Source organism: Paramisgurnus dabryanus, chromosome 24 (assembly GCF_030506205.2).
Source record: "Paramisgurnus dabryanus chromosome 24, PD_genome_1.1, whole genome shotgun sequence".
Classification (NCBI taxonomy): domain Eukaryota; kingdom Metazoa; phylum Chordata; class Actinopteri; order Cypriniformes; family Cobitidae; genus Paramisgurnus; species Paramisgurnus dabryanus.
Window position 1 is genome coordinate 12,355,618 of NC_133360.1, and position 256,203 is coordinate 12,611,820.

The 256,203-nt window shown below is 39.8% G+C and overlaps 1 protein-coding gene across 1 annotated transcript; it reads right to left on the reverse strand.

The window, feature by feature from the left end:
• Window positions 1-12,590: 12,590 nt before the first annotated feature.
• ncanb (neurocan b) lies at window positions 12,591-215,244 on the reverse strand. The gene is made up of 15 exons (XM_065246007.2): window positions 214,968-215,244; window positions 172,607-172,680; window positions 157,275-157,667; window positions 148,807-148,981; window positions 147,743-147,870; window positions 146,110-146,403; window positions 143,340-144,101; window positions 134,812-135,918; window positions 106,448-106,564; window positions 75,910-76,023; window positions 45,308-45,466; window positions 27,705-27,787; window positions 27,001-27,145; window positions 13,977-14,159; window positions 12,591-13,659 (listed from the first exon to the last, which is right to left on the reverse strand). The coding sequence occupies exons 2-15, from the start codon at window positions 172,677-172,679 to the stop codon at window positions 13,541-13,543; spliced, it is 3,852 nt and encodes a 1,283-aa protein (XP_065102079.1). The 5' UTR covers window position 172,680; window positions 214,968-215,244; the 3' UTR covers window positions 12,591-13,540.
• Window positions 215,245-256,203: the final 40,959 nt, after the last annotated feature.

Below are 256,203 nucleotides of genomic sequence, written 5' to 3' on the forward strand. Positions count from 1 at the left end.
TATAACTTTTACTAGTCCATATTGTACTAGACTATTTAAACTATACCTACTAGTCCAAATTTGTATCTTGCAGTAGACTAGTCCACATTATAATAGTCTACAGAACTTATACTAGTGAATATAACTTATAGCAGTCCATGGGAGGGGGGGTTCCCGGACAGGGATTAGACTAGTCCTAGACTAAAATAAATGTAAGAGCTGTCCAAACTGAAAACAACTTGCACTGACATATCTTAAAATACATCAGTGACCTTTGTTTTGCCTCAAAATGCACACAAATAATGTTTTTAGTAAAGTATGGTTGTTAAAACCAGTTATATTTCTTAATTAAACTAAGGCCTAGTCCTGGTTTAAGATAATCCCTGTCGGGGAAACCACCCCCATATGTATAACTAACAGCAGACTAGTCCAAATGTATAACTTGCAGTATACTAGTCCACATATTTTATATTAGTCCATAGTGTATAATGTATACTAGTCCTTATTAGTCTATATAACTTATACTAGTCCACATGTATAGCTTACAGCATACTAGTCCATATAACTTTTACTAGTCCATATTTGTACTAGACTATTTAAGATATACTAGTCCAAATTTGTATCTTGCTGTATACTAGTCCACATTATAATCTACAGAATTTATACTTGTGCATAACTGTAGTCCACATCTATTACTTACAGCAGACTAGTCCAAATGTATAACTTGCAGTATACTAGTCCACATATTTTATATTAGTCCATAGTGTATAATGTATACTAGTCCTTATTAGTCTATATAACTTATACTAGTCCACATGTATAGCTTACAGCATACTAGTCCATATAACTTTTACTAGTCCATATTTGTACTAGACTATTTAAGCTATACTAGTCCAAATTTGTATCTTGCTGTATACTAGTCCACATTATAATCTACAGAATTTATACTTGTGCATAACTGTAGTCCACATCTATTACTTACAGCAGACTAGTCCAAATGTATAACTTGCAGTATACTTGTTCACAGTATGGCACCCCACATAACTTTTACTAGTCCATATTTGTACTAGACTATTTAAGCTATACTAGTCCAAATTTGTATCTTGCAGTATTCTAGTCCACATTATAATAGTCTACAGAACTTGTACTGATGCATAAAACTTGTAGTAGTCCAAATGTATAACTTACAGCAGATTAGCCCAAATGTATAACTTACAGTATACTAGTTCACAGTATGCTACTCAACATAACTTGAACTAGTCTAAATAGCCTATACTATCCATATGTAGAACTTACAGTATACTAAACCACATATTTTATAGTAGTCCATATTGTACTATATAACGTATAATAGTCCCATTTAGTCTATATAACTTATACTAGTCCACATGTATAATTTACAGCATACTAGTCCATATGGGGTGGTTTCCCGGACAGGGATTATCTAAAAACAGGACTAGACTTTAGTTTAATTAGGAAATATAACTAGTTTTAACAAACATGCCTTACTAAAAACATCACTGGTGTGTGGTTTGAGGCAAAACAAAGAGCACTGATGTAATTAAAGATTTGTCAGTGCAAGTTGTTTTCAGTTTTGACAGCTCTTACATTTATTTAATTTTTTTAGGACTAGTCTAATCCTTGTCAGGAAAACCGCCCCTATAACTTTTACTAGTCTATATTTGTACTAGACTATTTAAGATATACTAGTCCAAATTTGAATCATGCAGTATACAAGTCCACATTATAACAGTCTACAGAACTTGTACTGGTGCACATTACGTATAGTAGTCCATGGGGTGGTTTCATGGACAGGGATTATTTTTAAACAGGACTAGGCCTAAGTTTAACTATAACTAGGAAATATAACTAATTTTAACAAACATGCCTTACTAAAAACATTACATGTGTGCATTTTGAGGCAAAACAATGGGCACTGATGTATTTTAAGATGTGTCAGTGCAAGCTCTTTTTAGTTTGGACAGCTCTTACATTTATTTTAGTCTAGGACTAGTCTAATCCCTGTCCAGGAAACTGCCCCATAAGTATAACTTACAGCAGACTAGTCCACATGTATAACCCGCAGTATACTAGTCCACATATTCATATTTTCTACTAGTTCATACTGTACTAAATAACCCATACTGGTCATTGTGATTTCACCCAGTAAGATGTGATCCTGAATCAAAATTTTTTGTTGATCCTGGATCAACGTTTTAATCAAAGATACCCTAACTTACCCTTAACTCAAACCCTAACCATTTTAAAATTGTACCCTCAAATTAGTGAAATAATAGTTTTTTTAAAAGCCCCTAACCCAATCCTAAACCTAAATCTAATATACACACTAATCCTAATCCTGCAATTTGATTGGTTAATGAAAATGTTGATCCTGGACCAACAATGTTGTTGATCCAGGATCACATCCTACTTGGTGAAATCGCGTTCACCAACATATACTAGTCCCTATTAGTCTATCTAACTAGTCCACACGTATACTACTCCACATAACTTTTACTAGTCCCGATCTTGCAGCATACTGGTCAACATTATAATAGTCTACACAACTTATACTAGTCCACATACTTTGTGTAGTCCATAATACTAGTACTAGTCCATTTATCTTTTACTAGTTAAAAAAATAACTTGCATCCTAGTCTACATAAGTTATACTATTCTATATTTTTCAAGTCCACATAGCCTATAATAGTCCAAATATATAACTTTAGTATGCTTGCCCACATTATACAATTCCACATAACTTAAACTAGTAAATATAAGTTACAGCAGGCCACAAAATCGATATATTCTACATTTATCTGATAGTTGTACATCTTACATGTACTAATCCGTATATTTTATATATAAAGTACTAGTATATATATATAAATATAACTTATATTAGTCCATATAACTTGAACTAGTCCGAATATAAAATTTACAGTATGCTAGTCCACATTGCTCTATATGTGCGTGCAACCATAGCTAAGAAAGTTTGGTGGTCCAAATGGAAAACGCGAATGCCTATAAAACTGCTTGCCATTGTATTTAGGGAGCTTCAAATAGCTTTTAGGCTAACCGCATGCATACGGCAACTGTTACGAACACTGGTCATAGGATTAAATAATGCTGACGTTGTTCTGTGATATTTGTAGGAGTTTTATCCAGCGACCACCAGTCTGACGTTTGGACGCGTGCTCATAATGCCGCAAGCGAACGCAGGTCATGTGATAGTTCACATTCCACATTAGACTAGTCCACATAACTAGTCCATTTAACTTATATTAGTCCATTCATCTGATAGTAGTACAGTACATACTAATCCATATAAATTATACTAGTCCACATCATTTATTATAAGCTATATTTCAAGGCAGCTTTGTGTGAGGAACAGATCGAAATGTATGTAATTGTTTTCTCAATATCTTTCCTCAGCTGTAGATATAATTTTCTTTTATGCATAATGGACGCGAGTACACTGTGTTCGGTAACAGCACCTCTGAGAACCACATTTTATGTCTGGCTGTTGATGTCAACAGTTTTTGAATCAGAATCTAATGCAAATGTAATTTCAAAACTTGGATCAAAGACGAGATTTAATTTCTGCCTATTCTTCTTTTAAAGCTATAACATGTGTTTATTGGACCACTTTCATGTTTCAGAAAAAAATTAACAGCGTCCCTGGAAGTTCACCAATTGAGCAACAACACCTGAGGTTAACTATTGCACCTAACAGAGTCATTTTTCATGTTTACAGATAGCTGCAGGTAAATCAAATCAGATGTTCTTTAATATTACAAGCTTGCTTACAAACTCTTCAAAGTTTTGATCTTGCCTGTTTATATCATACATTTATGCAGGTGCGAATACAGGAATATTTACAATGTCCCACACCCGAGTGCAAAGATGGAACATCAGACCTTCAGTCTGATGTTACCAGATAAAGTAGAGGTAGTCAAAGATGCACATGGTGTTTATGAATTATTCACCACACATTCTTTGCGGGCCATTGGGCTGATAAGAAAAAAGTAAAATAATGAAAGAAAAAGGAAATATAAAACAAAAATGTTCAAATATGACAAATATGGTGTAGCGATGCTATCAAATTTATTCTGTCAAGCTTAAAACTGTATTTTTGAGCATGCCACATTTAAGGGGAAAATTTTCATTACCGCAACGTGTCTATGACTAGATTTGGGTTCTTTCACATGGAAATATTTATAATTAAAAAATATAAAAAATACAAAGCTTCAGTCCATGTTATACAATAAACATTAACAGTAAAAAAAACATGTGGTATTTGGTGATCATTGGTAAATGTAGTGACAATAATAAGGAATATAAATGTGTCCATTTTCTCATCCTCCGCAACAATTTTCAATCATTGTTTAAGCCCTCAAGGAACTAACATTTAAAAAAATTTATTGGAAGGGACATAATTGACTGTGACACTCAAGATGGCTTCCAGGTAAGCAGTTCTTATTTTTCTCTCCAGATAAAAGTTGAAATTTTGTTTGTCATAATACCTAGACAACTTTTTAGTTCTCATTACCGAAACATGAGTTTATAAATGCATATATTTAATGTAACATCATGTTGCGGTAATGATCATTTTTGATAATGATAATCTAAAAAATGTAAATAATTCTATAGGAATTTAAAATCCTCTAAAAATAATGGTTATAATAAGTTCAGACCTTAATCTTATATGTGCAAAAAAAATTGGCTTCAAAGGCTGATGCTGGACACCTTCTAAATCTGGATTTCGTGAGAATCACCCAATCATGACGACTTAAATTTTGCATTTTGGAACCAAAATTACTTTTGGTCAAAGAATAACAACTGATGGGACATAAAAACAGTTGTTAATACATTTATTTACAATCTTTGTAGCATTATTGATGTTTTTTGTTGTAAATTAGTTTTTTTGAAGTCATTGTTATGGTGATCAGTGTTTCCTTTAATATGCATGCACCACATACGTTTTTGGGAAAGCCATTGAATACTTAAATGAATTGGGGGAACATGTTTACTCAAATCAAATGAGTTTAGTCAACTTATCGGGTTTTATGTGTGATATACTGAAGCTTAAGTAAGTTTATTATGATATGGTTTGAGTTTTAACAGACTCGTGTAGTACGAGGCCTTACATTTGTTCATGCTTAATTTTAAAGAAATAGTTCACTCATATTTTTATTTTCATTATTTACATTTCCTCATTTTGTTTCAAATCTGTTTTGAAATGTGAAACATTTTGAAGACTCTTTTTTAAGCAAAAAGTACAAAAATGAAAGGTTTTCATATAATTTTAGTTTTTTTTTTACTCTCCCTGGTCATAATTCCATAATATGTACTGTATAAATTGCACCCATGATTCATTATTATTTAAAGGGCCGCTAACCTAGGTATTTTCAACAATATAAAAAAAGCCTGTTATCCCAGAATACATCTGTAAAGTTTTCAAAATACACCACAGATCTTTCATTATACGATTGTGAACATGGCAATTTGTGACTGCAATGAAAAACGCGCTGTTTTTGTGTTTCTTTAAATGCAAAGAAAGATTCTGTTCCCCTCCCTGTATTCAAAGTAGGGTGTAGAGAGCTTACACATGTGCTTGGACTACATCAAAACATGTGTCTCTGACAGAAGATTGAACTACGCGCTTAAAAGGCGGAGTCTGTGAGCGGTTATGTGTGACATCACATTGATAAAAGATCCCCAACAGCCGGTTTTGTGTGACTGTTGTGGTTTAAAGGAGATTACACAAAGAAGAAAAGTTGGATTTGTATAGTAACAGGATGTTTCTGCACACACAATGGCAACTTATTTTCTGATAGAAACATAAATTGCAGATTTTAATTTCTGGTTTCTAAGAGCAGAACCCGATGAAAATGTTTCCTCTGCTGCTAAAAAAAACAACATGCGGCGACAGTATTGATCCCATCCAATGTTTTTAATTGACCACTTGTTTGGTAAAGAATATAATACAATGACAGAACTAGAATTCATAAGAACATCAATAAATATTGATTAACACGCATGGACCAGAGTCACACAGCCCGACTCCATCAACCTGCTCAGGAAATATAAAAACATATCCCAATTCAAAGGGTAATGTTCTGATGCAGCAAAACGTGGTGTTGTCGACAGGATCGAGAGTCGGGCTGTGTGTTTAAGGTCCAGAGACTCGGGCTACAAACATTCAGATTTCCTTAAAAATAGTGGAACATAAAAAGAAATAAATAAAAACCAACATCAAGAATTATAAACCGTAAGCCAATGAAGTCTGTACATCACATACAGTAGTTGGGGAGTGGTGTCAAATGGTTTTATGGTTTTGTCGAAAGGTTGTTTTTCCACAGCCGGAGGAATGAATTTACAGCATCTTACACCGGGGAACGTTGGGCTATTAATAATCGCTGGGGTGCCCTTCTAGCCTACAAAGATAAATGTACAGAAAGAAGAGCTAGAACGGTAAATGTACAAAAAACTCATGCGATTTGTTCTAAAGACTAAACCCAGGTCAGGTAACAAAACATTGAAGACAAATGCAACAACCTCATGAAAAAACTTGAGTACATCATTTTCCAAACTGATATTAGATAAACAAGTGCATAAAGTAGATTTGTATAAATTTAAGTGGTGGTTGTCTATGAAAAAATACTAAGTTGCGAGTTAAATGTTTTTTATTATGTTGCTATCCAGTTGCTAGGGCATTCTGGGTGGTTGCTAGGGAGTAGCTCAATAGAGCATTGTGTTCACAACCAGCCCAGTCTCACAAAATTACGTACCTATAGTCACATCATTTTTTGATTCTTTTCCGTGATACTGTCACGAATTTCTGCGTTTTTTGTGACCGTATCACGAATTTCTGTTTACGTGTCACTGTCACGTATTGGTTACTCAACTTTTTTTGTCTTATTTTCTTTCCATTGTCACTTCGGTTTAGGGTTAGATTTACATAAAATGACATCATTACCAAACCCAACTTTAACCCTAACGCCAGGCGACAATGGTTTAAAAATCAGTAAAACCAATACTTAAAGTGACATCCGCAACGCAAACACCAAATCTAACCCTAAACCGAAGTGACAATGGTTTGAAAATAGGACAAAACAGTTGAGTAACCAATACGTGACAGTGACACGTAAAAAGAAATTTGTGATAAGGTCATGAAAAAACCAACACATCCTCATCCCATGGCGTCAATATTTGACGCCACTTGACCATGCGTCAATATGTTACGCGGAGGGTATACCCTTCGCGTCATTTTTTGACGAACTGGGGACTTCAATACTATTAGGTACGCGAAATTAAACAGTTGTCGCCTGACATTGGGGTTAGGGATAGGTTTGGGTAGGGATGTCATTATGTAAATCTAACCCTAAACCGACGCGAAAATGGTAAGAAAATGGTACGAAAATAGGAAAGAGAATGCAACGGACTCAATAGTATTGAAGTCCCCAGTTCGTCAAAAAATGACGCGAAGGGTATACCCTCCGCGTAACATATTGACGCATGGTCAAGTGGCGTCAAATATTGACGCCATGGGGTGAGGATGGGCTGGAAAAAACACGGAAAATCATGTCAGTATCACAAAAAAATGTAGTGTTGTCGACAGGATCGAGAGTCGGGCTGTGTGTTTAAGGTCCAGAGACTCGGGCTAAAACATTTAGATTTCCTTAAAAATTGTGGAACATAAAAAGAAATAAATAAAAACAGCCAGAGGAATGAATGTACAGCATCTTACACTGAGGAATGTTGGGCTATTAAAGCAACACCAAATACTTTTTTACCTTAAATTAACATTTCCAAAAAAGTTTCAGTCGTTCATTCATTCGAAACATGGTGAACAGCACTTTCACATTTGCTTTGCAGCCCTCTATCGGCTAAAATCGCACTAAAGAAGTTTCCAACCGTTGGGTCGCAGTCCTGTATTTCGAGTGAAAACTACAAAAACTTGCTTTACGGCATACCTACAATCCAATCAGAGCCAGCTTTGCTGCAGTGGGCTAAATTATTTACGATAGTGGTAATAGACAATTCCCCTTCCAACCTCTAGGGGGAGCAAAGAGCAAAAACTCTTTAGTGTTGCTTTAATAATCCTAAACCGAAGCGACAATGGTTTGAAAATAGGACAAAACAGTTGAGTAACCAATACGTGACAGTGACACGTAAAAAGAAATTCGTGATACGGTCATGAAAAAACACGGAAATTCATGTCAGTATCACAAAAAAATGTAGTGTTGTCGACAGGATCGAGAGTCGGGCTGTGTGTTTAAGGTCCAGAGACTCGGGCTAAAACAGATTTCCTTAAAAATTTTGGAACATAAAAAGAAATAAATAAAAACAGCCAGAGGAATGAATGTACAGCATCTTACACTGAGGAATGTTGGGCTATTAAAGCAACACCAAATACTTTTTTACCTTAAATTAACATTTCCAAAAAAGTTTCAGTCGTTCATTCATTCGAAACATGGTGAACAGCACTTTCACATTTGCTTTGCAGCCCTCTATCGGCTAAAATCGCACTAAAGAAGTTTCCAACCGTTGGGTCGCAGTCCTGTATTTCGAGTGAAAACTACAAAAACTTGCTTTACGGCATACCTACAATCCAATCAGAGCCAGCTTTGCTGCAGTGGGCTAAATTATTTACGATAGTGGTAATAGACAATTCCCCTTCCAACCTCTAGGGGGAGCAAAGAGCAAAAACTCTTTAGTGTTGCTTTAATAACCCTAAACCGAAGCGACAATGGTTTGAAAATAGGACAAAACAGTTGAGTAACCAATACGTGACAATGACATGTAAAAAGAAATTTGTGATACGGTCATGAAAAAACACGGAAAATCATGACAGTATCACAAAAAAAACGTAGTGTTGTCGACAGGATCGAGAGTTGGGCTGTGTGTTTAAGGTCTAGAGACTCGGGCTACAAACATTCAGATTTCCTTAAAAATAGTGGAACATAAAAAGAAATAAATAAAAACCAACATCAAAAATTATAAACCATAAGCCAATGAAGTCTATATATCACATACAGTAGTTGGGGAGTGGTGTCAAATGGTTTTACGGTTTTGTCGAAAGGTTGCTTTTCCACAGCCGGAGGAATTAATGTACAGCATCTTACACTGAGGAATGTTGGGCTATTAGAGCAACACCAAAGGCTTTATTTTAACCTTAAAATAACGTTTGCTAAAAAGTTTCAGTCGTTCATCCACTCGAAACAGGGTGGACAGCACTTTCACATTCGCTTTGCAGCCCTCTATCAAAACCGCACTTAAGAAGTTTCCAACCGTCGGGTCGCGGTCCTGTAGTTCGAGTGAAAACTACAAAAACTTGCTTTACGGCATACCTACAATCCAATCAGAGCCAGGTTTGCTGCAGTGGGCTAAATTATTTATGGACAATTCCGCTTCCAACCTCTAGGGGGAGCAAAGAGCAAAAACTCTTTAGTGTTGCTTTAATAACCCTAAACCGAAGCGACAATGGTTTGAAAATAGGACAAAACAGTTTTGTAACCAATACGTGACAATGACACGTAAAAAGAAATTTGTGATACGGTCACGAAAAAACACGGAAATTCGTGACGGTATTACAAAAAAGAATCAAAAATGTACGTGACTATAGGTACGTAATTTCATGAGACTGGGTTATCACAACACAACGTTCATAGGTTCGATCCTAGGAACGCACATACTGATAATAATAAAAGTATCGACTGAATCAGTGGCGGTCGGTGACTTCTCTTCCAGGGGCGCGGATTCAAAATATGTGTGTTGCTCGTCATAATGTGTTGGTTGCGTCATGTGAACCATGTGCATCATGCTTCATGTCAAAATAAGTGCCTGCTGCATACGTGTCGAAAGGGTTTTTTATAAAAGAGACGCTCACGTTAACAAAATACACGCAAGACATTCACTTGTGGAGTATCTGTCGTCTCTTTTATCATAAACCCCTTCGAAGCATCTGCAGCAGGCACTTATTTTGACATCAGGCGTAATGCACATAAGTTTACACGACTGCCAAACATATATTTTAAAATGATGAGCCACATACATGACGGGCTAAATACATGTTCGAAAAACACCCTCGAAAAAGAAGTCATTGGCTGCCACTGCACTTAATGCACTGTAAGTCACTTTGGATAAAAGCATCTGCCGAATGCATAAATGCAGATGTAAAATGACTGACAGTTCATATGACTGGTGGTTGCTTTATTGCTAAGTAAAAGTAAAATTCTTGTACCTCAAAGTTCATCACCATATCCCAATATGTTCAGTGAATATGCATCATGCACGCGCCGTGACTTCTTTCTCTCTCTGTTCCTGTCTGACAGAGCTATCGTCAAAAGAGCCACCTGTCCGGCAAAGTCGGTTGTAATGATATGACACCCGGCTGAAATGGAAATTACAGATAGGATTATGTGCCAGAATATGTAAAGGGCAACCAATGTAAGCGCAATGTAGATGAAGGTTCGGGTTAAGCATATAATGCGGCTGCGACTTGAACAATGTGCCCTGCCGCTGGAGGTTGAAGTTGCTCTTTTGTTATGGTAATCCACTTCCTGACACTATCCACTCAAAGACATTTCCAGAAGACATAGATTATGTACTAAAAGTGTGAGATGTGTCAAGAAAGCAATGATAGACACAGCATTATTTCAGGGGTCGACTGCATGCAGGATCATTTTGCATATTTGTCTGTGAATAAGTCTGTTTCATAAACTCAGCTGTGAAGGGGAGGTGCAGCTGCATAACAACCTCAGGGATAGCGGCAATTAGGCAGAAAAGTCGCCATAAGAAAACCCAGACGCTGTCTCTTATGGATCTTTAGAGCGTGTGCCAACAGACAGCTGCGAACAACCTCTGTTTACAAGTTTATTTTATAATGGAGAGTCGCAATTAAGTTGCAACGTTGTCGGCCATCTGGCTTCTGTCACCAGCTTCAGCTGTAAAGAGCTATTAGTGTAAAACAGAGGTGTGCGAGGAGCTAATATGGACTGTTCAGATGTGGTTAACACAAAACATTTTCATCTGAAATTTAGATAATGCGAAATTGCATTTACTGAAAAGGGAGCTTATAGAAAAATAATGGGGTTTGGTAAGGTGAGCTCAAGTTTGTAATGCAATGTAATAACAATATTCAAAATGTTCCTTCATCTCTGCAAAACGTGAGACATTACTTAAACATGCTTGAGAAAAGATAAACTAGTTATAAAACTGCTTGTTCATACTCTATGTTCATGCATTTGTTATTGTAAACGTATAGGGAGAAACTGGGTTACGTCTGTAATCTCATGAGGGAGCCGAGAGAGAAAAAGCAAGATAAGCACAAACTGCTGCGTTAGAGAAATGAGTTTGCTCTTTTTATGTTTAAAAAACAGAGTCAGCTGTCGCTTTCCTCGTCGTAAAGCGGGACACGCACCTGGTACGAAAGCAATAACCGGTATTTCGAACCCAAAACCATCGTCCACTCTTGGGGAACATGGGGACAAATGTTGCATCTCAGCCGGCTGCTCTTTAAAGGTTTTATAATCCAGTTTCGGAAATTCACCCGTGAGATCTTTTAACATCTAACCTGTGATTTCGTGCCATCTGGATTAAGTTCGGCCCATGGGAATCTGTGCTACTTTGAGCTTTGCTAACTATGGATGTGGTGTGTGTGACCCCGAGGCTGTTAAGAGCTCTTTGTCACTGGCTCGGTCGGATGTGTCATGTATGTAGCCGAGCGCAATTGGAAAGTCTGATCGTGTCTTACTTACTCTCGGTGATGTGACCTGACAGGACAATTTCTCCGCTATGGGTGAAGGAGTCGGAGATCATGACACAGACCATTAATAACAGATGGAGCGACCACTAGCAGTAGGGGATTTTACAGCGAGACCGTTCTTGTCAAGTCACTCGAAGACAATTACTGTATGTGGGGAAAAACTCAAGGGTTGCCCACCAGCAATTGGTTAGTTAGTTTGTTAATTAGATTTTGAGATAAACTGAAAAGCAACTATTTGGGTGTAGTTTACCTTAAAGGGACACTCCACTTTTTTATTGAAAATATCATAATTTTTCTGCTCTACTAGAGTTAAACATACGATTTCTAGCGTTTTAGAATCCACTCAGCGGTAACACTTTTAGCATAGCTTACCATAATTCATTGAATCTGATTAGACCGTTAGCATCGCACTAAAAATAACCAAAAAGTTTGTATATTGTTCCTATTTAAAAATGGACTCTTCTGTAGTTACATTGTGTACTAAGACCGACAGAAAATAAAAGTTGCTGCCGTAACATGGCTGCAGCAGGCGCAACGATATTACGCAGCGCCTGAAATAGTCCCTTGCTATTGAAAGTAACCAAGGGGACTATTTTCGGTCAGTGCGTAATATCATTACGCCTGCTGCAGCCATGTTACGGCAGCAAAATCCTTGATTATTACACTAGAATGAGAGTATAGTTCCTAGCCATATCGGCCTAGAAAATCGCAACTTTAATTTTTTAGTCCACAATGTAACTACAGAAGAGTCAAGTTTTAAGGAAAAATATCCAAACTCTTTGGTTATTTTTTAGAGCGATGCTAATGGTCTAATCAGATTCAATGGATTATGCTAAGCTATGCTAAAAGTGGTAGCGTCAGACCCGGAGATCAGCTGAATGGATTCCAAAAACGTAAAAATCAAATGTTTAACTCTAGGGGAGCTGGTAAATGAGCCTATTTTCAAAAAAAGTGGAATGTCCCTTTAAAAAAAGGAAAATTAACATGAACTTATTCAGTAATTTTATTTTAAACCATTATGACTTTTTTCTTTAATGCAACAAAATGTCCTGTTGGATCTTTTGCTGACAATAAAAGTAAATGGGGACTGGCTGTCAAAACTAAACGGATAAAAGTAGCCCTATGAATTTCATTTTTATAAATGTTGAATTTCCTTTCATGCTCTACAGAAAAACTCAAAAGTCAAGATTTAAAAACAACACAAAGTTAAAATAATAATAATATTATTAAGCTGAGCTCTTTTAAAACAATGACAAGTCAACCAGTTTGGAACAATGAGAATGAACACCACTCCTCTCAACTTAAAACACATCTATACTCAGAAATACTGTAAAAATCAGGGTTAGCGACATCAAAACAATCAAGAAATCCTTTTTAGGAGAAGCACCTCTTGATCATTTTGATACAATCCCGCGTTTCGAAACCAAATACGATATTTACATCAAGTACCGACCCACCCTCTCTATTAATGCTTATGTAAAAATACATAAACAGTTAAGAGTGTTTTCTACGTTCAAGGTACGAAAATTTTTCCTGTGGTCTGAAGGATCCACTAAAATGAAATGAAACATTACCAGATAAAGAAAATGAGTTAAGAGCCAAAAAACATAATTTTCATAGTCCTTGTGTGAGGTCCAGCAGTGCGCCCCCTGTGACCATACGGGGGTAGACTGACCCAGATACGGAGGGGAAAGGGTGAAAGGTTGGTGTCAGAGATAAGGAGATTTGGTGAAAGGCTGTTGGGAAAGGATGTTTTGATTTGCAGGTACGGGCAAGGGGATTATTTGGTTAGAAATGGCCATGACCCTCCTGTTGACCTCGATGACCCCCTGATCCGTGCCTCTTGTGCTTTCTGCGCTCGTGGTGGGATTTGTGGTGATGGCGTCTGTAGCGGTGAGATCTTCGTGCTGAGGACAAAGAAAGCAAACAGAGGTTATAAGCAGGAATCTCTGGACTTTCTGAATGGATTTTATAAAATGTGTACAGCAGATTAAAACTTATGCTCCTACTATGTACCATTTAGGTACAGATATGTATACAATTGGTACCAATATGTAGGAACTAATATAAACTCTTTAGGTGCAGAGGTGTACGGTGCTGCCCCCGTAACAGCTAGGGATCATTTCTGACCATTTTCAGACTGTGTAATGGTAAAATACTTTCTATCCAAGTGTAAAAAAGTCTTTATACGATGTCAATACTACTCTAATTCCACGTTACTTACATTTCGTACAAATGATCTTGGGTCGGTCCCATTTGCCATTGGCGCGGCATTTGGTGGTAGGGATATGGCGCTGGAGGAAACCATCGGCGCACTGGTATCGCACCACGGAGTGTATGTCATAGTGCGAACGCTTCCGACCAATCATAAAGGCGTTGTCCACAGTGGGCGGAGCTCCACACAGAACTGTGAAGACAATTTAGGATCATGCTGAAATTTAGTTATTCGCAATATTTGTATATAATATAATATAAATAGCAATTAGTAGTGAAATGTAATTGTACATGCGGTTACACAATTTGACATGCATATAGAAAAAGTTTCAGGTTTCATTTAAATATTGCAATAATTGATTTATGAAGCATGAGTACACTGCAAAAAACGACTTTCTTACTTAGTATTTTTGTCTTGTTTTTAGTAGAAATATAAAAAAATTCTTAAATCAAGATCTATTTTCTTGATGAGTAAAATGAGTTTAGTTTTTAGACAAAAACTATACAATTTAAGTGATTTTGTGCTTAAAACAAGCAAAATTATTTGCCAATGGGGTGAGAAAATGTTGCTTAAATTAAGTGTTTAAGAAAAAGAATTTTTTCTCACCCCATTGGCAGATATTTTTGCTTGTTTTAAGTTTAAATTTACTTAAATTGTATATTATTTGTCTATAAACTAGACTTATTTTCTTAGGTCATTTTGCTCATCAAGAAAAAGCTTCTTAATTTAGTAATTATAATATACTATACGAAGTAAGAAAGTAATTTTTGCACTGCAAAAAAATGATAATAAGTCTAGTTTTTAGACCAAAAATATCAAAATTAAGTGATTTTGTGCATAATAAAGCAAAAAAATCTACCAATGGGGTAAGCGATTTTTTTCTTGAATTAAGTGTTTAAGAAAAATTTTCAAGATTTTTTTGCTTACCCCATTGGCAGATTTTTTTGAATTTTTGAAAAAAATTATTAGTATTTTTGTCTTGTTTTCAGTAAAAATATCTAAAAATTCTTCAATTAAGATGCTTTTTCTTGATAAGCAAAATGAACTTTCTTGATGAAGAAAATAAGTCTAGTTTTAGAGGCTGTTTACACTTGGCATTAACATGCGTTTTCATCGATCGGATCACAAGTGGACGACGTTAATGCCAGGTGTAAACGTTGTTCAAAACGTTTTGAACGCATCCACTTTCGACCACTTTCAACCACATCCAGAGGTAGTCGAAACCACTTTCTATCGGATCGCTTTGGAGTTGCGGAACGCAATGTGGTTGAATGTGTTCGAACAGCCACACGCAACCGCCTTCTCTCCGCCGATTTATCTAATCTGAGGTATTAAACACAAGTTTTACATCTTTTTTTGACTTCTGGCGTGAACATACGGTGAACAGCGCTATTTTTAGCCTTTCATTGATAAAACTACTGCGGGTGTTCTCCGTAGTTTCGTTTTGAAAGCGTGAAAGTTGCGCGATCCTATTTCATCAATTGCGCTGAAAATTCAGAGAAAGCTCCAACATACACACGTACAAAACACTGTGCAGCATGTTTACTTGCTAAACAAGCAGCGCTGCCTTCGACTTAATATTAGTTTGCATCCATATAAACTCATAATTACTCCCACTCACGTTTGAATGACAGTAGAGAGACTCGCCCACCGTCTCACGGACCGTCCCCTCACAGTATTTAGGACAGAAGTGGTTGAAAGTGGACAAAAGAGACGGATTTAAATACCAGGTGTAAACGTAATGTGTCTCTATCGTCCACTTGTGATCCGATCGAGATGTGAAAACACATCTTAATACCAAGTGTAAACAGCCCCTTAGATAAAAAATATCAAATTCAAGTGATTTTGTGCATAAAACAAACAAACAAAAAAACTGCTGATTTTATGCACAAAATCACTTAAATTTGATATTTTTGGACTAAAAACTAGACTTATTTTCTTGGGTCGTTTTGCTCATCAAGAAAAAGCATCTTAATTTTAGAATATTTAGATATTTTAACTACAAACAAGACAAAAATACTAAGAATTTTTTTCTTGGAAATATTTTTTTGCAGTGTGCAGTGTATCACTGCAAAAAATGATTTTCCAGAAAAAAAATTCTTAGTATTTTTGCCTTGTTTTCAGTAAAATATCTAAAAATTCTTCAATTAAGATGCTTTTTCTTGATGAGCAAAATGACCTTTCTTGATGAAGAAAATAAGTCTAATTTTAGATCAAAAATATCAAATTCAAGTGATATTGTGCATAAAATAAGCAAAAAAATCTGCCAATGGGGTAAGCAAAAAATCTTTAACATTTTTCTTAAACACTAAATTCAAGAAAAATTTGCTTACCCCATTGGCAGATTTTTTTGCTTGTTTTATGCACAAAATCACTTAAATTTGATATTTTGGTCTAAAAACTAGACTTATTTTCTTGGGTCGTTTTGCTCATCAAGAAAAAGCATCTTAATTTAAGAATGTTTTGATATTTTTACTGAAAACAAGACAAAAATACTAAGATTTTTTTTCTTGAAAATCATTTTTTGCAGTGTAGCAGAGCATATTATTCTTTTGTTTAGGTATAATTTAGGTATTATATATTATATTATTTTAATTTGATTTGTTTTGTAATTGCTATTTGTGCAATTTGTACAGACACATACTGTACACAAACACTATCTGAAGTAAATTAAGTTTTGTTGTAGCTGCATTATTTGGGTTTAATCAGCCACTTAAATCAAGAGAAACAGATGCACGAATATGAAATTAAAACTATACAAAACTGGCTGTGAGTCTTGTTTCCATGGGAATAGTAAATTAGATTGATGGATCTCATTTAAGGATGGGGTCCAAAGACAGTCTGGCTTTAAAATACAATTGTGAAACCCGTCTCTAGGCACATCTTACATGGAGTGTAATAAATAGAGAGTGCAGTCCCTGGCCAATTCTAATTTGACTCTTAAGTGCCATAGCCCAGTGACAGAACAGCACAGGTCTGCCGCACTGACATTTATCTAATTAACCAGATTCAATGAGCTTTTTTATTGCAATTCCATTTCCCACCTTTAGGTGGCACCATTGTAGCTAAAACTCAGTGCATCACTTGGATACAGAATATGTAACCTCAGTCTTTTTCTTGCGGTTGGCCAGTACTGTAAATACCGCAGGGAACCAATCAGTGGCTCGGGCACAAACAATTAGAGCCTGCGGCATGCAGCTCCCTGTCCACAGTGTTACGCTCAGACGCTTTCAACAACAAAGCTATGATCCATGGCCGCTCACCACATCTCACAGCAGCTTGTTCACTTGGAGCAAGATGTAAAGTTGACCTGTGATCAGTGAGTGGTTAATGTCTTTACTCCGACACAGACTTTATGACCTTGGGATTTTAACTGTTCCCTTTCACATAAGTTTTGTTTTACTGTATGAAGCCATCCAAGGAAGCTGTGCCATTAAAGTAGTTCACCCAAAAATGAAATATTTGTCATTATTAACTCCCCCTCATGCTGTTGCAAACTCGTATGCTATTGCTTTTTTTTGGAACACAATAATGGATTTGAAAAATCTGTATGCAGCTCTCAATACAGCATGTGAGCTTTATTTGATGAGACAATATTTCATAACATTTTTCATCAATTGTATAATTCTTTGGTGAGCTGTTACTCAAGAACCACTGTGTAAACAGATCATTAAACCAGATTATGAAGTAAATTTGTGAACCGAGTCATTAAGTCAATTCGTGAACCGGGGTTTATTGAGTCAATTAGAGAACCAAATCATTGAGTGAATCTGTGAAACGGATTTAGTCAACACAAGAACCGGGTCATTGAGTCAATTTGTAAACCTGATCATTGAGTCAATTCGTGAACAAGATCATTGAATCAATTTGAGAACGGGTTTATTGAGTCAGCATCGCGAATCGGATCATTGATTCAATTTGTGAACCTGACCGTTGAGTCAATTCGACAGCCGGATTACTAAGTCAGTCCGAGAACCGGATCATTAAGTGAATTCGGGAACTTGATCATTAAGTCAACTCGACAACTGGATCACTGAGTCAATTTGTAAAATTGGAACATTGAGTCACATGGATAACCGAATCATTGACTCAATTTGTGAAATGGATCATTGAGTCAACTCGAGAACCGGATCATTGATTAATTTCGTGAACAGGGCCATTAAGTCAACTTGACAAGTGGGTCACTGAGTCAATTTTATAAAATGGATCATTGAGTCAATTCAGGAACCGGACCATTAAGTCAACTCGAAAACCGGATCACTGAGTCAATTTGTAAAATGTATCATTGAGTCGATTAGATCACCAGGTCATAGAGTCAAGTCGAGAACTGAATCTTTGAGTCAATTCGTAAAAATTGATCATTGAGTCAACTTAAGCACTGGGTCACTGAGTCAACACGACAAGCAGATCATAGAGTCAATTCAACAACCAGATCAATGAGTCAGCTCGAGAACCGGATCATTAATTCAATTCGCGAACCTGGCCATTGAGTCAACTTGACAAGCGGATCACTGAGTCAATTTGTAAAATGGATCATGGAGTCAGTTAGATCAGTGGTTTTCAAACTGGGGGCCAGGGCCCCCAGGGGGGCCGCAAGATGGTGCCAGGGGGGCCACAGTTTTATGACATTTTATGAAATACATTAATTTATCATGAATTCTGTGTAATTAAACCTAAAAAAAAAATAAGGTTACTAACCAAAAGCACTACTTTTTTGTATAATGTAATGTTTTTTTTATTAAAATTTTGAGTTTTAGAACAATTTTTGTCACAAATTTTCTTTGGGGGGCCGCGAAAGGAATGCACCGTACACAAGGGGGGCCGCACGCTGGAAAAGTTTGGGAACCACTGAGTTAGATAACCGGTTTGTAGATTTAATTCAAGAACTGGATATTTGAGTCAATTCGTGAAATTGATCATTGAGTCATCTCACAAAACAGGATCACAGAGTGACTCGATAACCGAATCACTGAGTCAGCTCGAGAACCGGATCATTCATTCAATTAGTGAACCTGGCCATTGAGTCAACTTGACAACTGGATCACTGAGTCAATTTGTAAAAATGATCATTGAGTCAATTAAATAACCAGATTATAGAGTCAATTGGAGAACTGGATATTTGAGTCAATTCGTGAAGTTTGTAAATTTGTGAACCGGAGTCAGTTTGAGAACTGGAACATTGAGTCAATTCAAGAACCTCAAAATTGATTCAATTTGAGAACAGGGTCATTGAGTCAAGTTGACAAGCGGATCACTGAGTCAATTTGTAAAATGGATCATGGAGTCAGTTAGATAACCAGATCTTAGAGTTAATTCAAGAACTGGATATTTGAGTCAATTCGTGAAATTGATCATTGAGTCATCTCACAAAACAGGATCACAGAGTGACTCGATCACCGGATCACTGAGTCAGCTCGAGAACCGAATCACTGAGTCAGCTCGAGAACCGGATCATTGATACAATTCGCTAACCTGGCCATTGAGTCAACTTGACAACCGAATTACTAAGCCAGTTCGAGAACCGGATCATTGAGTCAATTCAGGAACCAGATCATTAAGTCAACTCGAGAACTGGATCACTTAGTCAATTTGTAAAATTGATGATTGATTCAATTAGATAACCAGATCATAGAGTCAATTCGATAACTGGATCATTAAGTAAACTCAAGAACCGAGTCACTGAGTAAACTCCTCAATGAGTCAATTTGAGAACCGAACCATTGAGTCAGCTCGAGAACGGATCATTGAATCAATTCGTGAACCGGACCATTGAGTCAGCTCGAGAACTGGATCATTGAGTCAGAACCAATCACTATGTCAATCTGAGTACCGGATCACGTCAGTTCATGAGCTGGATCAAAAAGAATTGAAGTGATTAAAATTCTTCCTTTTAAGTTCCACAGTAAAAAAATAAAAAACAGCATACAGCATCAGAATGACACAAAGGTAAGTGAACAATAGCAGTATATTCGTACTGCTGTATTTTTCGAGTGAACTATTCCTTTACCCTCTATGTAGAAATCAACCCCAACTTTAGTTTCAATTCTGCTGAGAAACTGCAGGTTATCTGTCACATTGAATGGGCAGGAATTGTCACCTAATCAGCCCATCGTGGACTGATGAGTGCTCTTATACGCCCACCCCCGCAGCCTCCTATATGGTCCTGATCTGTCTGGATAGAAAGACTGCTGACCTTCTGTGTTAAGGACAGCAGTCAAATGTCACATTTATAAGTTCCCTGTCCTCAGAGATCTTCCTCAATCCGAACAAGCCAAACTCACAGTCGACAATAAATCATAAATACATAACTCACATGAAATCGATACTCACACACTCAGGCTGTACACTCAGTGACCCAAAAAGTATTTGGACACTTAAGCCGCGATGAAAAATGTATGAATGTCACTGCATTAGACAATATCACACCCAGTGGCATCCGCAAACAAATGATCCAAGACCTCTCTGGATTTTCATTGGTTAGTTGTTCATATCCTAATTCCACGTACAGCTGGTTACGCAAAGTATTTAAAGTGACTGTTCACAATTTCACAGTTTTGTTCATCTGAAAGCAAGCGATGTAGTTTGTCATAGAGTTATCATACACTGTAAAAAATAAATTGTTGGCTCAATGAATTATTTTTTAGTAACTAGTTCCACAGAAATTTTACGTTCACTCAATTTCTGACTCCAAAGTGTTACCTGGATTGATGTTTTTTAGTTGGCCCAATTTTGACTCAAATATAAAAAAGTATGTTTGCTCAACTAGCTTTATAGTTCATTCAACTAAAATGTTTTAATCAGTCGAATCTTTAAAAACTTACAGCAAAGACTCTGTCAATTAAATTTTAAGTATTTACTCAATGTTTTATGTGTTACTTCAATTAATATTTATTATTTGGGAATACTTAATAAACTTTTTAAAATTATTTATCAAATAATTTATGCTGGTGTTGTTAACAAATAATTAACTTCAGTCACATAAAAACAAAAGCTTTATTCACTTATCATACAGACTGAACATACAGAATTAAGTCTTCTCTAAATAGAAGGCATAAAACAGTCCAAAAGCACTCCAAAATCAGTCAGAACATCTGCAGGGCCATTTAGGAGAACTTCTTTCACCATGTATCCCTCTCTGCCTCTCTCCACATCATCACCGCTCTGGTTTGATAAACAGAGGAATATAAATACATACATAAAAACATGTTTAATATAATAAAGCTTGACGGTGAAAGACTTTATACCCTAAAATTGCCAAATTTCCCTCAGACATCACACGTAATTGAATTAAACACTATTGGGCGGTTTTCTCGAACAGGACTTATCACTGACTAAAATACTGACATCTCTTAACATATGAGTGCTATTCTTTTGTCTCAAAATGCACGCCAGTATTGTATTTTATAAGGTTTGTTTGTAAAAATGTCCCAATTATAATTAAGACGGAGTAATAAACCCTGTCCGGTAATCTTAACTAAAATAGCTCCACTTTAACTCGGACACATAACATAACACACCTTTATATAACTTATATCTTTACAAAAACGTCGAGTATTTGCGTCTTTGCCAATTAATAGAGTCTAAAATTAACATTTATTTACAAACACTTACCTGACGTGAACTTGAGGAAACGGCTGTTGACTTGTGTCATGTGAATCAGTAAGTGATTTAGGCTGTTAGGTGCGGATTGATCTCAGATGAAATGACCTGTGTTCCAGTCCAGATCCTTCCGAGTTAAGACATTTTAAATTAAAAACTCACGCACATACTGTACATACATACACACGCGCGCGCGAGCGGGTCGCACGTACGCGCGCGCGCACACGGGTACACACACGGGTATATTTAGAAGTTTTATTTAAGATTGTTATGATATTGGGACTATTTCTCCACCCGCTCCTTCAGCTCTGAAGTTCAAATTCGCATGCAGTCCGGTTATAACGAATGTAAAAGATATGAAACATCACTCAACAGCAATATCAATTAAGTGCAATCCTAAAATATGATTTAAAACATAACCCATTCATTGTTAAGTATGAGAAATTAAAATGAATTAAATCACGTTTAAACGCCACAGAGATATCAGAGCCAGCAGTCGATTTCTGATGCGCTTGCCGAGGCGAGGCTGCGCTGGGCGGGGTGTGAGCACTTAAGCGCCGATGATTTTCTGGAGCTCATATGGAGCTCATATGGAGCTCCGTCCGAAAGTGTCCGAGCACATTTTTAAATAGACGCTATCTTTATTAACCGACCGCACATTTAAACTTTAAGCACATACATTCACGCCTGAACAACTCTTACAATTACATTTTGTGACCAAATAACAGTAATATTAGGAGAATTTTGTTGTCAGGAAACAAAGCTGCAAAGTCCACATATTTACCTGATTTGTCTTAATTAGTTCAGTCAACATTAGCCATTCTGAATGTTGACTGGAATTGAAAATAACCATTCATTTAATGTTTTAAACACAGATTTATCTAGACTTAAAATAATATGTCTTCTCAACTAGCTCAAACAAAAAAATTGGTTTAACTTATATATTTTTGCCCGTCCAACATTTCATTAATTGGATTTTTTACAGTGTATTGATCTGACAGATCAGATCGCCTCAGGATGTCTCCCACCTCATTCATACAACTATCAAAGCCGGTCGGAAGCTGGTAGGCAAAAGTCGAGGGGATTCAATAATGCAGTCATAAACAGAGGATTCTTCAACTGAGTCAGCATTCAGCATGGCCTTGGGGCTTATACCTAACACCTGAGATTCAGATATCTACATTTCCAGAAAACTCCATAGATCAGCATAAGAACTATCACACTAAAGGGGGTTGCACACCGGACGCGCAGCTCAGTGCCGTTATAAAAAAATCAAACACATTGTTTTCTATGAGTATACACACACCGGTGCCAACAGGTGACGCCTGTCCGCGGTGCCCAGCTACGACTCAGGAAATTGCTCAAATCCTTGTCGTGCCACTCACATAGTTTAACATTAAATAACATCATATTTTTCCCAAATCATTAACGATTAACATTGGCTGCTAACGTGTATTTAGCATTTTGAAGTAGACGTTATCTGACTAAGCTTGCGCTATTTAATGTGCACTTCCGGTGTACGATACCTCCGAGTTGTCCTAGATGCGATGGGGCACGGCGCTTCTCGTTCGGTGTGCAACCCCCTTAAGGGCGCACACACATGATCAAAACCAAACTGTGCTCGGGCACGTTCGATACCCAAAGCCTGGTTCGTTTGACTAATGTGATCGCTCTTTACCGTGCCCGGGAACCAAAACGCACCCTGGCCTGCTTGCAGTTCACTTGGGCTCAAGCACGAGATGCTATAGTGTGAGCGGATTCGCGCCTGAGAGCGATTCAAAAGGAGAGACGTCAATTGCGTGACCACTCACCTTCATCTGCCTCCGCAAAAACCTTTTAATGCGCGCAGCAGCATTACGTGAATGTCCGAGCTGCACACGTGACAGACCAACTAAGCAATATGATGGGATGTGAGAGGGCTGTGTGTCATCGTGCACCAAATGACTCAGAATAAAAAACACAGACTTAACATTACGATGGAGAGAATGTTAAGAGAACACTTTACTTCCTGAATTTTTCAAAACAATCGCATCCTAATGACGAAAGCGCGCCCAGGTTCGGATCGATAAAAGTACAGTGTGAGTGCGTGCTTCCGGGGGAGTATAGCGGGGGACAATCGCGATGGGGCATGGTTTGGTTTGGATAATATTAGTGTGCCCCAACACTTAGTTGGCAACAGTAAAGACTCGCTCACCAATATTAAAATTTTCATAAACTGTGCTGTTGGGATCACCCTTTGAAATTGAGATTTATACATGATCTAAAAGCTGAGTCAATAAGCTTTCCATTAATGCATGGTTTGTTAGGATAGTATTTTCCAATATTTGGCCGAGATATAACTATTTAAAAATCTGAAATCTGAAGGTGCAAAAAAAAAAAGAAATATTGAAAAAAATTGCCTTTAAAGTTGTCAAGATGAAGCCCAATAGCAAAACACATTACTAATGATAAATACATTTTTGATATATTTTTAAGGTAGGAAATTTACAAAATATCTTCATTGAACATTATCTTTACTTTTTGGCACAAAATATCAATAATTTTGTTTCATACGATGTATTGTTGGGTATTGCTACAAAAATACCCGTGCGACTTATGAAGTTTTTTTTGGTCCAGGGTCACATTTAACCTGATCTTTGAATTTGAACAAATTTTACGAGTTGGCAATTTTGCATGAATTAGTATAAAGTGAATCATACAAAAACATATGATTATATAAAAAAAACAATGATACACCACACCTTACCCTGCCCTTTAACCAAACGTCACAGGGGGAAAGCAAATCGTACAAAAATGAACAAATTAGCCACCTTCTGAAATAAGTACGAATTACTTAACGTTATCATCCACTTGTGTTGACGCTAACAGTGGCAGCTCGTGACTGCAAATTCAAAATAAGTGTTCGTAGTAGGGATGCTAAACAATTAATCGCGATTAATCGTTAGCAGAATAAAAGTTTTTGTTTACATCACATATGTTTGTAAACTGTGTATAATAAATATGTATATATATAAATATGAACACATTTATGTATAATTTTAAGAAAAAAAATTTATATATTAAGTATTTATATTTATATATAATATAAATTATACATAAATATACAAATGAATATACACATGTAAACATTTCTAAAACATATACATGCATGTGTGTACATTTATTTATACAAATTTATTATACACAGTTCACACACATATATGATGTAAACAAAAACTTTTATTCTGCTAACAATTAATCGCGATTAATTGTTTAGCATCCGTAGTTCGGAGTGTCATGTGTGTTGCTTGTGTGCATCACGTGTTTTGTCAAAATAAATGCCTGCTGCACACGCGTCAAAACCGTTTATGATAAAAGAGACGCTTACGTTCACAAAATACACGCAAGACACTCACTTAACAGTAAACTCTGATTACGCATGAGATTATGTGAGTATCTGGCAAACGCAAGCGTCTCTTTAATTTGCACTTATTTTGACAAGACACGTGATGCACATACACGCACAAAACACATATTTTGAAATTAAGAACCACACACATGACGGGCTACATACAGGTTGTGACGAACTTCGCATCGAGCGCCCTCGAAAAAAGAAGTCACCGGCCGCCACTGGACACTAACATAGATATCATTATAGTCATATTTTATGTTTTTAGTGTGAGGAGGCCTTTAACTCTTTCCCTGCCATTGACGAGTTCATTAAGAGAAAACATTAATTAAGAAAAAACGCTTCCCTGCCAATGACGAGTATTTCGCAACTTATAAAACCCGGAAGTATCGCCCTACGACAAACAGCTGTATGTCCGTGTAAGTTTTGAGGATCGCTCTGCATCCGATCTCTATCAAAAGTCCTTCACAAAAATGGAATTATCTCAGCATTTTACTCAAAATTTTATGTTTTTGAAGCGGGTGTTTTTTCTTTAAAGCAGAGGATCTGTTCTTTCATTAAATATATTGTATAGTTATATATTTTAAGAAGAACATGGCATTAAACTTTTGTGAAAATCATGTAAAATGCTGGCACTGGTTGGCAAATTTTTTACGCTGGCTGGGAAAGATTGAACCTAAACAGGCACATCACATAAGTTAATATTTGATTCATGCATATTACTTTTTATAAGCTACCAGATTAGGATTAAATCATTATATGAAAGCCTCATTGAGGCGATCAAGAGAGGTGACAATTTAAATGATGGAATGACCGGGGAAGGGCTGATGGACAAAAGCAAACAGCGAGGCAGGTAATGGCAAATCTTTCCCAGCTGGTCTTGCATACGACAGCTGGCTGAGCTGTGTATGTGTGGCAACCATGCGGCTCAAAGCAAAACCACATTAAGGCGGATTGGCCTCATTATTTTTCTGTCAATTGTTTATAATAACTAGGGTGATGAGTAATAACTGGTATTGATAAGCCATTTTCAGTAGATCAATCCAAAAACTAAGAATCTTGTTGTGTTATGTTTGCATTGAATGCAAATGTAAATGACAGCTACGACTACTGTGACTCTTCTGAGTATTCAATGATCAGATCAGCAGTGCTTCAAGTGCATAAAGGCATTACGTTTTTAAGTGCCAAATTAGCCCACCACCATCCATATAACAAGCTCTAATGCAACTTTAATAACAAGTGTTAAAATTCAGAAAGGAGGTGAAGATTTTAATAAGAAGTGCTTTTTTGGCTCGCCATAATAGGTCCGTCTCGGTCTAGGACTCCTGAGATGTGTGTTCAGATGAACCCATTCTCCAGCAGCCCCTTGTGAGCCCAAGGTGTCTCTTTAAATCTAGCTAGTGCAAAAAGAACAGCCAAATTCGATAGCTTTAGTCTGCTTCATATGCTAATATCCAGACAAAACTAGTCTAATGAGTCCATAGAGGTGTGATTGGAACAGATTGCGTCACAGCACGGCGGCTTAGAGTGGCTGAAGAGAAGCAGAGGCGCGTCATGTCAAGATGCAGCCCACCCGAGAACCCACCATCAAACCCTCGCTGTTGCCCAGGATGATCCTCATCAGAAAAAAATGAGTGACAGGTAATTGTTGAAGTCGTCTGATGGCGAAAGACGCGAAATGAGTGTGGTAGGGTCTGAAAATGGAGTCAGTGTGACACAAAAAAATTATGGAATGAATATCGAAATATCTAAGCTAATAATGAAACGTTTGTTATTTATTGTGGCTGGGATTTCGTACGATTTTCTCTTTTTCATAGATCAAAGTGAATTTTTAAGTATATATTGAACACTTAAATGTAATAATTGACACAAATGAATTTTCATTTTTGAGAAGAACCAGGATGGATTTGAAGCACGGGAAGGGAACGTGTACATGTTTAAATTAAGTTAACAAAATGAGATCACTTTGTGAAAACAGTACAGTGCTGTATAAAGCCAGGCAGTACAGTATCTGGCCTCTTTTCCGACGCCTCCTCTCTCTCTCACCTGTGCCTTTCTTGCAGATGTAGGGCAGGTTGTAGTTGCAGGGCACGTCGTTCCATTTGCCGTTCTCATGGGCGATCATAACCACGCAGTCCTCTCCGCCCGCGAAGAAATTATCCGGCTGGTTCTCTCTCCAGTTCTCATATTGCTGGAGGAGGAACAAGGAGATTTCAGGCCTAAATCAAATCCTGTGGATTTACAGGGTATTTGCTGTAGCGTAGCTACATATCCAATGCATAGCAAATGCGTTTCCATATCCACCTAATGGGTCTGTTATCTTATACTCATTGTATAACTTGTTGGGTTTTTTAAATGGTTTAAGAAAAGTTCAAAAGAGACATCCGCTAGTATTTGCATAATCCTTCTGAGCATATTCCCCACATTACCATTGTCTTGTAAGACAAAGTGATTCATTTTATGTTTAACAATAGATATGAACAATATTACTAAACACATTTGCATGAATTGTACCATCTTTTGCACTCTTCATAGTCATTCTCGCTGTATTACTTTGTCCAGGGCTGTTGCTTGAATTCATACCCAAGACAAAATGTGTGGGCCACTGGCCAGTGTAAAGCCATGTGTAGTGGACACGTTTTTGTTTGTCCCTCTCAATGATACCATAGATGTTAGTGACACAATTCACCACTAAAGCAGTGTTAAAAGCAGACACTTTATCGAATGTAAAAGTTGTGCTAAAATCTCACCAGGTCCATATTATCGGTCCATTGGAAGTCATCTTCAACCATTCTGTCATTCAGACCAATCCACGTGTTCTCATGACTCATACCTGTTTCAAAGCACAATTTAAAAACAATGTTTCTGCATTAATGTAACAACACACATTTCTTTACTCTTCATAAGTTAATGCAAAAACATAATTCAAATCCATATGACTTAAAACCATATGCGCCAATCCTGTGAATTAATTTGAATCAAAAACACTTTTGAAATTCAGGAGCCTCTGTGATTGGTGGATCTTGGAGTTAAATAAATAAATAAGCTGAATACTGCACGGAAAAACGCGATTGCACTGCTTTCCACCTCCTTTCCAAAGTGCTTGGGTGCTCCTGTAGCGTCTGCCGTTGCTTAGCGAACAAAGCGTTGTGTGATGTTGGGCCGAGCAGCCATTGGCAAAAATGAAATGAGTGCCTATGACTTAAGCTCACATTTGGCATTAACTCTTTCCCCGCCAGCATTTTTCATGATTTTCACAAAAGTTTAATGCCTCACAGAAAATGCTCTTCTTTAAATATATAAACATACAATATATCAAATGAAAGAACAGACCCGCTGCTTTCAAACAAACAAAAATTTAGTTCTCTTTTATCACCTCTCATATATGGGTAGGTTTCTTCAAAAACACCAAATTTTGATCGAAAGCGGAGATAATTTTTGTGAAGGACTTTTAACTCTTTCCCCGCCATTGACGAGATATCTCTTCAATAAAGAGAAAACGCTTCCCCGCCAATGATGAGTTTTTCCATCTTTCCGCAATATCGCTTTTATCCACTAGGTGGCGCCCTTCCGCAACTTGTAGGCCTAACATCCATACGCAGCACAAAAGTCCGGCATCGTCCATGAATTCAAAGTACAGGCGGAGATAGCAGCTAGCTACTTCCTATGACAAGACCCCTGTTCCAAGATGGCGGCAGTTTTGACGCATGCTTAGAACCCCAAGGCGACATCTAGTGTATACACTCACCTAAAGGATTATTAGGAACACCATACTAATACTGTGTTTGACCCCCTTTCGCCTTCAGAACTGCCTTAATTCTATGTAGGTGCTGAAAGCATTCATTAGAAATGTTGGCCCATATTGATAGGATAGCATCTTGTTGATGGAGATTCGCGGATGCACATCCAGTGCACGAAGCTCCGGTTCCACCACATCCCAAAGATGCTCCATTGGGTTAAGATCTGGTGACTTTGGGGGCCATTTTAGTACAGTGAACTCACTGTCATGTTCAAGAAACCAATTTGAAATGATTCGAGCTTTGTGTGCATTATCCTGCTCGATGGTTACATGGTTGTCATAAAGGTATGGACATGGTCAAAAACAATGCTCAGGTAGGCTGTGGCATTTAAGTGATGCCCAATTGGCAATAAGGGGCCTAAAGTGTGCCAAGAAAACATCCCCCACACCATTACACCATTGCATTAATGAGAAATTGAACAGGTGTTCCTTATAATCCTTTAGGTAAGTGTATATCTATGCAATCACACAAGCCACTTTCAAAAATTCTCACGGTTGATTTTGACAGCGGCAAACCAGATCCCTGCTTAAGGTGGTCAATCTGGTTTTTGGAGCACGGTGGTTGAGCTACAGTATAAACCAGGGGTCTCCAACGTGGTAGCCTGCACAGAGTCTGTGAGGTGCCCGCCAAATCACATTCTATTAATAGTCTCAATTGTAATATTTATTTATTACATATTTGTTTATATTAGCTTGGCTTGGTTTATGTATGTTAACATGTTAAACAATACTTAAACATATCAACAAGTAAAACAAAAACGTTTTGAGTAGACTATATCAAAAAGTAGCCCTCCAGATTGTTTTATCCATTGTGGTAGCCCTTGCTATCAAAAAGGTTGGTGACCCCTGGTATAAACCAACTCAAGCAGCTGCTGACTTAATTTGAGTCTTACAGCAGCGAAACGGTCATTGAAGATGAAGGTGTAAACAGCAATTCGTCTCAGCCGCCCACTTTATCAGATTGCTCGAGACGGATGTTAAGGGTCTTCAGTGTCACCGGACTCGGTGAGCAATGCTTCAATTCGACTAGTTCATACACGCTTTACATTAGAGGGCTATTGGGAGCGCTCTGTGTTATCACAATCACGATTCGTGCCCAAGCCAGATCGCCCCCAAGATGCATTTTGGGTGTGGATCTAATGGAATTTCAATCACGATGTTCCTGATTAACATCATTACAGGGCCCATTAATCTTTATAATGGTTGTGCCCCCTTTTATTGCAGGGGTGGAGATGTCCATTTTCGAGGCGATTAAACACACTTTTCGGTGAGCGCGGGAACTCTGCATGCAGACGGGGTAGACGGCGACAGACAGCCTGCTGTGAGAAGCCACAGCGAGTGTCATTACCCTGGACTGAAAGCAGTCAAGATAACGCTACTAGTATCGCAGGAAAGGTCAGCAGTCCTGCCATTTATTTTAATTACATAGCTAGCTATTAATAAATCTAGGTTATTTTAAGTAGTTTGAGTTTAAAGCTAATTAGGTGAAACAAACAATGATTACCCAGAGTAGTACAAGACATTTATTTGTACTTGTATTGCACTTTATTATTTTTTAAACAAATGCCTGATTATATTTACATACTTAATGTCCTTAATATAAAAATATGTTTTAATGGTTGAACGTTATGCTTAATTTGTTTCTGACTCATGAGAGAAGTTGAATGTGCTGAGTAAAATTTGCGTATAAAAACGCAAATTCATTTTGACATTCATTACTCCTGTACAAAATCCTTGGGAACCCTCTGAAAAGGAAAGAGTCTGCATTAAAGTACTTCATGATGCTGGATAGCCTTTGAAATAATGAGACTAATACATTTGTTAAGCGATTAACCTGCTTTTGCAATTGTTGCTGTTCCCAATGTCTTAGCCATTTTTATAATCTAGATCAGTGTTTCCCAATCTGGGTCCTTGAGTACCCCCTCCCAGAATGTTTTAGATGCCCCCTTATTTAACACACTTGATTTAACTCATCAGCCTCTGTCCAGAATGGTTACCATGCCTCCCTAACAAGCTGATAGGTTGAATCAGGTGTTTTGTATAAGAAGACATCTAAAAGTTTCTGGTAGGGGGTACTTGTGGACCAGAATTGGGAAGCACTGATCTAGATCATGGGTTTTCAAACTGGGGTCGGGGACCCCCAAGGGGCCTCCAGGAGGTTCTAGGTGGTCCCCAGAATTTTTCAAAGAAATAAGCCAAAGAAAGAAATTATTTATTTATTAGGTGCTTATCTCTCATTTCTTGCTAAATACACATTTTAAAATAATTTATATTTTCTTTGTATCTTTCTAGTGTTTATCTTATTACAGTCCCCTTTATCTCATTTATTGAGGTTTATAAGGCAGGATTCCTTGTAAAGCTGCTGCATTACAAATACATTTGAATTGAAAATCTCTTCACACTGCAAAAAAACCTTCTTACTTAGTATTTTTGTCTTGTTTTAGTTTAGTTTTTACACCAAAAATATACAATTTAAGTAAATTTGTGTTTAACGTGATGCCCAGCCGATGCGCGACCAACGACCACCGGCTGAACCAGTTTAATCTGCTTACACGCTTCCTATCCCTACCGTGTCTATATATAAATATATATTCATTTCTCCCAAGGGTTTTGTCCTTCTAGGAGTTTTTCCCACCGGGTTTTCTCCTTGGGGTTTTTTTCATCCCAGGGAGAGTTTGCCAACTTTGGCTTAACTTAGCACTTTACTGTATACGTTACATTATTAATACGCTCGCTTGTACGGTTTAACCTTAGCCGCTATATTCTACTTCTTATATTATCTATTGATTTTCTGTGTTCTCCTCTACATCTACTCATGTAAAGCTGCTTTGCAACAATTAACAATTGTGAAAAGCGCTATATAAATAAAATTGAATTGAATTGAATTTAAAAAAAGTCATCCGTTCAGTTTTTAATGTAAAGATGACATTGTTTAAGATGTCTTTGTTATGACAACTTGACATTATCAAGACAACATACCTTTTTACCACTGATACAAATTGAAATTGTCATTAAAATGTCATTAAGTCTTAATACTCTGTCATATAGTTTTATAAAAGCGACATTAATATTTTTTGTTACGTCAACTACAGTGGTACAAATATAATTAAAACTGCAAGCAGTGATGGAAGGGCCCTCGCACGCATGTGCACCGCCACTCTATGGCCTTAGTAAAGCAATGAACCAGGGGGATTGAAATTTCAGTGGGTAAATATAAGCGGATATTCAAAGGAACTTTGAAGTGCCACACCTCCTTTGTGCAGCAGGTGGCGCTATGATTGTAATTGATTGTTGTAACATTGATGTGTTGAGGCCAGGACCCTTGTCAAACGTATGATGTCTGTGACAGGTCGGACATTGCATCCCTGAGTTACAACAGCTTTCTCATGGAGAAACATCACTCTTTGCGAGGCCGCCACGGACACGCCCTTCAACGAAAAGTCAAGATCTTCGCAATTTATCATCGCAAAGGGCTTAAGATCAGTCTCACCTGATATGATAATGATTTGATTAAATCTCTGAGAACAGTGAATCACAGCGTAAAACAAGGCATTTCCTGCTACCTCTAGGTGGCGCTAGGACTGAAGCTGAATATTGGCATTAAAATGTGTTCAGGCCAAGACTCTTATCAAACATGTGAAGTGTGGGGCAGATTGGACATTGTATGCCTTAGTTATAACAACTTCTTGTTTCATGGCGAAAACGCTGAACTTTGTCAGGCCGCCACGGACACACCTTCCAATGAAAAGTCAAAAGCTCCGCAATTTAACATCGCAAAGGCCTTTAGATGAGATTGACCAAATATGATGACGATCTGACAAAATCTCTAGGAGGAGTTCGTTAAAGTACGAAGCCTGGAAATGACAAAATTTGCACAGAAATCACAGCAAAAATTTAAAATGGCTGACTTCCTGTGAGGTTTAGAGCTTCGCTCCAAGAGACTTTTTTGTAGGTCTTGGGGTGATATATGACCATACCAAATTTCGTATCTGTAGGATTTTCGTAGCGGCGGGGCTGTTCTCTTGAAATTTTGCAGGTGGCGCTATCGAGCCATTTCTGCACGCCCACTTCTGGCGCCTATGCCACATGTAAATTTTTGCCACTTCTGACGTGTGTGCAACGTTTTATGACTTTTTGAGCTTGTTTAGCCTGTCAAAATGCGATTCATTTAGCGATACTTTGCCAGGCCGCCACGGACACGCCCTTTAATAAAAAGTCAAGGTCGTTGCTTTTTATCATCACACAAGGTCTTGAGATTACACTGGTGAAATATGATGTTGATATGGTTAAATACCTAAGAGCAGTAAGTCACAGCGTCAAACATGGTATTTCCTGCTGCCTCTAGGTGGCGCTATGAGTGTTACTGAATTATGCCATGTTGATGTGTTCAGGCCTGGACCCTTATCAAACGTGTGAAGTCAGGGGCAGATCGGACAATGTATGCCTGAATTACATCAGCTTCCTGTTTCATGGCGAAACATTACATTTTGCCAGGCCGCCACGGACACGCCCTCCAATGAAAAGTCAAAAGCTCCGCAATTTAGCATCGCAAAGGCCTTTAGATGATACTGACCAAATATGATGATGATCGGATTAAATCTCTAGGAGGAGTTCGTTAAAGTACGACGCTTGGAAATGTCAAAAAATGACAGAGAAAATTCAAAATGGCTGACTTCCTGTGGGGTTTAGAGCTTAGCTCCAAGAGACTTTTTTGTAGGTCTTGGAGTAATAGATGATCCTACCAAATTTCGTATCTGTAAGTTTTTCGTAGTGGGGGGGCTGTTCTCTTGAAATTTTGCAGGTGGCGCTATCGAGCCATTTTTACACGCCCACTTCTGACGCCTATACTACATGTAAATTTTCGCCACTTCTGACGCGTGTGCAAATTTTCATGAGTTTTCGGGTATGTTTAGGCCCTCAAAAATGCGATCCATTTCGGAGAAGAAGAAGAAGAAGAAGAAGAAGAAGAAGAATAATAATAATAAACGGAGCAAAAACAATAGGGTCCTCACACCCTGGTGTGCTCGGGCCCTAATAATAATTAAAGCTGCAAGCAGCGATGGAAGGGCCCTCGCACGCATGTGCACCGCTACCCTATGGCATTAGTAAAGCAGTGAACCAGGGGGATAAGAATTAAAGTGGGTAAATATAGGTGGATATTCAAAGGAAAATTTATGTGCCACAACGCCTGTGTGCAGTAGGTGGCGCTATGAATGTACCTGTTTATTGTTATATTGACATGTTCCGGCCGGGACCCCTAACAAACGTGTGAAGTCTGGGGCAGATCGAACAATGTATGCCTGAATTACAACAGCTTCCTGTTTCATGGCGAAACATCACACTTTGCCAGGCTGCCACGGACACGCCCTTACACGAAAAGTCAAGATCTTCGCTAATTATCATCGCAAAGGGCTTAAGATCAGTCTGACCAGATATGATGATGATTTCATTAAATCTCTAAGAGCAGTAAATCACAGCGTAAAACAAGGCATTTCCTGCTACCTCTAGGTGGCGCTATGGCTGAAGCTGAATATTGGCATTGAAATGTGTTCAGGCCAAGACTCTTATCAAACATGTGAAGTGTGGGGCAGATTGGACATTGTATGCCTTAGTTATGACAACTTCCTGTTTCATGGCGAAAATGCTGAACTTTGTCAGGCCGCCACGGACACACGCTCCAACGAAAAGTCAAAAGCTCCGCAATTTAACATCGCAAAGGCCTTTAGATGAGATTGACAAAATATGATGACGATCTGATAAAATCTGTAGGAGGAGTTCGTTAAAGTACGAAGCCTGGAAATGACAAAATTTGCACAGAAATCACAGCAAAAATTCAAAATGGCCGACTTCCTGTGGGGTTTAGAGCTTAGCTTCAAGAGACTTTTTTGTAAGTTTTGGGGTGATAGATGATCCTACCAAATTTCGTATCTGTATGTTTTTCGTAGGGGGGGGGGCTGTTCTCTTGAAATTTTGCAGGTGGCGCTATCGAGCCATTTTTAGACGGCCACTTCTGACGCCTATACTACATGTAAATTTTCGCCACTTTTGACGCGTGTGCAAATTTTCATGAGTTTTCGAGTATGTTTAGCCGCTCAAAAATGCGATTCATTTCGGAGAAGAAGAATAAGAATAATAATTAAAACTGCAAGCAGTGATGGAAGGGCCCTCGCACGCATGTGCACCGCCACTCTATGGCCTTAGTAAAGCAATGAACCAGGGGGATTGAAATTTCAGTGGGTAAATATAGGCGGATATTCAAAGGAACTTTGAAGTGCCACACCTCCTTTGTGCAGCAGGTGGCGCTATGATTGTATTTGATTGTTGTAACATTGATGTGTTGAGGCCAGGACCCTTGTCAAACGTATGATGTCTGTGACAGGTCGGACATTGCATGCCTGAGTTACAACAGCTTTCTCATGGCGAAACATCACTCTTTGCGAGGCCGCCACGGACACGCTCTTCAACGAAAAGTCAAGATCTTCGCAATTTATCATCGCAAAGGGCTTAAGATCAGTCTCACCTGATATGATAATGATTTGATTAAATCTCTGAGAACAGTGAATCACAGCGTAAAACAAGGCATTTCCTGCTACCTCTAGGTGGCGCTAGGACTGAAGCTGAATATTGGCATTGAAATGTGTTCAGGCCAAGACTCTTATCAAACATGTGAAGTGTGGGGCAGATTGGACATTGTATGCCTTAGTTATAACAACTTCCGGTTTCATGGCGAAAACGCTGAACTTTGTCAGGCCGCCACGGACACACCTTCCAACAAAAAGTCAAAAGCTCCGCAATTTAACATCGCAAAGGCGTTTAGATGAGATTGACCAAATATGATGACGATCTGACAAAATCTCTAGGAGGAGTTCGTTAAAGTACGAAGCCTGGAAATGACAAAATTTGCACAGAAATCACAGCAAAAATTCAAAATGGCTGACTTCCTGTGAGGTTTAGAGCTTCACTCCAAGAGACTTTTTTGTAGGTCTTGGGGTGATATATGACCCTACCAAATTTCGTTTCTGTAGGATTTTCGTAGCGGCGGGGCTGTTCTCTTGAAATTTTGCAGGTGGCGCTATCGAGCCATTTCTGCACGCCCACTTCTGGCGCCTATGCCACATGTAAATTTTTGCCACTTCTGACGTGTGTGCAACGTTTTATAACTTTTTGAGCTTGTTTAGCCTGTCAAAATGCGATTCAATTAGCGATACTTTGCCAGGCCGCCACGGACACGCCCTTTAATGAAAAGTCAAGGTCGTTGCTTTTTATCATCACACAAGGTCTTGAGATTACACTGGTGAAATATGATGTTGATATGGTTAAATACCTAGTAAGTCACAGCGTCAAACATGGTATTTCCTGCTGCCTCTAGGTGGCGCTATGAGTGAAGTTGAATATTGGCATTGAAATGTGTTCAGGCCAAGACTCTTATCAAACGTATGAAGCGTGGGGCAGATTGGACATTGTATGCCTGAGTTAGAGCCACTTCCTGTTTCATGGCGAAAATGCAGAAATTTGTCAGGCCGCCACGGACACACCCTCCAACGAAAAGTCAAGATCTCCGCAATTTAACATCGCAAAGGCCTTTACAAGAGATTGACCAAATATGACGATGATCGGATTAAATCTGTAGTAGGAGTTCGTTAAAGTATGAAGCCTGGAAATGACCAATTTTTCACAAAAATCAAGGCAAAAAATCAAAATGGCGGACTTCCTGTTGGGTTTAGAGCTTCGCTCCAAGAGACTTTTTTGTAGGTCTTGGGGTGATAGATGATCCTACCAAATTTCGTATCTGTACGTTTTTCGTAGCGGAGGGGCTGTTCTCTTGAAATTTTGCAGGTGGCGCTATCGAGCCATTTTTACACGCCCACTTCTGGCGCCTATACCACATGTAAATTTTCGCCACTTCTGACATGTGTGCAAAATTTCATGAGTTTTCGAGCATGTTTCGCCCTTCAAAAATGCGATTCACTTTGGAGAAGAAGAAGAATAAATAATAATTAAAACTGCAAGCAGTGATGGAAGGGCCCTCGCACGCATGTGCACCGCCACTCTATGGCCTTAGTAAAGCAATGAACCAGGGGGATTGAAATTTCAGTGGGTAAATATAGGCGGATATTCAAAGGAACTTTGAAGTGCCACACCTCCTTTGTGCAGCAGGTGGCGCTATGATTGTATTTGATTGTTGTAACATTGATGTGTTGAGGCCAGGACCCTTGTCAAACGTATGATGTCTGTGACAGGTCGGACATTGCATGCCTGAGTTACAACAGCTTTCTCATGGCGAAACATCACTCTTTGCGAGGCCGCCACGGACACGCTCTTCAACGAAAAGTCAAGATCTTCGCAATTTATCATCGCAAAGGGCTTAAGATCAGTCTCACCTGATATGATAATGATTTGATTAAATCTCTGAGAACAGTGAATCACAGCGTAAAACAAGGCATTTCCTGCTACCTCTAGGTGGCGCTAGGACTGAAGCTGAATATTGGCATTGAAATGTGTTCAGGCCAAGACTCTTATCAAACATGTGAAGTGTGGGGCAGATTGGACATTGTATGCCTTAGTTATAACAACTTCCGGTTTCATGGCGAAAACGCTGAACTTTGTCAGGCCGCCACGGACACACCTTCCAACAAAAAGTCAAAAGCTCCGCAATTTAACATCGCAAAGGCGTTTAGATGAGATTGACCAAATATGATGACGATCTGACAAAATCTCTAGGAGGAGTTCGTTAAAGTACGAAGCCTGGAAATGACAAAATTTGCACAGAAATCACAGCAAAAATTCAAAATGGCTGACTTCCTGTGAGGTTTAGAGCTTCACTCCAAGAGACTTTTTTGTAGGTCTTGGGGTGATATATGACCCTACCAAATTTCGTTTCTGTAGGATTTTCGTAGCGGCGGGGCTGTTCTCTTGAAATTTTGCAGGTGGCGCTATCGAGCCATTTCTGCACGCCCACTTCTGGCGCCTATGCCACATGTAAATTTTTGCCACTTCTGACGTGTGTGTAACGTTTTATAACTTTTTGAGCTTGTTTAGCCTGTCAAAATGCGATTCAATTAGCGATACTTTGCCAGGCCGCCACGGACACGCCCTTTAATGAAAAGTCAAGGTCGTTGCTTTTTATCATCACACAAGGTCTTGAGATTACACTGGTGAAATATGATGTTGATATGGTTAAATACCTAGTAAGTCACAGCGTCAAACATGGTATTTCCTGCTGCCTCTAGGTGGCGCTATGAGTGAAGTTGAATATTGGCATTGAAATGTGTTCAGGCCAAGACTCTTATCAAACGTATGAAGCGTGGGGCAGATTGGACATTGTATGCCTGAGTTAGAGCCACTTCCTGTTTCATGGCGAAAATGCAGAAATTTGTCAGGCCGCCACGGACACACCCTCCAACGAAAAGTCAAGATCTCCGCAATTTAACATCGCAAAGGCCTTTACAAGAGATTGACCAAATATGACGATGATCGGATTAAATCTGTAGTAGGAGTTCGTTAAAGTATGAAGCCTGGAAATGACCAATTTTTCACAAAAATCAAGGCAAAAAATCAAAATGGCGGACTTCCTGTTGGGTTTAGAGCTTCGCTCCAAGAGACTTTTTTGTAGGTCTTGGGGTGATAGATGATCCTACCAAATTTCGTATCTGTACGTTTTTCGTAGCGGAGGGGCTGTTCTCTTGAAATTTTGCAGGTGGCGCTATCGAGCCATTTTTACACGCCCACTTCTGGCGCCTATACCACATGTAAATTTTCGCCACTTCTGACATGTGTGCAAAATTTCATGAGTTTTCGAGCATGTTTCGCCCTTCAAAAATGCGATTCACTTTGGAGAAGAAGAAGAATAAATAATAATAATAATAATAATAATAATAATAAACCGAGCAAAAACAATAGGGTCCTCGCACCCCGGTGTGCTCGGGCCCTAATAATAATAATAATAATAATAATAATAATAAACCGAGCAAAAACAATAGGGTCCTCGCACCCCGGTGTGCTCGGGCCCTAATAATAAACAAAGCAAAAACAATAGGGTCCTCACACCCTGGTGTGCTCGGGCCCTAATTAAAACTGCAAGCAGTGATGGAAGGGCCCTCGCACGCATGTGCACCGCCACTCTATGGCCTTAGTAAAGCAATGAACCAGGGGGATTGAAATTTCAGTGGGTAAATATAGGCGGATATTCAAAGGAACTTTGAAGTGCCACACCTCCTTTGTGCAGCAGGTGGCGCTATGATTGTATTTGATTGTTGTAACATTGATGTGTTGAGGCCAGGACCCTTGTCAAATGTATGATGTCTGTGACAGGTCGGACATTGCATGCCTGAGTTACAACAGCTTTCTCATGGAGAAACATCACTCTTTGCGAGGCCGCCACGGACACGCCCTTCAACGAAAAGTCAAGATCTTCGCAATTTATCATCGCAAAGGGCTTAAGATCAGTCTCACCTGATATGATAATGATTTGATTAAATCTCTGAGAACAGTGAATCACAGCGTAAAACAAGGCTTTTCCTGCTACCTCTAGGTGGCGCTAGGACTGAAGCTGAATATTGGCATTGAAATGTGTTCAGGCCAAGACTCTTATCAAACATGTGAAGTGTGGGGCAAATTGGACATTGTATGCCTTAGTTATAACAACTTCCTGTTTCATGGCAAAAAAGCTGAAATTTGTCAGGCCGCCACGGACACACCTTCCAACGAAAAGTCAAAAGCTCCGCAATTTAACATCGCAAAGGCCTTTAGATGAGATTGACCAAATATGATGACGATCTGACAAAATCTCTAGGAGGAGTTCGTTAAAGTACGAAGCCTGGAAATGACAAAATTTGCACAGAAATCACAGCAAAAATTAAAAATGGCTGACTTCCTGTGAGGTTTAGAGCTTCGCTCCAAGAGACTTTTTTGTAGGTCTTGGGGTGATATATGACCCTACCAAATTTCGTTTCTGTAGGATTTTCGTAGCGTCGGGGCAGTTCTCTTGAAATTTTGCAGGTGGCGCTATCGAGCCATTTCTGCACGGCCACTTCTGGCGCCTATGCCACATGTAAATTTTTGCCACTTCTGACGTGTGTGCAACGTTTTATGACTTTTTGAGCTTGTTTAGCCTGTCAAAATGCGATTCAATTATCGATACTTTACCAGGCCGCCACGGACACGCCCTTTAATGAAAAGTCAAGGTCGTTGCTTTTTATCATCACACAAGGTCTTGAGATTACACTGGTGAAATATGATGTTGATATGGTTAAATACCTAAGAGCAGTAAGTCACAGCGTCAAACATGGTATTTCCTGCTGCCTCTAGGTGGCGCTATGAGTGTTACTGAATTATGCCATGTTGATGTGTTCAGGCCTGGACCCTTATCAAACGTGTGAAGTCAGGGGCAGATCGGACAATGTATGCCTAAATTACATCAGCTTCCTGTTTCATGGCGAAACATTACACTTTGCCAGGCCGCCACGGACACGCCCTCCAATGAAAAGTCAAAAGCTCCGCAATTTAGCATCGCAAAGGCCTTTAGATGATACTGACCAAATATGATGATGATCGGATTAAATCTCTAGGAGGAGTTCGTTAAAGTACGACGCTTGGAAATGTCAAAAAATGACAGAGAAAATTCAAAATGGCTGACTTCCTGTGGGGTTTAGAGCTTAGCTCCAAGAGACTTTTTTGTAGGTCTTGGAGTAATAGATGATCCTACCAAATTTCGTATCTGTAAGTTTTTCGTAGTGGGGGGGCTGTTCTCTTGAAATTTTGCAGGTGGCGCTATCGAGCCATTTTTACACGCCCACTTCTGACGCCTATACTACATGTAAATTTTCGCCACTTCTGGCGCGTGTGCAAATTTTCATGAGTTTTCGGGTATGTTTAGGCCCTCAAAAATGCGATCCATTTCGGAGAAGAAGAAGAAGAAGAAGAATTAAAACTGCAAGCAGTGATGGAAGGGCCCTCGCACGCATGTGCACCGCCACTCTATGGCCTTAGTAAAGCAATGAACCAGGGGGATTGAAATTTCAGTGGGTAAATATAGGCGGATATTCAAAGGAACTTTGAAGTGCCACACCTCCTTTGTGCAGCAGATGGCGCTATGATTGTGATTGATTGTTGTAACATTGATGTGTTGAGGCCAGGACCCTTGTGAAACGTATGATGTCTGTGACAGGTCGGACATTGCATGCCTGAGTTACAACAGCTTTCTAATGGCGAAACATCACTTTTTGCGAGGCCGCCACGGACACGCCCTTCAACGAAAAGTCAAGATCTTCGCAATTTATCATCGCAAAGGGCTTAAGATCAGTCTCACCTGATATGATAATGATTTGATTAAATCTCTGAGAACAGTGAATCACAGCGTAAAACAAGGCATTTCCTGCTACCTCTAGGTGGCGCTAGGACTGAAGCTGAATATTGGCATTAAAATGTGTTCAGGCCAAGACTCTTATCAAACGTGTTAAGTGTGGGGCAGATTGGACATTGTATGCCTTAGTTATATAACAACTTCCTGTTTCACGGCGAAAACGTTGAACTTTGTCAGGCCGCCACGGACACACCTTCCAACGAAAAGTCAAAAGCTCCGCAATTTAACATCGCAAAGGCCTTTAGATGTAATTGACCAAATATGATGACGATCTGACAAAATCTCTAGGAGGAGTTCGTTAAAGTACGAAGCCTGGAAATGACAAAATTTGCACAGAAATCACAGCAAAAATTAAAAATGGCTGACGTCCTGTGAGGTTTAGAGCTTCGCTCCAAGAGACTTTTTTGTAGGTCTTGGGGTGATATATGACCCTACCAAATTTCGTATCTGTATGTTTTTCGTAGTGGGGGGGCTGTTCTCTTGAAATTTTGCAGGTGGCGCTATCGAGCCATTTTTAGACGCCCACTTCTGACGCCTATACTACATGTAAATTTTCGCCACTTCGGACGCGTGTGCAAATTTTCATGAGTTTTCGAGTATGTTTAGCCCCTCAAAAATGCGATCCATTTCGGAGAAGAAGAATAAGAATAATAATTAAAACTGCAAGCAGTGATGGAAGGGCCCTCGCACGCATGTGCACCGCCACTCTATGGCCTTAGTAAAGCAATGAACCAGGGGGATTGAAATTTCAGTGGGTAAATATAGGCGGATATTCAAAGGAACTTTGAAGTGCCACACCTCCTTTGTGCAGCAGGTGGCGCTATGATTGTATTTGATTGTTGTAACATTGATGTGTTGAGGCCAGGACCCTTGTCAAACGTATGATGTCTGTGACAGGTCGGACATTGCATGCCTGAGTTACAACAGCTTTCTCATGGAGAAACATCACTCTTTGCGAGGCCGCCACGGACACGCCCTTCAACGAAAAGTCAAGATCTTCGCAATTTATCATCGCAAAGGGCTTAAGATCAGTCTCACCTGATATGATAATGATTTGATTAAATCTCTGAGAACAGTGAATCACAGCGTAAAACAAGGCATTTACTGCTACCTCTAGGTGGCGCTAGGACTGAAGCTGAATATTGGCATTGAAATGTGTTCAGGCCAAGACTCTTATCAAACATGTGAAGTGTGGGGCAGATTGGACATTGTATGCCTTAGTTATAACAACTTCCGGTTTCATGGCGAAAACGCTGAACTTTGTCAGGCCGCCACGGACACACCTTCCAACGAAAAGTCAAAAGCTCCGCAATTTAACATCGCAAAGGCCTTTAGATGAGATTGACCAAATATGATGACGATCTGACAAAATCTCTAGGAGGAGTTCGTTAAAGTACGAAGCCTGGAAATGACAAAATTTGCACAGAAATCACAGCAAAAATTAAAAATGGCTGACTTCCTGTGGGGTTTAGAGCTTCGCTCCAAGAGACTTTTTTGTAGGTCTTGGGGTGATATATGACCCTACCAAATTTCGTTTCTGTAGGATTTTCGTAGCGGTGGGGCTGTTCTCTTGAAATTTTGCAGGTGGCGCTATCGAGCCATTTCTGCACGCCCACTTCTGGCGCCTATGCCACATGTAAATTTTTGCCACTTCTGACGTGTGTGCAACGTTTTATAACTTTTTGAGCTTGTTTAGCCTGTCAAAATGCGATTCAATTAGCGATACTTTGCCAGGCCGCCACGGACACGCCCTTTAATGAAAAGTCAAGGTCGTTGCTTTTTATCATCACACAAGGTCTTGAGATTACACTGGTGAAATATGATGTTGATATGGTTAAATACCTAGGAGCAGTAAGTCACAGCATCAAACATGGTATTTCCTGCTGCCTCTAGGTGGCGCTATGAGTGTTACTGAATTATGCCATGTTGATGTGTTCAGGCCTGGACCCTTATCAAACGTGTGAAGTCAGGGGCAGATCGGACAATGTATGCCTGAATTACATCAGCTTCCTGTTTCATGGCGAAACATTACACTTTGCCAGGCCGCCACGGACACGCCCTCCAATGAAAAGTCAAAAGCTCCGCAATTTAGCATCGCAAAGGCCTTTAGATGATACTGACCAAATATGATGATGATCGGATTAAATCTCTAGGAGGAGTTCGTTAAAGTACGACGCTTGGAAATGTCTAAAAATGACAGAGAAAATTAAAAATGGCTGACTTCCTGTGGGGTTTAGAGCTTAGCTCCAAGAGACTTTTTTGTAGGTCTTGGAGTAATAGATGATCCTACCAAATTTCGTATCTGTAAGTTTTTCGTAGTGGGGGGGCTGTTCTCTTGAAATTTTGCAGGTGGCGCTATCGAGCCATTTTTACACGCCCACTTCTGACGTCTATACTACATGTAAATTTTCGCCACTTCTGACGCGTGTGCAAATTTTCATGAGTTTTCGGGTATGTTTAGGCCTTCAAAAATGTGATCCATTTCGGAGAAGAAGAAGAAGAAGAAGAAGAAAAAGAAGAATAATAATAATAAACGGAGCAAAAACAATAGGGTCCTCACACCCTGGTGTGCTCGGGCCCTAATAATAAACGGAGCAAAAACAATAGGGTCCTCACACCCTGGTGTGCTCGGGCCCTAATAATAATAATAAACGGAGCAAAAACAATAGGGTCCTCACACCCTGGTGTGCTCGGGCCCTAATAAACGGAGCAAAAACAATAGGGTCCTCACACCCTGGTGTGCTCGGGCCCTAATTAAAAAAAATTATAATTTTTAAAATTAAAATGTCATAAAGTGTTACTACTCTGTCAAAAAGTTTTATAACAGCGTCATGAATATTCTTTAGTTCATAATGGGTTATTTAAAGTTTTCTCCATGTGTTTAAGAAATAAAATCAATAATCCAATAATAATAAAAATAATAATAATAATAATTAAAATTAATAAAATGATATTTTATTGCATTTGGAGACAGATTCACTTAAAATTAAATAAAAACAGTGCAATAAACCATGCAGTGTTGGGTCCATATTGCTGGAAAACAGTTAATTAAATTAAATTAAATTAATTAAATGTTTTGTTAGTTTTTTCTTCTGTGTCAGAAAATGTCAGAACGCTCGGTGTGAGGAAGAACAAGTTCTGTTAGTTGTCAGTTTTTTATGTATTGTGCACATACATAAAGTTAAGTATATATAATATTTTGACGTGTCTGTTGCATTTTGTAAAGGTATTAATATATAATGGTATAAATATATAAGGTATATAATAATATAATGCCACACTGCTATTTTTTTGAACACACCCCTTTCAACTAATTCAACTACTTGCCCAATTGCACAGCCTTAAGAGCGTGCATATCATGAATGCTGGGTCTCATTTGTTTTCTGAGAATCTACTGAACCTACTTGTTTGCCACGTAGCAATAAAAAATATACTAAAAACCTTGATTATTCTGGTTAGTCACATTGTACTGCTATTATTTTGAACAAGACTGTATATATATATATATATATATATATATATATATATATATATATATATATATATATATATATATAAAATTGATAATTATTCTGCCATGTCATGTTTATGACAGATTTATGTCAAGTTGTAATAACAAAGACATTTCAAACAATGTCATCTTTGCATTAAAAATTACATAATTGAACAAATGACACTTAATGACATCATAAACATGCATAAAATCTCCTTCATGTTTATAGTACGTGTCATGTCATGATTATAAAGGTGTCATGTCAGTCTTATGAACACACCTTCAAGTGTTACAGAAAATTTTTTCTTGACATTTTCTTAAATAAAATTTTTTTCTTACCCCACTAGTAGATTTTTTGCTTGTTTTAATCATTTTTAGATATTTGTACTGAAAACAAGACAAAAATACTAAGAAATAAGAAAGTCATTTTTTACAGTGCATGTTTATACATCCAGCATACAGTAAGGTTACACTAATGTAGCCAATTATACATTCGTTACACATAAATAGCTATATTTATTTTAGGTAGGGGGTCCCTCACAACAGTTTTATCATATTTGGGGGTCCTTGGCATCATAAAGCTTGAAAACCCCTGATCTAGATGACAAGCTTTTTTCTACTGCAAACAGCTATACTTTAATGGCCCATTGATATTATACCATAAGGTGCAGTCAGATGTCAGTGTTGAACAGATACTGACCATTAATGAAGTCCTGCTCTTGTGTGGAATGGATGCTGGCCAGGTGGCCGCTGTGTTCTCTGCAGTCTTTCTCTGCATCTTCCCAGGTGTGCCTGCGTGTAAAATATCTGTAGCAGTGACCGTGAAACTTCCTCCAGCTGTGCTCGCAACCCTCTGTGTCTGTGAAAGAGATATGCAGAAAGTTATAGAGGAGAGATTTTATTTTGTGTTTGTGAAGTTTAATCCATCTTTATAATAGAATCTAAGTGAAAGGTAAATTATTAACATAAATTACAGATTATTTCACTCTAAAAAAACTTTTTATGACATCATCCACTCATTATATCATATCTACAGTATAATAAATCTCCATCATTCACATACTTTATTCTTTAACTTTGGGGTTAAAATAGAAAACAAATCCCCTGTTTTCACTTTGGCCTTGGACGTTTGGACTCCACTACTGTTCTGTTGCTGACAGGATGCGATAGAAAGTCCTTGAGCTCTTAATCTCAGACACATACACACACATACCAGCCCACGCCAGTGTCAACTTTAGTGACACGTCTGTGTTTTATTTGACCCTCTGGCTGGTGTCCTGCTAATCCATGGCTGTAAGCATGAGCGGCTTAGCATTAGCAAAAAACCATCTTAATCTATTCAAACGACAACAATCTAGTGAAATGTCCTCCGACGCTACGTGCGACGGCTAATTAAGCCCTGTCACATAGCTGTCAGAACACTCTCTTTCTTACCCTTTTGGGAATTTACCATGTCTGGGCACACAAAGAATAGATAATCTGTAAAATGTTCATGTGTGTGTGTGCATAAGAGGTTGAAGGTTTTATAACTTAGCCTAGTTTGTATGAACTGCCCGATTCATGAACATTGTGTGGTTGTCGGAAGGTTCATTTTCGTTGAGACAAACATGTCAGTCAATTATAAATGTACATTTTAGCGGTTACGTTGGTGTCGTCGTCAGATAACAAAGTAAAACGAATGGAGCAGCTCGCAAAATTGGTTGCAAGGCCACCGGAGTTTCTTTCTGTCTGACTGCTGCGCGTGGGTCTGCAGAATGCACACACGTCAGTGCCGTTTACATTCGGTTCCAGTAGGGTTAAAAAAATTTTTTCACTAGTTCGGGTCGGACTCGGGTCTAATTTTCTCGGGTTTGTCTCGGGTCGGGTCTTTCTTTCAATTTTTTTCATTTATGCACGTCGGGTTCGGGTATGAAGTGATTCGGGTCATTTAGGGTCGGGTACATTTCTTTGGACCCGAGAAGACCTCTAATATGAGGTACTAATATGAACTCCTTAGGTGCAAAAGTGTACTCTTTGAAAAGGTAACGTCTCAGTGACAGCCTGGGACCTATTTTTGATCATTTTTGTAACACTGTACAGTATCTCATACACTATATCACAATTAAAAATAATGTAAACATTAGCCGTGATTGGGTAAGTCAGGTCACCCTTTCTCACTGAAAATCTCACTTAGTGTGAACGGCCCACAAAATACCTGATAGGTATAATATTACACAGCCATTGTAAAGAAATAAAACATCCTCTTTTATTTAAAAACATGCTATCTGTTTGTTATAACCTCTGCAGGCACATGTTGGCATTACATGGAGATCAAAAACGCAAGAATGTTCAGAGGAATATGTTGCGATTCACCTTAAAGAGAAGAGAATCTTGCCAGTAACAAAAACATTGTGATCTTTTCTCATATATTTTCAGTAGCTTTCTCTTATCTGGGGAAAAACAGACTTGCTGTTATTTGCTGCTGAGGCTAGATGCACCACACAGCTTGACAGAAACACCACACTTCATTTCCCCGGCGGATGATGTTGTTATTCAACTAAACATAGCACTAGCTATTGTATACATTCGACTCACTAACTAAGCAATATAACGCTAGCGAGCCGTAGGCATGAGGCCACTGGCCTAAGCACAACCGAAGCAAAACAAAAAATGATTAGCATGCATCGTTTTGAAAGGTTCATACACTCACCTAAAGGATTATTAGGGACACCTGTTCAATTTCTCATTAATGCAATGGTGTAATGGTGTGGGGGATGTTTTCTTGGCACACTTTAGTCCCCTTAGTGCCAATTGGGCATCGTTTAAATGCCACAGCCTACCTGAGCATTGTTTCTAACCATATCCATCCCTTTATGACCACCATGTACCCATCCTCTGATGGCTACTTTCAGCAGGATAATGCACACAAAGCTCGAATCATTTCAAATTGGTTTCTTGAACATGACAATGAGTTCACTGTACTAAAATGGCCCCCACAGTCACCAGACCTCAACCCAATAGAGCATCTTTGGGATGTGGTGGAATGGGAGCTTCGTGCCCTGGATGTGCATCCCACAAATCTCCATCAACTGCAAGATGCTATCCTATGAATATGGGCCAACATTTCTAAAGAATGCTTTCAGCACCTTGTTGAATCAATGCCACATAGAATTAAGGAAGGGGGTCAAACACAGTATTAGTATGATGTTCCTAATAATCCTTTAGGTGAGTGTATAAAGCCAAACAACATGTATTTGGTGAGCAAACTGTCCACATTGATTGCATTTATTTCTTTCGGCTGTTTAAGATTCGAAAGCCGGTGAAAAGCAGACGCTTGCTGCGCATCAAAAGTCAGTCCGTTGCGAGAACGGAAAAGGAAAAACAGCAGACTGTGTTTAGCGTCGCATGTTAAAGAGGTACCACATGGTGTACGACCGACCCCTCTATTCTCCAGTCCATCGATAAACAGTTTGACTGCACTGTCGAAGGTACATTGTAATACAGTGGGAACGCATCCAAATTGGCTCGCTCCAGCCGAGCCTGCTCTCTTATCTCCGGTTGCAAGAAGAATAGAGATGCTGGAGGCATTACAAGTCACCATTGGCACACCCTGGCTCCTTGCCTGCATTTAGAGTCGGAGAGCTGAGGAATGAACAGCTGTCACCGGTTCTCCGCCTGTGAGCTTTTACCCCAAAGCCACGAGGAAGCTACAACTTCTCTTTGAAGCTTTCAAAGCTGATGATATTGTTCACATGCATGTTTTGCTTTTACATTAAACCAATTTCACTGCTGACATTTGTCAAAAATGACCAACGGCATTAAGAGTTCATTTTTGTCTACTGTACTGTATGCATGCTCGGATATTTATACAGTAGCTTATCTGAGCTCTTCTCAAGTGTGACACGGTGACGGGTCGGCACGTGTTGTGTGATTAATATTCAGCAAATTGAACGAGCGGCAGTTAAAAATAAAAAGGGCAAGTGCTTCCAATTGAGTGATTGGGTCATTTATCCCCATCACGACATGATATTTTAGTTCCCTGGCTTAGGCGCTCCTCATTACGATACATTCAGAGGGGTTGATTTTGAAAAGGGTGGGAGGAATTTGTTTTTGAAGAACATGCTTTTGCTTTTAGCAAACGTGGAGGAGGTAAACACAAGAGGAGAGGAGACATATGAAGGGTAATCTGTGCTGAGTAGTGAGACGAAACTGTTCATATTGAAGATTAGTGTTGAAAGTAATGCTTTAGCTACCTCATTCTGTCTCGGATGATGTAGCTAAGATTTCCAATTTGTCCTTCATGCTAATCCTTTAACAGGCCATTTGCTAGAGAAGGTTTTCGTGTTATCCTTATACTCAACCTGACTGAATCACCTTTACCACTTGCTGATAACGGTATTTTACAGTGCAATTTTTTTTCAACATATACTGAAAAAATTTGCATATCATTCAAACTAGGGGTGTAACGACATACAAAATTCACGGTTCAGTACGTACTTCGTTTTTTTTTTTTTCGGTTCAGTTTCGGTACAGTAGGGAAAAGAAATGGAAAACATAAAATGACTTGGTGTGTTTCAAAGGCTTGCAAATGATAACATTCAAGTGATTTTAAACAATTTAACCACAAAAAGGCGATAAGTGAGCAGCTTTCTGTATGCACAGATGCACGTGCAATTGTCAAACTCCAATCAGACGTGATCATCCCTATGCCCTTTAAAGATCAGGGGCCTCATTTATCAACATTGCGTAGAAAATGTTCTATATTTGTACTTACGAATGAAATTTAGAATGTGCCTAAGTACAAAAAAATCGGGATTTATCAAACTTGCGCACGGGGTTCGTACGCACATCAGTAAGTAATCCTTGATGATAAATCCCACTTGTTCTTAAGCACCATGCTCGTGCACGTTCATGGTCATTTGCATTCCGAAACGCCTCCAATGAACCATATATGGTGACAACACCTCCCGTTATAAGTCACGTGGTTGTGCTTTTTCCCTCATCGCAATAATGGCAAAGAGAGCGAAAAAGAGGAACTTTACAGACACAGAAATTGAGTTACTGGTGGATGAGGTTAAAAACACATCTGTTTGGTTCACTTAGTACGGGAGGAATGACTAACAAAAGAAAACAAATCTGCATGGGAACATGTCACCAGTGAGTTTAATTCCGTTGGGTATGAGAACACTTCTAGAAATAAAAAAGTGGTTTGACATTAAATTATCAGCCAAAAAAAAAAAAAAAACGCGTCACAGCACACCGACGTGAAATCTATAGGAGGACAGACAATGACAGAACTGGACAGCGGCATAACCAGCATCATCGGCGCGATCTCTGAAAAAGCTCTCCCGGCGGAATGGATGATTTGCCAAGTCTTCCAATAATGCAAGATAAGCCAGTGTGTCAAGCATTTGACGGAGCTTTCTAATATAGGGTTAGACACTAATTTCATTAATTAACTTCAACACTGATTTGCAGTTACTTTATTAACAGTAATCATTTTTAACACCTTGGGGTGGATAATAAATAGGCAAAGTGTTCTTTTAACGCTGGGGATGGACGGTCCTGTGTAGTATCGCTATTCTACCACTAGATGCTCTGCGTACGCATACTCCGAGGTGTGCGTATATTTACACACATTTCTACGTATAAGTGCAATTTGATAAATTCCACACTTTGCGTAAAACTGTTCCTACGCACACTTTACGCACACTTCTGTGCGTACGAACGCTTGATAAATGAGGCCCCTGAACTCTTGATGTGTAAACTATAGAGAGTTGCGCTACTGTGTCTCATACTGTAGTTCATTAAAATACATTTGGCCAATAGAGCAATGAAAAACAACGTAACGTTTTTATGTGGGAGACTGTTTATGCTGCACCATTTGGAATTCGCCCTCGTCTGTGTGTGCGCGCATTTAAGTGCACTCAGTAGTGCACGCACAGAGAAACGCGTTTCAAAATGCAAGATAACATAAAATCTTTATGTTCTTGACATGGCACATACAAACAAAATGATCTCCACCATATTCTTTTCTAATGAAAACATTTGTTTATATCTTAAGTTTATGTATAGATTAGGCAGAAATGAGTCCGTGCTTATCTTAAAGAGACAGTAACCTCAATTAACCTACTTAAAGGTGTAGCGGAGGAACTTCTCGAATTTTAGAAAAGAACCGCCTTCTCCACTTTTAAAAAAAATGCAAATGCGCAACACTCCTGATTAACAACTAGGAGGACCAATAGTCTTGATGATCCACCCGGAAAAAGAAAATCCTCCGCAATACCTTTAAATCTTTGTCATTAATGTAAATTGAACAGCCCAAGACAAAGAAAAAATCCCTTTGGTAGCTCTACAAAATAAGATTATATGTAATTCATACAATAAATACAGTGTTATTATTCATTTTATTCTATTTCTGTCCCTAATGCAAATTTTAGACCTTACTTAATGTGCAACTTTGTTTTTTTGTATAAATGTTTGTAATTTCTTTATTTGTTATCCGATTTTTCCCACCCTGTTTTTTGCTGATCCGAAAAATTATCCGACCCGTGCCTCAAAAACCGTAATGTTATCCGAACCGTGAGTTTTGTGATCCGTCACACCCCTAGTTACTATCATAGATATTATATACGTAGACGCCTCATACTGACACTGCCTATTGAAGCTGACGTATCAGCAGGGCCGCCATTTTGGATGGGTCCCCAATGCACCCCCTGCATTTCTTTTTATTGAGGAAGGTGTAACCCCAACTACAATAATCATAACTCCCCGAATTTTTTACGGATTTTAACACTGTTTGGTTACACGTAAGAAACATTAGTTACGATGACATAATATAATAAATGGTAAAATAACCCCATGCGATCTTGTATTAAAGGTCCCATTCTTCCTGTGTTTTTGAAACTTCGATTGTGTTTACATTGCTCAAAATAACGTGTTCATGTTTCAAATGTAAAAAAAGAAGTATTTTTCACACAATTTACTTTTTTATCTGTATTCCGCTGCTTTCACTGTCCTAAAAACGGGCTGATGTCTTCCTTGTTCTATGAAGTCCCTCCTTCAGAAATACGTAACGAGTTCTGATTGTGTAGTTTGTTTAGTGTGTTGTGATTCAAAAGCAGCTTAGCTTAGCCAGAGCCGTTTGAGCTTAGCTGGCGACGACTATTCCTGTGGGCGGAGTTTAGTCAAAAACTCTGGGTTTACACCAGATGCGAGTTCAACGATTTGCACGAGTCAATTACATACAAAGTAAATGCAAAGACGCGATCAGACGCGTCATCGCGTGGGACGATGCGAATGATGCTTTATGGCCAGTGTTTGGAATAACGCCGTTTAAAATAACGGCGTTACGTAACGACGTTCATTTTTCAGTAACGGGCTAATCTAATTAATTACTTTTCCCGCCGTTACAACGCCGTTAACGTTACCGGACGTTAAATGCGGTGCGTTACTATGCACTGACTTGATAAACTGTGTGATGCAAACGCAACCCTGGCTCACATAGCTAGTGAGGAGGTAGGTTAATAACGAGATAAGCGATTATGATTGGCTAAGGCAGAGTAATGTGTTTCATGGTAGCCAATCAGAGCCAGTGTTGTTATACATATGCCAGCGCACGCGCCTGCGGCGACACACACACACAGGGCGAATTCCAACCGAAAGTGATGATCACTATGCCCTATTCCCTTCGAAGATCAAATCTCTTGATGTATAAACTCTAGAGAAAGTTGCGCAATGTTGTCTCATAGTGTGGCTAATTAAAATACACTTGGTGATAAAATACAGCGTCTTTTTCTGTTTATTTGGATTTTACATCCCCTTCACGAAGTGCCCTTCAAGGGCGCACAAACGGCATTTGGTATTTACCCACACACACCGAACAGCTAAACAGAGATTCGCGGTAGCAGAAGAGATATGGCGAGTCAGGAGGAGCAATGCGATGAAAAGTTGGCATAAATGTGCATGTAATGTGTACATTATGTCCGGGAGCGAAGACTTTGTCGACATCCGTTGTAAGCAACTCTAATTTAATGAATCATATTGTTAAACTGTTTACTTTTTTAATGAAGAAAACGAAATACAGCAGCCTATGTCTTCCACACTATTTATTTCAGGTTGTTAGTTTGATTTATTTAATTTGCTACAGTTATTGCAAACACACTTTATATTATTTAACTGTTTACTTTTGAAGAAAATACCTGAAGTACAGAATGTCTACCAGACCAGTTGTCTGACATTTGGAGTTTGATTTATTTAATTAAGAATACGACTACAGAGCAAACACACTTTTTGTTGTTTAAAAGTTAACTTTTTGTGAACAAAACACTTGGAAGTACAGGTTGTTTACTTGACCAGTTGTCTCAGGTTGAGAGAGTTTGATTTAATTTAGTTTGCTGAAGTTAAATGCACTTTATATGGTGTAACTGTTTACTTTTCTTACAAAGATAATACTTGAAGTGTAGGATAAAACTCTTGCTGTCTGTTGACGTGCAATAAATATGGAAAGTTATGTATGAACACCTGTCTGTTCTACTCATTTTAACTGACATGTGAAAACTGCTAAACAAAAATACAAATTCTTTGACATATAGCAACTTTTTTTTAACCGTAACGCAAATAGTTACTTTCCCTGGTAACGAGTTACTTTTATTATAGAGTAATTCAGTTACTAACTCAGTTACTTTTTGGAACAAGTAGTGAGTAACTATAACTAATTATTTTTTTTAAGTAACGTTCCCAACACTGGTTATGGCCGGCGTGTTTACCTCTAAAACACACGCTATTCGCCTCAAATGCGTTCCAAATTTCGCCCAAGTTGAAAATATTCAAAATTCGCATGACACGGAGTTAAATCCCGCAAGTTATCTAGAGCTAGTAACGCGACACGTTTGGTGTGTACGTAGCATTATATTGACGTCATTCAACCGGGAAGTAGAGGGCTGTAGTCCAAACCAGCCGTTCGCTGTAGGCTTTGAAAGATGTCCTGTTAAAGAAAATGTATCGCCTGGCAGTGAACTTTGACCTATATAATTTTGGAGGTATTATTTATGCTTTAACAGCAACATAACACACTATACTGGTTATTGCAATAGTAAACTACACAAAATATGGGCATAGTTGCTCGCTCTTAGTTGACTCTGGTGCTAGCGTAGAGTGAGGAGACCCAACCAATATGGCGGCGACGCTGGATTACGTTCCAGCACGTTATGAGGCGTCTGTGTATATAATGTCTATTGGTTACAACTATTTCTGCTAAGGTAGAGGAACACAACACATAACATAACATGTTACGTACACTCTAAAAAAAACGGTGCCAAATAGCAGTAACAGTAGTTTGTGGCACGTAATCATAGAGGAACCATTTTTAGTGCTATATAGCAACTATGAAGCACCTATGAAGAACCATATGGGGGTCATATAGCACCACATATGGTTCTACATAGCACCTTATGGTTCTACAAAGGTACTTCATCAGTGCTATATGGCACTTAAAATGGTTCCTCTATGATTACGAGCACTTTTAGTGCTATTTAGCACCGTTTGTTTTTAGATTGTGTACCCTCTCAGAAATAAAGGTACAAAACTGTACCTTTTCTGTCACTGGGGCTGTACCCTAAGTTTCTGTTTGGTACCTTTACAGGAATACAAAACAGAATACAATTTTGGGTAGATTACCGTACCTTAAGGACCTACATTGTAAGAAAGAAGTCAAAATATGTACCCTAGCCGTGGGGCAGCACCCTTTAAAAAGGTAATTGTATGGAACATTAGGTACAGATACGTAAACATTTAGTACCAATAATTACCTTTGAGATCCTAATATGTATTTTTGAGGTACTAATAAGCCCTCTTTGGTCCCAGTATGTACCTCTGAGGTACACAAAACGAAATCCTTAGGTGCAAAGCTGTACTTTTTGAAAGGGTACAGCCCCAGTGACAGAAAAGGTACAGTTATGTACCTTTATTTCTGACAGTGTATACAAAAAATATGAATTATAATATTTTGGTTCATAGAAAAACAAAGAATTGTTAGTTAATGTTGTTTCAATGAGGCACAAATTGCTAAGAAATTGTGTTGTTAGTTTTTCTGGCCCTTAAAAACTTAGCAAGTTAGCAAGAATAAGGCATAATAATCACAATTTGACATAACAAGACTGCCTTGGGCCGTATGTGAAAGTGATGAAGAGAGAACGCAGAGCCGAACAGTGGAACAAGCCCGATGAACATGTTTTCATTTCCTTTAGTGCACAGATACTATCTGTATCACTGAGAAAATGGTGCCGGAGAGATGCATGTTTATAGCCTCTCTAGTACGAGCTGTTGGTGTACTTGATTTAACAGGGCTGCTACTTGTCGAGGCTGATGCAAGCCGGTTTCATGCTCTTACGCTCACATCTGTAAGGAACATCGGCTTTCAGCAGCTACAGTATGTTTATGGAGAGCAATTACGGGCCCACACGGAGGCCCTTTACAACACGCTTGGGTTTAAAGCTCCCCTTCAATGGCGCAACAGGATACAACCAGGATCTGATTCAGTGTTTCAAGCAGTTCAGAACAGCTGAAATCAGCAAGCCAATTACAAGGCATGATTAATAGACCAGTGTCACTAGAATATGATGTATTTTAATGCATTATGCTTGTCAAGACATTCTAGATGGTTGCTATTAAGAAAAAGTAACATGGGTTTAAAATAAAACTCAGTTTTTTTGCAGTGTACTGTAGTGTAAAATTTTATGCTGGTCTTTTCAGGCCTTACAGTTAGTTTTGGAAACTCTGTTCAGCATTGGTAGCAAACTTTTACATTCACTCTGCTGAAACGATCAAACCAGCAAAGTAGCCAGTGCAGCCAGGTCCTACTTTAATATACTAGTTCGCAAACAGCCGAATGCACAAAGACGCTCTGCAGCATTCATTCGCATTCGCCTCAGCAAAAGGGAGCAATTTCCACTGGCTCACCAACCAAACACAAAACAAAAAAAATAACTCCCTTACTGTGGCTATGATGCATAAAAACTGATGCTTGATGAATATGTGATTCCTCTGAGGTTGAAAACAGATGTGGAGCTGTGCCATAAAACACTCCAGCACAACCTGGTTATGATCATTATTTGATATAACCGAAACTAGTCATATTGAGCACAAGGTTTTTGCAATATGCTGACGCAAAGCTGTGAAAAAAGCTGTGGGGTAAGATGTGCCACCCCCTTATTCTTGCAAACTGTGCAGAAAAGAAGCTGCGTAAAACTTTTTTGTTAGTCAATACCAATTTTTTCATGGCAGGTACATTTTATTTACAATTTACAAGCAATATGTCATTTAAAAAGGTCCTAATATGTACTTTGAGGCACTAGTATGTACCTCTGATTTAATAATATGAACTCCTTAGATCCAAAGATGTACTTTTTGAAAATGGTACAGCTATATAGCACCCATGAAGAACCATACAGGGTGATATAGCACCACTAGCAACACATATGGTTCTACATAGCACAATATGGTTCTACACAGGTGCTACATAGGTGCTATACAGTATGGCACTTAAAATGGTTCCCCTATGATTACGACCCAGTGAACCACTTTTAGTGCTATTAAAGGGGACAGAGAATGAAAAACCATTTTTACCTTGTCTTTGTTGAATCTACCCGCATACCCGTTGAGTCTACCCGCATTCACAAACATACAAAAAGTGCTAAACATCTCAGTCTCATAGAAATTCCTCTTTTAGAAATGTCAGCCAGAAAACGGCCCAATCTGAAAAACTGATGCTTATGACATCACAGGCATCTCACTGCCCCTCCACTTTAAAATAATTGGCTACATTTTTTGAGTGGCAGCAAAGTCAGCCAATCAGTAATGAGATTGCAAGTTAAGCCAGTAGGGGGAGCCAAATAGATGCAAAACCACTTGTTTAAAATCCCCCACCCTAATAGAGCTATTTGAGAGAGGTTTTTAAGAAGCTTCTAAGGCATTACAGACCCAAACAAAGAAAGTTTTGTCTACATTTCACATCACAGAACAAGGATAAATACTCCGTTCAATCATTCTATGTCACCTTTAAGCACCGTTTGTTTTTAGAGTGCAGGGGTTTGCCAGTAACTTACTGTAGATTTTAATCTATGTTATTTACTGCCAAGTTAAATGAACATTAAACATGAACAAGTCTTTGAGAATAGGAACATCCCTTTTAGACTGTGTGCTAGGCGCACAAACCATTTTTCTCATGGTTAAATTAGCAAAAGTGGATTTGGACACACCCGTTTAGACTGTGGGGTGTGCGCTTTAGACCATGCGCTTAGATCGTTAAAATAGTGCCCAAAGACTTATAAATGTCTAATGTTAATGTTTAATGTTTATTTAACTTTGAACAAACTGTTGCCAGTAAATAATATAAGGCAAACATCTGCCAGTAATACATAATTTTTTTACAGTGTGTCTTACCACAAAACCACTTATTTTTGAAGTCTTAAAAGTATATAGGTGTTAAAGTATCAGCCAAGTGCATAAATCTAAATGAAATAATATTAAGGGACATAAAAGATTTACCCTAATGTAATTTCTATTTGCCTAGAGGAACACTTAAGTAAAACGCACACCGTTTCCCACTCCAAGAATAAACTATTACTACAAAGACAAGAAAAGCAAAAAAATCCACTAGCAATTTGTACCTTTAATCAATCTATCTGCCGTTTTTAGTAATCTTTACCACACAGCCCTGCTGATGTGATGTTATAATTAAGAAATCTTCATTACCACAACCGCTATCTAAAGACCCAGAAGACTGTGATTCATTTGGCTGCGCTCAGTATTAGTTGATGCAGGACCTCAGCAGTAAAACTCACTGTCTGTCTTAATTACTTTCACATCTGCGTCTCCCTATAGCTCATGCTAGACGGTGTGAAACATGCCTACCACTCTCTTCAACTGTCAATCAATCTGCTACACAAGATTTCCCTCGAAATAAAGAGAAAAACAGCCAGGTTGTATTGATGTGGTGCTATAACTGGCTACATAAGCAAATCTCAAGAACGAGGCAATGCTTTTAAGAAAACGTCTCGGTTACATGTGTAACCCTCGTTCCCTGAAGGAAGGGAACGGAGACGTCACGTCGTGACCGACGAATTGGGAACCGCTTCGCGGGTGACCTATCTGCTTCGAGAAACCTTTAAAACGCCAATGAACTTGGCATGCAGATAATTGCATCTGCCGGCGCCGCCCCGCCGCGCAGGTATTTAATGAGCGGCAGGTGCAGTTATCAAATCAGCTATTTTTTTTGCTGAGAAAGCTGGACAGAAGGAAAGGGTCCGGCCGGTATCAGCAGTGGAACAGCAAACTGTGGCGACGGGACGTGACGTCTCCGTTCCCTTCCTTCAGGGAACGAGGGTTACACATGTAACCGAGACGTTCCCTTTCAGTCGGTCACTACGACGTCACGTCGTGACCGACGAATTGGGAATCCCTACCAAAGCGCCACTGAAGCTGACCCTTCCAGTGCCTGCGTAAACCCTCCGACTCTCCTCTTTAAGGGAACGGAAATGGGGTTGAAGCAGAGGCCGGTCACTACTTGTTCCTTAACCCACGATAGTGACTAGGCGAACTGGGAAGCGAACTCGTCAGGCGGGACTAAGATCGCTGCGGAAAGAAAACCCTCTAGGGGTCTACCACTAAGGTGATGGATAAAAAAGACACGAGGTCTATAAAAAATACTCTCTCTTAGTACACTAGAGAGGCGTGGAATGAACTCCACTAAGGGAAACGTGGTAAATCAGAAGTTTCCACGGAATACTCACAAAGAAACCACTAGGGGGCGCATTGTGGACGCTAGCCTCACCCAGGTTCTTAAGGATACATCCAGTGAGAGGCTGGCAGCCGATGCTCCGCAACATCGGCCACCAAGCGGTGGAGGAGACAAAAAACAGTTTTTTGTAACGTTTTTGCCTTAACTGCCTTCCATAATGGTGCGGTCGTGCAGCACCGAAAAGAAAGGCACCAAGCCGACACAGGAGCCGTCCCTCGATGCTCTCACTGATCTGACGAGAGAACTCGAGAGGATACCGGCTCAACACGAACACTGTAAAATCTAGTGAACGTATTAGGTGTCGCCCAGCCAGCAGCTCTACAAATATCTGCAAGTGAGGAACCACGAGCCAAAGCCCAAGATGAAGCCACGCTTCTGGTTGAATGGGCTCTCAAACCAAAGGGGCAAGGAATGCCCTGTTTCTCATACGCCAGGGCGATTGTGTCTACAATCCAATGAGACATCCTCTGTTTAGTGACAGCTTTCCCTTTCTGCTGACCACCGTAGCAGACAAAGAGCTGTTCTGAGGTCCGAAAGCTTTGAGTACGATCCACATACACACGTAGTGCACGAACAGGACATAACAAAGCCATGGCTGGGTCTGCCTGCTCCAAAGGCAGCGCTTGTAAATTCACCACCTGATCTCTAAAGGGAGTGGTGGGAATTTTAGGCACGTAGCCCGGCCGGGGTCTCAGTGTAACGCTGGATTCAGCCGGCCCGAACTGAAGGCACGAATCGTTGACCGAAAATGCATGAAGATCCCCTATCCTTTTAATAGAAGCCAATGCGAGGAGCGTCAAAGTCTTCATAGTGAGAAACTTGACGCTCACCATGAGCAGAGGCTCGAAAGGGCAGTGCTGAAGGGCTTTCAGCACCATGGACAAGTCCCACGGAGGAATAGAGGGAGGGCGTGAAGGATTCAGCCTCCGCGCACCTCTTAAAAACCTAATGACCAGATCGTGCTGACCTACAGATCTACCGTCTATGGGTGCGTGATGCGCGGATATTGCCGCGATATCTACTTTAATAGTAGATGGTGACAGCCTCTTCTCCAAGCGGTGCTGGAGATATGAAAGCACAATACTGATCGAGCATTCTCGGGGGTCCTCTCGTTGAGAGGTACACTACACAACAAACAGGTTCCATTTCAGCGTATACGCCTGTCTCGTAGACGGCGCTCGCGCTGCAGCTATGGTGTTAGATACCGCCTGGGGTAAATCACCTAGAACCTCCGCGCCCCGTCCAGAGACCACACATGGAGGTTCCACAGATCGGGACGGGGGTGCCATAATGTGCCCCCTTCTTGAGACAGAAGGTCCCTCTTCAGGGGAATCCTCCAGGGAGGGGCTGTCGCGAGGAGAGTGAGCTCTGGAAACCAACTCCTGGTGGCCCAATATGGAGCAACTAAAATAATTTTCTCCTCGTCCTCCCTGACTTTGCACAATGTTTGCGCAATGAGGCTCACTGGGGGAAATGCGTATTTGCGAAGACCTCTCGGCCAGCTGTGTGCCAATGCATCCACGCCGAGTGTTCCCTCGTTCAGTGAATAGAATAGGCGACAGTGGGTTGTTTCTGGAGATGCAAACAGATCTATCTGCGCTCTGCCGAAACGTCTCCAAATCAGCTGGACCGACTGAGGGTGGAGTCGCCACTCGCCGGGGCGCGCTGCTCGAGAAAGCGCGTCTGCCGCTGCGTTGAGCGACCCCGGGATGTGAATGGCACGAAGAGACCTCAGATTCTTCTGACTCCAAAAGAGGAGATGGCGGGCGAGATGCGACATGTGACGAGAGCGCACTCCGCCTTGGCGATTGATATACGCAACAGTCGCAATGTTGTCTGTGCGAACTAATACATCTTTGCCTCTCAACTCGCTGCTGAAGCGGACGAGCGCAAGATATACAGCCCACAGTTCTCGGCAATTTATGTGCCAATGCAGCTGGGGTGATGTCCACACTCCTGAAGCTGCAAGCTCGCCGTACGTGGCTCCCCACCCCGTGTTGGAGGCATCTGTGCATACTATTGCATGTCTGGAGACCTGCCTCAGTGGCACCCCCGCCCTGAGAAAGGCTGGGTCTGACCACGGGGTGAAAGTGAGACGGCATTTCGGTGTGATCGTGACACGGTGAAAGCCGGTGAGCCACGCTCTCCTCGGGACTCGGTCGTGAAGCCAATGCTGAAGCGGTCTCATATGTAGCAAACCGAGCGGTGTAACAGCTGCGGCTGCTGCCATATGCCCCAGGAGTTTCTGAAATTGTTTCAGAGGGACCGCAGTCCTGCCCGAAAATGTATTCAAGCAAGCCAGAATCGACTGAACGCGCGCCTCCGTGAGACGTGCTGTAAGATTGACCGAATCCAACTCCATGCCGAGAAAAGAGATCTTCTGTGTAGGACACAGTTTGCTCTTTTCTCGGTTGACCTGAAGACCGAGACGGGCGAGGTGTTTGAGCACCCGATCCAGATGGGTGCAAAGCATCTGACGCGACTGTGCTATAATAAGCCAATCGTCGAGGTATGCCAGGATGCGAACACCGCTCTCTCTGAGGGGCTTTAAAGCCCCCTCTGCGACTTTCGTGAAGACGCGGGGAGAGAGAGAGAGCCCGAACGGTAAGACTTTGTACTGGTATGCCTGACCCTTGAACGCAAAGCGAAGAAACGGCCTGTGTCGGGGAAGTATTGAGACATGAAAGTACGCGTCCTTCAGGTCGATGGCTGCAAACCAATCCTGTGGGCGAATGCATTGAAATATGTTTTTCTGCGTAAGCATTTTGAACGGCATCTTGTGAAGTGCTCGATTCAGAACGCGCAGATCCAGGATCGGTCGCAACCCGCCGCTTTTCTTGGGTACAATAAAGTAAGGGCTGTAAAACCCTGACCTCATCTCGGCTGGAGGAACCGGCTCGATCGCATCCTTCGCCAATAGGACGGCAATCTCTGCACGTAGTACGTGCGCATCGGCGGGTTTCACTAAAGTGAAACGAATGCTCGTAAATTTGGGAGGTCGCCGGGCGAATTGTATTGCATAGCCGAGACGGATCGTGCGTAAAAGCCAACGCGACGGGCTGGGAAGTTGTTGCCAAGCTTCCAGATACCGAGCGAGGGGAATTAACGGCACGATCGTAGTACCCGCGGCGAGCGGAACAGGGGTGCTCGATGACGCGCTCTCTTGGGCTGCGTTGATATGTATATTGTGTAAATGAGCACTCACCAGACTCCGCTGATGGATGGCTGCGCGGAGAAGACCCTGATGAAGATGTCTCGGTGCGCTCGACACATCCGCTGGCGAAAGAGGAGAGGGAGGACGTAGGGTTATGAGCCCATCCGTCACCCCCGGCTGCCTCTGAAGACCTGGAGGAGGAATTCGCTCTTTTTGTGGTTTTGTGGGTGCCGGCTGAAAAGCCGGCGGAACGGAAATTAAAGAAAACCAAGGATTCCCCACCCGGTCCTCCTCCGGGGGGGGGAGTGGTGCGTTCACCATCTCCCGAAGAGCGATCCCCTCCACCTCCAGGTCGCCCGTCTCAGGGCCGCTTGGATTTACGCTTTCCACCAGGCTTAGCGGGCTGAGAGGGCGGGGCGGGCTGCTGACGGCCGGTTCCTCGCTTCCTAGGAGGGCCCCGATGAGGAACGGAGGCGGCCGCCGCTGCAGGACGCCCTCGGCGAGGGGCAGACTGAGGTGCCGACGTCGACGGGGCAGGTGTTGGTCTCTTCCGACGCGGCATGATGTTGGCAAGGGCCTCAGTCTGCTTCTGGGTGGCTGAGACTTGTTGTGTGAAGTCTTCTACTGCCTCGCCGAACAGGCCGGTCTGGGACACCGGAGCATTCAAGAGCCGGGTTTTATCGGCGTCTCTCATGTCCGCCAGACACAGCCAGAGGTGGCGCTCCTGGACCACCAAAGTGGACATAGCACGACCGACGGCCTGTGCGGTGGTCTTAGTCGCACGTAGCGCCAGATCCGTAGCCGCACGTAGGTCTTTAAAGACCGCCGAATCGTGACCTCCCTCGTGCAGGTCCTTCAGAGCCTTAGCCTGATGAACCTGCAACAAAGCCATGGCATGTATGGCTGAGGCTGCCTCCCCACAAGCCCGGTATGCAGACTCCGTCAGAGCTGACGAATGTCTGCAGGCCTGTGAGGGAAGGGTCGGACGGTCCTTCCAGTAGGAAACGCCGGCAGGACACAACTGCATCGCTACCGAACGCTCCACTGTCGGGATACCGGCATACCCTTTAGCAGCCCCGCCATCGAGGGAGGTGAGGGGTGATGGCTGATGCGGCCGGTTCCGGGAGGAAAACGGGGTTTTCCACGACCGAGTCAGCTCATCATGCACCTCGGGAAAGAAAGGTACTGGAGGGGAAGACTGTGAAGCCCGTGCAGCCCCAAAGTACCAATCATCTAGGCGGGACGGTACGGGAGGGGGAGGAGCTCTCCACTCCAACCCGACCGTCTCCGCGGCCCGAGCGAGCATGGCAGTCATCTCCGGATCGAGATCGGGAACCGCAACCCTTCCCGAAGGAGGGAGAGGATCCGGATCAACGTCCGAAAATGACGGCCCCCCCTCCGATGCTACGATAGATATCGAATCCTCGGGAGGCCCGGCAGAGGTAGAAAGCGACGCAGAACGCGCGCTCTCCGTCTCCATCGGGACCTCGGATGGTTGCGGATCCGGTGGCTGAGGGCTGCTGGACGGACCAGCTCGCCGATTCAGCACCGTGAGGCGGAGGTCGTCTCTCCGTAGCTTCACAGCCGCCTTCTTAGGGGCGATCAGCAACGGAGGGCGGCGTTCCCGGAGAAACGCCACACGACCCCGCAGATCCGCAAGAGTCAAGCTCTCGCAAGCGGAGCATGTCCCTCCCACGAAAGCCGCCTCAGCGTGCTGGAGACCCAAACACGAGAGACAGCGATCGTGTCCATCACGAGGAATCATATATTTATCGCATCCAGGAGTCGAACACGGACGAAAAGACATCTTTAAAAAGACGCTTAACGCCCGTGAGCAGTGAACAGCTGTCTTTAAAAAGACGCAAGTTCAACTGCAGCTCTTTTAGGGGAAATCACTCTTTTAGCTGTGTAGTTGATGAAGCACACAGGGAGGAGAACGCACACACTCAACTAAAAAATGTGAAAGAGATCACAAAAAGATAGAGAGGTGGAAACACTCGCGAGCCCCGCTGTGGTGCCTTCGCCCAACCAACTAGCACGCCGAGATCTATTCCTTCAGAGAGAGCAGCTTCTCGTGAGCAGTGTCACTGCCAGCTTTCGAAGCTAAAAAAGCTGATTTGATAACTGCACCTGCCGCTCATTAAATACCTGCGCGGCGGGGCGGCGCCGGCAGATGCAATTATCTGCATGCCAAGTTCATTGGCGTTTTAAAGGTTTCTCGAAGCAGATAGGTCACCCGCGAAGCGGTTCCCAATTCGTCGGTCACGACGTGACATCGTAGTGACCGACTGAAAGGGAACTCAGGTGGAACCTGTGCGTAGACATTAACCTGGCCACAGGGCAGATACACACAATATGGGTTTTGTGTCATGTTTAGGGGTGTAAAAAAATGTAAAATTTATGTCCCTACATCTGAAAATTCTGTAGAATTCAGATGAATAGTTTCCAATTTTGTGTGCCTTATGCATTACCATGGGTTCACACCAGCCACGTTTGAGGGGTTAAAATCGCGTCTACCGCGTCTAGTTTGCCGCTTGAACATTTCGAGCTTACTCGCTTCATTCGCGCATGAAAGCTGCGCGTGAAATTCTAGTCATTGAGACATTAATGCGGAAATTTGCATCATGGGAGGGGCTTCTGCCACTCCGCTCATTTTCTGTAATCATGTCACTACTAGAGCAAGCTCCTGATTGGTTAACGTGGCGCATTGTTCCGCCAAAGTTAAAAATTTTCAACTCGTGCGTTTGCCGCGGCAATGCTCAATTCGCCTCTACCACGCCGCACTAAACGCCTCATTCGCGCCACGAGACCTACAGACACGCGTCAACGCATCTTCACATTGACTTAACATTTAAATCACTCGCGCTTAACGCCTCTACCGCGGCTGGTCTGAACGCAGCATAAGGGGCAGTTCGCATTTCGGATTATTTGCAGTGCAAATACCCTCAAATTGTGAGCGATGCGGTCCAGGCGTCATGGCCACAGCTAGTTGAAAATACTTCAACTTTTCAGAATACCGCTTAGGAAGGCATGTGGAAAAGAAGTACGAAAGCGTTTTCGGTGCGGTTTTAGATGTGAAACATGAACCGCCCCATAGACGTTTAGCCAAAGGTCTGTGAGCATGATATCGGAAACTTAAATGACAGTATGGTACTGTACTGAATATAAATCAACAATGTAAACCTATCTTTACTTTATAAAAATATTTTTAATGGAGCTTGGCACAATGCATTCTGGGATTGTCTTTGCCGCAAATTATGCATGTGATGCAGCCTCAAAGGATGCTCAAAATTTTAAGCATGTGATGTCTTAAAATGTTGTATAAGTAGACACCACAAAATGTTTTTTTTCCTGTTAGAAATGAAAGGTTAAAAAATGGTTGAAAAAAAGGTCATTTACCGATCTTGGATGGAACTGCGTGAGATAATTAACAGGATGCATTAATATACTTCAATATTTTGAAACATATGAGAAACACAATAGGGTGATTCTCGCGAAATTAGACTTATGAGGTGTCATGAAACATTTTGATAAAAAAGTAAATGCAAAGTAAGAGTATCAAAATAAGATACATGATTTTGCACATGATTTCAAATGACATCATACAAACCAATTTTATTGTTTTTCCACATTTAAGGGGAACATTTTCATTACCTTATTTCATTACATTATTTGATCTGGAAATATTTATAGTTAAAAAATCTAAAAAATTAAAAGCTTTAGTGCACGTTATACTATAAACATTTACAGTAAATAAACATGTGGTGTTTGTTGATCATTGGTAAATGTAGAGACAATAATAAGGAATATAAATGTGTCCAAGACCAATTTTCTCATCCTCCGCAACAATTTTCAATCATTGTTTAAGCCCTCAAGGAAAAACATATTACAAAAAAAATGTTGGAAGGGACATTATTGACTGTGACACTCAAGATGGCTACCATATAAACAGTTCTTATTTTTTCTCTCCAGATAAAAGTAGAAATTTTGTTTGTCATAGTACTTAGACAACTTTTTAGTTCTCATTACCGAAATATGAGTTTGTAAATGCATATATTTAATGTAATATGTTGCGGTAATGATAATTTTTGATAATCATAATGTAAAAAATTGTAATAATTCTACAGGAAATATTTTTTAAATCCTCTATGGTTATAGTAAGTTCAGACCTTAATCTTATATGTGCAAAAATAAATGGCTTCAAGGGCTTTAAAAAAAAAATGTGATGGTTGACACCTTCTAAGTCTGGTTTCATGAGAATCACCCAATAGTGTGGGCGTTTTGTTGAATATGACACAAAACCATTTTCCGCCAGGCTTAAGTTAATAAACATCGGGTACGACTCTACCTCATAAATCTTCCGCACACGTGTGACTTAGTAAATACTTCATAGTCCACCAGATATCCTGGGAATTGCTTGCTCTCTATAAATTATGAGTAGGCAGGGGAAAAAAACATGCAGAAATTGTGAGTGAGGTGCTTGGGTCTTTCCAGGCTGAGTCTCATGTAGGGGTGTGATGCATTAAGCGCTGGTCAGCATTAACACCTTTTAATAGCAGCAGGACAATTTTGAACCTTTATCCAAATTTTGTCCTCTCTGAGTAAATATTTTTGTGCGGCACGGGAATGAAAGAGCATGTGACAAGAAATATGCAAGCAAAACATTAACAAGAGCTAGAGCATCTTTGCGCAGTTAATAATGGCACGCAATGCATTTTCAAATGAGCGTTCTGCAAGCCAGAGATTAATTATTCATGTCATACGTTAATGAGCTTTTTACTCGATTTGTCTCTTTACAAAGAATGGAAAATGTCTACAACATGTCATGCATGTTTTCCTGTTTGATTTCTGGAGTTTACTTTCTGAAAAGTAGCCAATGAATCAGAAATTCATAGGTGCAGTACACGACCTTCAAGCTCTGAGTAGATTTCACAGGAAGAGAAAGTCAAAATGACAGGCTTTAAAACCAACATTGCTTAAGAGCGAATGGAATTTACATTGATGTTTACCAAAGTCAAATCTTTACAATGTTTTACTGTAAAGGCTTTCTATATACAAGGCTACATTAAGGCTATCTGCAAAGCGTTAGTAATGCCTTAATGCAAAGGTTCGAAGCATGCTTTCAAAAAATGCATTTACTCTAATCTGAGCATTCAGAAAAGCTGCATTTAGCTTGGCATGCAAATTGGCTCGCTGTGTCTTGTTGATGGATCAAGCTCTGTTTTCAACAGCTGGCCTCTGAACCCCGGCCATTTGACAAGTTTGGCGACGTACGTTTATTGACTCTGGTTGTGGTCTCCATGGAAACTGGAGGTTTCTGGTTGAGGCAGGTGAGCTTCAAAGGACGAATGTGTTCGTGATGAGAACAGGCAGGCTTTGAATCACATTACACCGGAGACTGGGCAAGCAAACAAATTACTCTGACACAGGATTTAGTACTGCTTTGATCAGTCTTATTGAAGAGGTGTGTTTGGTTGTACATAAACCACGGGAGAATGTCCAGATTGTTCCCCATGAGGTCTAATTCAAAAATGTCATACCCGGTGAGAAATAAACAATTTTTATGAAGGCATTCCTTGAAGCAATCCAGATAAACTATGGTGCTAGTTTTATTTATTATAAAATGTGTATGACATTAAGACATCAGAGAATATGGGCATTATTTTAAGGATCTAAGCACATTGTCTAAAGCGCACAGCGGAACGTCTAAATGGGCGTGTCCGAATCCACTTTTGCTAATTTAACGACGGGAAAAATGGTTTGTGCGCCGAGCGCATGGTCGAAAAGGGTTGGTCCTATTTTTTTTAATGGGGAATGGGAGTGTTTTGGGCGTAACGTGCAATAAACCAATGAGAGTCTCAGCTCGCATCCCCTTTAAAAGCCAGTTGCGCTGGCGCTATGTCTAATCCCTATTTAGATGACGGACTTAATAAACTGAAAAACTAAGCGGAGGAAGAAGATCCCCAGTTTAAGATTAATGTTAAATAATTGTGTTGTTTTTCACTTGTATTGAAATTGTTATGTTTTTATTAAAACCTTTAAAACCCGTTTTCTTTTAGCCATGGAAGTAAAAAGCAGGCTTTTAATTGCTTTAAAGGACAAGTTCGGTATTTTAGACTTAAAGCCCTGTTTTCAGATTGTTTATGGTCAAATAGAATGGTTTTGACTGAAATTTCGACATTTTCGGCTGCCCTGAGAATTTTCGCGTGTTTGTGTTTCAGCTCAGACCTCTACAATGGGTTTATAGGTGCACTGGAACAATACTTCCTAAAATGCATTAAACTTTCGTTTACAAAGACGTGAAACTCACCGAGTGGTCAGGGGTGTTCACTGATATGCTCACACAAAAATCGCTGCAAAAGATGCTTTCCAACAGCTGTTTTAGCATTCGTTGTTAACTTGTGGACCTATTTCCCCAAACGCCTCACACCCGTACATTCTTCCGCTTAGAGCTTGAATAATAAACACTCCAGCCCAGGTGGTGGCGCTAATCCGCCTTTGCCAATTGCAAGAATAGAAACAAAGTTCCCGGCGCGGAGTAATACCGTACCTCACAGGACGTCTAATACAGTCAATGGAGTTGGTAAAAACTACGATAAAACCTGTTGGAATGCGTCTTTTGGAGCGATTTTTGTGTGAGCATACCAGTGAACACCCCTGACCACTCGGTGAGTTTCACGTCTTTGTAAACGAAAGTTTAATGCATTTTAGGAAGGATTGTTCCAGTGCACCTATAAACCCATTGTAGAAGTCTGAGCTGAAACACAAACACGCGAAAATTCTCAGGGAAGCCGAAAATGTCGAAATTTCAGTCAAAACCATTCTATTTGACCATAAACAATCTGAAAACAGGGCTTTAAGTCTAAAATACCGAACTTGTCCTTTAAATGAATGGCTATCCAATATCATCAAAAAATTATTTACAAGTATGTAAAAAAAGGTTTGTACTCTAAAAATACTTTATTTGTTACAAACAGGAGATTTTTTAAGCATTCCTTAAAAATGTTTCTCATCTCACCATATCCACAGGTACAGAGTCATCATATACAATAAATGTGGGGTAGCATTAAAAAAAACATTTAAAAACAGATGCATTTGTTTAAAGCAAAGCATTTATTTACTTACCAGGCTACAGGTGAAGCAGCTCTTTATGCCTTCTAGCTTCTCATAATCGATCCTCATTTATTTCCAAGAGACTCAATAATAATCTTTTACATTCAATCCTTTAATCTTTCATATTTAAAAGCGTTTTTGTGCTGCTGCGCGTTCATGTATGTGATAAGCAAACCCGGGTTGTCGTTCTGTTTATAGGCGCATATTATGGCGCTTTTCCATTGCATAGTACCCCACGGTTTAGTTTAGTTTGGGTCGGGTCAGCTCACCTCACTTTGGCGTGGTTAGCTTTTCCATCGAGTTTAGTATCACTTCAGAGTGGGAGGGATTATAGGCGTGTCGTTATATTTACGCTGCCTACTGCTGTGACATCATACACGTGAGAGCGTTGTTGTACATTCCCATACATTCATTTATTTCTCAGTCTGCCACAAAATTAAAATTGGCCACCACAAATAGATGTTTGCACATCGCGTTTATAACTACCTCTGTCTCACATGACAGTTTCTGTTCAAACACCCGACCCGTGGCATCAGTCGACGGCGCTCCGCTGAGCCTCATTCAGTTGCATTTAAGCATATATAATGCGGATGTGCACGTCGCGAATATGCCGCCACAAACTGCAAGTCTGGAAAAAACTGTTATGTGTCCCGGATTCTCAACCTGCGGATGTTTTTCATCGCTAAAAGGGTGTTTGGAAACTTATAGCAGAACACAGATAACAACATGTTTGCTTGAGACAGCGCAAGCTAGCAGTAAGCAAAAGCTAATATTTACATTTTAGCGATGACGTGACGATTCTCTCAGACCAATCAGTGATCTACAGTGTTTTCGCGTCACGTTTGGTATCAGCTCGGGTCGCTTGGAACCCCAACCGAGGTGGTACGAAAAAAAGTATCGGGTACTACGTACTGCACCCAATGGAAAAGCTCCCAAAAGTAAGCTGACCCGACCCAAACTAAACTAAACCGTGGAGTACTATGCAATGGAAAAGCGCCATTACTAACGCGCTCTTTAAATAACAAAAAAACAATATTGCGTCATTGACTTTAGACTTTAGACCAGGTTTTTGTTGGTCAATGGTGTAGTCTATTTTAGTTGCCTCAAAATAGCAACGTGCCAACAATGCGCCTGAACACACCTCGTTTTCAGACCGGAACACCCATGGGCGCAAAAGGGGGCGCAAATGCATTTGCTATTTAAACAACGTGGCGCTAAACGTGAAAATGATAATTGCAAAAGACACTTGCGTTGCGCATTGCGCTGCATTGCGCTGGGTGTAAGATAGAGCCCTATATCTTTAAAACATTTAAATAAAGTGTAAATTTAAATGCTTTTCATTGGAGTACAAGATAAAACAAACAACAAAGCATCTGATATGGCATCATGTTAGCAGTGTAAAGGTCAAAGGTTTATAGAAATTTGATTGCCTTGGTACATTTCATGACATAAAGTGTAAACTGTCATTATTTTATTTAAATATCTTATTTATTTATTGAGGAATGCCCTTCAGAAGCTATAAAAATATGCATGTTCAGGATCTGGAGGATTTTTCTGAAGACCAGTGAACAGTTTATTGGCTCAGGACAAACAAAACAAAACAAAAAACAACTATCACGAAATAAAGAAAATGTCATTGATTGTCCAGGTAACATCGTGCAGTGTGAATCTTTCCCCGCCGAAAACGCTTCCCTGCCAATGATGATTATTTTCGGCAATCCGCAATACCGCTATTATCCTTATACAACCCGGTAGCAATCCCATACGAAAGAAATCAGATTCAGAGCGATCCTCAAAACATACACAGAATTCTTACTCTATTAAAAGTCCTTTACAAAAATTAGGGATGCACCGAATTCAGATTTTTTGGGTTCGGCCGAATACCGAATCCACTGTTTAAGACTCGGACGAAACCGAATACCGAATCCTACTCGCATCCTTATTCCATTAACACAGTAAAACACATTAATGAAGTAAACAACGTCCACAACAGTGCATTTTTCATTTTATTTATTTAATTTTAACTGTAAAAAAAGAATAGGCAACATTATGCCAGGATGACAAGTGGGAAAAACTATTTTGACAATTACCATAAGCCTATGCATAATGAAAGCGATGCGGTGCGACACGCTCGCGTCCACAAAATGTGAACCGTCCCTAAGGCTCACCGAAAGAAAAAGCTTATCTCCACGTCAGCACACGATGTGTGTAATCAACGGCCGCGTGACGTCGACCAGCGTAGTGCAAGCCTAGGGCTCGGTTCAGTGGAAAAAAATCTAGGATTCGGCCGAACCCCGTCAAAAAGCCCAGTATTCTGAATCCTGGATTCGGTGCATCCCTAACAAAAATTGAATTATCTCAGCTTTTTGCTCAAAATTTTGTGTTTTTGAAGAAATCTACCCATATTTGAGAGGTGATAAGAAGAGAACTAATCAAGGTAGGATGAATTTTTTTATAGAATAGAGTCTAATCTATCGATTGATATATTGTATGTTTAAATATTTAAAGAAAAACATTTTCTAGAAGCCATTAAACTTTTGTGAAAATCATTAAAAATGCTGGCGCTGGCTGGCAAAAAAAAAAAATGCTGGCGGAGAAAGAGTTAAGAATCAGATGTATGTAAACTTTTCAACTGGGTTATTTTTTTAGAAATTCTGTTTTATTAGTGGTCGATATGGGTTTTTAATTGGCCGATACCGATATTATGAAAGCTGTATGGCCGATATGAGGCCGGTATTACACAAATGTAATTACAGAAAATAAGAGACAATCTGGTGAACTACATAAACATTTGTTATGTATAACATGTATAAATATACCCTTTGAAAGTACTCATACATATTTAAATAATTAATAATGAACATAATAAGACATAATTAATGTGGATCTGACTCACGATACTGTTTGAATAAGTGTGTTGAACCACTGTGTTGCTGTGTGACACAACATAACGTCATGTTAAAAAGTGAATAATGATTGGTCATTTTACTGTCTGTCAGACTTTACTGTCTGGCTTTACATTGAGTGACACTAAGTGCGTTTATATGCATTGCATACACAGAATAACTGGATAACTATCAAAAATCTGCTTATTATAGAAAACTGTTTTCATGGGTTTACATGCAAATCCAACAAACCCGCTATGCAGACAACAGCGATTACATGGGATTTGAAGATTTGTCAGGTTTCTCGCAGGTAGTGACATCACCGCCTATAGTAGATATAGTTGTTCAAAAAAGCAGACGTAAGGTCTGTCGTATACTGTTGTATCTCTTCTCATGTCTGCATAACCCCTAAATGTAACATGAGCTTCTATTTTCACAGTTTCTCTGCCAACTGCTTTAGTACAGTGAAGACTTTTCTGCTTTACTTTGCACTTAAGGTACATTCACATTATAAGCGACTTTGTCGCTGTGTGTCGCTCGTCTCTTTTAAAAGAGGCGTTTCTATATCTGGTTGTCATAAACAAATAGGAACCGTCCACTCCAGTAACTGATGAGAGACGGATGACGTGAACTACTCTGCTTCATTCTCATTAGTAGTTGCTCAACTTTGTAGTGCGACTGGACACGCCCCATCCAGTTGCCAACGGTCACTGTCGCTCGTGTCGCCAGAAGTCGCCAGGCTTCCAATGAAATCAAGGAGATCGCGTCGCTCTGCTATCGCTAGTCACTGCTAGTCTGAATGCAGCTTTACTTCCGCGTGTGACGTTTATCTTTCATACGCGAGGACATGCGCACATGAACAAAACTGCGAGAAAGCCGGTTAATGTGTTTACATGCCGTGCGAAATTGGGGTAATGTGCAAAAAAGCTACCTGTGCTGATCGTTTTTTGCTTACGCCGCTTATGGGCTTTCCCAGATAAAAGAAAACCGTTTTATACGTTTACATGACTCCACACATTATCAGTTTATTAAGCGTAATTAACATAAGACTGTGCATGTAAACACACACTAAGTGTCTTTTTTTTTCAAATCAAACTTCAAATTCTTCAAAAACTTTCAAGGACTTTCCAGGTCCAATACCCTCAAATTCAAGGACGAAATGTGGGGACACATTCCAAGTGAGAGCAAGGTTACATTGTGTTACCTTTTAAGATACATTGTTACAGTCCCCTTTTGAGGGAACTTGCGCTGCGTCACCGCGTTGACACTTTGGGGACGCCTCCAAAGGTAAGTGCGTCTGAATGTGTATATAAAATTCAACTAATGGTGAGGCCTAACGACAAAGGCAGGGTGACGCGGGAGCCAGGAAGTATATCGCTACCTGAAATATTGCCATAGACGGCGTTACAGGGACACAGGAAGTATGGCAAGGGAGACGCAGCGTCTTGTTCCCTTCTCAGTGAACAACAATTACATACGTAACCCGAGACGTTTTCATGTGTTAAACACAACTATGCAAAAAAAACATCTTTGAATCAACATTCACATACAGAAGATATAAGCATTTAAAGCGAACAGTTTAGCACGTGTGCTTAAAAAGTCTAGAATTTTTATGATATTACCCTACACTCCACAGGGAACAATATGGATTTTTTCCCAGAAAACTTTTTGCATAAAATAGATTCAAGCACTTTCAATGACCTGTGTCTATGTATGTCAGGGGTGTCAAACTCAAGGCCCGCGGGCCAAATCCGGCCCGCTCCCTCATTTCATCTGGCCCGCGAGAGTTTACAAATTATGTTAATTATGTGGCCCGTGAGAGTTTACAGATTATTTTATTGTTATTATAAGTTTTATTTTTTGCAGGTTATTTTCTACATTGATTTTTTAGCAGCCACCAAAACTAATTTTGTCCCGCCAAAGTCTTTTTGTAATGTTATTATAGTAATAATGTTGATTATTGCATGAGAGAGAACGAGCAGTGCCCCGCACGCGTGCACTACTAGAGTGGGCGTGTCCTAATGCAAAGGCTGCAGTGTCCAGAGGTCGCATTTCCAGGCTGCATACGTCATCAAGACTGTCTTGTTTCAGAATATTAACAATTATAAAGTTAAATATTATTCTTCGTTTATAGTAAATAGTTGTAATATGCGTATGACGTGCGAATGTAATGGTCAGTTAACTTAAATAAACCAGGCTTGATGACGCTGCATATGCGACCTCCTCAGGCTGCAGCCTTTGGATATAGAAACGGACAGTATCTGCTCGTTCTTTCATTCCCTCTCTCGCGCACGCACACGCGTATCCAGAAAATGTTTTCCGTCTCGTTTACAGAAATGTTTCGCGATGTCCAGCTGGGATTAGTTTACAACGCGTCTATTCCCGCTAAATACGCAAACTAATGACTCATCTGAATCGATTACTTTTAATAAACGATTGAAACTATTGATCTGTAGCCTACAACGCTGAACTCATGAGACATCAGTCAATCAGACACTCAAAGTCAGGTAAAAAAATCACAGCGTTTTGCAAAGATGGCAAGAAATGACAAGCAGGAGTATATGTGTCTAATTCATGCATATTGTGGTGGAGATTGTAAAACAGATTAGTATTAAAATGCCTCTCATTTTATTACCTGCACAATGAAGGATAACAGAACATTTAGAGTGTACTCACATACAACATGTGTTTTTGTCATCACAAATATTTTTAAAATAATCTGTAGAATGGTTGTACTCAATAGACCCATTTATCACCCACGTCACTGTGACGTCACCGCTCTAGCTGGAGGCAAAAAATAAGTAGCAACTCAAAGCCGGCGCGCAAAAAGTTTGAGTTTTTGACTTTAAAATGTCATCTTGTTGTGTTTTTGGCTGCCAGATTAGAAGGAACAGCACTTTTGGTTCAAAAATAAAGTTTTACCGGATCCCGGCAGACATTTCTTCACAGAAATCAAGAAGACAATTGTGGTTGAATGCAATACGGCGTATACAGACTAGATGGAGACGATCATAAATAATACTCGTGTTTGCAGTGCACACTTCATATCAGGTAAAATAATCTATGCATATGTACTGTTGTGTTGGTTTTATCTAGTACAAATCAGCAAGTTTCTGTTTTATATGTGAAAAGTCGCCAACCGCGCTATTGTTTAGCTTAAATGTTAAACAAAAATACAGCGATAGATGTGTATGCCATCGTTTGCATAGTCTCTTAAAATAATCCACATTGCTAATCATAGTTATCCCAGTGATAGGTTACATAAGACAGTAAGCATAGACAAAATTACCCAAATCCACCTGAAAGTAAGTCATATGTTGTCTAGGAAATATCTAAAACCTGGTTAAAATCGCAAGAGTTAATATACAAAAATCCCTGTCACGGTCCCGCAGAATCAGTGACTGTACATATTCGGACAGATCCGAAACTTCTTCTGCATCCATGTTTAATAAATCCCTCCTATAACGTGCTAGTTTAAGCTTGTCAACATAGCCTCTGCGGCTCTTTCTGCCTCCAGCTAAGCCCCGCCCACACAAATACGTCACAATGTTTACCAACTGTAAAAGGGTCTATAGACTTTGTCATTATTTGCCTGGGCTTCTACTTTCAAAGCTAGGTATTAATTGAGTTATTAACAAAACCAATAGTAAGCAAATGCAGAGAAAATTATGCAATGTACAGTAATAAAAGGGTTGACATTCATACAGTCGTTCAAATACAACTGGCCCTTTGAGAGCAACCGTGATGCTGATGTGGCCCGGGATGAAATTGAGTTTGACTCCCCTGATGTATGTATATTTTCAAAAACTTCCCAGGGCCTTGAATTTTTCCCCCAGATTCACAAACTATGTAACCTGAATATATCTATGTCTACCACTAGTTATTATTCTGTGTTGTGAACTTTTTGTAAACATTTCTCATGTAAAATAACTTGTTCAGGGCAGGATTAAATTAAAAACAAACCTTTTCAAAATTCCACATTTTTGTAACACTGTAAAAAGTAAAATGTTTAATCAACTTAAATTTTCCTATTCTAAGTGAAAAATCTTTTAAAAATTACTTAAATTGGTAACACCTTAAACATTTAAGCTTGATCAACTTTTAAAATTTAAGCTGAAAGAAATTGAATTTGTAGCCGTTACCAATTAAAGTAATTTCTTAAGTTGATCCAACTTTCAATTTTTACAGTAAAGTTGAATGTAAACTTCTGATTGCAACTGTACCTTTAAGATACTAATATACACTCTTGGTTCCAATATGTACATCTGAAGTACTAAAATGAACTTTTTAGGTGTACTTTTTAAAAGCATACCACCCCAGTGACAGCTAGTGACCATTTTCAACAGTTTGTGTGTGTTAGTTCATTACAGTACCTTTCTCACAGGTGGCTCCACCGTAGCTGGGCAGACACAAGCACACAAAAGAGTTGATCTCATCGATACAGGTGCCTCCATTTTGGCACGGATTGGACTGACAATCATCAATATCTGTGAAGACAAATGAAAAAGTGCATATTAATATTACAAACTATACTAAAGGTTTAGCTTGTTTTTAATAACAGGGAGATCACCATAGGTGCTGTAAAATGTCACAACACAAAGTCTTTGCTCATTATTTTTCTATTTTCAAACTAACATATGTCCAAACATTGTTATATTTCCAATGACGCTGACAGGTTGAAAATCCAGCTAACTTTACAAACACATACAAAAAACAATTATTAAAACATCTGTGAAAATGTAATCTTTTTAGTGCTGGGCAAATATTAATCGTGATTAATCGCATACAATTTTTTTTTGCATAATATATGAGTGTGTGCTGTGTGTAATTATTATGTATATATAAATACACACACATTCATGTATGTATTTAAGAAACATGTACATGTGTATATATGAAGAGTTTTGTTGCAAAACGAGATAACTCCATTTTTAAAATTTTTGTCAAAACATGTTTATTATAATGTTATCATGTTATTATTTTGTTTTATGGTGCTACTTAGCTGTATTTTTTAGTTATGAAGGTTTAAATCAAAACAAACCAACTGCAGTTGAATTGATATTAATTGGAATGCACAACAAAAAAACAAGATTTCTGAAAAAAAAGAACGGAGTTATCTTATTTTGCAACGAAACTCTTCATATATTTATTTTTATATTTTATATAATTTATAAATATTTTTTATATAAATAAAAAATTCTGAAATGAATATAAGTATGTTTGGTTAAATATACACAATTACACACAGTACATACACATATATTATGCAAAAAACACTTTTATTTTTATGCGATTAATCGTGATTAAACTTTGACCAGAACTACTATGTATACTCATGGATCTGAAATAGTTGGTTTTTCTGAAAATGCTTTTGAAACGTATACTAATCTTGCTTTTAGAAACAACCCTACACATGATCAAATGGCTTATACTGTATAAAAAATATTGATTTCAATTCTTGTGGACAATGCAACTTGTAATAAACATTCCCATTGTTTATCCAAGCCATTGAGGTCAAATCTGGAGTGACATATCTTGCAAAGTTCCTCACTAAGACACAAATTATTATGCACTTCATTCTTTGCAAGTATAGACTGAATCCATCAAGAAACATCAGCACTGTCTGCATCACATTTTTTGAAACACTTATGACAGATGTCACAACCTCTTAGTGATCGGCTGCTTCCTTGTGTTTCTCCCCACTCATTTGCGAAGTTTCCCATCTCTAATTTCCATCCCAAAATCACTCTTGCGTATCTGCCGCTCAGCTCCCATAAAGTATGAATTGGAAATGTCTGCATAGCTACGCGCCGGTGGGCACAAACAGTACGTTTTTAATTAAATTGCTTCTTTCTTTCACCGAATTCACAGACCGGTGTACTTCCTGTTTTTGTGACATCATGGGCATCTTAGCAGATGTAATTATAAAGACTGATTAATCCCATCAGAAGAAAGATTTGAGATGCAGTAAAGTGGATAATTTTAATGGTGATTAAGATGGGTATTTTTTAGCAGGTAATTATAAAGCCTTAAAAAGAATTATAATGTCAATTTTGAGCATTTCAATCTCTAAATCAGTGCACATGCACGCACCATGCTTACACATCATTAGTGTATGGATGTCAAAAGCACCAGTACTTTAGTACAAAGTGGTTCAAGAGCCCTTGAGTATTCCGGTCGAATGCACTTCTTGCCCCAAAATAGCCCTTTTAGCAAAATGTTCATAGTGTTACTGGGTTATGCCTTAAAATGAATGCAAGCAGATGTGACAAAAATCTGAGTTCTGTCAAAATATCAGATCTGTGCATTAGACCTTGCAGTGTAAATGGAGCCCAAGTGGCTGTTTGCACAGGACACTGTGCATTCAAAAAAATAAGCGAGACGCAGCTTAGCAGAATGAAACTGAACAGCCGTCTTGAGAAGACGACGTCCCACTATTCCAAATTTGACATTGTCTGTTAATGGCCAGCGATGCTGAAAATATAGCTTTTGTACTGACTGTTAAGCAAAAATGTTTTGCAATGTTTACTTAATTATCATACTTGATTCAATTAGTTTGTGTTGGTTATGTTTAGTAGCACATTTGCATTTATGCATTTGGCGGATGCTTTTAATCAAAGAGACTTATGCTGCCTACACACCAAATGCAAAGCATCATGTTCCTTGCTGTATTACTCAAGGGATTTTAACTTTGTGTCATGCAAATTTTTCGCTCGAGTTGAATCTTTTGGACTTGCGCGAAGATGTGTTTGGCTGCATCCGAAACCGCATACTATTCATGAATTCATGCAATTCAATGCATTTAATTCATATAGTATGAATCCTAGTAGTATGAATGCGATTCGGACATACTACATCCACCATGTGGATACATCACGTGACATACGTCGTCATCATCTCATACCAGCGCGAAATCGCATCACTGCTTATCGCCTTTCTTCTTCGTTGCATAACTCTGCTCCTGGGGCATCATGGGATAGTGAAGTCTCCATCGTATGCACACTTCGAAATCTAACCGGAAGTAGTAAGTCATCCGTGTACTTTTCGCATACTGTTTTTGGAATACTACGTATTTATGCGGCTTTTCGGGTCTTTGCATTGACTTTGTATGTAATCTACTTGCGCAAAAAGCTGAATACGTTTTTGGTGTGTACTAGGGTTGTTGCGGTGACAGAATTTTCCCACCGGTTAATCAGCGCGTGACAAACCCGGTGTTACCGGTTTCACCGGGTGGGAGGGGCTTATAAATGGACAGAAGTGCGCATTTTACTTTCACTTTTGAATTAGATGCAACTGTTGTTTAAATCCAGCGCTTGCGTACGCTGCGTTAAATCGCGTATGAATTTGCGTAAATGCGAGTGCAACTGCTGGTTTAAGTGCTTGAGTCAATGTGCGCAGGTACTTCTGACAGAAACCCGCCCGTCCCAAGCAGAGCAACCGGCTATTCCTCCATAAAGCGCTGCTTGAATGATGGGTTTATTATTATTCTTAATGAAAAACACAACAACAAAACGATCTCGCCTACATTAAACATCATATATGCATCTTATAACAAAACGAGTAAGCACGCGGCTTCTGCCATCGTCTGCTTGCTGCAGTCTGAGGAATTAATGAAATCTGACAGCCGCAGCCGCTGCTCTGTGATGACGCGCGTTCAGCTCCGCTGGATTCAGAAAGCAGACACATACAGTTGTAAGTGTTTGCTCTCTCTAACGAAACTAAATGATTTAATTACAAGAAAATATCAAAACGACGGTGAAAGACGGTGTCGCGGTGGGCAAGTGATCTAACCAGTGGGAGGCTGAAGCACCGGTAATCACCGTTTCACCGACTATCGCAACAAGCCTAGTGTGTACGTCCCATTACAGTGCGTTAAAGCTATACATTTGATCAGTATGTTTGTTCCCTGCATACCAAACCCATCACCTTTGTACTGCTAACATAATGCTTTACCAATTGAGCTACAAGGTTCAATATTAGTTACTACTGAATATTGTTGAGGTATTGAAATTGCTACTGAATATAATGAAATGTAACTAGCATGTGATATGACTACCAATATGGTATCATGACAACCATAGGAACAAATTTTTAATTTGACTACACTCTAAAAATGTCTGGGTTATTTTTAAAGGGGACAGAGAATGAAAAACCGTCTTTACCTGGTCTTTGTTGAATAATGGTAGTCTACTCGCATTCACGAACATACAAAAAGTGCTAAACATGCTAAACATCTCAGTCTCATAGAAATTCCTCTTTTAGAAATGTCAGCCAGAAAACGGCCCAATCTGAAAAACTGATGCTTATGACATCACAGGCATCTCACTGCCCCTCCACTTTAAAATAATTGGCTACATTTTTTGAGTGGCAGCAAAGTCAGCCAATCAGTAATGAGACTGCAAGTTAAGCCAGTAGGGGGAGCCAAATAGGTGCAAAACCACTTGTTTAAAATCCCCCACCCTAATAGAGCTGTCTGAGAGAGGTTTTTAGGAAGCTTCTAAGGCATTACAGACCCAAACAAAAAATTTTTTGTCTACATGTCACATCACAGAAAAGGATAAATACTCCGTTCAATAATTCTATGACACCTTTAACTCATAAAGGTTAAATATTGGACAGAACACACAGCTGAGTTGTTGGCTTGACCCTACGCTGGGTTATTATAACCAAACTGCTTGGTTATTATAAACCCTTGTTGCATAACAACGACCCAACATTGGGTCATTTTAATCCAGTATTGTGTAATTTTTAAGTCAAGTCAAGTGAATTTTATTTCTACTGCGCTTTTTACAATTGTTTAATAGTTTCAAAGCAGCATTACATTAAAGGATTAGTCAATTTTCTTTAAAAAAATCCATATAATTTACTCACCACCATGTCATCCAAAATGTTGATATCTTTCTTTGTTCAGTTGAGAAGAAATTATGTTTTATGTGGAAAACATTCCATGATTTTTCTAATTTTAATGGATTTAAATGGACCCCAACACTTAACCGTTTTAATGCAGTTTAAAATTGCAGTTCCTATACGATCTCAAACGAGGCATAAGGGTCTTATCTAGGGAAACAAAATAAAAAATATGCACTTTTAAAACACAACTTCTCGTCTTCCTCTGGTCCTGTGACGCGCCAGCCCGACCTCACGTAATAGCGTAATGACATAGAAAGGTCACGTGTTACATATATGAAACGTACATTTGTGGACCATTTTAAACAATAAACTGACACAAAGACAATAATTAGTATCATTCCACATACAACAACGTCGGAACAGTCCACTTTCTCCACACTTGTAAACACTGGGGCGTAGTTTCGCATACATCATCCATGACCTCTTGATGTGTTGGAGAGTACAGTGGCTAAGATTTAATCATACTAGCGCTCATAGTAATATTGTAATGAATAGAAGAGAGTTCTAAGTTTAGCCAATGTCAGCTGAAAAAACTCCTAGGAGAAAAATAAAAATTTTATTAGGGGAAAATAGTCCAAACCTTTTTGGGGGGAATTTTTATGGGAATTAAAACAAAGTCCTATTAGTGTAGGGGCCTGCTCGCATACATGCAAGTTTCAGTATAGTGTATATTCCAGTATAGTGGTTGAATATCTGCTTGGTTCTGGAAAAGCTAACTATTGCGGCATAAGTATATTAACCAGATTAATTATTTGAATGCTTTGTAAAGAGATATGTCTTTAGTTTAGACTTAAATTGTTCGACTGTGTCTGATTCTTGAACATTGTTGGGTAAACCATTCCAGAGCTTAGGGGCTAAGTAGGAAACCTTTAGACACTTTTGATATTCTAGGGATAATTAAGTGACCAGAATTTTGCGACCGCAATGTAATATTAATAGTAATATTTTAAAATGTATTTGATATTTAACTGGTAGCCAGTGTAAAGACGCCAAGATTCTTAGATCAAGTAAGCACTCTTGCAGCGGCGTTTTGAACCAGCTGAAGCTTTAACCCAGCATGTGCTCTGTCCAATATTTACCCAGCATGGGTTAAAAATCACCCAGCCATTTTTAGTGTGTATCTATTCTGCTTATTCCAAAGCCTGAGGGCAAAATCAATTAAGACACAGCTGGCAAACGAGAACCTCTTGCCTACAAACCATCCAAGTGTATCTCTTGGGCTTCGCTGAGGGCATAGGCACAGGGTGGCTGGATCATCTCCACTTTGCCTGAAGTATGAAACACACATGGTTGGATTAATGAGGTTTTCGAGGTAGAAGGAACATGCTGGGATAAAAGAGGAGCTGCCCTGTATCAAAGCAGCACAGAGGCTGATGCTATCTCAAGTCAATGGGCCAGCCGATATCACACTGGGACATGGTTGGCATGTCTAGACACCCAATCCTGGGATCACGTAGGGTGAATAAGACAGCATTAATAGTCTAGAATCAGATTCATCTTCTGCAAATAAAGGTGTTTCAAAAATTTAGTAATTCACAATTATATAAGTGCGATGTATATTTAATTTGAAAGGATGCTGTGCCTCACTGCATTCCATTTACGAATTAAAGCCTGTGTGTTTACGTTTGAGTGGACACATAATGGTTTAAGTAAAGATTTTCTCAGAAGAAGCACTGAAGCTCAAAATCATTTAGATGAGAAAGTGAAAATCATTTTAATGGCAAAAAAATAAAACGAAACGAATTTTACCATCAAATTGTATTTAATGCACATTGTCGTGTTTATAACCCATATCGATAAACCATACTATAATGCAAATTATATAATCCACTATGACTTTTATTTAAGTCATAGTACTCTGCTCCATTTACTCCTTACTGGGTGGGTTTAGATATTTTAGCTGCAACTAGGGCTGGATATTGTGACCAATTTGGCGATTCGATTTGACTCCTTTGTATATTGTTTCGATAAGATTTCGTTTTAGTCCAATATCAATATAAAAATTTTGTTTTTGCAAACATGGAATTTATTTGCACTGCAAAAAATGACTTTCTTACTTAGTATTGTGGTCTTGTTTTCAGTACAAATATCAAAAAATTCTCGAACCAAGATGCATTTTTTTAATGAGCAAATGACCTTAGAAAATTAGACAAAAAAGATCACATTTAAGTGAATTTATGTTTAAAAATGGGGTAAGAAAAAATCTTGAAATAAGTTTACTTTTTTTCTTAAACACTTCATTCAAGAAAAATGTTCTTACCCCATTAGCCGATTTTTTTTTGCTTGTTTAAACAGACTTTGTTTACGAGAAAAATTGCGCCATTTTAAAATCATTTTGTGTAAATATGTCTGTTTAAGGGCAAGAAAACGTAAACCCAGTATTTGCACGCTGACTGAAGACTAATGCTGCGTTCAGATCAGCCGCGGTAGAGGCGTCAAGCGCGAGTTATTTCAATGTTAAGTCAATGTGAAAATGCATTGCAGGGAACTACACTAACCTTTTCCACTGGTGGCACTTGCGCTACCAACTTTTTCAGTTACTGGCGCAAAATATGATTTGGTCGCACATATTTTTTTCAAGTTATATTAAGGCGCTCTGGATAATAATGAACAATAATGAAACTGTATTGCATACAGATATGCTTTTTATTTTACTTGCCATCTTTTAAACCACATGCCGCCTTGTTTTCTTAAACGTTGCAGTGTTTCCCACAGATCTGAAATTTACTTGGTGGTGGTAGCCGGTGAAAAGGGCAATTATTACCCACTGACAAATAATGGTCTACTATACATGTGATGTAGAACTAATAATGTGTGACACAACACAATACTTTGATTCATTGAAAATTAATATTAATTTCACATTATATTTCATCAATCTAACCACCCCTAACTTTCTTTGCCATTAACAAAGCTGACACTGTTTGTCAAAGCACCACGAAAAGACTTACTGTTTTTGCACTGATATATGAAGCAATTAGACCCCTTTTATCAAACTCAATATAATACAATACTATGTATAGTATATTAATAGACAGTGCAGGTCTATAGATTATAAATGTGACTGATGTTATGACTGATGTTATAATGGTAATAATTTCTATTAGATAGAGCAAAAGCAGTAAAAGTGCCTATCTTTCTATTTCTCTCTTGCCGATTTAAAAAGCTTAATCCACTCATTATTTCAGATTTAAAAGTGTACTTGCTGTCCCGGGGACAGACTTTACATTGCTTTGCTCGTTCAGTGCAATTGGCTTGACATTAGCATTGCTTTTTGCTACAGTCTCTGTCCAAACTTAATATGGATATGGTTTTAGAAAATATATGGTTAATTAATAATAAGATTATTAAAAAAATGTGAGAAAGAAAATGCAGCGCGTGGTCGTAACAAGAACCATCGCCATAGAAACCGGAGGCACGCTGAATCTGCATTCGAGCTTTAGCGCGGTAGCGCTCATGGACGTTTTCCGATCGACTCGGGTTATAAACACAACATTAATCAGACTTGGGACCCAAAGTAATTAAACTAGGACCTAACCGGACCCGACAGACCATTTAAAATATAAACCCGGAACCATACGAGTCCCGCGTCCTCAGTGAAGAAAGACCTCTGCTCAAGTTCAGAAACAAGGAAGACACTGCGCTTGCGTCGCGTCCCATCCAATTCATTGAGAAACAGCTGAGCACGCAAACGCACACTGATAGGGAGAGACATGACGTGCTTTCACGCAAAATGAAGCCAACGTGTTGATGGCTCAGAGCACGTTATAAAACATATTCTTAAGATCCACATTTCTGTTTTAATAAATGCTCATAGTAAATCATAGCATATTGTCTAAAACATTAGGTAGCACATTTGCGACCCATTAAAAATTAGGGTCGCAACGGCAGTTCAAAAGGTCGCATATGCGACCATTTTGGTCGCAGTGTAGCTCCCTGCATTGACGCACGTCTGGAGGTCTCGCGGCGCGAATGAGCCGTTTAGTGCGGCGTGGTAGACGCGATTCCACCTCATTGAGCGTTGCCACGGCAAACGTGCAAGTTGAAAATTCTGAACTTTGCCGAAAAAACGCGCTGCGTTAACCAATCAGGAGCTTGCTCTAGTAGTGGCATGATTACATAAAGCGAGTGGAGTCGCAGAAGTGGAGTCGAATTTCCGCGTGAATGTCTCTATGACTAGAATTTCACGCGTGGTTTTACACGCGAATGAAGCGAGTAAACTCAAAATGTTCAAGTAGTAAACTAGACGCGGTAGACGCGATTTTGACGCCTCAAACGCGGCTGGTGTGAACCCACGGTTAAGCTGCTGTTTGCCAGGCGCACGCTTCGGACGTCTCAAACAGCAGGCGAGTAGCACATTAATAAAGTTTGTTTTGCGTTATCTTTGCTTAAATGTTTCAATTGGAAAGTCCCTAAACACGTGCAAATGATAAATATTTTGGACGATGTAGCACTGGCCTATGCAGCCCTTTCACACTTGACCATCGGGCACTCCTCACAAGCCCTGCCTGAGGTAAATACCTGACATAAAGAATCGAAAATCAATAAAATTTCTCAAATCAATATTGTTTTGTTAAATTGAAGATGGATTAAAATTGGAGAAACAAATATTGTCATGAATTCGGTCTCATTGGCCGCTTTGTCTTTGTTTCACCATGTGTTGTGTTGTGTTTATGTTTTGACAGCTCCACACGTGCGCGCCTTCCACCTGGTGACCTCATTATCTCTGACTCTTCTCACCGGCGTCCCACACCTGATCCATATTTATTGCCCATCCGGTTTGATTTAAATTCCCCTCGTTTCCTCTGTTCCTTGCAAGTTCGTCTTTGTATGTTCGTGCCCGCTAGCCTGGCTAGTTCTAGTCCTGTCGTGTCGAGTAACTGTGTGTAGTTTTGTTTGGATTATTTACCGTGCTCTCTGCTGCCTTATCCCTTCAGATTCCTCGCCCCACTGTCAGTCTCTCCCGAGTGGTGTGTTCCCCGCCTAGCCTCCACTTACACTCTGTCTGCGGATTCTCTGAGCGCCGACTACATCTAGCGCTGTCCAGCTGCAGTGCGCTCTGCGCATAATCCTGCTAAAGACTCGGACGCCAGCTGTGCGCTGTCCAGCACTTCTCTCTGCTGAAGACTCAGTCCGCCTCTCTCTCTCTCTCCTGCTGTGCCCCGCCTGGAACTCTCTCTGCCCTGTGACGGGTTGTTTCGAGTGTGGACGGAGGGTGGATGTCCTACAGCCCTGCTGGGTTTCCCACCGCGAGTGCCTGCATGTTCCTGACGTCACAGAGTGTTTTGCCTTTCACATTTACATTTTCATGAAGACATAGAGTGTTATCTCCTATACATACCTGACATTGAGTTTTCTCATTAAAAACCTCTGCATTGGGATTCCTGACTTTTGTGGTTCCTGACAGGACGAACTTGCCAAGATGGATCCCGCGGAGGTTGATGCTCTCCGGTCAGCACTCGCCCAGCAGGGTTCATGGTTAGGACAACACTCGGCTCGCCTCACCACCACTTCTCAAGAGGTTGAGGGTTTATCAACCCGTCTGAATGACCTTTCCTCTCGGCTTGACCAGGTCAGTCATGATGCCACCCAGCCCAGTCAGTCGTTGCAGACGGAACCTCACGTCACAGCTCCACCTCCGTATAACGGCGATCCCGCCTCCTGCCGGGCTTTCCTCTCACAATGCTCTCTGGTTTTTGCCCTCCAGCCCCGCCGCTATGCCTCTGAACGCACCCGGGTTGCGTATGTAATCACCCTTCTGGTTGGCAAGGCGCGCGAGTGGGCTACGGCCGTGTGGGATGCCAGCGACCCTTGCTGTCGGTCTTTTGATGAGTTTAGGGAAGAGATGGAGAAACTCTTCGACCGATCGGTGCGCGGGGACGCCGCTGCAGCTCGCTTGGCTCATCTTGTTCAGGGCAGACTCACAGTTACTGATTATGCTATTGAGTTTAAGACTTTAGCGGCTGCCTGCCACTGGAATGAAGCGGCTCTCCGAGCCCAGTTTGTAGAGGGGTTGTCCGACGATCTGCAGGACGAGATCGCTCTTCATGACCTTCCTCCGTCACTTGATGCCATTATTGATCTCGCTCTCCGGATCGATGCTCGGAGACTGCTTCGTAATCAGCGACGCTCCATCCGTCAGCGAGTGTTTTCTGAGGAGACCACCACTTCCCCTTCTTCACCTTTACCATCAGCCGAGCCTGAACCCATGCAGCTGGGTCGTTTGCGCCTGTCACAGAGAGAGAGAGAGAGGCGCATACAGAAGGCCCTGTGTTTGTATTGCGGGAAGCCCGGGCATTTTGCAAGGGTCTGCCCGTTAAAAGCCGCTGCCCATCAGTGAGTACGGGAGTCCTGGTGGGCACTTCTTCAAAACTCTCCCCTGTTTCCAGTACCCAACTCCCCGTCATTTTGTCCTTCGCTGGACGTGATCATCCGTCCACTGCCCTTCTCGATTCTGGTGCGGAGGGCAACTTCATTGATGAAGCGCTGGCGCGCGCTTGGGGTGTTCCGGTTGTTCCTCTCCAGTCCCCCTTGGATGTCTGGTCCCTCAAGGGGCAGCAGATGGCGCGGATTACACATTGCACTTCTCCTGTGAGTCTCTCTGTGTCTGGTAATCATCGTGAGGAGATTGTGTTGCACGTCCTTCATGCGTCTCTATCCCCTATTATTTTAGGGCATGGATGGTTAGCGCAACACAATCCTCACGTTGATTGGCAGCATAGTATTATCTTGTCTTGGTCCCAGTCTTGTCATGTGTCATGTCTTGGTTCTGCTGTTTCTGGTTCTGTTCTTTCTCTTCCTCAGGTTCCGGCGGTCGATTTGACCGGAGTCCCGGCGGAGTATGCGGATATCGCTCAGGTGTTTAGTAAAGCCCGGGCCACCTCCCTGCCTCCTCACCGGCCATATGATTGCGCTATTGATCTCCTCCCCGGCACTTCTCCGCCTAAGGGTAGACTTTATTCGTTATCGGGTCCTGAGAGAGAGGCTATGGACCAGTATATTAATGATGCCCTGCGTGCCGGTCTCATTCGTCCCTCCACCTCGCCCGCAGGGGCGGGGTTTTTCTTTGTTGGCAAGAAGGACGGCTCCCTGCGCCCTTGTATTGATTATAGGGGCTTAAATGACATTACGGTTAAGAATAGGTACCCCCTTCCCTTAATGTCTACTGCGTTTGAGCTCCTGCAGGGGGCGCGTTTCTTTACTAAGCTAGATTTACGCAACGCCTATCATCTGGTGCGAATAAGAGAGGGAGATGAATGGAAGACAGCCTTTAACACCCCTACCGGACACTTTGAGTACTGCGTTCTGCCGTTCGGCCTTTGTAACGCCCCCTCTGTCTTCCAGACTCTGGTCAATGATGTGCTGAGAGACATGGTTAACAAGTTTGTCTTTGTGTATATAGATGATATTCTCATCTTTTCTCCCTCTATGCAGGAACACACTCAGCATGTTCGCCGAGTCTTACGCCGGCTGTTAGAAAATAAGTTGTATGTCAAAGCGGAGAAGTGCGAATTCCATCGTAAGTCAGTTTCGTTCCTGGGTTTTGTTGTTGCCCCCGGTGAGATCCGTCCCGACCCTGCCAAGATCAAAGCGGTGGCCGAATGGCCAGTCCCCGACTCCCGTAAGGATTTATTAAGATTTCTGGGTTTCGCCAATTTTTACCGGCGATTTATCAGAAATTATGGTCAGATTGCTCAACCTCTTACTGCTCTCACTTCCACTAAGGAGAGGTTTGTCTGGAATTCCAGTGCTCAGGAGGCCTTTGATATTTTAAAGTCCCGGTTTATCTCTGCTCCTGTTCTCTCTATTCCAGATCCGGCTGCTCAATTTATTGTGGAGGTGGATGCTTCGGATGTCGGGGTAGGCGCCGTTTTGTCTCAGCGGTCTGCTAAGGATGGCAAGGTGCATCCCTGTGCCTTTTTCTCCCATCGGTTAAACCCAGCAGAGCGAAATTATGACATAGGCAATCGGGAGCTGCTGGCGGTCAAACTGGCTTTGGGTGAGTGGCGTCACTGGTTAGAGGGGACCTCGGAGCCCTTCCTGGTCTGGACGGATCATAAGAACCTCGAATACATCCGTTCAGCCAGGAGGTTATCTTCTCGGCAGGCTCGTTGGGCGCTCTTCTTTGACAGATTTAACTTCACCCTCTCGTACCGGCCCGGTTCCAAGAATACTAAGCCCGATGCTCTCTCTCGTTTGTTTGAAAGCCCCGGTTCCGCTGGGGACGAAACCATCCTCCCGGAGGGGCGGGTGGTGGGTGCCTTACGCTGGGGAATAGAACAGCGAGTGAGACGGGCCGGCCGGGAGGGGGAAGTGCCAGAAGGGTGTCCAGCGGGTCGATTGTGGGTTCCGAATGCGCTTCGCTCCGAGGTCATCCGGTGGGGTCACGAGTCCAAGTTTGTTTGCCATCCGGGAGTTCGGAGAACGTTGGCTACCGTTCGTCAGCGTTTTTGGTGGCCCTCTATGGGTCCCGATGTCAGACAGTTTGTGTTAGCCTGTCAGGTTTGTGCCCGTAATAAGGCCTCTCATCAAGCCCCTATTGGTCTGCTTAAACCATTACCCATTCCCTCTCGTCCTTGGTCACATATCGCCATCGATTTTGTAACCAATTTGCCTAGTTCTAGGGGAAACACTGTAGTGTTGACCATTGTCGACCGCTTCTCCAAGGCGGCTCACTTTGTCCCTTTGCCCAAATTGCCCACTGCCAAGGAAACCACCCAGGTTATGATCGAACACGTCTTTCGCTTACATGGTCTGCCCACAGACGTTGTTTCAGATAGGGGTCCTCAGTTTATTTCTCGTTTCTGGCAAGAATTTTGTAGACAAATAGGCTCCACGGCTAGCTTGTCTTCAGGGTATCATCCTCAGACCAACGGGCAATGTGAACGGGCTAACCAAGATTTAGGTAGAGCTCTCCGCTGTCTGACATCACAATATCCGAGCTCCTGGTGCCAACAGTTACCCTGGGTTGAATACGCCCATAATTCTCTCCCTGTTTCTTCCCTTAACATGTCCCCTTTTGAGGCGTCCATGGGGTTTCAGCCCCCTTTATTCCCATCACAGGAACCCGATGCGGTGGTTCCGTCTGCGCTGGCTTTTGTCCGTCGTTGCAAACGCACCTGGAGGAAAGCTAGATTTACATTACGTCAGATTTCCAGACGAACCAAAGCCGCGGCCGACCGTCACCGTAGAACTGCGCCCCGTTTTATCTGTGGGCAGAAGGTATGGCTTTCGTCCAAGGATTTACCTCTCCGTGAGCCTTCTCGCAAGTTGGCTCCACGATTCCTTGGGCCATACAGCATTGTTAAGGTCATTAATCCCGTGACGGTCAGGCTCAGATTGCCCCCAGCTCTCGGTCGGGTTCATCCAGTTTTTCATGTGTCTAAACTGAAGCCTGTGTATTTTTCCCACATTAACCCTGTTCCCTCTGCCCCCACCCCTCCCACCCCTCAGCTTATAGATGGTGCCCCTGTGTATTCGGTTAAGTCGTTACTGGATATGCGTCGCCGGGGTAGGGGATTTCAATATCTCGTTGACTGGGAAGGATATGGTCCGGAGGAGAGGTGTTGGGTACCGGCCCGGGACATCCTGGACCCTGGGCTGATAGAGGATCTCCGCCGGCGACGGGGTGAGCCTCCTCATGGACCGCCCAGTGGCGGTCGTGGGGGGGGAGTCCTGTCATGAATTCGGTCTCATTGGCCGCTTTGTCTTTGTTTCACCATGTGTTGTGTTGTGTTTATGTTTTGACAGCTCCACACGTGCGCGCCTTCCACCTGGTGACCTCATTATCTCTGACTCTTCTCACCGGCGTCCCACACCTGATCCATATTTATTGCCCATCCGGTTTGATTTAAATTCCCCTCGTTTCCTCTGTTCCTTGCAAGTTCGTCTTTGTATGTTCGTGCCCGCTAGCCTGGCTAGTTCTAGTCCTGTCGTGTCGAGTAACTGTGTGTAGTTTTGTTTGGATTATTTACCGTGCTCTCTGCTGCCTTATCCCTTCAGATTCCTCGCCCCACTGTCAGTCTCTCCCGAGTGGTGTGTTCCCCGCCTAGCCTCCACTTACACTCTGTCTGCGGATTCTCTGAGCGCCGACTACATCTAGCGCTGTCCAGCTGCAGTGCGCTCTGCGCATAATCCTGCTAAAGACTCGGACGCCAGCTGTGCGCTGTCCAGCACTTCTCTCTGCTGAAGACTCAGTCCGCCTCTCTCTCTCTCTCCTGCTGTGCCCCGCCTGGAACTCTCTCTGCCCTGTGACGGGTTGTTTCGAGTGTGGACGGAGGGTGGATGTCCTACAGCCCTGCTGGGTTTCCCACCGCGAGTGCCTGCCTGTTCCTGACGTCACAGAGTGTTTTGCCTTTCACATTTACATTTTCATGAAGACATAGAGTGTTATCTCCTATACATACCTGACATTGAGTTTTCTCATTAAAAACCTCTGCATTGGGATTCCTGACTTTTGTGGTTCCTGACAAATATGTACCCCAAATGTCACTGGGACTGTACCTATTGCACCTAAGTAAATTTTATTTTTTAGAAAGTTTTATTTTCTTTCAACACCTTCAAATTAAAATAGTTTGATTTAGTTATAATTCATTTTCATTTATTAAATTAAAACTTTGTTAGCAGACATAATTTTGTTTACTAGATTACCGATGCACCATTGGGATGCACAATACAAACCATCTGCCTGCAGCTTCACAGCTGCTATACTTCAACAGCGTTCCTCTAGGCAAGCTAACCGACTGAGCACTCCTTCCTCTGGAGAAAAACAACATTTCAGAAACAATGTCTGGAAAACAAGCATCCTGAGAGCCTCGATTTATCAGCAAAAGTGACCGGATCATACGAACCAGGCCGGTATTTGTACTAACGTCAGCAGTCGCACAATACGGCTTTGAGAGGCCTTAGCCATTCAACCCCATCCCTTAAGAGTGACTTTCTATTTCCCAAGTGTTTCCAAGGGCCGGAGCGGAGCTACTTAGTTTCTCATAGGCCAGATTTATGTTTTCAATTTCAGCATCTGCTGGGGCATTTGTAAACGACGTGCTGAGTAAAATGTAAACAGCCCTCCCTCCCTTTATAAATGAGACCTCAAATGCAATCAGCTATTTCACGGCCAATGATCCATCCACGTTTCCATGGGATCATGAGTCCACTGTAAAATCTAATAACAGCCAAAGAGGAAGAAAATCAATACCACAAGCAAAGGACTTTCTCCACGAGAGCATGAAAAGTTCCCTCGGATGATATTTTATCACGCCGCGCTCCCGGGTTCAAATAATAATGATTGAAAATGTAAACGCCTCTGACAGTGGCGGACAGTAGCCATTTGCAATGCATCAACTGTCTGGGGTTCGAAGCCTCTATATCCGCAGGGCTGTTAGCAGCTCTTAGACGTCGCTGAAAACCATCAAAGTGCACGTCCTTCATCTCTCCCATGTATACAGAAGCAGTTTCGATGCTTTATGCCATTTTTTAAAGTACATCACGAAAGGTGACGAATACAGAATGCCTTGGATGGAAAAGGAATACTTAAAAACACGGTAGCGGTTGCAAATGTATCTATCTTCACCATTTTTAACCTTCCACTTATCTTTCGAAAACTTTCCTAAGCACTTTTAATCCCACTTTTTAAGGGGAAACTTGGGCCCTGAAGATCTTTGACAACTCTGACATTTCCTCTAAAGATTAGAAATGTAGTTGTCAACAACGATGACATTCCAAACAAGCGCACTGAAATTCGTTGAGTGACGTTATTATATTACTGTTTAACATTTGAAAGATGAATTACACTCTTTCACAGACGCATGTATCCTGTTTCTGTTGTAATTGCTCTGACAGAATAGCAAAGAAAGCTTTATGAAGAGCACCTAAGAGTGAGATAATGAGAAGGTGATGACAATTTACTCTTGATTTACTCAATTTTTTAAGTTAAGGGTTGCATTGAATTTAATTAAGCTACATTTAAACAAAAAAAATTAGGAATACAACACAAAACAAAAAACTTTTGTTTAAATGTTTAAACTTGCAAAAACTACGGGCACTTTTGTGTGCTATTTAGCACCGTTTGTTTTTAAAGTGTATGTCAGTTAAAATCTTATACGCACAAAAACAGCCAACCCTCTATTGAGAGCCAAAAAGGGTACAAATAAACATCCAAGTGCATCAATACCACACTGACATTTCTTCATTAAATGAATCTGAGACTACTGACAGTTACTGGTACACCACATGATTGATACGTTCAGTGTCGCAAACCACATGGGTATGCTTCAATCAATAGAAACCATTTAGTTATTGATAGTTTCGAGACGCATTACTTATTTTTATTTTTTTTAAATAAACTCATCAAATGCAACTATGGGAATTATGTCATAAGTAAAGAAAAATCAGATTGATGTTTTTATATTACTTTAGCATTTTTAAAGTAGCCACTTCTTACCTTAAATTTGCAAAAATGTACTCTAGTAAGTTTAATTTACTTTTTTTTCATTTAATGATCACATAACACATGCTGTTTCTGCATTTCTGTTGTTAATCTGGAGTACCTATAGAGTATTATTAAATCCTTTATATCTCCGAAGAGTCTTTAGTTTAATCAGATTTATAAAAGAAAGATTAGCTTTACCGTTTCTTTTCGATAACGTATGAAAAAATAAAAAAGGAGGAGTTACTACCGCGGGAGGAGCGAGTACGAGTCATGCAACACTATACAACACTGTTTAACTGATGATTCACTACATGTTCGTGTCATTTATATAATATGCACGTGCCTTTTTTCAACATAAGACAGAAGTCTTACTTACAGAATGCAACTCATGACCCGGTTGAGACTTTTCAATGAAATACAGCCCATCAAATACACACGCAAAACTCCGCTGCTACACCAGATAATAAACTATAGCCATTGTTTCCATAAGGCTGGCTTTCTTCTCCTTACATCCAAAAACACACTACTTCTTTTGTGCCATTGTTGAGTTTTGAAATTAAACAAAGCTGATTGACAAGTGGGCGGGGTTTTCTGGGGGAAGTGCCCATAAAAAGAAGTGATACGTATAGAAACCCCTGAAATGTCAACTGGACCTGTAATCGAAAAAAAAAAAACGTTCCGAAATACTCTATAACACGCCCAACTGCTTTTTTGACACTTTGCCTACGTTAAGCATGAGGAAACAACTTCATAACTGTGTTAATAAGTCAGAACGCATGAAATACCATTGAACCACCCCTTTAAATTTGAGCATTATAATATATAGGATTCGATATGTAAAATTTTACCAGTCACAGTAATTTCTTCATGCTTTAAAACAGCTTAAATGTAACCCTACACCCTTGCCTTATTTAGTATACGTAGATCTATGAATATGCTAAATTAGTCCCTGCCTCTACTCAACAGCACAGCTCAGACCATAGATATGAATATGCAAATTAGTCCCCGCCTTGGACCATAGATATATATGTAAATAAATGCTACATTCGGCAGCTTCAGACACATAAATGCTAATTTCGGTTTCGCACAATGCATACGTGAACTGTGTGTTTGCAGCACACTGGTGTTAACAGGTTACAATAACAGTTAAGCATCCAGAGTTATAGCAGCGTTAATAATGTTTGTAAGAAACCAAACCATTTAAAAATCTGTAGAAAATTAAGCAAGTTATGGTTATTTAAAACCACATGCACCATTAAAACACAATGCTACGAGTGAGCGAAATGACTGAGACAAGATGGCCGCTGGTGATGATGTTAGAGCCTTTATTATGCATATCTATGGGTGCTATATAGCACTTAAAGTGGTTCCCATTTAGTTATGAGCCAGTGGACCACTTTTAATGCTATTTCGCACTATTTTTGAGTATAATTAAAATATGCACTGTGTGGCATGTCAACAAATCAAATTAAAGAACAATTTATTATGATTCTCTAGGTCAAGCGTGAAGCTCTCGGGTTGTTCTCTTTGGTTGAAGTCATACAGGGTCCAGGCCAATGCTGACAGGGCTACTGCAACAGCTCGGAAACGTTTCAGAAGCTAATGAGCAGAGGTGTCACAACATTTCAAACTGCGGCTCTTCAGATCTGACAGCGCCTCTGTTCTCTCGCTAGTGTGGGGAGGTCAGACTTGCTCTCAAAGCTGCCTTCAAACAAAGAACAAGAGGACAACGGACGAATGCAATGTGGAGGAGAGACGCCAGTGGTACAGAGTGAGATTTCTGCCACCAGATTTAACGCTCTAATCTAGGCGGCCTGCGGGTCTGCAGGTAGAAATTGTAAACCCCCTCTAACCCTGGCTGTGATTAAATCTTCACAGCTTTCGGGATCCCACATGGAAATGAGAAGGTTTGCTGTATTACTGCCATTCATATGGAATATAAGAAAAATCTTGATGTGCTTTGAAAGCCCCGACAGAGCTCTAATAAGCATGCGAGATCACACGTTAGAATAAATAACATAGGGATAAAAAGTATCACCTCCTACTTCCCTTAAAATCAATCAGAAATCAGCAGACTGTACTCAAAAAAGCAGGATAAAGAAAGCAAGCCTGCTGCTGGGAGCCCTAAAGCACTGCACATTTTGGATGTCTCTATTATCTAACAAACTGATTCAATTCACTAGCAGAGTGCCCTGTAATCTCTTTTCTGGGAAAATGTATGAATTGTACATAGAACCATGCGAATTACATTTGCACCAATTCAAGATTTTTTTTTAAATGCATGTAATCACATGAGAAATACATTTGAGACTTGAAATGTGGTATTTCCTAAATGTCGCTCTATTCCTTTGCAAGGCGATACATCAACCATAAATGAAATCAAATGAGTGAAAAATTCGTACTGTAGGCTCTTCATAGGCAGCAAAACAAATCCAATGTCAACCACACAGCCGACTTTCAATAGTCTGATGTTGACACATTGTAAAGCTTACATACTATAATAAGCATAAACATGAAGTAATTAAGTAATTTATTAAACTGAATATAATTATTTTCTGCCTCTATTTGGACAGGAAAGTGGAGAATTGACAAGAATGTGTTAAGAGAGCGGGATCAGCAAAGGTCCTCCGAGACGGGACTTCGGGTAGCTGTGAGCGTACTGGCGCTATGTGTCGGCACGCTAACCACAGGGCTATAGCACCAAAATAAATGAAGTATTTTTTTAATCGCTACTTTGTATTGGATAAAATATCTGAGCAAAAATTCAGAATATTTTCCATCACAATGCACTTTTTGCTTAGAACCAAACAGAGTATCTTAACTCTTTCCCCGCCAGCGTTTAAAAAAAGTTGCCAGCCAGCGCCAGCATTTTTTTATAGTTTTGACAAAAGTTTAATGGCTTACAGAAAATTTTCTTCTTAAAATATATAAACATACAATATATCAAATGAAAAAAACAGACCATCTGTTTCATCCTATCTTCTCTTTTTTATAACATCCCCAATATGGGTAGGTTTCTTTAACTCTTTCACTGCCAGCATTTTTTTTAAAAGTTGCCAGCCAGCGCCAGCGTTTTTCATGATTTTCACCAAAGTTTAATGCCTTCCAGAAAATGTTCTTCTTTAAATATATAAACATACAATATACCAAATGAAAGAACAGACCCTCTGCTTTCAAAAAAAAAAAAAATTTCATCCTTCCTTCAATGGTTCTTTTGTAATCAGCTTTTGAATATGGGTAGGTTTCTTCAAAAACACCACATTTTGAACAAAAAGCAGAGATAATTCAATTTTTGTGATGGACTTTTCATAGAGATCCCATTCATAGCTATCTTTAAAACAGACACGGACATGCAGCTGCTTGCCATAGGGCAATACTTCCGGGTTTAAAATATTGCGGAAAGACGGAAAATATCGTCATTGGCGAGGAAGCGTTTTCTCTTAATTGACGAGATATCTCGTCAATGGCGGTGAAAGAGTTAAAAATAGCAAATTTTGAGCAAAAATTTGAGATTATTTGCATATTTGTAAAGAACTTTTGTTAGAGATCAGATTCAGAGCGATAATTAAAACACACACAAAGTTTTAACTATTTTGGTATTAGAGGATGCTTCCGTGTTTTATAAGTAAGAGCACCGCTTGGTGGATAATAGCAGAAATATGGATTGCCGGAAAAACTCGTCATTGGCAGGAAAGCGTTTCTCTAATTGATGAGATAACTCGTCAAAGGCGGGGAAAGTGTTAAAGAGCACATATTTTCAGATTCACGATTTTAAATTTCCTTTGGTGTGTAAGTGTGTATTAGTACATGTTAACGATATGCAAAAGGTACAAACCCCAAAGTAAATGATGATGCGAGTTATTGTCTCCAACTTAAAGGGCACCTATTTTTTTGCTAAGAAACAACGTTATTTGGTACAATACAATGTGTTTGTGTGGTTTATGGTTAAAAAACACATACTGTACATTTTTGCAGCTCCAGATTTTTACTTTCTTCCTGAAACGCACAGATTTTGTACAAAACTTTTCGATTTGAAAAGCACTGTTTCCCTGATTGGCCACCTAATCTGTACGTTGTGATTGGCCTAAATACCTCTGACGTCAGCCGGAAATGCGACCTCCTTACCATGTTTAAAAGATTTGGTCACAATGCAATGCTAACAGGAGTTAACTTACAGACTGAGTCCAAAGCAGGAGTAATTATGATGATGTCGGACTTTACTACATCACCAATCCCAGGAAGTAAACTGTTGCCTACAATCATAATCATACAATCACAACATACTGGTTAGCTGGCCAATGAGCTTTTTACAAAAATAACTTGTTTCAGGGAGGCAGGGCATAGAAGAGCAGCAATAATGTACGGTATGTGGAAAATAATGTTTTTTTTTTTTTTAAATAAACCATGCGAACACATTGTATTATACCAAAAAGAACCCGACCGATATATCGGCAGGCTGATATTATCGCCGATATTAGGCATTTTCCAAACTATCGGTATCTGCATTCATAATGGCCGATAAATGAATGTTTAACCCCCCCCCAAAAAAAAGTGGAACAGCCTTCAACCATGTCATGAGTTGGCAACACTCGTGTTTAATGCGTCACACATCCTGCAACCTGCTGATCAACGGAGAGAACAACGGTTAAGTGGGTTCATGGTGAGTTGGTCACAAGACATACATTGAACAGTCAGGTGCACGCGCAAGACGCAGAGAGAGAGAGAGGTGAATGTGTGAGATGCAGAGAGAGAGATAATAAAAAAAATGAAAATAAGTTTGGAAAATGGGGGGGTCGTCTTATATTCGGGTATATACGGTAATTATCAGGTAGCTTATAAAACATTTGTATCGGCCTTCAAAGTCCTTTATCGGTCGGGCTCTAAATTACCAAATACACAAAATAATAAAAGGCAGCATAATGTGCTCATGTGTTGTCTCGATTGTTGCCAGATCTCTAGGTTTAGTAAAAAAGCTTTTGTACATTATGAATGTTATATTTGTGTTGGCTTTACAAATGCTTAGCTTTAAAAACACTTGCACGTCATCTTACTCATACAGGAGCAAGTCACTTCACATTGAAGGTGAAAGTGGTTCATTTAGCTCAAAAGTGGTTCATTTAGCTCGTTTCTTTTCCTTCCTCTGTTTCGCTGACATTAGTGATGAGCGTTTGTGATTTACCAGCAAACTAAAAGCAGCAGCACACCTTCTGGTGATAGCAGTCCCCGGGAACGCTGAGATAAGAGACCCCCACCGCATGATTCATTTCCAAAACTCGTCCGCAGGACAAAACATCCAGCCTGCAGGAGTGATAAGAGGCTCCAAAAACCAGACACTGACTTCATAGGAAATCAATTTGTCCCCAAATGTACAGTAAACGACTGGGCTTTATAAATTCCCTTCCTATAGGACTGCAGAGGAACTGTGCAACGCTCCTGCATCGGCAACCAATCAAAGGCCTGCAGACATATTTACAGTTCTTCACCACTCTATATGTTGTTTTTGCTTTAGCATAAACAAGAGATATTCGTCTCTGGTCATAGTCCAGGTGTTAAAAATGATCAGCAAGTGTGAATATATTATACTCTGAAGGACCACGACTTTCCATGACTGAAGTTGAATAACCCTAGCATAAACTTTAGCAAAGTGACCGTTCCCTCTGTTTTGTTTTGGTCAGCAGGTGTTTAAAATTTCTGTGATCACTTGGGGAGCCAATTTCATGAAGACTTGTTAATCTCCCGCTTTGTTTACATTTGCTCTGCCCCCCCATGCTGCCAACCTGGTCCGCCCTCTACCTGTCTTTGCCAACATTGGTTTGACGTGGCAGATGGACCTGAGGTTTTTCGTGCACACCTGTCTTCTTTGACAGCTTGAGGGTACTCGTAGCCCCCTGTGCAGGGTTACTTGCAAATTAAGACTGATTGTCAATGATCTGTTCATTGCTTCTCCATGCAAAATGAAATATGCAAAGAGGTGATTTAATGAGCCGTTGGTGGAGGGCAGGGCCGATCATCTCACTTAAAGAGCAGCATGCATGCGGGACTGGGTTGCCCACATAGCCATCAATCAATGGGCATACCAGTTCGTGAGATGCTGTTATAATGTGGAAGTGGAGATAGATAGATAGATAGATAGATAGATAGATAGATAGATAGATAGATAGATAGATAGATAGATAGATAGATAGATAGATAGATAGATAGATGGTCAATGTGGGTGTATATCTGCTAGTATGTTGCATGTTTGTCGGTGTAGAGGAAGTAAACAAAGCTGTGGAGGTATAGTGCATTCAAGGTTAAAGGTGGAGAAAATATATGATAGTCTGTTGAAGGCGATGAAATGCATTACTGGAAAAAAGGCTTAGGGGACAGAAGGGTGGCTTTCACTCCATTTTGGCAGTGCATTGCAATTTTCATACAGCCTTTCTGGCAAATAACAACAGGCCAGAGGGGAGAGGGGTCGGGGGAGCTGTGCTGAGCGAAAGCACAGAATAGTGGAGTAAAAAGACTGTGAGATAAATATATATTGAAAGCGTATATACTAGATAACATATATTTCAGAATTATATGTATTTTACGAGATATTACAGAGTTTTGAAGCAGAAACCTGTAGAATAGGACCAGGTCAGGAAACCAATAGATGCACATCTGTGATTAACACATCAAGTGAATTTAATATTAATCAGCTAGGTTGCCTGGCAATGTTTAACAGAGGCTTATGAATGCTTAGTAGCTCAATTGTTTATTCAAGTTATTACAATCAACAAACGTGATTACCAAGGTACTATAAAAATACTATGGTACATGTCCTAAAACACGATATTGCTATAATATTGTTTGTAAGATGGGTTGGAGAATAGCTTTAGATCATTTATGTCAAATAAACCATTAAAATCATAAAATCACTGTAAATTACAGCAGCTCCCACAGCTTAATGATTTAATACACTTTTAGTAAAAATAGTATCGGAAAATAATATATTGTATTAAAAACGAAAAATGGCACGTAGTGAGTTGACCCTTTCAAGTATATATGATTTGTGGGTAAGATTAAATTGCATCTCAGGCTAGACATATTGACTGTTTGAAACAAAGTGTATTGAGACGGATTCAAATGGGTGTGCTTTGAATCGATAAGCAACAGTCTCCGCTTGAAAAAGAAAAACAATAAAACAAAGTTCAAGTGTGCGAAAGAGAAAGAGAGAAATAAACTTTCTTTTACTGTAAAACTGAATGTTCACTATTTAGCTACCACAAATACATTTACATTTATGCATTTGGAAGACTCTTTGACTTACAATGCATAACAAGGTACAATGTAAAAAAATCTAACTTGAAGAAACTTGATGAGATAAGTAGAGATAACTCAAGTGAAGGGTTAAGACATTTAGTATGGCCAACATAATATTTCAAGCTGAGAGAACTGAAAGCTCTTAGTTTGTTAAAGCTCACATAACACACACTGTTTCTGCATTTCTGATGTTAATCTGGAGTACCTATAGAGTAGTATCACATCCTTTATATCTCCGAAGAGTCTTTAGTTTAATCAAATTTATAAAATAAATATTAGCTTTACCGATTTTTTCCGATAACGTACGAAAAAATGAAGAAGGAGGAGTTACTACCGCGTAAGGAGCGAGTCACGAGTCATGCAACACTATACAACACACTGTTTAACTTTTGATTCACTACATGTTCGTGTCATTTATATAATATGCACACACATATTCAACATAAGACAGAAGTCTTACTTACCGCATTCAACTCATGACCTGGTTGGGACTTTTCAATGAAATCCAGCGCATCAAACACACACGCAAAACTCCGCTGCTACCCCGGATAAACAAACTATATCCATTGTTTCCATAAGGCTGGCTTTCTTCTCCTTACGTACAAAAACACACTTCTTCTTTCATGCCATTGTTGAGTTTTAAAATTAAACAAAGCTTTTGCGTGATGTGGTGTTTGTTAGTTCTAGCGTCTCCCGCTGATTGACAGGTGGGCGGGGTTTTTCGCAGGAAGTGCACATAAAAAAATGTGATACGTATAGAAACCACTGAAACGTCAGCTGGACTCGTAATTGAAAAAAACTTTCAAAAACTTGTATGAACCCTGGTGAAGTGCATTCGGCACAGAAATACTCTGTAACACGCCTACTGCTGTTTTAACACTTTGCCTACATTTGGCATGAGGAAACAACTCTATAACTGTGTTAATAAGTCAGAATACATGAAATACCATTGAACCACCCCTTTAATAAAACAGTAAGCACTCGATTACGAGCATGCTCAGTTTGAAGGTATTTAGTATGATGCCATTTTTGGCATTTCCTCCACATCATACTCATCAGACATTATCATAATTCCTCCCGCTTCAGACTCAGCCTTTGTTAACTCCTGTCAGTATTGCATTGTAACAGAGTCTTTCAAACATGGTAGGGAGCGTTACATTTCCAGCTGACGTCAGATGTATTCAGACCAAGCACAACGTACAGATTAGCTGGACAATCAGGGACACAGCGATTTTCAGATCGATGAGTTTTGGTGGACCAACCTGGTTTAACTTAAAGCAATAGGTTTAGACTTTTATATATGGTTTGGCAAAACTTCAACCACAAAAGTTGAATAAACTCAAAAAGCTTTGCAGCAAATTTCTTTATTTTATAAGTTTACTCAACTCCTGGGTTCAAACCATAGACTGTATAAATATGGACGTAGTGTCCGTGACGTCGCCCATTGGTTTGTGAAGATCGTTTTTGAAGCTTAAAGTAGGCGTTGCCTGCCGTCGCCTTCTTGGTCGCGCGTCACCACGAATCACTCGCGGAAAACTGAAAATGGGTAAAGAGGCGGGACATGGGTGAAACTAAGGTGGCTGGTTGCTGAAACCACGCCCTCCTAGCTCGATTCTAGTGACAGCAGTGGCAGTTCACCCGTCACTCAAGTGGCCACGCCCTTAATTATGCAGAACTTTAAAGCTTAATATAATTTAAACAGATGAGTTCCAAAAAATTCACCCCCCTCACAGTTGTCATGAAGGGCAAAATTAGCTATATAGACGGGCACACATATACACTTTTTGTACCAAGATGTAAACTTATTATTTACTACTGAAAGTTGGCCATTTTAACATGGAGGTCTATGGGAATTGACTCCCTTTTGGGGCCAGCCTCTAGCGGCCAGTCGATGAATTGAAGTTTAAAGGGAAACCAGGCAAGTCTGCGTAATATTTCTCTACGAGCTCCCCCTAGTGTCTGAAAGTAAATGCTTTCAAACACACTGTCGTAAAAACGAACTGTTGTCCCTCCCCCCTCGGAACCAAGTTTATCAGCTTATTTCCAATCCAGTTATGTTTCCCTTCCATCAAGGGTTTTCGATGCTTCTACCCCGGCTCTGCCATTTGCAACAATCGCTAGCCGTGTTTAGCTCGCCTGCCTCTTGTGTTGAGAGAGAGTCTTCATTCGTCCGGTAATGAGTCATTTAACCATATACCGACTTACGAAGATGATTTATTAACATAAAAATGCTGCCTTGTGTCTCTTTAAGTCACTTCCGTATTGGCTTCATAAATACGAGCTCATTATTTCTGCTCTCATGCCGTATAGACTGTAAATGCATGTTTTTACAAACCAAGCAAGCCCTGTTACGGACAGCACTCAAATGTGAAGCTATACCCATCAATGCACTTTTACACTATTCTGAATGAATGTGCGAACTCTCCAACACATCACTAAATAATTGATAACAGCCAAACTCAGGATGCGTCTCAATCCAGCTGAAGTATCTCCTTGAGTAAAATCTCTATAGACATTGATGGACAGGCTCGTTTGGTTAATGTTGGCATGCGGTATGTCTGTAGGAAGTGATCTTGTCCCTGCAGTAAGCCTCTTTGCTATCCTCATAAATGTTTCAATTGCCCGAGTCAATAAATTACGCAAGGATCCTAAATGCCTCTACCCAAATAACCCCTGAGACCTAACTTCAGTCCCGAAGGAGATTGTGTTGCAGTCTCACGAGTGTCATGCTTCACTATAATCAAGAAACCAGGTTAGGTTTACATAAAAATCTAATCTGTGATATCTACGATCAATAGAATGTATTTTTTGTGGCGATAATCATGCATTTGTGCATTCGCCTTAGCAAGCCGTGTGGTTTATATTATCGCTCATGTCATACAGTAAGCGCGAGAGGTGAAGGATATGTTATACAGCAAACTTTATTAGTTATACAGTAGTATGAGGCTCGGTTCAAATCCTCGTAGTATGAGCAATAGTATCAGTGATGCAAACACCTTTAATGACTTACACAAAGGAAAAAAAACATAATTCACTGATCTTTGTTCTACTAATACGTCGACTGGAGAGATCGAGAGTTAGGTCAGTACAAATCTGGTCAAGTGTTTGCAGTAATAAGCAATTAACCTCATGCCTTTGCTTGTAATTAATATTTCAAACATCGCTTACACAAAATCACTGCTTCACCAATAGCCAGAAAAAGGCAATTATTAAATCACCTAAAGCAATCTGCAAATGCTTAAAGATACGAATTAAATAAACAATAAAAAAAAAATCTGAATTCTGTTTAAATCAAAACCCAAGAAATGAATCCCAGAGGCTGTGCAGAATGGTAAACAAGCATATGTGATGTGAATCCATAAATGGGTTTACCCACAGTAGTAGTTATCGGCACGTGCGCTAAATATGATAGATTGACTGTTTGTTGTAGTTTAGCATAATTCACATATTGACACTGTGTGAAAGACTGATAATGAGACTCGGGATAATCAGCTTTGCTAACCTTTGACCTCACTACCGTAACACAGCTGTGACCTATGGCATGTTGACACCTCTTCCATTATGCTTTAGCAATGACACCTTATTATGGTCTCTGCCTTTCCCTTACGATAAGGTGACCACAAAAGCAAAAAAAAGATATCACCAAGCATTACGATCACGCTGATGAAAGACGTAATTTACCCAAAATACGGTGCACATGCTTTATCTTATTCTTTTTATCTAGCCTTTTTTGCTCCACACTGTAGCACAACCTTGCTACAATCCTGTTCCCATTTTCGTAAAATCCCTCAACCTGTGGCCTAGCTCCCTCTTCACCTGCTTCTGTTCATATCTGACAGAGAAGAATGAGTTTCAATCAGTCCTGTCAGATCACGCGGACGCTTTCTGTACACGCAGCTGCACAAGGTGAACTCAGGTCTTTCTGCCTCTATAGATATAAATACCTAGACGCTGCTTAAATTTTTACCAACTGTTCCCGATTACTGTGATGCGTCTACAGGTCTGCCTTATAGAAATGGTCAAGATCTGCCTGTAAACAGAGAAGAGATTGTGGGTTATCTAGTTTTTTAAAGGGCACCTATTATGCCTATTTTTACAAGATGTAACATAAGTCTCAGGTGTGCCAAGAATGTGTCTGTGAAGGTTCAGCTCAAAATACCAAGGGTGACCATACGTGCCATTCTTCCCGGACGTGTCCTCTCCAGGATTTTGGTGCGTCTTTCGGAAGTAGTATTTGTTGACCGCATACACCATTCAGTTAAAAACATAAGACATACAATCGTAGTTTCATTCTTAACTTAAAATGTAACGGTTGCTTTTCTGTAATAATAATAACGATAATAATCCTCTAGCGGTCGACAAATACGACTTCTGGAAGACGCACCCAAAATCCTGGATAAGACGCGTCCAGGAAGAATGGCACGTATGGTCACCCTAAAAATATCCCACAGATCAATTATTATATAGTATTGTGTCCACAATCCAACAAAAAAAAAAAACATTTGTGCGCAAGTTCACGTCTTATATTTACCTCTTATATCACATGATTCTTGTCACAGAAAAATCCAAGGCAATGGCATCATGATAATTAAGGTAACGTTAATGGGGTCACGCGCTGTACACGCAATGTACATTCTGCAGCGTTTATGTGTACTTTTAACACATTAGGCTACTTAAAGCAATAAAATAGCATTGTGTCTTTTAGGAAGTGTGTTTTCATTACCTACATCTGAAAACTTTTTAAGAACAACTTCTCCAACTCAGTTTTGACTTTAATCCATAGATAAAGCGTGAACTCGAAGAGGGATGCTGTCCGCAGCATAGGGTTGCCAAATCCTCTGCTCGGCGGGTTAAAGATTAAATGATTTCGTTGATTAGTTATTGATATTTGGGCTGTGGACAGTCAGGCTAGTTTGGAATGTCCATTACGATGGTTTTGACATGCGAATCTGGCAACCCTGACTGTGCGCTTGCGCAGATGTTCGGTTTGGATTCTGTAGAATGTACAAGTAAACGAACATTTAAACCAGGGGTGTCAAACTCATTTTAGGCTGAGGGCCGGATGGTAAATAACGCCATGAAGTGCGGGCCGGATAATTTTTTTAAACCTTAGTGTGCTGATAATTGTGTTAAAATTAACTAAACAAACCAATTAATTAGTTTGTTTAGCAAGACAACCAGAGAAACCACAGCTCTGTGAAAACTACATTTCATAAGGTCACACTCATACTGTATATTATACACACAAATTTACATCTGAACAAAACCCACTGGCCTTATAGATTGAAAAGCTTTAATTTAACTTCTTTTGCCTTGATGCCAAAATTATTTATAAACCATTCACTTTTCTTTGGAATATATCTGTAATGAGAACAGTCATTTAGAAAATGAAAATGCTAGAAACTATGCAGGACTGCCAGTCAGTGGCTGTGGGCGGGGCTTTATCAGTGTGACGTCACATTTAAAAGAAAATCAAAACAGTATGTCTAATGAGAGATGCTTTGGGTTAATTGTGATTAAAAAAGCAAGTAGTGGGTGGATTTTTTTTACATACTGCCAACACACATTTATGTCCAAACACCTTGTAAAAGTGGATTTTGCATAATAGGTGCCCTTTAATTAAACAAGAATATTGGAAAAACGCACTTATAATTTTTATACATCATAGAGCTAGCTAGACTGTTAATACAACTAAAGCGATGAGACTGGATAAGAATTAAGATTCATTCACCAAAACAAAGCACAAACTTTGTGATTACCTGTGTGCGATGGCCATATGTCTGTAAAATCATTGCGAAATTATAATTGGATATTAAAATATACCAGCAATACATATCACAAAATAAAGTGCATAATTATTTATAACTCGCTATATATTGCATGTACTGTACAGTGAATTATATGTCCCAGTTAACTGTGCAAACTTTATTATATAAATGCTGAATAAAAAATATTGACCAATCCAAGATGGCGGATCTAAAAACGCAGCATCTGTGTAACAATATCTTTGTCTGGGTCTATAAACCTGTCTTTCTCTGCAGAACTACATCGACTTGCTAAACAAAATCAATACAAACTGATCCAGCTACTTTTAAATTACATTAAGGTGGTCATACTTTATTTAAGTCTTTGTCGTGCTTATAATCATATCCATTGTATCTACCTCAAGTGTTAAAGGTAGAAACACTAGCAATGTTTCTGCATAAATTCAAGCCTTGAGCTGCTCCTTCAAAAGCCCTCGACCGTTTTTTGCGACCCCTTGACCCTTCTCTTAATCCACTCACCAATCTCGCAGCTCTCTCCAGAATAACCCTGAGGGCAAAGACAACTATAGCCCTCCCCCTCTATCAGACAGCTGCCACCATGCAGGCACGGGTTGGTCTGGCAAGGATCCTGCTCCGCTGCGAAAGAAGATAAACAAGAGAGGTAAAGTTTTTTGGCACTGGAAGGCAAATAGAAAATATCTTGGCAAATAAAGGAATAGTTGGAAGCTGATAGTGAAAGACCTGGCCTATAGCGCTGGTTAATGCACTGAACTTTGAACCTAGGAGGTGAAGGTTTGAACCCATAAATATTCCATAAAAATATACATAAGAGCTATGTTCCACATTTCACTATCCCTGTCAGAAGGAGCCCAAGCGTATGACTTTCAACAAGGTGAGATATTAACAAAGGTTTGATGTCATCGTGACAGATGATCCGCAGGGAAGGACAATGCGATTCACCATGTCTGTCTCGGATGATCCCGGCCTTCATAAATTATCCGATCATCGCCTACAATACTGCTGCACACTTTCCCTTGCTTTTTATGGCGCATTACCTTACCGTTCTCAGGTCATAAACACGCATTATTCCTGTAAGCTATAACTCTTGAAAAACCTGTGGTGTGAAATGTTTTGGGGTGCGGTGATAAATGGAAAATTTCACCGATTAAATCATAATTACATCAACTTACAGAAGGGAGAACTTTTCCAAGGACGTTCCGACTCTCATGCCGTAAATTGATTAAGTGCTGTTTTATAATCGGTTTCTAACCACGAGACACAATCTGACAGTGCATCAAACACACAGCGTCTCCTCCAGTATAATACCAAACACGTAATTATTTACAGCAGGGTAGATAAATCGCAACACGGACGGGATAAAAAATCTGTGTGGGGCTCAAGGCTGATTGGAGATCGAGTGAAGTGCGCTCTTATCGAGTTTTACTTTGTTTGAGGCCTTGGGAACTCTTTAACAGGAATAGACGGTAAAAGGAAGAACAAACAAAACATGTTTTTTGTTGGCAGTGACAGCTTATTTTATTTATCTATCCTACAGGAGATTTTTCTTTAAATGTACAATCTCTTGACATATAATAGAACAACTCTAGCAAAACGCTGAATCACAGAGAAAGCGATGTGGGAGGAAGCAAAGCATGAAAGAAGATTGAGTTGCAGTTTTGTACTGTAGTTGCATGTTGTTTACCTGTGGGTACCGAAACCCGGTGCCATGCCTATATGACTGACCGGTACCTACCGGACCGAATCAGAACACAGATTTCGGTGCCTCTTAAATGCATGAACGGTCGACTGAAATATTTTGCTCTCTGTAGCGCAAAAAGCATAATCACACCAGCACAGCACGTGATCCTAGTTAAATTATACGCTACTGCACTCATATGGTGTAAATAATTTCCTGACTTACAAAATTCACGTGAATGTGAAAGTCGGAAAGCTTTGATAATATACAGCAGGGGTTCTCAAAGTTTACATTCAAAGGTCCAAATCTGAATTCTCATCATTTTCACAGGTCCAGAAAAAACTTTATGTAAATCATTTGTTTATATAACAAATCAACACAAATAGTTTGGGAAAAACATAAGTGTATTTTGCATTTAAAGTATCAGATGCATAAACCGTGGCAAAAAAGGTGTGGTTGGTAGGCAGAGACACTGACCTAAATTAGGGGTGCACCTATAAATTGGCTGATGATGCTTGCTATGCTTCTCAATGAAGTACGGTGAAATGCCGCTACATCCAAAAGCCAGGGGGCGCTCTCGGGCAGAAACTTAATATGCGCTGCAGACGAAGAACCAGACACACGCAGCTCCAGGAAATGTCTTAAGGATATATTTATATTGCTGTTCTTCAAACCTTTTCAGGTATTTTCATGATAATAAAGAATATGTATAAAGATTATGTTTGACGAGTGTTGCTTTTTCAAATGCATGTTTTAAACGAATCAAACCAACAGTGATTTCAGATTGATAAGAACTTACTGATCAAAAGCCGTAGTACATGAAGTAGTTGTGCATAATATCTGGGTGTGATGGCTACAGCGTCACACAGGAAATTTTTAAATAACTCGTTTTATTTTCGGACCAGAAATATTCTTAAATCTAAAAAGAAAAAAAACTAAACGAATGGTTTACAAGTTTAATATGCATTTGTATAGTAGCAAATGCACATATTTAATCAATCACATAGAAATTAATGCACTTGTAATATGAAGTGGACGCGGGTCCGGATCAAGTTCCCGTTGGGTCCGGATCCGGACCAGAGTCCGGACTTTGAGAACCCCTGATATTCAGGATTCAAGTTTGATTTCTTCGCTTAACTAAGGTGAGTTTGTTCATATTTTACATTGTTGTAGTTTTATATTGATTAAAAAAACGGAAACCAATCATTTTGAAAAATCGGAGGTTCTTTAGATGTATTTATTTGGCGGGTAAAATGTTTTCCGTCTATTCGTTTTTGTTAAACGTTCTGGTGTGCGTTTCCCAAAAGCATTGTTAGCCAACAAACATCGTAAGTTCCATCGTTACTAACATCGTTCACCGATTTGGTGTTTCCTGAAGCCATTGTTCAAACCAACATTCGCAAACTGCATCGCTAACTTGTGTCGTTGGAACGACAGCTCTTGACCTGTCGTAAGAAGCATCATTCCTTGTTATTATCATAAGTAGAGTTACATTGATCATGCTTTTGAACAAAATATGCAAAAAACATGTAGTACAGTCTATATCCATCATTCAAAATATATTACAATTTTATTTTATGTCTTTAAATTTGTAAACAGAATGAAAGTGCTGCATTTGAAAATTGCGCATGTGCACAGGCCTTCTAGCTTTAAGACCCTGGGGAATCCCTGGGAGGAGTGACGTAAGAGGGAACTTGCGCGTGAATTAAATATCTTGAAAATAAACAACAGATAACTAAATCACGATAACAAAATCACTCTTCCGATGCAATATATGTTATTTACAGCAATAATCTGACATTAAATCGATTTGCACAGATTAGTACTTCACCTCCCACGTAACATCATCAACTATGTTGTTAAACCAACATCGTTCAAACGACGAATGTGTGACAAAGTTGCTATGCTTTCGCGAAACAGTCGTGACAAGGTAATTAGTTTCTCCAACGATGCATCGTACTATGGTCGTTCAGCAACGAGTTACGTCGTTGTTTGGGAAACGCGCCCCTGTTTAATAGAAGCGAGTCATTTTACTCATTTATTTTTGTTCTGTTTTAATAAAAAATGATAATGAACAAATAAGCATTCGTAGTAATGAAAAATTATGTCTTTCATTTATTTCCTTTTTTTGGGATCTTGCATTATTTGTAATATTCTGTATTAAATATTTCCAGAAATTAAAAATAAATTAAATATAATATCTCTGTCATTATAAATAGAGTAGACAACTTGGTGAATACTTTTAGCTTTAATTTACTAACGCAAATGAACAATCCCTCTCATAGCAAGCTGTATCCTGTTATCATAACAGCCATGCATCCCCACAGTTAACAGGGAATCACATCTTCTGAGTACACATAAAACCATTATCTCTACTATATTTCTAAGTGTAATGGTAAGTTAAAATGCATTATTGCATATATGATGATACACACATGAAAAGTCATTGTGATGAAACCTGCTTGGCGCACCTGCTGTCTCATATGCAAGGATCTGGTGACGCAATATCATAATGTTTTACAATTTATTGTTTTGCAGTCCTTAAAAAAAGTTGCTGGGAAACAAAAGAAAGTCTGCTGTCCATTACATCTCAGCGGGAACAAACACATGCAGAACTGTGATCTTTTAGGCGACGGTCACATACGCTCATTATTAAGTCACAATGTTCATTGGCGTGTATAAAGGCGTATAAAAAAGGTTATGTGTAAAGTGCAAAGTTTAGGGAAAAAGTGTTTTAGGACGTATGAATCCATTACTGTAAGCTTTTAAAGTGACAGCTGTATATGTTATCAAAAAACAATCTGCTACTTACTTTTATATTTATTTATTTAATAATAAATTAAATTAGTTTCTCTGTTCTTATAAATTATTATCACTTACTGTTTACTTGATTATTGAATTACTTGAGAACTATTCATTTAATATAAGGCAAGAATTAAAGTTACAGTATTCTTGATCACATCTGTTGAAGGCAATCCTTTATTCCGCCGATTTAACTCCTTTAGAATAGAATAAAATTGTAGTTCGGGGTTTCTCTGACGACTGTTGTTACAGCCAACATCGTAACATATCCCGGGCAAATTGTAATCTTGTTGTGAACCTCCTGGGAGTGTTTTATTGCTATTTATCTGGTAGTTGTGGCTGCTGTGTCCATAGAGTAAAGCAGAACGCGCAGCTGTGACCGGACACAAAAATGGTGGCGACGACACCTGATGAATAAGCAAGTTTGTCATTGAAGCTATTATTTTATTGGGGTTGAGTTTTTCGTTAAGATTAATAATGAAGAAACATTTTATGAAAAATTAACATTAACTATTAAATAATCTAATGTTAAAGATGAAATGTAGCCAACTTTTGAACTTCTTTGCCAAATATATTTTCGTTTAAAATATGGAAAAAATCCTCATTTGCACATCCCTAATAATACAAATCGAACACATTTTTGTTTGAACATATGTCCAGGGTAATTTTATATTCTGACTTAAAAGAACAATTTGGAAAATGAGATCCTCAGAGGAGCGTGTGAATGCCGAAATTGATCTGACGGCAGCTTGTTTTGCTAATGGTAACATTTCTTCAAAGGAATTGCTAAAACGTATTACTTCACTAATGTTTTTATTAGTACTATGGCTGGTATTGGCCTCTGAGATGGGCCACAGCAGTCACGAGTGTCAAGTTCATCCAACTGAATTCCAAATGCTGTTTTGCGCCCTTGAAGGGCACTTCACGAAGTGGATGTCGCATGTCATGAACAGTCGATCCAAATAAAGAGAAAAAGACGCTGTATTTTATTGCTCTATTTGCCAAGTGTGTTTAATTAGCCACACTATGAGACACAATTGCGCAACTTTCTCTAGAATTTATTCATCAAGAAATCTGATCTTCGAATAGGGCATAGGGAGGATCACTTTCGATTAGAACTCGCCCTTTATCTTTTTGTGAGCGGACGTCGCGTAAACTTTAACCAATCATTGAACAGATTATTAACAACCAATCATAGAACATTTTACTGAGCGTTGAAAATAATTTATTTAATTCACACATCAACAATCTCATAAAGAAGAAATCAAGAATGCAGGTCTTAAAAGATGATGGTGTTTTAGGCAAATCATTAATAAACAAATTATGACAAACAGAGAAGAATTTGCATTGTGTTTTATGCTGCACTTTCATCCACCGTCTTTTTTTGACTCTTTTTTCAAAGTAACGGCTTAGGTACCAGAACCGTTTTAAAAGTATCGATTTGGCACCGGTATCGGGGGGAAAAAAAACGATACCCATCCCTAGTCTTGAGTAATGCAAAGGACCTTGATCATATCAGTAGAGTTATGTCAATGGTAGCATTTAGTTAATTAGGACAATTAACATGCGAATGAACGATTTAAGAACGACTGAGGCCCACAAACGTTGTCACAAACACTTATATTTCTTTTCTTCCAACCGAACAAGTCCAAACATTTGTATTTCAATGAAATTAAATAAGCCTACAGCAAGTGCGCACTTAAAAACATTCAGATTGAATCAGACCTACTTTGCATTAATTTCTTTACAGTCTCCTCCGCAAAAACTTAAAAAAAAAACTTTATCAAGGACAAATGGAAACTGGACAATCCTGTCGTTTTTACTTTGTATTACTTCAATCGTACTTTGAAACCAAAGACACCAGACAGCAGAAACCCCTGTGTACTGCACAGATTGACGGGTGTGACAAATGAATGACAGCCGGTTCGTACTGGTAAAGAATAGATAAACATTCCCCCACATCTCATGAGCTCTTTAAGCCAGCACGGTTCAGAGAGAGGTGTCCGGGCTATTGTGAATTCTCTGAGTGGGCCACAGCGACACAAAGATCCACGTTGACCAATTTAATGAATGCCGCCCCGAACCCGAGCCTCCTCTATTGAAGCGACAGAGTTCAAGGACTCCTCGGCATCATCATGATGAAATAAACTCTTCAGTGCCCACTCGAGAGCTTTTTCATCCCAAATCCCGCCAAACGGATCATCTTTGAGAGCATGGAGAGCGCTCAGTGCTAAACTGGTACCGGTGCGGTAGAAAAGGCATTTGGTTCGTAAACAATTAGTCACGGTGTAGACCATTTTATTACGTTATTCCCAGTAGAAATCGTCTCTCTTAGCTGTGTTCAGATGTACAGTACATAAACAGATCAATAGCACATCTCTTTGCGATGAGCGTGTATGTGTGTGTTTGTATATTTAAAATGTGCGATTGAGAGAGTAGCTAATGTAGCAAACGTGTAGGAGGCTGGGTAAACAACAAAAACAGAAATTTGGGACTGAGATGCGAGCGATAGCAGTTAAAAGCTTTTTCTGTTTCGTGCCATCGGCTTATGATTAATTACAGAGAGCTTAAAATAGCTCCCATTCCCTAATTCCGTCTCTTTGTATTTACTTATGTGACTTTTTCGCAGAGGTCCCCAAGCTGGTAAACACGAATTGCCAGCGCTCCCTTTATCATGTGGTTTGAAGTCTCAGCAGACTCTAAATGGATTTTCAAACAATCAGACTGTTCAGACAACGATATGAATTTAAGAGGATAATGCTTCATTTGTCATCATAAACACAAGACTACACACAATAAGAGCGATAAGTGTGCCTCTATTGTAATCTATTGTTTTATAGAATTTCAATAGGGTTTCATATCATTTCTTCTACACAAAAGTATGGAAATGCATGGCATTGTATATAAGCAGTAACTAGGTCTAGGAATTTTAGTTGAAACTACACACGTGTTTTGTTGTGTATTAAAATAAACAGAACTTGAATTTATACATTATCGGCTGCACAATACAATATGAATGCGAAAACCATCTAAATAAAGCGATAATTAATATATTAATACTATAAGTATGTAACATACATTTAAACTATATTAAAAAATAATGTATTTTCACTTTTTACACAATTTTTATTGCATTTCTAGTATTGTAGTTTTGCATTTCTCTGAGCTGCCTTCATGTCTCCGAAGTCATTGCCTCATGAGCCAGCGAGGCAACAAGTCAGCTGCCTAAGTTTTCGGACGCAGCCTAGAGCTGTGTCCCAATTCAAGGGCTGTGACCTTCTAAGGATGCGAGCACTCGTTCTCTGAAGCCCATGAAGAGAACCAAAATGAAAGAATCCATAATTTGCGTTACGTTACATTATTGCGTTATCTGTAAATGATGACAGAATTTTCATTTTTGGGTGAATCCCTTAAACATAAATACAGAAGAAATGTTTAAAATTCACCCTTATTATGTTTACATCTAATAATGCATTCATTCATGTTTTCTTGATACATGGTTACACATCATCTCTTTCATGGACTAATGACCCCCTAAAGTAGCTTTGGCCACCCCCTGGCCTGAAATCGCTGATACAACCTTTAAAGTATATTTTTAAGAATGTTTTGGGCATTTATTTGAGATACATTGTGGTTTTTATTAATCAAGCAACGAAACTAACCATTAATCATCCAATTAGTCGTTAGATTAGTCGAATAATCAGAAAAATAATCGCCCGATTAATCGCTTAATAAATAGTCGTTTACCACAGCCCTGAGAAGGTCATCCGGGTACTTTTCGCTTTTAGAATACTATGAATATAGACATACTTTTTGCCTCACCTATTGCTTTTCGCCTGATATATAGTATGGAAGTAGGCAGTTTTGGACGCAGCCTAGGTGTGCACGCACAGTCAGAGAACAGGAACTAACATTTCTCTGCCAGTCTCGCTGTTATTTGCATTGACCTAAAACTTTGACTTTGACTATAAATATAAAATAAGAAACACATTCAGTTTTTGTAAACCATTGCAATATGCATATTGCAATATGCACATTTACAAGGTTCTGATAATTCTGATATATTCTGTGACACTGTATGTTACCAAAAATACGTTTCAAATTTAGTATATTGGTGTGTAGACAAATTAGTGGTTGGGACAGACCCTGCCATAAAAACACTAAAAATTAAAACCAAATATATTAAATCTCCTATTATTCCCATCCCTAGCCACTCACAAATCTGAAGCTGATAACAGCAACCATGAAAAAATGATAACAAGCCTGCCGTTAGAAAAGCAGTGAACTTTTAAGGACAAGATACAGTTAGCTATTACCCTCCAATACAAGAGCTGACCCATAAAAACGTCATCTTGCTACTCTGACAAACATCTCAAAGCTCTTTAAAAACACAGCAGACATAAGGGACGGCCTCTGGGAAAATAAAATACTAACACAGCATTTCTGTTACTGTGTGACTTAAATAAGCCTTCAGTGCATATTTCCTATTCACATAAACATAGGCTTATGAGAGAACTGAGGTGTTTATCATGCTACAAACCAAGCTTCTTGTTAAGCGAGCGATACTTGAAAAGACAGTTGCATTAAATTTTTATTTACTGCGTAAATGTTTTATTACAGCCCCTCTAGATCTTCACATTTAAAAACGATAGATAGAAAATGGTAATAACTAACTGGCACAAACAAATATCTCACATAAAATAAAGATCAGTAAGAACTATAAATGGCCACAACGTATGCTAAGCCTTGTTGCTGATGCTACAGGTACGCTTTTGCCTAGCAGTAACCACATGTGCTCCAGACCAGGGGTTTTGTGGGTTGAACAGTGGGATAAGGTGGGTTTTGTTCAATTTATGACTAGCGATTCCAATGATTTTGATATGATATACGATAAATTATTTTAATATTTTTAATTAAACTTAGATTTTATTCATAAAAAATAAAAACTACTTATTAGCATTTTTCTCATATTTAAAAAAATTATGTTGATGGGTCCCAACATATTATACATATTTGAGTGGGTTACAAAATGAAAAGTTTGGGAACAACTGCTCTATAGACGGTTTCATCGGACGCACGTGATACACGTCTGGATCCGAACCTTACTTCCGGTTTCGTTTTTTTAATGGTCTGACTAGTTACTAAACTGATCTCTTGAACGAATGCCTCGTCGAAAATAACAAATGTTTTGGTTTCCTAGGTAATCTATGTGTTGTTTTTTTTGCTTGTTATATAAATAAACTACGTTTAAAGAACTTTGTTATTATTTATTCTTAGCGGAGTTTACCGGAAGTTACGTGCGGACCGCGACAGCCGCTTGTTTATGTTGTTACTGCTGAAACGGTCTATACCAAAGTCTTTTTAAGGAAGTCGCGTCACTACACCGCCATTTTTGCAACGCCCCAGGTCTTAAAGGATTAGTCCATTTTCTTAAAATAAAAATCCAGATTATTTACTCACCACCATGTCATCCAAAATGTTGATGTCTTTCTTTGTTCAGTCCATAAGAAATTATGTTTTTTGAGGAAAACATTGCAGGATTTTTCTCATTTTAATGGACTTTAATGGACACCACCACTTAACTCAACACTTAACAGTTTTTTTCAACGGAGTTTCAAAGGACTCTAAACGATCCCAAACGAGGCATAAGGGTCTTATCTAGCGAAACGATTGTCATTTTTGACAATAAAAATAACAAATATACACTTTTAAACCAAAACTTTTCGTCTAGGTCCGGTCCAGCGCGACCTAACGTAAATGCGTAGTGACGTAGGGAGGTCACGTGTTACATATATAAAACGCACATTTGCGGACCCTTGTAAACAATAAACTGACACAAAGACATTATATATAGTCCTCTTTCAACACACTTGTAAACACTGGGGCGGAGTTTCGCGTTCGTCCTCTGTGACCTCTTGACGTGATGACGTATTGCGTGAGGTCATGCTGATGCTTTCAGGACGGGATCTAGACGAGAAGTTGTGGTTTAAAAGTGTATATTTGTTATTTTTATTGTCAAAAATAACAATCGTTTCGCTAGATAAGACCCTTATGCCTCGTTTGGGATCGTTTAGAGTCCTTTGAAACTCTGTTGAAAAAAAAACTGTTAAGTGTTGAGTTAAGTGTTAAGTGGTGGTGTCCATTAAAGTCCACTAAAATTAGAAAAATCCTGCAATGTTTTCCTCAAAAAACATAATTTCTTCTGGACTGAACAAAGAAAGACATCAACATTTTGGATGACATGGTGGTGAGTAAATTATCTGGATTTTTCTTTTAAGAAAATTGAATATTCTTTTAAGCATATTTGCAAAGTCCCTCCCCCAGATGATGTCATTCTTTAAGGGTTAATGATTTGAGCACCCATACTGACAGTTGCGATATCCCCCAGTCATATCAATACCATTGCAGATCTTGGTAATAATAAATATCTTTGTCTAGAGACATGGAGCGTTAGAGCTCAGGTGAGAAATAAAGGTTCGAACACAGCCTGATCCTGTTATTCCCACCACATCCATTTAAAGGCACTGCAATATTCATATTGGTATTCAAACAAAGTGACTGTTATGTAAATCAACTTAAGAAAAAAAACTTGTGTAGACTGTATCACTACCCCAGTCTCACTGTTTGCCAAACACTAACGCTTTTAAATCCCCATCTAATGATCCTCTGCTCCAAGTCTCCTTTGAAGAATGAAGCTTATCATAGCGATGGAAGTAAAAGCCGCACAGCTAGATTCAGCAGTTAACAAGCGAAAGCCGTTTAAGTGATTTAACAAAACAGCTTGTGAAAAGTACACTGTGACATAAATCAAGTATTTGGAATCAGCGGTTTTCCAGATTTTATGTCGTCCTGGTTTAACTGAATCGCTGAACAGTATCCATTGCCGCAAATAAAACTGCAGTGGGTGACGAATCATTAAGTCAGTTATACGCTCTAAGCCCTTGCCGGCAGACATACAATCCAATCAGAGCCAGCTTTGCTGGAGTAGGCTAAATTATTTACGACAGTGGTAATGGACAATTCCGCTTCCAACCTGTAGGGGGAACAAAGAGCAAAAACTCTTTAGTGTTGCTTTAAAGGGATAGTTCAGCCAAAAATGAAAATAACTAGCTTATCTTAGTGGTGTCCGCATTCAAGATGGGAGTGTACGAAGTTTGTGAAGGGTTCTTTGATGCTGCTCTGTGCCGACTAAGATGACAACGTTACCGGAAGTTAGTTATTATCGTTTATAAAGTTGTAAATATGGATATTTCTTCCACATAACCACACAGATTACCTTCATAGGCCTTTGTTTATCCCCCTTGGATTACTTTTGTGAAGGATAAATGCAAATTTTTTTAACTTGAAGGAGGTGCACGTGGTCCCCATATCCTTGCATTTATAAAATAAAAGATCTAGGACATTTTCTAAAATAAGTAAAAATGTGCTTGTCTGAAAAATTATTGAACTATGCATCCCGGACGGCTTGAGGGGTGAGTAAATCATGGGTTTAATATCATTACTGGCCGAACTATCCCTTTGAATGTCCTAATAGAACTAAGGCCTGGTCCTGGATTAATCTAAACCCAGTCCGGGAAACCGCCCCAAAATTTGTTTGTCAAAGGTCATGCTATGAACTTTATATGTGATACTGCATTCATTGATTTACGATCCCTTATTTCATATGATACAGTCAAAGGCACTGCCGAGTTTACACTTGGGAAGTGGAGCCCTATTTCTCTAGCAACACATATAACTCTGCATCCCTGTGGACCACAGCGATCTGCTGGCAGAGGCAAAAGGTGATTTAAAGTGCATTGCTAAAAAATAACATTATTTTGTGTATTTGGTTTGACACTATACGCAATACAAATGGTTTCTTATTCAAATTATTAGTTTAACAGGCCGTCAGGGCAGCACTGATTTGGCGACATTTACAGTACATTAAAGCAACACTATGTAGTTTTTTGCCTGTCTCTAAAATTATTTCAGTGATAGAACAACTTTTAACTGGACAAATTGTACTGTTGCTGCAACCTGAGCAACATCCTAGCTGCTACAAGCCCACTCTGAAAGTGGCGGTGAAGGGTAGAGCACATAGCCCCGCCCCTCCCCCTCCCTGCAGAAGAGTGTCTGATACCAGGCGCTGTTGCACTTTTCAACCACATGGGGGAGCTGTAAGTCATTTTGGAAGACATGGAAACTACAGAGTGTTGCTTTAAAACATTAGGATAGGTGAAGAAAAGTATGTAAGTATATTATGGTAACAAACATGCTCCACAGCTTTCTGCTCTTAGAAGAAGTAAAAGTTAAAGAAGAAAACGATAGTGTGTGTGCAAATGCTGTCTTTTTCCTTTGTATAGTTGTTTGTAGTGGAGTGTCCTGTCTAAATATTTTCACGCGCATGCGCTGTTGTACGCGGACTGTATGCGCACTGTCCGCGCAATCTCAAATTTTGGGCTGCACGCGGACGATCTGCACGGCCGACTGCGGGCAGGGTTGCTGCAGGTTTCACCAAGTCAAATTTAAGACTTTTTAAGACCTTTTTAAGACCATTATGAGTGAAATTTAAGACCAATGTGACACAATGATCTCAGAAATTCTCAAAACATATTTTTATTATATCTTTTTTTTTTTACAAATAAAATCCACAAATATGGGAAGATCAGTATGGTCAGCTGCTGATATGTGCCTTGTTAACCTGTTATACACTTTCTCCACCCATAGGTTATATGCATAAATATGCGCTATACCGCCATTGCAATAAACTTTGCCTCTCTAACTAAACAATATTTAAATGAAAAGGAAATTTACCATTAAAAGGCTGTTCGTGGGTTGTTTTGTGTTGCTAACAAGGCCGTTTCTAAATCCGAAGGCTGTAGCTCCAGAGGTTGCATTTGTAGGCTGCATATGCCTAAGTGAAAACTGTGTAACACTAAAGTTGACTTCTTGTTGGTGGCTCGGGACTCGACGGCTGACTGTTTAAGTTGATTTTCAATAAAGCAGTGTTGATTTTTTCGCAGGTAAGCCACGGGCTAGTTGGTTAAATTAACACAGAAAATATTTTTGCTTATAAAAAACTGCATTTAAGGTTTGTTTCTCGCCAAACCTACAGTATACAGTCAGATCACAACACCTGAAATATAGCTTATGGCATGAATTGCGTGGATTATAATAGCCTACATTTGTATCCTCTTTAAAAAATAATGATTAAAAACTGGATTGAAGTGACATTCAGTGACACGCGAAGTGCAGAACTTGTCTTTTTAGAGGCCCACCCATCAAATACTTTCTTCCTCCGTCACTGATTAGTTCTACAGCATTTTAATTTACTATTTTATTTTTTTCGGACAATTCTTTTCGGGAATAAATGGAGGTAAGAAATTTAAGACTTGGATTAATTAAATTTAAGACCTAGGATGAAAATTTGGCAATTTTTAAGACTTTTTATGGCCTTAAATTTAACTTTCTAAATTTCAGACTTTTTAAGACTTTTTAAGACCCCGCGGGAACCCTGTGCGGACCCTCCTGATGAAGAAAATGACGTCATGTGGACAGTGCGCATACGCAGACGTCCCTAGTATACTTTCGGTTTTAGGTTTGGAGATGTTGGGATGGCGTATCTTAGCACTTAGCATTGCTAAAACAGAAAAAAGTGTAAATGAATAAGCAAACCAGATAAAGAGTTTCTAACTGCAAACATTTGGTAATGTGTAACACTATATATCTTTGTTTTAATTTGAACAGCGCTGGTTTTGTTGTGTTAAATAAAGATTTAATTCTGTTTATAGCTTTCTGAGAAATAAGAGCAACACAACTGATTGCACAAGGCAGACGTTACGATGTTTTAGGCTGACATGCCAAAGATGTCAAAGCCCAATATCATGGTTCATGTCAACATGACTAAATGCAGCAGAATCTTTCACTACATAAAGATGCTAAATGCAAATAACCTAAAATCCAGCATTCAAGATTATCTTGCCTGAACAATACAGTCAAGAGTCGACTACGTCAAAACAGCTTGATGCATTCATTCCTTTCTATTTTTACCTGCAAGCAGTTTCAAAGATATACAAACAGACAACAGCACTGCATTACCATCAATATGTTTAAAGCTAAGAGTAAAAAATACTCAAAACTATGAGAGGCAAGAGTTTGCCGCTTGTTAAGAGGGTTAGCGAGGGAGTAAGTTTCATCAGATTTTCATCAGATTTCATTTACAAAGATTAAAGGACAAGTTCGGTATTTTAGACTTAAAGCCCTGTTTTCAGATTGTTTATGGTCAAATAGAATGGTTTTGACTGAAATTTCGACATTTTCGGCTTCCCTGAGAATTTTCGCGTGTTTGTGTTTCAGCTCAGACTTCTACAATGGGTTTATAGGTGCACTGGAACAATCCTTCCTAAAATGCATTAAACTTTCGTTTACAAAGACGTGAAACTCACCGAGTGGTCAGGGGTGTTCACTGGTATGCTCACACAAAAATCGCTCCAAAAGACGCATTCCAACAGGTTTTATCGTAGTTTTTACCAACTCCATTGACTGTATTAGACGTCCTGTGAGGTACGGTATTACTCCGCGCCGGGAACTTTGTTTCTATTCTTGCAATTGGCAAAGGCGGATTAGCGCCACCACCTGGGCTGGAGTGTTTATTATTCAAGCTCTAAGCGGAAGAATGTACGGGTGTGAGGCGTTTGGGGAAATAGGTCCACAAGTTAACAACGAATGCTAAAACAGCTGTTGGAAAGCATCTTTTGCAGCGATTTTTGTGTGAGCATATCAGTGAACACCCCTGACCACTCGGTGAGTTTCACGTCTTTGTAAACGAAAGTTTAATGCATTTTAGGAAGTATTGTTCCAGTGCACCTATAAACCCATTGTAGAGGTCTGAGCTGAAACACAAACACGCGAAAATTCTCAGGGCAGCCGAAAATGTCGAAATTTCAGTCAAAACCATTCTATTTGACCATAAACAATCTGAAAACAGGGCTTTAAGTCTAAAATACCGAACTTGTCCTTTAAAAAGAAGGAAGGATAAAAGTAAGAAGGTAGGGAAGGAACCCAGCAAGCAATAGCCATCTTTCTACTTCTAGCCAAAATACATTAAACTTGATTTTGGTTACCTGTACATTTTTGCCGAAATAACTTCGGAGATGTATGATATTTAATAATGTAAGCAAAGTCAACAGTTATAACAAGTTGTTTAAAAGAAAGAAAGACAACGAAAGGAGAGACTGACACACAGCTTTTCCGTGCTATAGACTTCTGTCTGCAAGGCACATCAGCTGTTATTTCCAACTCCTCTCTCCAAGCCTTCATTTTCTGCTTGTTTCGGCTCAGAACCACTGATGTGCCCTGAGCTTTGCAAGCTGTCTTACAGCTGAACATTATTTGATGTCAGCAAGCCTGCATCTGAGAGTTGTCTAATATAGCTGTAGCAGCATATGCACAAAATGCATCTGCAAAACTGCTCGGAGTGGAATTCAATGCACGATGCGGCGGCGGCGACACGTCTGTGTGCGACAGATAATGAAAAGCACGTTAGACGCTACGACTCGCCCTCTCTTAAACTTGATAGGGAAGAATAAAATGCCATGTTGCTAAAAATAAGCATGTCAGTGGGGTGCGGAGGCAGCAGGAGGTTTCTGCACTATTCAGTTCAGGTAAGATGCAACCCTGAAGTTGCCTGTCGGTAGGGAACCTGAAGCTGTGCGTATGATCAGATAACAGAGGATGCTTTATCACTGTGTTATGGCTTCGGTCCTGATCAGCAAGCTGACAATGAAGCGCTTTGTATCAGGAGTATCAAACCCTTCAATTTCCGACCGGGTCAGTGCATTAATGAAATTGTTCAGCATTGGGAACATGGGAAATGACTTTGTAAAACTATCTTAGTAGTCAACTGTTTTTGTGTATTATTTAAGAGGTCTTTAAAGGTGCCAAAGAATGCATTGACGTTGTATGTTACATTGTTCTCTCATAGGAGATGAATCAATAAGGGGTTGGTCTGAAGTAGGTTCATTATTCATAGGTGTGGTTTGGGTGTAACGTCAAATAAACCAATCAGAACGTCATCCAACATTCCCTTTAAACGCAAGTGCGCAAGTTCCATGGCGGGTTGCTATTATTATGATGGATTTACCAGGCGCACGCCAGGAGTGGTTCACAGCTGAGGAGACCGACGTTCTTGTAAGAGCAGTCAAAGACAGAGAAGTTGTTTTGTATGGGGATGGGAGAAACCCGCCCAAATCAGCGTCGATAAATAAAAACTATCACAACAATGCTCACCACAATGATTTCCCTTATCTCATGTGTTAATATTTTTTATTGTAACAATTTATGATTTGCAAAAATAACTGTTGCATCTGTGTAGATTAAATATCAAAGTGTGTGCGTGTTGTGCACGCTATACATTATGGTCAAGCATGCGCCCTTAAAATAGCATAATGAACAACGCGCAGCGGCAACGCGCCACTGACTTTAGACTGTTTTTTTTCTGGTCAGTGGCGCAATTGTTTTTTGAAACTGCAAAATAGCATCAGGGATGGTTTGTGCCGGAACACGCCTCCTTTTTTGCGCTGAACCGCCCAGGGAGCGCAAGTTCATTCCCTAGTTTGCCGACGGGCATCTGTGGAGGGAAAAACCCACTGTGCGCCGGTGTAAAATACGAATGATACATGCGTCACTGACAAAGTCAATTGTGCTGGGTGCAAGATAGGGCCCAATATGTTTAAGCCTAGTGGTAAGTTGGTGTTTTTTTCAGTTTGGACCTGCAAAACATAACTGTAACGTAAATAGTAGAGCTTTAGCCAAAACATTAGCATATAGCATTAACTAGCATATAGCACTAACTTTGTCAGAAAGGTGCACTGGTGGATGCATTTTCTTGAATACAGCCATAGTTGTTATGTGGGTGACGTAGGTTTAACTGGGTTTTAGCGTTGTAACAACATTGTAATTAATTTAATGTGTAATTTAATGTTGGGGCATACATTACGACTATAACGTCACAGTGGTTGTTAGGTTGAGATTTGCCTTTTTTCCAGTAATAACTATCCAGGTAATAATCGTGTTTGAGGCTCACAATAGGTCATTACCATGTACAGAACTCTTATTATGCATCTATGCCTAGGTAAATGCAGTTTTCTATTCTATGGAACATTTAAAACACAAAAGTATACACTGTCAGAAAATGGTCAAAAAGTCGTCCCTAGTTGTCTCTGGGGCGGTACCCTTTTTAAAAGTACACCTTTTCATCTTAAGACTTCATATTAATACCTCAGAGGTACATATTGGAACCAAATGTATATCTGTACTTAAATGGTACATATTAGGACCTTTGTAAAGGGTACTGCCCTAGTGATAGCTAGGGACCATTTTGTCCGACAGTGCTAGATTTACAATTCAGTTGCCTAGATCAGGGGTCCCCAACCTTTTTTCACCACGGACCGGTTTCAGCTTTAAAAACAATTCGTGGACCGGGTGGTGAGATTGGGGGGGGGGGGGGTCGCTGAGTTGCTGTTCAAACATGCTGAAAATCCTCCTTTTCGAAACGGAAGTAAAGATAACTACCATGCATTAGGAAAATTAATAATTGCTTTATTTAGGCTATAGTATATTTTCTATAGACGTGTAAAACCATATTTTGGCGGATTGTTTTTTACTTTCATTGTTTTTACTAGTTTGCCTGCTCATTTAGTCTTAATAATTAATGGAACCTAAACGAACTCGGATTGCTGTTCTCGAAGGGAGCTCGAATCTTGGTCAGGCTCGAGACCCAATTCCAAGTAACAGAAGAGAAGAAAAATGCAGTGAAGGAGGAGAGATGCCAGAAGAATTGTGGCTGGGCGCAGATGCACGGAGACTCACGTTTACCATGATTAATGATGATTGACAAGTTTATAGGTTCCTTTCAAACCTACGTTAAAAGTGTAGCCGCTAAAATATTATTAGCCTATTAGTTTATTTTGATCATGGTGCTACGATCGATGGATAATTCTGAAGTTGTTTTAAAGAAGAATAAAATAATTACTTTTCAGTCATTTGCGCTGTCACACATTTGAACGTCTCCGCATATGTACATCATTGCGACGTACATTTGCAAATGATTCATAAAGTCATACCTCCGCAATTCTTTAATCGATTGTGTTTTAAAAGTACTGTATGCTCAAACTCTAATGACAGCAGTGTGATCGCTGATGCGCTGGTAGAGAGAGAGAGGCGGAGAAAAAGAGAGAGAGCACGGCTCTGTTCAAAAGTGGAAATGATTGATGTTATTTGAAGTCGGCTCTTACAGTACAAAATACCCGATTAAGCTATTACGTGGCTATTATAGACATTTTTTCGGGACGTTCTTGCGACCCGGTGGCAACTTGTCCACGACCCAGTCCTGTGTCGCGACCCGGTGGTTGGGGACCTCTGGCCTAGATGTTGGTATGTTCTAATTTACGGTCCCAAAGCATTTTAAAATTCCACCTTTAGGACTCGGCTTCTGGATGCTGGATACGGCTTAAAGGAAAGTTAAAGGCAGTTTTTATATTTAACTATGTTCTTACCTCAACTTACATGAAATTAATCTTTGTACAGCGCGTCATGAATGTGTTAGCATTTAGCCTAGCCCCATTAATTCCTATGGCTCCAAGCATAAGTTTTATTTTGTGCCACCATACTTACTCGTGTAACTACCCATGTCTTTAAATAGGGAAAACATGGAAGTGTTTGGTGACTTATAAATTCAGTCCTGTTTGGAGCCATAGGAATAAATGGGCCTGGGCTAAATGCCAACACATTCAAGCGGCGCTGTACAAAGATTAAAAGTGCACGAATTGAAAAAAGATAGGTATGTATTAATTCGTCTAAGTTGAGGTAAGAACATAGTAAAATATTGAAAAAGTGGTGGTGTTTTCCTTTAAGCCTTGCTCTAATTTAAGAGTAAGGGGTAGTTTCACCTGTTTTGTCATCTGCCAGGCAAAAACAACAAATGCTAGATTTGAGATATTATTCATGCTCATAGCACAATGGTGTAAAGTCAAAGTCACATGTCAAAGCTTAATAGTCATGTTTATGCGCAATAATAACAGTGTTGCTAGCATAGTCAGAGAGGTGCAGTGGCAGATGCATGTTCTTGAATACAGACATAGTTGTTAAGTACACGACGTGGGTTTAACTGATTTTCAATTAGCAAATGATAAATAATGACAGACAACCTGATAGCAGTACAGCATGTTTTTCGAAAACATTGAAATGCTTCTGCTCTAAGAGAGCTATCTGACATTTCGATGTTTACAGTTCCTTCAGTGCACACACATAACAAACATCACGGTTCCTGATACAGCTACACAAGACCACCCATCGCATTGTGTGGGTGGTGAAACAGTAAACAAACGATCTGAAGGAGGGGGTGATGTTGCCTAAAGAGAGCCTGGCAGCTTGGTTAGCTGAAAGTACAACTGCTAGCTTGTCGACAAACAGTAGTAGAGTTCTCTGCTCACATGATCAAAGCCCAACGCTGCACGCTCGGCTTCCAAGGGGACGGGAAGGTGTGTTGAAAGCGATAGTGCTTGCTTTCTCACCTCTGTTTCGATCATTATCTCTGCTCAACTATGCTCTTAAGGCTAGCGTGAAAAGCTTAAATTCGTGACATATGCAACATTTGAAGTGACATCGTGTGTGCCACTGCAGCATCATGGGAAAAACTGCATTTTGAGCCTTAAACGTTCAAGGCAGTAAGATCAAAGATGTCAGTTTATGCCTAAAATTGACGTTTGTGGATTTTTTTTGTATATATTTAGCTTTGAAGCCATCTATTTGAGCCTTTTATGAAAATTTTAAGGGGCCATTGCATGAAAATCTTACATTTTCCATGTTTAAGTGCTATAATTGGATTCCCAGTGCTTCTATCAACCTAGAAAATGTGAAAAAGATCAACCCAGTAACTTAGTTTTGGTAAACCATGCTCTACAAGCAGGTGAAAAAATAGGTCATTAAATTTGTCTCTCCTTATGATGTCATAAGGAGCTCTTAGGATGCAGTCACACCAAAAGCGCTTTAAACGCTTGGAAACGCAAGGCGCGACGCACTGCCTTTTTAAAAAAAAGAGCAGTGCGACGCGGCTTTTTATATTGCTAAGCAACCACCGAGTCAGCTGTCTTGTCAATCAAATATTGAAGCGTGAGCGCTCTTTTGCTGTTAACTGTCATATCAGCAGAAACTTTAAAAAGAGGACGCTTGCTCTGACCTTGTTTAAGGATGAGAGGAGCACAAACACACAGGAGAGAGTGAGCGAGTGGTGTCCGGTTCTTCAAAGCAACTGTAAACTTCCCTCACCACAACGTAAGGCCCGCCTCTCCCCTCATTCGATTGGACAATGGAAAGACACGAATGACGTCAGGCGCTTCTCCGCTCTCAGCGCTCCTTCAAAAACGCGTGCGTGGCAGGCGGCAAAAAACCGCAAGGCGCTCGGCGCGCATAAACAGCGCGCAAACGCGCCCTGCCCATAGAATATCATTCAAAAAAGGCGCCTGCAACTGCCATAAACGCCTTTGGTGTGACTGGCCCCTTAATCTGCACTATCCAACCACAGTACTGCCATTTAATGAGAGAGAAAATAATTCACAGCACAATTGAGTTTGAATTGCATCAAACCACCATCATTGCGATCAATGTCATCCGCTCATTTGAATTTTAAAGGACACGCCCAAAACGGCACATTTTTCACACATCTACAAAGTGGGAATTTTAACATGCTATAATAAATTATCTATATGGTATTTTGAGCCAAAATTTCACATATGTGCTCTGGGGACACCAAAGATGTATTTGACATCTTAAAAATTTTTGTGACATGTCCCCTTTAAATAAATTAACTTAAGCATGTCCTTAGTGCATAGTAAAAATTATAGTCACTCACTTTGGCACACACCAAAAAGGACTCAAGTCCTTCATTGACTCAGCACAGATTAGGCTTGTAGACGTTTCTCCTCACTGAATTTACTACTTTGATCATATATTCATAGTGTATTACCTTGTAGTCAGAATCATCCGTCTGAAGGAGCTTAAGGATAATAACTCGCAGGTATTCAAGTGTCTGTCTAAACGCCAGATTGGGTTTCATAATTTACAGTCTGACAGTTTGCAGACTGCATTTCTTGCTCAAGCTTTTAAAAGCAGCAACTGCATCTGACTGTAGATATAGTGGAGTTAGGCCCTGTGTCCACCAAAGCGTATAAACGGGGCTGAATACACCAGGCGAATGCCAATTGTGAGCGCATGTAAGCACTTCTTTGTCTGATCTATGCTATTATACTTCTGTTCTGTTGATCTGTCACTGGATATTGCACCTGTTGGTTGGTGTGGGATTTGTCCCGCCCCTTCTCCACTGTGATTGGAAGACTAAGTGAAAAGTGACATTGACGACCTTAGCCTTTTAACCAAAGTTATACATTTGTCAACATGGAAAAATGGCGACCAGCGATGCTTAGCTCGGACATAAACCTACAGCTGCTACCGTTTTTAAAAGTGCAACACTAACAAAAAAAACATACATCGGCCAGGAAAAAACGCTTTGGTGGACATGCATGGAGCCTTGCAACCATATCACAAGGCACTTTGTGTTATTGTCACAAAATATTTTATTTATTTATTTATTTGTGTTATTGGACACGGTTTTCCTTTTTTTAGTGTCAAGGAGCACAAATGTCTTTTTGTATCACTCATATTGTTTATCTTGTCCTCGAGCACGACTTCTTGTTTTATGTCATTTTATTATTTTTCTATTTTTAAACCATTGTCGATTGGGGTTAGATTTGGGTTAGGATGTCAATTTATGCATTGGTTTCTCTTTTTTTTAAACCATTGTTGCTTGGGGTTGGTGTTAGATTTGGGATTTGGGTTAGGATTTGGGCTGGGCCGATACCACTCTTTCATGTCTGATACCGATGTCGATACCACAACCTTGAGTATCTGTCGATAACGATACCAATCCAATACCATCTCTATCGTCCTTTTAATAAGTTAAGCTGCAAATAACACAATTATTAGCCATACAAAAAGCTTAAACAGAGCTACAGAACTCAAATGTTTTACTGTGCAACAAATGACTATGCAAATTCAAGACTCAATGAAACATTGTACAATACTGCTGCTTCATTTTTATTTAAATGTTTCAAACAGGCTCTAGTAGCAACATTTTATTTAGTCAGCACAAAAATTCAAAATTTAATTTATGTATAACTTTGGACAATTTAAAGTGCAGCTTGGTGCAAATTCATGTTGTTCAGCAAGTCGCGCTTTACCCCAAGTTCTCATGACAAGGTCTGTGTTGGTATTGGATCGGATTGTACTCCCAGACTTCTACAATATTCAATCCGACCATTTTCGCCAATATCGGGCTAATATCGATACAGAATATCATATCGGGACACCCCTAGTTAGGATGTCTGAAATGTAACAGAAAAAGACGTTCTAACCCCAACCCCAGGTGACAATGGTAAAAAATTGGGAAAAAGAGAAACCAATACATAAAATGACACAAAAAAAGATATTTGTGCTCGGGGACATGAAAGTATTTTGTTACTATAGCACGAAATGCCTTGAGATTGGGTTGGGCCTTGTGGCTTATGATGCTTGAGAAGCCTCAAAATATAAAAGTAGGGGTTTTAATTGTGTGTGCATTTTACATAAAAAATTATCTAAAATAAGCAACGAAAATTATAGATTCAAATAAACAAAAATTATCTAAACCTTCTCAATAAATAAATAATTAGATTACTTAAAAAATTACAATATTAATTGTATTGTATACAAAACCTAACATTTTTAATAATTTCCTAATATTTATTTAGGCTGTTTTAGTGGAAGTTGTGTGTGTGATGAGTTGATTTATGAAGAATGTACTGTATGATGGGGAACTGTGTGTGTATGTGTGTGTGATGAATGTGTTTGCAACAAAGAAATGAGTAAGTATGTGATGAATGTGTGATTGTGTGTTTGTTGTTGAGTCAAATGACTGTGTGAAAGAGAGATGAGCGAGTGTGTGAATGCAATAAATTTATGTGATGGGGTTCTGTGTGTGACAACTTTGTGTTTGTTTGAGAAGTGTGTGTGTGTGTGTGTGATGAATGTGTGTGAGGTAGAGCGAGTGTGTAATGAATATATGTGATAAGTTTGTGTGTGATGAATGTGTGTGTATAGTTTGAGTGTGTGTGTGTGTAGACTGCACCCGTCTGTCCCTCCAAGACCGATGGACTTGTCCGCTTCCACTCGCAAACAGCTCCAAGCCATGTCAACCAGAGTGATGGAGCAGCACAAGACGCACAACCTTCCCTTCCTGTCTCATCGCAATGTGATGTGCTTCCCCAATTAAGGGCAAGCCGATCTGGTGCTGGTGTTATGACTACCGTGACGCTGGCTATTTTTCAAAAACCACTTCTCTGATGCCTAAAAGGCCTCAGGGGAGCGACAAAGAACAGCGGTCTCTCCGCCGGCACATCATTGATTAAAACGCCTTCTGAACTTCCACCTGCACTAGGAAAAGAGGACAAGAGGACTCTCTTCATGCCAAGCTTAAAAGCAGCCAGGTTGTTGTGAAAAAGAAATCTTTCCTCTTGTTTGTTGGTTGTATTGTCTGTTTGCGATTGAGAGCAGTTGCTGAAAAGGGTTGATGAGCGATGCTGTTGTGTCTGTTGCCATGCAGTCTGAAGATCTTCAAGGCTTTGGTACATTAAACATTTAAAGGCCCTGCTGCGACTGTTCCTTCAACAGACAGATTGAATTTGATCTTCAAAAACAAATGTTCAAATCTATCTTACCGTCATTTGCATGACGGCCTGTTATTAAGCTGTTTGTAGGTTGATTTCTCCCAAAACTTTATGGACTGTGTGTAAACGCTTTCAAAACCTTTGATTGCTTCCCAACAAGCTAGTCATAACAACGTTAGCTCAACCAGTAGTGTACAGTATACAGTGTTTGGGGCAGGGCTATATGTTGTTTCATAATGATGTTGGATCATTCATTTGCTGAAAACGCTGCCCAAACATGGAAATTCCAATAATTACCTAAAATTAATAAAGTTGACAATTTCATAGCCTACTAACCCGGTTACATACAGTACAGTAATCTGTAAATTCAAAAGGCCAGTTAAAGCTACCAAGCTTAATGTCAAAACGTAAAGAGAAGCTACGGTAGCTACCACAGGACAAACATGTTGTCGTCTGAGACAACGTAGGGACGAAACGCGCTCTTTAGAGCAGTTTGTCCATTTAGGGCTACTGTAGAAAGGCCACTTAAAAGTCCAATGTGGGTTTTAGCGGCATCTAGTGGTGAGATTGCGAATTGCAACCAACCTCAATTTCGAAAAGCGAAGAGACGCTACGGTAGTTGCCACAGGACAAACATGTTGTTGTCTGAGACAAAGTAGGGACGAAATGCGCTCTTTAGAGCAGTTTTTCCATTTAGGGCTACTGTAGAAAGGCCACTTAAAGGTCCAATGTGGGTTTTAGCGGCATTTAGTGGTGAGATTGCAAATTGCAACCAACCTGAATTTTGAAAAGCGAAGAGAAGCTACGGTAGTTGCCACAGGAGAAAACATGTTGTTGTCTGAGACAAAGTAGGGACGAAATGCGCTCTGTAGAGCAGTTTGTCCATTTAGGGCTACTGTAGAAAGGCCACTTAAAGGTCCAATGTGCGTTTTTAGTGGCATTTAGTGGTGAGATTGCAAATTGCAACCAACCTCAATTTCGAAAAGCGAAGAGAAGCTACGGTAGTTGCCACAGGACAAACATGTTGTCGTCTGAGACAACGTAGGGACAAAATGCGCTCTTTAGAGCAGTTTTTCCATTTAGGGCTACTGTAGAAAGGCCACTTAAAGCTCCAATGTGGGTTTTTAGTGGCATTTAGAGGTCAGATTGCCAATTGCAACCAACCTCAATTTCGAAACGCGAACAGAAGCTCCGGTAGCTGCCACAGGACAAACATGTCGTCGTCTGAGACAATGTAGGGACGAAATGCGCTCTGTAGAGCAGTTTGTCCATTTAGGGCTACTGTAGAAATGCCACTTAAAGGTCCAATGTGCGTTTTTAGTGGCATTTAGTGGTGAGATTGCAAATTGCAACCAACCTCAATTTCGAAAAGCGAAGAGAAGCTACGGTAGTTGCCACAGGACAAACATGTTGTCGTCTGAGACAACGTAGGGACAAAACGCGCTCTTTAGAGCAGTTTTTCCATTTAGGGCTACTGTAGAAAGGCCACTTAAAGGTCCAATGTGGGTTTTTAGTGGCATTTAGAGGTGAGATTGCGAATTGCAACCAACCTCAATTTCGAAAAGCGAACAGAAGCTCCGGTAGCTGCCACAGGACAAACATGTCGTCGTCTGAGACAACGTAGGGACGAAATGCGCTCTGTAGAGCAGTTTGTCTGTTTAGGGCTACTGTAGAAAGGCCACTTAAAGGTCCAGTGTGGGTTTTAAGCAGCATCTGGTGGTGAGATTGTGAATTGCAACCAAGCTCAATTTCGAAACACAAAAAGAAGCTACATGCTAAACATGTTGTCGTCTGAGACAACGTAGAGACGAAACGTCCTATGTAGAGCACTTTGCCTGTTTAGACCAGGGATGGGCAACTGGCGGCCCAAGGGCTGCACACAGCCCGGGTAAATTCTAATACGGCCTGCTGGACCATATTATACTTAATCAAATACTTTTAAAATGATAATTTTAGTATTAGGACGTAAATCCTCCCAACCAGGAGGGGGCGCTAGGTCCCGCAGATCCTCACAGTAAGCATAGTCCCGTGTTTGGGCTTATGTGAAGAAGAGGTCCTCACAGAGTCCGACCCAAGACCCGATCAGGTTCGGGTCTAAAAGTTTCACGCATGCCTCAGACACGGGGTACAAAAATCCGGTCTAGAGTTATTTAATATGAATGTGTTTTTGCCAAACGGACCCGAGAAGCCCTGAACTCTCGCATGTGTGTGTCAATGTCCTTTTAAAACTTCTCTCTTTGGAAGAGCGCTTGCGACATTGTGTGGCTGGCGATAGGATAATTTTTGTTCAGACAGACATGTCAGATATAATATATAATGTACATTTTAGGGGTTACCATGGTGTCATCGTCATATAAACAAATGGAGCAGCTCGCCAAATTTCCTGCGAGGTAAACGTGATTTCACCAAGTAAGATGTGATCCTGGATCAACACCATTGTTGGTCCTGGATCAACATTTTCGTTAACCAATCAGATTGCAGGATTAAGATTAGTGTGCATGTTAGATTTAGGTTAAGGATTGGGTTAGGGGCTTTTAAGAAGTACTCCTCAAACCATTATTTCACACTAATTTGAGGGTTAAAATGGTTAGGGTTTGAGTTAAGGGTAGGTTGGGGTATCTTTGATTAATATGTTGATCCAGGATGAACAAAAAATGTTGATCCAGGATCACATCTTACTTGGTGAAATCACAGTTGCCTTTGTTGCGAGGCTACCGGGTCTGCAGACTGCACACACGTCAGTTTACATTCGGGTCAAAACCAATGCCACTGGTTTGGGTGACGGGTCGTACTCGGGCCAGAATTGCTCCCAGATTTGAAAGGTAAAATACATTGTTATTAACATTTTTTATATATATTTTGTTTTGAATTTATGTGTTATTTATTTCAAATAATTTTGTTCTCTAAGGGCCAGGGTTCTAAATTAACAAAAAAAAAACTTACTAGCCAGTCTGGCCAGTAATGCATGGGGCATTGCATGCATGATACATAATGCTCTGTTCTCGGACATTTTCCTCTGGCAGTACTTCCTACATTTCCCATGAACTTTACCGTAATGCTACGTGATGATGTTTCATACACCCTTTGGGGTGTATGATTTGCGCGCAGTTTGCAGTGAAACCAGCGCGAGAAACCATGGAAACGAACGGAGCGCATCCACAAGAACACACAAGGAAGGTGGCACGTCATTGTCTAAATCTGTTGTGCCCCGGTGTAAATCTCAAGTTAAGATTTTAGCAGTTAACTAGTGTATTCCTTTACAGAGATAATAGCGGCAAAAACGAATCTATATGCAATGTAGTTACCCAACTTACGCTTGTAAAAGCGAATAAAGTTATGATTTAGATTGTGCGTGTGGTTCTGGCCCCCTTGGTATAAAGGAGAAAAATTCTGGCCCTCGGCATTATAAAAGTTGCCCATCCCTAGCTACCACAGGACAAACATGTTGTTGTCTGAGACACCATAGGGACGAAACGTGCTATGTAGAGAAGTTTCTCCATTTAGGGCTACTGTAGAAAGGCCACTTAAAGGTCTAATGTGAGTTTTTAGCGGCATTTAGTGGTGAGATTGCGAATTGCAACCAACCTCAATTTCGAAACGCAAAGAGAAGCTACAGTAGCTGCCACAGGACAAACATGTTGTCGTCTGAGACACATAGGGACAAAAAGCGCTCTGTAGAGCAGTTTTTGCATTAAGGGCTACTATAGAAACATGACGTGACTTCCATGTGAGGAGACCTACCGGGTGTGTAGATAAACGGTAATAAAAATTTTATTATGTAAGGTCTTTATACACCACTGATAATATGGCTATGTATATTATATTGCATTGCTGTCAAGAAATCCTTTAATCCTTTAATTGATTCATCCTCTTCGTCCTTGTATACATGCACATTCTTTGTACACTTAAGGATGCACCATTGTTTACATTCATTCCATGAATACTGAATCATGTTTGCTTAAGTGCAAATCTGTGGTTTAGACAGCATTGACACCCACCCAAAGAAATCGACTGCAGTGATGGGAGTTGAGTGAATCTATACGGAAAAAATGTAAACATGCGTATAGACTAAAGAGAAACTAGAGTCAATTACTGAACACATCTGCTGGCTTCTGTCAACATTGATTTGTCGTAGGCCAAGATCTCTTCTATTCGCATGCTCTCTAATTGCACTGCCCCTAACCCTGTAATTACTCTGCTATAGCTCCAGCTGGTCTTTGCACCACCACTTTTAAACTAAGCTTAATGGGTGTTAAAGATAAAATGCAAAGAGGATGAAAAAAGTACAAAAGACAGATAAAAAATAATACATACAGTATAAACTGTGTAATTCATACCATTAGTGAGAGTGAAAGTGACAAGCATGCAGCACATTATTCAAAATGTGACCTCTGCTTTAACCCACCCCAAAGAGTAGTGAACATATACCCACCCAAAGCAGTGGGTGAAATAAGTGTGAGGTGCCTTATTCAAGAGCACCCTAGTTGCAACCCGCCGGCCATGGGACTCGAACCAGCAACTCTTAGGTTACAAGCCAGACTCTCTAACCACTAGGCTATATTTCCCCACAGTTGCAAGATTGCAATGCTTATGCCTAGATAAGATAAAACTATCAAACCATAATAGAATAAAGCAAAACACAAATTTACCTAAGTTTCTAGTGGAGACGTTTTCCCAGCCAGCATCGGTTTGGTTCGTGGTATCTTTTCCTGGACTTCCTGTAGTCCCCAACAACGGGTCATCTGTAGGTATTTGTTCTGAAGTTTCCCAGCCATGAACCAACACAAATGACTCGGATACTCCTGACCTGGACTCAGCCACATGGGAAGCATCCATTGTAGCAGGACTTGTCGGCTGAACTGTATTACTCGTCATCGGAGGTTCAGATTTGGTCATTGTTGTGGTAGGAACAGGTGCTTGTGTTGAACCTTCTTCTTCTTGAACCACAGGTAGCCACGTGCTGGAAACCGCTGGATCTGTAGTGCAAAAAATATCTTCAGTAGTGATGACATCACCGGACGGGGTGTTTTCAACGGTGAATGGGTTTTTCAGTTCGCCCTGCTCTGAAACGGCAGCCGTCGTAACAGGGTTTGGTGTGGTAGCTTCATTGGAAGTGTCTATTTCAGGCGCACCGGTCAAATTTACGCTCTGCTTCCTTTTGACAAAAGGCACATTTATTTGGTTGGAGGGATTGCGTTTGCGCTCCTCAACCTGCCGATGGACATACACGATTTCACCCTTGGCTTCCGCAACTGTGCTAGGGGGTTCGGAAGAACTAGATCCAGCAGTAGGTTGAGTTGTTTGAAGGCTCATAAGCTCCCATCTGACAGTGGTCTCCAGGGGTACGCTGTGGTCACTGGAGTGGTCAGTTTCTTTCATTTGGCTGTCAAGGATGAACGGTAACTCTTTCCCTCCACTTCCCTCAGCTTCCTTTCCATCCCCCGCAGATAATCGCAACCGAGTGCCTTTGGGAACCGGATAACTGTCCTCATTCAAGTCTTTTCCTTCCCCGGAGAAGTTTTCAGGGTTGTTCTTGGAAACGGGAATGGTCATGATCTCCAGCCCTCCTCCTTTGGCTTCCATCGGACTGCTGGTTTGAAATACGAGTTGCTCATTATTGCCTGGAGTGGTGAACTTTGACGCTTTTAGAGATTTTGGCATCCATAGCTGTTGAATGGATGCAGCACCAAAGCTGCTCTTAGACGTCAAGAGATTTGAAGATACGGTCGTGTCTGCTATTCCTGATCCGATCGCTCCTGTGGGCATGACAACACGCTGTGATTAACAAAATGAGGGGAGGAGATCATTTCATTTAAATGTATGTTTAATTAGCGTGCAAAATATGTTAACTCCCACCCCAGAACTACGGTAATTAACTTTAATGCGAGTAGCTCGGTATAGAACAGTCATTATTTATCCTTCAATTCCCTGGAGATATCCAGCAATTAATCTATCTTAAACCTATCTAGATGCATTTCCCAGAAAGCTAAAGTGACCCCTGTTTTCTTCCCCGAGGGTATTATTTGACTCCTGCGTGAAAGCAGGGCAGAAATTTACATTCGTTTTGAAAGCAATACAGATCCCAAACGTTACACTGCATACATATTTTCCAAAACTGCTAACTTGTAAATCACACATGTGTCAATTTAATCACATTTGCTAGTAAATCTACAGAATAATACATTCAAATCTTCATGTACATTCTGTACAGAAGCATTTACAGTAAGCAAAAATGCTGCTAGCAGTGCTGTCATCATTATTATTACGTGTTCAAAGGCATTATAAAAGCACACTGCAGCGCTCAGTACTAAACTAATCCTTAATAGAGCAAAAAGGACGCCGGTCACCATGACCAAACGAATTGTTCCCTTGAGGTATGGTTCCATATTTTTTAAAGACTGGACATAAAAGGCTTTTTCTGACAGGCAGAAAAATGTTTTGCTGTGCCTGACTAAGATTAGAAATCTGATATAGACTTTTGTTTTAAACACTTGTACATTTACATTTATAAATTTGGCAGACACTTTTATCCAAAGCAGTTTACGGTGCATTCAAAGTATACATTTTATCAGTATGGATGTTCCTTGGAATCGAACCTGTAAGCGTTGTGCTGCTAACATAATGCTCTACCATTTGAGCTACAGCTTTTTTATTTATTGTAGCACTACAGACGTGAATAGTAATACTGTAAGCCGAATCATATTGGACATAGTGTATTCATAAATGCCTTTGTACCCTTTCTCAATTCAGCAGCGCAGTGAGATGTCATAATATATAAAGGCAGAGACAAATTTTGTAGTTTTCTGTCCTTCCACGCTAACATCTGCACTCAGTTATGATATTAGAAATTTTCTTGACATCATGCTGACGCTTCCATCATTACTAAAGCAGCCAGATCCAGCATGCTGACTAGACTGTCTGAACCTATAGCGCAGATCTCATCACTTCAGTCCAGACCGATCAAATTCAAAGACTAAAATGGATTTGCGTGCAGTGTGAACAAATCTTGTGACCTTATAGACATTATGCTTAGTTGAGACAATGCTTTTTGTGTTTAAGTATTTATCACAATGTTTTTGAAATGCATGTGCATGGATAATTCAGATATATACTCTGATACAACATCATGTGCCTTAAAGGCAACAAGCAGCGTTTAGCATTTCAGTCATGAGAATAGGTATTCACAGACCATATGCTCGGTACACACAATGAAATATTTAAATATCTATGAATTATTCAGGACGCTGCTGTTGCGCTGTCACATGAATGTGGTGCAATTTACATAACCAAGTAATTGAGCAATTAATGATATGAATAACTTATTACTCTCCGCAGTCACGCGACTGTAGCGGTATTAAACATTTACAGCTGGTGTAAGGAAACAATGAATTAAATTGATTATATCAATAAAAGACGACATGATATAACAATGGGAAACAGAGAAAATTACCAATTTGGAAACATTTATTGGAAACTTAAGAGATTTAAAAATGCGCATGCCAATGTTAATTTTATTAATTTATTTAGTGACAATATTACGATTACAATTCAAAAACATATTGCATTGAAATGCACCCATATCTGAATGGATCAGAATAACCTTCATTTGAGACTCATTTTTTTATTAACATCATTCCAGAATCAATCTCTATATATTTATGGTAAGAACCGGTTTATCTATACACAAGTTGTGGAAGACCAATTTGTATTCTCCAATTCACCATCTTATTTACGGATTTCAGCCAAGTGCATCTAGAATTTTCGGTATCATTTGGACCAGAAATTTCATTTGGTGCATCACTAATTCACACATTTACATTCTTTTAAATAAATAAATACTTTTTTTAGAGATATAATCCCTTTTAGCCCAATAATCTGTATCAGTAAAAAGCCATTTTTCGCACTATCGGCAGAAAGTTTAAAGGATAAGTCCATTTTCTTAAAAAAAATTCAGATAATTTACTCCACAATGTCATCCAAAATGTTGATGTCTTTCTTTGTTCAGTCGAGAAGAAATTATGTTTTGTGAGGAAAACATTCCAGGATTTTTCTCATTTTAACAGACTTTAATGGACCCCAACACTTAACACTTAGCTCAACACTTAACAGTTTTTTTATCTAGCGAAACGATTGTCATTTTTGACAAGAAAAATAAAAAAAATGTGCACTTTTAAACCACAACATCTATCTCCGGTCCTGTTATGCGCCAGTGCGACCTCACACAATACGTCATCAAGTCAAGAGATCACGGATGATATATGCGAAACTACGCCCCAGTGTTTACAAGTGTGTTGAAAGAGGACCGTTCCGACGTTTTTGTATGTTGAATGATGCTAATTAATGTCTTTGTGTCAGTTTATTGTTTAAAATGGTCCGCAAATGTGCGGTTCATATATGTAACACGTGACCTTTCAACGACATTACGCAATTATGTGACGTCGCACTGGTGCATCACAGGACCGGAGATAGACGAGAAGTGGTGGTTTAAAAGTGCATTTTTTTTCTTGTCAAAAATGACAATCGTTTCGCTAGAAAAAAAACTGTTAAGTGTTGAGTTAAGTGTTAAGTGTTGAAATCCATTAAAGTCCATTAAAATGATAAAAATCCTGGAATGTTTTCCTCAAAAAACATAATTTCTTCTCGACTGAACAAAGAAAGACATCAACATTTTGGATGACATGGTGGTGAGTAAATTATCTGGATTTTTTAAAGAAAATTGACTAATCCTTTAAAAACAGCTAATCAGTCATGGCGTGATATATCCTGTCAATCAAAGAAAAATGCAATGATTTTGAGCTCTGCTTATAGAAAATGTAAAGAAATATCACTAGTTTAAATGTACAATATTAATGGTCATTATTCGAATGAATTATATTCAGAAAAAGAATACCAAACTACAACGGGGAAAATAAATATTTGAAACATCAGCATTTTTATCAGTAAGGGGATTTCTAAGTGGGCTATTGACACAAAATTTCCACCATATATAGCCATCAAGCCAAATATTGAATTCGTACAAAGAAATCAGAACATTTAAGTCAGTGCTTCTCAATTATTTTCTGTCAATCCCCCCCTTGAAAGAAGTAAACATTTCGCGCCCCCCAACTCTCCGCCGCGTTTTTGTCTATAAAATTGGACATCTGCAAAACATTGTATCCTTATTAACATTAAAGAAAACACAAAAAAAGAAATATTGATCAACTTACAACAAAGAATAACTTTATTAACATTGTTTTTTAGTCTGTAAAAGAAAATACTTAAAATGCATCAATTTGCCTGAAAAAAAAATCAATCCTTATTTAAAGTATAATATTTTTTGACCATTTGAAACTGAAAAATTAAATGAAATATAATCAATAAATAATAATAAAAACCTCAAGTGGCTTATCAACGTGATTGGGGTGTAATGTCTTTAAGTGACGGTGCAAAAAAAAATCACTTCCTGAAAGAGTATTTTCCCCGGGGTCTCGCGCGCCCCCCCCCCCCTGGTGTCGCCTCGAACCCCCCCGGGGGTCCCGCCCCACTATTTGAGAAGCACTGATTTAAGTATAAAAGTTGAGTCATAATACTTATGTCATATACTTATTTTCCCCGCTCTATTGGTATCGGCATCTGTAGATTTTCTGAAAAATGTAATATCGGTTTAACTTTTTTTGAAGCTATAGTAATAGGTACAGTACATTAAGTTATGACTCAAACCATAAAAATATAACTACAAAATGAAACACCAGAAAATATTAATATAAAAATAAGGTTATTAAATGTATATATATATATATATATATATATATATATATATATATATATATATATATAGAGAGAGAGAGAGAGAGAGAGAGAGAGAGAGAGAGAGAGAGAGAGAGAGAGAGAGAGAGAGAGAGAGAGAGAGAGAGAGAGAGAGAGAGATAGATAGATAGATAGATAGATAGATAGATAGATAGATAGATAGATATAGATAGATATAGATAGATAGATAGATAGATAGATAGATAGATAGATAGATAGATAGATAGATAGATAGATAGATAGATAGATAGATAGATGTCTTGGTAATTTAATTTCACTATATATATAGATATAGATATTAAAACATTATATATTTCTGGTCACAGATCACAAGATACTGAATTTAGGGCTGATCATTCTGTCCTGTCAAATGTTTGGAATTTCAAATAGTCATTCAGTGAGTGAAATATCTGAATTCTCCACAGTTTTCATCTAATGAAATTTAGAACAAGGGAGGAGACGTATAGCACCTAGTGAAGGGTGAAATAGCCACTGAATCCCAACACAGTCAAATGACCTCCGAAGCAAAACATGAAACGGAAGCAGCTCTCTATCCAACAGCAGTTCCAGAGCACTACATTCAGTCCTGACTGTCTTTAAACAAACACACTCGCTCTCTTTCTCTCGCTCTGGCCCTGACGATAATCACACATCACATTCAAAAAGAGCCTCTCTAATTGGGTGAGACCCGGAGTTTGCAGCCATGCCTACGGTTTGGTCAAAGCGCATTAATTAGATTCAGATGTAAATAATGCATGCTGACTAAAGCTGGAATTTCACCCGGCATGAAACATTAATGCACCCTGTTGAGACTGGATGGAGGGAGGCGTATTTGTACCAATGATGACTTGAGAACGTATTGCTGCCAAAAGCCACCATGTGAAAACTACACCAGTAAGATGCTTCAATCCCACCCTTAGGCTTGCAATGCTTTACATTTACAGAGGCTGGAGCCTATTTTGCTTTCTGCAACCAAGAAATGCTGCTATACTTGGCATGGATATAACAGACATCGATATCCGTTAAAAGCCCTCGAGCGGAGAAAGTAGGAATAAATCTCAGTGCAGTGACCTCCACAGCATCGTAGCAGAGAATGAGCCGTGTCTGGGTGGTAACCTCTACCCCTCAATGACTGGGTCAGAGAGTTTTTCTCATGAAGTCGTACTGCACCTACCATGTTGTTGTTTTTTTTTCAGAAACACTGCAAAATATATCCAAGTTAGGTAGATAATTTCAGAACCAAGAGCATTTATCTCAGTACTCCATATATCTTAAACCAGACAACATATTTATTTTAATGCAAACTTGAAACTTTCTTGGAAGAGGTGTCATTTTCTTCCCAAAACCTTCAATGACAAACCTACACCCATCTGGAGACATTTAATAAGACAATGATGGTGCATCAGAACAGCATCATTTCAATGTCACTTGTGAGACGTCAAATAATCCCAAACAGTGCCTTGACCAGATGCTATGACATGAGTTGTCAAAAATAACGGTAGCAAAGTAGTGATCTCACATGACAAACTGACACCTAACAAACCAACGCTAGCACCTTTCTGCTTCCCATTTACGGGCTCCCACGTCAATGTCCAAAATGACTGACGGGCAGAAAGCGCTCAAAGTCTTTAGGTTGGCTAAACTGCATTCACTTTTTGTTGATCAGAGTCTGGTGTTGTCACAGAGACAGGTGTGATATGTCAAATCACCTTTTTCAGTGATATCTGTCAGGTAACAGGGACATAGCTGCATGACAATCTATAAAAAATAAAATCCCAAATATTTATTGTTGTTTATGTGTCTATGTTTTGTCTTATGGGGCGTACACACCAAATGCAAATTCACCGATTTGATTACATATAAAGTCAATGCAAAGACACGAATAGACGCAAACTCGCGTGATGCGAATAACGCGAATTGGGCGGTGCGACTGCCGAGTAAACATACGCGAATCACCTAATCTAAAGCGAGGAACGCGATGCTTCACATTTAGTGTGTATGCAGCATAACTGTGCGCTTACACCAGACGCAGAAGAGGCGGCAAAAACGCGCTATTCGCGCATAGTTGGGCGCTTGAACATTTTAACTCTTTCACCGCCAGCGTTTTTAAAAAAAGTTGCCAGCCAGCGCCAGCGTTTTTCATGATTTTCACCAAAGTTTAATGTCTTCCAGAAAATGTTCTTCTTTAAATATATAAACATACAATATACCAAATTAAAGAACAGACCCTCTGCTTTCAAACAAAAAAAAACGTTTCATCCTACCTTTAGTGGTTCTTTTGCAATCAGCTTTTGAATATGGGTAGGTTTTTGCAAAAATACCATATTTTGAGCAAAAAGCAGAGATAATTCCATTTTTGTGACGGACTTTTCATAGAGATCCCATTCAGAGCGATCTTTAAAACAGACACGGACATGCAGCAGCTTGCCATAGGGCAATACTTCCGGTTTTAAAAAGTTCAGAAGTGCGCCACCTGGTGGATAATAGCGGTATTGCGGAAAGACGGAAAATCTCGTCATTGGCGGGGAAGCGTTTTCTCTTAATTGACGAGATATCTCGTCAATGGCGGGGAAAGAGTTAAGTTTCCTTGCTTCATTCGTGCGTGAAAGCCGCACGTGAAATTCTTGTCATTCGAGACATTCACGTGGAAATTCGCGTCATGGGAGGGGCTTCAGGGCTCACTTCCTGGATTCACGTCACTACTAGAGCAACCTCCTGATTGGTTAACGCCAAAGTTCAGATTTTTTAACTCGCGTGTTTCCCGCGGCAACGCTCAATTCACGCGGACCGCGCCATCTGCGCCACAGGATGCCTATTCGCGTCTTTGCATTGATCTACCCCTCAGTCACATTAGCTACAAGAGACAGAGCGACAGGCTACCATTCATTTTCAATGGGAGGGGCCGTTTGCAGCGACAAGCGAAGCGATGAGGTGGGGCCAAAATAGACAAGAAGGCTATTTTGTGCAAATGCTGAGCGATGCGACAAAGCGACTGCCAATCGGAGTGAAGGGGCAGCGTGACATAGGTCAGTGGCTCGAGTCGAAGAAAATAATTAAAGATGGTGAAAAAAGGAATATTTCTGTATATATCTGATAAGTTTGCCATTTAATCTCATATATTTTGTTACTTTTAATCGAGAAAAAACATTGTTCTTGTAACTTAACAATACCTCTGAAGTGACTTTTGATACCGCTTTTAGATACTATCCAAGGAACGCCCATCAAGCGAGTGCGTTTTGCTCGGTGTCGCTCACTTTTGTAGCTAATTTGACTTTAGGGTTAACATGTAAATCACTTGCGAACGCCACATAAGGCTACTGATACTTTAGGTCAGTTATGTTCATGGATAAACTCTGGTAGAACCTAAAACTAGCTGAAATAGAACTTTTACCTGTAGATGGGCTAGTGAAGCTGTTGGTGTGTGCATATAATGGATCAGTTTCAGATTGGCTTGGGCTTTGTAGCACCGGCTGTGCAGCAACGAAGACCACCTCTTTCTCCTGCTCCAAGAGCCCCTCGTCTGGATCTGTTGAGGAGGGGTTGTATGTAAGCTCCTTTGTGTCAGGCTCCAATATGGCGTTATCAACACCTCCCTTGATTGTGGTGCTTGGGTTTGTCCTGGCAGGTGGGACCATTTCTGAGGTTCCTTTGAAGAGGCTAGACTCTGTGGCTGGCATCCCAGTATCTCCAGTACCGGTCCAATACCTCCATGGTTTCATGAGTGAGTTCATAAAGTTAGATATCACACTGTTGCTGGTCTGAGCTTGTGTAGAGGAGGACGGTGTGATTGAAGAGGGGTCAGGAGATGCATCAGGTCCTATTGCATCATCACTTTCATCAGTTTCCTCTTTAGCCGAGCCCCCTTGAAGATTCTCTTGCTTCTCCAAGGCATCCTCTGAGGCGTCGTCTTTCCAGTCAACAGAGCGCTCTCGAGGCCTAAGGTGGATTACAACATGCTCCTCTGAGATTTCAGATGATTCGTTGTTTAAAATGGATTTAAAATCTTCTTTCTCTAGATCCACCAGACCAGTCCAGGTAGAAGGTTCAGGAAAGACTTCATTTCTTTGGAGCTGGACCTCTTCTTCGCCTGATGTGTTGAAAGTGTTTTCCAGGGTCTGGTGGAGTAACATTGGCTGTTCTCCAACATTCATTTCTGAAAGTAGAGAGATAATCACTTTAATGATTTTAGATGACAGCACTGATTGAAACTACAAAGCAAAAATACAAAACATTTTAAGAATTTAAATCTTCATGTCATTTCAGATGCTGGTGACACCAGGGTAAATCTCTGAATGTCACTGAATATAAATTATTCTGAAACATGCTGCCATAATAATATATACATGTAAGGGATTTGACAGAATTCTTCATAAAGGAAAATTATAAAGTTTATTAAGGAGGCCAAAGAAAAAGTGTCTCCTCATACACATACACATTTCCTGTATTTTCTGGTGCAAAAACAACACACCTAATGGTAGCCGATACTGATTTAAACAGACAACTATTGGCCACTTGTACTGTATACAATACTATACAGTTGGCCTATTAGCTAGTTTATTTTTGCATCCAATTATTTTTTACTGAACATGGATTAGATCTATATAACATTCCACTGACCAACGTAATAAGAGAGGCACAAATTAATATAAAATTTTGCAGTTTTTTGTCTTTTCTGAGATTTTGAAAAAAGCCCAAACCGCAGCCATTTTTTTCCCAAAATACTCTAAAGCCCTTTTAGGATAGGATTCATTTTACAGGGGGACCTCTGAGAAAATCATGCTTCTCAGAGGTCCTCTGTGTTTTTAATCCCGTCCGAATCAGCCATGTCTGTGTTTTTCTCTGACGACCTCAGTAAAAATTCCAGAGCAATTAACCTACTCAAAGGTCCTCAGAGAAATTTAATCCCGTCCGGATGTAAATGTCTGTGTTTGCCCACAATATCTTTTGAAAATAAGGTTCTTTTCGTGTTTTGGCCAACGTGATCTGCCGTTAGGCATTACTAACACGCTTATATTGTACTTCCTGAGTCCACTTCATTCAAATATATGTTTTTCCATTTGGTGAAATAAAATAATTAAATCAAGACGAGCTGAATATCATACACTGTTAAAGGAATAGTCTACCCTTTTGCCATATTAAACTATGTTATTACCTCAACCTAGACGAATTAATACATACCTATCTTTTTTCAATGCGTGCACTGTACAGCGTGTTGTGAATGTGTTAGCATTTAGCCTAGCCCCATTCATTCCTATGGTACCAAACAGGGAAGCCACCAAACACTTCCGTGTTTTCCCTATTTAAAGACTGTTACATAAGGAGTTATACTAGTAAGTATGGTGCCACAAAATAAAACTTTTTTTTGGTACTATAGGAATGAATGGGGCTAGGCTAAATGCTAACACATTCACAACGCGCTGTACAGTGCACGCATTGAAAAAAGTAGGTATGTATTAATTCGTCTAGGTTGAGGTAATAACACAGTTTAATATGGCAAAAGGGTAGACTATTCCTTTAAGACTGGCCACTGTAATATTAGTATAAGGTAAACTCAATCATATTTTGTTCAACTTCGAAATGGAAATGTTTAAGAATAAAGATAATAAATTGTTATTAATCATTATTTCTTACTTTCTTTAATTTTATTATAAGCAGCCAGTTATATAAAACACGTTGTCTACTTTAGTAGGATTTGTATAAGTTATTTTGATTTGTTAAAATTCAATTAATAAATTACATGTTCTGTAATAATTTTACATTTAAAGCAATATATCAAACATTAAAAACATGGGTATTCATTGATTGTCTGCAACGGCCAAACGCATGAAACAGACACTCCCATCTCTGGAATAGCCTGAGAATTTTAATCCCGTCTGAATCGGTACATAAAATCACAGATGTCTTGGGGGACACGTTGAAACGCAAACGTTGTTTGGAAAATTAATCCTGTCTGAATATTGCTTTACTCTGACTGCATGGCTCACGTGAATGAGTAATCTTTCACATAATTAACTACGTGATTTAATATTTTTTCCCAATCGCACGTCTGACAAACTTTAATTTGTACAGATTTTATTTTGTTTTGGGAAGTATTTAAATATTTTGATAATTTTTTATTATAAATATAAATATATATATATATATATTGTAGTTCAACTAACCTCTGTAGCAGTAGGCATCAAACAGGTCAGTGTTTTCTGGAAAGCCAGTACGATTGGGGTTGTGGTAAAGAGTCCGTACTCCTGGTTCATCTCCCCCACAGTTACGACGTGCTAGGTTAATAGGGTAACGCACGCTGCCGTCGGCCAGCCAGCCTGGGTCACAGCGGTCTAAACCACCCTGCCAGGCCAGGTAGAGTTGCCCGACTGTGGCCAGCCGACCTTTGAAAGTGTGACAGCGAGTGGAGGCAGAGGCCATACTCAGCTTCTCTGGCACACTGGTGTGAAATACTTCACCTGTAAAGAGAGAGAGAGAGAGAGAGAATACAAACTGAGGACTGCTGTTAAAAACTGAGGCAGATAAAATGTCAGATCAGTTAATTTAGAGATCAAATTCTCAATTTTTAAAGAGCATAAATTACGTGAATTCTGGTGAATTAGTTTTTTTTACATTTGAGATGAATAGCAAAAAGTGATCTAATCTGACTCATCAATTCACTTTAAGTAAATGAGATTATAATTACATTAAATTAAATAAATCTCTGTGCTACCTTCCCATAATTCTTTAAAAGTACATGTCTGCCAACATACATTCTTGATGAAAACTATTAATAAATTGTTTTTATTCAATTAAATTTAAAACTCCATTGCAGACTCTGCTTTATCAAAATGAGTAGCAAGGCAAGATATGTAAAGAAAATTAAAGAATAAGAATTAAAGAATTATGCTCACTTTGGGATAAAAACTCTTGGCTGCTGTTTCTGCATGAAATACTTAAAATACAGTGACATGCGCCTTGTAAATACGAGCATGTAATGCTGTACCCATTCTGGCATAAACCGTGAGGCTGGGCCGAAAGGATAGCGACCTACTTAGATGCTCTGTGGGTTGGGACATGAGCAGGCAGATGTCTGAGATATGGCTCATGAGGACATTTAAAGACAAGGGGCCAGATTTACTAAGCGCTTGCGCCAGCGTAAACCATCATTTTGGCGGTAAATAGCGATGTCGGAATTTACTAAAGACGCGCAGTGGATCATTAGCGCTGAAAAGGTGTGGTCTAGTTCTTTTTGCGACTGACCTGATTGCATATGCATTTCTAGGAGTTTCCCTTTCAGACGCAAACATTTTGGGAGGAGACTATTTAAATGATTCACGCAACGCGATTTACTAATGTTTGCGCATGTGTTATGTATGGCATTTGCGCGACTATTTAACGCCGAAAAAAAGCATGTCTTAAATCATTTTGCGCTCGAAATGGCTGCAATTGTTGTTGCTAGGAGGAGACATCGCAGAAATCAGAGACTGCATGGTAGAAGGGAGAGGATTTCCAGGATCATTTTACCAGATAAGTTCACGCGTCTCTCTGCCTTTATTTATCGGCCTGTATATCACATGCACCTGCAGGAGCATCATCTCTGCTTATTTGCAACCATGCGCTAATTTGCGCTGCTCTTAGTAGATTGGTTGGTCATTATGGAAATCAGCTGTTGCGCCTGTGTTATTTAAAAAGCGCTTTTTTAGTAAATAACCCGCAGATATCACCACTCCCATCAGCGCATTTTTGGAATTGCGCTCATGCGCTAATTTGCCCTGTTTAGTAAATCTGGCCCAAGGTGTTCAATGTAGGCTGTACCTTGGAGGTTGTTGGCAAAGCAGTAGGTGTCGAACATCTCATCAGGGTCTCGAAATCCGTAGTTTCTCACGCCGGGCATATCGTCCCTGTCGCCGTAGCAGCCGGGCCGTGGAGACTGGATGGGGTACCTGAGGGCAAGAGTAAATTCCAGTGATAAATAAGGAAGTGAGAAATTGTCTGTGTAAGCGCATTGATCGAAAAGATGGAGGAAAGTGGTGTATGGGAATGGTGAATACAAAGTCCAGCCCAAGTATTGAAGGCGGTAACATAAAACTATTAAAACAGCCTATATATTTTCCATCCCCATCCAGAGATCTCTGATGTCTCTATGTATTGGCACTAATTGCACGTTTGCGTCTCTACTGATGTGCAGCCAAGCTTCTCTGGAGATGGACCAATTACAGCTCTCCCAGGAAGAGAGGGAAAAGTCCGATCCTGCTTTCATTCGGCGAGGGCCGGGCTTCTCAGCTCAATTACAAGCTGACAATAAGTGGTAGATATGAATTGTGAAATCAATAGCCGACCTGGCATTCAGCTGCGTTGATGAGATTAAAGATGGCAGGTCTTCAACAGCGAGCTATTGTAGCTAGAAACTGATGTGGTTCTTATACAGTCAATACAAAATAAAGCAGCAATTCTATATTTTAATTGATATCCTGGCTAATTATCAAGTCGCCATGAGCAAGACTGTCATGCGGATTTGATTGAGAAAGTTGCGTCAAAATTTGAATAACGAATTTTTCAGCAAAGTGTGTAAATTTCACTTATATAAATGTAATGATCTACAAAGTAATAGTCATAAGGGAAGATTGAAATTATACTCTTGACACAGAATTTTATAGGCATAAAGCTAAAGCCCTGCATTAAAATACTTCTTTAATGCTAAATAAGGATTTGCTAATTCTTATTCATTTATTTTATCATTGAAGATTTCTTAAAAAGTGTAACAATATCGTCTCGTCTTTTTCTCGTGAACCCAATCTCGTGTCTCGTCTCGTGGATTAAGTGTCTCGTCACACCCCTATTTGCTACTGTAACAAAATGCTTTGATTTCTCGCTCTGACCTGACGCTCTGATCCGACAGCCAACCGGCATCGCAGTTGTCATAGCCGTCATCAAAGGTGGCCTGCAGCTGGGCGGGTGTGGCGATCTCGCCAGAGTTCTCCACACAAACCCTTTTGGCGTCGGCAAAGGAGAGTGCGTAGCGGTCGTAAGGTGCGCGGTAATGAAAGACCACTCCTGTTTTGGGGAGAAATTGGAGAATGAAGGGCATTATGTGGAATATGCACACAGTTTTTTCACACATACACAAAACACAATCTTTTATCTACATATTATTCCTTGCTTGAGTAAGTTATGCCAGTTGATGAAGTTATAATGCTCATTTTTACACAAAACCATCACCATACAGGAAGACCACCGTACAAAAGGAGTCAAGCGGAAAAATAAAATGGTGGCCAAGTAAGTGGCTGGAGCACAAATTTAGTGTAAATAAAGATATATTTTCACTTATACACCTTTTGATTGCATTTCTGCAAGAAATTAGTATTGTAGTTTTCAAATATTTCATAATTAAATAGGCACTCTCTGTTTATATTTCAAACAGAATTCAGTCACGCTGCCTATGAAGGCTGTGCAAAAGTGCACAAACGCTGCCTCCAAAGTCAATACCTCACAAGGCACCTGGCTAGGCTTCCGGACGCAGCCATGTTTTCCCAGCACCAGGTCTTTGACCAGTTGGAGGATGCCATTTCAGTCCAGTGCACAAATTTTTGGGAACTATGTTTGCTTTTAAACTGTCCATCGGCTAAGATCAAATCTTTCGTTGGATTCTTCTGTACCTGTCATTTTCTCCACCCTCACAATTCCCACTCCCCTTCCCAGGAAAACACACAAAAGGAAAATCCTCAAAGGCAGGTAGGGTAATTTATGGTGAAATACTTCAAATGTGGTCTTGGACCAAAAAGATCTCTGTCTTCTAAGCAATACCCCCCGTTCTTTCCCAAAAACGTCAGTTTCCCGTGAAGCCCCACTTCAAAGAGGCATGGAAGGAAGACTACTTCTTCATTTTTTTATTTCCTTACTTCCTTTTTAGTCCTGCTTCTCTTTCTTTCTTCCTTCCCTTTTAGAGTTTACCACTCATTAAAAAATATTCACTGTCTTTGACAAGCATCTGGGAATATAATATGTTGGACTTTCAATCCTCTGAGGGAAGCCACGGCTTATTAAAAATGGGGTAAGAGATTCCGCAACTACCTTCCTGAAGACTTAAATCCAAGCAAGGTCAGATACATGTCTACTTGGCTTTATTGCAAAATGTCCTATATATCACAGAAACTTCAGATGAAAATCATATACAGTGTTCACAGAAGTTAATTATTGTAGTTTTGTACAATACTTCGTACTATACTGTACAATATAGTTGCTGTTGCTGTAGCTCAACTAGCTGACCTTGTGAAACCATTGTGTATATTTGCCATCAACATATACTGTACAGTAGTACTCTCTCATGGGTTTCCGGTTCAGGGAATACACAAATGCATACAACGTATAGCTTGAATAACCTAAATGTGCATGTGCTTTGGATTAAAGTCAGGTGAATCACAGTGTAGTCCATCAAAACAGAGTCTTAAAATCTTTTATCGTAAGCATTTGTGTGAACCCAGAGATAGACATTGCATGTTAAACATTAACTGAGCAGAATTCAATCGCAATTAACGGCACCTCTAAAACTTCATAAATCTTCAATGAAAATTCTTCGTTGAAAAACAAAGCTGGAATTTGCCGAAATGCATCCAACTGATGTTTGTTATGGCCATAGACTGTAAAAAATATGGACGTAGTGTCCGTGATGTCACCCATAAGTTTGTGAAGAACTTTTTTAAAGCCAATAGTTGGCAGGGTCTGCCGTATCGCGTCACCGCGCATCACTCAAGGATATAAAAAATAAGCAGGGATGTGGGTGAAACTGCGATGATTGCTGTAACCATGCCCCCTAGCGCGACGTAGTGACAGCAGTAGCAGTTAACCTGTCACTCAAGTGGCCACTCCCTTAATTTTGCAGAATTTAAGGCTTAATATAATTTAAACGGAAGAGTTACAAAAAAATTCACCCCCCTTACACTTGTCATAAAGGGCAAAATTAGCTATATAGGGACCATAAAAAATATTTGTACCAGGCTGTAAACACTTTTTTTTTCAGCTGTAAAGTTGGTTATTTTTAACATGGGGGATCTATGGGATTAAAGATACAATTTGTAAAATCCACTGCTAGAGAGGGCACGATCAAAACATTTACGATGATGTAGATCAGTGGTTCCCAAACTTTTTCAGCGTGCGGCCCCCCTTGTGTACGGTGCATTCCTTTGCGGCCCCCCAAAGAAAATTTGTGACTAAAAACTGCCCCGGCCCCCAGTTTGAAAACCACTGATGTAGATTAATGACGCTCCGAAGCAGCGTGGAATTATGGGATTTGTTGACTTTAACTTAACCACTAGGGCTGGGCAAAAAAATAGATTTTTCGATTAATCTCTTTTTTTACGTGGTTGATTCAAAATCGATTCTCAAATACCACAAATTGATTTTTTAATGAAATAACCTGATCCGGTTTGATCAAGGAATGCAACTGCTTTGAATTTTTTCAGCATATATTTTTCATCTTGCATCAAAATTGTATTGTATTTAACATAATTGTATGCATTTGAAAATTAGCGATGGGTTCTGTTTTAATGTACCCAGTGTACCCAAAATAAAAAAAATTTATATACAGGTTTGTGGCTCTTAATTTCTTTTTATTAGTTACCCACTTGTAAACTTATGTTCAGTGTTCTTTTTTATAAATATAGTATTTGTATTAAATCTACATTCATTGAGTCAAATCGAGAATCGAGCATAAAATCGGAATCGAACTGATAGTTTGTGAATCGAAATCGAATCGATCTGGAACATCTGAACTGATACCCAGCCCTATTAACCACTGATGGTCATTAATCAGACGGGAACAAGAAATCATGTTAACGAATGAGGTAAAGTAATCAAGTTTCATAAATGTTGCGTTTAATTTCATTATGTAAGGTTTCGTGTAATGTTCAAAACCAAATTGTTAGCCATTGATGTTACAGTAATAAGCCAATTCGAATGTTGCGTTAACACAGCACAGAATTAAGTGTTCAGATCAACAAACTTACCATAAAAAACGTATATAGTAGGGTTGTAACGATTAACCATGCAAATGCGCGGTTTCTCAATGAATGAATTTGAATGAATTACGGTGAAATCCTGGCACATCCGAATGCCAGGGGGCGCTCTTGTGCATAAACTCCCTTTGTGCCACAGAAGAAGTAGTATTACAAAAACGCTATTCCAGGAAATGTCTACAGGAATATTAATACGCGGTTTTTAAATTGTTTCAGGTATTTTCATGATAATAAAGAATAATTTGAATGATTTTTAATTAACGAGTGTTGCTTTTTTAATTTCACGTTATAAACGACTAAGACTCATAATGATTTTAGATTGATAAGGACTTCCTACTAATCACCGAGCCGTGGTACATGCACAAGCTGTGCATGAAACAAAGAATCGCAGCCTTGCGATTCAGAATCGATTTCAGACAGGCATTTTTAAAGGGACACGCGATTGAATCGTTACATCCCTAGTGTATAGCCCGACAGACGCATACTTTCGCATTTGTCCACGACACTGTTGTCATGAGGATCTACGTTAATAAAGGTGGTGGAAAAAGGGTAACATGGATATTAACGTCATTGACAGGCGACTGCACTGCCCTGTGTCTAGGTTTAGAATGCCAATTTTTTCATAATTTACAAGTAGTTGAAAACATTTGAGATATTGTTAGTAATCAGCTGGACAAAATATATAACACTGGCCTAGTGGTTTTAGGATATTTTACTGCAAATGTCTTACAAATTGTACCTTTAACTCCCTTTTGGAGTGGCCAGTCGATGAATTAAAAATTAAGTCACTTCTGTGTTGGCTTCATGATAGAGATCTGAAGGTTGCCCCTGGTTTTGACCTAAAGTTATGTTTACTCATCTAGCTTGTAGTCTGAGTTAGGTATAAATGATGACATAAATGCAACACTGACTTATCTAATGATGCTTCTGCAGCAAAATGTGGCCTGATCATCATATATGACTTTATATTAAATAACATTTGAATTAATCAGGTCTAAAATGTTTTTTTTATGTTGTTGAATGCCCTACTTGACACTTTACTCCGGTACTCCCTTGTTTTAAACGACAAACTAGAAATAATCTTATGTACAAAACTGCCGAACAGAAAGTTCATCTGTTCTGAGTCACAGAAATGCACAGACATCCACATGTATGGTATTAATATTGCATCTGCACTTGTTAAATTTTAACCGGCGTTCAGGGAGTGAGTTAGAAGGAGTGACGGTCCACTTCGTTCCCGTTGCTGTTGGGTGGCGCCTCTTACTTTAAATTTGTCATGAACTGGAAGATGAGGTTTGCCACTTAATGTGTAGAAAAAGTGCAAGAACGAATCCCTTGATAGGCCGCTTGCTGAACGAAATCTAACTGCATCTAAATTTTGGCACAAGCTTCAAATAGAACAGCTGTTTGGTCTACGTCTTCTTGATCTGATTTGATAGAGTCTTTTGCGATAAACAGCAGATGTGGAGGAAAGTAATCCTCGTCACTTGTGACTATAATTATGCAAGTTTTTCACATTAAATAACACATCCAGTCATTTTGAGATTGTGTTTTACCCAGAGGCCTAAAAAAGCAGCGCTAAGACTTTTTGTGCACAAAACAAACTTTAAAGGGACACTCCACTTTTTTTGAAAATATGCTAATTTTCCAGCTCCCCTAGAGTTAAACATTTGATTTTTACCGTTTTGGAATCCATTCAGCCGACCTCCGGGTCTGGCGCTACCACTTTTAGCATAGCTTAGCACAATCCATAGAATCTGATTAGACCCTTAGCATCGCGTTAAAAATAACCAAAGAGTTTGGATATTTTTCCTATTTAAAACTTGACTCTTCTGTAGTTACATAGTATGCTAAGACCAACAAAAAATTAAAAGCTGCGATTTACTAGGCAGATATGGCTAGGAACTATACTATCAAACTGGCGTAAAAATCAAGGACTTTGCTGATGTAACACGGCTGCAGAAGGCGTAGTGATATTACACACTGCCCAAAAATAGTATAGTTGTCTTTGTACACAATGTAACTACAGAAGAGTCAAGTTTTAAATGGGAGAAATATCAAAACTCTTTGGTTATTTTTCTAGGTGCAATGCTAATGGTCTAATCAGATTCAATAGATTATGCTAAGCTATGCTAAAAGTGCTAGCGCCAGGCCTGGAGATCAGCTGAATGGATTCCAAAACGGTTAATATCAAATGTTCAAAGGGCGTGTTGCAGGTTAACCACCACTGTTGATTAATGGGTACATAAATCACTCAAGATATGTATATCATTTTTAAAATGTCTCAAAAAAGGTCTTAAAGACCCTTTTTTAATGTTTTTGGTATTAACGGTTTTTTTAAGCAATTCAGCGATGACGTCACGTTGGGTAGAAGTAGATGAAAGCCTCAGCCAGAGCCATAGAGATAGATGAGACATTTATTGCCGTTTTATTAAAGGAGCGGTGAATCAAAAACTCAATTTTAACTTGATAATTTGTTATATAAGAGGTCATCATACTTAAATGAACATCCTGCAAGTTTCAGAACTGAAAACGTCCGTGCTACTGAATTATAACCGTTTTTGGCACCAAGCCAGTAAAACAAGCCAGTGTGGAATTCGGAAATCTATGACGTCAAAGTAGAATTGAAGCACCGCCCCATAGCCAAATACAAGGACCACTTTTGAAGTCCCGCCCACAGCTTCGCGTGACACACGTGTGTCTCAACAAGTAAATATGTCTTTAAAGATTGACAAATGTAACCAAAATGACTTTTAAATACATTTTTTTTCTGAGAGACTTTTATTTTGACGCGGTGATCTGTTATGATAGACTGGAAACGCATTTTCGGTTGTGGAAGAACCGCGTGGGAACAACACAGAAGCTAAATACTTTAATTCGGAGGCTTGGAACATAACATTAAATGCCTGGAAAAAGTTTGCTTTTTAAGAAGTTCCAGCTCGTGTGGGGAGTGTTTGTTAACTTTGTGTACACGGATTTATTTGGAAAGAAGTCGATGCTGGATTTGCAGAGAGACTGTGATTAAAAGCACCACTTATATTGGATCTGACAACAATGACACAGCATTATACACAGTAAGACATTTTACTTTATATAAGTTACTGTGTTTCACTATTGCTTTGTTAGAAGATATCGCTTGATATGTCTGTTGTAACATCCGTGTCTAAACACGTATGTTTGACTGTTTTAATGTACTAAAAACATTAAACGATTAATAAAGATACACCACTTAACAACACGACTGTAATTTAACGGTAGAAATATACAGTGTTATTTATAAAGAAGGATTTATCAGCCGCAGTTTAGATTCTGATGCCCGTTTACTGTGTTGTATACGGTAATTTAGGCGAGTTACGTTTGAAAGGTCAAACACTCAACAAAGCTTATTTTTTTATCATATAACTGTGGTATTTAACATTACGTGAATGTAAAAGCAACCTCACAAGCACAATCAAATTATACAAAGTTATTGATAAGGATTTACAGTATTAGCCGCAGTTTAGATTCTGATGCGCGCTTACTGTGTTGTATACGGTAATTTAGTCACGTCGAGTTTTGTTTCTACTTTAATATACGTATTGTCATTTATGTGTATCATATTTAGCACCCAGAATCTTTTGTGGCTCAAACATATTTGTGTTCGGCTGCTTTTTTTACACATTAATGTTTTTAAAACATTTGCCCACATGTAATGACGGGTAATGAAGCTGTCCAATCATAGCAGTGGGTGTTTACGTCCAGGTCTTCAATGCGGCCCGCCCCTTCAAACGAACCATTTCTCCAGACAGCCACTAATCTATGTTACAAAATAGCCTATTACTTATTGTTTTTGATGTTTTTGAATGTAAAAACCACGCGGACATCAGAAGTAGACATCAGGCAACAGTATAAAACAATAAAATCGACAAATTCACCGCCCCTTTAATACTTACGTTTATAATATGGAAATCATATATACATAATAGGAAATATATAATGTGGTATACTGCAAAGTTACCCTGCTAATTATTATTTATGATATATGTGGAGATAAATAAAACTTTGAAAATCTGCTGATTCAATCCATTCATGTCCTGACCACCAGGCTAGAGAGTTTTAAACATCCTTAATCCACATTTACTAGTCTATCATATAATATCTAAAATATATTTTTATGTGAAATAAAAGGAAGTTTTGTTATATTGTTTATGCGATCATAACGAATCACACGATCATTTTATACACAGAAGCAGCGGTCAGCAGCTGCCTGCAGCGGGCTTGAATCCGACCGCATACTGCAATAAACAGGCGTTCGGCGGCTTTTTACATCAAAGGATGACAGGCTAGAAACCAATCACTGATCCCCGTATTTTTATAAATCCTGGACATGATTGGACCGGCCGAACGGGTTGAGCACTTTTATATTTGTTGAGCAGAGAGGCTGCACAGTTTGACCAGTGGGCTGCGGGAACCGGCCGCACATCAGACCGACAGACGGTGTTGCTAATATAACTCCCAATGTATAACTATTATCAGACCGGCCAACCGGGAAAGTCCCGACTCTCCCGACTGACACCGCTACTGGCTGTAGGGAAATGTGTGCGTTTTGATCGGTGTTCGAGGCTCTTACCCCGCGACCAGATGTGACGACGTGACGCCTCACTCAGCTTCCAGGATTTGAGTCATGCTGCCTGAATTCGTTTGTGCTGAAGATCGCATACACCCATTTCAGCAGGATTATGGTCCCCCTCAAACCAGCATGCACGAGTATGTTAATTGTTTGTTTACTTTCTACACGAAGTTATGCTAACGCTATCTGGCTTTCTGCCTATCTGCCTATCTCTCTATACTAGCCCATCTGTCTGTCTGTCTGTCTGTCTGTCTTTCTGTCTGTCTGTCTGTCTGTCTATCTATCTGTCGTTCTGTCTATCTAGTCTATCTATCTAGTCTATCTATATCTATGTATTTATCTATAATTTGCATTGATATAATCTGAATATTGTACTTTACTCATCTCTCTAGTCACTCTCAATGCTCTTAAGGCAAATTCTCTCCCCAACGTGACGTCATGCAGTGCGTTGAGGGGGAAAGGAGAATCCTTGCAAACCGCTGTACTTTTTCGTTTTGTATTCCGTTTTGTGATAACCAACAACATAAAATACAATGGATAACAATTTAAATGTTTATTATCAACAAGCAAATTGCCCAAATTCGTGGAAAAAATTTTACCTGCAAAACGCCCTTTAACTCTAGAGGAGCTGGAAAATGAGCACATTTTCAAAAAAAGTGGAATGTCCCTTTAAGGCATCAAATTGCTCATGTTCACATGGTTGTGGTGGTGCACCACTGTACGTTACCTGTAACCTGCAGGGGGATTGTGTCTTGTTCGTCATTAATGCCGACCACGACTTCGCAGCGGTACATTCCCGAGTCGCTTGAACGAAGGCCCGTAAGTGCCAAGCTGGCGTTGTAGCGGTTACCGGGGTACGCCGGCAACGTGACGCGGCCCTGGAAAGCTTTCTTCACCTTGATTATATTGTCTTTAGCCACAAGAATTGATTGCTGCTTCTGAAGACCATCCGGGCCACGCTGACCCCACAGTTTGGTCCACTTAATGCGTGGAGGTTCATGAGAGGGACTCGGGTGCAGGGTGAAAACGCAGGGCAGGAGGGCCGTCCCCGACAGCGGCTCCTGGACCCTCTGGTGGGTCACCTTACGCATGTTCACCACAGTGTCACAACTAACTGTCCCTAAAAAAGAGAAAAGACAATTATTAGACAATTAAGGCACAAAACTGTTACAAACTGCCCATGGTTTGATTCAGAAGAAAGAAATATCAACTAATGGCGTTGTGGTTCGAGCGAGACATACCAAGTAGTTTTGCTAAAATCAATATCCATACATTATACAATAGCATATGATATATTATTTAGGCCTATATAACGCTATTTACAGTGCAACTTATAAATTCTGCAAACCATGGCAGCACCGTACGTGCAACCCAATGGAGTTATTTCACTGGTAATAATCCCTTTAGTCTCGGTGGAAAAAAATCAATAGGAGGCATGAACAAAAAGGCGGTTGATGCATAGACGAAACCCCAAGCGCAGCGTAGTGTAGCCGTTCTTTCTCATCCTCAAGTGAAATGCAATTCATAATGTATACACATGCATTAGAGTTTATCGCATTGCACACAGCGCTCGCCATCATTCTCACTTCCACGTGGAAAGGTGAGGGTGTAATTGCTGTGAGACAAATTGTATGAATGAAACGAAGGTTAGGACTGAAGAAGAGAGGGAGCTGACTTGTGCGAAAAATTCATAGATTCATTTTCATTAGAGTCGGCTTTCGCTCGGCACCTCGCGCCTAGCCTTGCCCTGCTGTTATTTGATTTGATTTCGTGTAAAAAAGGGAGTCTTCTACCAATCGTCGAGAGAGGGAAATTTCATTTCTCCTGACCCAATAAGTCCCCACCATAATTAAGAATGAGAGATTGGAAAGCTGGGTGGTGGCAATGTCTTCATCGTGGCTTAAAGGAACAGTTCACTCAAAAATGAACCCATGTGGCTTCTTATGCGGGTGGAATTCTTGAAGAACATCCTAGGTAATCTTTTCAATTGAATGAAAGTCAAAGCGGTCCACCTATCAAACTTTAAACTGACAAAAATACTCTATTTTGCGCTATAGCTGTGTGTGATGGTGGAGATTTTCATTTATGGTAACTATTCCATGAATGTTACTTTCCATGTACTTCCATTTGGTCTGCTATTCGTCTTTTTAAAAACATCACCCTGATGTCCTCTATGTGATTGCATCCATTTCTGCATGTGTAAATGGAAGATGACCGCGAGTGATGGCTGCCCTCGAGTATGCGACACAAAAATGACCAGGATTGCACAGACACACATAATAACTGCGATCGAAACATACCACCCCGGCAATCATCTATAATATAGCTCTCGCAGTTGAGAATTTATATAATTCAATAAAAATTGTATTGCTGCTGCTTGTACGTTGGCAAAAGAAATACTATTTTCGCTGATGTTGTGAGTTTGCAATCTGGACTGATTTAAAACAACACTGGGTACCATAAAACGACACAAAAGAAATAGACAACAAGTGTTTCTATTGTGTCATCCTCTCTTTGGCAAAAACTAACATCAAAACTGGTAACTGAACTGAATTTTGAGAGGTGAACTAATAAGAGGGGAAAAGTGTTTTTAAAGGCGGGGTGCGTGATTTTTGAAAAACACTTTGGTAAAGGAAGTCGGGCCGAGTAGCAGTAAGGGCATGTCTACTAACCAACATCATTGCCTGGGTTGTGTATGGGTGGGGCGGGTCTATCAAAAGAAGGTCCAGATTCTATTGGGGTAGGGGCGTGTTTGTTTAGGTGATTTCAAATGTCAACATTGGTTTTGCATCATGCACCCTTCCTTTAAACTACATTTGTTTTTCTGCTTTAAAGCTTTTTTACATTTTCTAATGCTGTGTTTAAATATTTAATCTTCTTTCAAGTGATTAAGTTGTTATAAAAGTTTAAAACTTTAATGAACAGTCTAGGCAAATTCATTTCAGAAAGGCTGAATTTAGCTTAAAGGTGAGTAGGCGAGTAGTTTATAAGATCTGCTTTTAATAAATCTCTCCGTTTATTTCAAAAGGTAACATTTCGCAATAACACCACATGAATCATAATGAACTAAAACCTAAATTTATTTTACTTTAAAGATAAACTAATGATGAGTTAAGACATGTACTAATTATAAACTAATAAAGAGTTCTTATTAAGTAAAATTTGACTCTTGTAAATTCATACATGAATAAAGACCACCTTAGTTTCATACCTGTTGATTAATAATGTTAAAGGATAATTCCGGTATTTAACACTTTGAGTCTCATTTCTGGTTTGTTTTGGATGATGGACACTGAAATTTTGACAATGGGTCGTGTCTTGACTTTTTGACTCTTGACTGCTTCAGAATGGAGGTCAAGGGCCATGCACAAACATGTCATTAACTCTTTCACCGCCAGCGTTTTTAAAAAAAGTTGCCAGCCAGCGCCAGCGTTTTTCATGATTTTCACCAAAGTTTAATGCCTTCCAGAAAATGTTCTTCTTTAAATATATAAACATACAATATACCAAATGAATTTCATCCTACCTTTCGTGGTTCTTTTGTAATCAGCTTTTGAATATGGGTAGGTTTCTGCAAAAACACCACATTTTGAGCAAAAAGCAGAGATAATTCAATTTTTGTGACGGACTTTTCATAGAGTTCCCATTCAGAGCGATCTTTAAAACAGACACGGACATGCAGCAGCTTGCCATAGGGCAATACTTCCGGTTTTAAAAAGTTGCGGAAGGGTTAAAAATAATAGCGGTATCTCGTCATTGGCGGGGAAGCGTTTTATCTTAATTGACGAGATATCTCATCAATGGCGGTGAAAGAGTTAAAACAACACTTAACGTTCATTTTCAAAACTGTGCTACTCACCGAGTGGTTCGTGGTGTTCGTTGATGATTAAAAACAAGTTGTGTAGCGAAATACAGTTTCTGTCGTGTTTTTTTTTTGGCATTTTGTAAAATTCCATTGACTTCTCTTGGAAGACTCATTGCTAGCTGATATATCACTCCGCATTACATGTGGTTGTAGTTTCTCTCAGAAGAAATTTTTCCCATATTTGATGGCTCAGTGACCAGCTTTAGGTTTGAAGTTGAGCTCGATTGTGACTGTCTATACGCTAGACACCGACTTCCGTTCAGCGCCCTTGTACGGCAAAGTGGTTGTCACCATCAAGTGGTCGGGAGTGTGCTAACGCTTCAGACTCAAATATAGAGTGGAAGTATATACGCGGTTGTGAGGTATCTGAAAAAATAGTTCCATTATAGCAAATAATACGGATTGACATTGCGCCAATATATTTGTTTTTAATCATCAACGAACACCACGAACCACTCGGTGAGTAGCACAGTTTTGAAAATGAATGTTAAGTGTTGTTTTAATGACATGTTTGTGCATGGTCATTGACTTCCATTCTGAAGCAGTCAAGAGACGCTTCTAAACGAGTCAAAAACTCAAGACATGACCCATTGTCAAAATGTCAGTGTCCATCATTGTAGTTCATCCAAAACAAACCAGAAATGAGACTCAAAATGTTAAATACCGGAATTATCCTTTAAGCTCCCCCTTGCAAAAAATTGTATTTGATCACACAAATTGTAGTTTGTTAAAATAAAGAAAGTACTGTTATTGTAAAATGTAACCAAAAAGTATTATGTACAAATATGATGCTGCACTTGACTGCGTTTTGAACGTTGGTCCTTTGTTGTCTACAAGCATGGTGTGGCATCCATCCCACACGTTTACAGAATGCTGAAAGTTTCATTGCTTTGCTTAGGAGTCTCATGTGGCATTGGGAAGCCCTGCTGCGTTACCACAAATAAATTGCCCTGTGCTCCCGTTTACAAAATCTGCTGTTCTGCTACAGACTGCTTTTAAAGTTGCAGTGTGCAAATCTATTGACAGAAATGCTGTGTAATATACATTACATAACAATATTTTCAGTGGTGTATAAAGACATTACATAATAAACTGTTATGTTTTTATTTCCTTAGAATGAGCCGTTTTTATCTACATATAGCACTGGTCCTCTTTTCATTGGTGGAACAACTGACTATCGGCAAAAAATCCTTGTCGATAGTTTTTCCGAGTGTGTCCGTTGCTTCATATCATTATGAAGTAATTAATTTGCTGAATAGATGCTGCATTAGCAAAGAAACAACAGCAGGAACCCAAGGTTGTTTTTTAAGGCTGACAGGAAACTAATATTAGTAGTACCTCAAACAGTTACACGCAGATAAATCCAACCCAAATGTTTAAAGAACACCAATGGTCCAACGATTTTACATTTCCTTTGGTGTGTGAGTGTTTATTATTACATGTTAACGATATGCAAAATACAAACCCCAAAGTAAAAGATGACGCAAGTTATCGTCTCCAATGTAAATCTCTTTTCTTGGACTACAACAAACATATGGATTGTAGGCAACAGTTTACTTCCTGGGCCTGTTGACGTAGACAAGACCGACATTATCATAATTCCTCCCGCTTTGGACTCAGCCTGTAAGTTAACTCCTGTTAGCGTTGCATTGTGAGCAAATCTTTTAAAAATGGTAAGGAGCGTCACATTTCCGACTATAGCGTATTCAAGTCCGACCGTTTCAGGAAGAAAGTGAAATCTAGAACTACAGAAATGTACGGTATGTGAAAAATAATGTGTTTTTAACCATAAACCATGTGAACACATTGTATTACTGTATGCCAAATACACAAAATAACGTTGTTTTTTCAGCAATAAAATGGGTGCGTTTTAATGTCATGATTATTACAATCAATTTGCATTCGTTTATTTCCTGCTGGTTACTTTATCCATATTTTAATTAATAATGAGAAAAAGCAAACTATATGCAGCTGTCAGCTATACATTAACATATCCAATTAATCAAAGTCTAAATTCAGTTCTTTTTTTACCATTACTGCAATAAATATTATGTTATTTTGATTAGATAATCATTAAATATTAAAACAGAAGCGAATAAATTACAAGACTACACATATAATATACATTTATGTCATTTCAATTTTACCAGTGGAAATATTTCACAAAGTATTTACTTCAGTATAATTTAATTAATATATTTTTATTTATACATTTATTTCATTTAGCACATTGCCATGGTTCAGTACCTATGGAAGGTATTTTTGGTCTTTTTTAAATAAATTAATTAAATGATAAAATAAAAAATTAAATAGCAAAATATGTCCCAAATTTGAAAATTAAATGATAAAATAAAAAATAAAACATTCAATTAAAATATTTCATTTAATTTTCAACGTGATGAAGCATCATTCCGGCCAAATTGAAAAATAAATTAAATTGATGATTTAACATTTCATTTTCCATATAATCCTGAGGCAAGACTGCCAATATTAAAATAAAAAGGCAAATTTGAAAAGGGTTCTGTAAATAAATTTTTTAAAAGGCTTTTTATTCATGGCCAAGCAATAATAGGGACAAAATTAAAATGTAAAGTTTTAATTTTATGTTCACTTTATTTATTGGTTTTCATTTTCTTTTTTATTTTCGTTTTCATTTTTGTTTTCTTTTTCATTTTCAACTTGTATGCAAATTCAATGTTAATCAGTGGGTGGGGTTTACTTGCTCAAAAAAAGGGGATTGGCGGAAGCAGTGTTGCCAACTCAGCGACTGTGTTGCCAATTTAGCTACTTTATTGCTACATCTAATGACTTTTAGACCCATTTAGACAAACCTAGCAACTGTTTGGATGAAACTTAGCTTCACGTCTGTACAGATAGGCTAATGTGCCGCTTGTTCTGACCCACGAGTGCCGGGTCTTGCTGTCACGGTGAAATGTGTGTCTCTGTGCATGGATCTGTGCAGTGAGCAACATTTAGACTGTACGAGCTGACGGGTGGATGAGAATTGCATACATTGCATACATTTCAAATGAGGAACAAACACTAAAAAGTGGCAATTTGGCCGGAATGATGCTTCATCACGTTGAACATGAAATAATTTATTTCATGTTTTAATTTTTATTTTAGCATTTAATTTTCAAATGCGGGACATATTTTGCAATTACATTTTTTATTTTATCATTATTAATATTAATTAATTTAAAAAGACCAAAAATACCTTCCATACAGTACTGTTGTTTTATTACTTTTGTAATACATTTCAGCACTGTTTCCCTTTGAGTGTTATGTTTGTTTTTATCCAGTAGCACTGAAAAAAATGAATCATTGAATTTAATAAAATTTTTAAGGTAAGTGGTTGCAATCAATTTATTTAAGCTACATTTAAACAAAAGTTTTATATTTTATTTTACTTTACTAATCTTTTTTGTTTAAATGTAGCTTAAATAAATTGATTGCAACCACTTACCTTAAATTTTTTTATTAAATTCAATGATTCATTTTTTTCAGTGTATCTGTTTTAAAAACTATTGATTAATCGGTTATAAGCAAGTAGGGACCAACTAACAGCATATTCACACAGGGTGTAAGCGTTAATGCTTGGGAGAACGGGATTAAAGCCTAGCCAACAGCCAACAGCCACAACACATGCTCCGTTGTTCTCCGGTCTTGCATAAATTTAATTGGCTGGCTGTGCCTCGGTTATTTGCATAAGGCAATCTGATTGGCTGACGCACACATTCGCGTCTGAAAAGCTGAAAAATGTTTAGCTTCTGCAAGCAACGGCAGTGACGCGACGTTTAAAGATGCACAATTCAGTTCGGCATTGCATGACGTCACCCATTAAAAGTAAATGAGCAGCTTTAATGCTTATGCCCCGTGTGAATGTACTGTTAGTAATCGATATCGGTAAAACCCACTATCTGTCGACCTTTAGTCCATTTTGCACCGCCATGTTTTACCAATAGCCCTAAACTGCTCTACAGAGCGCCTTTCGTCTCAGGCAATAACATGTTTGACCTGTGGTGTCTACCGTAGCTTCTCTATGTGTTCTGAAAGGGAGGGGTGAGTGCTGGACTGAGCCGATAAAATCTACACAGTGCACCTTTAAAATCACAGCCGTACTATAGAAATTATCAAATTGAAAACATTTAAAACCTATTACTGTAGATTGTGTTAATTACTACAAAACAATATGTGCAATACTCTGCAAATACAGCTAAAATCCTTCTGAATGTAAACCAGTATTTATTCAGAATAACATGAATAACATGACACTTTCAAATGTGCACTGTAACGTTAAGTGTGACGCTATAAAATTCATGCATGATGACATTTTGCTGAGGCATAACAGATAATGTCTTGTCTGGCAGGCAACATTCATTTACGAGGTAATGGTGGTAGAGATGATGGCAGCCCACTCTTGTGTCTACAGCCGGCGAACGGCACTTATCTCGTGTCCTCGCTGAAATAGACTGTACATAGGTGAAAAAGCTACAGCGAGTGCTTGACAACATCGACGCAAGGGGTAAATGGAGGTGCAATTTTCTTGTTCAATCATGACACGCCATCTTCACAAACATGTCGTGCAGCAAATCGTTCGGTCGAGGGGAATGATTCGATTTCAGTGCAATCTAAAGGTTAGACTGCTCCTGAATCATTCTACATTAAGGTGAGGTATATTATTTTGGTCCTTGATGACAATTGCTTAATTGATTGCACCAAAACAGACCCTATATTACATGCACACTAAAACACGCATGGTGCTCCAAAAGGTAAGAGAAAACGAAACTGATTTGCATTAGTGTTGTGAAACAGAACTGAGCTCTGAGGGAACAGACTCCTCCATTTTTCCAGCAGATCTTGTCACAAATACAAAGAAAGCCCACACTTTCATTTCACCCGTCTCCAGGGAAGTGATGCTCACGATAATGGAAAGGCACTGAAATGACTTCCTGTTGTCCGAATTTATGCTTGAGTAGAATGTAAGCAGTCCGTCTTGATTTGCAAGGCTGCTGTGTGTGACTCTGTTGACCCGAATCTTCAACACAAACCCGCGTGCAAACAGCTCAGCAATGTTTATTGCATTTTTAACCTCTTGCTCAAATGCATTCAAACAGATATGTGGTGAGTTAGGCTCCTTTCCAGATATAGTAAAACCCAACTGTGCAAAACTGTTTCGTATTTCTCCAATGTTTTTTTTAAGCTCGGTCCAATTTACCAGATTAAACGGAAAGAAATCAATTGCGGATACCTTCTGAAAAAACTAATTACGAATCAGAGCCGTGGCTAAAAATTGCTTTGGTCCCACGTGGTTAAATAATGAACGTATGAAGCATGGAATCGTATAAGATATAGCAAATCTGCATTTAGATAGAAATGTTTTTACAAGCATAACCCTCTAGAGATTACCCTTTTGTTTGTAAATCTGCTGTTGTTTCTAATCTTTAGCCTTCCAGCTGAGATCAGGAAAAAAAAAGGGGGCTATAGGGGTGATGGAGAGGTACTAGCCAGAGATTTAATGCTCATACAGCACAAGCAAAAAACATAAAAAACACTAAATGACAAAAACGCAATACAAATACACCCGTTGAAAGAAATATAGAAAAAGCCCAAACGTTACTCCTCCTTATCCACTTTGGGTTATTGTATTATAATCGTTTGCATGTATTTGTCATCCCTTTTGAACACGTGAAATGCATTAGGTTCTGTCAGAAGCCTTTATCTACCCAGAACATGAAATACAAGGCAACAGCATGCATATACAATGATGCTTTGTCTTCCGCCTTTCTTTTAGTGCAGGTTAATGTAATTGGCTGCTTGCTGACAGTGGCCCCTATTGTCTTCAATTACCCAACAGCCAAGAAATAACTAATCGATTGCCGGCCAGGGTTATGCTGACAATAACCTTGCCTTCTGTAGTTATTTCATTCGTTGCCTGCGACAGTAATTTTTTAGGGTTTTATTAAGTTACCGTCGACCGTAAGGAACATCACAATTAATGTGTTGTACTCAAAGACAATAAACACAGGCAAAAAAGGCAGGAAATTTAATAACATGGTGCTATTGGTGGTCCTGCGAATGTAGACTATTGTTTACTTTTATGCCTATAGTATCAGCCAATAGACAGTTTCAGCAGTAACAACATAAGTAGATTACCTTACTTCAAATTAGGGCTGTGGTCAATTCAAAATCGATTCTCACAGGCCATGAATCGTTTTTTTTTTTTTTTTTTTGCAAACATTGAACATAAGATTAACGTTAATCTAATAACTAGTCTACTCCACTAGAAGTCACCCTTTTTTTGCCTTGCGCAATGTTACCAAGGAGCCAGAGGCGAGCCTGTCATTCATTCAGTCTATATTCTAATATAATATAATATTGTACACAATCTACATTCATTGTGTTGAATCGAGCATATAATCGCAATCGAAAATCGACCGAGAATCGAAATCAAACCGATTTGATAGCTTGTGAATCGAAATCGAATCGATCTGGAACATCTGAATCGATACCCAGCCCTAGTTCAAATCATAGCTAAAACGTATCAAAAACTATACTTAGCTTACGTTACTGTGTAGAATGTGTATTATATAATGTATACAATCTTAACTACAGATCGGCTGCCAAAACTCCCTTTAAATAGCAGTAATCCATGATCACAGTCTTTCCTCGTTTTTTAGGAAACCAAAACATTTATTATTTTCGACGAGGTATTTGTTTTAGAGTTTAGTTTAGCAACTATTCAGACCATTACTTAAAAAAAGACCAGAAGTTAACTTCCACTCAAGTAACTGCGACAACGCACGTGCGTCTGATGAAACCGCCTATAGCATGCTTAGTGATTTAATTGCGCAATGATTGCGAAAAAGTTTCCAAATCGGTCATCATGACTAGAGATCGACCAATATATCAGTTTTCCAATTTTTGTCCCGATATTTAAGCATTTTCCATTATCGGAAATAGGTTTTGTAATATCGGATTGACCGATAAATGACGTCATTTGTGGCCGTTTTGAGAATTGCGCGTTGGACGCTGTAGCAGGAGAGGAGCTAACAACAACAGCAGCTTGCACAGCAAATATGACGGCGACTTCATTAAAAGGACTTTGAGTATACTTTGCTTTAATTAATCACTTTATTTAACATAACAGACATTAATGCACAGATGAGATATGTTATAAATGCCTGATATGCAATGTATGCAGCTTGGCTAAGAAATAAAGACAAACTCACAGAGTAACGTAAGTTAATCTGATCCATCAAATCCTGTCCCAATATCGACGTAGCTTTACATGAATAAAACAGCAATGAATGATTGCTTGTTGGAATTATAAATGCTGAAATTTGTTTTTTTTTTGTTATTTATGCTTGTTAGTAACCTCATAAAAACAGTAGTATAACAGTAAATAAAAATCGGTTCACCATATCGGTTATCGGCACATAAGCAGTCAAATATTTGTTATCAATATCTGTTTTTTTATCAGTATCGGTCGATTTTTAATCATGACCCTATAAAGGCACCTGCCTCTGGGTTTCAGGACAGCAAAGGGATCCTGTAAGTAAATGCAAATATTAATGTTAACTACTTTCCCTAAAGATCTCTCAAGTATTACAGTGGTAATGTCAACAATTAATCGATCTTCGATTCATTGTCGATAATAATTAAATCGATAAAACTTGACGATGGTAGAAAATGCAAGGTCATGCACGTGTGTGCGGTGCCTGTGCAAAACACATACAGCAGGAGACAGTGCACAGAAGTTAAACTATCCATGATCACAACGATGCAAGCACACACGACACACCTGGTGTTTTTAACGTGATGCGAGACTAGGCTAACTGCCAACGCACCGAAATGGCATCTGCAGTGGATCTGATAGGGTCTGATACAGAAAATTCAAATACAAATATGGTTAGCCTACTGAAAGCAAAGACCCTCTCTGGGGAAGCCTGCAAGCTTAGCATAAAAACGCTGCTATACACAGAGAAGGAGACCAGAGTCGGTTTTTTTTAATGAACAGATTAAAATATAATCCTAAATTATGTTAAATTATATCAAATGTAAACTGTAACCGACCGTTGTAACACTCTGAACGCCCACAACAGATCTCACTGATCATTATTGACTGGCTGAGGCATGCTAGCCAAGTCGACAGTTGCTGGTTTTCTAATGTTAGAATATCGAAGGTTGCTATCTCCATAATATAAGTATCTCTGCTGAAAGTGCACCGCAGGTCAAAGCTGGAGTTGACATGGGAAATATACACCATGGGCCCTATCTTGCACCCAGCGCAATTGACTTTGTCAGTGACGCATGTATCATTCGTATTTTGCACCGGCGCACAGCTGGTTTTTCCCTCCACAAACACACGTCGGCAAACTAGGGAATGAACTTGTGCTCCCTGGGCGGTTCAGCACAAAAAAAGAGGCGTGTTCCGGCGCAAACCATCCCTGATGCTATTTTGCAGTTTCAAAAAAACAATTGCGCCACTGACCAGAAAAAAAAAGTCAGTGGCGCGTTGCGCGTGGTTCATTATGCTATTTTAAGGGCGCATGCTTGACCATAATGTATAGCGTGCACAACGCGCATACACTTTGCATCTAATCTACACAGATGCAACAGTTATTTTTGCAAATCATAAATTGTTACACAAAAAATATTAATACACGAGATAAGGGGAATCATAGTGGTGAGCATTGTGGTGATAGTTTTTATTTACTGTGTGGCTGCGTTAAAAAATTATCATGCAAATAACGATACAAATATTTTCATAAGTTAATAATAATAAGTTTGTTGTGTGGCTGTATTACGTTTATTTTATGTAAATAATAATTAAAATGTTTTCACAAGAAACCTTAATGTATGTGAACTTGATTTGTAAGAGTACTTTGGGGTTGGACCTTGCTTGCGTTTCTTGGGTCCGATTTCAAAGCCCCCAAACCCTTTCAGCAGTGAGGGTGGACGCAGCGATGTCCTCTGCTGGCGTCAGGTCCTGAGGCAGATCCACCTCCCGTTACACGGCGTGCCCGATTTATGCTGGCAAGCTTGGGATTCCCCCGTCTCCTGACATCATTGTAGCGCTTGGCGCAACGATATGCCAGCTGATGAGACTGTGGCTATTTCCTCTCACGCCTGTTTAACCTACGCTGATTTGGGCGGGTTTCTCCTATCCCCATACAAAATAACTTCTCCCGTCTTTGACTGCTCTTAAAAGAATGTGGGTCTCCTCGGCTGTGAACCGCTCCTGGCATGCGCCTGGTAAATCCGTCATAATAATAGCAACCCGCCATGGAACTTGCGCCCTTGTGTTTAAAGGGAATGTTCGGTAGCGTTCTGATTGGTTTATTTGACATTACGCCCAAACCACACCTATGAATAATGAACCTACTTCAGACCAACCCCTTATTGATTTGCGCCCGGCGCAAGAGTTATTTCTCACGCCGGGAAAATAGCAACAGCGCCCAAGATCCGCCCACAAACTCACTTGCGCGTTGCGCTTCGCACTTGCGTTTCAGATCGTTAAAATAGGGCCCCATGTCTATAAGCCATTATATTTCATTACGAGATACATTCGTTTAAAATGATGATTTTATCAAAACGCCAACTACATTGACTCATTTTATAATCCCATGTAGACAAAAAAAATTAATTTGCGTGAAGAAGCTGGCATTTTGATTTCATTTACACACACTTACATGTCATTGCCTATATGCCACTGCAGTAAAAGCCTAGTGAACTATTACTGTGCGTTCACACCAGCCGCGGTAGAGGCGTCAAAAACGCGCTATTCGCGCGTAGTTGGATGCTTGAACATTTCGAGTTTACTCGCTTCATTCGTGCGTGAAATTTGCGTCATGGGAGGTGCTTCTGCGACGCCGCTCGCTCCCTGTAATCACGTCACAACTAGGGTAAGCTCCTGATTGGTTAACATAGCCATTCACGCGTACCGCGCCGCAGGATGCCTATTCGTTGCTTTGCATTGACTTAACATGTAAATGACTCGTGCTTGCCGCCTCTCCCGCGTCTGGCGTGAATGCCACATTACATTTAACGGTTATTTGATTGATTAATTGTTAACTTAAAAGATCATTGAAATTAGGGAATTGCATAAATTGACATCCCTAGTGGTAACAAAGAAACAAAGCTTAAAACAGACAAAAAAATGTTTTTGTACACGATGCATGACACAAATCTGTCTATTGCAATCTCTCTATAGTTTGTGGTGGACAAATATTTACAGGGTACCACATGGCACGTTTGTCAATTTGCTTTTCAAAATGTAACAGCAGCATTTATTTTACCCCAGCCCTTTCATACAGTACCTTAACCACAGGGCTAGACTGTGCCTCTTCCAGTCATGTGGTGTCTAATTGCACGGAAGCCCTCGCCCACTGAGCTCATAAATATCACGCGTCCGCACATCCAAAGCATTTCTAAAAAACTTTCATCTCAGTCGATAGCCTCGAGACAAATCCGCACGTGCGTTGTCTCCATTGAATAAAGAAAGAAAAAACGGTAAAAACGACTGTTTGCTTTGTTCCGACCAAGTTTGATACCCGCTTAAGCTTCCTCCTGTGCTGCTACAAACTATATAGGAGAAGTGGAAATCATTGGATTAAAAATGAACAGGTGTGCTTTAGGTGGCAGATGCATGCAGGCTTTTGTAATGACATTCCCATTTTCAAACCGTCTCGCATGAGGTGCCCTCCCCTGGAAACCCCCAGAGGTTTCCTTTGGTATTCACAGCCCCATGAATATTAACCGAGCCCAGGGTGTCTGCGCTCAATATCTTTCTGTTTTTCTATCCTTCCTCTCTATTATCAAAACACACCCATATGCAAAGATACTCGAGTCCAGAGGCTTGACTGTGCTAGTGAAACAACACTGCAATTGCACCCAACAAACAAACAAAATACCCCCTCCTACATCCTCTCCGCCCCTTCACCAACTTCCTTATTTCATTCACTAAACTGGTGGGCAGTTGAAAATGTAATAAAAGCTCTCATGCATAAGTCTACACCTTTAAAATATACTCTGAGCCCATTAAAAAACCCTTCAATGCCTGTGCAAGAGACCGTGCTCTTTCTTTCTCTATTCTGGGTGCACACACAATAATTTGACTTTATTATATTAATTGTATTATATTAATTGCACTTTGGGCTTTATTTATACTGTGTGCATCCCTTGGGGCAAAGGAAGCGGTTTTGATGGAGAGACTTCAGTGAAGCAAATCTGTATGCAGATTATGCGCAGCAGGCTGTGCATGCAATCTGCCCGTATCTCACTCACCGCTGAGGAGCTGTCAATGCTAAGAAAAACTCTGCGGTGTATTCCAGGCAATTGTTGAAAATGGCAGCAGGCGTGTCAGGGACCACAGGCCGGTCTGCAACCCTGCAGCGGTCTGATAAAAAGCAGGCCTAGTCGGAAAAACAGTCGGCTGCCAAGGTTGTGACTTGGGACCTGGTTTTGCACAGTAGAGGTTATCAGTCGTTCTTTTCTTTGAGAATCCACGCAGCTTCTTTGCATCTACAAAGAAATGAATTAGCATGGTTGGGCCAATGTGTGACATGCATGTGACAGAGTAGGATTCATTGCATTGTCACACGGCATCGAGCGTGAGTCTCTGTGCAGCTAAGGCTTTGCGTCATTGTCTTCCTCGTTCACGGCTTAGCGATCACGTTCGCACGGGAGCGTGAGCCCAATATCGCTGCTGCTGAGTGCCATTACGGGCATTAGAGTGACTGATGACGAGTCTTTAGGTGGCGATGTGAGGAAATGAGGCTTTCTGCAGATAAAAGTGTTCTTCATGCACTTTCTATTTACTGCAGATGGAAGAAGCAGAAGGTAAAATTCAGCTGAGTGGATTTATCACCCATGTTCAAAAAGGCTCATCAGCGCCTGGCCAGGCAAAGGTGTGCTACGGTAATTACCAGAAGATGAAAGGACGGGAGGAGTACAGGGCACAGGAAGAAGCCAGAGCGCAGGGTGTTTTTATAATCAACAAGCTCCTCTGGCAGGGTACGTTGAGCGAGCTGGAGGGGAGCCGTGGATAACATGAAACTTTCTGATGAAAAATTTCCTCTGGTTCTGATTTGAACCAGAAATTCCCTTGTTCACACCACCGTATTGTATTGCTTCCCACAAATATATGAAAATATGACAATCTATAAATCTTTTAGGAGACAATGACTCACCATGTTCAAGTGTGACAAACAGACACACAGCCAGGAGAGACTGTAGGCCAGTTAAGCGAAGCTCCCTCAGCATTCTGAAAGAGATGAGAAAAAGATTAAAAACTGAAGTCATGTGACATCTTATTCAAGAATGATTCCAACAGCATTTTCACTTCGGTTTATAAAAACCAAATAACCTCTATTAACTCTTTCCCCGCCATTGACGAGATATCTCGTCAATTAAGAGAAAACGCTTCCCCGCCAATGACGAGATTTTCCGTCTTTCCGCAATACCGCTATTATCCACCAGGTGGCGCCCTTCCGCAACTTTTTAAAACCGGAAGTATTGCCCTATGGCAAGCGGCTGCATGTCCGTGTCTGTTTTAAAGATCGCTCTGAATGGGACCTCTATGAAAAGTCAGTCACAAATATGGAATTATTTTTGCTTTTTGCTCAAAATATGGTGTTTTTGCAAAAACCTACCCATATTCAAAAGCTGATCGCAAAAGAACCACTAAAGGTAGGATGAAACGGTTTTTTTTTGTTTGAAAGCAGAGGGTCTGTTCTTTCATTTGGTATATTGTATGTTTATTTATTTAAAGAAGAACATTTTCTGGAAGGCATTAAACTTTGGTGAAAATCATGAAAAACGCTGGCGCTGGCTGGCAACTTTTTTTAAAAACGCTGGCGGTGAAAGAGTTAAATAAATAAATAGTTTTATTACCCGGATCACACTGTAAAAATGCCTTGTTGCGCTTAAAGGAACACTCCACTTAAAAAAAGAAAAAATTTCCAGCTCCCCTAGAGTTAAACATTTGATTTTTACTGTTTTGGAATCCATTTAGCCAATCTCCGTGGCGCAATGATATTACACAGTGCCCAAAAATAGTCCCCTCCTATTGAAAGTTACTAAGGGGACTATTATGCGTAATATTATTGGTTATTTTTGAGCGCGATGCTAAATGGTCTAATCAGATTCAATGGATTGTGCTAAGCTATGCTAAAAGTGTTACAGCCAGACCCGGAGATCGGCTGAATGGATTCCAAAACGATAAAAATTATTTAACTCTAGGGGACCTGGAAAATGAGAATATTTTAAAAAAAAGTGGACTGTCACTTTAAATTTTTAAGTTTAATCAACTTGATATTACATTTAATTTCAATGTTCTTGATTAGTGAAGGGTTGCTATAAATTATAAAAAAATAAAGTTGAAATATCCAAATTCCTTTATTAGTCAAATTTCAAAAATTGAAATTAATTATAACTTCAAGTTTATTAAACTTAAAAATTTAAGTGCAACAAAGAATTTTTAGTGTTGTTTGTTATGACAAAAATTAAAGAGAGTTAGAAATTTGCACAAACCAAACTTTAAGATTTGAACGAATAAAACACACCGAATTGTTCACTGAAGGACGGGCAAATCTAAGACTGGAAAAGTGTAGAATTGGGCTCTGTTGATTTGGCAACAACTCCCTAATATCCTAAAATGTATGGCGCTTTTCCATTGCATGGAACCCCACGGTTTGGGTCACGTCAGCTTACTTTTGAGGGCTTTTCCACTGGGTGAAGTACGTAGTACCCGATAATTTTTTAGTTAAACCTCGGTTGGGGTTCCTAGCGAGTGGAGCTGATACCAAAACGTGATGCAAAAACACTGCAGATCACTGATTGGTCTGAGAGAATCGTCACTACCAGCGTCATCGCTATGTAAAAGATTAGCTTTACCTTCGTGCTAGCTTGCGCTGTCTCGAGTAAACCTGTTGTCATCTGTGCTTTGCTGTACTGTAAGTTCCTAAACTCCCTTTTAGAGATGAAAAACATCCACAGGTTGAGAATCAGGAACACCATACCAGTGTTTTTTTCAGACTTGCAGTTTGTGGCGGCACATTCGCAACGCGCACATCCGCATATATGCTTAAATGCAACTTAAATGAGGCTCAGCGGAGCGCTTTGACCGACGTCACGGGTGTTTGTACAGAAACTGTCATGTGAGACAGAGGTAGTGATAAACACAATGTCTATTTGTGGTGCTCATACTATGCAATGGCAAAGCGCCCAAAGACGACAGATCCCTAACAGTTAGGATACAAAGAAATCCCATAGCAATGTTCTGAACAATATACTCATACGCAGATATGAGCCTCAGACACAAGAGCAAATAAAGACACTCATTTAAATAACTTTGTGTAAATGTTTGACTAAAAAATAGAATAGACATGACACGCTTTTCCAACAATAATATTACGCTTATAAGACAAACCCACTAGCTTAACATACAGTTTTTGGACAACAAAGTTGACAAATGCAAGACAACTCTATTTCATATTATTGCAAGCAGAAAGTCTTTAGTACAAGCCAAGTGTGAGAGAGATAAAGGGCCCTCAGTAAATAATTGATAGAGCAGATTTTGACTCGCTGTGGCCAAGGGCGAAATACAAGCTTCTGTCTGAGAGATTGGACATGGATAACTGGTGTATGTTACAACGGCCCCGTTCACCTGCTCTGACGAGCACAAGGACAAATAGAGAGACGGGCTTTTCAGTGCGTGAAAATGAATGAGACAATTGGCTCATTTGCGACCACGCAGTCGATTAATCAGACTAAATTAATTTGATCTCATCTGATGAGTTAAATGGTTGGCATATTCATAACCATGGTTACTGATTGAGTGAGTGGCATAATAATGACCATGGCATAGATTCTCCATCCAATTTTCAATAATGTGAAAGAATAGAGTAGCATGCAGGATTGGAAATTTTAATTGTTAATTATTTTCTTTGATTTTGTAATTTTGAACTTCTTGTTAAACTTTCTAGCACTTAAAGGAGACATATGACGTTGCTAAAAAGAACATTATTTTGTGTATTTGGTGTAATGCAATGTGATTATGTGGTTTACGGTTTACACATACTTTTACACATACCGTACATTATTGTTGCTGAATTGGCCAGCAATTTAGGGGTGCGTTTCCCAAAAGCATCGTTAGCCAACTACTGTTGTAAGTTTCGTCGTTACTGACAAAGTTCAACGATTTGATGTTTCCCGAAACCATAGTTCCACGAACATTCGCAAGCTGCATCGCAAACTTGTGTGGTTTGAATGACACCTCGTCACCTGTGGTTAGAAGCATAGTTCCTTGTTTTTATAATACTGTATGTAAACTTAAGTTGATCAAGCTTTTGAACAAAATAAGCAAAAAACATTTAATGTCACATAACCGTCAGTGGGGGGCGTTTTGCTCGTTTAAATGCTCGTGGATTGACGGGAAAGTGCCATTTTACTATAAAATCATGAATGTGATGCCAAGTGTGTTTTAAACAGTAATAACTTTGAACAATTTAACAGAAAGCAATGAAATATTAAAAAAACACACTGTTGCCAGAAGACTGCGCTGTCACTCTCTGCCCAGCATAAATTAATCCTCTATCTTTCATCTATTTTAATAATCTTCAGAGAAACAGATTTGTGCATTGGACTTTTTATGTCTGTAATTGTGTCTAAATCTGTCATAACACGGACCAGAACAGCACAAAAACAATGTGGATTAAAGGCGTATTGAAGAGGTTTTGCTCTTAAATGCAGATAAAAGAAAGTAATGTGAACTTGAGATTGTTATTAAACGCAGCCGGTGTAAAAGCAGAATAGCCACGCGCAGCAAACGCTCTACGCAAACGCGCTGCACAGTGCTCACCCGGCATTTGAATAAACTAGACACTGATAAGCTACTTGCTCTACGTTTCTTTAAAATTAACAGCAAGACAACTAGCAGTGAACGTGCGTTCAAGAGAGTTAGTAGATTAGCATGGGAGGATTTGAACTTGAAAAGCGGAGTGTACTGACGCCTTTCCGCGGTTAAAACAACATTCCTTCTCATGGTCATTCATGTTAATTTGATGCTATAAATTAACTAGAAGGAAGAGATTATTTGAAAGGCGAGACTTTGTTTAATATGTTAAATCTCAAAAGTAACCAAAAAGTAACCTGGTCTGTCCTGTATGTCAGCGCGTTGTCAGTGTCTGCTCCGCTCTGTATATTTCACCGCGTGAGAACGTGAGGGGGCGTGTAACACAGACTGTTAACAATTGTTTTTAATTAGTATTTAAAAATTCTTTATGATAAAAATTTGTAAAAAATATATTTTAATAACACGGTTTTGGCGGTTATAGAGTTCTAATGACGGTGTTGAACTATAACCGTCGGCCTCACGGTTATATAATGACCGTCACACCCCTATTCTATATCCATCTTTCTAAATACATAGTATATACAAATTTTATTTTACGTCTTTAAGTTTGTAAACAGAAATAAAGCGTTGTATTTGAAAACTGTGCATGTGTTTGGTTCTACGAACTTTAAGACCCTGGGGAATCCATGGGAGAAGTGACGTGAGAGGGAACTTCTGCATTAATTAAATATCTTGAAATAAAACAAAAACAAATAAAATCAGTCTTTCGATGCAGTGTGTACGTTAATTTCAGCAATAATAATTCAATAAATGAATTTAAACAGATTAATTAGTACTCCACCTCCCAGGTGACATCATTAACTATGACTTAATGACGCGCATGGACTAATGGCATCAGTTTAAAAAAAAAATGTGTATCCCTTGCTTCTTTTTTGTCCACCAATCAAGTGACTTATCATAAATGTAAAAGTAAAAAATGAACAAATAAATAAATCAGTAAACTACTGCCGCGCCGATAATATCGTGTATCGGCTATCTCACAGGCTGACAATAGAATGATCTCAAAATGGGGCATATCGCCCAACACTAGTCTGCATTTTTACACTCTAAAGACAAATGAAAACATGAAATTGTATCATATGACTCCTTTGAAAACCATAAAAAAGTGTCTTCCTTACAGCAATTAAATTTAATGGAAAACAACTGGAGATTTTTGTTTAACTCTCTAAAGAAAAGCAACCTACAGTAGTAAACTTTTTATGTATGCAACACTTCCCACGCCATGCAATGTACTTCTGCAGGAACTTCCGCATTAATTAAATATCTTGAAATAAAAAAATTAAAAAAAAATCAGTCTTTCGATGCAGTGTGTACGTTATTTACAGCAATAATCTGCCATTAAATGAATTTAAACAGATTAATTAGTACTCCACCTCCCATGTGACATCATCAACTATTTTGTTGAACCAACATGGTTCAAACGACGAATGTACGAGTACGACGAAGTTACTAGGTTTTCGGGAAACAGTTTTGACAAGGTAGTTAGTTTCAACAACTATGCATCGTACTATGGTGGTTCAGCAGCGAGTTACGCCGTTGTTCGGGAAACGCACCACAATGCGTTGTGATTGGCTGATTATGTGACAGAATTGTGACACTTCTTACCATATTTGGAATATCCGCTCCTGAAGCAAAACTGACAGGTGATCAATATTGTTGTTACTACCTTATCTATTCGAGTCCGCCCCAAATCTGATCCAGAAAATGCAGATGACCAAGCTTATCAATCAACTTAGCTAGCGTGACTTTAGCAGAACGTAGCAGATTGGTAAGGCAAGGATACTAAAACATTAGGGTTGTGTCTGTCTGCATTAGGGTTGTGCCGGTAGACGATAGTATCGTGTATCGACAATCATCAGACATAACGCTTATAGTGGGCTTTCATGATGATAGTTGGCGAGTTATTATAATTATCATCATAGTTTCACATAAAAATGCGCATTGCATGCTTTTCCTTGAATGAGAGGGTTTGTGGGCTTCACTTTGTGCAAGAGAGTTTGTAATGCATGGGGACTCAATGCGCGCATCTTGGACTCTTGCTCGGACCTAAATGCTCCAGCACCTGAACTTATAATACGCATGGCTCTGACATTTCCTTGCACTAGAAAGGTTTTTAGGGTGCGCAGAGGGTTAAAACCAACGAGTTTGTTATTCCCACTGCCTGGCACGCAGGAAATTTTAGAGCGCCTGGACTTAATGACGCGCATGGACTAATGGCATAAGTTTTAAGAAAGTTGCAGTTATGAGAGTGTTGCCCTTGCTTCTTATTTGTCCACCAATCAAGTGACGTAAAAAATGAACAAATAAATTAATTAGTAAACTACTGCCCCCCCCCACCCCCGATACTATCATCTATTGGAATCTTACAGGCTGACGATAGAACGATCTCAAAACGGGGCATATCGCCCAACACTAGTCTGCATTTTAACACACAAATGAAAACATGAAACTGTATCATATGACTCCTTTGAAAATCTTTAAAAAGTGTCTTCCTTACAGCAATTAGATTAAATGTAAAACAACTGGAGATTTTTGCTCAACTCTCTAAAGAAAAGCAACCTACAGTAGTAAACCTTTTATGTATGCAAACACTTCCCACGCCATGCAATGTATTTTAATTGTGCATTAACTATACTTTATATACTTTAGCTGCATATAAACAATTGCCTCATTAGTTTTGGTTTATTTATTCTAGATTTTAAAAAACCTAGAAAAAACATTTGAGACAGCAATTTTAGTCAGCACACAAACAGCAAACTTTTCAGTCTCTTAAAGGTCACATATTTTTAGGCTTTCTAGAGTTTTATTTTAGGTTATGATGTCCTTAAGAATATATATTTGCTGTTTAAGTACCAAAAACAATCTCTATATATTTTTACAGCTGCTCTTTCAGGAGCTCTGCTAAAAACAGGTCGTTTTGGCATGTAATAGTAATATTCATGAGCCTCTCTTCTGATAGGCCTGTTATTTTATGAGTGAAATACGCAGTTGAAATAAAGTTACCCATGGAATTACACTAAGTGTTAGTTTCTGGACACTAAATGTTAGGTTAGTAAACCAATAGACACAGAGACTAAGAGATTTTAACTAGTGATGGGTCGTTCGCGAACGATCCGGCTTAAGAGCTGATTCTTTGTAGCGAACGAGCAGAGCCGAATCTTCAGACACAGGCAGGGGAGCCGGCTCTTCTAAGGGAGCCGAGCCAGAAGAGCCGAATCTATGAAAAGAGCCGGACTGCCATCACTAAAATGTAGAGCCGGAGCTTGAGCCGAAAGAGCCGAATCAATGGAAAGAGCCGGACTGCCCATCACTAATTTTAACCTTACCATGTTTAACTCAATAAACAAACAGACACCAAAAGGGCTTGTGTCTGTAACTTAAGAATACAAACAACGTCTGATTTCCAACAGATATTCTATCAAAACCGGTGGCTACCAAAGACTTTAACGTTACAAAACAACACTTTAGCATCTAGTTTGCAAACACGTTAGCGTTGCATAATTGTTTACAATATATCATTTCAGTTTTCTCTGGCTCCATAATGTAATTTAAAAGTTAGGACTGCTGATAATTCGCATGCGATTGTCTCATGCACCCCTTCAGTAAAGCCGGTTCATTGATTAGTAGTAAATCAACATCAGCTGCTTTCAGAAGCGGCAACCGGCAGCCGGTTCTGAGAGCAGGTGATGCCGCTTTACTACTAACGACGAGATTCGCGTGACAATCGCGTGCAAGTTATCGTGCAGCCCTGCTTAATATGTGTTTATTTACGGGTTGTGGATTTAAGGTCGGATCCAACAAAGGACTGCAACATCTTTGATGAGGAGATTCCTGGACAAACCAGCACTGAACTGCCACATCGAAGCAGTCACTTGTGAAATGTTTAGATCAGACGGCTAAAGTTGAACTAATTGTTGAGGAATTTCTAATTAAATGAATATTAGCCATTGTTCTCGTATATTAATGTTTTCAGAAGCCTTTGCAATGACTTAGTTTCCTGACATCCATCAATTGAACAGCATTTTCTCACGTGGTGTATTGGAGTTTGTTTAGCAACAAGGGGGTGGGGCAGTGGATGGTGGATGGTGGACAGTGCTCGGGGTGGAGACTGAAGGCGGCGACTGTCTCATGGTGACGTAGCAAATTCACGGAAGTACAAACGAACCGTTTTAACTCACAGCTACTTCAAGCAGGCTGTGTGAATTTGACTCTTAAATGACTGTTTTGAAACTTATATGGTACTTACATAGCCCCTAGACCTCAGTTATCATGAAAAAAGCCACAAAATTTCACTTTTGACCATATGTGACCTTTAAGCTATGTCAATACAACCTCAAAGAAATAAAATTACTCTATGGCACCCTTGAGTGACGTACTTAACCTAAGATTCCTCCAAGGGAACCAATTTCATTGGATTCTCCCTTCCTAACAATTTCAGCAAGAGCTCAATACAGTAAACCTTTCAATGTCTATCTCACTCTCCTGTCTGTCCCCAATGCTCTCTCCCACCTGTCTCCCTTCACTCCTCTCATTTATCTTTTTCTATTCGTCAACAGGTGGAGGTTCTGTTCCCCCTATCCCTGTGACCTTCCTGCTGTCAGTATGCAACTCCCATCTCAGCCTTCATCACAGCTGGGAAGAATGGAAGTCTATCTCCTAATTGTATCTGCTGGTTGGAGCCGTGGAGTTTTTGCTGGCTGTCACAAGCAGGTGACAGCTGACAAGCGGAGAACCTACATGGAGGCAGGCGAGCATACACAAACAAACACACAAGCCAAGAAAAACCTGCGCACAACTGATACTCAAAGAAAAGAAGCATGCTTGCATACAAAAGGACTGCATTGTAAAAGAAAAATTCAGTGTGAGCTTAAAACACAAAGTCCCATACAGCTTAGTCTTCAGTGCTTCGTGATCTCTTTGAGTGTTGACTGTTAGTCTGTTTGTATGTAGGTTTGCTTTTTTAGGGTCTTTTGAAAAGACATGGTTGAAGATACTGCCTACTCCTTTTTTATTGTGTGAAGGCATTTGTGTTTTGGCATGTACTAATCCTCCTGTTGTGTTGCCCAGCCTGGGATCTCTGATCCTGGCAACACATCATGTCAGACCTCTGCAAACTCCCACAACCTCCATCCTCCATCAATTGATACACAGTAGTTTTAGCGGTGCTTGCTTACGAAAGTACACTGCAAGCAATTGCCATAATTTTACAGCCTAGGTCTAACTATAGACAAGATAGAGTCTGGCTATGAGTAACGCACTTCTAGCCAAAGTAAACTTGAATTTGACCTTTTTAGTAAGTAACTTGCGAAATGAATGATATTCCATGATGTGGTCCAAGGTGTTTGGCTCATTCCCTTATTTTATTGAATTCCTTTTGGCCTATGTTTAGAATTAAAATAACATAAAGATGTCGGAGCCGATGGTGCAGTGGGCAGTGCTCCCACATGTGGTGCTTTCGCACTTTCGGCGACCTGAGTTTGATTCCAGGCTCGTGGTAATTTGCCGATCCCATACCCCCCTCTCCTCCCTGTACTTTTCTGTCCTCTGCTTACTCACTGTTAAATAAAAGCACAAATGGCCAAAAAAAGCTAAAATATCATAAAGTTTCCTTTGAGTTAGCCTAGACATCTGGGCAGCGTTTGGATGGCTATCATGCATCTTTTAAATACAAAACTGCTTGCTGGGTATCACCATTACTAACGCTCATACTTAAAGGCAGAGTGCATGATTTTTGAAAAACACTTTGGAAAAGGGAGTCGGGGCAAGTACCAAAACAAACTTGTAGCCAATCAGCAATAGTGGCGTAGTAAGTCTACTAACCGACACCGTTGCTTGCGTATGTGTGGGGCGGTTCTATCAAAAGAAGGTTGTGTTTGTTTAGGTCATAGACTGTAAAAAAGATGGATGACGCCATTCGCTCTCTTTCATTGGTGAAAAGTGAAGCCGCCAGTGTCCCGATACAGCGCTGACATCTTGGGTCTTCAGTCTTCAGTAGCGATTTTGGGGCTAGTCCTGCGCAGTTGTAAGCAAGAAATAAAGCCGCGAAATCAAGGCCTGCCCACGCTCTCGCAGAATGCACATTTCACAGCTGTCAATCATGACATGACACCGCCGTTTTTAAAGCATTAAATAACTAACTAAAAGCAAACTCATTTAACACTTGAATTTACATCGGCGTGATAAAAACTATAGTAAATGACAGAAACCAGATTTGGAAAAAAGATAATTGAAGTGTAATTATTGTAATAAATAATCAATTGTTTAGTTGGCCTCAAGTCTCATTCAATAACATGGGGGAGGCGGGGTTTATGACCTATACTGGGACCAGTCACTGGGGGGCGATCGAGATGTTTTGGCTTTACTATTCAGGGCTTGTGCGGCACGCTTGGTTTAGGTGATTTCAAATGTCAACATTGGCTTTCAGAGATCATGCACCCCGCCTTTTAGAGTTGTTTAACAAAAATATGTTTTGTGTGTGCTGTTCTTAACTTTTTATTAGGTTCATGTGCAAAAGCATCAGAAAGACAGAAAAAGAAAAGTTTAACTTTTGCTCAAAAGCCCTGAAGAAATTTTTATTGCATAAATTTGAAATTTAAAAAAATGCCCAATTCCATTTAAAATATCTCTAATTATTGATTTTAGGTTTTACTATCTTGGCAAAGTTGAATTGTGATGTTAATCATTGATTACTTTAGACCAGTGTTTCTCAAACTTTTTCAGCCCAAGGACCACTTTATCTTCCAATTTTTTTCTGAGGACCAACAGAGTCCCACTCTAACACGCCCCCAAAAAACAACAAAATAGGAAGGATAAGCTAAATTTAAGTTTAATATGCAACTGTTTCAAGTCAAAAATTAATTTTTTAAACACAAATGCAATGCCATGTTCAGAAATTATTATATGAATTTTATTTCATTTGAAAAAGTAAATGTGAAATGAGTTGCAGCTTAATATGAACAACAAACTGCATATGAGAAAAACTGCAATTAAACATACTATAACAGCCTAGGTCCCACTTAATGTCATTCCAAAGAGCCCTTAGTTTAAAACTGAGGTGGTGGGTATATGAAGTCTATGGTTGTAACTTTGGTAAAAATAAAATAATGAAAAAAATGTTCCCCTTAATGTCCAAAATCACTGAAATTACAGGGATTTTACACATGAAACGAAAACTAGTACCTTACAAAACGAATAGATCTGTGAATTTTAGCTGCTTTCAGTTGACGCTTGATCTTTTCTTTTGACTCCTCCATTTTTATGTTATTAAAACACAGGTCATCTTTTGGTGGACCACTGGGGGGGTTTGGCGGGGCCACTAGTGGTCCGCGGACCACACTTTGAGAATTACTGCTTTAGACGCTCTAAAGATGCATATGAGAATGCTTATTCGCATGACAAAAACCCATTAGACAAAAAGAAACAATTTAAAACTTTGTGATTGTTGTTTTATATATACACAGGAACACAAGGACAACAGGTACAAAACTTGTATGCATCAGTCATTATAAGCCTTACTGCTGTGGGCTACTGAACATCGTCATAAATCAACCAAGCACGCTGTTCACACACACACACACACACACACACACACACACAATTCAATCAGGGTTGTTCTCATCTCTGCACCTCAACACAAACAATCTGCATACCATAGCTAAGATAATCATCCTTTTTGCATGGCACAACACAATACTTTCTCATAGCATATTTGAAAAGCAAAACAGGCTTTCCTGACACACTGTGAAGCCTACGCTTATTGTTTCCTTTTGCTCTGTCTCTGCATAGTGTGTTGTTTTCTCAAAGAAAATTCGTGAGTGGGCTAAAAGCTCACATATATAATACCCAGATCTCTATTCGTGACACAAGACAAACAACAATGTGCCTTGAGGGGCACCATAAATGCACCAAACAAACAAATAATATGAATTGCAGCCATTCATTTCTGAGAGCATTTGTGTATAAGAGAAAGAAAGAAAATAAAACTGAAAGGAAGAATAAAGTAGCATGGAGGTCGAAAGGCTAAAACGGTGGTACTTCTGTATAAGGCTGACTCAGGTTTTGGGTCAGCCTGTCTCCCTTAGCAACAACATCAGTGTCAACCCAGACACTGAAGGGTCAACCAATCTGCAGGTTTGACCTGATCCTAAATGTTGAGAAGCAAATGCTGGTTAATATAAAATAAATTATGTCGAACCTTGAAATGTCATCATCATTAAATTATAAAACTGCACCAAATTAGACCAAAAAGAATAAATACAATGCAGAAGAGAATAGCATGGCATTTGAAACCATTCAGAAAATTCGAGATTTGATGCAAAGGTTTTACCTACCATCTGGGACGAGCCATGGCACTAAGACTTCATCCGTACACGCATTCAGTTCAATCCACCATATGGTCAGACCCACAACACTGGGGACATTTGACTCCCTGACCGTCAGAATGGATAAATATTTAAAATGTTTGCTCACATAATTGGCATCCCAGTCAAAAATCTGATTTGAGTGGATTGAAATATAACAGCCTGTATGCCACCTCATTACTGGGCTTTTCAAGCGTGTGAATATGCAGGTGCGCTGCATTTGTCTCCTGTCTGGCAGCCTGTCATGTATGAGCATAAGTGCGTGTTTACGTGCGCGTTAGCGTGTGTGCATGTCATCTTTTACCGGCATGAAAAGATGCAATTAAGCAGAAGATGGGCAGAGGCTGTCTGACACATTAACACTACAGTAGTCAAAGGATGCTGTCACACAGATACAAACTGGAGTGGTTTTCACACAAGCCGTGATCTCAATAGGCCCTGATTGCCTTTAATGTAGCAGGATGTTGTTAGCGTGTGAAAGAGAAACACGATTTTCTTTTACCATTTCCTTTTGTCTGTAGGATGTCCTCAGTCAGAGCTATAAGTAATATGTTTATTTACATATATTATAGTTGTAGGGCCCTATAATTTCCACGTTCACGGAATCACGGAATTGGCAAATTAACATGGAATCTAGCGTTAACACAGAATTTCACGGAATTTCACATATTTAGAGTAAAATTCTGTTTTTGTGTGGGAGAAGAACGTATTTCTGGGGGAAATGCAGACTGGGGGAAGTAAATCTGGGCGATACACCCCCTCCCGTCGTTTCAGACCCCCTCCAAAACACTGAAACCATGCGAAGCGGCTCTCCACGACTATGCTTTCGTCCGCGAAAAAATTTATAAATTTGACGCTAAGCATTCTTGGATGTGACCGGAAAACTGTTAATTTGTAAGTTTTGTCAACATTCCATTCACTGTGAGCGCAAAGATACATGCACTCTCTCCTCCACGTCTGTCTCACTGCACCTCATGCACGCACTCTCGCATCTGTCCGAAGTCCGAACACAAATCCTTGTGTATTTGTTCAGTTTTATGCATTTCATGCGAGCTGAGGCAAACTATCCCTCGCATTTAAAATATAATCATCTGCATCGTGGCACCGCTCTCTGTGTCTCTTTCGCTCGCACGTGCAAAGAGCTGCGCGCTCATGCTGTCCGAAGTCAGATCACTATCCTGTGTATGTTTGTAAAGTTATATGCATTTCAAGTGATTGTGTTTAAAATATGTATATAATAAATAATGTATGTGCGTGTGTAAATGCATGTTTTACAGTCATTAAGTAATCGTGTTATGCCGTTTTTCCCAAACCATTTACATTTTAATCATTAACATTAAAGGCACACTCTTTTTATGAGTAAAATAACAGTAAAGGGAAAAAAAAATAATTGCCAAAAATTAAAACGGAATTTGAAAAAATTAAAACGGACAAAACGGAATTTGGGAAAAAATAAAACGGAATTTGGGAAAAAATAAAACGGATTTTATAGGGCCCTATAGTTGCTTAGTCTTAACACATATTCTACTCCATGACTGAATTTATTCAAACTGTTTGATTTTTAATTGAAATGGCTTAATTTAATTAAGTGATAAACTTCTAAGCTAAATGTATAGAGAGGAAGTTAAGGCATCATAAAAATACTGAGGGGATGAAACTACAAAGCCTGGCTCATAAATATAAATAACTTGAAAAGCAAGTACAGCAAGTGTAACTGATTTGCTAGTTTGTGCGTTAAATGTTCAACCAATGTAAAGCTTATGCTGGGTTGTAAATCCAGGCATGCAAAACTAAACTGTATGTAGGTAGGGTTTCTTATATAAAGTCTTATATAATCTTGCTGCAGTATCAAAGACAAATGTTTTAAGGTGCCTTCACCGTTTTATAACCAACAAATGGACCCTTAAAGTGATTGCCTACCCTTTTTTGCTATTCAAATGTTCATTTCAGTAGTAAATGAGCTTGGCAATCCTTGCTCGGAGCTGAATTGTCTCCTTTAGGTCCACAGACATGCTGCCTGATTCCCTCTGGCAGAAACGGGCCTCTCTATCTTTGCGTCTTGCAATAGCTTTGAAAAATGAGGTGACTGAGAGCTTATTTTGCGGGGGCTCGGCACTGGCAACTTCAAACATTTCTTGCTTTTAATTTGCACCCACAGACATCCATGACACATCTGACAGGCAACGACAAACAGGATGTGTTTAACTTGCTTCTTGCGCATCAGTGTCCATCTGACTGCTGTCTGCCGAATCGAAGAATGAGTAGAAAGCATAGCAAGTAAGATACACAGCAGTAAGTATGTGTGATATCTTTCGAGTGTCAGCTATGCGTCACACCCATTAGTGACCAATATGAGACGTTTACAAAGAGGTCGATAAAATCCCTTCAGTACAGCAATGGGCCGCAAGGAAAAATATCCAACCTAAAACTTGCACTATAATAAAATGCTTTGTTATTTCAACCAATAGTTGGGTCAAATATGTATATAAACCCAACTGTTGGGTTATAAGTAGCCCTAAACTGGGTTATTTTTATCCAACTATGGGTATTGGGTATGGGAAATTAACCCAAGTGTTGGGTTTGTCCATATTTGACCCAATTGAGTTAAGACAACCCAACATTTTTAAAGTGTATGGTGCATTGACAGGTAATGGGGTCAAGATGGTCATCTAGTTGGTCATCTAGTGGGTTTAGTCTTTAGTTAGACAGTTTACATGTTAAAACCCTCTCGATAAAAAGTTCTGCCTGTAAATGTACTGTCATTACAGACTTGCATGTGGATAGAGGCCATTTCCCATTGGTTATGTTTACATGCACCAATTAAAAAAAAATCCCACAGAGATAGTTTAAACAGTAGCCCAAAACTGAACTCGGAAAAAAGCAGAGGACTTGGCAACGCCACCCAGCGCACAGCATCTCATGTCAAGTTAACGCTTTATTTCTGGATAAATGTACAAATCTGAGTTGGAGAAAGTTTTCAGATATATGCAATGAAAACAATTTTCAAAAGGCACGATGCTATTTTATTGCTTTATGCAACTTAACGTTATGAAAGTACGCATGAATGCTGCCAAATGTACAGCGCATGACCCCATTAACTTAATAATGCTAGTTGTCATTGCCTTGCTATTGCATGTTTCTGTGACAAGAATAATGTGATATGTAAATATGAGGAAGATGAACTTTTGAATATATAAGATTCTGAAAAAATACTACGATTCAACAATTTACTTTTCTCCTGCTGATCGGATCACAGACCGGACTACACCACCGCTTTCAATTCGATAGAAATTTGCATCCGATCGACCGCAATCGTATTGATTATATGACTGACCCATCAATACGATTACAAACTGATTATTTGGTTGCATGTAAACGTAGCTATTGTGTTGTCAAATCGTGAGAAATACAATCTATTAAGTATTATTATTTTACACGACAGGGTGTAAATCTCAAGACTACATATTTTTGAGTAGCTTTGAACGTAAAAACAGATCTTATGAAAGACATCCTATTAAAAAAAACAAGGCCCAGCAGGTGAACTCAAAGCTAACTCTATATACAGGAATTTCTTAAAGGGACTGTAAGTAAGATTTACCTACATCTAGTGGTAAAATTGTATTTTGCATTCAAATGAACAGTGCTTTCTAGCGCCTCGCCTTTCCAAATGCATGTTGCAACTACGGTAGCCGTTATGTACTGACTGATCTCCTTTGTCCGTTGCAGCTGGTTTACGTGTTTTGATTGAAAACGCATTGTGGAAACGCGTTGGTAGGCTAGTGCTTTTTGTCCCTCTCTGCTATTATAGTTTATCAATACGGCGAAACGACATGGAAGCCTCCTTGGACTTACCCGTTCAGTGTAAGTAAAGAGGGAAATTCTAAGTAGGGATCGACCGATATGGATTTTTCAGTGCCGATGCCGATTTTTGTTTCATCAGCCTTAGCCGATGACCGATACAGGCTGCCGATTTTCTTGAGCCGATATTTGAAGCCGATACTGCTTTTGCTCACTCAATTTACATCATAAAAATGACACAATGATGATGCCAAATGTTACAAGTCTCAATTTTAAAAAAGACACATTTATTGAACTTTAAAAAAACGATATTTAACAAATATTAAAAACTGGTTAGGGGGCTATGGAACTATGAACTGCACTTTACACAATGATGAGGAACTATCAGCAAAGGATATTGATTTCTAGCACTTTACTACTACAAATATATATAGGGGTGGTTTCCCGGACAGGAATTATCTTAAACAAGGACTAGAGCTTAGTTTAATTAGGAAATATAACTTGTTTTAACAAACATGCCTTACTAAAAATATTACTTGTGTCCATTTTAAGGCAAAACCCAGGGCACTGAGGTATTTTAAGATATGTTTAAAAGAGATGTTAGTTTGTTATTAGTTAGTTATTTAGACTAGGACTAGTCTAATCCCTGTCCAGGAAACCGCCCCATAGAGATGAGAAATAAAAACCAGCTTTGTCCAGCTACAGTATGATAAGCTGTTAGGCCAAGCTTTCGATGTTGTCATGGAAAGGTTGGTTGTTTTTAGTCACATGACCTGCAATCGCTTGCGGCTTCCAGCACTCTGTCTGTAATAATGCCGGAAAAAAATCAGTGAAAACACCACAGCCACATATCGGCCGAAGCCGATATATCGGTCTATCGCTAATTCTAAGCTTACAAAGAAAAGTCAGATCATTGGCAGAGGTTTGATTAATAAAACACTACTGTCTACTTACTGTCCCTTTAGACCAATTAGTCGATTACATATTAACATTAAAAATGAACACCAAGAAAATTCAGGGCTTGAAATTTTGACCAATTTGGTCGCATAAACACAGATGACTCAGTTTTGGGCTGTTTTTAGTTCATTACATTCAGAGCTGCTGTCAGAGTTCATGTGGATTTTATCGTTTCACTAAGAAATGCAATCATCCAATACTGATCACAATCAAGAATCATTAAAGTTTGTTAAACGTAATGAAGTTGACAGAAATATATTACTATTGCACAGTAAAATCTACTTTTAAAATAATAAAAAAATAATGATTTTAAAGTAATATAATCACACTCAAAAGATTTGTACTTTCATTTTTAATTGTTATGCAAAATTTTATGTTTTGATGAAAATGTATTAGTTTTATTTTTATTTGATTATTTTAGAAAAGATTAATTATTACATTTTATGAATTCAGTTGATTAAACATGCTGTTTGATAAGTGAAATGTAATAATTAACCATTAAAGAAAATGAAAAGTGAAAATACAGAATCCAGAAAAATTTAAACTGTGCCCCATGAATCTGCATGTATTAAACATAACAGCTTGTTTAAAAAGTATGTGGCAAATAATTTAAGATAAAGTTAGATTGGTCAAGCTTTTAATCTTCAGGATGATGAAGTTGTGATGTTCTCGTAATGTTCAATGGATGCTACCTAATTTTTGCTAGCGCTTCCAACTTTTAAATTTTGGAGCATACCTACTAAAAAAGTTAATTTCAAACCCTGAACACATTTATTCATTTTTAAATATGTAGTTATGAACATCCCTATTGCAAATTGCTCCTGAACCACTGTCTGCTCGATCAAATGACCAGACAACAGAAACTGAATAAATTGGCCAGCTCTGCATGGACGGTAGACTACCACTGCCAACTGAGAACTGTAAAGATGCATCAGTTAATCAAAGCAGCTAGTCTGTCACTTTTAAAGCTCATGTGGAGCTCATCAAAGATCTGACTTTCAAATAAGGGCTATGAAAAACCTTAAAAAAGTTTATACATAAAAAAATTCATAACACCAAAATTACCAGATACAAGACAGAAACTGACAAAGCACCACAACAAAGTAAACAATAGCACTGCTATGCACCCTAGGCAGCAACATCTTATTGAAATAATCTTATCAATTAGGCCTAGCCTTGGGGTTTACATTCTGTTTGGGCCACCGCAAGAGTGACTAATCTTTATGGTAATCTTTACCATGCCTAAAGGCCATATTCCTATTATGACAACAAGCTGCACGGCAAGCATCTCACTGCAATGATTTGATGTTTCAAATTTACAGAATGATTTCCTAAATTTGCCACACTCTTGGTTATTTTTGACCCATAATGGGTAAATATTGGACAGAACACATGCTGGGTTACAAATTACCCCATGCTGGGTTAAAAATGACCCAATGTTGGGGTGATATTATACAACCATGTGGTATAATAACGCAGCATGGGTCAATTTTAATCCAGAGGTGTGCTCTGTCCAATATTTTCCCATTATGGGTCAAAAATAACCCAGCCATTTTTAGAGTGCAGATGTTGAATATTTATTTAATGCAGATTTGTAGACAAATATTATATTGAAAACATTAAATGATGTTATGTTGCGTGCAGTAAATAATTTGGTTAAATCATTCTCTATGGCAATCGAAGCAGTTCTTAACCCGTTTCTAACACTTAACTGTTAACATTCCCGTTAAGGTCTTTAACGCAAAAAAGACACAAGAATAAAGAACAAAAGAGAAGGCGTGAGAAAAGGCTGAGAGATGTCAATAACAGCCTTTTAATAAGCACTCTGTATCCTCATTGTTTCTGCTATCATACGTAGGATCTCTCAATGTGACTGAGCTATTGAAAATCCAGTGCCAGCTTTGTATTGCGGGTGCATCAAATCCCACAACCTGGCAAAAACAATAAAGTGTGTAGGTGTGTGTACAGTATATTAGCTGGTCTTTAGAACAGGTGTCAAAACAGCTTTTAGCCACTCGGTCCTGTTCCACTTCTCCGAATCCCTTTATGAAAACATGACTGAGCCAGTCAAACCTCAACAATTCACTGTAAAACATATGGTAGGACAACACTTGCTGTGTTTTCACACATATGCAAGCACACGTTTATAATCACAAGACCTGTTGTTAGTGCTAGACACATCGACCTATCCCAGACACAAAGGGATTGCTCTGTAGCTGCAACACCACACACATTTTGACAGATGGGGTGGGACAGAGTCCAACCATCCTGAAATCACATTCCCGCACACAATGGCATACTAAGAAAGTGATAATCCACTGCAAAGAGTCACATATGTGACTTCCCTGCCATCTATGCCTGCCAGCTTCATTGCATGACAGGTTTAAAATGGTTTTACAATACGCACAGAATTTCATCCACATCTGAAAACCTGTAAAAAATGCACATTTGACATCAAAAAAGCAGAAAATTCAGGCAGAAAACAAATGTATAACCGTATTTTATTTTGAAGGTATGCTGACATCCCATAATATAAAATGAAGCATTATATATATACTTATCGCACAATTCTGTGACATGAGATTGTATAGCTTAGATTGAATTTTCTCAGAGATTGCATTGGGGACAAAAAAGACTGCCAGGGAAAAGACAAACAAACCAAGAAAAATAAAGTGATGGATTTAGAGGGAAGAAAGGGTAGTCAGCTGGACATGATGGAATACAACGAGAATGACGCTAGAAATCGACAAAAGAAGGCGGAGAAAGGGAGGGAGGGTGGGCTAAGAGACAAGAATAAGAGATTTCCAAAATCTTAAATAAAAAGGCATTCAAGAGAATAGACTATGAGGGAGTAACTTTAGTTTAAGGTCTTCCCGAAATGACCCAAATCACTTTATACCCGAACATGACTTGCATAAATATTTATTTTTAAAGAAATACCTGACTCGAGACAGACCCGAGAAAATTAGACCCAAGTCCGACCGGAACCAGTGGGAATTTTTTTAAACCCCACTGGACCCGAATGTAAATGGCACCAACATGTGTGCAGTCTGCAGCAGTCAGACAGAAAGAAACCCCTTTACTTTTCTGAAGTAACAAGTACAGTAACGCATTACTTTATAAATGTACACAATAATATTTGAGCTACTTTTTAAAAAGTAATTTGAGTTACTTTTCAGTTTAATTAATTGAATTTAAAAATAAAATAATGTACTGAATTAAACTGAAAATATTAACGTAGAATTACGCACTCTGTGCGCCAGAGCGGGAACAGTTTGAGTCAGAAACGGAGATGGCAGGCCAGAGCTTGACAGTTTTGCGATCATAAAAAACACTGCAAGGCCTGAAAGAGATCAAGCCTCAGCCAAGTAAGAAAAAGTAACGCAAAAGTAACTTTAAAGTAACGTAAGCATTACTTTCCATGAAAAGTAACTAAGTAACTTTTTTGGGGAGTAACTTAATATTGTAATGCATTACTTTTAAAAGTAACTTTCCCCAACACTGCCAAGGTAAGCGTTAAAATGTACATTTAAAAATGACTGACATGTCTGTCTCAATGAAAATTAACCTACCGCCAGCAACACAATGTCGCAAGTGCTCTTGGCAAACAAAGGAGAGGTTTGAAAAGGACATTGACACACACATGCGGGAGAGTTCGGGTCTTCGGGTCCGTTCGGCAAAAACACATTCATTTTAAATTACCCGAGACCCAATGGCGCTATTATTAAGTTTCACTTGTGCCTCGAACCTCTGGTTTTCATATCTAAGTGGACCCGTGAAGACCTCTAGTCTAAATAGCACTAAAAGTTGTTCACTGCATGGCTCAATCATAGGGTAACCACTTTAAGTGCTATATACCTATGTACATTTCACAATATGGTTCTAAATAGTGCTATTTTGCACCTAACGTGGTTCCCCTGATTACGAGCCATGCAGGGAACCACTTTTAGTGCTATTTAGCACGATTGTGTTCAATTGTTCAATTAAGAGTTTAAATTAATTGTAATAATTCAAAAAATATATGTTTATAACATATCACTTTACTTAACAAAAAGCAAATGATTGTGTTTTGTGTGTTAGTCAGACACTCCTTCGCATTTAATTTGTAATAATATTCAGCATTAATTGACTAATTTTATCTATAATTTTATTTAGCTTGCATCTATGTTATTTATACTTCACAAATACTTTACATTTTTTATGTTTTAAGTTAACCAAAGTAGTTTTTGCCCCTTTATATTATCTGTAGCTAACGATAACAACAAGTAAATGAGCTGTACACAGCGGAAATAATAAAAATAACACATAAATATATCTATTGTAAACAGATATCAGGGCTGTTTGTGGGTATGCTCATTAAAATATATTCACACTTAAAGCGCTTAATGAGATATAAAGCTGCAGATGCTCAACAGAGGTGTTAATGTTAAAGGACAAGAAAGAGGAAGGTAAGAAAAACTTTATAAAGATGGATTTAAAGATATACAAAGACCGAAACAGAAATAGCATAAGAGAAAGGAGAAAAAATCATTCAAAGTCTAAGGGTCACACCGATATTCAGACATAATGGACCCTGATGCTTTATTGATTCAGGAGCAACAAAGGAAAGCAATAGACGCAAGCTCCATTTGCAGCTTTTTATTTACTCGTCTCAAGTGGTTTGATGTTAAACCTAATAAGTGGTCGAATAAAGCAACACTTTCTAATTTTCCAGAATGCATTGCACTCTGCCATAAGAAAACGCTGTCACAATAATGGCGTGTAAGCAATCCAATACAATGTAATTTTTTAATTTGCTTTGAACTGAAACAGAATTTGTTTTTTTTATGTCTAAGTGCATCATCATAAACCCCATAAACATTATAAATCACAAAGCGTTATGGAGTGTAGTAATCTCAACTTGTTTTACATTGCTGAAATAAATTGTGAGTGGTGTTTGCCATGCAAAAGTCGCCCCCACAGTGTATTGGTACCGCAAGCATTTTTGCAGTGTATTCTTGAAACAAAAATCGAATCCAGATCACTTTGGAAAGGTAATAGACAGCTTTAACTCAGCAAGCCACATGTTTGATTTATCATTGATTTCGTTAAAACAAATAGTTAGAAATATTCAAATTTGTTAATACTTACAGGGTTCCCACACCTTAGTTAACTTCAAATTCAAGGACCTTTCAAGGACTTTCCAGGTCCAATACCCTCAAATTCAAGGACTAAATTTGGGGACACATTTCAAGTGAAAGCAAGGTTACATTGTGTTACCTTTAAACATACATTGTTACAGTTCCCTTTCGAGGGAACTCGCGCTTCGTCACTGCAGTGACACTTTGGGGATGCATCCAGGGGTAAGTGCGTCTGAATGTGTATAGCAAATTCAACTAATGGTGAGGCTTAACGACAAAGACAGGGCGTAAGAGCCAGGAAGTATATTGCTATCTGAAATATTGCCAAACACGGCGTTACAGGGACTCAGGAAGGGAAGCGCAGCGGCTCGTTCCCTTCTTAGGGAACAACAGTTACATACGTTACCCGAGATGTTTTCATGTGTCAAACACAACTATGCAAAAAAGCATTTTGGTATGAATCAACATTCGCATACAGAAGATACAGTATAAGCATTTAAAGTGAACAGTATAGCATGTGTGCTTAAGTCTAGAATTTTTATGATATTCCTACACTACACAGGGAATAATATGGATTTTTTTCCAGAAAACTTCTTGCATAAAATAGATTCAAGCACTTTCAATGACCTGTATTTATGTATTTTCAAAACTTCCCAGGGCCGAATTTCCCCCCCCAGATTCACAAACTTAGGGTTAGAGATTTAAACAAATCTAAAAAACAAGAGCTTTTGCAAACACTAATACGAAATAGAAAAATGGCATGTTTGAAATATTTTGTATTCGATTACATAATAGGACACATTTAGCCAGACTCAACTTGTCCTCTTACAGACCTCTCATATAAGTAAGCCACTAGAAAATCAGGGCGCTATTTCTGGCTTTGTTACGAAAACCTTGGCTGCTGGCTTTTGTTCCCGAGAGCACAATTTAACCAACGCTTCTGTGCCCAAGCCTTCTGTGCTACAACATCACTAAAAGCCCCTCCCCTAAATTACTCCCATGACAAGTAATTGGATATAAACAGCTGTTTAAAAGGGGCCAAAAACTAAAGAGACAAGAATTTAAGTCTTGTGTATTTAACAAGCACTGTGTTAAAAATGGGAAGGTATTAAGGAGAGAGAAAAGAAAGATGGGGGCATGCCACGGTGAGATCACATGACCAATTAAAAAATACTCAATCTTAGGTGTTGATCGATTGCTTTGTTCTGAAACCGGGGGTCAAGCACAGACCCTCTGCTTTCAAACAACAACAAAAAAAGACGTTTCATTCTACCTTCATCAGTTCTCTTTTTATCACCTCTCAAATATGGGTACGTTTCTTCAAAAACACCAAATCAAATTTTGAGCAAAAAGCTGAGATATTTCTATTTTCCTCAAAACTAAGGCAGACATACAGCTGTTTGCCCTAGGGCAGGGCTATTCAAATCTTACCCAGGAGGGCTGAGCACTCCATGGTTTAGCTCCAACCCTAATCAAACTTAACCACCTGTGATTGTCTAGTGATCATGAAGACCTTGATTAGCTTGCTCAGGTGTGTTTGATCAGGGTTGGAACTAAACTATGCAGTGCTCGGCCCTCTAGGGGAAGATTTGAAAGCCCTGCCCTAGGGCGATACTTCCGGGTTTTATAAGTTGCGGAACCACCTAGTGGATAATAGCGGTATTGCAGATTGACGAGATAACTCGTCAATGGCGGGGAAAGAGCTAATACAAGTCAGCTGCGAGTAAACTCTCCTTTAATTGGTCAGCGTGCATTTGTTTATTTTCTGTGATTTTGCTCAGTTTTCCATCAGGATGGACAGACATCAGCTTTGCAAGATTATTGCATGTTAGAAACTGCTGTTATATTATTTCATTATTTTGAGCAGGAATCAAAACTTAGGCGGGACAACATTCTTACTATGTAGACATTTTATAAGGAACAGGTGCGGTTTGGTTTTAAATGGCATTGATGGGCTCATCAGAATTTGTCACTAAAAAGCTATCAGGTATGATCATGGTAAATAATTATTACGATACATTAAGCCTGTTTATTGGTCCGTTGGGTCGGATTGCTTTCACACTTTTAGCGAACTGCTCCAGAGTTCGTCTGCAATTGGACCGAGACCACCTTCAGCCTGTGTTGTTTTGGTGTGTTCACATATGAACCGAACCAAAAGAGGAAACCCACCAGGTTACGAAATAAAGGTTCAGGTCTGAAAACACCCTTAGGATCTCTTAATAGGGTTGTAAAGTTCCGAAAATTATCAAGGCTGGAAACTTTCCATAGAAATTAACAGAAATATATAGGAATTAATGGAAATTATTGCAGATATAACAGGGAAATTAAATGAAGTTTAAAAAAATCTTGCAGAATAATTTTGTTTAAAACAACATGATTTAATGCAATTTTAGTTTAGAATTTCTAGCCACAATCACAGGCACACAGCACACTACTGAAAGGCCATTGAGGCCACACCCCCTGCATGTACTTGCATTCTTCCATAACAAGCACAGATACACATTTCTTGAAGCCAGTAAATCAGATATCTAAATTTAAGCTAGCACTTTTTCATTGAAAATTTATGAGGGTAGCTATCATGTAGCTATAGCTGTAGATGTGATGCTCTTTCATCTACATTCTGCTAGCCAGTTTTCTGTTATCATACAGAATTACTGTACCACCCAAAGTTTGGAAACAGTAACATTTTTTGTGTTTTTGAAAGAAGTCTCTTGTACTCATTAAACTAGAAATTATTTCTGAAGGATTTTTGATCAAATAAATACGCGGCTTGATGAGCGTACCTTAAGTAAAAATATGTTTGTATATTTGTTTATGTAAATTGTATAGTTTATATAAATTTCCCTAAATTTCCAAATAATTTCCATAAATTACCATTAAAGGGATAGTTCGGCCAAAAATGATATTAAACCAATGAATTATTCACCCCGAAGCCGTCCGAGTTGCATATGTCCATCATTTTTCAGACGAACACATTTTCAGTTATTTTAGAAAATGTTTTATATCTTTCAGTTAATCAAATGTGAAGTTACGGGTCCACGTCCTTCAAGTCCAAAAAATGTGCATCTATCCTTCACAAAATAAATCCAAACGGCTCCACAATGATAAACAAAGGCCTTCTGAAGGTAACCCTCGCAGTGTTGTTGTAGAAATATCCACATTTAAAACTTTATAAACGAAAATAACTAGCTTCTGGGAACACCACCATCTTAGTCGCATCCGCATTCAAGATAAGAGCTTACGCAGTTTACGGAGGTTTCTGTGCCGCTGGTCTGTGCCCCAAGCCCTCTGAATTTGTCATACGTCACTAAGAAAAGTGCATACTCTGAAACAGAGGAGTCTAAGATGGCGGCGCTACCGGAAGCTAGTTATTTTGGTTTATAAAGTTTTAAATATGGATATTTCTACAACAACACTGCGCGGATTACGCTCAGAAGACCTTTGTTTATCATCCTGGAGCCGTTTGGATTTATTTTGTGAAGGATGGATGCAAATTTTTTGGACTTGAAGGATGTGGACCCCGTAACATTACATTTAATCAACTGAAAGATCTAAAACATTTTCTAAAATATCTGAAAATGTGTTTGTCTGAAAAACGATGGACATATGCATCTCAGACAGCTTGGGGGTGAGTAAATCATGGGTTTAATATCATTTTTGGCTGAACTATCCCTTTAATTCTTGTTAAGATTCCAATTTGGAATATTTTTTCAATATTCCCCAGATTAAATTCCCAAGATTTCGTAAATTTACCGGAACTTTGCAACCCTACTCTTGATTATTGGAAAGTTCTGGATTTTAAAAAATCATGGTTTACAAATACCAGTTTGAGGCTTAAACTGATAACAAATATATTTGTCAAAGAGTCCCAGTATATACATCTGTACCAGAACTTAGCTAAATGGCTGTATGACTTATCTTGCAAATCAGATTTATAAAATTACTATGCATTTTTAGAATATGATCTGGAGTGCTATTGCTACTTAAAGACGGAGAAAAACAGAGAGAAAGAGAGAGGGGGGAGTGTCAGACAGACAAAGAGAAAGTGTTTGACAAACACAGTTAAACAACAAAGAGGGCAACAAAGTGGTAACAAAATTCCCTGCAACTGCATCTCAAGGGCATTGTCTCAGCTGCTCGCGACAAAAATGATAATGAACGAATTTGCAGACATAAAAACAGCTGCTCCACATTAAACTTGACAAAGTGTGGTTTCTCCATGAATCTAAATGATGTGATATTACCTTATTTATACAACTAAATCTTTTTAACAATGTGCAGAGTCTGTTTTATTTGAGGTGGGAATAATTCAATGTTCCCCTTTAAAATTGTGTATGGGAATGAATATTTAACAGATCTCTCTCTATTACTTTAAAGTGTCTCTTTACTTTAACACACAGGACAGATATCTAACAGATGACCATCAAGTTCATAGGACTTGCTATAAAGTTGCCAGTCATGTTTTAATTTTACTCCTTACTGTATATGCAAGGAAATAATTTTTTATAGACCAATATATAGGTGCATCCCCAAAATGAATATCTTATGCGCTCTGTAATCAGGCAAGAACTGTACTTACTTATTTTACTTAATTTATCTCATAAATCCAGCATTCACCCTGAAAAAACTGCAGACAAAACCAGAGCATAGGGACATATTGGACATTTTTATACAGTAGGTGATTTAATGTTATCAGTGAATACGCTGCTGCCGTTTGGTCATTTGTCACTTTACCCTGATATCATGCTGACAGGTCTGGCTGAACTGTGAACAGCGGGTTTGCTGGTCTGGCCTCATTAATGTGATACAAAGCAAACGGCACAGCCCACACGGCACATGCGCGCATTGATCAAAGAGACAGTGTTATTGATGGGAGTGGAAGGGTAGGGCAGATGTTCTCATTCATAATGCTGCTGCCTGATCCCTAAGCATGTGGGACTGGAGGTAATAGCCTTTAATCCCATTCTGTGTTTAATTAATCTCTTTTAGCCACTGCAGTGGAGAATTACATTAAAACCTTAAATTTCTTGTAGCATGAAACCCTAAATAAGTAATCATTTGCTGGATATTATTGTGACTACGCAACCTAATCACTACCTTGTAGGGTTGATCTGACATCTGGATTACCGGTGTCATCAATTGTAAGTGTCATAGATGTAAATAACTTTATAGGCAGTTTATATATGAGCTTTCTGAATAAGTGTCTTATGCTGCGTTTACACCAGCCACGGTAGAGGCGGCAAAAACGCGCCTGCAATTCTAGTTATTCAAGTAATTCACGTGGAAATTCGTGTCATGGGAGGGGCTTCTGCGATTTCACTGAGACTCCGCCACTCCGCTCGCTTCCTGTAATCATGTCGCTACTACAGCAAGGTCCTGATTGGTTAACGCGGCGCGGAAATCAGCAGAATTTCAGAATTTTCAACTTGCGCGTTTCCCGCTGCAACACTCAATTCGCGCATTCCGCGCTTACCGCGTCGCAGGATGCCTAATCGCGTCTTTGCATTGAATTAACATGTAAATCACCCACGCTTGCCATTTCTACCGCAGTTGGTGTAAACGCAGCATTACTTAATCTTGCCCAGACTGTTACAATGTGGATCAGAGTTCTTAATAATAGTCAATAATCTAGCTATGCATTATGTCTTTCTCATCTTCATTATGTCCATTTGTCTTTCTCATCTTCATCAGCTTTGTATTTTGGGTTAACACAAAGGAAAGGGAATTCACTCTGGAAACTCTGGGCTCGATTCCAATGTGCTAGTCAGAGAGACAAAGTCTCTACCTATCTGTCTCTATATTTTCTGTCTCACTCCTTCTGGCATCCATCTGATAGTAGTGCAGAAGGATGATGAATGGCAACACCACGAAGGTTTCTCTCAGACATCCACCAGTCAAACCGGCCACTGCTAACAACACCTTACCTCCAACCCACTCAATTTTTCCAAACATAGCAAAGTTTGAGAAGATAAGATGACAGGTGATACAGTGAGCTACCAATCAACAGTCAATGAACAGAGGAGCCACCACTCCATGCAAGACTGAACAATGAAATATTCCTATACTGTATAATTACACTACCCATCTTCCAGGTCAGCTTTGGTTATAGTCACTATCTGTTCAGAGACAGCACACTGGCATGTGCATTCAAGCTTGTGCAAGTGATATGCATTAGCTTGAAAAGTTAATATATAACAATATTTCAATAGCTTTGACATGATCCAAAATATCTGGAGCTGAATTCTATTGACAATTCTTGTGAAGTTAGATTTTGTTTAGCACACATTCACATTCTGCATAATTTAACACACGTTTAGCAGACATTCAATTCAAGTATTATTTATATAGCTCTTTTCACAGTTTACAGTTCACTGCTGCAATGTCTTTTTAGATATTTGTGGGATCGTTGACATAACAAATCATACACCCCATAAACACTGTAACACCCCAGTGTATTACAAAATTCAATATTCACCTATCACATTCTGTTTCATTTTTATTAAACTTCGAATGCATCAGTGACCTTCAACACATCATGTCACATGGTCCCTGACTTTCCCCTCTGCCAACTCTAGCTGCGTGAGAACTCTCAAAGCGCTCGCTTTACCGAGATCTGTGTTAATCATCTCTCGCTGCTAAAGTCTCGCTTTCATGCCAAGCCCCTGACGCAGATCGCCTAGGGAGACCCCTTGCGTTTCCTCTCTCTTTCTTGAGGAACCTGAACCAATCCAGCACTTACAGGTCTGATGAATGTCATCCTGTCAGATACGCCAACTGTTCCAGCCCCTTCTGGGAGCGCATGGATCTTTATTGATGCTTGTAAATGTTCTCGAAGAATTCCTGCTAATGTTCGTTTCTACGGTCCTCCCAACTGTGACACTTCAGAGGAGTGGGTGCACGGTACATAATTACAGATGCAAATAACCATTGGCAAAAGCATATTTACCTCAAAAAGAAAGAATAAACAGCAGGTGTCATTATACGATATTATAATGGCCCATATGCTATGGTGCATGCATATGCAATTCATACTTGCAGACTAGTAGGACAATGAATGCACATTTTTATGAGAATATAAAATGCTCACGGTGCTGCTAAAAAGACCACCAGTGAAGGTAATGTTATTTAACATTTTTCTTATTACATTATTAAGCATTACAGAATTTAAATAGCACATTTACATAAATTTTAGACTTGTTGTAGCGTTTGCTGGCATGGGCTTCACGTGTTTTTGCGAAACCTGATGATCCATGTCACTCTAGCATCACTTGAGAGTTACGAACAGCCTCTTGTGACATCGATGCAAGCCAGGAAACCTGACCTTTCATGCAAAACAGCTAACACGATCAATATCACAAATTTGTTCATTTGATTACTGGCCTAGAAAGAGAGCAGAATCTTAAATATTTTCAACTCATACATTAGGTTTAATTTAGATTTAAAGGATCAAAACCTTTGAAAAGCACTGTACTGAGTGTACTGTACTAAGTTTTGCCAGAAAGCAGTAAAACCCCACACAGCTTAAAGTTGCCCTGTGCAGCTCAGTGCTCTAAAACTTTAAAAGGCTGAGTCTGACCACTGTGAGCAGTTGGGTTTCATGTCAACTTTATTATCCCATAACGGGTCCTTTATTTATTTATTGGCCGAGCAACTGGACAGTTTGTTGGATATGCTGTGTATAATTAATGAAGGGAGAACAGCTTCACTCCCAACACAGTGATACATAATCCCGCTCAAAGGAGGGACGACAGCACTCCTCCCTGCAGGCTAATTAAATGAGAGAAGTAGCACCTATAAGCATAGGCTGTGAAGGAATGAGGTAGGAAAAATAAGGAGCGACGCATGGGGTAATAAAGGGACACTGGTTTTGGTTATAAACACAGTGGGGGAGGTAAGTAAACCTACCTTGAAAGAAAAACCAAGTGACAACAGCCTTATGAAATGGCTTATTATAGCCGAAGTTAACATAGCAGAATTTAGCAATGACCCTTTCATTTAAAAGGACGTGCAATTCACTACAATAACAGGAATAAACCGTTACCTCACCATGGTATTCGAGCAAAAGAGCGCAAAGATGCGTATAACATCCACAAACAAGGGACCTAAGGAACACCATTCAGCTTTGACCTTTTAATACCACTGCATGACCAAAGGAAAGCAAACACATAATTCACCCAGCCACCAATACAAAGACTTCACTGCCTCTGAGGGCCAGAGGGGAAGACTGCCAGCACTGTGTGTTAAAGGAATGTGTCAATGGCCAAACATTTCAACCACAAGAATGCTAAAATCAGCATGGCTAAATCTGGAGTACTTCCTGTTAGCATCTCCATTAGTCCTGATTGTTCCTTACAGCATTGCTAATTAACAAAAGCCGCTGAAGTCATTCCAACGGTCTCAGATCGTCCATTTATGAATGTGCGGTACCCATGAAGAGACATTGTGTTTGATTGCAAGATGAGAATGAGGACAGTAACTCTGTGCGGTGATGATGAATGCCAGTGTAATCAAGAGGCTTGATTGCATTTCAGACACTAAACTCCCCGAAGCAGCTTCCCAAAGCAAAGTTTTGACCTTCTCATCATGACCTACAGAGCACCAGAAAGATATGAATTTCTGTCTTGGCTGAATTGAAGATGCTCATAATAATTCTCACTCATCAACAAACAACAACGGAGAAATAACGTAGTGTCAATTGGAAACATTCTTCAATTGTAGAAGGAGGAACACTGAACAAACCAGCAGTCCAGAAAGCCCGAAGGATGCCAGTGCTTACAAATTAACTTGGGCATGGTGTAAACACTAATTAAGAAGGCGCAATCGAAACAAAACTGTGAATACAATTAAAATATTCAATTTTTTGTACAGAGCCAAGTCCTACTTAGTTGCTCCTTTCCAAAACTTAGGGAGTCTACAAAAGACAACATTTTCAGGCTGCTGAGTTCCGGGATATCACAGGAATTTGTACATATTTTATATTTTTACGTACATAGTAGAGATGTTCCGATACCATTTTTCTCTTCCCGATACCGATTCCGATACCTGGGCTCAGGGTATCGGCCGATACCGAGTACCGATCCGATACCTACGTGTGTTTCTGTATAATATACAGCTGTACATACTTCTAGCCCTGTATGAATGGATATAACTGTTTTATGGTGTGCTTCAGACTTATTCCTGTATAAAACATGAACAAATACATACAATGAACCACAGTATTTTTATTATCTGAAAGACATTTGACAATAATATTTATTTTTCCTATGAGAAAATCAGCCACAAATCGAACACTGTTAACTGAAAGGGTATTTTAGTTTTAGGAATAATTGTAAAAAATCTGCGGAATTCTGCAGGATGGTTTTAAATTAAAGAATTTAAGCTAATAAATATTACAACATTTCATCCAAAATAATTACTTTTTAAAGGCTTAAAATTAAAATGAATACACCAAACCAATGAGTCCTCTGAATTAAACTGGACCAACATAAACCAGATAATGTGCATGTCAAGATAGAATTATAGTTTGTAGCCTAAAATGACATATATTATTGTTAATATATATTATAGCAGAATAAAAAGCTTGTGGTAATACGTTCTTATTATGAATTAAGCACGTATGAAGATAATTTCATCATTTTTACAACGCAATGTAAACTTTATCTTAAACATAACAAGAGCATTCGTCTTGTAAACTGATTTGAAATGATGATGTGCTGACTGTCGCGTCACATAGACGACAGAGACAAGTAAGATCTGCGGTAAAACTCAGTGGTAAGTTTTATTTCATCTCATATATCAAACGGTTCATGCTCTTGTCATTAAAAACAATCACAGCAAACAGCACACGCAGGGTTTATGTACTTATCAATGCTGCTCACAAACGCGCGAGGCTATGTATGTGTACTTGTTGTCAATTACAGTACTGGTCACTCACATACGCGCTCAAGCGCGGGGTATGTTTGCTTGTCAATCACGGGCATTAAATCCGTTGAATAACAAACAGCGGACATACGGCTGCATGCTTTCATTCCTTCGCCGCTCTAAGTAAACAATGGTTGCGTCACGCATGTGGTAACTTCCTGGTGACCAAAATGTACAAACCGTGGCAGCCAGTGACTTCTTTTTCGAGGGTGCACGATGCAAATCTCGTCACAACATGTACTGTATGTAGTCCGTCATTGCAAAATATGTGTTTGGCGCGTCAAGTTAACATATGTGCATCACATGTCTTGTCAAAATAAGTGCCTGCTGCACACGCGTCTAAAGGGTTTATGATAAATGAGAGGCTCGTGTTTGCCAGATACTCGCTTAATCCCATGCGTAATCAGAGTTTACTGTTAAGGCATTGTCTTGCGAGTATTTTGTGAACAGAGGGTCTCTTTTATCACAAACGGTTTTGACGTGTGTGCAGCAGGCACTTATTTTGACAAGACACGTGATGCACGTGGTTCACATGACGCAACAAACACATGTTTTGAAAGCACAAGCAAAACACGACACTCCCAACTAGGGCTGGACCAGAATATTCGAATATTCGTTCCGTGGGTTGACATTCGATTTTCAGTTTTGAAATTCGAATATATATATATAAATATTTTACAGCGTTAATGCAGAGCTTTTGCCAAGCAGGAAGTGCGCTTCATGCTCCCGCTCAATAGGTGGCGCAGACAGACCAACATCCATAGCCAACAGCCACCAAACGCCACCAGTGGAAGAGATCGCCTAGAACGTAAAGTGCGCTTCCTGCTTTGGCATTCACGCTAATAGTGTTGTAAATAACGTTCAGTTTCTTGCAAAAACTGATTGATTTGCTTCACAAGACGTCCATATGTCACACGGAGTTATGGGGGATTACATTGTATTGGATATATATGCTTTAGCACTTATAGTGTGCAGATCGGTTGACTTGCATATTGAGCACCTGGGTTTCGGCAAAATATCTTCTTTATTGTTCTACTGATGAAAAAAAAACATATTGATGGTGTAAGTGTTATAAATAAACTTGATTTTGAAAGTATGCTACCGTTTTATTACAGTTTGTTGAACTTCGTTCATTTATTTTCGTTGTTTTATTTAAATAGCCTACCCTTTACGTTGTCAGTAATTACTGTGCTGTTAATTTCTGATACGGGAATGTTTGTTTGTTAGAAAAATGTTAGGCTACCTTATTAAAAGTATTGCTCGTGTTTTGTTTCACTAATGCTGTTCTCGCAGGACGCATGACAGGCATGCTGCTTCCGGCTTGCGCTTTTCTGTAGTATTTTTAAAGTTTATTAATTCTAAACGTGTCACATGTCCATATTGCACGAAAAAAAGGCACTACAGTCCCTTAGGTCCGCAGCAACACATACGCCACATAATAAAACTGTAGACAGCCAGACAGACACACACACACACACACACACACACACACACAGAGAGAGATTCCTGCCTTTATAAAAGAGAAAAAATATGTTTAGCCCCTCCTTCCGAAGCTTCGAATATTCGATTTGATTTCTAATAGAGCTTCAAAGCTAAAAAAAAAATGGTATTAGGAACAGCCCTACTCCCAACACATTTTGAATTTGCGCCCCTAGGAAGAGAAGTCACTGCGCATATACCAGCTGCATTAAATACTGAGAAATACAGAATTAAATATTGAAAAAGTATTAATAAAAACCTGCTTCATAATAAATTGATTGTGTTACCTAATTTTTAAGTTTTTTATGTTTGTTATTATTGGTTATTAAGATAATCAAAAGTTTGCAACATCAAATGCTACTGAAATCAATTGCCAATCAAAATATAGTGTGTAGTTGCGGCCGATGTAGAGCATTCCAAATCTTATTCAAACTTATGGGGTTTTATAATGGTTATTGGCTGCCTAAGAAGCCAGCTGTTTATAAGGATCTAATGCTACATACACACCAGAAGTGAATGTAATTATGTGCGCGAGTAGTTTAGATACAAAGTCAATGCAAAGATGCGAATAGACCCGAATTCGCGCGAGGCTATGTGAATGACACAAATTGGGAAAACACGCACTAATCCCCTCAAAGGCATCTGCCGAGCAAGTTGAAAATATTCAACTCAAGCTGAAAATTTTCATCACACAAAGTTAAATCTAGTAGAGCAAGCAACACGATGCTTCACGTTTGGTATGTACACAGCATAAGTGTGCCTGACATTTTTTCTTGTAAATTAGCATTTTTTATCCAATTTTTTACTTTTAATAGATTCAGCCAATAAATCAGTATTTCTGAATGGCCTGAGGCTGGGATTTAAAGTGGATTTAAAACAAAATAATTTGAGGAACGTATTATACATGCCAAGAGCAGTCAGTAAATATCATCATTTCATTTTTGACGAAGATTGCGTTTAGCAGCATTTGCATCTGAGCTCTTCATATCTAGCTCGCTAAGTTTTGGAACAAAATATGTGAATAAATAATATTCTAATTGGTTGGATTGTGGGCAGTGTGGTTTTCTACATTATTGTACCTTTTTATTACAGTATCTGACAGACTGAAATGTTTTCATTAACCACCAGCCCTAATTATCTTTATCAGTGTCCTTTGTTTTGTATCTCAGGAAGGGGAAGGCATAAAAAGGTCTGCCCGTTTTTAATGTCTTCCTGTCTGAATAATGAAGGTCACTGAGGATGGCACAGATAACCACATTAAATCAAAGAGTAGAAACTACAAAATGTATGCTGGTATTTTTGTTGAAAATTGTTGTTGCTTTTGAAATGTACGTCATTTCCATTTCTGTGGTACAAATGCAATGAGAGCTAAGTGCAGGAATCAGGAGCAAGAAACAAAGAAACAATAACTGTTGGTCTTGGATCTGATTTCTTCCAGCTCAAGAGCAACCTCAGCAAAAAACTAAAAACAGTAGCACTGGCAGGGCAGGCCATATGCATTGCTAATTCCATTGTCATCAGTCATAAATTTGTTTAATTCACATCAATGCTTTATGATATTTAATAAAGAACGTATAAGTCATCCATTTATATATGAAAAAACAGAGTTTACCTTTAAAAGTAAAATGAGATTCTAGGGGCCCTATCTTGCACCCAGCGCAATTGACTTTGTCAGTGACGCATGTATCATTCGTATTTTGCGCCGGCGCACAGCGGGGTTTTTCCCTCCACAGATGCACGTCAGCAAACTAGGGAATGAACTTGCGCTCCCTGGGCGGTTCAGCGCAAAAAGGAGGCGTGTTGCGGCGCAAACCATCTCTTATGCTATTTTGCAGTTTCAAAAAACAATTGCGCTACTAACCAAAAAAAACTAGTTTAAAGTCAGTGGCGCGTTGCGCGTGGTTCATCATGCTATTTTAAGGGCGCATGCTTGACCATAATGTATAGCGTGCACAACGCGCATACACTTTGCTTATCTAATCTACACAGATGCAACAGTTATTTTTGCAAATCATAAATTGTTACACTTAAAAATATTAATACACGAGATAAGGGGAATCATAGTGGTGAGCATTGTGGTGATAGTTTTTATTTATTCTCATGCAAATAACGATTAAAATATTTTCATAACTTTGTTGTGTGGCTGTATTACGTTTATTTTATGTAAATAATAGTTAAAATGTTTTCATAAGAAACCTTAATGTATATGAACTTGATTTGTAAGAGTACTTTGGGGTTGGACCTTGCTTGCGTTTCTTGGGTCCGATTTCAAAGCCCCCAAACCCTTTCACGCAGCGATGTCCTCTGCTGGCGTCAAGTCCTGAGGCAGATCCACCTCCCGTTACACGGCGTGCCCGATTTATGCTGGCAAGCGTGGGATTCCCCCGTACAAGGACGTCGGTCTCCTCGGCTGTGAACCGCTCCTGGCGTGCGCCTGGTAAATCTGTCATAATAATAGCAACCCGCCATGGAACTTGCGCCCTTGCGTTTAAAGGGAATGTTGGCTAGCGTTCTGATTGGTTTATTTGACGTTACGCCCAAACCACACCTATGAATAATGAACCTACTTCAGACCAACCCCTTATTGATTTGCGCCCGGCGCAAGAGTTATTTCTCACGCCGGGAAAATAGCAACAGCGCCCAAGATCCGCCCACAAACTCACTTGCGCGTTGCGCTTCGCACTTGCGTTTCAGATCGTTAAAATAGAGCCCTAAATCTACCAAATAAGGTCTCGCCATACATTCATCTTGCCTTACAGACAAGCACACTTGGCATGGGCGCTACAAGAAAAGTCAAAAAGTTTGGGGCATTGGCTCTAGATAATTAAAACTTAGACAGAGACAAATTTCTGGGCTTCTTAATTACAAGGAGGTGGAGGGATGGCAGTGAGCCCACCAAGCAGACCTGATTTGTCTGATATTTTGCATTTTAAGGCAAACGTAGGGGACTAGATTTAAGGGCACATTAGGGTTTGCTAATGAGAGAATTGTTTAATGAGCGAAAAGATTTTAATGGAGTGCCCATTCTTAAAAAACAGGCTTCTGCAGGGTGAGAAATTCACATTTGATGGCGGATTATGATTGTGAGAGTATAGTGAGCATTTAAACAATAATTAAATTCAAGAATTAAAAACAGATCTAGTAGTGACCAATCTGACCATTTTGATTTAGACATTCACACACCTCTTCTTTTACAATTTGTATGTTTATATATAAAAATGAAAGTACTGGATGAGATGTTAAACAGAATGCAGACCTGTCGATAACTTGAGGCTCACTCACCGCAAGTTAAGCTGCCTGTTTGTGCATTACTACTAAGAGCATTGTAATATTTCCCGAAGAAATTACATTTCCAAAGCACAAGCTTCACTTCATCTATAATAATATGACATCTGCACAAAAAAACACACAGCTCTTCATCAAAACAACACGAGCGTTTGTGTTCTCACATAAATCACACCACACACAAAACTTGCGCCATTGTTTCAAACCTTGACTTAGTAAAGGAGCTAATAACTCTCGTGCTGATTTTATAAAAAGGGAACCACAATTTATTCCTGTGTGCTAAACCACTCATGTGTGGCACTGAAAATCTCATTAAAGCCTGTGAAGACAGTCTTCTGTGGGGCTTTCGACCCAGGATGCACTGGGCGAATTGAGAGACGTTCAATCAATGGTGTGCTTTTCAGTCTGGCAGGGTTGCCTAGGAAAAAAGTGATCCTTGAACAATGGATCCCAGCTGTGATCAAGTTCTGTGAGAACAGGAGAGGAGTTGGCATAAGCTCCTTGCCTGTCAAGTCTCACTCAGTTGGCATACAGCTCAGCCAAGCCTTAATACGAAAACTGCCTAAGGGAGGGGTGAGTATATATGATAAACTTTCTAGTAGTTAAACTTGAGAAATAACTTATGCATAATGTATATATACACTGTAAAAAAAATCCGTAGAAATTACAATGTTATTGCAGCTGGGTTGCCGGTAATTTACTGTAGATTTAAATTTATGTTATTTACTGGCAAGAGTTTGTTCAAAGTTAAATACATTTTAAATATTAACAAGTCTTTATCTTTACAGAATAAAACTATACAATAACAGTCTCATGCAAAGCATTCTGGGAACCAGAAATCATCATCAACCTTTTTCTGTTTTTTGCTTCAGATTTTGTTTCCCAGAACGTTTTGCTTGATGCTGTTTTTTTAGTTTTACTCTCTAAAGACAAAGACTTGCTAATGTTAAATGTTCATTAAACTTTGAACAAAATTTTGCCAGTAAATAACATAAATTTAAATCTACGGTAAATTACCGGCAACCCAGCTGCAATTTCTACGGATTTTTTTTACAGTGAGAAAAGAGGTGTAATTGTACCCAAAATTTACGGTTCGGTGCGTACCTTGGTTTTTAAGTCACAGTTCGGTGCAGTATTGGTACAATTAGGGGGAAGAAACATTGATTTTTAAAAAAACAACACTTGCTTGGTTTAAATAAAAAAATAACTACAAACAAAATAGAATTTTGAGGGAATTACGGAAATTCCTGTGCCAATTTGCTACTGTAAACAAAACCTTGCAACGCTTGTCCCGCCTCCAGGGTTTCTTGATTGGTCCACTCTTCTGGACCTGACATTTGATGAGCTGCACTGCCTGCAAAAGTTGACACATGTGAAAATTGTACGTAACGGTCAAACACGTCAGTCTAGTCCATGTTTACATAGAAAAACAATGGAAAAGAAGCGCAGTGGAATGCAAAAACGCATTCGGCTTTAGCGCTTTGCTAAAAAAGCTTGTGGTCCGCCACTTCATATGTCAACCTGATCTCACGAATTTCCATGGCATTCTCACAGATTGGTTACTCAACTGTTTTGTCCTATTTTCTTACCATTGTCGTTTTTGGTTTAGGGTTAGATTTACATAAAATGACATCCTTACCCAAACCCAACTCTAACCCCAACGCCAGGTGACAATTGTTTAAAGTTTAGAAAATATATACCCTAATATAACCCTAACCCTAAACCAAGGGTTTTCAAACTTTTTGTGTGTGTGGACCACTATTTGTAATCAAGAATTTTCGCGGACCACCTCATAATAAAATATGTCTACACAAAGTCCTGAATTTATCTGCACCTCTAAATAGGCTTACTAGCACTAAAACTATAACTGGTCATCACATCAGTACAACAGATTCTTAAAACATATTCTTAAAAAAATATATTATGTTATATTTTATTTACCACCTGCAGAACCCTCACGGACCACTAGTGGTCCACGGACCACAGTTTGGGAATGGCCGCCCTAAACCGAAGCGACAATGGTTTGAAAATAGGAAAAAGCAGTTGAGTAACCAATCCGTGAGAATGCCATGGAAAAATTAGCAACAACAAATTCTGTGACTATCCCACGGAACTTTGTGAGATCACGTTGAATATGTCTGTGTGGGAACTCGGAATTGATGTATGTTTTGCATGTAAAACAAGCTTACTTACTGTTATTGATAAATATTGTATTCAGTACACATTTGCACCAAACCGGAAGACTTGTAATGAAACAATTCAGTCCAAATACGTGTCCCGAAACACCCATACTATGAATAATGTGATGTCTGATCGCACCTGTCTGCGCAATAAAATGTGAAATGCACATGCATCAACATGTTTTTCATCAAGCAAACGGAATCGACAAATGAAAAAATGAACGGTTCCTGATAACCTGATTTTACGTAATGCTAAGAACCTAACAGCGCAATCTGAACCTCATTTCCATGTTAATGAACGATACATTGAAATATCTGGCAAGACGAAAACCTCATTGTCAAGGAAAACTAATCTCCTCAAAAAAATGATACGCCACAGATTACATTTATGAACCCTGACAATGGAAACAGAGAGATGCTTCAACCAGGAATATGGGGAAGTTAATTATATTTTGTTGCCCTGTGTTTTTCACATGGCGTGAAGACAGTAGTTGTAAGATTACCGAGGTGCTTCTAATGCATAGACAAAAAGAATCAAAAGAGGATTAATAAAAGCAAGTCGCTCTAGGGAGATATAGTAGAGGATGTGGAGAAGGCAGGATCAGAGTGCATAATTTAATGGTTTCCCCGCTTCAAACCTTCTTGATTTATAGCATGTTGGTACAGTAAATATTTGCACGCTTAATTCCATACATCTCCGTGCATGGGAGGGAAAATCCAAAAGATTACAAGCGTTTGAGAGGATGGAAATGAAACTGCAAATCCAAATGTAGCCACAAGGCTATTTTTCTGCCAGTCATCAGTCTATTCTCAGTTTTGTTGTCTTCTAAATGCAAACACGAATAGGGTGAACTGCTTGGAGCAAATATCATTTCGCGCTATGCTGTTGGTTGTGTTCATTTATTATCAACCGGCAGCTGCGCGCACAACGGCCAAGCAAACTATGATCTATGCTTGGGAGCTGTCCAGTGCTGAAATACAGCCCCAGTTAAAAATACCAGGGAACAGGAAAGAGAAAGAGAGAGAATCTTAAATTGAAGGCCTAAATGCTCAGACTAGCACTGTGCAAATTGCTGGTATAATTACCAGGCTCCTTTCCCTTCTGGACCTCTCCCACAGTGCAAGCGATAAAACATTTTCTAAATGAATCTTTAAAGAGGAAGGTAGTGCGCTTTTTGTGAGCGAGCCTTCGAGCCAAAACTGAATCTATTCAAAATTGAAAATGAATTAAGAGTTAAGGAATTAAAATTAACCTCGTTTCCCTTGTGACGTTGCGAAGCGTTACAGTACAATTTCAAATCCTGCAAAACACAGACCAGGTGCGATGATTTATTTATGGTGTTTAAGGAGGCAAATGCCCATTTTGAATAATATCTTCCAGGTCTGGGCTATGATAAATATTCAGTGTTTGGGTGAAGGCGGATTGGCGGGCTGTTGTAGACACAGCAGCTGCCAACCATCTACTCTGGCTCATGGGATAAGACAGAACCACTCTTTCTTGTCACCCGTCAATCAAATAGTGCGCGCGCACACACACACGTTAATACACCTGCAAGACTGGGGGCATTATGATTATTGGGGGACACATAAATTAAGATGCACATTTGCTGATATCTACTCACACCAACACTAACATAAAAGGATCCTAAATTATTTGGTAATTAAACATTGTTAATTAAACACACATTTTCACAACAAAGGGAGTGTATACGGTAAACACAACCATATGGCATTCCTACCTGACTATTCAAAAACTTCCCCTGCAGTCCGGCATCCAGCACAAATGTCTTGAGTCATTTTTGTCACCCTCGCAGAAGCACTCTCGGTCCATTAAGCACTGAGCATACTAATTTACGACAAGGACATTATCTTCTGAATTACAAAGGCATTTGGGTGTTTGGATGCTGTTCAAGTACAATTTCGATTCCACCTGTCCCTCCCTCCCACAGTCCCTGCTTGTACAAGTGTTCGTGTTAAACTGAACATAGCCGAGCGGAAATGCACATTATTAAAATACGAGAGAATCAATCAAGTGCCCTCTAAAAGTCACACAACACCAAATAGGTTGTGCTGTGACCCAATCACCCGTTTTCTCCATGAGACAATGTGCTTAGATGTGCTCTTCTACCATTTACGATTATACAAGGAGGTGATTTAGGCTTAGAAAAAATGAATAGATGCCTCAGGAGACATACAGGGCACATAAAAGATAGCTTGGTTTGGTTAGGCAGCGATGGGACTTGGGGAGGTGTGTGGGGGTAAGAATGAATGGTCTTTGAACCTGGAGACAGTGCTTTGGAGTGCTTGCCCTGACACAGCAAACAGTACATGTTGTCTATAGGTGACAAAGTGTCATTGAGAAGTTCAGTTCAAAATATTTCTTCAAAAAAATGATGAATAATGCAGTATGATGAAGAACAGAATCATACAGTGAGTATCTGAGCATCTAGTAGCCTATTTCTCCCAAAATTCCAATTTTTGTGACTAAGGCATACATACCAAATCAGTTTATAAAGAACAACATTAAAAGGATTGATGCAAGCTGGGAAAGACATGAGGATGTGGAGAACCCCACAGTAACCAATTTGCAGCACACAGCTGCCCGAAATTTCCCCAGAGCACCTAACCCACGAGTCCACGACCAACTAGCTTTCTATTTCGGAAGCTCTTTGACAAATAACACACGTATTCACATTTACAAATCGCTCTGTTCATACACTTCAGCTGTTTTGCAACACTTGTTGCAGACTGATGCCGAAAGCACCTGGAGTGATCTGTCAGGTTGAGACTGAATAGAGACTGCGCAGACAGTCACGACAGATGCCAGGAGAAATCAGATATGTCTGACTCTCCCACCAGCCAGGTTTCAGACTGACAGCACTCAGCTCTTGTCAGCTTTAAACAGCATCCAGCTGACACTCAGCACAGGGCATAAAACAATGCACAGGGTTTCTTTTCTCCAAAAATCTCACTTTTTGTGTCTGGCAGCTTTTTGGTGACTTCTATTAACCACTCCACATGAATGCGTTACTGTGAAGTGTTGACAGCTTGGGGATGGGGGGATATAGGTTAAAACTAAGAGAGTTAACGTTAAACAGTTCATAACATCAATATTAAGGTAAATATAACATTAATAAAGCTATGTACTTATCTAAGAAGGTCATATTTATTCACAGCTGCACTTTTTAAAGCACTGAGAATAATATAAGACATTCATTGCATTCAGTGATTAAAATTACGCGTTTTGGTGAAATAACGTATAGAATATATGGAGCACGACGATATATAATTTGTAAAATCAATGTTTTCCGACTATTAATTCTAACCTCATATATAGATTTATATAGAAGAGCCGTTTAACATCGTTCCCCGCGTTTGGTCCCCCAGAGAGGTTGAATGTCCTCACTGAGGATGTAAACCGCTAGGCAAAGGGTCCGTCTCTAACCTGTCCTAAATAAAAGACACTCTACACCACATTACATACTAAAACGGCTCAAACATCAAGAAATTGAGCCGTTCATATCGCTTATGTTTACCTTCTCAGAAGTACAGAGCGTCGTCGTGTCAAAAGTCCACAGGAATGCCGCGTCGCCTCAGATAAACCGCCGCTTCCCTTCAGAGCAGGTGGTGATAACAGCGGTAAACCATTCAAAATGTATAAATCTGAAAATCTCGTAGAAAGTGTTCAGTTATTTTGTTGAAACCATCTCAAAAAAAGACGATATTTCTCCTCAGCCTGCGTCTCGTGCGGCGCTCACGGGGAGAGAAGCTCGAAACGGCGCGCACTTCGCCGGTCGCGAGGATCAACTGAACAAAAGCGCGCGCGGTGGCTCGCCGCTTTCCAGCCCCCCCCCCCCTCGCCTCACCACCTCACAAGCTAACGGAGCAGATGTTTTGGGAGAAAGTGATGCTTATGCATAGCCAATTCTCCGTGGGGGTGGGAAAACTGTGCAGGGATGTCGTCCTTTGTTTTGTCAATTCATTGTGCAGGTTCAATATGGTGATGTTGAGTAACTTGGTTGTCCAATTTGTCTAGGATTTCCACTTTGTATCTCAGGAGCTGGCATGAAATGCGTTAATAATGCGTTTCATTTTATTGTGTAAATGTGTACATAGGGAACAGAAGGGTTAGTTGGTACACATGGAATTGGTATCAGTAACTACAATCAAAATGTATTTATTCATTTAAAATGTGTGAATTTCTTTTTAATTGCGATTTATTAATCAAAAGTTTGATTTTTATGTTGTTTTGTTAAATTTAAAACTAAATAACTATAATAATTAATTACATTAATAAAATAATAATTGTATTCATTTATACTTATACATTTTTTCCTATAAAATTGCATATTGTATCATATTTTGTATCTCTTGGGTGAGGTTCAATTATATAACTATAACATTATAACTGTGGAAAAACAGTGTCATGTTGGGGAAAGTTGTCACATGTGTTTTAATTCAATTTTGGATGACTTATGAAACGTTTTTTATTCAAGTTTCATGAATTCCTCTGTTTGTACTTTTTTCTCATAAGCCTGTTATATCATAATTATTTAATGGCTATTTTCATGGTAAAAAAATTAGTACTAGGAAAAATCTAAATAAAACATTATATATTATTTTATTATGGTCACATGATAAAACTACAATTTGCAGATAAATTGCAAAATGACAGATAAATATGTTTTAAAACTTTGTCTTATTCGAGAAAAAAGGTACGTTATAGGGCTTTACACTCTTAAAAGGTGTTATATGATGTCATAGAGGAACCATTTTGGCAATGTGTATATGTATACAAAACCTTTAACATCCACAGAACCGTTCTGTTGCACGAAAATAGTGGAGACTTTGATATCTTGGTCAATCTGTGCACAATTTTTGACAATTGAAAGCAGGGTTGCCAGGCCCAAGACAACTTAAAACCCGCCCAAAAGGAATGAAAACTAACCCTATTTTTACATTTGTTAAAAACTGCGGGATTACAACAAAAGGCTGTTAAATAAACTCTTACTATTGCTTTTAATGTACTTTCCAGATGAACATTTTCTTAATGCACTTAAAGTGCTCTATTTCTACACACTATTCTGTTCTACATATACAAAAAATTCTACTTTATTACTTCTTAAGATTATCTTAAGAACATCCAAGTGTACCCAACTGTGCCATTTTGAGACAGTATATGAACTCTGCCCTTTTAACATACTATCTCTGCATTTAAAAAATGTTTAACTTAAAAAAATCATACAAAGATGAGTTCACATGGTCTGTTAATATCCTCTCAGTATAGACGCAACTCCTCACGTAAGGAAATTTCTTGTTTCTGACATGATATTAAGAGCAAAACGCACCCTTCCACCCACTTTTCCACTGATTTCCTGACACTGCAGCGGTCCTTGGGTTGACAGGTTTTGCTTATGGGATTAATGCAATTTAGGAAAATAAAGAACGTTCATCTTATAAGTCTACAGATAAACATTTTGGCGGCTGCGGCACATTATAAAACTACAAAAAAATTCCATAGAAATTGCAGCTGGGTTGCCGGTAACTTACCGTAGATTTAATTTTATGTTTTTTACTGGCAACATTTTGTTCAAAGTTAAATGAAAATTAAACATTTACAAGTCTTTGTCTTTACAGAATAAAACTAAAAAACCAGCATCAAGCAAAACAATCTGGGAAACAAAATCTGAAGCAAAAAACAGAAAAAGGTTGATGATGATTTCTGGTTCCCAGAATGCTTTGCATGACGCTGTTATTGTATAGTTTTATTCTGTAAAGATAAAGACTTGTTAATATTTAAAATGTATTTAACTTTGAACAAACTCTTGCGAGTAAATAACATAAATGTAAATCTACGGTAAATTACCGGCAACCCAGCTGCAATAATGTTGTAGTTTCTACTGATTTTTTTTACAGTGTAGCCCAAAATACCGCAACCCACGGCTCCGAAATTTTTCCCGCAACTGTATTTTCAAAATAACCCAATTGTGCTGGAAAACCGCAAACCTGGCAACACTGATTGAAAGTTTAGAAAAACATATTTTGAAAAACAAACAAGGGACTTCATCACACATCTACTGATGTTCTTCATTTATTCTCACTGCTTGAGAAAAAATTCATAATTTTTTAGTTATTTGTCTGTCCTAGAGATTAGTTTACGTGTTTAAAGTCAGGTTGAACCTTAAAGTCCAGATTTATTGAGTGTGTTTAATGCCAGCATTAAACATTTTTGGTTTTCAAAAAGAACAGTTAACCGTTATTTGACTGCTCATACTGTTTTAATACAAATACCTAAAAAAGGTGCAAACCGTTTTGTGGCACCTTTATTTTTAGGTGTGTATTTTTTATTAAAATCAGTGGTCCAATAAAATGTTTCCTCGGAAGCTAACAGTTCAATAGGCTGTTTAACAGCAAAATTTCATTGTGACAACTTATCCCAATAGCATGACCTGCTAATGAGGCATGCTGTCACACAAGTTCAAGTTGTGTTAAATGAACTGTGATTTCTTTTGTTGGCGAATAACAGTGAAAATATTTAATAGGTTGTTCTGTAACCATGTATGTACATTATACAGAAACTTTATTTCGAAAATAAACGTATTAGTGGTTAGTGTAGGCGATGCAAAGTTGTTTGTGTTTGCTGGAATGTAAAATGTTCTTGAAGTGCATTGAATCAGCTGAAATAAAATACCGTAGGTTCGATAAATGATTTAACACATTCAACATACTTTGATTTAACATGTGATTTGAATGTGTCAGCAACATGAAGCATTAATAAATAAATAATAATAAACATTGCATTACATTTTTTATCGTTATATTTTTTGGAAAATAACTTGTGATTCGTCAGTGTTATTCACTGAACCTTCATATGTGCATCTTGGCCTGATCTATCTCTTCATTGTCCAACATTTGACAAATGTCCATCCAGACAGCCATTGTCTTTGTAAGCCAACCCATCTACCGTTTCTTCTGTTTGCAGATGAATAAATCATCTCTGCGTCACGAGGGCGTCTTTAGAAATTGCTGGAAAAAATCTGACCTGCCTTCTGTTTTATGGCAAAATAATGATGTCCCCTGAGATTCTGCAAATCTGTTCGGAGGGGACACTCTGCGGCCCAAAGACACACATTTTACCCGACCAGCTTGCTTAACACTTCCCCCAGTTCAGTCGTTCATCACATTTATCACTGTCATTCAATTACAGATGTTATTGTGTAAACAAATCACAACAAACTGCAATGGTGCCATTTACAGCCCCTTAATGTAATGATGCATCCCATAATGAGCAGAACAACTTGAGGTTCAGGCCACTTGTCTGTTTTCTGTTCTCACTATAGTAAAAAGCATTTCTTTTTCTTTATAAGATTCTTAAAGGCTAGCGCATAAGGTTGAGCTAATCATTAGTGTACTATAGGGACGGAATAACCATTATACTTCAAAAGATTCAACATGTTTAAGTAAATGACAAAGAAAGCGGGTTTAAAACATTTGCTGATTAGCTCCGTAATTGCTGTCTATGGATTTAGAGCAAATCGTAAATGCATGAACAAGAGAAAGAAACATTTCTCTGACTAACAGCTGTGGGGAAAATGCCCTTGTGACGTATAAATAACAGATAGTCTCCGAAAAATATATGCCTATTGTTACAGACTCCCTCAAAACGGTATTGTCAAGCGACATTGGCTAAGGCATTATACATACCGCCATACAAATCCATTATTTAAACAGCTGACAATGGACAAAGGACTTCTCGTGGCGTCTCTCATGAAACCGCAATACAATATAGACGATCCTCTGTGTGTCAGCATTGACTTTTTCAGTTTGATTTTGTGAATACCTTTTTTTTTGGCAATTTTGTCTCTGTCATCACCCCAAGTCTTATCTCAGCGAACCACAACAAGAACGGAACAGCTAATATATTGCGTTTATCTGGAGGTTACATTAACGCATTTGGCTATTTTTTTTTACAAAAGCTCAGTAAAGCATTGCGTTCGAACCCAGGGAACACACATACAGATAAAAAACACATCTATACAGTACCGTGTCATATACTGCACGTCACTTAGATAACAGTGTCTGCCCAATGCATAAATGTGAATGTGGACATTGCTTCAATATGCATGGGTAAAATCAGGGGGGCCCAAGGCGAAGGTATGTATGGGGCCCCCGAACTCATTCTCACCAAAAAGCGTACAAATGACACGCAGTGTGATTATCGTGCAATAGATATGCCAAATTCCGCTTTAGCGTGCAAATGATACGCCAATCCTTCTCATTCACTTATATGGCGAATCGTTTCGTGTCGTTTTATTTATTGTTTTCTCATTTGTTTCTGTTTTTTTACCATTTTCGCTTGGGTTTAACTTTTTGTTATATAAAAATGACATCCTAACCCAAACCCCAACTCTAACCCTAACTCCAAGCGACCATGGCTTAATTATAGACAAAAACATAGAGAAACCTGTATATTAACTCTTTCACCGCCAGCGTTTTTTTAAAAAGTTGCCAGCCAGCGCCAGCGTTTTCCATGATTTTCACCAAAGTTTAATGCCTTCCAGAAAATGTTCTTCTTTAAATATATAAACATACAATATACCAAATGAACAGACCCTCTGCTTTCAAACAAAAAAATTGTTTCATCCTACCTTCAGTGGTTTTTTTGCAATCAGCTTTTAAATATGGGTAGGTTTCTGCAAAAACACCACATTTTGAGCAAAAAGCAGAGATAATTCCATTTTTGTGAAGGACTTTTCATACAGATCCCATTCAGAGCGATCTTTAAAACAGACACGGACATGCAGCCGCTTGCCATTGGGCAATACTTCCGGGTTTAAAAAGTTGCGGAAGGCGCCACCTGGTGGGTAATAGCGGTATTGCGGAAATACTGAAAATCTCGTCATTGGCGGGGAAGCGTTTTCTCTTAATTGACGAGTTATCTCCTCAATGGCGGGGAAAGAGTTAAATAACCTGCTTAAACAAATCTGAAATCCTACCCTAAACCCAAGCGAAAATAGTTTAAAAAACAGAAAACAAATGAGAAAACAATAAATGAAACGACACGAAACAATTCGCCATATAAGTGAATGGGAAGGACTGGCGTATTGCGCGATAATCACACTGCGTGTCATTTATACGCATCTTGGTGAGAATGGGTAGGGCCCCCCTATCCGATCTTTAAAAGAGAAAGGATAAAAAAATGTACTTCAAACTAAAGATGGAAAGCAGAGAACACACAAAGTGTAGCACTACACAAACTAATAGTCACAATGGAACCCAGTAGAGAATAAGTCAATGGGGCAAAAACAGCTACGGACAGTAAATGAAGGAGAAAACATTTAAATCTGATGCTGCACAAAAAATAACAATGCATCAAAGCCAATGTTTTTCCCCAAATCAGTTTTGAGTGAGTTTTTGAAAAATCATTGGCAATTAAAGAGTAAAAATCCTGATCAGAACTGAGGTTGATTATTACTAAATATTTATCTGATTTTTACAGATTAATTTCGTGGATGTTTATTATCACAAACATAACATAAGGGTTGTGAATTTGCCCACAAGGTATTATTGAGTTTTTGAAAAATGTTCAAAGCATTTTCCAAAAATATGTGTCAAAATAACCCTGGATTTCCACCGACTGCGGAACGGCTGCGGATCCGCTGCGGAACGGCGGCGGAGTCAATCGTTTCCATTCAAGTCAATGTGTGTATTTCCACTGACTGTGCTCCGAATCTGTCACAGCTCCGGCCATCCGCAGCCCTCCGGCACAAATACGCAGAGCTTCTATTTTTGACGGATGCCGGACAGCTCCGCAGGGCGGAGCCATGACTTTATCGCGTGATCATACCTGAATACGCGAGAACTCGTGTTTTTTTATTAAATATTTGCAATACAAACATTATAAACACACACAAATAAAGTCATTAATACAGAAACAACAAATAATAGACAAGAACAGAGCCAGGGGGAGTTTCAAATAAATACATTAAAGATAGAGCATAAATAAATGTTTTAGCAGCCTTCTTATTTTTTGAATTTTGGATGGATATGATGTACTGCTCTGTCTACGCGAGATCTCGTGTTGTGATCTGGGCTGGTTTGTAAAAACATCATAATTCAACGGAATAATGGGCAGAGACAGAACTAGGTATCGCGCGATCATCACGTGAATTTGCGAGACCTCATGGGTCCTCGTCACTTCAGCACGCAGCCGCTCTGCAACAAATACGGATCTGGTGGGTATTGACGGATGGCGGAATGCGGAGCCGTAACGCAGCGGAGCTGATCTGCAGCCGCTCCGCAGTCGGTGGAAATCCGGGGTAAGATTTGTCACCAAAAATCATTTTATTTGCTGAAACACAGAGAAAGTTGTGGCCAAATTAAGACTCAACAGCACCCCTTAGTGGATGAAACATCCCCAACATAAGGGTTAAAATAGTTTTTCTGTAGTAACTTTATTTACTTCACCACAAAATAATTTTTATCAGTGTAGGGCTAGGGCTATTACTAGCAGAACTAGGCTCACCAAAGCGATCGTAAGATCGTTTCATTTTCGCGTTTATATTTTTCTTGATTTGTCTCCGTTCGTGTACTTTCCAAGTCCTCCTGTCACTCTGTGTTTATCTTTCGCAGTGCACACCATTACGGATTAGTCCATTTCATTGTGAAAGAAGGGGGTGTATGTGTGTATTGAAAGATAAACATGAACTGGACATTTTAACTACTAACGTTACTTCAAAGGTTCATCGTATTTCTTAAGAATATTAATACAATTTACCATGCTTTTGAAGTGCTTGTAATGATAAGGGTTTATTTATTTATTAGTTGGTTGGGGGCCCCCCTACTATGAACGCTGGTAGGGGGCACCAAGCAGCCGCCTACCTATGCCTCTATGTTAAGAATGCCTCTGGGTAAAACATGGACAAACCCAAACATTTGGATAAATTAACCTAGAAAATTTTCATATTTGACATATTTGGCATTTTGTGTGTCTGTGTTTGATCTCACATTTAATCTTTTTGATTTTAATGGCAACCTAACATTAACCTGTATGGCAGACCTCTTCAATAATAATACACCCAGGAACCAGCCAATTGGAGGCCCAATACACTAATATAGCGTGTCCTGTATATAGCTCAGTGGTGGTGCATTGCATTAGCAGTGCAAAAGGTCATGGGTTTGAACCTAGGCAACACACATACTGATAAAATGTATAGCTTGTAATGCACTGTTATTCGCTTTGGATAAAAGCATCTGCCAAATTCATAAATGTAAGCTAGATTTTTTCTGCAATGCTTTATTAATGCTATTGCTAAATATAAACAATACTAAAATATTTTTTATTTAAATTGATAAATATATATTTAAGAAACGTAACTTCACTCCACAGTTTGTAGACATTCCCAACTGCAGACAATCCTGATTGATTGTAAATCCATAATTTTCCGCTCTAATCCATTTATCTGCTGTCGACACTGTCGGGAAAAACCACAATTCTTAGGGGGTTGTACATTCTTGTTACTCGGCAGCCACACCAAGATAGTGAAAGACTAAAGGATGACTTGACTGGCATTAGGCCAGCCCTACCGCAAGGCTCTTTGACCCAGAAACCACTGACATAAGCACTTAACGGCGGTCGCCCGTCTTATCTTGGTCACTTGCCAAAGGCTCGAGAGGGGTGGGGGGGTGCAGACAATGCCCAGTAATGATGCTGGGTTGGCTGTCTGGTTAAAGACCTTTATGGGAGCCACAGAAAAGCCGCGGAGCGTGGAGAAAAGAGGAGTGTCAGCACAAGGACCTAATGAGAATGAAATGAAGCCGCTTGGATGGGGGGGCCCAGCTGATCCATAATTAATGAAGGAGAAACGCAAAGACCCGTCGGGCGTAAATGATAAACACTGCGGCAGTGAGAAATTACAGCTTGCATTTTGCACATTGAGAGATGCACCTATTGGGTTTTTAATTGCATACCTACGTAAAGGTATGCATATACACTTCTGCTCTATTGTGTTTCTAAATGAAAAAATGTGCCCAATGTGAAAGGGCAAAATCTTACAAGACGTACAACTTATTACCATTCCAACTAATTGGCAATTACACAGACTCTAAAGCATAAGTGTGTGTAATAACGTGCCAATCATGTAAATCTGAAGCCATTAGAGCTTTCATCAGGCGACAGACAAAGAACCTCACCATGCCACAGGATTATCAACAAATAAAAAGTATAGTCGATCAAATAGAGAAGCTCTGAGAACAATAATTTGTTAAAAAAGGACCAGCTCACTCATAAATTAATATTTTCTCCTTTTTAACAAATATTCTTGTTGTTTTTTTCAGTGTAACACCAAGTGAAATGTATTGCACAATATTCGGCAATCGGTCTCATGATGCATAAACAGCAGCCAGGATTTCGCAATATTTCTGCTTTTGTGATACCAAAAGTAAGAAAAATACCAAATGCCAGTTTTAGGATGACACGGGGGCTGGGAGAATTTTCATCTCTGTGTGATTTGTACACTCTGTCTGGGTTATTTTTGACCCATAATGGGTAAATATTGGACAGAAAACACTGCTGGGTTAAAAATGACCCAATGCTGGGTTGTTTTAACCCAACTGCTGGGTTATTATACCCCATAATTGAGTAACAACAAAATTTTTAACCCAGCATGCGACAACCCAGGCATTTTAAAGGTGCATTCACACCAGCCACGGTAGAGGCGGCAAAAACGCGTTATTCGTGCGTAGTTGGACGATTGAACATTTGAGTTTACTCGCTTCATTCGCGCGTGAAAACCGTGCGTGAAAATCTAGTCATTCAAGACATTCACGTGGAAATTCGCGTCATGGGAGGGGCTTCTGTGACTCTGCTGAGACTTCGCTCGCTTCCTGTAATCGCGTCACTACTAGAGCAAGGTCCTGATTTGTTAATTCGGCGTGAAAATCCGCAGAAGTTCAGATTTTTCATGTCACGCAATGCTCAATTCGCGCAAAACGCACCAACCGCGCCATGCACGCCGCAGGATGCCTAATCTCGTCTTTGCATTGACTTAACAGGTACATCACTTGTGATTGCTGCCTCTACCTAGGAGTAGGGTTGCAAAGCTTGGGAATTTTGGAAACATTCAAAGATAGAAAGGAATTAAAGAAAATTATTTTATACAAAGTATATAACATGCAAAAATAAGCTTCCTCGACATCTGACTCATCATCATACATGTGCCGAAATGCCACATATATTCTCATGTAATTTCCATGAAAGTTTCCAAAATTCCCAGAATTTTGCAACCCTATTTAGGGGACACTTTTAGTGACTTACAAATGAAAAAGCTTTTAAAGTGAAACTATTTAATTGCTAAATAACGTTATTTTGTGTATTTGGTATAATACAATGTGTTTGCGTGGTTCATGGTTCAAAAAACACATTATTTTCCACATACTGTACATTTTTGTAGCTCCGGGTTTCACTCTCTTCCTGAAGCGCCCTGATTCATGTACAAAACTCAGCGGTGTCTCTGATTGGCCAGCTAATCTGTACGTTGTGATTGGCCTGAATACCTCTGACATCAGTCCAAAATGTGTATTTCAATTTGCTGTACTGGGACCAGTTTCTGCATGCTTCTTGTTTATGATCTGAAATGTAAAGTTCCTCACTGTAATGGCTCATAATTTATGTGCACAACCAATGACAGTTCACGTCACAGATAAAGTTTAAACATGTAGCACAAACTAAATTTGAGTGTTACAGCAATAAGGAAAAACTTTGGCTCAGCCCAAACTGAACTATATCTAAGATTTCTACGTAGTAAATTATATAAAAGCTGACCCTGGATCAACACCTATTAAACAACAATTATCTTTAATGCGATACAAATGCTGAACACTGAATATGTACCGAAAACATGTGGGTGGAAATCAGATTTTGCCCATCAGATTCTTTACCTCCAGGCTGAGACGACATCAGGATCAAAGATCGTCCTTGGGCTGAGTTGTATTACACACAAAGGGCAAAGCTTAATTTTACCGCCTGTAAACAGACATACACATACTTACAGCACTCTCATTGCAAACAGGCACACACATACAATAACATCATAGAAATACGAAAATATGCCTAAAGCTTTTTACAAACAAATAAACCCTTTTTGCATTATAGTCATTACTGTTGCTTGATGTGTGAAATAAGCAAATATGTAGTCAATTCTGCACAATGCACTTTGTGGTGAGTTAACAGTATGTTCTGTGTCATATGGTACGGAAATGAAGAAAATTGCAGAAAATTGGTTATCTATAAAGGACAGAAAGAATTTTCATCCACAATTATCCTTTCACAAGCCGTACTTGTGAAAGGGACGTTTCGGCTTTAATAGATAAAGTTTAAGCTCTGTTATAGACGCTTACAAAGAAAATCTATGGAGTTGGTATAAATTACTGTTTAGAAAGTATGGCCATAAACGTATACACATTTTAACATAAGACTAGTATAGTCTACCACTGCTTATGATTGTTGAACCCCTTCATGTAGTAGATACCCGACTTCTTCACCTCAGGTGAGGATTTTATAATTTAAGCTTTGTTATGACAAAGCTGTATGCTTGATTTCTTACAGTGTGCCAGTGTTTTTCGTTGGTTTTGGATGACCAATCTCTGACATTTCTCAAATCCAGGAGCAATAAAAGAAAAACACCCATTTCAACCAATTCGCCCAATTACGTGTGAGTGAAAGCTCTGTGTTATTGGGAAACATTGTGTGGTTCTGTGTGACGGGGTCTTTTCAGATGTCAAATGGACTTGGTAAGCTAGTGCCCATTAAGCCAGTGATGCTGGAAACGGTGAAAGCCAGTTGGATGGCCACAGTGATTCAGGAAAAAATAACATTTATACTTGGCCAGAGCACAACTGCCAGACAAAAACCACTGGTATCAATCATTAAGTAAAAAACACTACATTTGAAATAAAAAATATACTGAAAAGTGTGATTCCCTTTCAGTCGGTCACTACGACGTCACGTCGTGACCGACAAATTGGGAACTCGCTTAGAGAGACCAATCTGCTTCGTTTACTACTAAAACGCCAATGAACTTGGCATTGAGATATTTGCATAATGCTGGCGCCGCCCCGCCAGGTGCCTTTATAAGCAGCAGGTGCAAATAGGGAAATTAGCTTTTTCGCTTCGAAAGCCGGCTTTATCTGCTACTGAGAAGCTACTCTCTGCTCTTCTGGGAACGGTTGCTGAAGTTGATTGACAAGCAGTACTAACACAGCGGACGCTCGCAGTATTCCACGGCTCTGCATCTTTTTTGTTTTGAGTTTAGTGTGTGCGTTGCCTTCCCTGTGCGCATCATCAGCTGAGCACCTAAAGAGTGATTTCCCTAAAAGAGTGATACGTGAGAGCTCTGTGTCTTTTTAAAGGCAGCCACTCTCTCGTATATGCGGAGATCAGCGTCCTTTTCAGGATAGCTTTTCGCCCGTGCGATCTTGGATGTGAGAAGTATAAGGGTTCCAGTGACGGTCACGAGCGCTGTCTTCGTGCTCAGGCATCGAGCACTCCGGGGCTGCGTTCGTGGAGAGTTTTTGTTCTCTCTGTGAGAGCATAACCCTCTTGGATTGCGGAGACGACTGTCGTTTCTACGGGAACGCTGTCCACGCCTTTGCAATGCTGACGCCGCCATGGTGCGGCTGTCAAGCGCTCGCAGGGCGCCCTTCGCGTCACTACGCTGAGTAGGACGGAGGATGCGTCCTCCACCTACCGGCCTTCTCATCCTCAGCCGGTTGAGGCTCCGGTGGAGACTGCAGAGTCGTGTTCTACGATGTCTGCCGAATCCATTGGACCTCCTTCTGGTCCCGTCACTTCTGCAGCATCAGAGGGGTGTCCATTTTTCCTCCGAGGCAGAGTCGTTCCGGAGAAGGCGGCCGTGCCTGCGAGCGGCGGAGACGGTAGAGTTGGAAAGGTTAACCCCTCTCCGCCCGAACCGTCCCGCCCACATGATTGGTACTTCGGAGCTGCTCGGGCCTCTCGGTCCTCGCCTCCTGTGCCTTTCTTTCCCGACGGCACGAAGAGCTGACCTGATTTGCGGCCGTCCGGCCGTTCAGCTTCACCCCTCACCTCCCTCACCAACGGAGCCGCTAAGGGCGGGGACCCCTTCAGTGGAGCGGGATGCGTTCCTGGAGGGACCACCCAACCCTTCCCTCCCGTGTTTGTAGACAGTCGTCCGGTTACGGACGCTGCCCATCAGGCATGCCGGAGAGGCGGCTTCGGCCCTGCACGCAATAACGTTGCTGCAGGCTCACCAAGGATTTACGAGGGAGCCCGCAACCTTCAGTCGTGCGATGTCCACCACAGTGGTTCAAGATCGCCACCTTTGGCTGTGTCTGGCTGACATGACGGACGCAGACGAGAACAACTTGAATGCTCCTGTCTCCCAGACCGGCCTCTTCGGCGAGCCAGGGGAGTCGTACAGCTCCGCTGCGCAGACTGAGGCGATCTCCTAGGTCATGCCCCGGCGGAAGAGAGCTGCCCTTGGTCCACCACGCCGGCTCCTCAGTCTGCCTCTCGCCGTCGGCGTCCTGCGGCGACCACCTCCGTTCCCCTCCTCGGACCCCATCTCGGCAGCGCAGGGGAACCGGTCGTCAGCAGCTCGCCCCGCCCGCTTAGCCACTTCCCGTGAAATTCGGGACTTTAAGTGGCCAGTGAAGGGCGACCCGGATTGGCAGAGGATCACTCTTCAGGAGATGGAGCTCCTTCCCCCGATAGAGGGTCGGGTGGAAAATCCTTGGTTTGCATATGTTCCACCGGCTGTTCGGCCGGTACCCACTTAACCCAACCCAGTCTCACCCCATTTCGTCAATATTTGACGACACTTGACCATTCGTCATATGTTGACGTGAAGGGTATACCTTTCGCGTCATTTTTTGACGAACTGGGGACTTCAATACTATTACGTCCGTTGCATTCTCTTTCCTATTTTATTACCATTTGCGCGTCGGTTTAGGGTTAGATTTACATAATGACATCCCTACCCAAACCTAACTCTAACCCCAACGCCAGGTGACAACTGTTTCTAACCCCAACGCCAGGTGACAACTGTTTAATTTCGCGTACACTGTTTAATTTCGCGTTCACTGTTTAATTTTGCGTAATCTAACCCTAAACCGACGCGCAAATGGTAATAAAATAGGAAAGAGAATGCAACGGACGTAATAGTATTGAAGTCCCCAGTTCGTCAAAAAATGACGCGAAAGGTATACCCTTCACGTCAACATATGACGAATGGTCAAGTGTCGTCAAATATTGACGAAATGGGGTGAGACTGTGTTAACTTAACCACACATAAGAGTGCATTCCTCTTCCCTCTCTAGGTCTCCGGAGGATCGAGAGAGCCGTGAGCGGGTACACACCAGCTCCCCTACCTCTCCTCTATCGCCAGCGGGTGACCTGAGGAGTCCGAGCTCTCCGCTGAGGAGACCGGACCACCAGCACCCTCATCGGACACTTCGGTAGTGTCGTTATTTCTCCTCGTACGGTGCCTGGGTGCTTGGCTTCAGTTCCCAGCCCGTTTCGTTGGGTTTTACGCACGATCCGCCTCGGTTACGAATCCGGCACACCCCAAAATTCGGGCTTTCGTTTCACTGTGGTGAAAGCGTCCGATGCACATGTACTGCGTGCAAAAGTCGATATCCTGTTGGCGAAGGATGTTCGAGCCGGTCCCTCTTACCGAGATGATGATGATAGGGTTTTTCCAGCCTTTATCTCATAGTACCCAAAATACGCGGCGGGTTACGATCGATTTGATTTACGCACCGGCTCTACGAAGGTGTTCTTTTTGGATGATAACGCCGAGGCTCGTATTTCAATATTCAGATCGGTTTGCAGCCTTAGACCTGTAAGACGTGTACTTTATGTGTCCATCTCCCCTCGCTTTAGACCGTTTTTTCGCTCTGCGTCGTGGGGTGGGCATATTAATACTAAGTGCACCATTCGAGCTGTCTCTCTCTCTCCGTGTCTCTATAGTCACGGCATTAAAATGTCAGAGAGAGAGCGTTGTTCGCATTCTGCTTTTAGCTACGTCGACTTATAATAGCCCGTTCTTGGCAGACGTGCGCGAACACAGAGAGTTAATGCTTCGGCATCTCGCTCGTTTAAGTCTTCAGGTCGGCTGGGAAAGAGCAACTTTGCCCCGTGCAGAGGATCCTTTTTCTCAGTATGGAAATAAGACTCGATCGACTAATTGGCGTGTTTTACAAGAGCGCGCAACCAGTCAGTTCTGACTTGCCTCGGTTTAATTCGAGGGAAGTACGCGGTCCCTCTGAAACAATTTCAGAAGCTCCTGGACGTATGACAGCATGCTGCGGCTGTGACGCCGCCCGAGCTGCTTCATATGAGACCGCTTCAGCGTTGGCTTACGATCGAGTCTCGAGGAGAGCGTGGCACACCGACATACACCGTGTACACATTACACCTGCGTGTCATTTCAATTTTTCCCCGTGGTAGACCCGGCATTTCCGATAGAAGATATGCCCCTGAGGGGTCTCCTGGCATTCTGTATATTGCAATGCCCTCAGCACGGGATGATCAGCCACGTATGACGGGCTTGCAGTCTCAGGGGTGTGCATAGCACCCCAACTGCCGCAAGCGGTGCGCTGTATATCTGGGACTTGTACGCTCCGCTATGGAGATGCGAGGGAAGGATGTATTAGCCGACACCAATAACATTGCGACTGTTGCGTTATTTACCGTTAAGGCGGCTTTGCGCTCTCGTCACCTGTCGCATCTCGCTCGTCATCTCCTCCTTTGGAGTCAGAAGCATCTGAGGTCCCTTCGTGCCATTTACATCCCGGGTTCGCTCAATACAGCGGCAGACGCGCTTCCCGAGCTGCGCCCCCGGCGAATGGCGACTCCACCTCCAGACGGTCCAGCTAATTTGGAAGAAGTTCGGTTGTGCGTAGATAGATCTGTTTGCGTCGCCGGACGATACCCACTGTCGCCTATTTTGTTCACTAACCGAGGGCAGCCTCGGCGTGGATGCGTTGGCACACAGCTGGCCGCGGGGGGAGCGTAAATACGCATTCCTTCCAGTGAGCTTTATTGCGCAGACACTGTGCAAAGTCAGGCAGGACGAGGAGAGCCTTTTATTAGTCGCCCCGTACTGGACTACCAGGAATTGGTTTTCAGAGTTAATGCTCCTCGCGACAGCCCCTCCCTGACGATTTCCCCTGAGGAAAGACTTTCTTTCTCTAGGAAGGGGCACATTATGGCACCCGCGCCCCGACCTGTGGGATTTCCATGTATGGTCGTTGAGCGCGCGCAAGGTTTAGGTGATTTATCGCAAGCGGTATCTAACACCATCGACGCGGTTCGAGCACCGTCCACAGGACGGGCTTACGCGCTTAAAGAAACCTTTTTCGTCACCCGGTGCTCTTCGCAACTCGAGGACCCCAGAGAATGCCCATTAACAGTGTGCTTTTATATCTTTAACATAGGTTAGATGGTAGGCTGTCCCTCCGCCATTAAAGTTGATATCGCCGCTATTTCTGCTCATCACTCTCTTATCAACGGCAGATCAGTTGGCCAGCATGATTTAATTATTACATTTTAAGAGGCGCTCGCAGGCTAAACCCCTCGCGCCCTCCCTCTTTCCTCCTGAGACCTGTCCATGGTGCTGAAGCCTTCAGGTCTCCCTTTTGAGCCTTTGCAGTCTACAAGTCTGATGTTTTTATCAATGAAAACTCTGACCCTGATAGCATTGGCCTCCGTGAAGAGAGTAGGGGATTTACATGCATTCTCTGTTGACGATTCGTGCTTTTAGTTTGGTCCTGCTGTCTCACTGAGACCCAGACCAGGCTACGTGCCCAAAGTTCCCACCACTCCCTTCAGAGATAAGGTGGTGAGCTTGCAAGCGCTGCCCCCGGAGGACGCAGACCCAACCATGGCTTTGTTGTGCCCCGTACGCGCACTGCGACTCTACGTGGTTCGCACGCAAAGCCTCAGGACCTCAGACCAGCTCTTTGTTTGTTATGGTGGCCAGCAGAAAGGGAAAGCTGTCACTAAGCAGAGGATGTCTCATTGGATAGTTGATACTATCGCCCTGGCTAATAATCTTCAGGGTATTCCTTGCCCCTTTAATTTGAGAGCGCACTCCACACGGAGTGTTGCCTCATCTTGGGCTTTAGCTCGTGGTTCCTCGCTAACAGTCATCTGTAGAGCTGCTGGTTGGACGACACCTAATACGTTCATTACATTTTACAGTGTTCGTATCGAGCCTGTATCCTCTCGTGTTCTTTCCTCACCAGGGGGAGCATGGAGAGCAGTCTCGCAGGTCGGCTTGCAGCCTCCAACTGAGGCTCCTAATTGAGTTTCAGTATGGAAGGCCATCAGAGCAAAAATGCGTAATGGTTTGAATTGCTCTTCCTCCGATGCCTTGGCAGCCTTTGTTGCGGAGCATTGGCTGTCAGCCTCTCACTAGCTGTATTCTTACGAACCTACGTGTTTGGCTTGGGCTCCACATTGTGTCCCAACGGGTTCCTTTGTGAGTATTATTCCGTGGGGTTAATCCTACCAGCCCACGTTTCCCTTAGCAGAGCACTGCTTTGCTTACACAGCCACGGCTGTCATTTTTACCTCAACTACAGTTGACTTTCGCCCACCAATAGCCCTTAACGGGGCGGTGGCTTCCGCAGCGTCCCTATACCGCTCAGATAGGGCGCTTCCCAGTCGCTGGCACTACTGTGGGGTTAAAGGAACATCTAGTGCCCGGCCTTCTGCCTTAAAACCTAATTCTCCTTCTCCTTAAGTGGAACCGGAGGGCTTTACGCAGACACTGGAAGAGGTCAGCCCTCAGTGGCGTTTTGGTAGGGATTCCCAATTCGTCGGTCACGACGTGACGTCGTAGTGACCGACTGAAAGGGAACGTCTCGGTTACGGATGTAACCCTCGTTCCCTGAAGGAGGGAACGGAGACGTCACGTCCCGTCGCCACAGGGCTGCTCCCTGCTGTTTATCGACCGGTCACTTTCTCCCGGCTTTCTCAGCGAAAAGAAGCTAATTTCCCTATTTGCACCTGCTGCTTATAAAGGCACCTGGCGGGGCGGCGCCAGCATTATGCAAATATCTCAATGCCAAGTTCATTGGCGTTTTAGTAGTAAACGAAGCAGATTGGTCTCTCTAAGCGAGTTCCCAATTCGTCGGTCACGACGTGACGTCTCCGTTCCCTCCTTCAGGGAACGAGGGTTACATCTGTAACCGAGACGTTTTCTTTGGAATTAGTTTGGAACGCAAATACTAAGAGTGTTTTCACATATGTTGGTGCGCACCGTAGTGCGGCCTCGGAGCGCACCAAAATACATTGTATCATTTTTCAGTTAGTGAGGTCCGTGTTCACACATATTTTTTTAATGTACTCGAAATGCCACACCGTACACCATGTGACAACGGTCAGCGCTGTCATTGGTCTCTGACAGCTCTTACTGTCTCATGACCACCCCCACGTTTCCACGACAACCAGCCTGACAAGGAGAGCGCAGCTATCAAGATGTGGAAATAAACGATGCACGTCTTTGCGAAGTTTCTTTGCTTTAATGCGAAATTGCGTAGGTGTTCTATTAAAACCTGTAATGCCATTACAACCACCCAGAACACTTCAACAACGCCTTAGTACCAGCCAGAACACCCCATCAATGCCTTAGCAACTACCAAGATCACCCCAGCAATATGTTAGCAGCTACCCAGAACTAGGGTGGACATTCGTTCCAGTTCCGCCGGACACGTCCCGAACATGTTTTCGGGTGTGTTCTCCGGAAGTCGCGTTGCTCGAATGCATACGTCATCGAGGTTCTCACATTTCAGTTAAAATACATTAGAAAATTAAGATTTATTTCTTTTAAGACATACAATCATTGTAGTTTCATTCTTACCTTGAAATGTAACAGTTGGTTTTCTGAAATTAAACCCGAAATATAAAACCTTGATGACGTATGCAGTCGACCAATGCCACTTCCGGAGAACGAACCCGAAAACATGTTCGGGACCCGTCCGGCGGAACTGGCACGAATGGCCACCCTACCCAGAACACCAAAGCAACACCATAGCAACTACACAGAGCACACCAGCAATGCCTTAACAACTACCCTGAACACCCCAGCAACACCTTAGCAACCACCCAAAACACCCCAGTAACACCTTAGCACATGCCTGAAGACCCCCAAAAATGCCTTAACACCCCAGCAACATCTTAGCAACCACACAGAACACCCCAGCAAATCTTAGCAACCACATGGAACACCCTAGCAAAACCTCATCAACTACAAAGAACACCCCAACAATGCCATAGCAACCACCCAGAACACTTCAACAACGCCTTAGAACCAGCCTGAAAACCCCAACAATGCCTTAGCAACTACTAAGATCACCCCAGCAAACACCTTAGCAACTACCCAGAACACCAAAGTGACACCTTAGCAACTACACAGAGCACACCAGTAATGCCTTAACAACTACCCTGAACACCCCAGTAACACAATAGCACCAGCCTGAAGACCCCAATGTCTTAACACCCCAGCAACATCTTATCAACCACACAGAACACCCCAGCAACATCTTAGCAACCACACGGAACACTCTAGCAAAACCTCATCAACTACAAAGAACACCCCAACAATGCCATAGCAACCACCCAACACCTTAGCACCAGTCAGAACACCCCATCAATGCCTTAGCAACTACCCTGAATACCCCAGCAATACCTTAGCAACCACCCAGAACACCAAAGCAACACCTTAGCAACTACATAGAGCACACCAGCAATGCCTTCCCAACTACCCTGAACACCCCAACAACACCTTAGCAACCACCCAAAACACCCCAGTAACACCTTAGCACATGTCTGAAGACCCCAACAATGTCTTAACACCCCAGCAACATCTTAGCAACCACACAGAACACCCTAGCAAAACCTCATCATCTACAAAGAACACCCAAACAATGCCATAGCAACCACCCAGAACACTTCAACAACTTTAGCACCAGCCAGAAAACCCCAACAATGCCTTAGCAACTACCCTGAATACCCCAGCAATATGTTAGCAACTACCCAGAACATCCTAAAAATTCCATACCAAACAACATCTTTGCAAGACCATAGCAACATCCTGGTGTGAGTTTTGCACAGAAAAATCACAACTCACATTTTCTTCATAACATCAAAGCCTTCATTTACATTTGCCTACTCATACAGAAGCTTTGGATGAGTCACTGTTATGGTAAAGAACATCCCACGGATGTACCGTTAACACGTCTCGTATTTTGCTCCTAGGTCACAAGTAGAAAGCATTTCTAATAAACATAAAATACTGTAAATTCTGGATCTAATTCACAGTGAAAGGTTCCTGTGGTAACGTGCACATATGGGAAAAATGAAGGGGTCCTGCTATCCTTTAATATCAGTGCTTTGCAAGAACAGAAGTATAAGAGCCTGGTCAATATAGGTACAGTATAACTGGGCATCATGCACCTGTCGTCAATGGACTCAATTTGGGACCTAAGAAGGAAAAGAAATTTAAGCAGGAGACATCAACTTCTTCCGTTTAAAGCAAATACTTGTCTGTAAATACGACCTAATTCAAGATTTTATTATGTGCAATATTCATTAAATTATATGATCAAAAATACAAAAAATCAGAGGGAGTGTGTGGCCCCTTAGTTTGGACGGTCTAGATGCTTTTTATGGATCTTAAAAGTTCAGACATGTGGATGTTGTTATCCTCCGAGATACAGTAAAGCCCCGTGCATGTAGTTTCTCCAGGTCTTTTGATGTAGCAACAATGAGCTCTGTCACATCACATGCCCAAAACTCATTTCAAAGCCTTGACAGCACGCTTGTTCCCTCTCTTTCTTCTATTCATTTGAATGGCTTTGTTAACCTGACCGTTCATCTGAATCACCCTTTCATCTAGAAAGCAGTAAGCTAATTGGCATTGTCTCTGCACAACCATTAAGACGTTTCTAAACTCACAAACGGAGTAGAATACGAATTAATTGACTGAATCATTTAAGAGTCAGATTACTTCCAAATGAACAGAAAATGAAGATAAAGGCATTTGAGGGCTATGCAGAAATGGCCTAAAGCTTTTGTAAGCTAATACATTTATACAAAATGCTAATGACTATCATGCAGCAAACACACGTTTAACCCAAGCCACTTAAGGCTGGAGGCCTGAGTATAGTCAGTGTTTATGCATACGCGTGCGTACACACCAAGTCAAACGCAGAGCCTTGCAAAGCATAGTTTATTTGACTTGACCGCATACACAGATGTTCGACACATGCACAGGAATAAAAAAATGTGATGGAAGTCAATGGTCACTATTTGCTGTGTGTTTCCCATCATTTCTCAAAATATCTTCTTTTGTGTTCATCAGAAAAAAGAAATTCATACAGGTTTAAAACAACATGAGGATGAGTAAATGATGACAAACTTTTCATTTTAAGGTAAACTATCCTTTTAAGATGTACACCCCAACATGTTTACTAATGTGAGCTACTGGCATGAGCCCCAGAGCAGAGCAGAGCCAACCAGAGCAGAACTCAACATTATTATTCATGACCCTTCCAAATAGGGCAAAAAGAAACCATTTCATTCTGGGGACAAATCCTAGGGTTGTAAATGGGCATGTAAAACATTTCTGGATAATTTTTGCACTTAATAAGTTAAATACCATCAGTGTTGGGCAAGTTACTGAAAATTAGTAATTAGTTACAGTTACTTCTTTTAAAAGTAATGAAATTACTCTACCAGTTACTGCATATCAAAAGTAATTAGTTACTAGGGAAAGTAACTTTTAAGTTACTTTTACGACTGCTTTTAAAATGTAAATATGTACAGCACTGAACAGTCAAACGATAAAATGATAGGCTGTGGGCCACAGTTGGTGTCACTCTTTTGTTAGTTTGGTTATGTACTGCATTATTTTAGTAAAGTTTCTTATATGGATGGGCTATTTAACACGTAAGACTCTAATATATCACATACTGCAGGAGCCTATTTTGCTTTAGATTCAGCATTTGAATATTTTTGTTAGAAATTATCTTAATATGTAAGCTTAGTTTATTTATGTATATCATTTAGACCATTTAGACAAATATTCTGTATGTTTATATTGAATATATATAATCTATTAAAATTGTGTACTGTCTCTTTAAAAATTTGGGGACTGTGAAGCTTGCGGGTAGTGCGCTCTTTGGAGTGGAGTCGCACAGTTTTCTTTACCGCATCCGTGATATTTAAGACCACATATTGTTTGTATATATATTTTTTTTATTTAAATGATAAACAAGACTAAAGGAAGATATTTAATCAGAAAACGACGTATGTGGTTTGTTTTGTCGGACGGACACAGAGCGAGTGGATTGTTTTGTCGGACACGGAGCGAGAGAAAACCAAAACTGAAACTAAATGCGCACTCACACATCCTATGGCGTTTTAACACGGTTGTACAGCGCAGTGTGCATTTTGACTGGAAACAACAATCGCGGATCATTCTCTTCCATGAAAGCCGATGTAAACATATGAGAATTTATTGACATTTCTCAGATTTATTACTTTTGTGGACTACAAATGCAAGTTGATGTCATACTGGGATTGCTTGGAAAAAAGATAATTTACAAACATGAGACCAGATGGACTTATGACTCACACACAATTTTAAACAAAAAATCATGTTCATTCTATACGCAATGTCGGCCATGATGAAGTTTAATGATTCATTGCGCCGCCCAACACGGTCCTGCAGCGTTAGATCAGAAAAGTCTTGTCTTCAATTTTGAAAATAGTGTAACGCGAGTAACAAACTCATTTAAATTTCAGTAATTGTAACTGCGTTACTTGATTTAAAAAAATACTTTGTTACATGCATGTTACCGCTAAAAGTAGTGGAATTACAGTAATGCGTTACTCCCATCACGGCATACCATCTATGTAAATATCAAAGAACAATTTAACATATTATTTCAATGCATTCTTTGGCACTTTTAAATGACATTGATTTGAGAGATTGTGACCATTGAGATGACTATTATGCAGAAAAAGCAGGAAACATCAAAATATGAAAATGGTTTCACGTTATCTCATGTATGACTCCTTTTGTCAGCTAAACACAAATAATTTTGTGTTAAAATTGACATTAATGTGTTAATAAATGTCTTCTGAAGCAAAACAATACATTTGTAAAAGAACACTATTAATATTTTGAGCTTATTTATCAATCGCTTTTTTGTGCATCCATTGCATAAGCTTATTCTCTCGTATACCAAGTTTTTGCTTATTGCCAGCGTATTTCAATTTAATGATCAACCCCTTTTGAAGAAAGCTTCACTTTGCAAGTTTGAACCTTCCCAAATGGCTTTAACGCACAACTTTTTCTGCAGATTTTTCAGTGGAGTGTGTCGTCTGTTCGCGCCTAATCAAAAGGATACCTCTGAAAAGTTCCTGTGGCCGGAGGAGAGATTTATTTACTCTTTAATGGCATAAGAGAGAGATGCTGTGTGCCTGTGTGGTTTGTGTGGAGCCTAAATTGTGTCTCTGAAGGGCGACTCATCATATCAGAGGCACAAGACTAGACTCATTCTTTAATAAGCGTGTCGCTTCCCTTACCCAACTTATCAAGCTTATTTATCTTTTCAACTGAGCAGCATCGCTTTAATCCCTGACCCTGCCTCATCCAACCCACAGTTTGCATTGAAGAAAAATAAATCAACAGAGACACAACAAGCACAGCCAACCAGTGCTGCAAAGATTTAAGCGTTCGTTACCGTAAGCCATCAAACAAGCAAGGGAACGGTCGCACGCATATGGCGATCTGTCATAAAACGCAAAACTGCACTGTACAGAAATGACTCCCTGTGAGATTTTGGGTCCTATTTTAATGATCTAAGTGCATGGTTTGAAGCGCATGGCGCAGGTGCACTAAGGGCATGTCCGATACCAATTTTGCTAGTTTAACAATGGATAAAAACAGTCGGTGCACCAGGTGCATGGTCCAAAAGGGTTGTACCTATTCTCTTAACGAGTCATGGGTGTAACGTGCAATAAACCAGTCAGAGTCTCATCTCCCATTTTCTTTAAAAGCCAGCTGCGCTTGCACCATGGCGGATTCGGTATTAACATGGCGGAATTTGCAAGAGCAAAGACTGAACGCTTCTCCAGAGTGGAAACCAAATTTATTCGTCATTACTGAAAATTCTGATACATGCAATGACCATCCATTATGAAATGTAGGCATGTTATCTTTATGTATAAAATAATAATCTTTTAAATTGTAATACTTTCATTTTAAATATTTGGCATCCTTTGTGTGCTGCTGCAGAGTGTATGCAAACCCGCCTATTGGCCCATATTGCTAACGCGTCCTTTAAATAAATAAAAAAAAATACTGCACCATTGGCTTTAGACCAGGTTTTAGTTAGTTTCAGTTGCCTGAATATAGCAACCTGCCAACATATGCCTGAACACACCTCGTTTTCAGACCAGCATGCCCATGGGTAAACAGATGGGCACAAGTGCATTTGTTTTTAAAGAAAAAATCCCACAGTTTTTCAATATTTTACTATGTTCTTACCTCAACTTTAAAAAAATTAATACATATCTTTTTTCAATGCGTGCACTTAATCTTTGTACAGCGCATCGTGAATGTGTTAGCATTTAGCCTAGCCCCATTCTGTCACGGTAGGAAATCCACTGTTTCCTCCGTGTCATGTGTGTGTGTGTTTGTTTGTTCACTCACCTCTGCCATGTGCTCATCAGAGTGATTCAGTTCACCTGTGTGTTAATTGTCTCGCTCCAGCTGGTCATCATTACATCTCCTCCATATATACTCACATGACTTTCTGTTCCCTGCCAGATTCTTTCATTGTGTTCGGTCCCGTGTTGTTTGGTTGTCTCGTGTCGCTTCGGATTACTGTTACAGTTGGATGTGTATTGTCGTCGTCTTCGCCACCCACGCCGCCCGCATCATCTTCACCTCCAGGGGGTTGTTCTTTTCCAGAACCCCGGTTACCCATCCCAGATAAATATTCTGGTGAGCCTAATTATTGTCGTGCATTCCTGTCACATTGCTCTCTTCATTTTGCCCAACAGCCCCGGTCATTTTTTCTGGAGGAGACTAAGGTCGCATTCACCCTATCTCTGCTTACCGGCAAGGCTGCCCTCTGGGGGACGGCGGTGTGGGAGAATAAGGACATTTGCTGCTCCTCGTTCGCCCTGCTTTCACAGGAGATGAAGAGGGTGTTCGATCGCTCCGTCGCCGGGAAGGAGGCCGCCCGTCTCCTCACGGAGCTTGTTAGGAGGAGCGGTCGGTCTCGGACTATGCCATCGAGTTCCGGACCCTGGCGGCGGAGTGCAGGTGGAACGAGGAGGCGCAGTGGGATCATTTCCTGCATGGGTTCGCGGATCGGATCCAGCGAGAGATCGTTACGGCGGAGTTACCCACGACGCTTAATGGACTGGTGGATTTGGCAATCCGGGTCGATGCCCGACTATCCATGGCCGCCCGTAGGAAGTCATCTGCCAAATCCCAGCCGCATTCCGAGGTTTCCCATCTGCCCAGCGAAGTCTCCGTCGGTGGTCTCTCAGATCCGGAGCCCATGCAGGTGGGTCGAGCTCGTTTACCCCGGGAGGAGAGGAATCGGCGGAGATCCCTCGGACTATGTATGTACTGCGGTGAGCCGGGTCATCAGTGTCAACGATGCCCGGTAAAAGACCAAGCCCGGTAGTAAGACGGAGGCTACTATCGGGCGGGATCTCTGCCAGCAAGACCTCGACATCATCCACTCTCCTTCCGTTGAGGCTACGGTGGTCCACCAAGTCTCACTCAGGTCACGCACTTCTGGATTCAGGGGCGGAGGGTAACTTCATCGACAGCTCACTTGCACGTAAGCTCCAGTTACCGTTCATTCCACTCACCCACCAGATTGCGCCCTTCGCCCTCAACGGACATCAGCTTCCCACCATCAAGCACACTACTGCATCCATCACACTCATCACCTCTGGCAACCACACTGAGACCATTTCATTTTTCATTACTGACACTGCTCTCTCGCCTATAGTTCTCGGACATCCTTGGCTCCATTCCCATAACCCCAAGATAGACTGGAAACTGGGTTCTGTTACCAGCTGGAGCGAGGAGTGTCATAAGTCCTGTCTTGTCTCTGCCTGTTTATCTGTGTCTGAGTCTGTGTTTCAGGGGGAAGCAGTGGATTTGTCTAACGTGCCCGCGGAGTACCACGACCTGAAGGAGGTGTTCAGTAAGTCTCGGGCTGATTCTCTACCTCCGCATCGTCCCTATGACTGTGCCATAGATTTATTGCCAGGTACGTTTCCGCCTAAGGGCAAGTTATACTCTCTGTCCGTTCCGGAGATGGAGGCCATGGAGAAATACATTTCTGATTCTCTGGCAACGGGGTTCATTCGCCCTTCCTCTTCTCCAGCGGGGGCGGGGTTCTTTTTTGTGGGGAAGAAGGACGGATCCTTGCGACCTTGTATTGACTACCGAGGGTTGAACAACATCACGGTAAAGAATACCTATCCTTTACCGTTGATGTCTTCAGCCTTCGAGAGGTTGCAGGGAGCGTCCGTCTTCACTAAATTGGACTTACGTAATGCATATCATTTGGTTCGTATTAGGAAGGGGGATGAATGGAAGACTGCATTTAACACCCCTAGAGGCCATTTTGAGTACTGCGTCATGCCTTTCGGGCTAACGAACTCGCCGGCAGTCTTCCAAGCACTCGTTAATGACGTGTTGCGAGACATGGTAGACCAGTTCATATATGTTTACCTGGATGACATATTGATTTTTTCTTCGTCTCTCCAGGAACATTTGCAACACGTACGACGAGTGCTTCTGCGGTTGCTAGAGAATGGGCTTTTTGTCAAGGCGGAGAAATGCGTTTTTCATGCACAGTCTGTTTCTTTCCTAGGACACATCATTTCGACTGAGGGTGTCCGCATGGATCCTGAGAAGGTTAAGGCTGTGGTAGATTGGCCATCCCCAGAGACTCGCAAGGCCCTGCAGAGATTTCTGGGGTTCGCCAATTTTTACCGGCGTTTTATTCGCAACTTCAGCCAACTAGCCGCACCTCTGACCGCCTTGACTTCCCCTAGTTTGACGTTCAGGTGGTCAGACGCAGCCGAGGCTGCGTTTGCCAAACTTAAAAGCTGCTTCGTTTCAGCTCCCATTCTTGTTACACCTGATCGCTCACGTCAATTCATAGTGGAGGTCGATGCGTCAGAGGTGGGGGTAGGAGCAGTGTTGTCCCAGCGTGCATCCTCAGACGAAAAGGTTCATCCTTGCGCGTATTTTTCCTCACCGTTTATCTCCTGCGGAAGTTAACTATGACATTGGCAATCGAGAGTTGTTGGCGGTCAAGCTAGCATTGGAGGAATGGCGTCACTGGCTTGAAGGGTCGGGTGTACCCTTCATTGTCTGGACGGACCATAAGAATCTCGAGTACATTAGAACCGCCAAAAGACTTAACTCCAGGCAGACTCGGTGGGCACTTTTTTTCGGACGTTTCGATTTTACATTATCTTACCGGCCGGGTTCCAAAAACATCAAACCCGATGCTTTATCCCGTCTTTTTGAGCGTTCCGATCGTACTGCTACTCTCGAGCCCATTTTACTGGAGACCATCATTATCTCCGCGCTCAGATGGGAGGTCGAATCGAAGGTTTTGACAGCCTTAGAAGGGGTAACGCCCCCGGCTCGGTGCCCGCCGAATCGATTATTTGTGCCGGAGAAGTTACGGTCTGACGTCCTCCAGTGGGGTCATTCTTCCAGTGTTGCTTGTCACCCAGGGGTTAGTAGAACTAGATTCCTAGTCAAGCAACAATTTTGGTGGCCTGGTATGGCTCGTGACGTTCACGACTTCGTCTTGCCTTGTTCGGTTTGTGCCACTGGTAAGACTTCCAATCGACCTCCAGATGGGTTACTCTTACCGCTGTCTGTCCCTTCGAGACCCTGGTCCCACATTTCGCTAGATTTCATTACCGCCCCCCCACCCTCTAAGGGTAATACAGTGATTTTAACCGTAGTGGACCGGTTCTCGAAGGCGACTCATTTCATTCCCTTGCCCAAATTACCATCAGCCAAGGAGACAGCGGTAGCTGTCATTGATCACGTCTTCCGAATACATGGCCTCCCGACAGACGTGGTTTCTGACAGGGGTCCCCAATTCGTGTCCAAATTCTGGCGAGTTTTGTAAATTGTTAGGAGCGACTGTTAGTCTTTCATCCGGGTTCCATCCCCAGAGCAATGGTCAAACCGAGCGAGCCAATCAGGATGTCGAAAGGGTGTTACGATGTTTGGTTTCCAAAAATCCTTCGTCCTGGTGTCAACAACTCTCAATTGTGGAGTACGCACACACTTCTCTGCCAGTGTCATCTACGGGCATGTCTCCATTCAAGTGTAGTTTAGGGTACCAACCACCTAATTTTGTCATTACGGAATCCGAGGTATCGGTCCCCTCCGCACTAGTCCAGAGGTGTCACCGTACCTGGACCAGAGCTCGTAGAGCTTTGCTCCAGGCAAGGTCGCGCACCAAGGCCAAGGCCGATCGCCACCGGTCGAAGCCTCCCCGTTACGTCGTCGGTCAAAGAGTGTGGCTTTCAACCCTGAATATTCCGATGCGTTCCATCTTGAATAAGCTTGCTCCCAAATTTATTGGCCCATTTTCTGTTACCAAAATCATTAATCCGGTAACAGTGCGTCTTAGCCTTCCACCGGCGTACAGGAGGGTTCACCCCGTCTTTCATGTTTCCAAAATTAAACCGGTGATTTCATCCCGTCTTAATCCGCCTGCCCCGGTTCCCCCCCCGCCTCGTATCGTTAATGGGGAGACCACGTATTCGGTTAACCGTATTCTGGACTCTAGACGGAGGGGACGCGGATTTCAGTACTTGGTGGATTGGGAGGGTTACGGTCCGGAGGAGAGAAGATGGGTTCCTGCTCGAGACATACTGGATCATCGCCTTATTGATGATTACAATCGACAGGTAAAGCAGGCTGGGAACGTCAAGGGGCGTTCCTAGGGGAGGGGGTACTGTCACGGTAGGAAATCCACTGTTTCCTCCGTGTCATGTGTGTGTGTGTTTGTTTGTTCACTCACCTCTGCCATGTGCTCATCAGAGTGATTCAGTTCACCTGTGTGTTAATTGTCTCGCTCCAGCTGGTCATCATTACATCTCCTCCATATATACTCACATGACTTTCTGTGCCTGCCAGATTCTTTCATTGTGTTCGGTCCCGTGTTGTTTGGTTGTCTCGTGTCGCTTCGGATTACTGTTACAGTTGGATATGTATTGTCGTCGTCTTCGTGTGGATGTTCCCGTGTTCAGCCTGGATTTCACCACTGCTCACCACTCCACCAACCTCGCACTCAATACTCTCTACACCAACTTCCACCGTAGTCTTCGCCACCATTGTCTGCAACACCAACACCGGACTGTGTCTTCCGCATTGACTCTTAATACTCTCTCTCTGTTTATATTTAATAAACATTGTTGAATTTTCCCCTGCAGTTGTTTCCACTCCTTACGTGTCATTACACATTCATTCCTTAGGATCCAAATAGGAATGAATTTAGAAGCCACCAAATACAGTACTTCCATGTTTTCCCTGTTTAAGACTGTTACATGAGTAGTTACACGAGTATGGTGGCATAAAATCAAACATGGCGATTTTTTAAAGTAAATAAAAATGAGAACTATGTTGTATGGCGGAAGAGCACTTAGGGGGCATGCACACCAAAGCTTTTACGCCTATGGCCTGCACATGTTTTCAATTATTTCCAATGTAAGCTCTGCGTTTTTCAAATAAATCAGCAGCTAGCATTTTTTTTCGTGCTGAAAGCCGACGCTCGGCAGTTTTTCCGGGCTCAGCTCTGAGCACCGAGAGTTGAAAGAGATCCAACTTTGGGTGAAAAGCTCCGCTCATCAATGTCAGTTCTCACACGGGCGTCCAATCACAGCGGAGTAGGGGCGGGACATTACCAAAGCAACCAACCGGCTCAAAGCTCAATTATCACAGCTACCAAGGCCATCGGCTGAAGAAAGCTGGCGCTCAGCTGAAAAAACAGCTGACATTCAGCATCTTCCAGGCTTTTTCAGCTGCATGTAAAAGTTTCGGTGTGCACAACCCCTTAGTTTGCAGCACTTCGACCTCTGGTGCAGTAATATTGACAGAATTTGAGTGAAAAGGGGAGTAGTCAGGAGTGATGATGTTACACCGCGCTGAGGTCGAAGTGCTGCAAACTAAGTGCTCTTTCGCCATACAATATAGTTCTCATTTTTTATCCGCTTTAAAATATTGCCACGTTTTATTTTGTGCCACCATACTTACTCGTGTAACTCCTCATGTAAGTCTTTAAATAGGGAAAATATGAAAGTGTTTGGTGGCTTCTAAATTCATCCCTGTTTGGATCCTAAGGAATGAATGGGGCTAGGCTAAATGCTAACACATTCACGACACGCTGTGCAAAGATTAAGTGCACGCATTGAAAACAGATAGGTATGTATTAATTTGTCTAAGTTGAGGTAAGAACATAGTAAAATATTGTAAAACTGTGATGTTTTCCTTTAAACAACGTGGCCGTAAAAATGATCGGTAACTGATCATAACTGTGTCGGGATGAAAGTATCAAAAAACATTTGCGTCCGATGTGTGATAGAGCCCTTTTGACTCCCTCACTACTGATTGGTTCATTCTTTAGGGAAGCTACTCAATTGGTCTAAAGCCCACCCACCTAATCCTAATGGTAGGGAGAAACAGGGGACTCAAGAAGAGTCAGATTTTGATATATAACACACTATTAAATGAATGATCTCAAAAAAGTCCTAATATGTAGGTAGAGATATACATTTTGTACCAATATGATCCTTTGATGTACATCGGAGATGAGAATAGTTTTTTGTAGTTGCTGTGTTTGCCTGATGAAACCATCAAAACATTTATATTTCTTATACTGTATTATTGTAAGCTGTATTATTAGAAATTATGCTGTTATGTTCTCGAAAAAAATCTATGTGACCTTCTTTTTACTGTGGCACACAAATAGAAACGTTCTATACCAAAGAATACGATGCATGTGGCCTTTCTCCAGAAATAAATAAATGCAGGTAGAGGCTATGATAAATATAATAATAGGTCACATTCAAAAGATTATTATATGTTTTAGAGATTTCTTTTATGGTATTTTTATAGTATAATGGCCTTTCTATGAAATACTGTTTCATTTCATTGAAAAGCAATGGGAGGTTCAGAACAACAACATGCAGGTAAATACTCACAAAACGAATACAAAAGTAAGTTACTTTTACTTAAATGTTTGAGCTTTTTACATTTATGCATTTGCCACTACTTTCACCCAAAGTGGCTTACGGTGCATTCCAAGTCCTACACATAAAAAAACATTCTGGAATCAAACACATGTTCAACTGAGCTATAGTAACACCAGGAACATCTTTGATCGCTAAGCATCTCCATCACCGTACCAAAATAAAGATCCACATACGATAACAAGCACCAGGTGTAATACATGATAATGTCTAAGTGCGTCTCTGTCCACACTAGATAACCGAAAATACATGAGGTTCACTACACGCAACGATGGGAAAATAACGATCCCAACCTCTGCGAAACAGAGTGCGCTTTCCATTTATCCCCAAACAAGATAAGACAAATCTGACACCTTGCAACAAACGAACAGCCTAATGGCGTGCGGCATTCCAAATAAATGAAATCCGCGGCTTTGCATAACAAATTAATTTGTTCTTTCCTGTCAGAATAGCCCTTCTTGAAAAACGTGTTGCGGAGAACTTTTTGGGATGCTGAAACCTGTCTATTCATTTTAATCTCAACCTACATGACTTCCAGACAATTACTGCGTTCTCAAGGAACCTTGCTGAGTCAGAATTGAAGTCTTCTTCAAAAAGCCTGGTCGCCCAGAAGTCATGTAGTATAAGGATAATGTTTATACAAATCCAATTTCCTTCCTAATCCAGTTCTAAGCAATCAGATTAATGGGCCATGAATTGTCACAAAATAATCCTATTAAAATTAAGTCATATTTGACATAATTGGATGGAAATATGTTTACGCTAACAAAGCTGCAATTTGGTTTGATTCGGCGTTGGTTTTAGGGTAATTTAAGTAGAAACACATTATTACCCACAATGCAAGTGCGCTCAATTGTTTCACTGTTGGTCTGACAAATGTTTCTTCTAGAATGTTGAAACCTTCAATTTAGTAAAATATCGAACGTTTTTCCAGCTGTGCTTCAATACACCAATTCTGTCACAGTTTTACTGGTATTAACACACGAAGAGCACTTAGACAAGCTAATTAGCACTGTGTAAATTCACCTGCAATGATGTTGACTTATCTGCATGCGAGGACTTGCGTGTCGAGCATGTTGCTAAGCTACAGGGAACCAATGAGAGAAAACCTGGAGCATTCTTTTGGTCTACGGTTCGGATTGCTTTCCAATTGCCAGAAAACTACTCAAGCTGACTGAAAAAACTGGAAGTGCCAGATGCTGTGAATAAAAGATGGATTTACACAAATAACATCCTCCTCTCAGTCATATCACAGTTTTCCGACCTGTGACATTTCCAAACCATTGATCCGTTGACTCTCCCCTAAATGCCAGTGCTGTGTTAAATGGCTGGGTTAACACAGGGAAGAGATATCAACTCTGTGTTGTTAAGACTGGCTGAATTCAACCGTTCAACTGTAGCTGCTTGTAATAGGCGATAGAGCAATTTGAAACTAGCAGAGTGCACTGAAATGTGCATTAATCCCCAGTTAATAGCAGCATTCGTTTTGAAATTTGGCCAAACTTGCCAACTTCAACGGGTACGGCTTGGCAATGTACAGATTGATAGCTGCAGTCCAGAGCCGGCCTTTAAAAGTTATGTTAAAATAATTTCTTATACCAGCGTAATATCCAAAAGCCATAAGAAAGTCATTTACCGGCTGATATCCCTCAGAAACATACACTGTGGCGGTATTAAAACATTGCTGTTCATATGAACCATCTAGTTAGAATATTGGCTCAACCAATGGAGTTTTCGGGTGCGGTTATGCAAACATACATACGCATTTACGTAAAAAAATTATTTTTGGACAATTCCAAGGTTTTGGATGTGACATTTGCAGTCAAAACTTGACATATAAATTCTCAGAGAATGTATCTATTACCAATATTGAACTGATCTGTTAATATTTTCCTAAACCCTTGATAGAATACAGACATAAGAAAAATATCAATCTATACACATTTTTTTCTATTTAAAGGTGCTCTAAGCGAATTGACGCGTTTTAGACCATAAAACATTTTTGTTACATACAGCAAACATCTCCTCACTATCTGCTTGCTGCCTGTCCGCTGATCAGACTGTAAAAAAACGCGATCTCTGTAGACAGCCCAGGCTTTACAAACGGCAATAACAACATAGTGGCCAAACCTAGCACCACAAAACAAAACAAAGTGTTCCAGCCAATAAACGACAAAAAGGATTTGGGAGTGGGGGCTGGGCGCGTTCATGAAAGCACGGAAGGGAGGGGGAGGAGTTAGCTACGCTCCGTCTGTTTGAAAACAATTCAAACGTCAACAAAAACTAAATCTCTCGCAGATTCGCTTAGAACGCCTTTAAAGAAACAATATATCTATGTAAACAATTGTCATTTTCACCAAAAAAGTACTTTTAAAACCACAACTTCTCATCTTGTACTAGACGTGTGATGCGCCAGCGCGACCTTACATAAGTATTATGTAATTACGTCGAAAGGTTGTGCTTTACATATGTGGAATGCACACTTGTATACTATTTTAAACAATAAACAGATACTTTTATTACATTTATTAGTATCAGTCCACATCCAACAAAGTCGGAACGGTCCTCTTTCTCCACACGTGTAAACACTAGCGGTAGTCATGCATGTCGTTTCAACGTGATTACATAATGTCAACATAAGCTTTCAGAGATTGTGCACCCCACCTTTACGCCAAGGGAAATATACATATGCTATAGATGTAACAAAAACAATTTATAAAACTTATTTTGAGGGACAACATACTTTGTAGGATTTCTGTGAATTAAAATGCACAAACCAGAAACAATAATACCCAATAAATGGGGAAGCAATGGCACTTAATAGAACATAAATTTGTCATGTTATATTTTCATGGGCCCATTTATGAGAAATACGGCCCATTATAGATGTGACAAATCTGAAAGCGACACTAACCCGAGTATGAAAAATAATGCTTAGGCTATATAAAATAACAATGCTTTAAAAACTTAAACCTCATAAGGGTATTTAAAACAAATATTGACATCTGAGATATCAGAATGGCGAAAACCTTTTTTTTTTCATGGCAAGTTTGACATTTGCATGGAATTGTCCAAACGCTATCTTACGAGCATTTGTACATATTTTACAAATAATTCGTATTAATTTATACGACCACATTCGTAAGTTTTCGTACGATTTGCCTTGACCCCTGTGACTTTAGGGTTGGGCTTGGGTTTCATTGTTGTTGCTTTCAAGAGAATCGTATGTTTTTGCATGTATGAATTAGCTAACTCATAAAATATGTACGAATTCTCATGAGATCAGGCTGAATTGTGCTCTTAGTGCTGATGTATGATTCAACGTTCAATAAATAGAAATAAGAACAAATTTAGATATAGACAAATCTTTCAACTATGAACTTCATCAAAATGTAAACATTTGCTTCACCTCACAAATTATATCAGGTAACATCATCAATAATTTTAGCCAAATGTAGTAATATTTTAGGTTATTGTTGTAATCTAACACAAGCTTTTGCTACACACGTTGATAATGTAGCAATTAAAATCTGTTATGTAAAATGATTACAGCAATAAAAACAATGCATTAAAAAAGAAGCATTATTAATAGTATACGTCAAGATGCTCTTTTGTCGAAAGCAGACTCAGAAGCAGAGTAGACCTACTAAAGATGTCATTGTAACCCTTGCGATGAACAGCAATATACAGTAACAAGGTTAAAGCAAAAGCAGTAGATCTTAATAACTGGTGCGTTCTAAGCAACACAAGCATTGTTTCATAACCGGCCAAAAACTATTTACAGTCTAGATCCAAATATCTGGAGTGCTTATTTGAAAAGCTGCAATGAGAATGTGAAGGTGTCTATTATGTGGGGATGAGCCGATGAAATTGGATGTAGAGTAAAAGACTTTCAATGGAGTTTGCATGGAAATTGGATCATTTGCGAAGTGAAATTGAAACCATTGCGAGGAAAATTAGTGTAATTGGACAATACTGGACCCTAAATTGAGTGCCGACTGAATTGACCCAGACATGATGAAGTTCTTTTAGCAATCGTCAGACGTCAAAACCAGCATCTTTATGAACACCACATATACTGTATGTGGACATTTCCATTTACAGTACAGTGTTTCTGCAAATTTGAAAGGTACAGTGTGATATTCTAGTTCGCACATCGGGCTGACCGGATGTGAATCTATGTATGTGTACATAGAGGTTAATGAGATATCCTTCATATTCAAAGATGATATTTCCTTATAATAGCAGTAGAAGCTATTAACAGGGCGGAAATGATGTGGACGTAGCCAGCAAGAGTCTAGCGGGATTTGCACCTTTGTCTTATGGATGTAGGAAACCGCGAGAAACAGATGATTTCGTTCAAGGTTTCAAGGAACAAAAAAGGGTCGAGGGAGACTGGCGATCAAATAAAATACAGGGAAAGGAAAAACCTTTGAAAAGAACACAGTGGTCATTCTATTCACATAGCTACATGGCCATCTCAGAATTGAGTGCGAAATTATTTCTCTTCTATCCTGAAATCAAACAGCCTTGATGACAGTTTTAACCAGCGCTCTGAAATGGCTCTCTAATCTAATGTGCACTCTTGATATTCCTTTTCCATTTAATCCATAACTCGTATATTCTCTCATGTGCTATTCCGTACAGCGCAAGGGTTTAACAACACACAAATTGAATCACTATGGCAACAAATTACCTCTTATGAGCTACTTGCATAAAATCTAAAATGAAGGCATGAGGGCACTTGGAGCTGCTGCAAACCTAGTTGCCTGTTTTGCTGTCTTTTGGCTACATAGTCGGCAGCCTTCTAAGGCAATATCCCAAAAAGACTGAAATAGTCGGCAAAAAAATTTGAGATATGACTTAAAATTAATTAGCGTTATATTATATTTTAAAGCTGCGATCCGTAATGTTTGCCTATGTATCGCCATCTCTGTTTAAAACATGAAATTGCAGGTTAGTTTACTTAGCTCTACGTGTGTTGAAATCAAAATGATGTCAAACTGACATGTCTTGCAAAATCGTATCTGACAGCTCAAATTATAAATTATTGCAAGTTTACCATGAAACTTTGTAAGGTAAGGAGACATTTTTCATTATCTATGTATGCAGTTGAAACAAAGGGTTGTGACACTCCGACTTCTATAGACGGTTTCAGCAGTAACAACATAAACAAGCGGCTTTCGTGGTCAAACCCGTAACTTCCGGTAAACTCTGCGAAGAATAAATAACAACAAATTCCTTTTAAAGTAGTTTATTTATATAACAAGCTAAATAAATCGTATCGCATCTCCGCACGTGCATCTGATGAAACCGTCTATAGACCGTTTCATCGGGCGTACGTGCGGTGACGCGATAAGCGTCTGGTCCGAACTTTACTTCCGGTTTCAGTTTGTTTAATGGTCTGACTAGTTGCTAAACAAAACTCTTGAATTAAAGCAACACTAAAGAGCTTTTGCTCTTTGCTCCCCCTACAGGTTGGAAGCAGAATTGTCCATTATCACTGTCGTAAATAATTTAGCCTACTGCAGCAAAGCTGGCTCTTATTGGATTGTAACTTGCTGCAAAGCAAGTTTTTGTAGTGTTTATTCGATCCTGTGGAAAAGTTTTAGGCCACCATCACCATGCTTTGTTTTTTTTAGCAAAGTTTTAATGTCAATCCATATTTATTTTTCACTATTTTAAGACACAAACAGAATTAAATATGTACAGAAAATTAAAAACAAAACAATTTTCAGAAAAAAATGTCTTCTTCGGGCATCAGTCAGTATTTAGTGTGACCTCTCTTGGCACAAAACACATCTTTTTGAGGAGACTGCACTGTAAAAAATTACTCTGGAGGGTGTTAAATTTAACCCATGAAAATTAGTTATAATTTAATTAAGTATATAAGCTAGCAAGTAAAATAAAAAATAATGGGTATATTCTACCTTCACTATCCAATTTTTAACAGTAATAACTGCAATACTAAAAAAATAAGTAACATATACCCCAAAATATTGGCCTTAGCACCGCAAAGTGCGCATGAATCAACATCCAGGCGGGACTCGAGTCACCATTTTTTCATATCATATCGGCGGGAGAACTGCGGTTTGTTGACAGGTAAGTTTTTATTTAACTTGTTGATATCATCATGAATGGAAATGTTAAGTTGGTTAACTGTAAAATCTACCAGAAGTTTAGTCATTTGCGTGCTTCTCTGTCTCTGTTGTTGACAGATTGATAGGTTAGAATATGTCAGTCAGGTTAGCTTTGAATGAAACATCGCCCAGTTCTTGCACCTGCGAATACGAATAAATATCCATATTTATGATTAAAATATTAACTTCCATTATTATTATTTACATGTCTGAATCTCGTGAACAGCGGAGCTGCTCAATATGAGTGGTTGAACTTGAGCAAGCCACGTGACGAGAGAGAGCAGCGGACGGTTGATGTACGATACAGACGGGAGGGCGTCGAGCAGACAAACAAACAACGGTAAAGCTGTCGATGCTAGATAATTACTGTAAAAGTTTTCTTGCATTTATCTGTTAATATATTGAGTTTTGTTTTAGAAGGGATCCATTTATGAAGCCATTTTATTATTATTATTATTATTATTATCATTTACGGATATATACTTAACGTTGCCTTTCGCTTTTTAATGTCTGTTCAAAAAAGTATTTCGGAGTTCATATGTTATATATGAGACTTGTATATGAAGTTGAATCACTTAAAATTGAATGTAAGTACTTCTTGTTAGTGTTCAATGTTTTATGCACGTGTACTGTGAGTTATAGCATAATATGAAGTTGTATTTTTGCACTTAATAAGTTTTAAATGAAGTTGAAATGTTTGTTTGTATCGATATAGCATGCTAGTCTACTGAGGTAAATGAGATCAGTTTTTCCTCTCATATTATTGTCTTCTTTAATTTTCTAATGATAACGTGAAGAACAGTATTTAGGAATCTTGCTTTTAATGGTTTTTTAACATCTCATGAAGCCTTGGTTTATTTTGTTTTATGAAATAATATTTTCAAGAAGCTTTATGTAAAACTATGATATGTTGTATTTCACTTGAAATGTATTGGGGTTATTATACGTCCAATAATTAGTTTTAAATGTTTACAGAATGTTATTTGGTCAATAAAGCAAGCAATTTATGCAATCTTGTGCATGACTATTTTCTTATTCAACCCTCTCTGAATAAGTAATATGTAATGTTTCTTAATGGCTTATCATTATTAATAATAATTTAATAGATCTGTGCCTTAATACCAATAGGGTTAATGTTATTCATTTTTTTATAAGTAATTAGTTATGAAAAAATAGGTAGACCTTACCTAATTTTTTTTACTTTATCATAGTAATTAAATTTAGGTACTTTTTAATCAAATATATAGGATATAATTTACTCAAACAAAGTGAGTGCAAATTGTTACAACAATTTTTTTGAGTAAATTCTATAGGTTGTTTTTTACAGTGTGAAGTCCTGAAGTCATCGATTAAAATTAGAAGGTAGGAATTAATTTCATTTACACTGTAAAAAAATTCCGTAGAAATTTGCAGCTGGGTTGCCGGTAAATTACCGTAGATTTAAATTTATGTTATTACTGGCAACATTTTGTTGAAAGTTTAATGAGCATTTAACATTTACAAGTCTTTGTCTTTACAGAATAAAACTAGAAAAACAGCATCAAGCAAAAGGTTCTGGGAAACAAAATCTGAAGCAAAAAAAACAGAAAAAGTTTGATGATGATTTCTGGTTCCAAGAATGCTTTGCATGAGGCTGTTATTGTATAGTTTTATTCTGTAAAGATAAAGACTTGTTAATATTTAAAATTTATTCAACTTTGAACAAACTCTTGCCAGTAAATAACAGAAATGTTAATCTACGGTAATTTACCGGCAACCCAGCTGTAATTTCTACAGATTTTTTTTACAGTGTAGGTTTAAGAGATCCTGCAGCTGCCTGCTATTGCTCAAGTGGAAGGGGAGTTTAAATACTTAACACTTCAGCTTATACTTTTATACTGATTTTAATACTACATACACATTTCCTGTATTTTCTGGTTGTATTCTAATAAAGAAACTGAGAAATAATGATATATCATCATAATACTATTGCAAAAACAACACATCTAATGGTAGCATGGTGGCCTAAGACTTTTGCACAGTACTGTATATAATATTTTTATACTTCACATAACTTTGAGGTCAGTCGATACAATTTACAAGTTGATAAATTTTAGCATTCTGTGATTTTCTCAGCGAGGACACAGCAATATGCTTGTCAACAGAATCTCATAGGCAGTGCAATTTTATCTGTGCCCCCCATAACACCTTTCAATATTGTCTAGTTAGTCTAGATTTTGGGAAAGAGATTAAGTCTCAGCACTGGCGCTTCTACAATCCAAGCTGAACGCCGTACATTTTTCCAATATATCAGTTTCTCATCCTATTAGCCCTGGGGCGCTAAAGGTCCAGCACCAGTGGAGTATTTAAAGCAAAGTAGGCACACTTCACAAAGTTTGCTGATGTAGGTCGTTTTAAATTTACAGTGCACATAGGGATTGACTGCTCTGCTCAATGTACAATGACGAAGAGCAATGCGCTAACAAAAGTGCTTGCTGTCATTTGCAAATAGCTGGGTGATAGTATGGTAAGATAGATCTCAGTCAAAGGCATCAGTCTAAAGCCCGGAGCGTAGTTGGTTTTCATTACGTGTACGTGAACGTATACGAACACGCACAGCCTTGCAAAGCATAGTTTATGAGATGTTCGAAGCATGCACATTGCGATAAAAGCCTTGTGTATGCATAAAAACGGGATTATACTTCTAGCGTTAGATATCAAGCATTCACAATACACTGTTCTCCTAGCTCAATTGGCACAGCACAATGCCAGCAACACCAAGGTTAGGGTTTGATTCTGAGGTAATACATTGAGTGATAACGTGTATGAAATGCACAGCAAGTAGCTGTGGATAAAAGTGACTGCCAGATGCATAAATGATGAGAAATCAGTTATATGAATAAACATATCCACTCACGGACTAATTTAACATTTATTCAATTGCCAGACACGTCTATACAAATAAACTCAAGAGTACAATCACTGCGCCCGTGTCCTTTTCTAGTGCAAGAAGAGCAAACCGAAATTGCTCTTCTTCACATTCTGAAACAAATTTTCCTATGACATCAGCATTACAAGACTAAGACATCTGATAGAGTGACTGAAAGCTTCCTAACAATAGGCAATTAGAGCTCATTGTGAATAATTCGTTTCTCTTCAATCTTTCTTCTACGTCCATCAATCTTTCTTCTAATTTAGTGCTGGTAGTAGCACGAACGTTCACCCTGAATAATGACTGCAGAGTTGTCTGGGCTTGCAGGAAAGAGATAATAATGAAAAAACCTTTGCCTGCAGTTGTAAGTCAATAAAGCAGAAGAGCCTGCACTTTGTAATGGAGGAAGTCGTGCGTGCTGCATGCATGTCTTTGCTCCTAAACGGTTTAATTGCAAGTCATGCTAATATTGAAGCAGATTGCTCCGGAGCAAGCAGACGGGTCTTCTATTTTCAAGGCATTTTTTTCAGATTATTAAAACGCTTTTATCGAAAAGGGTTCTAAATAATTGATTTGCTGTAAAAAATGTATTAACCTACAACGTATAAAATGGAATCTCATCCATATATTATCTTTCAAGCAATGATTTTCAACAGAACAATGACTGGAAATCAGCAGCAAGAAAACGATTTTTTACATTGCACAAACAATGCATTCAAAGGCCCACTGAAGTTTCTTGAGAGGCATCTTTGGTGTTGAACAGACAATTGGGGCGGAGCATACTGAGTGGCTCCTCCCTCTTTTAAAATAGCCAATGGTGTTTAGTTTACCTTACAGCCTGGAATCTCATTACAAGCTGTAGTGCAGAGTGATGTCATAAAAGTTGTTGAGTCGTACTGGTAGAAGTGAGAAACTGTAGACTAAACCCACTAAGCAAACAATAGCTGTCATTTTACAGTCTAGGTTACTAAAGGCCCAATATTGTCCAGCTATGAGTAACCCACATTCATTTTTGCCAAAATTACTTGCGAGATGTATGATATTCCATCACCAAAGAGATATTCTTTCTTATCAACGCCTTCCTAAAACGCCACATTCAAACACGTCCCCACATATCTATGTCACTGTGTGGGAAGATTTGCATACAGGGTCCCCACACCTTAGTTAACTTCAAATTCAAGGACATTTCAAGGTCTTTCCAGGTCCAATACCCTCAAATTCAAGACTAAATGTGGGGACACATTTCAAGTGTGAGCAAGGTTACATAGTGTTACCTTTTAAGATACATTGTTACAGTTCCCTTTCGAGGGAACTCGCGCTGCGTCACTGCGGTGACACTTTGTGGA

What these genes read in the sequence shown, in the direction of transcription:
- ncanb (XM_065246007.2), bottom strand. Translation starts at nt 172,679, where the DNA reads ATGCTGAGGGAGCTTCGCTTAACTGGCCTACAGTCTCTCCTGGCTGTG. An exon ending in CTGTCGGATCAGAGCGTCAG is followed by an intron (nt 147,871 to 148,806) that starts GTCAGAGCGAGA and finishes TCTTGCCCTCAG; the next exon opens with GTACCCCATCCAGTCTCCAC. An exon ending in CATCTGCAAGAAAGGCACAG is followed by an intron (nt 14,160 to 27,000) that starts GTGAGAGAGAGA and finishes TTGTCTTCACAG; the next exon opens with TTCTGTGTGGAGCTCCGCCC.